Raw genomic sequence first — 251269 nt, forward strand, 5'->3', positions numbered from 1 at the left:
CCCCGCTATTGTCCCTCACAGCCCCAAGTAATGTCTCCCTAAGTAATGTCCCTTACAACTCCCAGTAATATTCGCCAAAGTAAATAATGAGCCCAAGAGCCCCCAGTATATAATGGCCCCCACAGCACCCACTAACTAATTTCCCCTACAGCCCTCACTAAGTAATGTCCCCTAGAGCCCCCTGTAATGTCACCCAAAGCCTCCCTAAATAATATCCACCACAGTAAGTAATCTCCCCCACAACCCTCAGTAAGTAGTGTTGCCCACAGCCCCCATTCAGGAATGTAACCCACAGTACTCACAAAGTAATGTTCCTGTAGTTCCCAATAATGTTCCCCATCGCCCCCAGTAATGTCCCCCACAGTAGGTAATTTCCGCCATAGCCTCTACTAAGTAATGTCTCCCTCATCCCCCAATAATGTCTCCCACACTAAGTAATGTCCCTAAAAGGGCTCACTAAGTAATGTCCTGCACAGCCCTCACTAAGTATTGTCCTGCAAAGTCCTCACTAAGCAATGTCTCCCACATCCCACAGTAATGTCCCCCAATACCCCAGTAAATAATGTTCCCACAGCCAATACCCCAGTAAATAATGTTACCAAAGCCTCAGTAAAATCCCCACAGCCCTCAGTAATGCCCCCACAGTCCTAACAATACAGATAGTGATGAGAGTTGGGAAAGCAGCCCGGATAGTCGGGCAAGTGTCCTCCTGACCCTTTTGGTCTAGTGACGCCTCTGCCTTTTAGTGGGCTCTGGGTCTTTCTTTCAGCCACAGAAAACATGTGGGTCTCATGCATAAATCATACATGCACATAACAAGCACATACAGTATCAAAAAGCACGAACAGTATCTATGATAAATTCATAAAATTACAAAAACATAGTAACCAAAATTAACATGGCAAACACTTCAGGGTTTTAGAGTGTGTATAATGCAATAATTTGGTAACATCCTTCCTGTTGAAATGCACAGCATAAGCAAAGGTTTTAAGAACTGCTTCTTACAATATGTGTGATTTACATAATCATCAGGAAGGCTAATCTACAAAATCCTAAAACTTAGTTTTTGTGGTGAGCAGTGTCAGACTGGGTTTCCTTAGACCCACCAGAGAAAATCAATCTTGAGGTCCACTCTTCATTATCCCCCAGGAAATATAGTCTCGCAGCCTTCAAATTATGTTGTTTTCTGATGCACCTCTGGGATTCAGTATTGTGTTGAGCCAGGGCCCAATGGAGGATACTCTGGTACTCTGGTGGGCCAGTCCGGCACTGGTGGTGAGATACATTCATAGATTTACAGTTTATGTTAATATTTTGTCCATTCAGCTATGAATTTTTAAATCCATGCTACATCTTAAAATGTTTAAATGTAATGTACATGAATGCACCTGTCCCTAAAATACATTGCTTCACTTAGCTAGTATATGGTTTCTAAATTAAATCTATTTAGTCTATTTCTATTATTTAATGTCAGCTGCCATCACGCCGGGACTCTTAGCATCATATTTCTCCATGATGCAAAGACTCCTAGCCCCGCCATTGTGCTTGGTCCATGGAATCTGACTAGCAGACAATCCTGTTTCCCTGGACCCAACATTGTTGTATGCAGTAAGCCTAAGGTTGAGCCTTGCAAAATCATTTTATTATGAAATCTACAAAAAAATAGTCAGACCATTAAATAATAAACTCTCTATACTATGATGAGGGTATAGCTACACTAGTTTTTCTTCTCACTCAGTACAATAGCATATAGCCATAATACAGTTTAACATGACAAAAAAGTGCCTTGATGTTTGAAAAGCCTCAGACCTACAGTAAATATTTGTGAAAGTTATGCACATCTATGGTGGGATAGAACTCTACAACAAAGTAAAGCATGCTATATATGTTGATGTTATTGCAAGGCCCACATGGTCTTCAACAGATGGAACTTAAAAGTTACAAAAAATATCTCTCTCTTCTGTGTCTGAAACATCCCCAAACAGCATCTACCAGTCCGTACCAACCATACCAAACAAGAGTTAAAGTCATGCTTAACACTTTTCAACAATATATTTTAATAACTTCTGTTTTGTTACATAGATCCTGAAAATAATTGTGAATCACAGTTGACTTTGGGAACTACCTTAAAGGTGTTTGCCCATGAAAGAAAATTCTCAAATTTCAATCGCCTAGTGATGTTAACACAATAAAGATCATTTTTAACCATTTATTTTACAATTTTACTCAGTTTTATTGCTCAGTGATGGTTGGTGTAAAATCCAAGAGTGTGGGCAGGGGTGATTTTCTGTGCTGCGCAGTCTGTTTACTCCATGTATCCTGCATACCTAATAAATGATAAATGCAGCCCACCACATTGCATACAACTCAATGCATCAATTTAGACCTCAGCTGTTATTCAATGGTTAAAATCAATTTGTTTCACTACAAGAACATAACCAAAAAGTATCATGGGACAACGTAAATTTCTAACATTCTAGAATTCAAAGAATAGTGCACGTTACACTACAAGTCAAATAGTAGCAATGGCCCTAAGTTAACAACTATCCATGAATACAAGGTTTTTTTTAATGTACTCAGGATAACAAAATAACACATTCTCTAATTCACTGTTATTAAGAAAATGTAAAGCCTTTCACCTATGTAATTCCAACCTGTCTCTATCAGCCCTCGTGTTTAAAATTGTGGTTGTCCCTGGATCCGACTGTAAATCTTCTGACTATGTCAGACAATGCCCTCTAGTTTATCTTGCATTGCAAAAGGGGGATACTCTAAGCACATTGTCAGCACACAGCATTTCATAGCACAGAGGAATCATGAACTATCTGCTTAGAGAGTCCCCTCCAACACGCTGGAATTTTACACTGACCAAGACTGAGTTATAAAAGCTTAAACAGCAAAGAAACTAAATTTGAGGAGGCAAAACCCCTTTAAATCATTCTGCTGGTTTGTATTGCTGCCTGTATGCTATGTCTGCAGCTATATGTGTGTGTCTGCCACTATTCTGGCCATTTAGAAAGCAGCCTGTGGATTGGAATTCAATTTGAGTTAAAAAGCACCCATCTTTGAAGTTTATTAATTTCATAGGAACCTTTCATAATTGCAGGATTTGGGCCTGTAACATCTTCCATAATGTAAATTAAAGGAGCTATCCCTCAAGTTTTTCTGATGTGTATTCCCCCTTTCATGAAATACCGACAGAATAAAATATTATATAGTAGTACATATGCATTAACCTTTCCATGGAAACCTTTATTTGTGAAGACCATAAAAAAGAACATGAGATTCTTACATTTTTTAAGAAAGTGGATTGAGGACAAGGCAAATCTTTTGCAGATACAGAACAGAGACATATTTAAAGCTAAATTAAATCAACCTGCTATAATACTGTCTATATTCCTCTTTCTCTTCAAATAAATGGTATCATATAGCCTTTCTTATAATCTCCACATAACATTTATGTGAGAGCATAAAACACAACACAGCTGTAAGTAAAACAATATGCGTGTTTCCGAAGGAACACAGAAACATCTCGCCAATAAGGGTATATTCTCAACAAATGAAAGATGACCTGAAATTGACTCAGTGGGACAGGAGAGGCCTGATGAGTGAACAGGATAAAATGGAAAAAGGCTGTTGCAACAGAAGCAATTATATGATGGATTTAAGCTTGCAAAGTTCATCTTTTGATATCAAGAAAAACACATTGTTGCAATATTGTACAGATGCCAGAACAAGATTATACTGAGGATTTACAATTCGAGACTGAACTCTGTAGAACATTTTCTCTATAATTTTTGCATAATGATTTTTCCACATTAAAAGAACATATGAAAGGATCATTCACCATATACAGAAAAATGATTTTGAAAATTAATGCTTGGGGGAGATATAGCTTCATCTGTGTTATATTGCTGTGTTATAACATAGTATGATGAATGGATGCCTGGAGAGCTCAATTGCTGGTCTGCTTCACAGGAAGGAGCTTAAACTAAATTCTTTTACAGTGCAGCTGACTTGTGTGTTGACTGCAAATTTACTCTCGGATTTTCTATGCATGGAGGTTATCTATCATAAAAGGCTATAATAAGTCCTCAATAAACTAGAATTTCATATTTATGCTATATAACCAGGCTGCATTTTACAACTTGCAAAACAATCTAGATGGCTGCAAAGTTTTGATGTTTAATATCCTTTTTGACATATGATGTTTGTAATGGCAACCAGACAAGTATATGCCTGAGATCTTGCAGAACTTCACAGCTGGAAATATTTGCAGGAAATCAGTAGAACAGCTTTGCATTTTTATGTAAGAAAGAAACAACATACCAATTTATTCAGCGAAAACTTGACATTTTATTTCAATATTAGACCATGTTAAAGATATTACACTGGACTCAGACGCCATCTTACGTATTGTCGGACATTTTAAAGATTCAGCATTCATTTCATTTAACTTTGTGAAATAATAACTAAGTTTGGGTGTTTCCCTCTCTGAACAAAGACTTAGTGCTCGCTAGCACCACCTAGTGGAAGGTATCTAGGTGAACACCTGGGAAGTTTCAGTATTTGCATGTAGCCAATAGTATTAGACTCCTTTGTGTGCTTACATCCAATAGTGTTACATTTCCTGGGTGAGAACACCCAATTATAGTTGCTGCTTTCCTAATTACACGCCTTATGTAAAGTGCCTTATGGTTTTCTATAAATGTCCGTCCCTCAATAAACTTGTTGGTCTTGTTGCTAACTTCCTGCAAGGACAGGTCTTGTCTTTCCTTCAAGTTAGTCAATTCCAGCGCTGGACACAGACTCATTTAATTTGAAAGTCACCTTACAATGATTAGGGGTTTGAGCCCCAGATATAAATCTATAAGAAGTGGCGTCTCCTGGTTGGGCATACTTTTATGGGCATCTAGCCATCGAGGTGACCTCCGCAAGAGTCAAGGCGGCCAGTGACCAGAACTGACAATGAGCGCTCGTCGGGGTAAGTCAAGTCTATTTTTGTCTACCTTGACTGTAGTTCTGTTTCACTGGCTGAAAGGGACTGGGTAAGGTCATCTCCTTGTGTGATAATATGCACTTTGCCTTATATGTCCATATATAATAGTATGTTCACTTTATGTGATAAAGGATCTCTTGTAAGGTGATTGATTGACAGAGACTGGACGGAACCTGTGTATGTTGTAGAAAAAGGTCTGCAGTGCCCTCTTGTGGATTGTTGATGTAGTTCAGAAAGTTTGTGATGGTGGAGATTTTTGTTCATGTAAGCGCTGATAGAATCTGGAAGTTTGCAGAGACAAATTCTGGCCAAATTTACGTATCTTTCCTTCGGGATTGATGCGGCCCCGTGATGCAGAAAGGACAGAGGCAGGAAGGACACTGACGGGAATTTTACAGTTGAGCGTAATCTCCTTGATTTCTGAAATATTGTGTGAAGGTCTCTAATTTGTTCTTACTGATAGTTAGCGGGGTAGTCTGGAGCTGTATGTACGGAGGATGTCTATAGCCCTTGAACAAAATCAGGTATTCCACAGATTCCACAAAATGGGTAGTGAGCAAAGTAAGACTGTAGCTGGACACTGCAGACCTAAAAAGACAACTGACATAGTGTCACACAGGAAAGGTAAAGAGTGGGTAAAAGGAAGTTATGAGGTATTGAAGTTTTTGGGTATGTTAGATGATCCCCTGAGTGTGCAGAGGTAGGAGACAGCACTTGATGAAAATGGTGGCTGGCTCAAAGACAAAAAGTGGCACACCCAGGCAGAAGGTTGTTTTGATGTAAGTAGAGAGTTGATGAGAAAGGAAAGTGGATGGGGTTGATTACTGGAGACTTAGACCAGTGACTACGGACGGACGGACCAGGGCAGAGGGACAGGAATCCTAGAGAGTGCTCATTTAAAAAAAAAAAAAAAAAATCTTTTGGAATGCAACCAGCACCCTCTTAGACTCCACCCCCGTATCTGGGGTGTTAGAGAAGATGACACGCCCTACCATCTTTTAGTGGTGGCCATCTTAAGACAGTATATTCTTTTCAAGTCCCTGAAAGTTAATTGCCTATAACTCTACACTGTAGGCTGGTTGTAGGATAGCAGCTGAGTCACCCTTGAGGCATCCTGGCGGACGTTTGAAATATAAATAAAATGCCGGCAGGTAAATATTTTTACCAATTTCAAACATTTGCTAAGAGTCTTGAGTGTGCAACGCTGTTTGTTTATTTTGTTTATTTTATTTTTAAACTTATTTGATTCTGACAATTGCAGAAAAATTAGTAGAAAAAGTGTTGCAATGTCTCTGGTACCTGCTTTCTGGAGTTGAAAGAGTTAATCAGGGGGAGATCTCTGTGCAGCTGGGCTTTGTCTGAGCTGGCTTATCTATGTCTGTGAGAAGTGGCCTTGATGCGCACAGAAAGCATCTGTGTTGAGTGGGGGAAACAGAGCTGACAATCTAAAAGACTTAAAGGAATTTGCTTGTGATAAGAATACAAAGAGACACAGTCTAGGAAACTTAGACGGCCCCAACAGGGCGGGACAAGGGGGGTGGTAATGGACAAGGATGTCAGCAAGAACAGTCCCCCTCTTCTGAAAGCCCCCCCCCAAATAGAGTTAGTGCATTTCATTGTAGAACTCTTCCCTGTTGGCAAATGTTCTCCTCTCTGTGCCCCTACATGAGGATTACCAGTACCTATTTGCCTTTACCAGTGTAGTAATCCAGTATACCTGGTGCAGATTCCTACAAGGGGGGTAAAACTCCCCCAGCCAGTACTCCATACTACACGGCCCTACAGGGAGTAGACTGGCAGACTAGCCCCTTACTGGATGTTCTCCTTTCCAGTATGCGGAGGACCTACTGTTTTTGTTTGCCAGGATGCATTTATTGACCTTATGTGTTTTCTGTTCCAGAAGGGTTGTAAAGTTTCCGGAGACAAACTCCAGTACTGCCAGGAGAAGGTGGTCTTCCTAGGCCACTGCTTCTCAGCCACAGACAGATACCTGACAGAGGGAAGAAAGCTGGCAGTCCAGAATGTGCCCCTGCCCTGAGGCCCTAAGCCTCTTCACATGTTTCTAGGACTGGCCAGCTCCTGCAGCCTGGGATAAGGTCTGCCTCCAGCCTAATGTTGCCCCTTGATAATTGAATTGCCTCTTCCCCATTTGCCCTTAGTCAGGAGGCAATTGATGCCTTCTATAGCCTTAAGGTGGCAAATCCTGTGTGCCCCGGCCCTAGGCACATCCCACTGGATCAAACTTATGTTTTATTTTGCACTGAGTATCTAGGCCACGCCACAGGTGTCTAGTCCAGGAACGTGGTGGCCTCCCCAGTGGCCCACTATTAGACCCGGTTAGACTCAGTCGTGAGGGGAGCCCCTCATGTGTTAGTAGCTGCAGCAGCAAGGCCAGTGAGTTGACCCTAGATCACTCAGACCCTAGATCACTCAGTTACAGTGCAAACGCCATATACCTTGCACAGTGTCCTCACCCAAGTACAGCCCAAGCATCTGAGCAAAGGCCAGACAGCTCAGACTCCAGTGTGCACTCCTGATGCCCCAGGATACACTGATAAGGTGCACAGCTCTGAATCCTTCGTTCTGTCACCAGTCTCCCAGGATTCAGAGAGGGGGGAGTGAAGGGTGATTAATGCAGATGTTGAGTTTTTTCTCATAGATAGCTCCAGGTCTGCAGGAGAAGACAGACGGTTCTACACTGGATATACAGTGGTCAGTGGCGCACATGAGGTAGTACAAGCAGAACCACTCCCTCCACACAGGTCAGCGCAGGAGGTGCAGTGACGGCACTCAGGGAAGTGCTACAGCTGGTGGAAGGTAAAAGGGCAAACATCTATACTCAAGGTATAGGTCTGGGGTCTAAACACGACTATGAACCCTTATGGAAGGCTAGAGATTTCCTCACCTCTGCAGGGACCCCCTTTAAGCATGGCAAGCTGGTTATAGTGCTCATGGATGCTCTCTTACTTCCACAAGAGGTGAGGATAGTAAAACTAAAAGCACACACAATTTGGTAACTCCACAAGCCAAGGGCAAGTATGTTGCTGACAGGCTGGCGAAGGCGGCTGCACAGATGGATCCCAGAGACTGTCCTGAAGTCTCAGCGGTGAGTTCTGAGTTGGAAAGTTTGATCCACAGGTGTTCCAGTCCCTGATGGCCCGAGTGTCATCAGAAGTGAAGGGAGTGTGGAGGAAAGCTGGAGCCCAGATGCCGATGGGACCTGGATGCTGGGAGAGAGGGTGTGCCTGCCCAGAGCCCTGCACCCGACAGTAAGTCAGGTAGCCCACGGACACACACATATCCAAAATGGCCATGCTAGTGCTCATAAACCATCAGTGGTTTGCCCGGGCATTACTACCCCTGTTACTAGACTAGTGAAAGCCTGTATAGTCTGTGCCCACCACAACCCGGGTAAGGTGGTAAAGACCCCACGGAAGGTGACACCCAAGCCGCTGTATCCCTTCCAGAGACTGCAGATGGATTATATCCAGCTACCAAAAAGTGGTACGTAGGAATACCTGTGTGCCTGTGTGCATTGATCTCTTTCCAGGGTGGCCAGAAGCTTCTCCCATGACCAAGGCTACTGCCAGAGCTGCAGCCAAGAAGTTGGTGAGTGAGATTTTTCTGCAGGTTTGGACTTCCAGAGACCATAGAGTCCGGTCGCAGAACCCACTTCACTGGACAGGTAAAAACCTGAAACCTTGTCCCTCCTGGGTGTAGAAGAGGCCCTGCACACCCCTTCCCAAATTAGTTGTCGGTTTGAGAGACTAAACGGCACTCTTAAGTTAAAGATCCGGGAGGCCATGGAAGTAACAGGGAAACCATGGTGCGAGTGCCTTCCTGCTGCCCACCATACAGTTAGGACCACACCCACCAGAAAGATGGGATTGTCCCCTTTGAAGTCCTTTTTGGCTGTGCACCCAGACTAGGCCCCTACTTCCCATAGACCCTATAGCTGATGGCAGGAAACCAGGTGGAACATGCCACACAGTTGAGCCAGGCATTGGAAAAGGTCGGCAAAAGTGTTTCTGATTCCTTTTTCAGATCCAGTCAGAGACCTCAGGATGCATAACCTGAAGCCTGGAGACTACATGGTGGTAAAGAGACACCAGAGAGAGAGTCTGGAGCCTCGCTATGACGGTCCTTTCCAAGTCCTGCTGACCAGTGCCACGTCTGTGAAGCTAGAGGGAAGTCAGCACGCTTCCACGCTTACTTATTCTTCCTGCTAGCTGGTCTCTTCTGACTGACTGTATGCTCAGGGACACCCCAACCATGACTATCACTGTATCTATAGGGGTGACCAGGATGCCCCCAGGGTAGGAGACTTTACCTACGGTTGGTGCAACAAGACAATGACCTTCTATAACATTGACAGCACAGGTAACCCTGTATTAGCAGTGTCTGATGTACTGGATTTGTGGGGATAGGAGAGTCAGGTCAGGCCTAGAGGCTGGGAAGGTGAGTGTACTGTGATAACACTTGTGTATTCCTTCCTCGTCATCCCCAGGGATAAGTTGAGTCAGACACATAAAGTAAAGGTGGAGAATCCCAAAGGATTCTGGAGGTCTGAGAGGAGCACCTAGATGACAATGTTTATATAGATACAGTGGGAGCACCAAGGGGGGTCCCAGATGAGTACAAGGCCCACAATCAGATATGGGCAGGTCTAGAGTCCATTATTCCCCAGAGAGCTATGAGCAAAGATGTTTGTTGGGTTAACTGGTTTTATTGTAATCAACAGAGATTTGTGATTGTATCCGAGATGCTTCCCAGAACCGCACGGCTTTGGACATGATCCTTGCTGAGAAGGGAGGAGTCTGTAAGATGGTGGGAGCGGCTTGTCGCATATACATCCGGGATGACATCGCCCCCTATGGATCCATTACCCATGCTCGTGAAGAGATTGAAGGACTGTCCAGGGAACCTCAAGAGAAACTCAGAAGTGGACACTTTGTCCTTCACTTTGTGGTTGGGGGATTGGAAGGGTTTCCTTTAAGTGGGGGTGATATTGGGGATTGTGATTTTGCTCTCGTCACTTATTGTGTGTTGTGTGGTACCTCTCATCAAGTCCACCATGTCCCAGATGTCCGTCCAGGTGGTAAGAACCATGACAGGAGAAGTGCCGGTGTGGAGGATACCGTCTTGTTGAAGAACCAGCCTGTTAATAAACCCATAAACTATGGAAACACAATTATGTAATTTGAGTGTGCAGGCCTGTAACCCCCGAGTGACTGGCCTCCAGGGGATCTGGTGAAGAGTTAACAAGTCCAGCAGGTAAGGGCTTAGCCTACCTGTGGGTACCTGGAGTTTGAGGAGGTCACTTTGGACAACAGTTACAGGCCATGCAAAGCTCAAAAGGGGGGAATTGTTAAAGATATTACACTGGACTCAGACGCCATCTTACGTATTGTCGGACATTTTAAAGATTCAGCATTCATTTCATTTAACTTTGTGAAATAATAACTAAGTTTGGGTGTTTCCCTCTCTGAACAAAGACTTAGTGCTCGCTAGCACCACCTAGTGGAAGGTATCTAGGTGAACACCTGGGAAGTTTCAGTATTTGCATGTAGCCAATAGTATTAGACTCCTTTGTGTGCTTACATCCAATAGTGTTACATTTCCTGGGTGAGAACACCCAATTATAGTTGCTGCTTTCCTAATTACACGCCTTATGTAAAGTGCCTTATGGTTTTCTATAAATGTCCGTCCCTCAATAAACTTGTTGGTCTTGTTGCTAACTTCCTGCAAGGACAGGTCTTGTCTTTCCTTCAAGTTAGTCAATTCCAGCGCTGGACACAGACTCATTTAATTTGAAAGTCACCTTACAATGATTAGGGGTTTGAGCCCCAGATATAAATCTATAAGAGACCATTTTAACTCAAGTGCTGAACTTTCCTTAATGAATACATAGGCTGAAATTACTTTGCTAGTCATGATAAAATAAGGTGCAATGTATATCTTCAACAATTATGATGTGAATTAGAAGCATAATGCCACTTCCTTCTACAACAAAACCTATTAGCTGCATAAATTGTGTTTTATACTAAATATAACTCCATGTATGACTACAATTATGATTACAGGCGGTCCCCTACTTAAGAGCACCCGACTTACAGGCGACCCCTAGTTACAAAAGGACCTCTGGATGTTGGTAATTTACTGTACTTTAGCCTTAGGCTACAATAAACAGCTAAACAGCTTTTAAAGGTGTCTGTAATGAAGCTTTATTCCTAATCCTGGTTCTTATGAGAATCCAACATTTTTAAAATCCAATTGTCCCAGAGACCAAAAAGAATTTGTCTGGAGTTACAATTATTAAATATACAGTTCCAACTTACATACAAATTCAACTTAAGAACAGACCTACAGAACCTATCCTGTACATAACCCGCCTGTACATTTTAGAAAACATTCAGGTCCCACCTCTTTCCCCTCACAAACCTCAAATTTGTCCAGAATTATATATACATATACATTATATTATACATACTACTATAATTGAGATTTTCTATATGTAAGATATTGATTACCTATGCAAAGTATGGGTTAGGAATGTCAGAGCGTTGGGGCCCAAAACTCCTCATCAATCAGCTGTTTCTGGCAAAGGTTTGTTAATGCATTATTTGAAGCCAAAACTAGGACTGGATTGAAAACAAGAAGAGATGCAATATCTGATTTTTACATGCCCTTTATTTCTTGATTCACTCTGGATTCAGGAGAACCTGACACCAGTGACACTTCCTAAAAGATGCCTTTAAACATGTTCCACTGATGCCTCTATTCAGCCACTATTCATTTAAAAAATACTTTTTTATGGCATCTGTTCTAGTCATGGAGGCGGGAAGCTGCAGTATGTAGTCAAGCTTTTCATTGATGCTGACACTGCTAACCCAGCTTAAGAGAATTCCTGAGAGAAGAGTGAAGAGTAAAATTGATTTTTCTTTATATTGCCAGCATCTCTCTCACACCCAATTTCCTGAGGGAGTGGTTAATGATGTAGCAGAGCCAAGTCACACAGATCCACTGTCTCTCTCACCTTTTCATGACCCCATCCTCCTGAATTCTTTTCAGCATCACAGAGTTGAGCAGGAAAATGTAAACAGACTGTATATGTCTGTAGATGAATATTAGCAGATGGTCCTAGCACTAGTGTTTGAGCAGTGAGACCTGTTAGTCGGGAACAGGAAGGCATGGCAGTGCAGGGAACAATGAGTATGCAGGACTCACTTATTGTGATTGGACCTACCTTTCCTGTGTTGCATATACAAGTATACAAATTGATTGTTTTGAACACTGCAACAATGAAAAAAAAACATTTAGGGATAATGGCAATGCTTTTTATATCACAGTTTTAATAAAATCTTTTTTGGATTTTGGTTACCGTTGAAATTTTTGCTATAACCAAAAAATATCCCAAAACACAGTGCATTGCTTCTTGCTGGCAGTATTGTGTGTGTCTATGGGGCTAGCTATGAGCTGAGAAGAAGTATTTAGCCCTTCAGTTTCAGCATTATCTTTGAAAATAATGCTCATAGGATACTATAGCCAGGGAGAGAGCATGGAAGGTTAACACTCACTTGTTACAGCTGTGTGAATAAATAGGTCAGAAGAGCACCCTTTTTCTCACTTTGCAAAATATTTTAAAGAAGCATAATATAAAAATGTTCACAACACTCGCCCTTACACAGTATCACAAATAATCTGAAATGACAGTTATTATTTAACTTAATGTAACCCCCATTCTGTAGCTAAACACAAGCTGTTGTGATCTGAAAAATTAAATTCTTATCTGAAATATTACACAAAGCATGTTTGTAGGTACTATAGACCTTAAGGGAGGGGCATCTAAAGAAATACTGCAGCCTCTAAACTTAATTCATCTCAAAAATTTGACTCTCCGCTGCCAATTTTCACATGCCTTTAGAAATTATTTTCTATAGATAAAAGGGTGGTATTTTAGATGAAAGAGGGAATTCTAGAAAGAATATTCCATACCTTGGCTGAGGGTGCTGGAAGTTTAATGGGACAAAGTATGACAATAGTTTCCCTTTAAAGAAAACCTGTCACCGGGAATGTGATTTTTTTTAGCTGGTGACAGGTTCAAATAGCCTATTTCAGTAGATCATATAAGTTCAATTCACATAACCTGCCTTCCTCCCAGCAGCATGTGGTGAGTCCCATGGGGAGGCAGTTGCATCCTGTGTCAGTCCTCTCTCCTCCAAACAGTCCTCATGTTCCCTCAGCCCTCGCCACTTCCTGTCATGTACATTGGCACTAGAGGGGGATCGCATGGGGTAGTGGAAGAATGCATGAGGAGACACAGGCTGCATCTTTTCCACCCCCCCCCCCCCTCCAGCCCACCAGCCCAGGACTCACCACACGCTGCTAACATGATATACAGGTAATGTGAATCAAAAGATTATAAACTACTAAAATTATTCAGATTGTTGACAAAGGCATTTTTAAAATGAGCATAGCAGAGGCATTGGAACCTGTCTCCAGCTAAAAATCACATTCCTTGGAGGCAGATACCTCAAGATTCTTTTAGATGTCTATACCGCAAACAGCTTTTTTAAAGACATGAGGAGGATCTTCACTATATTAATTAGGTGCTTTTTACTGTCGTGGCAGAGCTTGTAAAATTCCATCCATTGCTTCTGCAGACTTTGTTAATTCATTTTATTTCTGCACAGTATCTGCAGTCTGCTGCAATCAGAACCATTGTAACACCAATGAGATTACATTACAGATTCTAAAACTTCCCAGCAAAAAAGAGTAGAGTTCAAGATAAAGAGATCTAACACTAAAATTTTAGAGTAGTAACTGTAGCCCCCAGTGTTGCCTGGGATAGTGAATAACTGCTCTTAGCTATAAGAAAACAGAATGGGTTAACAAAAAATATTTTAAATCTATCTATCTCTCTGTCTATCTGTATCTATCTATCTATCTATCTATCTATCTATCTATCTATCTATCTATCTATCTAAGTATCTACGAACAGAAAGTCCAAGCAGCACAATCAACCAGTTGTCCATGTGGGTGCAGGGTTCAGGCATCCTAGGACTGGACCTCAAGTCATCCAGCAATAGATATAAGAGAATGAGCAGCACTCCAATTAAAGTGATAAAAAAGTGTGTGTCTTCTTTATTCCATATCAAGTAACAACAGCGATGTTTCAGCCCTGTAAGAGCCTTTTTCAATCCATCTACATAGTGAAAATGGTGGATATATATACATACATATGTGGTCACATGACCCCCTCAGAAACGCCCACCATATTAACATATTTGTGATACAATACATTTAAAATTTGTTCAATTCATTTGTATATGATCAATATATACATTGATATTAGTGAAACTACATATACAGTGTTAAAAAGTGCCTGAATCTAACAATAGAGCTCACTTGACATGTTATTTTAGACATTAACAACTGACCTCATATGAATAAAGTGCTGCAGCGCTTTTGTGCAAAGAAAAAGCCTCCTTATGTGGATCCTAAATGTGCCCCCGTTTCGGCCATAATGTCCGATCTACTGAGCGATAGACGCAACTCTGAAAAACAGTGCGGCTTCCTTGGAATGCACCAATGGAACACACGGCATCGAGGAGTTCATGAGCACGCACGGAAATTTCCGGCTGGCATGTGAAGTGTCATAACAACCTGTTGGCGTCTATGACAATGCGATAATGAGGCCGTCTCCCTGGATCGATAACTGAGAAGTCTCATATGTAAGGTGTGAATAGAATCTACATAAAGTGGCAATGGCTAATGGAATCTATGTTCCTCTATTAGAAATTATGCGGAACCTCAGTCATTTAGCGGGAAGGTTGGCTATGCCGAAAGGTGTGACCAGTAACTGGTGAAGTGGTCAACCCCTCCCAGGGAAACAATCACCTATAAGAGGTGGCACTATGAAAAGGACACCCCTATGTATATGGGGAAATCCTATGTGTCACCCCCTTTCTTATGAGGGTCACAAGTATGAGAATACATCATAGTCCCTGGCTGAATGTTCCATGTGCTGTTTGAACATACCTTATTGGTATAATGCCACTGTAAAAAAAAACAACATAAACCCATGCAAAAAAACAAAAGAAAAACAACTCTTTATATTTGGACAAAACAGGCCCTATTATGGCCCTATTATTGAGAGGCCCATCTGGACAAGGAACTTCCCCTTTAAATGGCGAACCACTTCCCTTACGTACCTAGGCATACAAATCACTAAACAACCCACCAAGCTCTACAACACGAACATGCAAAACCTGGAACAGGCAATCTCCAAATGGCTTACGATGGTGGAATTCCCTAAGCTGTTATACCTCCTACAGTCTCTGCCCCTGACTTTAACACCCAAAGACTTAAATAAAATTGATTACCTCTACCGGAAATTCATCCTTGGGCACGTCGGAATAACGTTTCCCATCCTCCAACAACCCAAGCTTAATGGGGGCCTCAACTTCCCTAATATTAGGGCATACAATCTAGCGGCTACTATGAGGGTGTTTAGGGACTGGATGCACAGCACCTCCATCTGCACAGACATCTTCATAGATCAATACTTTGCAGCAGGGGTGGGTCTGATTAATTTGTCACACACCCCATATGACCGCCTGACCACACAGACGAGATCTTACCCCTTACTAATGTCCACTTGGCACGTGTGGTCAAGGGTGAGAAGACATTTCAACCTTGATCCCTTTTACATCTGTAATTTATTCGCAACCCTAACTTTCAACATGGTTACCCACACCGCGATTTCTATACACGGTTTAGGGCTGGAATTCGCACGGTGGTGCAGCTGCTACATGATACTGACAAACAAATTCTTACAGTTACAGAACTATAGGAGAAATTCCCTGACCTGCAGGTTGCGTTTTTTCCATACATGCAGGCTTCACATTACGCTGAGAGGGTGTTAACAAACTTGAAAGATAACGACTGGAACCCCAGCTGCAGAGCTTGGTTTAATAGGACCAATGGCCAATACAAACAAATCTCTCTAAAATATGCCCTCCTTCACCTGACGCTGGTCTATGATACCTCACCTGCTCCCCTGACTAAGTGGCAACTAGATGACCCTTCTATCACCCCATCACAGCTCCTGAAGGCCATGGTTAATGTCTACAGATCTTTGCCTTCGCCACGCTTCCAGGAGATGTACCTTCAGTTGTGGCATCGCTCCTACATCACTCCAACTACAGGGTTTCATATGGGTATATACGATACAACAGTATGCTGGAGATGTCATGATGAGGGAGCCATCCTTTTTCGTTGTATGTGGACATGCCTGGTTATCCAGCCTTTCTGGCACACAATTATAGCCTTATAATAAAAATTTATTAAAATTTGAGAACTTTCTTTTCATGAGCAATCCCCCTTAAGGTTTCTCTATTTTTTGCCATTACCCTTTCTCCTTAGTGAGCACTGTTTCCTGCAGTGAAACTAAATCTTGAAGAAAACTTGTCAGGACCTGTGATTTATTACACCAAATACCCTTTATAATCTCAGCCCATTAAAAAAACAAACACTATATTTACCCAGAGATGAGTCTGATGAGGGAGATCAGACACATCTGTGGTGCTCTCAGCATTGCTTAAATAAAGCCATCATAGCACACCCTAGATTCATTGGGGCAGATTTATCAAGCAGTCTGAAAGTCAGAATATTTCCAATTGCCCATGGCAACCAATCACAGCTCCCCTTTAAAATATTCATGAGCACTGGTGAAATGAAAGCTGAGCTGTGATTGGTTGCCATGGGCAACTGGAAATATTCTGACTTTCAGACTGCTTGATAAATCTGCCCCATTATGTTGCAGCCGCATCAATAAATGACTGTGCAGGTGGCGAGAGCTGTGGGCCGGGGTAACTATATTTTTTTTTTGTTTTTTTAGAGACGATATGGGACATTAAATCACCAAAAATACCTGTAGTTGGTTATACTATTTATATAATATTTCTCCCCTTGCGTGAGTATATGACTGAAGATCATGTATAGTAGACAGTGAACAGCTTGTTGTGAAAATGTGGTGTCCCCTCAAAGTAAGGGCACATTCACATGGCCGTCTGCGGCGACGTACATGTACGTCCCCATAGACGGCAATAGCGGCGAGGCGCAGATACGGTGCCACACATGTGCGGCACCGATCCGACCCGCACACCGCAAAAAGATAGAGCATGCTCTATCTTTCGGCGTGTGTGCGGCCGTGCGCCGCTATTCTCTATGGAGGGAGGAGGGGCCGCCTCCTCCTCCTCTCGAGCACGGCGGGCATACCGCTGTGTGAATGTACCCTAAGGCCTCATGCACACGAACGATGGTATTTTCTGTTCTGTATATATGGCTGTATTCTGGCCGTAAATACGGGATATATTGCAACAGTATGTCAACGTATTGCACCGTATTTATACCTTATTGGTATAAAATACAGTGGGCTGGCAAATGATGGATGGCTAACTATTGGCCGGCTGAGAGAATGCACTTCCCACTGGTTCTGGATACTGCACATATATACGGCAGCATACGGTGCATATGGTGCGTAGTTCGGTGGGCATACCACGCCCCTGGGGAGAGGACCAGGGGATGAGCACTGCTCATCCCCACCCCTCTCCATAGGAATACACAGCGCACAGCGTTGAAACAGCTCTAGTTCAGAGTTTGCCCACCAGACTAGTGCTCAGTCCCTAAAGGGTTCCTCCTGCAATCCCAGCCCAGGTTGTGCTGTGCTCAGCATTATCTCAAAGTGATACATCCTGGGTTGCCAGGGTAATCTATGCTGAAGGTATCATTGAAAGTTCTGCTATTGTTTTAAAACAAACCAGTGATTATTGTTTAAACATTTCATTGTTTTAAAATATTGATTTCATTGTTTTAGTGCATGATTATTTTGTTTCCAAGATAAAACCTCAATATCCAGGTTCATTTTCCATGTTGGGCTCTATAAAAGGTTTTCCATCGCTAGTTTATTCAATAATAAAATTGCAATAAAATGAGGCCTAGTGCACACTACTGTGTGCCATGGCCACAGGACAACCGCACAAACTGCAGCTTTCTCAGAGCTTAGTTTTTTTTCCAAATAGATGTATGACTGCTGCAAGTATTCCTGCAGAAGTTTAAGGCAGGGGTAGGGAACCTATGGCTCAGGAGCCATATGTGGCTCTTCTGATGGCTGCATCTGGCTCTCAGACAAATCATTGATTAATAGCGATTGGCAGTGTGTACATGTAAGACACACACAGCGATGACCACGGGATGCAGGCAGTGTCAAAATAGACGAGATAACCACATGTGTACAAATATTTGATACTGTGGGGCATGTGCTGTGACTACCTATCTACTTGGGGGCATGTGCTGGGGCTACCCGTCTATTTGGTTGCATGTGATGCGGCTACATATGTACTGGTGGCCATGTACTGGGGCCACCTATCTACTGGGGCCATGTGCTGTGGCTACATATTCACTGGGGGCCAGGTACTGGGGCTGCCTATCTACTGGGAGACTTCTACTGGGGCCACCTATTTACTGGGGGCATGTGCTGTGGCTACCTATTTACTGGGGACCAAGTACTGGGGCTACCTATCTACTGGGGGGCATGTGCATATTGTATGGCTCTCACAGAATTACATTTTAAAATATGTTGTGTTCATGGCTCTCACAGCCAAAAAGGTTCCCGACCCCTGGTTTAAGGGATTGAGGCTTAGCCTGTCAGTGTCCAGACCACACAATCCACACTGCATCATATTGGTCTGCATGGTTGTTGTTTCTCCCAAGAAGGAAACCCTTTTTAGAGATTATTTCATTATAATACCATTTGAGGGAGGGTTAATCAAACAGCTCAAATAAAGGCTCAATATCTAGCCAAATGAACTTTAAACATAAGCCGGGGTAACTAAAATATAACTTTTATTCATTATTTAGTAAAACAGCATTGCTAAAGTACATGGTTTCCAACTTGACACAAAGTTAAAATTAGCACTATAAATAGAAATGGCAACTGTAACAGTAGGGGCATATTTACCCTTTTTATTAACTACCATGGAGCCCTGTGACTTTTGCCTACTGGTAGCACTGTTACAATTGGCTCCAATGTGGACTTATGACTATTGACTAATAGGGGGTTGTGTGACTATTAGCTGCTCTGGTTGTCCTGTGACTATTGGCCACTCAGGATGCCCAGTGACTATTGGCTACACTAAGGGCCCTGTGACAATTTATTACTGTGGGGGCAACATTACTATATTGGCTACTTTGAGGGTAGTGTTACCATATTTTCAACAGTGGATGCACACTGTTACTACATTGGGCATTGTAGGGGCAAGGGTACTATATTGGGTATTGTGGGGATAATATGACTACATTGGCTACTATGGCATTTTCACCATATTGGGCATAAAGGAATCAATTATTGGCTACTGTGGAGGTATTGCTATTATATTGTCCCATAGAGGGTATGCACTATTACTATATTGGCTACTGTTGACGGCCCTCTGACTATATTGGTTTTATAAGGTTATAAAACCATCTCTGAAGCTTTGGGACTCAAGAGAACTAGAGGGAAATCCATTACCCACAAATGGAAAGAAAAATATGGAACTGTTGATATTGAGTCCAACATAAGAAAGAGATTATAAAGGATCATCGTCTTGCCAGAAAATTTCTTGATGATCCCCTCGTTTTAGGAGAAGACTCTATGGACTGACAAAAGTTGAACTTTTAGAAATGTGTAAGGCACAATACCACCAAAGGTAAAACATTGCGGTGGTAGTGTGATGGTTTTTGTGTTTACTTGTGTTTGTCTAATATTTACGTTGGTTTGGTGATCTGAAACTGTTAAGCATGACAAACATCTAAAAGATTAAGATATCAGGAAGAGGCAAATACTTTTTCACACCACTGTTTTTTAAGTCCATTAAATTCAAGTATCTTATTATAACACCTCTTCAGCTGCCTAAGCCTGTTAAATTCATTTCTGACATACAATTGTATACATACAAACTTGAGGAATCCTCTTAGTTTAAGAAAATCATTCTTTTCATCAACTCTTTTCTGGGTATGTTAACTATGAGTCAGCACATAAGGAGAGAAGTCTAATGTTTACATAGACATAAAGAATATTTCATCTGGTAAATCAATTCTGAAAGGTGACAAGTAAATCACTGCACTGTCTATATGGAGTTAATTCATTATAAAATGTATTAGCTTGTCCTTATCTGTTATCTGTGTTAATATGGGAGGTAGAAGTGATTGGGACACGCTGCAAAGTGCAGGAAGAAAGATAGAAATATATGGAAATATGCAACATAAATATCTACAAATGCGACTGGTAACAAATATAACCGCCATACATATTTTACCTAAGTACTGTCAATTTTGCTAATGTAAAATACATTATAGATGAAGTGAGAAAAATCACAAAAGCAGAACTGAAGATAGATCTACAGTTGTTCAGTGTGACCAATTAAACCACCAGGTGCAAGTGAAAGAATTAATGTCTGAAAAAGACATTAAAGAAAATGGTCAAACATAAACATAAAAATTAAAAACAGCAGAATCCAGCTCACCTCTCTAGTTGTCAAACTCCCTTGGAGTCCAACAATGCAATCCACAAGCAAAAGATCACCACAAAAATTCAGGTCGGACATAGTGTGAATACAGACCATAGTGTGGACACAGGTATGGTCTGAAGTTTTGTTTGCCAGGAGTGATTTTTTTATAACATGAAATAAAAAAGAAAACTGTTTTAAAGTATTCCTGTGGATGTGATGGAGTAATCTTTAACCATAAAAATTACTTCCATTGCTTTATGTTTGCCAGTCAAAATGTATTATTTAATAAATATTTAATAAAAACTGCAACAATTTTTTCAATTGTAGATTTTCTTGTTTTGGATAATGAGATTGAACACATACCAAAATACATCCAAATAAACGTGTCTTTAGGTTAGAATGTACATGATACTAGAGATGATCAGAATAGGAGCTGGCATACCACTTTGTGTAAACAGCAAAGCAGTACCTAATATACTAGCCGTCAGCTATATGGTGAAAGCCATAATACTCTGCAATACTAACTATGGTATTATAAGTGGTGATCACATCTTCCCATCTTTCCTGGAACAAAATAAAAAGTGAAATCTGCAAAAGAAAATAAAGGGAATACTGTTTTAGTATCAATGCATATGTAAGGTTCCAAATTCCAAATATCTATCAATAAACTATACAATAAACACTATACTATACAATTACGGTAAACTAATTTGAAAAAAAGATTTTTAACATTCATGTTTTGAGAAAATAGTAAGACAAAATATAATGTGTAACCGTCATCCAAAGAAGAAAGGGATATACAACTAGTTTACAAATATGAAATTGCTAAATTTTATTAAATACATCATAACACATCAGTATCTTGTGTAATGAGAATATTATGGTGATCAGAGGAATGCGGCTGAGCTAGAGATATCATGGTGCATAAAACCATAAAAACATGGTGGAACAAAGCGTTCCTTGAAAAATATCTTCATAACGGTCCAAGATGAAACTTATTTTCACCAATGCGAGTGGTGTACTGCTACTAGCGCTGAGGGAGCCTGATGCACCAAATTCAGGTTTGTACCTTTAGCAACCACAATGTCCAACTGGTTCTGAATGATAATCTTCAAGCCAGCTGATAAGAGTGGCAATATGCTTGTATGGCCAAAAAGCACCAATTACACAACATGTTATAAGAAATCAAAATGAAATCCATTGTCCTCCTTTAGTACAGCTCTTCAAAAGAATCCTTAGTCATGGAGTATGCAGTGGAGTAATCAAAAAAGTGTATCAAATAATTTATGGATCCCTGACCCTTGTATCTGTGCCCTGTATTTGTTACCAAAAGTTCTTAAGAGCCAAGGCAATTTGACCGGCAACATATTTCCCTGAAAACTACGGTTGAATCTTTGCTATCTTATTTAAGAGTCTCTGCGAATTCACTACTTAAACTTGATTATATGCATTCATCAAATGATAATATTGGTTATTAAATAAGTGCATTTATATAGCATATATTTTAGTTTTAGTGCATACAGTATAAAGTTTAAACTATGCCATTCATTTACTGTCATGAAGCACACATGGTGGATTTAACATCAATTAGTGGGGTGGATCTACATAGACCCTTTCAGGCTATGAATACATCACCCCCTAGATGAAGGTGTGACGTATGTCAAGGCTATGGCTGTTACAACAACAATTAATGGGTAAGAACGCATGTATAAGTTAATACATTGTGATTAATTGTGACTGTCCAATTCTATAGTATTGTCAAGCATTTTGTTACTCCCAGGTTACAAAGCTATTTGCAAAATCAAAAGAAAAAAAAATTAATGTGGAAATGTTCTGGCATATGTTTACAAATTCCAGAAGTACCGCAGGCAACATGGGTGAGCTTAAGGCCCTGGTATTAGAGGAACAGTTAGGTGTAGATGGTGTAGCAGAGACATGACTAGATGCATTACATGATTGGGGTATTAACTTTCAAGATTTTACGATCTGTTAGAAAGACAGGGCAAATAGGAGGGGAAGTGGTGTTTGTATGTCAAAAGGGACTTAAAAGAGATTGGGGATGAGACAGTGGTCAATGAAGAGTGTGAGGAGGCTGAAACTTTGTGGGTTGAGATTCAAAGCCAAGAGAGCTTTCAGAAAATTATTTTTGGCGTAATCTATAGACCCCTCCCCCAATATCACTGAGGAAATAGAGGGTCACCTATATAAACAGATGGACTGGGATGCATAGGAAGGGAAAGTAGTGATCAGGGGAGAGTTTAACTTTCCAAATATTAATTGGGGTCAGGGTTCTTTTTCATCTGTGTAGGGGAGACATTTTATCAACTAGTATTATAACATACTAGATAATAAGATTAATAAGATTACTAGATAATATTATGATAGAGTTTTTGAAGATCCCACAAGAGGTGATGCTTTGTTAGACCTTGTGATCCCTAACAATGTGGAAAATGTCAGTGTCTGGAAAACCCATGGGAACAGCGATCATAACATAATTATTTTTCTTCTAAACTGTAAAAAGCAAACACAACATGAAAAATCAAAAACATTATTAAAAAAGGCTAATTTCCCTGAAATTTAAGGCTGAACTAGAGAATATAAACTGGGATACTGTTGCATGATAATTCTAATGTTAAATAGGAGACATTCAAATCTATACTGGGTTATTATACTTCTAAATGTATAGCCAGGCTAGATTACACTCCGTGTGGCTTACAGCTACAGTTAAAAGGGCAATAAATAATAAAAAGAGGGCGTTCAAAAATATAAATCTGATGGGTCACCTGAAGCCTTCAATAATTACAAAACACTTAGCAAAATCTGTAAGAAGAAAATAAAATCAGCCAAAATACAACATTAAAAACAGGTGGACAAAGATAGCAAAACAAATCCCAAGAAATTCTTTAATTATATAAATGTAACAAAGTAGGTCAGTGCAGTTGGGACCCTTATGTACTGAAAATTTTCTTTGGTAACTGGAGACCAAGAGAAGGCGGGGACACTAAAAGACACTAAATAATTTTTAGCTCCATTGATACAATAGAAGAAAGAACATCTAATATACTAGACTGGATCAATGTAGACATGACCCAATCTAAGCTCAATAAAATAAATGTGTACAAGTTGCTGTGCTGCTGTTTAAAATTTTAGAGCTTCTCAAATGACTGATACAAGGAGGCCAAGTGACTGTTGCAAAGTGAATGCTGTGCCAATATTTAAAAAGGATTCTAGAAATTCGCCAGGCAATTATAGGCCTGTAAGCTTAACTTCTATATTGGGTAAAATATTGGAGTGGATACTAAAAGACTACATACAGGAGTATGTGACATCACATAGTATAATAACTGATAGCCAGCATAGGTTTGCTAAGGATAGAAGTTGTAAGACCACCACTCCTTGTTATGTTATTGTAAATTCTAGTCTCAGAGACCATTTTTGGTTTGTATAATGGTTTACATCCTTTATTTGTACATACAATTAAAAATACAGTCTATGTGACCAAATTGGAGTCATTTAAAATTGCTTTACATGCAAATAATAAGGGGGATAAAGGGCACCCCTGTCTGGTGCCCCTTGTTAAAGAGAAGAAAGGAGAAAGATCTCCATTAACCCTAATACATGCCCTAGGTGTATTGTAGAACAATTTTATCCATTCCACAAATCTAGTCCCCAGTCCAAACTTCGCCATTACCTCCCAGAGAAAGGCCCACTCCACCCTGTCAAAGGCATCCAACGACAGGATGGAGCAGGACCCCCCCTGACCCAATTGCATGCCCATAAATAGACTGGTATGAGTTTTAATATTCCACCCCATAATAAACCCGCTCTGATCCTCATGGATGAGTGCGGGGGCCCACTTCTTTAGACGATTAGCCAAAAGTTTGGCCAACACTTTAGCATCCGCATTTAACATGAAATGGGCCGATATGAGTCAGTGTCAAGTGGATCTTTGTTTTTTTTTATGAATTAATACTATGATAGCCTCATACCATGATTCTGGTAGCGTCTCTGCCTCCTGTGCTTTTTCCTAAACTTTAACTAAAACAGGTAGAAGAATATTCCCAAATCTTTTATAGACCTCAAATGGTAAACCGTCTGGTCCCGGGGAAACCTTACCCTTACAGGAGGCTATAGTCTCCTATAGTCCCCTTATTATTTGCACTTTTTATTGAACCCTTAGCATCTAAGGTAAGGGAAATGAAGGAGATAGCAGGAGGTGGATATGGAGGTAGTCAAGATAAGATCATGTTGTTTGCAGACGATATTCTTCTGGTTCTGAAAGATTCAGAAATATCAGTCCCCAGGGCTTTGAAAGTGATCAGGGAGTTTGGTAGAGTATCAGGGTTTGAGATTAACCTGCAGAAATCGAGTATGACCCCGTTGGAGGACTATTGCCCGGGGAGTCCTGAAGCATTAGAACTAAAAATGGCAGGTACATTTTACTACTTAGGTCTACAGAACAGCCCAAAGATAGAAGATTATCCCATTCTGAATTAATCTCCATTATTGGCAAAAATCTAATTAAAAATTAATACTTGGTCAAGTCTTCCTCTAACAAGAGCAGAGAGAGTAGTACTGACGAAAAAGTATAATATTGCCGCAGTTTCTTCATGTTATAAGCAATTGTCCTTGCTGGTTAGAGAAAAAATGGTTTGGATTTATAAGGGCCATAATTAATAAGCTGTTATGGGGAAGGAAGAAGGTCCGTATTAAGCAGGAGGTTCTATGGAGCAATAAGGAAAGGGGGGGCTTAGCTCTACCTTCTTTTTTTCACTACTTTCTCGCAGCACAGATCCAATTTATTGCGGAAAATAAGAAGAGTGGTCTCTTCCTGGCCCTGATGGAGCTGGTGAAGGGAAGTTACGACTCTCTGTTCTCTTTACTGGAGTCAGGTCAGTTAAATAACAAAGAGTTTCGTAGAATCCCGGTTACAAGATTGCTGGTTAATAGCTGGGCAGGTCTTAGGAATATATTAGGAGTCAAAGGAAGTTTTGAATTTACACCATTATTTGGAAATGCTAATTTACCGGAGGTGTTAAAATTAGAAGATACTGGATTTTGGTTAAAGAAAGGTATTAAGTATGTGGCACAAATTGGAAGGGAAGGGATTGGGGCCCCATTTCAATGGTAGGTAAACCAAGGGTTTCTTATGGATAAGGAATTATTTAGATATATGCAAATATCTCACGCATTGAAGAGGGAAAAAAAATTAGATTTTTTTTTAGTTGAAGATAACACTAATTGGAATATAATATGGAACATGGAAATGGCACAAAAAAATTTAGCAAAGTGTGAGACACTGAAGGGGTTAACGGTGGATGGGCGGTATGTTTCCCCTAGGTTTTGCTATTATGCAAGGCCTTAGTGCTGAGGTTGGGTGTCCAGCACCTTGGACACAGGTGATGGGAGCAGCCCAATCAGCCTTTTTTTTTAAACCGCTCAGCAGAGCTCAGTGTGTTGTCTCTCTCTGGAAGTTGGCTGGAGAGCACACAGCCCTGACCTCTGTGCCTGGAGCAGCCAAGTGATTTTGTTAGTGGTGAGTTAGTGAACACCTGTATAGTTAGCACCCTGACGGGTAGGATTTTGTTTGTTTAATGCCTGAATGTTAAGGCTGTTTTATTTTGCTGCTACAATAAACGCAGGCGAGACCTGTTTTGGACTGTACTTTGGTGTCACTGTCTTGAACTGCATCCCAGCACCCCGCTACCACGGTCTCTACTGGGCCAAATCTCCCACATATGGTGCTTCGGATTGCGGGCAGTTCAAAAAGACACACACCTGAAAGGCTCGCTACATCCTGCAACATTGCATGGCCTGGGTGAAAGCAGCAGGCAAATTGCAGGATAAAGCCAAGATGGAGGACTTTATTAAAGCCATGCTCCAGCAGCAGGAGGAGAGATCCCGCCAGCAGCAGGAAGAATCCCAGGCTAATCGACAGCTGCAGCAAGCCATGCTCCAGCAGCAGGAGGAGAGGTCCCGCCAGCAGCAGGAGGAGGCCAGAGCTTATCGGCAGCAGCAGCAGGAAGAGTCCCAGGCTAATCGACAGCTGCAGCAAGCCATGCTCCAGCAGCAGCAGGCAGAGTCCCGAGCCATGTTCCAGCTGATGATGGAAAAGTTTTCTGGCGTTATGGCAGCACCGCAAGCGACGACTACTGAGGGGTCCCATACTGGTTTGCAAGGGTACCCGGTTGTCCAGTGCTCCGCACGGGCTGCAGTGCAGAAGGCTTTACAAAAGATGACGGCGACCGACGACGTGGAGGCTTATCTCACTGTGTTCGAGCGAGTAGCTGAGCGAGAGGAGTTACCAGCTGAGCAGTGGGCAGATGTCCTGGCACCGTTCCTGACCGGCGAATCGCAGAAGGCCTACTACGACCTGAGTGAAACGGAGGCCCGTAAGTACCCCCAGCTAAAGGCGGAGATTCTGGCTCGTCTTGGGGTCACCGTTCAAGTTCGTTCCAGCCGGGTCCACCAGTGGGCATACTCTGAAAAACTACCCCCGCGCTCCCAAATGCATGACCTGATCCATCTTGTCCGGAAGTGGCTACAACCCGATGACTGCACCCCAGCACAGATGGTCGAGAGAGTGGTTCTTGACAAGTTCACCCGTTCTCTGCCCTCTCGGCTCCAGCGGTGGGTTGGACAGGCCGGTCCCACAAATGCTGAGGAACTCGTGTCCCTAGTAGAGAGATATCGGGCTACGGAGGATCTTCTACTTATCCCTCCCACACGAAGCAGTGCCAGTGACAAGGCCATTAAACCATCTGGTAGGACTGCTACTGCAGAAAAAGGGAAACAGGTCAGGTTGGGAGGGGGTACACTGGGGGGCTTGGATACACAGAAACCCAGTGAGGCTCGTGACCGAGGTCATAGCCGTATCCAGTGCTGGCGATGCCATGAAATGGGCCATATTGCTGCCAACTGTCCCCTGTCAGTGGAGCCAATGGACTGCAACCAGACCCGGCGTATGTCACTGTTTGCCCGGCCGGTTCTGGCTGCCGAGTCAGTCACGGATGCAGAACCCCAAGTGTGTATGGTCACAATCGGTGGTCACACGGTGGAAGCCTTGCTAGACTCAGGGAGTCTGGTTACCCTGGTGCGGGGAACTTTGGTTGATCCTGGACTGTACAGTGGGCGTAAAGTGGGAGTGTTGTGTATACATGGGGACACTCGCGAATATCCCACTGCTGTCATCAACCTACATACACCTTGTGGTACTATTACCCATGAAGTGGGGGTGGTGGGGACCCTGTTTCATGAGGCTATTATCGGCAGAGACTTACCGGTGTTTTGGGACCTCTGGAGACGAAGACCCACCTCAGGTGCTGTTGCAGATAATGGACGTCAGGTATGTCCGGCCTTGGCCCCTGAACCCTTTGAGGCCGATGTACCCACACCAGCAGTAGGGGTGACCCCATGTGATGAATTCTCTCCCCTAGAGGTCCTAGCTGGTGAGGTCGAGGGCCACGAGGAGGTGGCCGACATGCCGGACCTTGAGTTTTCCCGTGAGAATTTTGGGGCTGCACAGCTACAGGACCCTACCTTGTTTAAAGCACGGGAGAATGTTAAGGTGATAAATGGGGTACTCCAAATACCAGGGGCTGACAAAATATACCCCCGAATGGTGATTGTTGGGGAGCTGTTATACAGGGTCGACCAGATACGGGGTGAGGAGGTTGAGCAACTTGTAGTACCCCAATCTCACCGTAGGCTGGTGCTAGAGTTGGCACACAAACATGTGCTGGGAGGGCACTTAGGTGCTGAGAAGACCCGGGAGAGGATCCTGCAGAGATTTTTCTGGCCCGGGGTGTGGGAGGAGGTAAACCGGTATTGTAGCTCCTGCCCTGAGTGTCAACTTACTGCCCCGGTGTCCCACTTCAGGAGTCCTTTGGTCCCGCTACCAATCATAGAGGTGCCATTTGAGCGGATTGCAATGGATCTGGTTGGCCCGATAGTCAAATCCTCAAGGGGGCACCAATACATCCTGGTTATCCTGGACTACGCTACGCGGTATCCCGAGGCAATTCCATTAAGGAACACCTCCTCCAAAAATATTGCTAGGGAGCTGTTCCAGGTATTCTCACGCACAGGCCTCCCCAAGGAAATCTTGACTGACCAGGGTACCCCATTCATGTCTAGGGTAATGAAGGAGATGTGTAAGTTACTGCAGGTTAAACAGCTCCGCACCTCTGTGTATCATCCTCAGACAGATGGCCTAGTCGAGAGGTTTAACAAGACCTTGAAGGGGATGCTAAAGAGGGTGGTCAGCAAGGATGGGAAGGACTGGGATTGTTTGTTGCCCTATTTGATGTTTGCCATACGTGAAGTTCCCCAGTCCTCCACGGGTTTCTCACCCTTTGAGCTGTTATATGGCCGTTCCCCACGTGGGCTTTTGGATATAGCCAAGGAGACCTGGGAACAGGAGAGGACCCCCCACCGTAGTGTGATAGAACACGTCTCCCTTATGCAGGACCGCATAGCGGCGGTAATGCCCCTTGTAAAGGAGCACATGACAAGGGCACAAGAGGCCCAGTCTAGGGTCTACAATAGGTCAGCCAGACTCAGGACCTTTAACCCAGGCGACAGAGTGCTAGTTCTGGTGCCCACCGTTGAGAGCAAGTTCTTGGCAAAATGGCAAGGACCATATGAGGTCATGGAGAAAGTGGGGGAGGTTAACTACAAGGTATCTCAGCCGGGGAGGAGGAAACCCGAACAGATATACCACGTGAACCTCCTAAAGCCATGGAGGGAAAGAGAGTCCCTGATAGCCGTGGGAGTAGAAAAAGCGTCTGTCCCCAAGAAGGTGACACCGAAGGTAGGTGTACCCGATGCCAAGGTGCCTGAAGTACAGATCCCGGAGTCCCTCTCCAGGGCCCAGATTCAGGAAGCGAAGGAGTTTGTGCTCCGAAATGTGGATGTGTTCTCTAAGTTACCGGGACGTACTTCAGTCATCAAGCATGACATCGTAACCGAACCCCACATCCGGGTACACCAAAAACCCTACCGGGTCCCGGAAGCGCGCCGGAAAGCCATATCCGAAGAAGTCAGGCAGATGTTAGACCTGGGGGTTATCGAGGAGTCTAAAAGTGACTGGTCGAGTCCTATTGTGTTGATTCCCAAACCTGATGGTTCCCTACGGTTCTGCAATGACTTTAGGAAGTTGAACGAGGTGTCCAAATTTGATTCTTATCCCATGCCCAGGGTTGACGAGTTGATAGAACGACTTGGACATGCTAGGTTCTTCTCCACCCTTGACCTGACGAAAGGGTATTGGCAGGTACCCCTTACTGACAGGGCCAAAGAGAAGACCGCTTTTGTTACCCCTGATGGGCTTTTTCAGTACGTGGTACTCCCCTTTGGGCTACATGGGGCTCCCGCCACATTCCAGAGGTTAATGGATCTCGTGCTTAAACCTCACCGGAGATATGCCTCGGCCTATCTGGATGACATCATAGTCTATAGTAACGATTGGGAGAGTCACCTGGCCAAGGTGCAAGCAGTGGTAGACTCCCTGAGGGCAGCAGGGTTGACAGCGAACCCCCAAAAATGTGCTCTGGGTCTGGAAGAGGCCCGTTACCTGGGGTACCGTATTGGGCGAGGTGTCATCAAACCCCAAGTAAATAAAGTGGAGGCGATCCAGCAGTGGCCACGACCTATGAGCAAGAAGCAAGTGAGGGCTTTCCTAGGCATAGTGGGCTATTATCGCCGATTTATCCCCGATTTTGCTACCATAGCGGCACCCCTGACTGACCTGACCAAGGGTAGCAGGGCGGTGATGGTAAAGTGGAGTGAAGAGGCTGAGGGGGCGTTTCAGCGACTTAAGACGGTTTTGTGCGAGGGACCGGTACTGATCACCCCTGACTTCACCAAGACCTTTATTGTGCAGACTGACGCTTCTGACGTGGGCTTAGGGGCTGTACTGTCCCAAGTAGTGGAGGGTGAGGAACATCCCGTGACATTCCTGAGCCGCAAGCTCACACCCCCTGAGAAGAACTATAGCATAGTTGAGAGGGAGTGCTTGGCGATAAAATGGGCTCTGGAATCCCTGAGATACTACTTGATAGGGCGACAGTTTACACTAGTGACCGATCACTCTCCCCTCACCTGGATGAGTCAGGCCAAAGAGAGGAACGCCAGGGTCACAAGGTGGTTCCTAATGCTGCAGAATTTCAAATTCACGGTAGAACATCGAGCAGGAAAGCTGCATGGGAATGCCGATGCCCTATCCCGTACCCACTGTCTGATGGCCAAAAGTGTTCGCCCCCACAGGGTCAAACAGAGGGGGAGGGTATGTGAGACACTGAAGGGGTTAACGGTGGATGGGCGGTATGTTTCCCCTAGGTTTTGCTATTATGCAAGGCCTTAGTGCTGAGGTTGGGTGTCCAGCACCTTGGACACAGGTGATGGGAGCAGCCCAATCAGCCTTTTTTTTTAAACCGCTCAGCAGAGCTCAGTGTGTTGTCTCTCTCTGGAAGTTGGCTGGAGAGCACACAGCCCTGACCTCTGTGCCTGGAGCAGCCAAGTGATTTTGTTAGTGGTGAGTTAGTGAACACCTGTATAGTTAGCACCCTGACGGGTAGGATTTTGTTTGTTTAATGCCTGAATGTTAAGGCTGTTTTATTTTGCTGCTACAATAAACGCAGGCGAGACCTGTTTTGGACTGTACTTTGGTGTCACTGTCTTGAACTGCATCCCAGCACCCCGCTACCACGGTCTCTACTGGGCCAAATCTCCCACAAAAGATATATCACTTTATAAGAAATATTATTGATCAGAATTCTTTTCACGTTTGTCAGTGATAGGTGTTATCACTGGAGAACAATGGGGGGTAATTTTTAAAAATGTTCAGAGGTGTTCGATGAATTTAAATCATAGGTGTACACAATTGAATATACTATATAGGGTTTATTATACACCAGCACTGATGTGTAAGATGGGGATAAAAAGTGACTCCTGTTGTTTTAGATGTAGGAGGGAAAATGCTGATCTGATGCATGTCTTATGGATGTGCCCAGGTATAGAGGATTACTGGTGTGGGATATTCGATATGATAGAGGACCAACTAGGGATAGTTGTACCAAGAACAGCAATGCTTGGATTATTGGGATATATAGTAGATGAAATAGAAGATAGGAAGAAGAGAGAGTTAATTGTTAAACTCATCTTTATTGCAAGGTTAACTATTGTCAAACACTGGAAAGACAATAAACCCCCTAGGTTTAAGGAATGGCTAAATTCTGTGGCTAGAATCAAAAGTTATGAATGTGTATATGAGAAATGGTATAGAGGAGGAAATAAATTATAAACTATATGAAACCAATGGAACCTATAATAATTACATGGAGTTTAATCAAATAAATAAATATGAATAATAAATAATTAAATAATAATAATCAGATATCTGTTGTAGAAGGCACCAGCACAGGGAAGAAGGGGGGGGGGCCTAAGGGATTTAGGGATAATAAATAAATTATGGAATAATATTTATTATTTGTAAACTGTCTAATGGTGTACAAGGTTGATGGATTGTAAAATAAAATTGTATGTGTTTGCTTAATAAAAAAAAAAAGGAAAAAAAAATTGCTTTACATGCAGTCATAACTTTTAATCTGAATGTAAAATAGCAGTTATGTTCAGCAGAGATAATTCATTAGAACAAATCATTATAATCTATTAAAAGTAATGGAATATATCAAAATCTAATTTATATGGCCTCACCTACAAACTACTCTATGAAATATGGATTTCATTATCATATCAATCTGCTGTGACTTCTGGTCTAGAATAATTGGGTATTGCTGCTATGAATATTGTGGGGTCATTTATTCCCAAAATGCACAAATTATTTGAGAAAAACTATAATAAATAAATTGGTAAAAGTACTCCCCAAGCACTGACTAATAGATTTCAATAATAGATAAAAATATCTGTGTAGCGAAGCATAGGGAAGAAAATTAGATGCGGTTATATTCCCATAAAAGATTTTCATGTGAGTATCAGCAAAAAAAAAAAAGCATGTATTCCTCACCATAATCCACCTTAAAATCTGAATCTCAGTAATTTCCATTGAAAATATGTGCATGTGGAACAGATTTTTCTGCTAATTTTATGTTACTGTAGAAATAAATGATATGTCACAAATAGGTACAGAATATATTTAAAAGTGTAATATAAAACAATCTTTGAGGAAGAAGGGGTGTCACAGGAGGTAAAAAAGTGTTCAGTTTTCACTGCCTTTGAAAAATGTCTGAAACCCTCCAGCAGCAGGTTGTCCATGTGAGGGCCAAAGGGGTAACCCTATCAGGCATAGCAAGAGAACTTAATCATTCCAAGTCTGTGATTTATAGAATATTGTATCTTTACAACATGACAAACTCATTCAAGTCCCTCGAAAAGGCTTGTCTCCCTCAAAAGACAAATGAAAGAGAGGACAGAATAATGCAGAGAATCTCCATAGGTAATCATTTCAACACTGCAGCTGGAATTGCTCGCACTGAACAGGGTAAGGACCTGTCTTGTCATAAAGTGTCTCAACGTTTAAGAGCCTTTGGACTAAAACCCCTCTGCAGTGACCAAACCTCTCATAGCAGAAAGAATCAAAAAGCAAGACTCACCTTTGCTGAGGGGCATATTGCAAAGACAGAGAAGTGGTCCAAAGTTTATTATAGTTATGAAAGCAAGTTTAATTTATTTAAATCTGGTTCATTGTGTATTATTTTCCTATTAACTTGCTTTATGCAAGTTGCAAAAAATTATTTCATATTGTTGCATGCTCTTCATTAATCTGGTCAGCTTTAAAAATGTGGAAACCTTTGAACCTTTTTTTTTCCATGCACTTGGCATAATGCTGTTGCAACAGAATTGTGTCACATAGCAGTAATAAATGCAGTGCAAACTAAGAAAACGGACACCCAGACAACTGGGTAAAGACTAAACACAAAGTGCGTAAAGAAGCCAGTGAAAGGTTTTGGAGAAAGTGTCAGGGTTTGGGGATTGTCTTCATACAGATACATCGCAGAGTGAATGCAAGAGTCCATCAGAACCTTCTTCAACAACAAAGAAATGAAAATAATTATCATAAGAGTTGTATCACTCCATTGGAAAAAGGCAAGAGTACTCCATGGATTTTAAATTCACTCAGTATTACAGCAATGTTTCAACTCATTGTGGGAGATTTATCATTTTTTATTCGTGAACACGCCTTGATAAAGTTACAAATCCTGGTGCTCTGCCAGGAATTGTGACAATTTTCCTCCATATGCCCCATCCACAAATGTACAAAGTTGTGCTGTTATGATGGAATGCAGGATGCAGGAAACCTTTACAGTTACTCTTTAAGAATTGAAGAATATTTGTGTAGAAGAATGGGGCGTTGATGGTGTGCCGTGGACATCTGTGGGGGTTGTGGTGTGGCTGTATATTGGTTACAGCAACAGCCCCCATACGTTTGTCGGCAAGGGGCCAAAGGGTGACTGACTGTTGTATGCATAGTTGCCCGGGTCATCACACCAGAAGTTGGGGTAGTATGTTACTCTACAGGTAAAGGCAGGATTGTAGTTTCTAACACAAGGCCTTCGTACTGCAATCCATCAGTTGTCATATTTGTCAGTCCAGGTTTTCTTTCATGACTTTGTGGCAAATTAAAGCAACTGTGGCTGGAAATGGTAGGACACATAATCAGTGCTGTTGACCCAAATTATTTTGGATAAGTATCAGGCAGAGAAATGTATGTGTATCAAATGTGTGACTTGTGTCTGGATGATGAGCAACAAAACTAGGGGAGACGCAAAATATCCTCCTTGTTCCTTTGAGCATCTTATGCCCAACATCTCCTTAACGTTACATAAGGCTTAACAGCCTAGGTAGCAAGAATTTGGTTTTAGGATCATCCATCTAATCTTAGTCCAATGATACATCTCATTCTGAAAATGGTAGGCACCATATTTTAAGTTAGCAAGTACTTTAAAACAACGCGGCCTACAGTAGAATGTTTTGTAGAATTCAGACACAGATGTTTCGTGAAATTCAGACAGAGTAGCAACAAGCCATAGTTTACCTTTTTCCACTCTGAAAATGTATTTGCATATACCTTTCCCAGAATCCCTAGTGGAGCATGAATGGCCTTTTAGACTTCTGTAAATTTTGCCTGCAATTGACATATCTCCATAAGGAATTTAGTTTCTTCCCTGACTCTAAAAGTTCAGTACTTTTCTCTAGACAATCCACTACTGATCCACTTTCTGATTTAATTTTAGTCACAAGATACATTGATTTAATTGATTTTTAAAATTCTAGATAATTTCCCATTATTATATAGATGATGCCCCAGAAACGTTAAGAGGCAAATGAATGGGAAGATGCCTAAATACTAGCATTTCCTAATGCTGCGCAGGTTTAGGGCTCCAAATCTGGTAATTTGAGTGCTAGATGTTGCTTGGTCTATGAGCTTAGTAACTTTCACATTTTCAGAAAATGTTGAATAAACTCCCATGAGCAATGTTAAGGATTTAGATTATAGGGAGATGCAGTCATGTTAGTTAAACACCCACATTTGATGACAAATGTGCCACAATCTTAAGGAATTGTAAGCCACATGCATACAGTAAATATAAGGTACTGTCTATATAAAGCAAATAAATTAAACATGACTAAGCGCTTACTTTAGGTTTCCTCATTTATCATATCCTGCAAAACATACACCCTTTGTTTTGTGTAGTTGCCACAATGAAATTCTAATGCCGTTGTCAAACTTTTGGCAAAAATTATAAATAGCCTCTAACTCATAGCAATGTGTAAGCGATGTTAGCAGGATTGCTCACTCCATTTCCTTTTTGTTTTAAGAAGCAACACATCTCTTGAATCAGTGATACTCATGATTCATATAAGCTCCTGGAATGATAGATATTGGGTAAGCAATGGATTAAGAACAGAAAGTAATAAAAATTAGCATTTCTTTGTTGCGTCAATTTGATCATTGATGGAGGTAAAGAAAATTACTCATATTTAGAGGACATGTTCTATCATAGGAAAAATGAGAGGCAACTATACTACCAAATTTTGCTGCCAAAAATATGGAAATTATGCAGCAGAATTGTGAAATGTTACATGATATTTATATTGGTCAACTTTTTTGCTGTGCATTTTGGAGTGCTACATTTATGAATTCTGAGAGCACTACCTACTACTCTATGATCCTGGAAAAATAGTTTCTCAATATTGTTTCTCAATATCATCTTATGCAACATTTTTGCTACAAGTAACAATTGCATTCTCAAGCTATTTAACCGCTTCAGGACTCTAGTTTGGCCTCACAGCTAGAGATGAGCGAACACACTCGTCCGAGCTTGATGCTCGTTCGAGCATTAGCGTACTCGAAACTGCTCTTTGCTCGGACGAGTATTTCACCAGCTCGAGAAAATGGCATCTCCCGCCGTTGTGATTTTTGGCGGCCAGAAACAGAGCCATTCACAAGCCAGGAGACTCTGCACTCCACCCAGCATGACGTGGTACCCTTACACGTCGATAGCAGTGGTTGGCTGGCCAGATCAGGTGACCCTGGAATAGACTAGCTCCTGCCCGCACTGCTCGGATCATTCTCTGTCTGGATGCCGATAGGGAGAGAGCTGCTGCTGGTCAGGGAAAGCGTTAGGGTGTTCTATTAGAATAGTGTTAGGCAGGAGTGATTCTACAAGAACCCAACAACCCTTCTTAGGGCTACAATAACGTTATATATATTTTTTTTATTTGCTTGTGGCTGGGCTTGCTGGCACTAGTAGTGCAGCTAGTACCATATTGTGAGGAATTTGCAGGGAGACTTGCGACCGTTGTGTTGAGCTCTTAGTGACACACATATCCACCTCAAACACCGAAGTGGGACAATTTATTAGGGGTTTGATTTGAATTAGGCACAGTCTGCTGATTTATTTTTTTTACGTTTATTTTTTTTTATAACTCAAAGTAATCTGGCAAAGCAGTGTGATTTCAGTGTAGGCTAGAAAATAGCCATAGGAGAACCCCAACGGCTTACTTAGGCCTACAATAGCGTTATATTTTACTTTTTTTTGGTTTGCTTGTTGCTGGGCTTGCTGGCACTAGTAGTGCAGCTAGTACCCTATTGTGAGGAATTTGCAGGGAGACTTGCGACCGTTGTGTTTAGCTCTTAGTGACACACATATCCACCTCAAACACCGAAGTAGGACAATTTATTAGGGGTTTGATTTGAATTAGGCACAGTCTGCTGATTTATTTTTTTTTACGTTTATTTACTTTTATAACTCCAAGTCATCAGGCACAGCACAAAATCCAGTTGTAGGTTAGAAACTAGCCATAGCAATAGGATAGCATCGTTTTGTTTAAAAAAAAAAATTTTACAGTTTACACTTTAATTTTGAAAATGTTTAACCCGAGGGCTAGGGGTAGAGGGCGTGGATGTGGGCCAGAACAGTGCGAAGAGGTGATGTCGTGGATTGCGGACAATGCTTCTAGCCATTTGTCCACCAGTCAGTCTTCCACGCAGTCCACCCATGTCACCGAAATCAGCACTCCTCCAGCTCCTCCACCTCAGCCTCCTTCCCCCCAGTCTGCCCCCTCCCAGGAAAATTTGGCATTTGAACTGGCATACTCTGAGGAACTGTTTTCTGGACCCTTCCCAGAGTCACAAACCACTTGTCCAGTTGCTGCTGAGCTATTTTCCGATGCCCAGGTTTTCCACCGGTCGCAGTCTGTGGGTGATGATGACATTATTGACGTAGTAGAAGAAGTGTGTAAAGAGGTGTCGGACGATGAGGAGACACGGTTGTCAGAAAGTGGTGAAGCGGCTGTCAGGGCAGGAAGTCCGAGGGGGGAGCAGACTGAGGGATCGGAGGATGATGAGGTGACAGACCCAAGCTGGGTTGATAGGCCGGGTGAACACAGTGCTTCTGAGACGAAGGCGAGTCCTATAGCAGAACAGGTTGGAAGAGGCAGTGGTGGGGCCAGACGGAGAGGCAGGGCCAGAGCTGGTGCATCAGCGCCAAATGTTTCACGTAGTCAAGCTCCCGTGGCGAGGGCTAGATTTTCAGAAGTCTGGAGGTTCTTTAAAGAAACACCGGATGACCGACGGACTGTGGTGTGCAACCTGTGCCAAACCAGGATCAGCAAGGGTTTCACCACTACTAGCTTAACTACCACCAGTATGCGCAGGCATATGAATGCTAAACACCCCACTCAATGGCACCAAGCCCGTTCACCTCCGGCCGGGCACACCACTGCTCCTTCCCCTGTGTCATCTGCTAGTCAGCCCCCTGCCCAGGACCCCGGCCCAAACACCTCCCGTGCGAAAACCCCATCTTTGCCTCCACAATCCTCCACAGCATCCACCAGCGTTCAGCTCTCCATATCCCAGACACTGGAGCGCAAAAGGAAGTATAGTGCAACCCACCCACACGCCCAAGCCCTCAACGTCCACATCTCCAAACTGCTTAGCCTGGAGATGCTGCCCTATAGGCTGGTAGAGACCGAGGCCTTTCGAAACCTCATGGTGGCGGCCGCCCCAGCCACCACTACTTTTCCCGATGTGCCGTCCCAGCCCTGCACAAGCACGTGTCAGACAACATCATCCGTGCCCTGACCAACGCCTTTTCTGACAACGGACACGTGGACAAGTGCTGCCGGGCAGGGCCACTATATATCGCTGACGGCACATTGGGTTAACTTGGTGGAGGCTGGGACCGAGTCTGACCCTGGGGCTGGTCATATACTGCCGACGCCGAGGATTGCGGGGCCTACCTTGGTCCAGGTCTCTCAGGCCTACTATGCCACTTCCTCCTTCCACCTCTCCTCCACCTCCTCCTCCGAATTACCATCCGTGGGCATGGCGCCATCAGTCGGTAGCTCTAGGCACAGCAGCAGTGCCATCGCTAAGCGACAGCAGGCGGTGCTCAAACTGCTGAGCCTAGGCAATAAAAAGCACACCGCCCAAGAGCTATTACAGGGCAAGACGGCGCAGACTGATCTGTGGCTGGCACCGCTGAACCTGAAGCCAGGCATGGTTGTGTGTGACAATGGCCGTAACCTGGTGGCGGCTCTACAACTCGGCAGACTGACACATGTGCCATGCCTGGCCCATGTGTTAAATCTCATAGTTCAGCGGTTCCTCAAGACATACCCCAATCTGTCTGATTTGCTCACGGAAGTCCAGCACAGATGCTGCCACTCTCAGGGCAGCGCAACGCCGCCTCCAACTGCCCGCTCACCGACTGTTGTGCGACGTGCCCACGAGGTGGAATTCAACATTAACCATGTTATCCAGAGTTTATCAGCAGCGCAGAGCGATTGTAGACTGCCAGATCTCAACTTCCACCAGAACTGGTAGTCAGGTCAGTCAGCTTCCTCAAGTCTACAATGAGGAGTGGACGTGGATGTCTGATATCTGTCAGGTGCTGAGTAACTTTGAGGAGTCAACACAGATGGTCAGTGGCGATGCCGCCATCATCAGCCTCACCATCCCGCTGCCTTGCCTGTTGAAAAACTCTCTGGTCAGCATGAAGTCGGAAGCTTTGCGCTCATCACAAGAGACGGGGGAAGAAGATTCCCTTGTTGATAGCCAAAGCACCCTCAGGTCTGTTTCTCAGCGCATATCAGAGGAGGATGAGGAGGAAGAGGAGGAGAATGTTGGCGAGACAGAAGAGGGGAGCATTGTTCAGTCCTTCACTGTTCAGCGTGCATTGGCAGAAGAAGAGGGGTTGGAGGAGTTGGAGGAGGAGGAAATGGAGAGTCAGGCCAGTGAGGGGAGTGAATTCTTGCGCGTTGGTACTCTGGCGCATATGGCAGATTTCATGCTAGGCTGCCTATCCCGTGACTCCTGGACCCACGGTACAAGCAAAATCTTTCCACTCTCATCCCTGGAGAGGAAAGGAGTATGAGAATGCATGAATACCAGCAGGCCCTGGTGCACAAGCTGAAACAGTATTTCCCTTCTGACAGCGCTAGCGGCAGAGGGCGTACTTCTGCGGAAAAAGTAGCGAGGGAGAGTAGGCGAGCAGGCAGCTTGTCCAGCACTGGCAGGGGTACGCTTTACAAGGCCTTTGCCAGTTTTATTTCACCCCAGCAAGACACTGTCACCTGTCCCCAGTCTCGGCAGAGTAGGGCTGATCTTTTCAGAAAGATGGTGAGGGAGTACGTAGCTGACCACACCATCGTCCTAAATGATCACACAGCTCCCTACAACTACTGGGTTTCAAAGCTGGACATGTGGCACGAACTGGCGCTGTACGCCTTGGAGGTTCTTGCCTGCCCTGCCGCTAGCGTGTTGTCCGAGCGGGTTTTCAGTGCAGCTGGTGGCATCATCACCGATAAGCGTACACGCCTGTCGACTGACAGCGCTGACAGGCTGACGCTTATCAAGATGAATAAAGCCTGGATTTCTCAGGATTTCCATTCTCCACCAGGTGAAGGAAGCTCAACCTGAATAATTTATGCACTCCTCCTCCTCATTTTCCTCCTTCACTTCCTCTTTGTACACTAAAGCAGAGGAAACTGGCTATTTTTGCCAGGGCCAACTGGCTCTAGCTATAGTACTCAATGTATTTAATTTTTATGGAGGGCCACCTACCCGGTCCTCTGTTTTAAAAATTTTTGGGAGTGCCACATACAGGCACTCAATCTATTTAATTTTTCTGGAGGACCACCTACCTGCTCCTCTGGTTTGAAAACTTTTTTGGACTGCCACATACAGGCACTATCTAAATAAAATTTTCTCCATAGCAGCCTTCGTCTTTTTAGCTGCCTCCACTCGTTTTCTCCATTGCTACCTCCACACGTCATCGCCATAGCTGCCTCCAAAAGTCGTTCATATAGCTGCCTCCATACATCGTCCCCATAGCAAACAAGCTGTGTCAGGCAGAATTTTGGGTTGTTTTCATGGCTTCCACATCAAACTTTGTCGCCACCCTGCTGTGTTATCCACAAAATATACTGGCAAACTTTTATCATTTACCGATATTATTTCAGCGCTTCTAGCGCATCTGTTTACATTCCCCTCACCCGCCATAACCCAAACTTATAAGAACACTACTACACTTGATCTTATACAAAAGGTTCTTAGAAGTGTTGTTTGGGGAGTAGCCGAGAGACAGGGGCTTGGATAGGCGAAAGCTCGCCTGGCAGCGGAGCGCCAGCTCCATCCCAAGATCCAACTAACATAGTTTTAACTGCAGCACCTTTAATCTACTACTACTTCACTGCCTCCATACATCGTCCCCTTATCAAACGAGCTGTGTCAGGCAGAATTTTCAGGTGTTTCACCAGATACATAGTAAAACTCGGCCCATCTGTCGCCGCCATGCTGGAGACCTGAAGTTGCAATCATAGCAGCGCAATATGGATGCCCCATACTGTCGCTCTTAATCATGGAACCATTTCCGAAAAAACAATTAAAAATAGAACCACTATGCTATTCCATTATTCCTAGGTGAAATTTTCAAACGACCCGCCCTGCTTTGAAAATTATAATTTTTTCAAAGTAAACGCTTCTGGCCCCCAGGCCCATTTTGGGTGGGGAGGAGCCAAGAGACAGGGGCTTGGACAGGCGAAAGCTCGTCTGGCAGCGGACCGCCAGCTCCATACCAAGATTAGGCAGCCTCAGAGGCATCCATGCATGCTGCCCCTGCTGTTTCCTGTCCATTTTGCCTCCATGATCCTCCACAGCGTCCACCAATGTTTCCATGCGCAACTTTCAACTCTCTATACCCCAGACGCTGGAGCACGAGAGGATATGCAGCACATCATCCCCTTATCAAATGAGCTGTGTCAGGCAGAATTTTCAAGTGTTTCACCAGATACATAGTGGAACTCGGCCCATCTGTCGCCGCCATGCTGGAGACCTGAAGTTGCAATCATAGCAGCGCAATATGGATGCCCCATACTGTCGCTCTTAATCATGGAAGTCGTCTCCATGGCTGCCTCCACATGTCGTACCCTTATCAAAAGAGCTGTGTCAGGCTCATTTTTCGGGTATTTCACCAGATACGTTATGGAACTTGGTCACTATGTCGCCACCATGCTGTGTTATCGACTAAATTTACCGTAAACCTTTTGTTCACATAGGAAATCATTTCAGCGCTTCTTGCTCACCTCCTTTGGTTCCTCTCTGCCACCCATTGGTTTGAAGCCTAAGTCCATTTAGGGTATGTCGCCATGACACTCTCTAGCCTGCCGCTGCTTCTGCATGCCGTCCCCTATAGTGTCAGGGTCAATTATTGCATGTTTTAGATGCTACCTAGCCTCATTCGGTCACTCTGTCATGGCCATGCTGTTGCCCATAATTTTGGCATAATGGTACGATTAAGCAGCCTCAGAGACATCCATGCATGCTGCCCCTGCTGTTTCCTGTCCATTTCCGTGGTGTTTCCATCCTTTTCTGAGGTTCCCAGCTTCCCTGTGCAGAGCCTTGGTCCCCTTGAAAAATGCTTGAGTCTCCCATTGACTTCAATGGAGCTCGTTATTCGAGACGAGCACTCGAGCATCGGGAAAAGTTTGTCTCGAATAACGAGCACCCGAGCATTTTAGTGCTCGCTCATCTCTACTCACAGCCCCTTTTTCAAATCTGCCCTGTGTAACTATAAGTGGTTATAGCTTTGGGACACTTTAACATATCCAGGGTATTTTGAAATTGTTTTCTCGTGACACAATATACTTCAAATTAGTTAAAAAATTTGGATAATATCTTTTGTGTTTAGTTATGAGAAAAAACAAAAATTTGTCCAAATTTTTTTTAAATTCTTAGTTTTCAAAGTTCTAAATTCTCTACCTTTGAAGCAAATAGTCATAGCACCCAAATTAATTTATAACTTACTTTTCCCAAAGGTCTGCTTTATGTTGGGATGGGTTTTTAAAATTCCACATAGAATGTTATGAGGGTTAGAATTTGGTTGCCATTTTTTGGAAAATCGCCAAACCTTGTATTTAGAGGGACCTACTCAATTTTTCAATTGACTGTAAAAGGCTTTAATAATAGCTAGACTCGTAAATTACCCCATAATGGAAACTACACCACTCAACATATGAGGGGTCTGAAAATTGTAATATTTTTGGACAATACATTCACTTTGGATAGAAAATTAACATTCACAATGGATTAAATGGCCGTTCACCATACTATAAAAATGATCTGTTATTTTTATTTTATGGGTTGCCACAATTACAGAGATATCTCATTTATATGGCTTTTTTATTTTTTTCCAATTTGACTGAATAAAACTAATTTGGAGAAAATCTTGTAAATTTTAGGATCACCATCTTTTCAGATGTCTAATGCTGACAAATCTGAAGAGTTGTTCTTTTTAGCAGTCTTATTTTGGATTGTGTAACAAAAATGTATCTTTTTTCAGAATGTTTTTTGGGTTTTATTTTTACGCCGTTCACCATGCTGGTCCAGTAATGATTCTGTTTTATTATTACAGATTGTTGTGGTCAAACAGCTAACTGTAGGTAATAAATTATGTTGAGTTTAAAATACTGCATTAGGATGCAGTATGACATTATATCAGTTCTACTAGAGCAACCTGGTCCTTGGGCGGATAATAAATACATTTCCAAACTTGCTGGAGAACAAGTTAGAAAATCAAAGAAATCATTATGTAATTTAAGGGAAGACAAGAAATGGATGGAAAATGTATCTGAAATGTGGAATGGGTTTCTAACTTAATATACTATACTGGACAACATATATCTATCTATTTAAAAAAAGAAAAAGGAAACAACAGCACAGTCCAAGAAACTAAAAAATACATTATCCTTGAACCCATAACGTAATAAGACATACATGTACAGTATGGTTGTTTGACCCTGTAGATGCTGGCGTCTATAGGGTTGTACTTGGCTGTCTTTCAGTGTAAAACTGTATAAAACACTGCAAAACAAAGGCATTAGTATTAAAAAAATATTAAGTGACTGTATGTGCAAGTCCCCTAGTGGGGCATTAAAAAGGTCACATTTAGTTTAAAAATCATAAATCTTAAAAAATATAATAATAAACTAATCAAAATAATCATCCTTTTCCTATTATTTAAAGGGAACCTGTCATCAGGAAGGTTATATTTACCTGAAGACATGTTACAATAGCTTATAGTATGTTCATTTAAAAAATGCCTTTGTTTGCAATATGAATAGATCCTTTTAATACATTTTTAACTGATTATTTAACATTACCTAGCTCCCTGACAGCAGTGTGTGTTGAGTTCCAGAGAAGGGAGGTAGTTCAAAGATAACAAATTGGCTCCACCTCAATCCCTCCTCCTGAGTTGAGGAGGGGGAATTGAGAAGAAGACTTGTGCCCCATGGGACTTACCACACATTGCTGGTAGTAAGTCAGGGAAGGTAAAATATTTAATTAAAAGCTATGGATTTAGTCATATTGCTGCCAAAGGCATTTTTTAAATAAACATGCCATGGACTATTGCAACCTTTCTTAAGGTAAGAATGACCTCCATGATGAAAAGTTCCCTTTAATTATCAAAGGGGTTGTCCAAATTTATAAAAAAAAAATACAGAGGTTGCCTGAGGGATTTGTAGAAAGAAGTAAACTTGTACCTACTATCTCCCTGTGTCTCGGTATCTGCTGCAACATCCGCTAGTGCCAAGCCCCTGTTGTCAGAGCCGAGTGTGCCTCCCCCTGTAAACAAACAGGTGCACTGACAGACTGCGGTGCTGAACAGCAGCAGTGCTGCAGACGGTAACTACAAGGTTTATTTTATTTACAGACCCCCCAAGGCCACCTCTAGATTTTTATAATAAACTCTGACAACCCCTTTAAAGATACTAAATATAGTTTAAAAAATGGGTACTCTTATTGTTCATTGCCCGAAAGGTTATTATGTTTTCATACCTGTTCTGTAAAAAGCATTTTAAAAAATTATCGTAAATGACCATTTCCTGTGTAAATTTCCATTTTTAAGCTTTCTGCCTCCCAAATGGTATAAAAAGAGATCAGGAAGTCAGTAATACCCCAAAATGGTACCAAATAAAATTAATATGGGCAAGGCTATAAGAAAAATGGCAAAACCATGAAATTGAGCTGCAGCACAATTTCCAGGACCATACAGCAGTTTAACAAGATGGATTCCACTCAGAAGTAGCCTTGCATGGTCAACCATAGAAGATGATTGCACATGCTCAGGGTAATATCCAGAAATTGATGTATGATTGCTGTTGGCATTACTGCAGGGGTTAAGCCTGAAGGATCAGCCTGTCTGTGGTCAGACCATACACCAAACACTCTCTGCATGGTTTTGGTTGCAAAAGGAAACTTCTTCTAAAGATAATGCACTAGAAAACCTGCAAATGGTTTTCCGAAGAAAAGCTGAGTAAGGACATGGAATAATAAGAGACATGGAATAAGAAAACAAGCTACTCCTTCCTTCTTCGACCAGCAGCATCAGAAGTCTAAATGTCCTTCAATTGTGTAATAAGCTTGTCTTCAATTTATGTATGTGAACAGTATGTATCGTTGTGTGTGTATTAGCATACTGTGTATGTAGAACAGCTAAGTTTAGTTAGGTTTTTGTAGAACTGTGCATGGGTCACCACCAAGGTAGACCACTATTTTGTTGGCTGTCTAAATCTGGGGTGCATCTTATAGAATGGTGCGTCTTAAAGTCTGAAAAATTCCATCCATATTTTATTTATATTTTGACATAGCAGTTTTATTTGTAACAATGCCAATGTTCCCAATTGGCAAACTATTGGCAAACTAGACTGTCCTATATAATAGTAAATATATAAATAATATATTAATAATAAATAATTACATTTTTTGATCCATGGGGTTCCAAAAACTTGTCAGCCTTTGTAATTTTTGACTACATTAAAGTGAAGATATTCACACAAATGGCTTCCTCTTTCTTAGTAAATAGGACTTCTCATTTCACCGGATTGTCTTGAATTTTAAGTTGGCCTCCCACAGTTAACTGCTTTATGATATAGGTTATAAAATATTATAAACCCCTTTAATACTGAATTGCTTTAGGCCTGTACTGTAATTTGCTAAGTATGTAAACATAGTGGTCACTTATTTTGAGAACTGACATAATTAATTTTAGCTCATATAAAATTTCACTGTTTAGTAAAATGAAGTAACATTTGTTACAAACCAGATGTATAGTTGAAGTTAGGTTTAGCAGAAGGTGAAGTTACCTCAAGAAACATATGCCAACGTTGTAAGACTGCAGCAGAATCTCATTAGGGACATCAGTCAGAGACTTTTCTTGAAGTCCATTAAACATAAGGAACTCGTAAAAACTTGGCAAAACTTTAACACGTACATAAGACACATCAGAGGAACAAAGAATAATGGAAGTGGACAAAGTACAACAGAGGGAAAATGTTAGTCATTCAATAAAAAGATTCTCCTGAAAATTAAATAGACGAGTTAAACACAAGGGATTAAGCAAACAAATAGAAAAAAGAATACAGTATTACTATAAAGTTTTCAAGATTTAAATAGTAACCAACGTGATTAGTCTATACATTAGTCTAAGGCTAAATTCACACTTACCCGTGCCCGCCGTACCGTAGCATGGCAGGCACGCGTCAGCACCGGGGAGAGAGGGGATGAGCACTGCTGATATATGGCGCAAGCCGCAGTATTCTGGAGAAAGATAGGACATGTCCTATCTTTCTCAGGCTACGGAACGGTACGGTGCCGCAATTGTGTGCAGATGTTGTAATGTGGTGGTAAAAATAATAACAAAAAAAATTGTTGGTTCCTTAACCCCTTGACGACCTGGCCGTTTTTAGTTTTTTCATTTCCATTTTTCACTCCCCACCTTCAAAAGTCTATAACTTTTTTATTTTTCCACATAAAGAGCTCTGTGATGGCTTATTTTTTGCGTAACAAATTGCACTTCATAGTGACGGTATTTAATATTCCATGCCATGTACTGGGAAGCGGGAAAAAAAATCCAAATGCAGTGAAAATGGTTAATGACGTTTTCTCGTGGGCTTGGATTTTACAGCTTTCACTGTGTGCGCCGCAAATGACATGTCTACTTTATTTTTTGGGTCGATGCAATCGTGGGGATACCAAATTTGTATAGGTTTTATAATGTTTTCATACATTTACAAAAATTAATACGCAGTGAAAAACCATTATATTTTGATAGATCGGGCATTTTCAGATGGGAAACCTAATGTGTTTATGATTTTTACAGTTTATTAATATTTATATCAGTTCTAGGGAAAGGGGGGTGAATTGAACTTTTAGGTTTTTTTATTATAATTTTTTTTTTACTTTTTTTTATTTTTACTTTTACTATTTTTTAGACTCCCTAGGGTACTTTAACCCTAGGTTTTCTGTTCGATCCTATCATATACTGCCATACTACAGTATGGCAGTATATGGAGATTTTCCTCCTCATTCATTACAATGTGCTGATAGCACATTGTAATAAATGGGTTAATACAAGACAGCCTTGGGTCTTCGGAAGACCTGAGGCTGTCATGGCGACGGATTGCCGCTCCCCGATAACGTCAAGATGCATGGGCGCCGCCATCTTTTTAAAGCCGCCGGCAACAAAGACTTACCGGTTATGGTGAGGGCTCGCTCTGCAAGCCCTCTCCATGCACTGGCAACCGGCTTGCACCATACTAGTACGGTTCAAGTAGGGAAGGGGTTAAACATATTTTACTGCTAATAAAATACATATTTACCAGTTTTCACAAAAGTTGTCATGAAGTAAAGTATACTAAGTAAAAATGGGTCTTAAGTTATATTCTGAATACACTTCTCATCTTTTCAGAGCTAAACAAAACAAAAGCACAAATCTTTTTATGTTTTAGACTCAAAAGTAAATAATTGCTATGATACATAAATACTATCTAAAGCTCTATATAATAAAGCAAAGGTAAGAATAAGTATATAACCATACAACAAAGGTCTTGGACATTGATGCATGTATTTTTGTTGTCAATTGATGGAGTGAGGTTTACTTTGGATATCAAGGTGCTTTCCACATTCTGTAATGGAAACCATTTACATTCATGATAAACATAGAATGAAAAATGCCAAATCCATTTCACATATAGGGGTTTCCCAGAATTGGTATCTCTAACAGGGGGTCCAACTCCAACTACCCACCTATAAAGGGCTGTGCACTTTAATTAGTACTGTTTGACCTTTGTTGTCCACCTTTGTTGTGACCTTGCACAGGTATTTAAGAAGTGCCTGCGCCACATTTGTGTCTGCAGTGAAATTGGCATACCGGTGCTCAGTCGGACTGTGCGGCACATTTTTCATGCAAAGTTCAACAGAAATATGTTAAAAGTACACCATAATTTGCAAAAAGTGGTGCACTCTGTCGGGGCATTGCAGAGGGCGCCAGATTTAGGGTCCATTCACACGTGGTATGCACGCCGTGCGGGCATACCACCGTGTGCTGGAGAGGAGGAGGAGGTGACCCCTCCTCCCTCCATAGAGAATAGCGGCGCACGGCCGCACAGACGCCAAAAGATAGAGCATGCTCTATCTTTTTGCGGTGTGCGGGCTGAATCGGTGCCACACATGTGTGGCACCGTATCTGCGCCGCGCCGCTATTGCCATCTATGGGGACGTACATGCGGCGGCAAATTTGCGGCCGCATGTACGTCCCCGCAGACCGCCATGTGAATGAGCCCTTATGCAGAACATGCACCAGAAATCCTGAATCTGTCACACTTTGCACAGTGTTTAGTAAATGTGGGACAGTATATTGGATAGTTGTATAACTTTTCACTATACAAAAAAAATGGGGATTTTTATACAGCAGTCACCTCATTTACATCTCAGGCAGGACTATAATGAAATATAACACATCAATAGATAACCACATATTAAATATATTTGAATCTATCATTTTTTCATTTTTTAATTTAAAGGCAAGAAATATCATATCATATAAATGAAATCTAATATCAAAATGAAGCATGATAAACCAGGGACAAATACTCAACCTTTGAGATTATGCTAATGAATCAGAAAGACTATGGGGGCGTTACCAGAGTCCCGCAGTGATGCAGCTTCACAGGCTTTTACACTCTCTCACATTCCCCAGTAGCTTCCTCAGCTCTTCGCCCCCTCCCTATGCCTGATCAGATGGGATTACACTGCAGCACAAGAAGTATCAGCACACAGTAGGAGGGGGAAGTTCTCCTTGCACACTGTAACATTCTGTATATCTGCAGAACAGAGGCTCTGGTACAACCTGCCAGGAGCCCTTCAGGCTCATTAGCATGATTGTAAAAGTTAATGCAAGAATAGTACCAGAGTCACAGTGCCTGGATCTATGATTAAGTGTAACTTGGTTTATCATGCTTGATTTTGATTTTATATTTCCTGAAAAAAATATTCATTGTGTATATGAAACCTGAAAGTGTGTGACCTGCTGAAATCATTGGAAGTCATGAAAATGTGTGTCCTAAGGCCAAATACTGTAGCCACTAACATGGCTTTCACAATGAACTATTGTTCTAGTATTAGAGATGATCAATAAATTAATGTTTATGGACCTGAATTGACTTTTGAATTTCCAGCGATATTTTGTTCCTGTTATTAATAATACATTTAAAATGCAGCTACCTTTGCCTTGTTTGGGAATAAGGCTTATCATGAACCTGGTACTGGTTAAGATATGCATTACTGATACGGGAGGGGTGACACAGGAGGAATAAGAGCTAATACAATGGTCCAGTGGTCCAGTCCAGGGATAAAATAATGAAATAAATAAATAATTCTGAATGAACCTGTCACCACTATATACATTCATAGAACCCAGGGTGCATCTGTCTGCAGAGTAACCTGTATAATGGCATCAAGTGGTGAGGGATTACACAGACAAGTTAAAACAGAGAAGGCTAGTAAATAGAGGGATAGTTACCTTCAATGTAATAGGACTGCCTGAAGAGAAAGCTCTACAGGGAATGTTTAAAACCTTGGAAGAGCACAGATTGAGTGATATATTGAGATGAAGGAAGAGAGGCAGATGCAGCACTATGCAGAACTGTGTGGATGAGGGTGATTGGTTTGAATGGACTTTACAACAGTGTGGAGGCATGTACAGTAGACAGCCTCTTGATAGATGAGTCTGGCTGCTGTGCTAAGAGTAGATTGTAGTGGTAAATAAGTGGTAGACCTTTTAGCAGGGAGTTGCAGTAATCAAGTAGTGAATTACAGCGGCAATAAGGGTTCAATAGGTTTCCATGGTTAGAAAAGGGTGGATTCTGGAAACATTTTTGAGGTTCATACGGCAAAAGTGTGTAAGTGACTTACTGTTTATTGCAAGCGAAAGTCAAACACCACACCAAAATAGCGTGCCTGCTGCCTAAGAGTTATGGTGATACAACAGATGGCGATGGAGATGCCAGGGTTCGGTCAGTTAACCCCTTAAGGACCAGGCCCTTTTTCGTTTTTGCGTTTTTATTTTTCACTCCCCACCTTCAAAAATCTATAACTTTTTTATTTTTCCATGTACAGAGCTGTGTGATGTCTTATTTTCTGCGTAACAAATTGCACTTCGTAGTGATGGTATTAAATATCCCATGCCATGTACTGGGAAGCGGAAAACAAATTCTAAATGCAGTGAAAATGATGAAAAAACACATTTGCGCCAATTCTTGTAGGCTTGGTTTGTACAGCTTTCACTGTGCGCCCCAAATGACATGTCTACTTCATTCATTGGGTAAATACGATCACGGGGATACCAAATTTGTATAGGTTTTATAATGTTTTCATACATTTACAAAAATTAAAACCTCCTGTACAGAAAAAAATTCTTCATTTTACAGTGTTCTTGCTCTAATAACTGAAAATACTATTTTTCAGACTCCCTAGGGTACTTTAACCCTAGGTTGTCTGATTGATCCTATCATATACTGCCATACTACAGTATGGCAGTATATGGGGATTTTGTATACCATCTATTACAATGTGCAAATCGCACATTGTAATAGATAGCCGAGATCATGATAGCCTCGGATCTTTATGTGATCCGAGGCTGTCATGACAACGGATCGCCGCTCCCCGGTAACGTCATCGGAGCCAACTTTGCCGGCGGCAATGAAAGGGTTAACACCCACGATCGGTGCAAGCGACTTGCATTTGCTTCATCATGCCCGGTGAGTATGAAGAGGGCTCAGCCCGTGAGCCCTCTTCATACTCCCCCATGCGCAGCAAGACGTAAGGGTACGTCTTATTGCGCTATGGGGTTAATAGATGGTGGAAAAATCAGAAGCTCTTAAGACTAAGCTTCAGGAGGGGAGAAGACATAATGGGGCACATTCACAAAGGGCTTTGCGCCTGTTTTCTGACAGACTTTGCACATTCTTTTAGGTGTAAACTGCTTGCACAGGTATTTAAGAAATGTCTGCGCTAGTATTATGTCACACGTGACCCTTTTGTAGCACAGCTGCACTAGCCACCATGCGACACAAATTAGGGTGCGTTACGGCGCTCAGTCGGACCGAGCGTCGTATTTAACATGCAAAGTCTGTCACATGCCCTATGTTAAAGATGCAACACAAAAAATTTGATTTCTGGCGCTACACCCAGCATTATACACAGGCAGAGCACTTTAAGTGCAGTTTCCAATATTCTTAGTAAATGTGCCCGAATGTTAGAGAAAGTTGACAGACAATTACTGGTGTTCTGTAGTAAGGCAGGGGTGATGCTACGTGAAGAAGTATAAAGTTGGGTATCACATTAAGATTGTACTGAAAACTAAATATGCTAGTGATTTGTCCAATGATGACAATATAAAGGGAAAAGAGCCCTGAGGAGACCCGATATTAAGAGAAAGAGGAGACAAGAGAGAATAGCTTGTGGTCCACAACATCAAATGTTGCTGAGAGATCATTCCTATCAACATTAATAATAATAATTATTTATTTATACAGTGCATACAGATTACACAGCGCTGCACAGAGCTTGCACATTACAGGCATTTTGGAAGAATGTAGGAGCCAAAATGCTTTTATGGGACATTCCCTTTAAGCTAAAACACAAATATTTGAGGAGTTGTTTTTCCCAACACTATGAAACATTAATTACCTTCCAATATTTTTTAAAGCAATTCTTACATCAAGTAAAATTATAAATATCCAAAAGGACTGAGCATTATATTTTAATTTGTATAAATTGTAAATTGAATTGTATAAATTCTATACTAGAATTTGTATAAATGTATTTATAGTGTTTACAATGTTTAACCTAAAATGTATTTGATGTACAGTATATAGTGTGTAAAAACCAAAGGATCCCTCGCACTATCTCCCCCACAATACGTGTATTGTAGTGCAGCTCAAAAGGGTTCTTCCCTTTCTTTATAATTCATTTTGGGGCAGAAGGTGGGCTATACATATAATTGTATACTTTCTAAGGTAAATGGTGTTGAAGCACTTGAGAAGTCAAAGTACTTTATTCTGACTGTAGGCAGTCTACCAGGTTATATACAAGATTGATTCTTATTCTTGAATTCATATGTAAGTTATCAAATTTATATGAAATTGATATTTGTAAGTTGCAACAGGTATATTTTGTGTCACCCCAAACATAATTTTCTTTGACCCTGTGACAATTTGATGGTTGTCATGGGAGCAATGATTAACAATAAAGCTTCATTGCAGACACATGTTACAGTTGTAACTGTTACTGTTACAGTTGATCATTGCAATCTGGGGCTAAAGTACAGTAAATTATGAGCATCCAGAGGTCTGTCTGTAGCTAGAGGTTGTCTGTAAGTCAGGTGACCGTAATTCGGGGACTGTCTGTATTACATTTTTATATATAGTATTATATATAAGCTATATTATATAAATGTATAAGCTTCAGGGTACATGAACTTTAATCTATGCCAACATGCATTTTCTGTAGGGGATGGTGAAAAAAATCTGAAAAAATATAAGTCTTTTTGTTCTAAAAAAAAACCAACTAGTAGCCCTATGCCTTCACAGACTTTTCAGGTTTCCTTTCATATATATCTTACTGAAATTTCCAAACAGTGAGCAACTTTTGAACCTGTAAATCAGTAGATGGAATGCCTTGTAAGTTTCAAAAACAATATTCTAAGGGTCTGTTAAGTGACAAGACTTCATTCCTTCATCACCCTGTGATTCTTCTTTTAGTCAGGTCAGTGGTTATTCACTAACAAAAACAATGGTAAGAAAGAACGGGTGCAGCACTAAGTAGAAACTGACGAATTCGACCACAGGAATTTCAGGTAAGAGTTTGATTTTACTTTATTGTAATAGCATGTTCAAGCATGATAACATTGCTTTGGCTTTTTCAGATGACTCATCAATCAGTTTATTAAAGGTGGCAGATACTCAATTCCAATTCTTGTCTTCAGAAATGATCAAGTGGCAGTAAAAATCTAGAAAGATTGTTTCGGAATTCAGGTGTCCTATTGTCAGGATCTGTGGGTGCTCGGTGGTTGGTAATCATGCAGACTCCTAATGTTGGGTTTTTTTTATGCCTATCTGCCATTCCCTAAAAATCCAGCATAATACACAGTACTGAAATAATGCTCAGCAACAGTCACATCTGTCAAAAAAGTTTACCTGTTTGAAGAAACTTTCACCCCATGCTTCCAGAAACCCCTCCCACAAGTTGGATTGGCTTGAAGGGCACTTTTTACGTACCATGCTGTCAAGCTGCTCCCACAACAGCTCAATGGGGTTGAGATCTAGTGACTGTGATATACACTCAATTACAGATAGAATGCCAGCTCCTTGCTCCATCCCTCAATAGTACATGTATTATTTGGAGGTGTGCTTTGGGTCATTGTCCCGTTGTGGGATTGTCTCCAACCAAGCGCTATCCACAATTTATGGCATTGAAAAATGGAATCATAGCCTTCCTTATTCAAAATCCCTTTAACCTTGTACAAATCACCCATTTTACCAGCACCAAAGCAATTGCAGTGCATCACATGACCTCCACCATGACTGACAGAAGGTGTCTCTTCCAGTATCTCTTCAGTTGTTCTGTGCCTCACTAATGTTCTTCTGTGTGATCCAAACACCTCAAACTTAGATTTGTCTGTGTATAACACTTTTTTTCCAATCTTCCTCTGTCCAATGTCTCTGTTCTTTTGCCCATATTATTTTTTTCCTTTTATTAGCCAGGCTCAGATATAGCTTTTTCTTTGTCACTCTATCCTAAAGGCCAGCATCCTAGAGTCACCTCTTCACTGTAGAGGTTGACACTGGCGTTTGGTGGGTACTATTTAATGAAGCTGCCAATTGAAGATCTGTGAGGCATCGGTTTCTCAAAGTAGAGACTTTCATACTTCTCTTTCTACTCTGGTAAGAACCTGTTTGTGCTCTCCTTTGAAGGGAGTAGTACATGCCATTGCAGGAAACTTTTAGTTTCTTGGAAAATTTGTTGCATGGCCGTCATTTGTAAGAACAAGAATAGAATGTTAAGTTTCACATGAAAGATCTTATTTTCTATCCATTCTGAGAGTTTCATAGAACAAACAAATGTAATGCTCCAGATTCTCATCCAGCTCAAACGAATAGGCATCTATCTGGAACAGGAAGTCCTCCCTCAGCATACTTATGGTATGCCTCCTCTGCCTCTGATGTACAGAGAATCATAATTAACTTCCCACTCTTTGTTAAGTTATAGAGAGGAGTTGCAATAGAGGCAACATGTGGCACAAACCTAGAATACTAGCCGGCAATCTAAAGAAATGCCCTGACTTGTTTGTTTGTTTGCTGTTCTGGCCATGTTCTGTATTGCCTCCACCTTGTTGGTGCTAACTGACTTGCTAATATCAACTTTATGGGCAAAAAATCTGCCTGTGTGAAGGGTTCTTAAGCTGCACTTATGAAAAATTATGAAACAAGGATTTTATATTTAAATGTTATGAGAAGTTAGAAGTTAGAAGACGGGTTATCAAAAAAACAACACCAGGGACTGGAAAGGCATGAAAAACATCACTGGAATTAAATGAAAGACCAGTGTCCAAGATTACTGCTACAGTGACCTAGATGAATTAAAAACATTCTTTAACTCGAGCCGAGCCCTCTCCATAGCCGGTAAGTCTTTGCTGCATATTGCAGCAAAGGCTTACCGGTAACACCGCGGGTGCTTTCACTGCGATCGCCGCCGGCCATCCCCGCTCCCCGATGATGTCACGGGGAGCGGTGATCCGTTGCCATGACAGCATCGGGCCTCACGAAGGCCCGAAGCTGTCTCGTTTTAACCCATTCATTACAATGTGCTATCAGCACATTGTAATGAATGAGGAGTAAAATCCCCATATACTGCCATATTGCAGTATGGCAGTATATGGTAGGATCGATCAGACAACCTAGGGTTAAAGTACCCTAGGGAGTCTGAAAAATAGTTAAAGTAAAAGTAAAAAAAAGTTTAAAAAAAAAAATATATTAAAAAAACCTAAAAATTCAAATCACCCCCCTTTCCCTAGAACTGATATTAATAAACAGTAAAAATCATAAACACATTAGGTATCACCGCATCCGAAAATGTCCGATCTATCAAAATATAATAACGGTTTTTCACTGCGTTTAACCCCGTAACGGAAAATAGCGTCCAAAGTCAAAAATGTAATTTTTTTGCCATTTTGGAAAATATAAAAAAAATAATAAAAAGTGATCAAAAGGTAGCACAGTCCTAACAATGATAGCAATGAAAACGCCATCAAAAGTCGCAAAAAATGACACCACCCACAGCTCCGTACACCAAAGTATGAAAAAGTTATTAGCGCCAGAAAATCAAAAAAAAAATTTTGTACAGGAGGTTTTAATTTTTTTAAATGTATGAAAACATTATAAAAACTGTACAAATGTGGTATCCCTGTGATCGTAGCAACCCAAAGAATAAAGTAGACCTGTCATTTGGGGCACACAGTGAAAGCTGTAAAATCCAAGCCCACAAGAAAACGTCGCAAATGTGTTTTTTCACCATTTTCACTGCATTTGGAATTTTTTTCCCGCTTCCCAGTACGCGCCATGGAATATTAAATACCGTCACTACGAAGTGCAATTTGTTACGCAGAAAATAAGCCATAACACAGCTCTTTATGTGGAAAAATAAAAAAGTTATAGATTTTTGAAGGTAGGGTGTGAAAAATGGAAGTGAAAAAACTAAAAAAGGCCAAGTCGTTAAGGGGTTAAAGAGAACCCGTCATGCAAAATAACCCCCCTAAACTAAATATATTTTCATAAACTGCCATTAGAGAGCATTGCCTCTATCCCTTCATTGTCCCTCTACATGCCTGTAAACCTAAGCAATGAGGTCCTAAAGCTGTATGCAAATGACCTGTGAAATGTCCAATGAAGCATTAGCATATTCAAGCTGTCCACTCTATTCATGAGTGGGAGGCACAGCCACACCCCCAGTGCATGACTGACAGCCTGTATAATGATGTGAGGCTGTATAATGATGTGCTTCCTGGTGCTGGTGGCCACGCCCCCTGCAGCCTGTGTGTGCATGTGTGTGTATATAGGAGAGATACAGCAGCTCCAGGCAGCCATGTTACAGCAGAACATGTCAGATTCATGTGTAGCTGATGTCTGTGTCTCTCACCTGTATATTAGGAGGATGCAGCATGTCAGCAGATGCAGCGCACACACTAGCCATGCTTTACTATACATTACACACAGACATGAGCAGGGGGAGGGGAGGGGTAACAGGGGTGACATCACTGCCTCTGACCATGTGACCAGCCTCATTTACATGATAAAGAATAGATGATTTTATAATGATTAATGTATGAAATAACTAGATAAAGGCTGGGATGGGATCCTTGTGAGCTGCTCCAACAGGTAGTAGTGACAGGACTAGTGACACAGACCTGATGACAGGTGTCCTTTAATAGGTTCACTGATAAGCAAAAGACTCCAGTTGATACCCAAAATATGGTACAATTTAACAATTGTGCCGGCAATATGGATTATAAATGAATGGCCACTGAGGTAGCTAAATGCCCAAAGGCATATTTAATCACCGCAACCTGATCAGAAGCTGGGTGAGGTAGAAACATTAATATACACTAGGAGATTTTTCAGCAACTGCAATTTGAGACTGGTGGTTCCCTCAGAAGAGATCTTGCCTCACTCATCACACTATGTGCATAGGGCCTACAAACAACCTCAAGGAGTCAACAACATGCTGAGTAGGCTCAGTGAGACATGCCCCAGGAAGTAATTATGAAATATTTGGAATAATTCCAAATAATTATTTTCAACTTGTTTTGTGTATTGGTTTTAATATATACAGTAGATGTCTCACCTGCAGGTTTTTGATTTTGGGGTTTATATAAATATATTTGTTACATTTACAATAATAATATGTTTTGTATGTTACTGTACATTAAATTGTGTTACAAAGTCGCATATGGGGGACCCCAAATACCAGAGAAAAAAAATATCAGATTTTTATTTTAAAGTTAGGACATGCTCCTTGTGGACCCACATTTATTAAAGTGCTTGCACATGTATTTATAAAGTGTCTGCATCAGTTGTGTGTCACAGTTGCACTGGTCTGACGAAAAATGAAAAAAAGTGCACCTAAGGGGGCGTTCCAATGTACAGTTGGCTTGTGCGCCACAATTCTGTCCAACGTACACCACAATTCTAAAGAATGAAGAAAGTGCACCAGAAAAAAATGGTGCATTTTGCCTGAGCAAGGAAGGTCTTGTGGCCCTGATGCAGGCCTAAAGTAAAAGAAATGAAAGGATGGATGTGGAAACGGGTTAAGCACAATTTTAGTGAATCTCGTTGATGAGGTACAACTGGTTGATGAAAAGTTGTTGTTTTCCTAATAGTAGAGAATATACCGTACCCCTTACTCCCACCATCATGTTCGCTTCAGTTTCTTGTGAAGCAATCAATGTTATCTAGGGGGGTATGTAAACAGACAGACAATACTGTAATAACTGACTACTTGCTTGTAGCACACATCCCAGTGCAGACCCACCTTTATGGTAGTGAATGTCTCTGGAGATTCTTGTTTTATTTACAGGCAGTCCCCGGGTTACGTACAAGATAGGGTCCGGAGGTTTGTTCTTAAGTTGAATTTGTATGTAAGTCGAAACTGTATATTTTATAATTGTAGATCCAGACAAAAAAAAATTTGGGCCCCAGTGACAATTGGAGTTTAAGCATTTTTGGCTGTAATGGGACCAAGGATTAACAACAAAGCTTCATTACAGACACCTTACAGCTGATCATTGCAATCTGGGACTATAGTAAAGCATCCAGAGAGCTTCACCAGAGGTCAGAGGGGTCTGTCTGTAACTCTGGGTTGTCTGTAAGTCGGGTGTCCTTAAGGCCCCTTCCACACTAGCGAGTGTGATGCGATGAACTCGCATCACACTCGCAACGCAAGCTGCCGGGAACGCACGGCCCGAACGCTGCACCGCGGGAGTGAACTGACATGCTGAGTTCACTCCCGCGGTGCAGCGTTCGGGCCGTGCGTTCCCGGCAGCTTGCGTTGCGAGTGTGATGCGAGTTCATCGCATCACACTCGCTAGTGTGGAAGGGGCCTAAGTAGGGGACCGCCTGTAATTGATGAATGAAAAAAACAAAAAAAAATATTCTGATTGCTTTTTTATTTAGAAATTTTGCGCCATTCATGTTGAGCAATAAATAACATTACATATGTATAGTAGCTTTTAATTTGTTTACAATTTTTATAAAGCTGTAGGTGACTTTTTTGGGGACCTTTGAACAATTTAAGATCTTCGTATTGACTGATCATTCTGTTTTGTACCGCCACATCCCAATAGCCAAATTTTCTTTTATTTTTCTGTTTTTTAACCATTTTTGGGAGATGAGCATCTGTATATCGTATTTTAACCATTGTGGTGTACATTTAATGGTTAGCATTGATTAGCATTTGTTAATTTTTTTATCTATTATTTTTATGTTTTACTTATTTGTTCTATCTTTCCTATGTTTATCTGCATTATTTATGTAATTTTGGGGTGGTTTATAGTTTTTATGTTTTATACACCAGTCAGGAACAAGTTAAAGGGAGCATGACAGCAGAAAATGACCTAATAAACTATTTTTCTTCCATTGCCTAGTCTGGTCAAAATGAAAGGTATACATTCAGTCTGGCATTTTGCACTCCAGTCTTAATATTTCCCTAACCCCCTGCCGGATCTACTTAGAGGCTCTGAGATAATCTTATTTTGTGTGACAATTTTGGCTTAAAAGCTGAAAAAAATTGAAAAGAAATATATTTTTTACTATTTATTTTCTTGCTGTAATATAACAGTACCCTAAAATGGATATTTTAATAGTATGTGGCCTGATATGCTCTGAATTTATATTTGTTACATAACATATGTATTAAATCAATTATAAAGAGTAGTATGTTTCCCTTCCAAACATCAAACAAGCCTATCGGAATACTAAAAAAGCATGAAAAGCATAAAAAATAAAATACACCAAGAAAATATACAGGGGCTTTTCACAAATTATGCTCCAGTTATAAGAAAGGTTAATTTATAATACCTTTCATTTACTCATATTACATATAAATGACTTTATCTTCACTTTTGAAGGCTGAATTTCACTTGTCCAACTCTGCTTCAGAGTTAACATTTGTTTCTTTAACCTTTCACCTCTAGATTGTCAGTTGAATTTTCTTCATTCTACAACACTAAAATGTTCCTCAGTACTAAAGGTGAGGGAGGAAAATGTGCCTAATACACAGTCATTTAACAAACGAAAGTACTTCATCTTTAAATTGCCAGGACATAGATTAATATATGAAAAGAAATTATGGGGTCATAATAGCCCAAAGTTCAGACCAATTAAAATGAATGCCCACAAGCTATATGGGCATATATAAGCTATTCTGGTGTGACAGAGACCTACGGAGTCTTAAAGGGAAAGATGACTGCTGAATGTGGTTCTACAAGCTATTAATTCGTGCACAATACTTAGTTTTTCATGGCTTTTCTAAAACATAATAAATAATCTCCTTTCCTGTCTCCTCTTCTCTACCGTGTGCCATACTGCAGCTTATCCTCTCCTCCATGCTCTGCTCCGCATTGGTTTTATGAGCTAGCATCTGGAGCTGCGCCAAGAAAGGTAGAGGGCCCGAAAGCAGTACAGCACGGCTGAGAAGTACTCCTCTTATACTCTTCTGTGCAGCTCTGCTCTATGTCCTTACCAGATGCACTCACCAAAAAGGCTTCCATAAGTTATGAAAGCACTTATTGGACTCATTGACAGCAGGGTTACTGACTGCAACTCATGGCTTGATTGGCAAGAGGCCTCTCTGTGCTAGTTGTGCATCCTTTTCTAGGTTTTAAGTTGACATGAATGTATGTTGCACTGTCTGTACATGCTCAGTAGTGAATCTCCTCTGCACCAGATCATAGGAATAATGCATTGGGTAGGAATGCCCCCATTTATCTCAGCACTGCTAGCATGAGCAGATAAACAGGACTGTGGAGTCTGAGACCATAATGGTGGATCTGGAGACAGCATCAAGGTTAGCGAAATTGGAATTGGAGTTCCTAGAATAAACAAGGCTTTGCAATCATCATGGATGGCAATTCCAAGGGTAGTGGGATTATTGTACTTATTGCCACAAAACATTCTGATCAATTACTCCATAAACCAATACTAGTATATTGCAAAGCAACTAAACACATTCCAGATCATGTTTCTTTCATGGCTCCATGAGGTCCCATCATCCAGTTTATCAACTTTGAAGTGAGATGTGAAATGGTTGTGTAAGGTCATGAAGGTGGAAAGCTCTGTCATGCTTTCCCCATCTCAGAACATCTATGTTGTAGTTAAAATCAGGGTCCTTACTTCAGGAGATCTGATTATTCATGTCCTTGGCCATTTTGAGGGGAAGAGAGCAGTCCTTCAGTGCTGAACTCTCCGCCCCCTTAACTTTATGCAACCAATTTACATCTCTCTTTAAAGGGGTTTTCCCACGAAGACAAGTTAGGCAGAATGATCATGCGCGGCCATCTGCTTCATTAGTCTGAGGAGCGGCGAGGGGTTGGCTGGACCCCTCATTCTCGCGATCTGCAGGGGTCTCAACACTAACACCCATTGATCAGCAAGGTAGGCTCGAGGATAGGGCCTAACTTGTCTTCGCGGAAAAACCCCTTTACAATTTCTGCATGATGACACCATACTGGACCATAGAAGACAAATGACCTAGAAGGTGTTAATATGCTTTTTGGTAGTAGTTTATTAGATTACAAAGGCTCCCTTTAACTCATTCCTGACTGATAATAATACATAAAATAATAAATCCATAAATCATGCAGAAAAAAATAGGAAACTGAAAATATAAATAAAAGCTGAAAATAAAAGATAGAACAAGTCAAATAAACAATTGCTAATCAGTTATATACTGTATATGTACACCATGATGGTTAAAATAACATATAAAGATACTCATCTCACAAAAAAAAGGTTTCATATGGTTTAATAAACAGAAATTTTTTTGGCAGATGATCTGACCTTTTTTTTTTAATGTAAACTTCATAAATTTGCTGACAAGAAGGGGATACTTATTGGAGGAGCAGGACAAAAACTCTTTCTCTAAATCCTTATGTGAGTGGGTACGCTCAAAAAACTCCTTTATTCGCTGCACAGGTGGAGAATCAAGTGAAAACGGCAGGGAACATTTCCTTGTCCAGGGTAGTGGGAAAAAAATGAAGGACACTCCTATGTTCACACAGAGTATAAATCATCCGAATCCACTAGATGGAAGACACAGGCAGCACCATAGTGTAGATTATTGAAGAGTAATTTTAATATCTTTTTAAAATTATCCTCCCATAAATACTTTGTAAAAAGGCCTATATGGTTAAAATATATGTGGAGCACGTCAAACATCCTAGCTTTATAATTAGAGATGAGCGAACACTAAAATGCTCGGGTACTCGTTATTCGAGACGAACTTTTCCCGATGCTCGAGTGCTCGTCTCGAATAACGAACCCCATTGAAGTCAATGGGAGACTCGAGCATTTTTCAAGGGGACCAAGGCTCTGCACAGGGAAGCTTGGCCAAACACCTGGGAACCTCAGAAAAGGATGGAAACACCACGGAAATGGACAGGAAACAGCAGGGGCAGCATGCATGGATGCCTCTGAGGCTGCATAATCGCACCATTATGCCAAAATTATGGGCAACAGCATGGCCATGACAGAGTGACAGAATGAAGCTAGATAGCATCTAAAACATCCAATAATTGACCCTGACACTATAGGGGACGGCATGCAGAGGCAGCGGCAGCAGGCTAGAGAGTGTCATGGCGACATACCCTAAATGGACTCAGGCTTCAAACCAATGGGTGGCAGAGAGGAACCAAAGGAGGTGAGCAAGAAGCGCTGAAATAATATCGGTACATGATAAAAGTTTGCCAGTATATTTTGTGGATTACACAGCAGGGTGGCGACAAAGTTAACATGGAAGCCATGAAAACAACCCAAAATTCTGCCTGACACAGCTCGTTTGATAAGGGGACCATGTATGGAGGCAGTGAACTAGTAGTAGATTAAAGGTGCTGCAGTTAAAACTATGTTAGTTGGATCTTGGCATGGAGCTGGCGCTCCGCTGCCAGGCGAGCTTTCGCCAATCCAAGCCCCTGTCTCTAGGCTACTCCCCAAACAGCACTTCTAAGAACCTTTTGTATAAGATCAAGTGTAGTAGCGTTCTTATAAGTTTAGGATATGCCGGGTGAGGGGAATGTAAACAGATGCGCAAGAAGCGCTGAAATAATATCCGTAAATGGTAAAAGTTTGCCAGTGTATTTTGTGGATAACACAGCAGGGTGGCGACAAAGTTAACAACTTTGATGTGGAATCCATGAAAACAACCCAAATTTCTGCCTGACACACCTCGTTTGATAAAGGGACGATGTATGGAGGCAGCTATATGGACGACTTTTGGAGGTAGCAATGGAGACAACGTGTGGAGGCTGCTATGGAGACAATTTAATTTGGATAGTGCCTGTATGTGGCAGTCCCAAACATTTTTCAAACCAGAGGAGCAGGTAGGTGGCCCTCCAGTAAAATGGGATAGATTGAGTGCCTGTATGTGGCAGTCCCAAAAATGTTTCAAACCAGAGGAGCAGGTAGGTGGCCCTCCAGTAAAATGGAATAGATTGAGTGCCTGTATGTGGCAGTCCCAAAAATTGTTCAAACCAGAGGAGCAGGTAGGTGGCCCTGCAGTAAAATGGAATAGATTGAGTGCCTGTATGTGGCAGTCCCAAAAATTGTTCAAACCAGAGGAGCAGGTAGGTGGCCCTGCAGTAAAATGGAATAGATTGAGTGCCTGTATGTGGCAGTCCCAAAAATTGTTCAAACCAGAGGAGCAGGTAGGTGGCCCTGCAGTAAAATGGAATAGATTGAGTGCCTGTATGTGGCAGTCCCAAAAATGTTTCAAACCAGAGGAGCAGGTAGGTGGCCCTCCAGTAAAATGGAATAGATTGAGTGCCTGTATGTGGCAGTCCCAAAAATTGTTCAAACCAGAGGAGCAGGTAGGTGGCCCTGCAGTAAAATGGAATAGATTGAGTGCCTGTATGTGGCAGTCCCAAAAATGTTTCAAACCAGAGGAGCAGGTAGGTGGCCCTCCAGTAAAATGGAATAGATTGAGTGCCTGTATGTGGCAGTCCCAAAAATTGTTCAAACCAGAGGAGCAGGTAGGTGGCCCTGCAGTAAAATGGAATAGATTGAGTGCCTGTATGTGGCAGTCCCAAAAATTTTTTAAAACAGAGGACCGGGTAGGTGGCCCTCCAGAAAAATGGAATAGATTGAGTGCCTGTATGTGGCACTCACAAAAATTGTTTCAAACAGAGGACCGGGTAGGTGGCCCTCCAGAAAAATTAAATGCATAAAGTACTATAGGTAGAGCCAGTGGGCCCTGTCAAAAAATAGCCAGTTTCCTCTGCTTTACTGTACAAAGAGCAGGAGAAGGAGGAAAATGAGGAGGAGGAGGAGGAGTGGATAAATTATTCAGGTTGAGCTTCCTTCACCTGCTGGAGATTGGAAATTAGGAGAAATCCATGCTTTATTCATCTTGATAAGCGTCAGCCTGTCAGCGCTGTCAGTCGACAGGCGTGTACGCTTATCGGTGATGATGCCACCAGCTGCACTGAAAACCCGCTCGGACAAGACGCTAGCGGCAGGGCAGGCAAGAACCTCCAAGGCGTAGAGCGCCAGTTCGTGCCACATGTCCAGCTTTGAAACCCAGTAGTTGTAGGGAGCTGTGTGATCATTTAGGACGATGGTATGGTCAGCTACGTACTCCCTCACCATCTTTCTGTAAAGATCAGCCCTACTCTGCCGAGACTGGGGACAGGTGACAGTGTCTTGCTGGGGTGACATAAAGCTGGCAAAAGCCTTGTAAAGCGTACCCTTGCCAGTGCTGGACAAGCTGCCTGCTCGCCTACTCTCCCTCGCTACTTGTCCCGCAGAACTACGCACTCTGCCGCTAGCGCTGTCAGAAGGGAAATACTGTTTCAGCTTGTGCACCAGGGCCTGCTGGTATTCATGCATTCTCACACTCCTTTCCTCTCCAGGGATGAGAGTGGGAAGATTTTGCTTGTACCGTGGGTCCAGGAGAGTGAACACCCAGTAATCGGTGCTGGAATAAATTCTTTGAACGCGAGGGTCACGGGATAGGCAGCCTAGCATGAAATCTGCCATATGCGCCAGAGTACCAACGCGTAAGAATTCACTCCCCTCACTGGCCTGACTGTCCATTTCCTCCTCCTCCAACTCCTCCAACTCCTCTTCTTCTGCCCATACACGCTGAACAGTGAAGGACTCAACAATGGTCCCCTCTTGTGTCTCGCCAACATTCTCCTCCTCTTCCTCCTCATCCTCCTCCACCTCCACCTCCTCCGATATGCGCTGAGAAACAGACCTCAGGGTGCTTTGGCTATCAACAAGGGAATATTCTTCCCCCGTCTCTTGTGACGAGCGCAAAGCTTCCGACTTCATGCTGACCAGAGAGTTTTTCAACAGGCCAAGCAGCGGGATGGTGAGGCTGATGATGGCGGCATCGCCACTGACCATCTGTGTTGACTCCTCAAAGTTACTCAGCACCTGACAGATATCAGACATCCACGTCCACTCCTCATTGTAGACTTGAGGAAGCTGACTGACCTGACTACCAGTTCTGGTGGAAGTTGACATCTGGCAGTCTACAATCGCTCTGCGCTGCTGGTAAACTCTGGATAACATGGTCAGTGTTGAATTCCACCTCGTGGGCACGTCGCACAACAGTCGGTGAGCGGGCAGTTGGAGGCGGCGCTGCGCTGCCCTGAGAGTGGCAGCATCTGGGCTGGACTTCCTGAAATGCGCACAGATGCGGCGCACCTTCGTGAGCAAATCAGACAGATTGGGGTATGTCTTGAGGAAACGCTGCACTATCAGATTTAACACATGGGCCAGGCATGGCACATGTGTCAGTCTGCCGAGTTGCAGAGCCGCCACCAGGTTACGGCCGTTGTCACACACAACCATTCCCGGCTTGAGGTTCAGCGGTGCCAGCCACAGATCAGTCTGCGCCGTGATGCCCTGTAATAGCTCTTGGGCGGTGTGCCTTTTGTCGCCTAGGCTCAGCAGTTTGAGCACCGCCTGCTGTCGCTTAGCGACGGCACTGCTGCTGTGCCTAGAGCTACCGACTGATGGCGCCGTGCCCACGGATGGTAGTTCGGAGGAGGAGGTGGAGGAGGGGTGGGAGGAGGAGGAGGCATAGTAGGCCTGAAACACCTGGACCGAGGTAGGCCCCGCAATCCTCGGCGTCGGCAGTATATGAGCAGCCCCAGGGTCAGACTCGGTCCCAGCCTCCACCAAGTTAACCCAATGTGCCGTCAGCGATATATAGTGGCCCTGCCCGGCAGCACTCGTCCACGTGTCCGTGGTCAGGTGGACCTTGTCAGAAACGGCGTTGGTCAGGGCACGGATGATGTTGTCTGACACGTGCTGGTGCAGGGCTGGGACGGCACATCGGGAAAAGTAGTGGCGGCTGGGGACCGAATACCGAGGGGCGGCCGCCGCCATGAGGTTGCGAAAGGCCTCGGTCTCTACTAGCCTATAGGGCAGCATCTCCAGGCTAAGCAATCTGGAGATGTGCACATTAAGGGCTTGGGCGTGCGGGTGGGTTGCACTATATTTGCGTTTCCGCTCCAGCGTCTGGGGTATGGAGAGCTGAACGCTGGTGGATGCTGTGGAGGATCGTGGAGGCGACGATGGGGTTTTTGTGGCAGGGTCCTGGGCAGGGGGCTGACTAGCAGCTGACACAGGGGAAGGAGCAGTGGTGTGCACGGCCGGAGGTGAACGGGCTTGTTGCCACTGAGTGGGGTGCTTAGCATTCATATGCCTGCGCATACTGGTGGTAGTTAAGCTAGTAGTGGTGGAACCCCTGCTGAGCCTGGTTTGGCAAATGTTGCACACCACAGTCCGTCGGTCATCCGGTGTTTCCTTAAAGAACCTCCACACTTCTGAAGATCTAGCCCTCGCCGCAAGAGCCCTCACCACGGGAGCTTCACTAGTTGACAGTGGCGCTGATGCACCAGCTCTTGCCCTGCCTCTCCGTCTGGCCCCACCACTGCCTCTTCCAACCTGTTCAGGTCGAGGACTCTCCTCCGTCTCAGAAGCACTGTGTTCACCCGGCCTCTCAACCCAGCTTGGGTCTGTCACCTCATCATCCTCCGATCCCTCAGTCTGCTCCCCCCTCGGATTTCCTGCCCTGACAACAACTTCCCCACTGTCTGACAACCGTGTCTCCTCATCGTCGGACACCTCTTTACACACTTCCACTACGTCAAGAAGGTCATCATCACCCACAGACTGTGACTGGTGGAAAACCTGGGCATCGGAAAATTGCTCAGCAGCAACCGGACAAGTGGTTTGTGACTGTGGGAAGGGTCCAGAAAACAGTTCCTCAGAGTATGCCGGTTCAAATGCCAAATTTTCCTGGGAGGGGGCAGACTGGGGGGGAGGAGGCTGAGGTGCAGGAGCTGGAGGAGTGGCGATTTCGGTGACATGGGTGGACTGCGTGGAAGACTGACTGGTGGTGGACAAATTGCTCGAAGCATTGTCAGCAATCCACGACATCACCTGTTCGCACTGTTCTGGCCTCAACAGTGCTCTACCACGAGTCCCAGTAACTTCAGACATGAACCTAGGGAGTGTAGCTCTGCGGCGTTCCCCTGCTCCCTCATCAGCAGGTGGTGTCTCACCCGCCCAGGACCACGGCCTCTGACCCCTGCAGTAGTTGGACGCCCACGTCCCCGCCCTCGTCCTTTACCCCTAGCCCTCGGGTTAAACATTTTTAAAATGAGAGTTATAACTTTATTTTTTTTTTTACTTTTTTTTGTTTTTTTTTGTGTTTTTTTTTTTTTTTTGTGTTTTTTGTTTTTTTTTGAGTTTTTAAAACCAAACAATGCTATCCTATTGCTATGGCTATTTTCTAGCCAAGTATCAAAGGAAGCACAGTACTATGCCAGATGAGATGACACTGAGTTATTGCCTAATAGAAATCCAACCCCTACTGAATTTTGCCACTTCGGCCTTTGCTATGGATATGTGCGCCACTAAGCGCAGAACACAGCGGTCGCAAGTCCCACTACAAATTGCTCAGAATTGGCAAGTACATGCACTGCAGAAACTACAGCCACCAGCAGATCAACCAGAAATCAAATATATAGAACGCTACTGTAGGCTTCAAGATCAAGAAGCTGTTTGTATTCTCCTATGGCTATTTTCTAGCCAAGTATCAAAGGAAGCACAGTACTATGCCGGATGAGATGACACTGAGTTATTGCCTAATAGAAATCCAACCCCTACTGAATTTTGCCACTTCGGCCTTTGCTATGGATATGTGCGCCACTAAGCGCAGAACACAGCGGTCGCAAGTCCCACTACAAATTGCTCAGAATTGGCAAGTACATGCACTGCAGAAACTACAGCCACCAGCAGATCAACCAGAAATCAAATATATAGAACGCTACTGTAGGCTTCAAGAAGCTGTTTGTATTCTCCTATGGCTATTTTCTAGCCAAGTATCAAAGGAAGCACAGTACTATGCCAGATGAGATGACACTGAGTTATTGCCTAATAGAAATCCAACCCCTACTGAATTTTGCCACTTCGGCCTTTGCTATGGATATGTGCGCCACTAAGCGCAGAACACAGCGGTCGCAAGTCTCACTACAAATTGCTCAGAATTGGCAAGTACATGCACTGCAGAAACTACAGCCACCAGCAGATCAACCAGAAATCAAATATATAGAACGCTACTGTAGGCTTCAAGAAGCTGTTTGTATTCTCCTATGGCTATTTTCTAGCCAAGTATCAAAGGAAGCACAGTACTATGCCAGATGAGATGACACTGAGTTATTGCCTAATAGAAATCCAACCCCTACTTAATTTTGCCACTTTAGCCTTTGCTATGGATATGTGCGCCACTAAGCGCAGAACACAGCGGTCGCAAGTCTCACTACAAATTGCTCAGAATTGGCAAGTACATGCACTGCAGAAACTACAGCCACCAGCAGATCAACCAGAAATCAAATATATAGAACGCTACTGTAGGCTTCAAGAAGCTGTTTGTATTCTCCTATGGCTATTTTCTAGCCAAGTATCAAAGGAAGCACAGTACTATGCCAGATGAGATGACACTGAGTTATTGCCTAATAGAAATCCAACCCCTACTGAATTTTGCCACTTCAGCCTTTGCTATGGATATGTGCGCCACTAAGCGCAGAACACAGCGGTCGCAAGTCCCACTACAAATTGCTCAGAATTGGCAAGTACATGCACTGCAGAAACTACAGCCACCAGCAGATCAACCAGAAATCAAATATATAGAACGCTACTGTAGGCTTCAAGAAGCTGTTTGTATTCTCCTATGGCTATTTTCTAGCCAAGTATCAAAGGAAGCACAGTACTATGCCAGATGAGATGACACTGAGTTATTGCCTAATAGAAATCCAACCCCTACTGAATTTTGCCACTTCGGCCTTTGCTATGGATATGTGCGCCACTAAGCGCAGAACACAGCGGTCGCAAGTCTCACTACAAATTGCTCAGAATTGGCAAGTACATGCACTGCAGAAACTACAGCCACCAGCAGATCAACCAGAAATCAAATATATAGAACGCTACTGTAGGCTTCAAGAAGCTGTTTGTATTCTCCTATGGCTATTTTCTAGCCAAGTATCAAAGGAAGCACAGTACTATGCCAGATGAGATGACACTGAGTTATTGCCTAATAGAAATCCAACCCCTACTTAATTTTGCCACTTCAGCCTTTGCTATGGATATGTGCGCCACTAAGCGCAGAACACAGCGGTCGCAAGTCTCACTACAAATTGCTCAGAATTGGCAAGTACATGCACTGCAGAAACTACAGCCACCAGCAGATCAACCAGAAATCAAATATATAGAACGCTACTGTAGGCTTCAAGAAGCTGTTTGTATTCTCCTATGGCTATTTTCTAGCCAAGTATCAAAGGAAGCACAGTACTATGCCAGATGAGATGACACTGAGTTATTGCCTAATAGAAATCCAACCCCTACTGAATTTTGCCACTTCAGCCTTTGCTATGGATATGTGCGCCACTAAGCGCAGAACACAGCGGTCGCAAGTCTCACTACAAATTGCTCAGAATTGGCAAGTACATGCACTGCAGAAACTACAGCCACCAGCAGATCAACCAGAAATCAAATATATAGAACGCTACTGTAGGCTTCAAGAAGCTGTTTGTATTCTCCTATGGCTATTTTCTAGCCAAGTATCAAAGGAAGCACAGTACTATGCCAGATGAGATGACACTGAGTTATTGCCTAATAGAAATCCAACCCCTACTGAATTTTCCCACTTCGGTCTTTGCTATGGATATGTGTGCCACTAAGAGCTAAACACAACGGTAGCAAGTCCCCCTGCTAATTCCTCACAAAATGGTAAAAGATGCAAATTAAAATAAAAAAAGTAGAACGTTATTGTAGCCCTAAGAAGGGCTGTTGGGTTCTTTGAGAATCACTCCTGCCTAACAGTAAGCTAATAGAACACCCTAACGCTTTCCCTGAGCAGCAGCAGCTCTCTCCCTAGCGGCATCCAGAGACAGAATGATCCGAGCAGCGCGGCCAGCGGCTAGTCTATCCCAGGGTCACCTGATCTGGCCAGCCAACCACTGCTATCGACGTGTAAGGGTACCACGTCATGCTGGGTGGAGTGCAGAGTCTCCTGGCTTGTGATTGGCTCTGTTTCTGGCCGCCAAAAAGCAAAACGGCGGGAGCTGCCATTTTCTCGAGCGGGCGAAGTATTCGTCCGAGTAACGAGCAGTTTCGAGTACCCTAATGCTCGACCGAGCATCAAGCTCGGACGAGCATGTTCGCTCATCTCTATTTATAATGTATGCAAATGAGCCTGAGGCACTCTACTGAGCACCTCATGGCTCTGCTGATAAGTAATTTATGCACGTAACCCCCCCAACTCCCCCAGAGAACCCATTTTTTTTATAACTTTTTTCTTACAGCTTTAACTTCTTTATTCCCCAATCAAAAAGCCAGGCCTGTTTTAAACAGAATAACATTGTTTTAACTAGTACTATTTTCACTTTTTATTCCATGGCAATTATGGCAAAGTGCAACCCAGTAGCCATCTCACATTGCTCCGCAATAGCCAATACAAATTGCAGCCCACTATCGAACTCACAGTGCAGCCCCATATCTAACAGTTAGATACTGGGCTTCCCTGTAAGGTAGATTGTAACTCAAAGTACTGCCCAGTAACCATCTGTCTTACCATCTTCCGACCTATGGTTTGCCATGCCAGCTCCTACAGGCATAGCTCTGACGTTATTGCATACAGTAAGTTAGCTTTGCATTGTAACCAGCAAAGTGAAGTGCACTGTGTACTGCTCTGATGAGGCACTAGTCACTGGGACTGTGACTAAGAGCAGCGACAAGGAGGCAGGCTGGTCAACATATGGCTGCCGGCTAGATTTGGAATGACCTTGCTCTAAGCAATTTGTGTGGTTTTTTTTCTTAATTAGTTGGTTTTCTTACCCACTATTTTAATAAATATAGGGGAAATTATGATTTCTTTTAGTGTTTTTTTTTATAATTAATGATATTTATTATTATTCTGACAAAAGTTTGAAATGTTGTATTGTATTTGTTATCAAAAATAATAATTTAACCTTATTTTTTATCAGACACTGAGCTCTAGGTTTCAACACTCAGCGTCTGATATAACGGACGCAGCAGAGCTTATGCTGGCTCAGCTCAAGATGGTAGCTGAGTCGGCATTGTGTAAAACGGGGTGTCAGCTGTAACTAATAGTTAAGAGTGAGCTCCAATTGCGGGTGTGTAATCCGTTAAATGCTGTGATCAGTGCAACCTGGCATTTGACTTTCCTGCTGGGGGTCTTTTGCCCACGCTGTCTTCAGGGAGCGCAGATCACTGTAATGGCAGCCCTGAGGTCCCATAAGGACCCAGTGCTGTCTGCAGACAGTGCCTGTAAGATCCCTGCATGTGCATAAGCTGACTGAGTAAATACCCTGCAATACATTAGTATTGCAGGGTATTATAATGAACAAGCTATCAGATAATTGCTTGTTCATGTCCCATGGTGGAGCTAATAAAAAAAAAGTTAAATAGATTAATAAATAAATTAATAGATACATTAATAAATGAATTAAAATGCCCCAAATCCCCATTAACATATAAAATGACATATAATGTGAAAATGGTCAAAATGATAACACAATCACCACACATATATGCGTCTGTAATGACCCATAGAATGAAAAAAAAAATTATTATTAAACTCACATGATGAACACCGTAAAAAAAAAAAATGTTAAAAACATGCCAAAATTTATGATTTTTACCTAATTCGTAAAAAAAATTGCAATAAAAAGTGATCAAAAAACATGTCTTTTCCAGAATGATACTGGTGCAAAGAACTACATGTCCAGCAAAAAAACAAGCCATCCATCAGCTCCGAAGACAAAAAATAAAAATGTTATGTCACTTAGAAGACAGCGATGCATAAAAAAGATTTTTCCCCATATTAGGTTTTATTTTGAGAAATTTAGTAAAATATAAGAAAAAAATATCAAAGTATGGTATCCATGTTATTGTACTGACCCGTGGAATAAAGATTATTTTTCTGGTATAAACATCTTAAGTAACAAATCAATTGCATAATTGATGCTTTTCTCCTCCTCTGCATCCAAAAAAGTTAATGGGGACATTTACTTACCAGTCCCTGGCGCGTTCCCCTATCCGGAATGTCTGACTGGAATGCATTGGGCCACGATTTACTTAGATTGTGCGCTCAATTTCCTGCTTGTGTCGCTTCCCCGATCAGGTCCGCCGGATTTCATCATCTTCTTCCCGAGTGCATGTCTTGCAACACAATTTTAAAGTTAAATCCCGCCCTCAGTCCGAATCTGTCGGATCCTCCAACAGCCCGTCCCCCGATTTCTGTTGCATGAAAGCCAGCACGATTGCGCCAAAATCCAATCGCATGTGGCAAAATCCCCTTCTAAATACCTGTCCCAGCCATGCAAAACCCAAAAAAGCAGGAATATCTGACAAAAGTGCGGTCCACGGACCCTTGTTTCCAACAATAAGGGATACCAACCCCAAAATTGTATTACTGAAAACTATGAAAAAATATGCAGCCTGGCTTGGCTTGATGGGTTTCCATAGTTGGCAGATCGATGCCACCACAGAATTAGGTTGAGGGAGGCCATCCGGGCAACGGGGGAAACCCTCTTCTCCCTAACTGCTTAGCTCCAACAATCACCGTTGATCTCAGTAGTTGATTAGTTAAACTGCCCTGAACTTAGCTTTCTCAGTTCAGGGCAGATTAAGAAGGGATCCGGCTGTGTATAACAACGGACCTCCCAGTTCAGATTGCGCTAATATCTTCACAGTACCAGTGCTATCTACAGGACAAATATGCCCATACTAATGCGGAAGTTCACACTAATCAGGGCAAGCATACTCATATATTAAAGGGCACCTGTCAACAGGAATGGCATTTTTAGCTGATAACAGGTTTCAATAGCCTATGCTATGCTGATTTTAAAAATGCCTTTGTCAGCATCCTGAAGTAGTTTCAGTAGTTTATAATAATTTATTGTGCATTACCTGGCTCCATCATAGCATTGTCCTGGAGGAAGGGGCAGCTGCCTGTGGTCTGTCAAAATTCCTCCATACTGATCCAATTCCCTCACCCCTCCGCACTTCCTGTCATGTGCATTGAGCAGGCAGAATAGGGAGGGGGATAGTGTAGGCTGCAGCTGCTCCACCCAACCCTCCCCCCAGGACTCACCACAAGCTCTTGTCACGGAGCCAGGTAATGTGAAATAAACTATTATACACTACTGAAATCATTCAGAATGCTGACAAAGGCATTTTTAAATCTGCATTGCATAACTTATTAGAACATGTCACAAGCTAAAAATAACATTCCTGGTGACAGGTTCATTTTAAGCAGTTTGTTGTAGATGTTGGGAACTGTTGGGACTTGTTGGATTATAACATACTTATTCGATAACAGCACTTTATTACCTTTCCCACTTTCCCTAAACACAAAATCATGTACATTCAGTTAAACGTGAATGATAATAATGGAGTCTGGAAAAATGTGCCAAACTTTATACGGTGTGAATGACAAACTTATATTGGTTAAATGTTGAGTGGTTATTAAATTATTTATTAATTCCAACTTTTTGTTAATGAGACTTAAATGGGCTTTGCTCATGAAGAAGTGGTTTTGCTTAGATGAATCATTATGGAAAATGCAAACTGTTAACCAAGTTCAGTGATGGCAGACCTTTTAGAGACTGAGTGCCGAAATTCCAACTAAGAACCATTTATTTATGTATCACAAAATGCCAAACTGGCAATTTAAGCAGTTGGTTATTGCTTCCTGCTCTGTTACAGTTTTCAATCATATTGGTGTCCTAAAGTTGAAAGTGGAGAAATTCAGTTTATTACTGTGTCTTCCCCCCAGGGTTCCCTGAACAGGAAGAATTGTGGGGACTGGAGCAGGAGCTCCAATGAAAATTAACTCTGTCCACATCTTCTCACTTCTCCTGTAGTCAAAGACTGGTAAGAATGTGTTGCTGTAAAATAGACATCCTGACTGTCTCAGACTTCAGGAAAAACTAGTATTCTCGAAAGCTCACCATCAAATATACTCAGTTAGCCTCAAAAAGGTATCGCCTGATTTCTTCACTCTTCTTCAGACTTCAGGACCTTTTGTCTTAAGTCCTCTCTGGCAAAATGTGTACTGGAGTGTGACTGCAAGGTTACCCACAGAGAGGGCTCGAAGTGCCACCTCTGGCACCTATGCCACAGGTTCACCACCACTGATCTAGAATATATTTTATAGATAACTGTTAAAAAACAAACAAATATTTTGTGTAAATATAAATACAAGATTTAGTCTAATTGTAAAATACAAAAGTTAAATATAACATGGGATCATACAGGTTTTTGTTTTTAAAGTGGCCAACACCCACCCGTGCTGTTTTATTGGATTGCTTGAGAAGGTTGTTAGTCATTTCCTTATGTGACCCATGGGTATGGTATGTTTGTTTTGTGTAAGATACTTCGTATAAGAAAACCATAAAATATAAAGAACAACACAATTGTAAACTTACACAGACATTTATAAAATAAATAAATAAAATTATAAAATGCATTCTGGGAAAAGTAAAGCTTTTACTAGTCCAGCTAAAACATTAAACAGCAAAACCAATTTTTTAGGTGTACGATGGCAATGCCTATAAACATGGCCTCCATGTCCTGATTTATAGGCTCCATTGGATGGAATAATGTAAAGGACATACATTTAGTTTTAAGGCTGTCCTAGGCACTTACAATGCCTACGCCCCTATTGGTGCCATCAAGTTAATGCCTCTAACAATACACTTTAAAAAGAGGTTAGCTAAATGCTTGATAGTATTTTTACAAGAAGTCTTAATATATTTATTTGGTTGCAGAATAAAGCGTACTGCATAGATATGGTAACAGAATTAAGCTTACTATATAGATGCCGTAGCTGTACTGTCAGCCGCAAGACTTGTTACTTCCTGTGATTTTTTTTATGAGCAAAATATCCCACAGAAAGCCCCCACCCCTTCCCCTCAATGGGCCCTAGGCACAGTGTCAAATAGAATGACAATGAAAAAAAGTAAGAAATGGAAGGTTTAGCTTTTTCTGTTACACTCATATTTAACTCACATGCTGTCCATTTCCTTCTGATCCTCCTTGAGATGGTTCTACTCCTTCATTGAAGTCAACCTATGTTTAATTAAACTAATTGGACTTGACTAGGAAAGGCACACACCTTCCTATATAAGAACTCACAGCTCACAGTGCATTTAAGAGCACATGAGATTCATGAGGTTTACGGAAATGTCCAAAAGCTCAGAGACAGAATTGTGGCAAGGAACAGTTCTGACCAAGGTTACAAAAGAAGCTTGACTTCAGTGTTAAACTCTTTGCCTTCATGACTTTATACAACCAAATCACATCTCACTTCAAAGTTAACTTTCTAGACAATGCCACCGCACCAGGCCATGGAATAGACATGATCTAGAAGGTGTTCAGCTGCTTGATGGCATACTGGTAGTAATTCCTACTGACAGATTACCTTTAAGAATTACAGGGGTTGGCCACTTTACCTCCTGTTTTTCATAATGTGTGTAAGGTGGGAGCTGGATATTAGTTAATTTACCAATTTATATCTATTCATAGTTCTGCTGGGTATGTGAAGTGAAGCCTCCTGTATTCTACCTCATCAGCCTGACATTCCTGTCCATAAAATGGCTGCAGATGGAGGGTCATGTGATCTCTAACTGTTCATGAACAATAGCCCTGCCAGGATCTTATGATAGTATTTGTGAATATAAGATCAAGGTCCTGGAAAAGCAATTGTTCATCATTGAACCCTATTGAAGTCAGATAGAACCCAAATTTTAACACCCATTAAGGGTTAGAGGGTCAAAAAATGGTGGGAAAAACAGGGCAATGGATTTGGGAAAGTACCTGAAATAATAAATAAATGGATCACTCATAAACAACAGCTAGGGGATGGTGCAGCAGTTGATTATGCTGCCTTCAGGCACAAGCCAGAATACATCATCCTCTCCTGCAGAGAAAAACTCTCCTGCTGCGAGAAGCATTGAACCAAGTGCTGAAGGAGCCATAGAAGCGACAGAGCTTCATTATAATATTGTTATATCTGTTTTATAATAAAAACCAATCAGCACAGGGATTAACCAAGATATGATCCTGCATCAGTGTAGCTACAGCATTCTCAAGCTATGTTTGCTTCATAATGCATCAAATCAAATGGTAGGTTTCCTTTAAAGATGCTATGGGTGTTCAGACACAGTTATTCTCTCTAAGTTAAAAAGAAGCAATGGGAAAACCTCAAGCCCTTCCTCTCTCTTGAAAATTCTGGTAATGCGGATTGTCAAAATTTCAAGTTTAAGTTCTGGGAATAAAGAAAGTCAAAATTTCAAGTTGAAGTTCCAGAAATACTGAATTAAAAAATTTCACATTTCAACTGCAAGGCATACAGGGCACATGTCCAATTTACCCACCCATAGATTGAATGGGAGGACCCAGCCTTCAGTATCAGGGGTGGATGCCGAATGACACATTTGTTGGGTATGCGCTTTCTCTATTACTTAAAGGGAACCTACCTATAAAGGTAGATCGGGTGATAGGTGGATGTAAGGGACGTGAGGATAGCTCTTTTTAGAGCTAATCCTCACGTCCCCGCTAACTTTTGGCAAACTTTTGGCAAACTTTATTGAACTAATATGTAGATTTAGTTATGCCGCTACTGGGGCGTGGAGTAGCCGGGCACGGGGCTACTCCACGCCCCAGTAGCCACATTACTCCTCCTACCCTGTTGTGTGCGGCGCGCAGCTACGTGGACATCGTCCGTCATGATGGCGTTCTGCGCATGCGCAGAATGCTGGCGCGCATCTGAGCAGCCCCAGGTCCGAAGCCGGAGCTACTGCGCATGCGCATACGAGGAGCTGGGCGCCGCACACAACAGGGTAGGAGGAGTAATGTGGCTACTGGGGTGCAGTAGCCGCATAACTAAATTTACATATTAGTTCATATAGGTTTGCCAAAAGTTAGCGGGGACGTGAGGATTAGCTCTAAAAAGAGCTATCCTCACGTCCCTTACATCCACCTACCACCCGATCTACCTTTATAGGTAAAATCGTGGTGGTAGATTCCCTTTAACACTGTACTGTAGGATTAATCTTGATTTGCATTGAATAATATAGAAAGTGAATTCCTTGCTTTAGCTTGGTTCACTATTTTACTTTGAAAATAAATTGTGTGATATGTAAGCCTCAGTGATATTGTATAAACTTTCTATAAAATATTTACAGTTATTGTATCATTTGGAGTGTCCATATTGTGTGGTTAATCATCTTGATTTTATTTTAAAGAATTGTCATTTTAATATATTTTTTCAATAAAAAGATGTATTTTACTCGATTGGGTGCATAGATTGATCTTCATCAGTTGTGGTTCTGTATTAGTTTGGCATTAATTCGGAGTAAATACCCTGTAATATTTCTGATAGGACACCAAGTGTATGCGCCACTTCACCACTTCTAATGAGGGCTCACAAAGAAAGCTGTAAATGTGTTAATGTTAGTTTTTATTGTTGTTTTAAAGTACATTTCCTTTTTTAATATTTTGCGTCATAAAAATAATGTACAGAATTTAATATTTTCCCACTTTAAAACATCTGTATCATTTGAAAATCTTTAAACGGGCATTCCGGGAATATGAACGTCTGATACAAAAACCCATGATGATATAAATAAAAGAATGTAACAAAACTTAATGTCATTAGTCACAAAATGGAGCTTAAATAGTTTGATTTTATGATTCACAACATTTTATGGCCTTTCTAAAGTTATCACCAAGATGGCTGACACTGGAAACTACAAGTTCCATGATCCTTTAGTTCTCAGTAACTCCTCCTCCCTCTTATGCTCTGCTCCCAGTGATGATCTAACAGGTTTTCTTGCTCTGTTACCATGGTAATTATGTGTAACTGCCATCACCACAACACTGGCCATACTGGATGCACTGCAACCAACCGACTACAGCCAAACGTAGTGTGTGATCACATGACCTGCCCAGGCAGGTGCAGGACATGTGATGTGGACATGTGACCAGCGGCCATCTTCTGTCCTGTGTCTGCTCTGCAACGGACCGCGCAGAGAAAATTAATGGACTGATTAAAGGGCCAGTAGCATTTTAATTCTTTATTACAGTCTATGATATCAGCATTTTTCTGCTAACGGGATCAAAATTTTAAACAACAACTAATTACATATAAGCTTATATTTTAAGGACCCATTTGTATATGAATTATGCTGATTCCTGGAATACCCCTTTAATTAAATGTTAAGCAGAAAAACAATTTTGGCACATCACATCATTAAATAACAGTGAAGCTAAGTCATCATATGGAAAAAAACGTACAATGGTATTTTTACTTACATGTAGTATCTAATGGGTTAATTTAACATGTACAGAGGCCTCATTTAGTCTTATTGTTGTTATGACAGATGGAGCTGGAGGATTAACCTGGATAGCTAGTGAGCCATGCACTAGGAGCTAGATTTTTTTTCAAATACGAGGTCAGTAAGATAAGTTGACTGTGATAGAAAAAAAATCTAAAATTACCATAACGACAAAATACATACGAACAGTGCCAGCTTTTGCAAGATTCTTCTAGTAATTGCATAATGCTACAACATCATGCCAAGCTGATGAATGGGGACAAACTGAGGAATATGTTGTTTAATAAATAGAGTCATGCAAATTCTAGAGATCAGTATCCAGAGATTATAACACACCATGGCTCCCAGCAGATGTACTCAGGAACATGTCCTCAACCTCAGCTTTTACAAAAGGATTACAAATGTATTAATATTTGTTACATGCCCCAGTGGCACATAAATAGAATGCTTCAGAAATATTCTCAAAAATGTTGTTGATTTGTTAGTATATAAGAATTATACAATCATTTGAATACAATGTTGCATAAATATTCATTTTGTTTTTACTCATTCAATATCTTTACAAAAATGTAACAACATTAGAATGTTAGTAAGAGCATGAACATCCACCACAAGGATGAAGGATTGTATGCAAATGAGCCTGAGGGGCTCCAGGCTCCATAGGCTTGAATTAATGCCTGCTGCATGAAATTACCGCATGCGAGGTGGCGAGGTTGTGCATAGTTAGCTCTCCCAGCATGGGAGAGGGAGGTGGCAGGGCCGTGCATAATTAGCAGCCCAGAGCGCTGGACATCTTGTCCCAGCATGCCGTGTTACAGTTGTATCATTGGCGTACGCCATGTGATAGTACACTGCAACCAGATAACAGAAACAAAACATTACTTGCGGATGATTCTGGTAACTCTGGATCTGTAGGTGCCATTAAAATATTCTTATCTTATGACCGTTTAGTTAATAAGGTTTAAGCCCCTTCAATGAGCTCTATTCTGAGTGCCCCTGATCTATTCCACAGGGTCTAGGGTGTCGCGGGCCCACACTTTTCACTCCATGCCCAAGTAACTTATCAGTGAATAGACATTGTCAACATGCAGATTGTTCTTCCGCAAGTATTGCCCAGAGTCACCCGAGTCACACCATGTGTCCCAAATTCATCCAAACTTATCTGGACAATTCCTGTGTTTGTAGACTGCCTCATAAGGAAGCATTTGATTGATTTGTGCTTTCCACATTCGTATTGTGGGCGTGTTGGGGTCATACCAACGGAGTGCTATACACTTTCTTGATATGAATAATGTTTCCTGCAGGAAAATGCGGTGATAATGAGTCTAGTCTTCTTCTGATAAGACCCCCAGGAGGCACACCTCAGGTACACATGGGACCGTCAGGGTAATAAGTCTAGTGAGAAAATCTGTAATATGTTTCCAGAATCTTGCTATTCGGGTACCTTCCCATATAATATACATAAAGTCGGCTTCCAAGGAGCCACATCTAAGACAGGCAGTGGAATGTACCCGACCCATTTTCTGCATGCAGACCGGAGTGACGTATGCCTGAAGGAAAATATATAATTGTGTCATATAGTAATTTATGGATGGGATACACCTTGGTGTGAGAAGATAATAATTCGGAGTCAGTCTCCTCCGAGGGTGATTGCATTGTTTCCATCTGTGCAAAGTGCACGGTGGGCAATGCTCCGCCTTTTGCAAAATCAGATGGGTGTATAGAGCCAACACCAAAATCGTGGACCCAGAGTTCTGTATATTCCTATGAGTGAGTATTTAGATATCTGTGGTGGACCATATGTGAATTGTGATTCCAAGGTGTGCTAGAGTTGAAGGCACCTGTAAAACCTTCTCTGGTGCAGATCAAATTTTGTTTTCAAGTCTGAGAAAGAAACCAGCACCCCATCAGTGTGTAAGTCTGCTAAAGTTTGTATTCCTGCTTGTCTCCACCCCTCTGTGTCTTCCAGAGATGTTAAATATGTTAGCGCAGAGTTCCCCCATAAAGCCATTTCGGCTATGGTGTCATTAAAGTGTGTAAGTTGACTTGCCCTTTTCCAGACTTTTATGGCTAGTCTGTGGATGGGTAGTAGTGTAGATCGTAATCTGGGAGTGCCCTCCAATATAGATCAGAAGGAAGTGAGCCCTAAATAATGACTTGTTCTGGGCAACGAGCCTGGGATTACCCAATGATATAGATACTGTATTGCAGTTGACCTGCTAAATAATTAAGGTAAAAGTCAGGGAGCACCGTACCAGTCAACTGTTTAGGCCTTTGCAGTGTTTTAGACTAAGTTTTGATCTGGAGTTCCCCATATGAATTTGGCAGTGTTGGAGTGTAGTTCCAGGAAAACCTCTTGGGAACAGAAACTGCAGCGTGCTGTAGGATATACAAACATTTTGGTAATATGATCATTTTCACTAAGTTTATGTGGCCAGCTACTGAGTGGGGCAGCGACTTCCTTAGCTACAGGATGATGAGATCCATGAGATGGGTATAAAACACAATGACACTCTCAGTTCTTGCCTGTAGCTTGTAAAATAATTATTGCAATGCAGGGGGAGGGGCAGGAGGCAGAGAGTACTGCGACCGTACAGACAAGACAAGCTATTCATGAGAAGAATCCGATCATAGTTAGGAGATTTACAGTAAGATCTTGGGGCAACTAAAATTGTAAACACCAGGAACATTAGAGATAGGTTGGAATTACTATAGGAAATGCTATATTTTTGTTAATAACAGTGAATTAGAGAATGTGTTATTTTGTTATCCTGAGTATAGTAATGGTTACATAATAAAATCCCACTGCGTTTTAACCGGTTAAGAACCGAGCCCTTTCCTGTTTTTTCATGTCCATTTTTCACTCCCCACCGTCAAAAATCTATAACTTTTTTATTTTTACACGTAAAGAGCTGTGTGACGGCTTGTTTTCTGCGTAACAAATTGCACTTCATCGTGATGATATTAAATATTCCATGCCATGTACTCGGAAGCGGGAAAAAAATTCCAAATGCAGTGAAAATGGTGAAAAAACGCATTTGCGCCATTTTCTTGTGGGCTTGGATATTACGTCTTTCACTGAGCGCCCCAAATGACATGTCTACTTTATTCTTTGGGTTGGTATGATTAAGGAGATACCAAATTTGTATAGGTTTTATAATGTTTTCACACATTTACAAAAATTAAAACCTCCTGTACAAAAATTATTTTTTTGATTTTGCCAACTTCTGGCGCTAATAACTTTTTTATACTTTGGTTTACGGAGCTGTGGGTGGTGTCATTTTTTTGCAAACTTTGATAATATTTTCAAAGATATCATTTTTAGGACTGTACGACCTTTTGATCACTTTTTATAGATTTTTTTACATTTTTCAAAATGGCAAAAAAGTGCCATTTTCGACTTGGGCCATGGGCGCTATTTTCCAATTACGGAGTTAAACGCATTGAAAAACCGTTATAATATTTTGATAGATTGGGCATTTTTGGACGCATCAATAGCTAATGTGTTTATGATTTTTACTGTTTATTTATATTTATGTCAGTTCTAGGGAAAGGGGGGTGATTTGAAATTTTAGGTTTTTTTATTATAATTTGTTTTTTTTTAAACTTTTTTTTATGTTTATTTTTAAGATTTTTCAGACTCCCTAGGGTACTTTAACCCTAGGTTGTCTGATCGATCCTATCATATACTGCCATACTACAGTATGGAAGTATATGGGGATTTTCCTCCTCATTCATTACAATGTGCTATGACGTCACAGGGAGCGGCGGTCCCAGGCAAGATGGCGGCGCCCATGCGCCGCTATCTTTTCGAAGCTGCCGGCAACTTTGCCGGCAGCAATCGCTGTGATAGCACCCGCGATCGGTGCAATATGCAGCAAAGACTTACCAGCTATGGAGAGGGCTCAACCCGTGAGCCCTCTCCATGCAGCGCGACCCGACCGCCACCATGAATACACGGCGGGCGGTCGCGAACTGGTTGAAGATGTTATGATGGTTTTATACTCAAATTATGTGTTTTCCATTCTCCAACCATAATCCTCTTTTTTAGTCTCATCCGCATACAAAACAATTTTCCAATAGCTATTCAGATAGTCCAGGTGATCTTAAGAAAATTAGCAGCAATGTTTGCTTTGAGATGTAGCTCTCTCCTTGTAATCCTGCAATACACAAACTTTTTATTCAGTGGGGGATATGTATCTTTAGTTTGATTTTTTTTTTCTTTTTGCACATTTTCTTTAACTTTTTGCTCCTTTTTGGGTCCATTTGTGCATTATTCATTTTGGCCCTAAGTACTTCCATACCTGCACCTAAAAATTTGCAAACAAAAAATATAACAAAATTTGCAAACTCACACCACCAAAGAAAAACCACATGTTGTTACGTATCTCAGACTGAGATACACAAGAACACACAAGGGTTTCCCGAAAGCAGACAACTTAGAAAAGAAGCAGCAGAAATACAATGATACATGTGCCTGAGTGTCTTTTTCATGGTGCAAAATCAAAAGTGTCTGAAATTAAGAAAGTTAGACAGAGAGCAGCAGAATGATCAAAAGTGTGTAGAGCTGAATAATAAATCTGGTGTAGATTAAGATTGTCTAGTTTCACTTTGAACATTATAAGATGGTATAGTTTATACCATAAAAATAAACGGAAATGTGAACATTTGGTGATGTAAAAGTACTGCAGCAGAGGATGAAATGAAACTCCCAGGAGTGTTTTATTCACCACAAAGCAACGCTTCTTTTGCTGCAGTACTTTTACTAGTTATTGGATAACATTTGGACCATCACCAAGGTCAACAAGCTGTGGGCATCCACTATAGTTAAAGGCATTCACAGTACCTTGGGTTAGCATGTTCTGCGCACCCCTCCAAAGAAGACCTCCCCAGACCATTACTTACCCACTGCCAAATAAGCCATGCTGGAGGAAGTTGTAGGCAGCAAAACGTTCTCGATGGCATCTCCAGACTCACTTGCTGTGAACTTGCTTTCATCTTTGTAGAGCACAGGACACCAATGTTGAGTCAGCCAATCTTGGTCTTTCCTTTGTAAATGCCACCATTTGGCTGTAAGCACAACACCGACTTGTGGACTTAGGGCCCTAATGTCACCCTCATGGAGTCCGTTTTGACAGTTTGACCAGACATATGGCTATTAGCGGTCTGCTGGAGGTCATTTTGCATGGCACTGGCACCACTATTCTTCTTCCTTGCACTAAGGAGGAGGTAGCTATCCTGCTTCTGGGTAGTTGCCCTCCTACCACCACCTCCATGTCCCTGGGTTTCTGCTCCATGCTCCAGGCACCATGCTCTCTTTTTTGCCACGGCTTGCATCCTACAATCCTGGATGAGCTGCACTACCTGGACAATTTCTGTGGGTTCTAGACACTGCCTCATGTTAATTTTAAGGAGTGAGATAAATGACAAATGTGACCAAAACAACAGACAAAAAGGACAAGAACAGTGACGTGGCCTGTGGTCAACACCCACAGAGTGACTGTATAGGGATTGTCTTGTTCATTTCTACCTGTTGTGTGTTGCATCTGCAGAACAACAGGAGATATTGACTCATAATTAGTGTTGAACAAACAAAAACATAATACATAAAAATAATTACCTAAAAAGAATATTATCAATTTGTACAAATAACTAAATGGTTTACTCAAAAACAATCAAATACCTACCAACAGGGGCCCGAAAGGAATTTCCAAGTTGGACTGAGGTATCAGTTCTTCCTTAATCTCCCACCATTTGAAGAAAATATGTATCAATCCCCGACAATCCTTTTATGTTTCTTAAAAGAATAAAGTTGTGAAGTATTGGATTGTAAAACACTACAGAATATGCTGGCTCTATATAAATAAAGGTTATATTAATATTACTGTTATTATTAAGAATAAATAAAGACTTTCATAGAATTAGGATTTTTTGAGAAATTAACATTTATAGGGGTTGTCCACTTTCAGCAATTATTTGATATGGTTTGTGTAAAGAAAAGTTATAACATTTTCCAATACACTTTCTGTATCAGTTTTCTAGATCTCTGCTTGCTGTCATTCTATAGGAAGCTTCTTTGTTTACTTCCAGTGGATAGAAATCTGTCCATGTGATGTGACACACATGCATGTGCACAAACTGTTAGGCCGGTTCCACATTTGCGAGTGTGTGGCGATGAACTCGCATTACATTCGCAACACATTCTGCCCGGATCTCCTGGTCCGAACGTTGCAAACAAAAACTGAACTGACATGCTGAGTTCAGTTTCTGTTTGCAGCATTCAGACCGGGAGTTCATCGCATCACACTCGTAAGTGTGGAACCGGCCTTATTATCATAGAATAATAGGAGCTGTGTGATAAAAACACCTCTTGCACCTGCACCTCTATCACATCAAATGGACAGAGGGATTGATACAGAAAGTATATTGGAAAATTGGAAACATTTTTCTTACACAAATCATATTAAATATTTGCTGAAAGTGGACAACCCCTTTAAGCACTTACATGGTGTAATGGTTCTAATATTGTGTTAATATTTATCTCTGAAATAAATTTTCAGCATTCAGCTGATGCAACAGTTGCATAAAGGATATACTTATGTGAACGCACAACAATCAGGAGAATCCTATGAGTCTTATTTTTTTACACCAGGGATTTTGTATAAAAAAAAATCATTACTAATGCAATCATTTGTAAAATATGACAGCTTTTTCATCATTTATACATTTCAACTACAGTTCATTTGCTATTTATTTTTTAAATCAAGGGCCTTTTCACAGCATTCATAAATAGTGGCTTAAACATAGTGCAAGGCTGCGCAAAGCCAGATTTGACATCAAATAATCATATGTGTTTATGTACTGTTGCGATCATTTTACTTTACTTGCAACTATTTTGTTAAAAAAATCCCAGAGAGATTTATTATAGGGCCAATGCCACTTTAATAAATCTGAAAAGCAGTGGAGCTCCAAACGCAGTCAAAGAACGATTGCAAGGAGCCTGCCAAATAATAAATCTACACTTATAAACCCATTTTGAGTTAAAAAAAAAAAAAAATCAATAAAACGTTTTTGATGTTTTCTTAAAACTATAATTAACTAACAGCTACATGTTTTTGTGAGATGCACTGGTTACAGAAAAATGCGTTTAAAGTTTTCCATTTTTCCCATGGAAGGGTTCAATGTCAAAAGTGTAGTTCTGCCATAGATTGCAAAACCAAAAACCCTGGAAATACTTACCCCCGCTCCTCTTGATGTTGATCCCGATGCTGTCCTCCTCTAGTCTTACCACACCGGGATCACATTCTAAAAAGAAACTTACAATTAGCAGCACGGACTGCGGGGACAACACGTCCAGCACACCAGGCTTCTAATTATGCACACCCCCGCACCTCCTTCTCCCATGCTGGAAGAGGGAGAAGAAACGTAATGGGTCATTTACTAAAGGCCCGATTCGCGTTTTCCCGACATGTTACCCAAATATTTCCGATTTGCACCGATTTTCCCTGAATTGCCCTGGGATTTTGGCGCACGTGATTGGATTGCGTCGCATCGGCGTCGGCATGCATGTGACGAAAATCAGGGGGCGTGGCCGAACGAAAACCCGACGGATTCGGAAAAACCGCCGCATTAAAAAACAAAAGTGTCGCTGGACTCGCGCTTACCTTCACCCACGATGGCTCGGTGAACTCCAGTGCACTCCGGCGGGCCTCGGTGGACTTCAGGGCAGCAGTGACACCTGGTGGACGTCGGAGGAACTACCTTAGTGAATCCCAGCCGGACCCGAATCCACCGCAGAGAACGCGCCACTGGATCGTGAAGGACCGGGTAAGAAAATCTGCCCCAATGTGTAATTTGTACTAAATAATAAAAGGCAGAAAGCAATACCTGCACAAAAATGACACAGCTACTTTTGTCTAGTTCCAGCTTCTCATAAAAAAATTATGAAATATTACAAGATGCCATTAGGAAGTACAATTTGTACCACAGATGAGAAGCTGTAATATGTCTTTTAGAAGGCAAGAAATATTATAAAGAAATACAAACCCTAAGAGGAAAAGCTGTCTGATCCTTTGTTATTTCACTCTTACTGTTAAATAAATGCATAAACCAAACCAACATTGAACGTTTAATGTGGAGGGGGTCATATGTAATCAAGAAATAAGGTGTATCATCACCATAATGACAACAAATGACATAGAACTTCAGTCCTCAACCCATAATACAAAGTATCAGTCCTTTTACTAGTCTGCCTTCTGCTTGTCATATGTTTTTAGATTGCAGTTCTTACAAGCAGGATGCACAAAGGAGGAGTGTGAAACTTTTAGCCCAGATTTATTAAACTGGCTCTGCCAGTTTTATGTCTTTGGAGCTCGCACATATACAGCAACTTGGCAGAATTAGGCACCTTAAAAAAAATAGTGCACACTTCCAGATATTCAATTATCTGGCGAACCCTGCACATTCGTAAGGCAACTGATGAATCTGGGCATATATCTTCTGATATATACTGGATATTTAGCACAAAGTTGTTAGGATTGGGTAAAACAAAAGACAGGGGATAGTGTGCCCTGAGCTTGCCCCAACCTCTGTCCCTTCCTATAGCTCCCCCACGCTAAACCGTGGGGCGACTACTTGAAGACTCGGAATACACTGGATAAGTGAGGGAAGGGAAACATAAACAGACTGACAAACATGAAACACAAAAGAATAGTAAACTAGCCGGATTCACAACGAGAGGGTACGTCAATAGCAAAATCAGAAGGCAAAGAGTCAATGTCAAAAAACGAGCCGGGGTCACAACGATACAGATACAGATACAGAGCAAGTCAAACCTAATGCTGAGAGCGAGTGGAGAAGGGATTTCAAACACTGGCACAGGTGACTAGTGAAGCTGCAATTTATGCAGCCAGAACTCCACCTCCAGAACCTGATAGGAGCTGGACAGCTTCTGGGAATTAACCCCTAATGGTGCAGAACAACCAGGCATCATGCAGAGGTACACAAGTCCCAGCAGTTCCGAAAACAACTCCTAGACAGCGCGAGATCTTAGCAGCCGCTGCCCGGGACGAGAGGTGGAGTTTGCGCGGATGCGCGCCGGGGGTCGGAGAATACTGCTGGCACCAGCAGAAGAACCAGAAGTCCCAGCATTCTCCCTAGCGACCCTGACAAAAGTGCTCCCTTATATGGTACAGTTATATATGCATTAGCAGGCCCAGCATCAGCACCTGGCTAACCCTGGCAAGTGCTGTGGCCCCAGGATGCTTTAAGACACTGGTACAAATGATCACCAGCCGGCTAGATTACTTCTCTGCCCCATCGGGAGTGCAGCATAGAAGCAGCATCCAAAACTCACCTTTCCTTGTTCCGCCGAAGCGGGGCTCCACACTGTATGCGATGTCTCTGAAGCCGGCGCACATGATGATGTCATCAGATCACATGTACGTCAGCCACATGCCGAAGAAAGAAGGTGGCTGCAGCCACCGGGGGGATGTGGGGGGATGTGCTGCTCCGGGGGAATGAGGAAAGGTGAGTTTTTTTCTTTCCCGGGGGGGGGGAGGGGCAGTCTGTCCACATGGGGAGGGGGGCAGTGTCTCCACAGGGGGAGGTGGGGCAGTGTGTCCACAGGGGGAGGGGGCAGTGTGTCCACAGGGTGAGGGGGGCAGTGTGTCCACAGGGTTAGGGGAGCAGTGTGTCTACAGGGGTAGGGGGGGCAGTGTGGCAACGAAATATACAGAGGAACAAGGCCGATTTGCACAATAACATTTGTATAACATTTAAAGAGAACCTCTCTGTCAAATTAACTCCCCAAAATAAATATATTTTCATAAACTGCCATTAGAAAGTATTGCCCCTATCCCTTTGTTTTCCCTCTACATACCTGTAAACTTAAGCAATCAGGTACTAAAGCTGTATGCAAATGAACTGAGAGAGGTCCAACAATCATTATCATAGTCAGCTGCCCAGCTTATTCATGAGTGGGAGGCACAGCCACACCCCCAGTACTTGACTGACAGCCTGAATAATTATGTGACAAGTGGCATAACTAGAGTCCTCTGGGCCCCAGGGAAAAATTCCCAACAGGGCCCCCCTTGCTATGCATAAAAACATTGAACCCTTCTCCAACATTTCAGTTTTTCATAGTGCCACACTGGAGGGGGTTTTTTGCAACCTGTCAGCAGCGAATGAGGACCTGCTCTATGACTTGTGAGGCAATAGAAAGTAATGAGGCCGCGTGCTAGCCACTCAAACAATGGCTGAAACTCCAAAAGTCCCAAAAAGTGTTTGTGTGCATGAGGCCTTAGGTTGTCTCCTCATTTAAGTTAAAGGGGTCATCCGAGTTTCCGAGTTTTAGAGATAATTTAGAAAAAATGTAAAAAAAATAAATTTGTACTTGCCTTCTCCAGCGCTGCTGACAGGTTTGTTTACAGGGGTGCACAGGGAGCTTCCGGCCGGAAGCTCCCATCCATCAGCCATAAGTAATATCCCCCCAAATAGCCATTCCCTATTTTGCACCTATGCAATTTATCTTACATTCACCCCCAGATTAGCGCACCCCCCCCCCCAATAGAAACATGGCCCCATATATTTAGGCAAAATTAAAAAAAATAATATTCTTACCTTATTCCGCTCCTCTTTTCCCTCTCTCTTATCTGGAGATCCGACCCAGGCGACGGCTGATGGACTGCGTCAGCCTAATTGACGGGTGGGGATGGTGGGTGAGTTGGATGGTTTGTGGGTGGGGAAGGTGGGTGGAGCAGGAGCGGGATCGATTACAGCGATACCCCATTTATTTAGCTTTTTATGGTTTACTCATTTTGCAGAATATAGAACTCATTTTGTGTGGAATTCACTTGTTTTTGCATCACCATGTAGTCATTGGCATAACATTTATATTTTTTTTGTCTACAGAGCTGTTTTAAAGCTTATTTTTTGTGGGACAAGCTATACTTTTCCTTGAGTAAATGTTACTTTTTGATCACTTTTTATGCTGTTCTTATGAGATCAGATGTGAAAAGAGTTTTTTGCATTTTTTTTACGGCGTTCACCATACGGGTTCAGTGCCAATTTTAATGTTTTGTACGGGTTGTTATGGACATAGTGATACCCATTGCTTTTTGTTGATATTTAATTTTTTATGTTGTATTTGATTTTTACATGGGATGGGGCTTCAGGGGACCTTCTATTCAGGGGATATTCTTTTTAAAAAAAAATTTAATTGCACTTTAAAAAAAACATATTTTTTTTACTGTTTTTTTTTTGTCCCAGGTTGGGACATAAACAAGTGATCACTTGAACATCACTAGTTAATTGTAATATACTGCAATACTATGTATTGCAGCATACTGCATAGTCAGCCTTTGAATTCTGCATTGGCTGACATTAGCACTGTTAGATTGTGCATTCCGCACGATCCTAACAGGCTGCTACTGTACAGGCCGCCTTGGAGATGCCTCGTCATCGTACCGATCATTGTTGCAATGCACTATAAACGCCGCGGTCACTATGACTGTTACTGCGGGATCCGGCTATCGCGCATTGCCGGGATCCCGCGGTGATTGCGCTCATCTTCTGACCCCAGGCGATCACCATGACTTAACTCTACGTCAAAGTGCGGGAACTACCTACATCTTATGGGGTACAGTTATGTCAGGGTGCAGGAAGGGGTTAAGGTCAGGACTTTTACTTTGCGATTCCAAAACTCTGAACTTCTCATCAACCATTATTTAGTTGTTTTACTCGTGGCTTACAGTTTATTGTCTTGTTTCATTCATCACCCACTGTCCCAACTGCTTAGGTAATAGACTTTTGAACTTATATTTCCCAGTGAAATAAGTTACCTTGCAGGTCCTTTTCTGGTTTCCTGGCAGCAAAGGGTCCGCGCACACTGGCGGTGCACAGATTATAATGTCAGCGCTGGCTGACTTCTCAATGTGTGCGTCGGCAGGGGGTTGGCTGGCTATATACTGGGTGGACATGGGCTGGCTGGCTATATACTGGGGCATGGGCTAGCTAACTATATACTGGTGGGAAGGGGGTTGGCATGGCAGGCTATATAACGGGGTGCAGGGGGCTGGCTAAATACTGGGGGCATGGGCTGGTAGGCTATATACTGGGGACGGGCAGGGGGTTGGCAGGCTATATTCTGGGGGGCATGGGCTGGCTAGCCATATACTGGGGCCATGGGCTGGCTAACTATATACTGGTGGGCAGGGGGCTGGCATTGCAGGCTATATACTGGGGTGCAGGGGGCTGGCTATATACTGCGGGAATGGGCTGGGAAGCTATATACCGGGGACAGGAAGGGGGCTGGCTAGCTATATACTGGGGAGCAGGGGGCTGGTAGGCTATATACTGGGACCCAGGGGGCTGGCTATATACTGGGGGCATGGGCACAATGAGTTTTGTGTGTTATTGGTTTAGTTAGTCTGTATGTCTATATGCAAAAATCCTAGTAATTAAAATGACATATATATTCATCTAGGAAGTGAAATGCATTTTAACCCTAGAATGTATGACGTAAGATCAAATGGAGAAACTCACATAAAATAATTTTTATAAGTTTATTTCAAAATTGCAAAATAAGATATGACTAATGCACAACAATTTAATTATAATTTTTTTAAGAAAACACCCAAAAACATTTTTTTACCAAATTTCAAACAAAGACATGGAAACACTCAAAGGTATGTAACTCTAGAGTAAACTAGCTGCAGCTACATTTCTTTTCTAACTTTTCAATCACTTGGTCAGTCAGATGATTGGAAGAAGACTGTGCCATTGCTGACTAGATGTTAGCACACTAAAAGAAGAAAACTGAGCACAATCGGGGTTGTCCACTCTTTTCTTGTGTTTGACACACTGTAAGGGTAGAGTGCCCCTCTTACTCCACTCACCCTCAGCAGCTCTTACCTTTTATCACCTTTTAGGTGATGTACTGTACAATTCTCTGGATTTTTGTGGCTCACAGGCTCTACCCTTTGTATGCTGCTTATAGAAATAAAGAGACTGAAAATGAGTCAGACTTCCTCCAATATCATATCATCACAGGTCCTTCAGCAATTAGCTCACAGTCTATACCAGTGATGGCGAACCTATGGCACTGGTGCCAGAGGTGGCACTCAGAGCCCTTTCTGTGGGCACTCAGGCCATCAACCTAGGACAGAGTTCACCAAACAGGACCAAATCCATTAAATCTTCCTCCAGTCCTAGCAACTTATGAGATGCTGCCCTCAGCACTATTTTACAGCGACACTTCATTGACTGTTTGGAACTGCTTCAAAAGTGAGAAGGTGTTAAAAGAAGTGCAATATCTATGGAGGTCATCCTCCTGGACCCACCATTCTTCCTAAAAAGAGAGACCCTGGAGAGAAGCTACAATGATAGTCTGAATTTGCCCACCTTCTTTCAACTGTATTGGTGGCCTCAGGCGGCCGATACAATTAAAGAAGTGGAAGAACAGATAGCAATAAGTTACTGCTTAAAATGGCACATTGGCACATCAGGGTAAATAAGTGGATTTTGGTTGTAGTTTGGGCACTCGGTCTCTAAAAGGTTCGCCATCACTGGTCTATACTATCCTCAGAAGGACCTGCAATGATGTCATGGCCTCTCAAAATCTTATGACATCATATGATATCCTCACCTGGCCTCTCCACTAGCAGCCCTGATTACAAATGAAGTAACTTTAAACACAAATACTGCTGAGTCCATGATAAAAATAGATGGGAGCTTAAAAGGCCCCCATCCATACAGGTGTGATTTTCACAAAAAAAAAAAGTAGCTTTACACCAAAATGCTTATCAACTGGATAACATATTTGAGGAATACCAGGAGTTTCAAAATTATAACTAAAGTAATATTGTAGATAATAGAAAAAAAGTAAGCACGGGGTTAAGCATGTATATCCAAAGCTTTGCCTTTATCTGTAGTTTAAATGGAAAAATGTTAATACATAGAAGCACAAAAGAAGGAATGTATGTAGAAACATTTGGCTGCATGTAAAAAGGACCCAGACATTACATTAATGTGGTGTTTTGGACATTCATTAAGGAATAGAAATGTAAAATATGCCATCCAGCAACTATTTGAACCAACAGGAAATCACTGGCTTACTTCAAAGAGAAATACAGTATGCAAATTAAAGACAGATGTAAAGAGCGGTTTCCTTTAATGGCTGGCATATTGGATAAAGTATAATCACATGTACATTTCATTGTGTTACAGATTTCACTTTTCCTGACATTTACTCTTGCAGTCTACATTGAGATTATACCTTTTCCACTTTTAATACTTTTCAGATCCCTAAGAGTCCAGTTCTAAAAAAAAACCAAATGTCATATTGGTAGTTGTGTCATGGTCTGAACACTCTAAGGCCCCTTCTACACCGGCGAGTGTGATGTGATGAACTCCCATCACACCCACAACACATGCTGCCCGAATCGCACGGCCCGAACTCTGCAAACCAGAACTGAACTCAGCATGTCAGTTCACTCCCGGTTTGCAGCGTTCTGACTGGGAGATCCCGGCAGCATGCGTTGCGAGTGTAATGCGAGTTCATTGCATCACAATGAAAGGAAAGCGTCTGGAAACGCTAATGGGCTAGGAGATCCTAGGAGAAGATCCGGCAGGGAGAGAAGGGAGGATTATAAGGGCGAGCCAGATTAGCAGGAGCCAATCAGGAGGACGCTGGCCCTTTAAGGCTTGAGAAGTCCGCACGCACGCCCTCTAGTGGTGAGAGTGCGACTGCAGGCAAGGAGACGGGCGGCCTACACGCTGGGAGCCAGAGCACAGACAGGAGCCAGGAGAGGTAAGTGAGGGCAGGGAGACGGGGACTGGCAGGCAGCGGAGCACGGGTGTACCATTTCGCGGATCGCGGGAGCACCCGTGACAGTCCCCCCCCCCCTTTAGGGCCCCTCTTCTCTTCTTCTTCAGCCTCTTCTTTTGCCTCCTCCAATTCATCTCGGTGACGGAACACCTAAGGAGAAAAGCAGAAACAGGACAAACTTGCATAGACGACTCTGCAAGCAGTACAACCGGAGGCTGAAGTGGCTCTTGGGAAGCCGGAGCAGCACTGGGAAGCTGCGGAGGCAGGAGCAGTTCTTGGAAAGCTGGAGCAGCACTGGGAAGCTGCGGAGGCAGGAGCGGCTCTTGGAAAGCTGGAACAGCTTTAGGAAGCTGCAGAGGCTGGAGCGACTCTTGGAAAGCTGGAACAGCTTTAGGAAGCTGCGGAGGCTGGAGCGGCTCTTGGAAGCCGGAGGCCTCTGGGAAGGCCGGTGGAGACACTGGAGCGACCTCTGGGAAGGCCGATGGAGACACTGGAGCGGCCTCTGGGAAGGCCGGTGGAGACACTGGAGCGGCCTCTGGGAAGGCCGGTGGAGACACTGGAGCGGCCTCTGGGAAGGCCGGTGGAGACACTGGAGCGGCCTCTGGGAAGGCCGGTGGAGACACTGGAGCGACCTCTGGGAAGGCCGGTGGAGACACTGGAGCGACCTCTGGGAAGGTCGGTGGAGACACTGGAGCGACCTCTGGGAAGGCCGGTGGAGACACTGGAGCGACCTCTGGGAAGGCCGGTGGAGACACTGGAGCGACCTCTGGGAAGGCCGGTGCAGACACTGGAGCGACCTCTGGGAAGGCCGGTGGAGACACTGGAGCGACCTCTGGGAAGGCCGGTGGAGACACTGGAGCTACCTCTGGGAAGGCCGGTGGAGACACTGGAGCGACCTCTGGGAAGGCCGGTGGAGACACTGGAGCGACCTCTGGGAAGGCCGGTGGAGACACTGGAGCGACCTCTGGGAAGGCCGGTGGAGACACTGGAGCGACCTCTGGGAAGAACTTGGCAGCGGTGGAAGCATGGCAGCGGTGGAAGCATGGCGGCCGACTGGAGTGGTTCTTGGAAAACCGGATTTGAGCTTGGAAGCTGAGGAAGCACGGCGGCAGGCTTTTGGAACACCGGAGCCAAGCGAGGCCGACATGGAAATCGGACTTGTGGTTGCTGGCATTCAAACAGCTGCAGAGGCATGGAGGCAGGCTAGAGTGGCTCTTGGAAAGCCGGAGCAGCACTGGGAAGCAGCGGAAGTAGAGTCTGCGGTAGCCGGGAGTCTAGCAGCTGTCGGAGCAGGGTGGTAACCCCGCTCAGATCCTTTCTCCAAGAAAAAATCAGTTGAGACTGCTGGGTGAGGATCTCTGTCAGCAATTGGTCTGAGTCATTAGAACAGTCCATGTCCTTGACAGGATCCATGGCCTTGGCGGGGTCCATGGCCGGATCTTGCTGTAACGGCTCACACAGACAACAGAACTAAAAGTCTCTATGGGAAGAGTCCGGAGGGAGGAGTCTATGGACCAGTGGACCCTCTGGACCACCGCAGGAGATGGTATGAGGCCTGCGGTGGCAGCCAAGGTACAGGGAAGTGCAGGAAACAGTCCAAGCCTGGGATGACAGCAGCAACACAGAGGAACACTGGTAACGCTGGCACGGACTGCAGACACAGCTGGACTGGAACCCTGGAAGGCACAGCAGGAAGCGTATGGGAACGCTGGAGACGGGAAACACGGAGGCGTCTGGAAACGCTGGAAGACAGGACACACCAGGAGCGTATGGGAACGCTGGAGACACACAGAAACACAGGAAAGCGTCTGGAAATGCTAATGGGCTTTCTCTTCCACAGTAACAGCTTAGGGAAGCCTGGCATGGAAACCATAGGAGATCCTAGGAGAAGATCCGGCAGGGAGAGAAGGGAGGTGCCGGATTATAAGGGCAAGCCGGATTAGCAGGAGCCAATCAGGAGGACGCTGGCCCTTTAAGGCTTGAGAAGTCCGCGCGCGCGTCCTCTAGTGGTGAGAGCGTGCGACTGCAGGCAAGGAGGCGTGCGGCCTACACGCCGGGAGCCAGAGCACAGACAGGAGCCAGGAGAGGCAAGTGAGGGCAGGGAGACGGGGACTGGCAGGCAGCGGAGCACGGGTGTACCCGCGATCCGCGACATGGATCGCGGGAGCACCCGTGACAATCACAGCATGCCTGCATGTATATCTACTCCTCCCCAACCTCCATGGAGGCTGCTGTGATTTCATGTGATCACATACATACTGTACATGGGGTAGACTGTTCAAATGTAAGAGGACCTCAGATCAAATCAAGCTAGTCACATGACATGAAGTGGCCAATGATGTAAAAGAGCTTTTTTTAAATGTTCCACATACTGTAGGAGCTTTTTTTTTGTAGCTGTGAGACCTATCAATCAGGAACTAGGAGGCAGGGCAATGAAATAAAAACTGAATATGCAGGGCTTCATTGGACTTGCCTAGGGATCTTTCACATTGGCATTGTTTTTCACATCCGTGGGTCAGTGATTTCCATGGATGCCTCACAAAGCCATGGTTTTCAATGGGTGTTTTCACATGATCATGTCCTATTTTTTTTCACGGATGCAAATCCCAGAAGGCAAAAAAAGTCTATGGGTCCGCAAAAAAAAGTAAGAAAAACCAAGACACAGACAAAACAAAAAAAAAGGCAACAGATGCACAAATGAAGCTGAGCACAGGCCAATGTGAAAGAGTCCTTAGTGTAATTGGACTCAGATCAGGTGACTTGTATATCAATCTAGACAAAAATGTGCTTTTACAATTATGTTAATGAGGATTAGGGGATCCTGTGCATGTCACACAAGGCGTTCAGTGCTTTCCTGTTAATCTAAAATCTTCAACACGTCCCATCCCTCCCCTTCCTCTTCCCAAGAGCTGGTGACGTCACCTAGCTCTCAGCAACTGTAGCGAATGCGCAGTCGTCAGCAGTAATGCACAGCTGGCTGCTTTCAGTGCAGCTGCGCAAAGAAACCCAGAAGCGGCACTGTGCTTTGACTATGCGCATGTGTTAAAGTTGGGGAATGGGAAGTGTGGGATGTGCTATCTAGAGACATGGTGGAGGAGTGCATGATTAGATGTCTGCAAAATATAAGATCATGTATCAGTAGCTTTACATCAGTCTGCAGGTTTGGTTTAAAATTATGTCTACCAAGTGGTAGATTTCCTTTAACCCCTTCCCGCTCAGTAGGGTTAAAGAGGACCTGTCACCCATAAATTCAGCATTAGGAGCCTCTTACTGAACTCACACCATAGGCCGGTGGTGACTTCTGCGCGTGACCCGCCCACAATCCCGACCACCTCATGAATACGTTGGACCGCTTTGAGAGCAGTCCGGCGTTTCTATTGTACTCTGCAGCAGTGTTAGATAGCGTTATCTGAAGTTCCGGTAATGCTATCATTCTAACACTGCGGCGTTTGTTTAAGCACTAGGACTTACTAAGCAGCTCCTAGTGCCAAATTTATGGGTGACAGGTCCTCGACAATTTTCTGCGCCAGGCAATAGGTATCTAGGATATCCAAACATGTACATCACAGGAAAGAATTTACAGGAAAGAATATCTTTTAAGTTTTTATTTTTCCACCTGATATTTTTAGTGCTATAGAAGAGATTTCAAACATGTCCTTAGAGTATAGGAATAACTTGCTGTATTTATCAGGTTTCAGTGACTTGGAACCTAAAGCAAGTAAATATGTACACTGCATTTCAACTTATTATACAAATTATATTTATTTAGGATTTTTCTAAATGGTCGATGCAAATGACAGTCAGTATAATAAAAGTCATTACTTGTTAAAGTATAACTCAAATTTTATTGAAAAAGACTCCCAATGATAACAGTAAATTCTTAAAAAAAAAAAAAAAAACTTTAAATGAACAGTTCCAAATTATTATGCACAGGAGAGATTCCAACCATTTTATAGGTTGTTAAGAACCCAAAATGGTCATTTGCTGAATTAACAGGCCAAGTTACATGTAACATAAGACAGTTCTTTGATATCACCTTCACAATTCTACCATCCATTGAACTTGATCGTTTTTGGAGAGTTTCCACTTGAATTTCTTTGCATGATGTCCCATGCCCTTCCATGTGGTGCGGCAACCACCTGGCCCGGACTCACCTCTCCACGCTTCTGTTTCCGGAACGACTAGGCCGCGCTGGCATTTCCAGCTCCGCTATATAATCCGGCGGGGATTCTACCAGGGCTTCCTAGCTTCCTAAAGCTGCTCTTAAAGAAGAGAAAGCCTACCTGTGTGCCAGCGTTCCTATGCTTCCTGTGTTCCTGTGTGTTCCCCTGTATCCTGCGTTCCAGTTCCTGTGTTCCCGTGTTCTAGCTCCTGTGTCTTCAGCCTGCCTCCGTGTTCCTGCTGTGCCTACCTGGGTTCCAGTCCAGCAGTGTCTTCAGTCTGTGGCACGTTACCAGTGTTCCTCCATGTTCCTGTGTTACCAGTATTCCTCCATGTTTCTGCTGTTATCCCAGGCTTGGACTGTTTCCTGCATTTGTTACCTTGGCTGCCACTGCGGGCATCATACCAATACCCGCGGTGGTCCAGAAGGTCCACAGACTCATTCCTAAGAGACTTTCTCCACAGACTCTTCCCAAAGAGATTCATGTGGGCTACAGTCAGGAGAGGTAGCCCACTATCTGTGTGACAGCATGTGAGTGTGTAGATGCCAAGCGACAGCTAACGGCTCTACTAGCAGCACATCGTGATCTACAACTTGCATTTGTACTGGTCACATCTAGTCCATTGACAGCGTGCATAGCACTGCATTACCAAATAGCTGCTTTCATGAACATCTTATACACGTGTATAAGATGTAAGCCATATAATAATCCTGTCGTTAGCCACATAGGACATCACATATTTTGATAAGACTAATTAGGCACATCTACTGAAAATCTTTGACTGTGTGTACAATATTAGAGTTCGTTATCCTGTTATAAGTACAGCCACATATACGTTACATCTCCTGTGGCGACCAAACAGATACTGGTGGAAAAAATCAGGGCTTTACCTGCAACATTGTAGCCAATTTTGTTTTCAATATCACTACAACTGTTCCAGTATTTATAAATAATATCATTTTGTTGCACATTGGGGGTCATTTACTAAGGGCAAGATTTGAGTTTTTTCCGGCGGGTTACCCGAATTTTTCTGATTTGCGACGATTTTCCCTGAATTGCCCTGGGATTTTGGCGCACGTGATCGGATTGTGGCGCATCGGCGCAGGCATGCACGTGACGGAAATCGGGGGGCGTGGCCGTACGAAAACCCGACGGATTCGGAAAAAACGCCGCATTTAAAAAAAAAAATTAGCTTGACACGCGCTTACCTGCATCCACGATAGGACGGTGAACTTCAGTGCACTCTGATGAACTTCAGCGCAGCAGCGACTGGTGGACGTCGGAGGAACTACCTTAGTGAATCCCGGCAGAACCCGAATTCTCTGCAGAGAATGTGCCGCTGGATCGCGAATGGACCAGGTAAGTAAATCTGCCCCATTGTCAATTCAGTAAAACCTCCCACGATCTACCATCATTTTTTGGACTGTATCGGCACTTGGGCCCTTTTTGTGCTGATCTACCTTGTTGCCCAGCCTGTGATCTGTGATTTTTTTATGCCATTTTATGAATATGTCCAATGATGTTTCTGATTTATTGTACAGATTGTTACAAACACTGTGATTCCAAATATGGGGGGTTGGGGGATTTTGTGTACTTAATTAGAAATGTAATGCTTGTGTTTTGAGGACCTTCACTTTATTTATTTTTATTGAAAAAAAAATTTTGTGTTATTTATTTTTTTAACAGGTTGGCCTCAACAAGCGATCCTCTAACCGCATGTTCAAGCTTATACCTACCTGAGCATGCTCAGTAACCTAGAGTCAGGTCCTGCCCAGAGGCAGATGCGACATGGTAAGAAGATCGTGCAGTCCCAAGGCACTCGTTAGACATCGGTGGATTGGACCCCCCTGATAGACAGGGAGAGTGGCCACATAACCTTTACACGCTGCAGTCAAGAGGGTTTAACACCTGCAATTGAAGGAATCTTCGATTGCCCGTCACAGCTGCAATATGCACCATAACACACACCGTAATAGTATGGCACCTGTCAGCAAGTACTTTCAGACTGCGCTATATTATTACAGGGCTCGCCAGGTACGGGGTAAAGCATTTTCTACTGTGAGGGCAGAGGGGTGGTACCTGTACCATGTGAGGTGATGAAATTGTCTACCTTCTGCTTAAGATCAGTGACACATAAAGGATCTATGTTCCCTATGGAGGCAACAGAATCCAGATGAGGGTTCTTTGGCTCAGAAAGAAATAAATCAACACAGCTGTATGAATTATGGGGTAGGAAAAAGTAGGAGTAATCTTTATTGTTGGGGTGGTGGACGTGACAAACACCTATCAATTGGAGGGTATGAAAATCCCATTTCAGCAATAACAAAGTTTTGGGGCCAAACTTTGCCTGAAATAGAAGTCTCCCCCAATTACCGAAGTTCCCTCCATGAAGTTTGACAGTTGGGAAGGTACCAGTAAGCAAATGTACAGACTTGACCGTAAATCTTTACCTTAATAAAGACATAATGATCCTAAATATCTACCTGTTTGTCCAGGACATCATGTAGCAGGGATTTGTGTATGGCAATTGACATACATCTAGAGCGTAAGGGTTAGGGCTGGGGAACATGTCATTCCTTGAAGTGGGTCACAGGAACATGTCATTCCTTGAAGTGGGTTTTCTGAACAAATAAAACATGAATATGTTGTTTATGCATGCCGTATAAAGCTTTACTGGTGGTGTTAAGACCCCTAGCATTTAAGGATCCTAGTTTTATCAAAGCCATGGGGAGTGGGAACACAGAGCCCCCCCAAAGTTAAAATAAATTGCTTTGCCAAAGTTGTCAGTCATCTGAAACCCATTGACCCTCCTTCTCCAAATATTAGAGTAGGCATAGGCATTTCAGTAGTTGGTGTTCTCCAGGTTTTGCATATTTCATTTGTCCATCAGACAGATACTAAAATACATTTTTCAACAGGAACCTGTTAGAAATTCCCCTCAAAGCCCAAAGAGTACCTTATTTGCTACTTTCTTTGATTTGGGGTTTTAATACTTTTAAGGATTTCTCCAAAAACCACGCTCCTCTTACGATACAGTCAACCTCCCTCTGCCTCCTCCTAGCCATTTAGGCTTGTAACCCTGTGCATACCCAGTGACAATATTACATTTAAATTAACTGAGCTCTCTACTACCAACACGAGACAATGGAGATTGCATACCTGTGTGCTTGGTAGTTATGCACATGTATGCAATAAGAGTTGTTGGAACAACATGTTACATGTGAATGTAACAGTCTATCAATTGCTGAATGTTTCACGGTCTCATGTATATTGATAATCGATACTATATAGTCTAATGCCCTACAAATTGTCCTATGGTTATCCGGGCTGTCTCAAATTGCAGAATTCTTTTCCTATGGACCCAAAGCTTATAGAATGAAAGAGAATAAAATGTAAAAAGGCTATAATGGGTCAACCCTGTAGACACACACTTTTTGTTTTATGTACAATTAATATGGCAAAATCACTTAGAAACTAAGGCAGCTGTTCTAATGTGCAAAAGACTATAGAACAACAATTGCACGAAATTAAGTTCATGTGCAGATTTTACATGTATTGACTATAAAATTATGAAATGTACTCCAGCAGCTAAAAAAACTGGCACTTTTAGAATTCTCTAACATAAATAGAAGGTAGGATCCCCTTTACTAATCATTAAATACAACATCTGCTGAAATTCTGCATAATGTAACTTCATGTGTATAAAATCAATTCGAAATGCTCTGTAATACAACCGTACATCACTACACAGACGTAGGGGCACATGAAAGACAAAGACGGTGTCTCCTGGAATCAAGTTCAGGGCTTTATTTTACTGAGCATGTGATGAAAAAGCCTTCAAACTTTAATAAATCACAAACTCTAAATTACAGGAAAACTGAGAAGATCTCATTACTTCCTCTCTCCCAGACAGACAAGGAAATTAGTATACTAGCACCAAGTACTGAATAATTTTTTTGCACTGTAATACACAGATATAAAATAATTTTGTATTGTGTTCTTAAATAATATACTTTATTGTCATGTAGTTTATTGTAAAATGGAAAAAAAATCTAAATTTAAAAACATAGCTGTCACATAGCTGACACAGCTGTCACAGCGACGCAAATCCCGAAAATTTTCAAAATCCGACGAAACTGCGTTCCATGGACCCTTATTAAATAATAAATACCTATGAATCAGAGCACCAAAATACTTCTGCAAAAACCTATCAACCTATGAAAATGTACTACCTATATGTAGGAAAATGCACTTGTAAACCAAACACTCAAAACAATCTTTGAGGGTACAAAAACAACAATATTTTTTATTCAATTCTTAAACTAAAAAATCACAGACTACACAGGGACAGTTTAAAATCATTTAAAAAAAAACATACATACACAAAATCTTAAACAGGTGGACATGTGGCCGAGGGAATCCAAATAAGTATAGCACACAAATGGTCAATCTGTGTGTGAAGTGTGAAAAGCCTAATATTGTATAATCACAGCTAGCAAAACAACGTATTGTGACATAATAGTACAAATGTGTAAACATCATTTGTAAACATCATTTGTAAACATCATTTGTAAACATCACTTGTAAACATCACTTGTAAACATCTACACAGGATACCAGCTAGCAAAGCATATATTACAACTTAGTATTATCCAAGAGTAAACAAAACTATATAGGCATACACACCCGGCTGCATCATGGAACCACGTCAACGGCAGCCTCCAGATAAGGATGTTAATTAGTATATCCCGGTCCACATGGCCACCAAAACCCCTTATTAAATAAGCCCTATTGTTTTTTTTTTTACACAGTTAAAAATAATACCTCTACTGTGTCAGGTTTTAGTACTGTAATTTGAAGTGGACTCAATGAATACCACAATCATGTATATACTCTGTAGGGGACAGAATGACATCTTACTGTCTACCTGAAACTGGGAGTGTGCCACAGATGCCACTTGGAGTGACAGAGAGCAGAAACAATCAGCTGTTGGTGTGAGGTCCAAGCAACACATTTTTACTAATTGGTGGCTTTGTTAATTGCTTTTTAGTCTTTTTGCTATGGTTAGCTTTATACTCTCTATACGTTTGCATTGTATCTTACCTTTTGCTTGTACCATTAACTATTCTTAGTCTTACAGTTTTGTAACCTGCACCATCTTGGTTTTGACTTGGTTTGCTTGACCTTGCTATTTGTCTGTCTCTCATTTATTTGTTTTGTGCATGAACTCAGAGCAGGGACCGTCGCCCATTTGTCATCTGAAATTTAATGGGCAGAGCCAGGGATGTGGGTGAGAGGGCTTCCACTTCTTCAATGGCTTTTCTGACTACGATGTGATTTTTATTAGCATCATGACCCCCATTTTATGTTTTGACATCATCAAACACCTTATATACAGCACTGGACAGCACTAGGCTGTGCCCAGGGTGCTCAATACCAGGGGCTTGCAATTGCCGCCATGCATGGATTAACTGTATGGATCACTAAGGCAACAACTCTGGACCAATAAGTGCAGAGACTCAGAGGACCGCGCAGGCAGAAATTGTGGCGAGTATGAATATATAATTTATACAGCTGTCATGCTCCTGCGGCTACTGTTGCTGCTCCGCTTAGCCTGCCTGCTCCTGAACCTAGGCTACGTTTATCTATGCCTGATATATATGATGGGGACCCCAAGCTGTGCAGGGGCTTTATTACCCAGTGCTCCCTGCACATTGAAATAATGCCATCTCAATTTGTAACGGAGCGATCCAAGGTGGCATTTATCATCAGTCTCCTCTCTGGGAAGGCCCTGGCCTGGGCTACCCCTCTATGGGACAGAGACGACCCGGTCACGACTACTAACACGGCATTCCTGGCGTAATTCCGGTCCAGTAGACTGTGCTATGGAATCTGTGCCAGTGGAACTCTTCTGTGGGAGAATATGCTGTCCAGTTCCGTTCTCTGGCTTCGAAACTCTCCTGGAATGATGCAGCCCTGTCCGCAACCATCAGGAAAGGTCTCTCTCCTCAAGCTAAGGACGCATTGGTCGCTCGTGACCTGCCGTCTTCCCTGAGTGGTCTCATCAACTTGGCCACTCGGATTGACGTGCAGTTTATGGAGCGTACCGAGGAGTTACGTCACAAGCAACCCCAAGGGCGTCCATGATGTCTACTTTGCCTCACAGGATAATAAAGTGTATGTATTGCGACCAATATGTGACTGGGTATAGGTACACAATTGTTTACACAAGTAAAGATTGTCCAATCAGGACTATTATACCCATTGGTTACTTAAAATGTAAATTTTAATTATTCAACAGTAAAAAGGATGGAAGGGATATACTTCATCCATAAACGTGAAATTAAAAATCAGCAGTAATAGACTGTAGCCATAACATGTAGATAGGGTTAAAGGGGTATTCTCGCCTGGGCATTCACATTCAGTTTGATAAATCTGCCATGTATAAACATTTCTTCAATTAGATGTTATTAAAAAATATGTTCCTGTGTGAAGATAATTTCTCATAAATGTAGTCATTTTGTCCCTTAGAAACGAGATAGCTTCCTCGGATACGGCCACGTCTGCTGGAGGGATTGCACAAAGAAACAAAAGGTTTTGTATATGAAATGTCCGGGATTTACTACATGACCCACAGCCATCCTGTGGTAATGATTGCTGAATCCTGGTGGTCAGGCAGGACTCAATAGCCGCATGTCTGGCCACCGCTGCCAGAGTGTGACGTGGTCGTATCCGAGGAAGCTATCTCGTTTCTAAAGGACAGAATGACTACATTTATGAGAAATTATCTTCACACAGGAACATTTTTTTTAATAACATCCAATTGAAGAAATGTTTATAAATGGAAGATTAGTGAAACTGAATGTGATTGCCTAGACGAGAATACCCTTTAAGTCTGAGCCACTAGTCCAGGGAAGTGGTCCTTATTGCTTTATGCTGTAGGTAGGTGCTATATTCCCTTCACATATGGTGCTACACATAGCACACCCCTCTTTTTTATATAGCTGCCCCTAGTGCCTCAAGGGAGACAAGATTCCCTATTTTCCTGACCGCTAATTCAGCGTGCTAAGGGGAGGAGAGGGGAAGGGAGGATTCCTATAGATCTACCTCACACGCTATCCCTCATATAGTCTTTACATTGTATCTCCGGTCAATTGGCATTCTAGACCCTATATCAATTCCCTATTTGAGCGGCTACTAGATTCTGCTGAGCTAAAATCAACACATGTTTCGCCACTCAAGGTGGCGTCCTCAGGGGTATAGAATAGCCCCGATACCCCTGAGGACGCCACCTTGAGTGGCGAAACATGTCGGGGGGGCTAACCTTGTGTTGATTTTAGCTCAGCAGAATATAGTAGCCTCCCATTAAAGAAAGTTAATTTAAAGATCCTTTTTAATCCCTGGTCACTAAGATTCAGCAGTGTGGTGGGCATTAGCTAAGTGTACACCTCATGATTACTGTGCTTAGATTATCGGGATGCAGGGTGTAGCTACACTGTCATTCAGATTTTACTAATATCTGACACATAGAAAAAGAGAGATTAGACAGATCAGAGTCACAATGAGACACTCAGCTCTACTGCCTCACCTACAATACACAGTCAGCACAGCTATTCTTCCCCCTCCCCTGGGATCCAGAACGTATTTTGTCGGTAGAGTTGGGGTCTTCACTGCTGCTGCTGGACAGGAAGTGCCTTTGTCTGTAGTGCTCTCCGCCTCCTGCCCCTCCCTCTGTAGTACAAGAGAAGCTATTCATGAGAGAGGAATCTGCAGAACCTTGTCAAGAGCTTATGGTACTATTCAGGTACAACCAAAATATAAACACCAGAGTAGATTTAAGACTCTTGTCTTCATGGGAATATCCCCTTAAGGGTACTTTGAGCATATAACTAGACGACAGACAGATTGTTGGCCTTATTCTCCAGCAGTATTTTATGGGCATCACCTTAGTAATACCTTAGCCTTTAATGTCAGATCCATTGGTCAGATGGGTTGGTTGCAACTCAGCCCGATTGAAGTGAATAAAGATGAACTCTAATACCAACCGCTATAACTGCTAACAGCAGTAAACTCAGCTAAAACAGCAGATCAATGGAGTTGTCTGCTGAAAGAAGAGGCTATTAATATCAGAGTGACACACTAGGGCAGTGATGGCGAACCTTTTAGAGACCGAGTGCCCAAACTGCAACCCAAAACCTAATTACTTATCGCAAAGTGCCAGTACGGCAATTTAACCTGAAAACTGACGGTTTAGTTTAGAATCAATAAAATTATACATTCCCAATCAGAGGTAGGTTCCCTCCCATTGCGTTTTATTTGCATTTCAAAACTCCTATATTTGTTTCATACGTGTGACATTGAGGAAGAGGCAGCAGCCCTATTAATGCAGACTGCTAGCGCTGCATATACAAACGCAGCACTACAGTATGGGGGCAGGCTTTGGCCTGATCCAGATGCATTTCTATGGAAACGCATGCAATCAGTAACCAGAACATGGTGTCGTCCATTAAAACAATGCATTACACTGGGTTCTGGTTACCGATCACTTGCATTTCCATAGAAACACATGCGCAATCGGACCAAAGCCTGGTGGTATTTGTGACCACACACTTACTAAGGACTGAATCACAGTGCTGTGTAAAATTTTACAGTGTTACTTAAACAGGACTGTCTGACATTTATGGTAGGAAGAGGCAGCAGTTTTATGTTCTTACATAGGACTGGTGCTTTTTCCTACACATAAGGAGGTAGTCCTGTGTAATCAAGTATGATAAGGTAAAGTTTTACACAGGACTGTCTGAGCTTGGTTTACAGCAGTCATTTATACACAATGACTGAGATCAGGGCAGATTGTAGGGTCAAGTGACACAGATGGCCAAACAGGACACAGGAGATTGAGCAGATCTGAAAGCTCACCCGCTCACCTTCTCACAGCCAGAACTCTGTCCTGCAGTTCAAATCATCTGTAGATCGTTCTTACAGCACGTGGAAAGGAACCATAAAGCAGACGCTGGGTGAGTATCCAGCGTCAGTGATTCCTCCCACACAACCTCTGACCTGTGACGGGCTCCGTGCTGCTGCCTGCATAAATTCTTGTAAAGTGCGTTAATCTGTGAGAAGACAGCAGCGCTCCGGAGCCTGCAGTAAATTTGGTAGAGAGCAGGTAGCTTAGGGACAGAAAGAACAGCTGCCTTAGCGACCAGTGTTCAGTCGGCACTGACACATTGCCTGTCCGCACCTGGCAGTGGTTGGGGGGATGGGGCGCGTGCCAGCAGTGAGGGCTCTGCGTGCCCTCTCTGGCACGCGTGCCATAGGTTCGCCACCGCTGCACTAGGGAATTAAAACAGGAATTGTAGATAGTTTTCCATTTATTAATGTGTGTAAAGAAACTCAGGACTATAAATGACAAGATGGTCTCTTTATTTCTGATAAATTTACAAATGTATTTTCATTTAGCTTTGTATTATGGTAAGTACAAGAAATGAGCAAATGGAATGCAGCATAGTCTTCATTTTGGTCACAATGATGTAAAAAGAGTAATTAGAAAAGAACTGAAAATCAAAGACTTCTGTGTTAGGATCACAAGATAAGCAAGACAGGGCGAAGCAGACTAATTCTTTGTGGACTTAAATCTTAACTTGCCTGCATATACAGATCAAACATTATCACCAGAGGCTATGGATGAAATGATTTCCACTTTCAAAGAAAACCACTTTAAAAGAAATTTACCAGACCCATATAGCAACACTACATTTTGTCTCGGTTTTCAATTGTGTTTTGCTCATGAGTAATGGTTTTGTCATCACAAGTGAACACCACACCACAGAGAGCTTCCTGGAAGGATCTTGATCCTACAGAAGGCCATACAGGAAAACAGTATTTTATCCCACTAAATCTGTACAATGCTATATTATAAAAGACCTAGAGAATTTGTAAACTACAGTTAATATCATCCTCAAGACTCATGCACACAACCCTGTTTTCACCCGAGCATAGCACACAGTTGGGCGCAGAAGGGAGGGGGGGTATTGTGATCTGGCTGCAAATTGTGGATTACAGGGCTGTCTGGGCATTCAAGGAAATAATGATGGAAACTGATATCTGAATGGGCCATAAAGCCTTAGTGTGTTTCAGGATTCTTAGTGTATTTCAGATATATATACAGGCGGTCCCCTACTTAAGAACACTCGACTTACATACAACCCATAGTTACAAACGGACCTCTGGATATTGGTAATTTCTTGTACTTTAGTCCTAGGCTACAATAAACAGCTATAATAGTTATCAAATATGTCTGTAATGAAGCTTTAGTGTTAATATTGATTCTTATGACAACCCAACATTTTTAAAATCCAATTGTCACAAAGACCAAAAAAGTTCTGGCTGGGATTACAATGATAAAATATACAGTTCCGACTTACATACAAACTCAACTTAAGAACAAACCTACAGACCCTATCTTGTATGTAACCCGGGGACTGCCTGTATATTTGTTCTTGAATCTAGACTCCTATATTTGTTTCACCTTTCTGATAACTCATAAATGGCAGGTCGATAAAGGCTGGAGCTACAGGTTTAAAACTATACAAGTGACAGTAGTAGTTTAAAAATAAGAACATATATTACACACAGGGGGCATGTATCTTTATTTTGCCCTTTTTTCTTATTTTTTGCACATTTGAAGATTATTTATTTTTTTTACCTTTTTAGGATCCATTTGCATTTTTTTTATCCTATGCCAGGGTGTTAAGAAGTTCACTGCTGTATTTGTCCGTTTCAGTGCTCCTAATGTATCTTCGCAAGACAAATGTTTTCTTCGATTATTTTTGCGAAGTATAACTGACCCATACCGTATTTTTTGGACTATATGGCGCACTAAAAATCCTTTGATTTTCTCAGAAATCAAAGGTGCGCCTTATAGTCCAGTGCGACCTTATATATGAACCGTACTTACAAACAACAGCTGCCTTGAACTGTGCACAGGTCTGCCACCTGCTGGTCATTCACCCTTATAATCAGGTGCGCCTTATATATGAAACTAGAAGTTTTAGCAGGCATTTATTGATGGTGCGCCTTATAGTCTGAAAAATACTGTACTTACTTCTATATATGCACCTTAAAAGTTGAAAAATATAAAAATGTGCAAACCCACACCACCAAAAAAAAAACCCAAACATGTTAGGTTCCTTAGACAGAGATACATAAGAACACATAAGTGTACCAACAGCAGACAACTTTGAAAAGAGGCAGCAGAAATACAATGATATATGTGCCCATGGAGCAGTTTTCATGAATTATTGCATTTTTCAAAGCATGTGAAACCATTAGATACAGTTTGTGAAATTATTAGTAACATCTGTAATTTCCTTTAGGCCCCATTCACAAGATGTATGTGGGCCATGATACGGACACACAATTTTTGGCAGACTCATGGCTTACATAGACATCTATGGCATCTGGTCGGAGCAAGGTAGACACAAAATAAAGGACATTTCTTATATTTTGCGGAATTTGCAGGACACCTGATTAGGTTTTAATGGAGAGGGGAAGGGTGATTAGCATTTCCTTCCCTCCCTTCTCCACCTAACTACACCGGGATCTGCTCCAGGCGAAAACACAGCTGTGTGAACAAGCTATTACCTTGTATAATCGACATAAGTAGAGTTGTAACTTGAGGGGGTACAGAGGGCATAGACTACACCTTTAAATGCTTCATCATATATTTGGGGTTCTATACAGATTTTAAATTACGGTTTTGAAAACTGTATGGGCTCAGCCCGTGAGCTGCCTTCATATACCAGCTTCGTACTGGTGACAACTTGAAGAAGTTGTGTCATGAAACCTTTAAGGAACTGGCCCTTTTTCAGTTTGTTTTTCACTCAACTTTTTAGATGTATGAAGTAAATTTATATTCATTAATATTCAATGCAATTTACTAGCTAGAAAAAAAAATCCAGTTGCACCATTTACTTAAGGGGTTTTGTTCTTATGGCCAACACGGTCTGTGTCCTACTAACACATCCCTTCAAATATATTTTATTCAAAAATACATTGAGGGAGATTTATAAATCTACTTGCCCAAGAATTCTGGTGTTTTCAGTTCTAAAAAACTAAAATGCCTTGTGTCACATTTATCGAGGGCTTTAGCCATTTTTTTTTTACTTTTCTGATTAGTACAGTGATGGCTAACCTTTTACACACGTCTCTGAAGTTTTTGCTGATACATAGCACGTTAATAGCATCTGAAGGTGGGGCAACTCTTGCCATTTTACCTCCATTAGTGGAGGCAGTTAGATAGGAAGTGAAGCCAGAGTTCACATTTCCCCTAATATTAGTTCATACTTGCACCAACTTAGTTCAACAGACCTTGCACCTTGGACCTTCAGCATCGTCTACCTGTCTTTAACATTATCTTATTGGAATTTCATCGGAATTCGAACAACTCAAGATGCATGACCTGTCTCCTGTTCGTTTGCTGTTACCTCTTACCACCTTCGACAGAATTGGTCTGATGCCGGTCTCCGTGGCCCCCGATTTAATTTGAAAGAATTACTGTTCTCTTGAAATTTTGAAATGGACTTCAAGTGGATCAATTATTGCACACTTGTGCTACCATTACATGAAAGAAATGTTTTGACTTGACTGTACCAACCACCTCATCTACCATTGGTTATCTGGTGACAGAAGTGTGACGGCTATGGCATTATTGCAGTGGGGGTCCCCACAGGCGGTACCTGAATGAGTGTCCGCTCTGCATTTATAGGCAACCGTGATAAACATGTAACATTAACATATATACCAATATACGCCATATCTTCTATTTGCGCTATTTAGCTATAGATATCCTTTAAGTATGCTTCGCTTATATAGAACTCTACATGCGTGTGATGTAGTGAGTACTCCACATGCATGTTTTGGTCAGTGCAAATCTTGTATATATGTGCCGCCTAGTGAGTACTCTACCTGTATGTGCTTATCAGTGGGAATCCTTTTGATATGTGCTCGATAGGATATATTCTACCTGTATGCGCCGGTTAGTGAGAACTCGATTTGTGGGTACCGCTTAGTGTAAAACCTGTACCTGTGCGCCAAATAGTGAGTATTCTGTATCCATGCGACATATGGGGAGACCTTTTTTCTTCTTGTTTTGTAAACTTTATGTTTACGCGCCGCACTGTGAATATCCTGTATTTACATAATATATAATGAGAACCTCAGCACCTATGCGTCATATATAGAGCATTGCACCCGACTGTACCAGATAGTAACAGTTGTCCATGTCACTTTTTTCATAAAGGAATGTAGTACTTATTTTGAGTTCTGCATCTTACGGTGATAGATACGATAATTGTGTATTTCACTTCTTTTTAAATATTCTTTTTCTCTCCGCTCCCCCTTTTTTTTTTTTTTTTATCATATTTATAACAATACATATTATGTATTTTTGTTTACAATGCACTACTGAAGAACCTAATCTAATTTCGTCTGCAATATGGGGATGGGTTTTTGATTACTCTGTTCTATGTTTATGCTAATAATTATTACTGGTTTATCGATCACCACTTTTTGGCGCTGTTTGAGTCGTGTGCGCATAAACCTAATAATTACACCTGACACTTCCGATGCAGTAACCGGATGCGGACCGAGCATTTTACAAGGAAACTCCCACTGCTGCCATAAACGCCGCCACACCGGCTCAGTCGATTGCTCTTCCCTGATGAAGTCACCTTAGGTGACGGACCGCGTGGGACATCACGACCCCCTGGCTGTCTCTGGTGTTGTGGTCCGGTAAACTGTTATGATTTTGCTTGTATATGGGCTATATGCAGCGCTTTATACTTGATGACTAGTGTTATGTAGGAAAGTTTACTGTACCATTGTGTTAGTATGCACTTTATGTAGCTGATTCCTTTTGGAGCTCTTATTGTATTTACCTATTGACACCAGATACAATTTATTGCAGTCCTTGGGATGATTCTACCACTTTCATCCCATTGAGTCCTTTTGTGTCTGTGTACTTGTTACACGTTTTAAGTGTTTTTAAACTGGTCAGTGTTTGTCAAAATATTTAGTATGTGTAAATAAAGTTTGATACTTTGCTTATAGTTTGGTTGTCTTGACACACTTTTTTCTTGTACATATTTGTTGGCATTTTGTGTCTATAAAGCAACCTGTATACATTTGCTGTGCAGGGCCCACACCTCTTTGTCGTATATGCACCAAGAAAGCTGGAAACACCAGCTGTGTGTCCCAACCATTTTCCTGTCAGGCAGACGACTGGACCAAAGTCCATTCCAGTCACTAGAAGACGGGTAGAATCATATTATGGCATGTGGGCTCCTTACACCCCGGCCATTATCTTAAAATGTGTGACATAGAATACTATACAGTGTTACATTAAACACAGCTAAAAAAAAGCGATCTCTCAAGCTTCTTAATATGAGATCCGGAAGGGTAAAACTACACCCAAACAGCGGCCGCATTTTGGAAACAATGCCCTCAAAGAAATTAATTTAGAGGAATGCTGAGCATTTTTTATCCAACAGCAGATTTTAAAAAACAAATGCTTAACTTCTGGTGCAAAGTGAAAATTACAACTAAGAAATTTTAGTGCCCAATATCCTATGCCCTGGTCATGCCACTGTGAGAAGTCAATTCTCTAGTTATTATGCTTTATTTTCCATTTTTTAGAAACACTGTACATGTGACCCCAAAGTAAAAACTGAGCTCTGGAGTGAGAGAACACCATGTGCATCTTTGGCTTAATTTGGTTATCTACACTGCAGTGATAGAGGCTCTGAGATGTAATAAAAATATAAGCCTTAAGCATGGCCCTACTTTTACAAAACTACACACGTCATGTAATCTCAAAGGGAAAGGCGTTTATATCTCAGAAGTGCTTCCCGAAATTTAACACACAGTGTACAAAATCCAAACTAGTAAAAAGAAGAAAAGGACCACTCACCCATTCCCCCCTGAACTCCTCCAGCGTACCCTCAAGTGTAATGGTGCATGCAGCCAAGTCCTCAGCAAATCGACCAACCATGCACAAACAATAGAAGGCTTCCGGCACTCCAAATTATCTACAGTAAAAATGATCCTTTATTGACTTTCACATGTTACATAATAGATGGATAATGTGGAGTGCTGGAAGCCTACTTTTTTTTTTTTTGCAAAATCCAAACTTGCAATTTTATATGAAATATGCCATTTTACTGCCCAATATGTTAAGCAAAGCCGGATTACAGGGTGGGCACATATGACCCCTACCATTAGCGATTCAGACAGAAATCACTATGCACTGCCTGACACTGGCAGTCAGCAACTCACTGTCTGAATCTGTGAACAATATGCAGCGCCACATATAACGCCATGCTATTTGCTTATCCCTACACGTGATCGAGCATGCAGCTGCATTGCATGCAGCCTGACCTGTCCTCACCCTTATCTGACTGCCACCTAAGTCAATCAGTGTTAGTTGTGTTTACTCACTGATCACGCCGCCTTCTGCGAACTAACACATGGGAATCTGCATTCGGGAAGGTAGTGCCATCAGTGTGAGTATTAACCCCCTGTGCCGTGCCATCAGTGTGAGTATTAACCCCCTGTGCCGTGCCATCAGTGTGTATGGAACCCCCTGTGCCGTGCCATCAGTGTGTGCATTGAACCCCCTGTGCCATCAGTGTGTGCATTGAACCCCCTGTGCCGTGCCATCAGTGTGTGCATTGAACCCCCTGTGCCGTGACGTCAGTGTGTGCATTGAACCCCCTGTGCCGTGACGTGTGTGTGTATATGTAGTGAATCCCCTGTGCTGTGACATCAGTGTGTGTGTGTGTGATGAACCCCCTGTGCTGTGACAGTGTATGAGTGGGTTCAGTAGTTGATAATTTGTCATCAAACAATTCTGGGGATGGAGCAACATTTATTTAAAAAAAAAAATGTGGGAAGAGCCCCCAGGAGGCACAGGCACCCTTAAAGGGGTTGTCTGAGCCATTTAACCCCTACGGGACTCAGCATCTTTTGGCCTAAAGGACTCGGCCCCATTTTTCAAATCTGACCTGTGTCACTATAAGTGGTTATAGCTTTGGAACGCTATGAGATATCCGGGGGATTTTGAGATTGTTTTCTCGTGACACATTGTACTTCAAATTAGTTTAAAAATTTGGATGAAATCTTTTGCGTTTGGTTATGAAAAAAAAACAAAATTTGACAAAAATTTGGAAAAATTTTTTATTTTCAACGTTCTAAATTCTCTACTTTTGATGCAGATAGTCATAGCACCCAAATAAATTCATAACTTACATTTCCCAAATGTCTGCATTATGTTGGATGGTTTTTTAAGATTCCACATATTTTACTAGAATGTTATGAGGCTCAGAATTTGGGTGCCATTTTTCAAATTTTTTGTAAAATCACCAAAACCTGTATTTAGATGGACCTGCTCAACTTCTAATTGACACTGAGAGGCCTAAATAATAGTGAGACTCATAAATTACCTCATTATGGAAACTACACCCCTCAACGTATGAAAAACCACTTTTAAGAAGTTTGTTAACCCTTTACGTGTTTTATAGGGGTTAAAACAAAATGGAGGTGCAGTCTGCAAATTGTAATATTTTTTCACAATACACTCATTTTGGGTGGAAAATTAAACATTTACAATGGATTAAATGAAAAAAGGCTCCACAAAGTTTGATACCCAATTCCTCCCGAGTACACGGATACTCTATATGTGGTGGTAACCTGCTGTTTGGGCGCACGGCCGGGCATAGAAGGGAAGGAGGCGCCATCCAGATCAGATTTGCTATGTCACATTGTACAGGCTATAATTTTTTTCTTTTTTTTATTGTGGACCTATAGGGGCTTCTTTCTTTTGCCACATGAGATGCACTTTTCTGATACGTAATTTTGGGGCATCTATAGCTAATTGGTGAGATTTAATTAACTCTTTGTTGGTGGAGGAAATAAAAATCATCAATTTTTAGGAAAATTTTTATGTGTTTTTTTTTTTGGCCGTTAACCATACCATAAAAATAGTATATTATTTTTATTCAATCGGTTGCCACGATTACGAAAATACCTCATTTATATATATTTTTTCCCCATTTTTACTGAATAAAAAGTAATTTGGCGAAATGGTTGTTAATTTTAGCATCACCGTCTTTCATATGCATAACTTTTTTATTTTTCACCTCACAAATCTGTTTAAGGGCTTATTTTTTGCGAGAATGATAGCTCTTTTTAGTGGTCTTATTTTAGATTGCGTAACTTTTTAAAATCACTTTTTTTAGAGCATTTTTAAAGGGCATTAATTAAAAATCATCTTTTATTCAGAGAGTTTTTTGAGGTTGTTTTTTTACGGGGTTCACTTTGCGGATCTAATAACGATTCTGTTTTATTATGCAGATTGTTACGGACGCAGGGATACCAAATATGTGGGGGGTTTGTGTATTTTATTCAATTGTACTGAATAAAAACTAATTTGGAGAAAATCTTGTTCATTTTAGCATCACCATCTTTTTATATGCATAACTTTTTTATTTTTTGGCTGACAAATCTGCTTAGGAGCTTATTTTTTGAGAGAACAGTTGTTCTTTTTAGTGGGCTTATTTTAGAGTGCATAAAATTTTTAAATCACTTTTTAGAGCATTTTTTATAGGGTATTAATTAAAAATTATCTTTTTTCGGAACGTTTTTTGCGTTTTTTCCCTCCGGCGTTTACCGTGCGGGTCCAGTAACGGTTCTGTTTTATTATGCAGATTGTTACGGACACGGCAATACCAAATATGCAGGGGGGGGGTGTTGTGTTTTTTATACTTTATTAAGTGTTTTTATGGGAAAGTGACATTTTAGGGGCTTATATTTTTATGTATTTATTTTTTATTTATTATAATGTGTAGTGTTAAGTGTTTTTGCATATTTTTACTTATACATACTTGAACTTGAACCAGTGATGCTCTGATCGTTGGTTTAAGTCCAATACACTGCTCTACAATACTATTTTATTGTAGAGCAGTGTAATCTGTCTTTGCATGTTTGCTCATGCTCAGACAGTTTACCGTCAGACCCAGAATCGGTCTGACTGCCATGGAGACCGGGCAGCTCCGGGGCACATGCCAGTCCTCGCAGCTGCCCAGAAGAGGATCGGATACCCCGGTAAGCGGCACGGCGGATCCAATCCATAGGGGGAAGAGCCTTACACGCCCAGCGTCCTGCACTGCCATCTCTCCGGTCTGTGCCCATTTGTGTACAGGGGCACAGCAGCTACACCGAGTTGAGCTTCCGTCCCCATATTTCAGCCCATGATACAGCGTTGTTTTTTTTTTTTTTTTTTTTTATGCAGCCCCCTCCCGGCAACATATAGTTTTTTTTAACGTCTCGAACAACTCCTGGTCTAATGTTAAACACACATACTCACAATCGGTTGTTATCATGGACACTGTAATAAAGAGGACTGTAACTTAGTACAGGACCCCTTACATGATTCACACTACCGTTGCCTGCCATAATGTAGCGCGGGGAGAGGAGGAGGGGGAGACCGCTGCTCACCCCCGCCTCTCTCCATAGGGATACATTGTGCACGGCACAGTATGCTGTGAAAAAAATAGGACATGTCCTATTTTTTCACGGGGTACAGAGCGGTACGGTGCCGCACTGTGCTGTACCGTACCGCTCCTATAGGGCGCCGCACGTCCATTGCCGCCTATGGGGGACGTATATTGGCCGTATATACGTCCCCCTTGCGTTAGTGTGAATGCAGCCTAAAGAGTCCCTGCTTCACTGCAAAACAGCAGCATAAACTATTGCTTACAGTTTGGTGCTGCAGTTCTAAAAGAGAGAAAAAAAAAAAAAAAAAAAAAACACACATAACAAAAGAATTTATACACTTCCTGAATTCAAATAAAGTATTCATAAAAGTTCCATATTATTCCACACAAAAAAGCCACAATGACCAAAAAGCCAGACTGACCAATATATATATATAACATTCTATTCTACACTATAAAACAAAACACCTACACACATTTGCCATCGTGATAATTGTAGTAAAACGTTGTTCACACCATGCACAGAATGGCGCAACACTGAGAACTAGTCCCGAATTTCTGTGCTGCTTGAAGCGCTGGTACAGAACGTACTATAATCTGTATGGTTTTAAAAATAGCGCAATATGTGAAGGGTCTATTCACACATGATTGTGAGGCCGATAATTCCCTCAAAATCCGAAACAAAGGATCCCCTAGAGCAGAGCTGGACGTGGGCGCCCATGTATTTCCAGGGCCGCGCAGTGATGAGCTCCCGGCTCAGGAGGGGACGCTCGGGTTACTGCGTGACCTCACAGCACCTCAGCTCGCCTGTCCTGACATGGCACCTCATGAGCTGCGCATTAGACACGCACATGCCGGACACATGATCCGACAACTTATGAGCCCTGCCACCGTAACTAGCCTCCAGCACTCCCATCATATAACAACTACAACCCACCAGGGCTCCCGAACACCTAGAGAGCCATGAGACCGAGCGCGCCCCTCACGCTCCATGTACTCGCCCGCGGCCAATCACAAGCCTGCCCTAACAGGAGCGCGTGTGGGAGGCTGCTGATTGGACGGCTGCACAGCCAGCTCTGCAGGCGGAGAGTCCAGATGGCGCCTATAGGTGCAGCAGTGTGAGAGGAAGAGTTCGTGAAGACATAAGCTGTTACTAGGCAGAATGTCCCCATGTGTAAACATTGCCGTCTGTGTATCCGGATGGTACAATATGGCCACAATTACCCTCAAAACGCTCACCATTACCCCACCGAGAAGCAGTAGCTTGGTGACACAGAGTCCATCCCGGCGCTAACAAACCTCTACAGCTAATCTTCAGCTGCCTGCAAGGTCACGCGTCATTATAGCCATGAGCGCTACGGGAAGTTCTCCGCCGCTGCTTGTAGTCGGGCTGGAGCACATCCCCAACTACAAGTTCCGTCAGCACGTGCTGGAGCAAAGCCTCCACAGCACACAACTGCTGCCTGGGAAAGGGAGAGGGCTACAGGAGGGGCTCCTCTTACCAAACCACATTATATATAGTGTCACGGCAGCTTAGTGGGAATGCCCTTATATGTGTCTTATTTCCATACATTTTTTTATCATTTCTCTGTGGGCCTATTGCACCTAACAACGTCACCACATAATGCATGTGTCCTTGGAGAAAGTGGGCAGATTCATGTAGCAATAAAAAGCTCTTTGTTTCTGGTAGCATGCAACCAAATATTGTGTTTCGGCAAAATCGGTAAACAATGTGCTCCTTCCAGTCCCAAGCGTTTTGGTGTAACTGAATAAGCTTTTCCATGCTGCACTTGAATTGTGTTTCTAAACACATGTAAACATGGCTTAAGGTTCCCTGCACAAGATTGTTGTTTTTGTCCTTGTTCTGTTAATTTATCGGATGTCAGGGTCGTTTCCGGTGGACCCACTGAACCACCCCGAGTGATGACGTAAGCCAACACCTGGGAGCGAAGTGTCATCCGGTATTCACCAGAGCCCGCGGCAAAGGGGGACGGGGGCTGCGTCGGGATACCACCAGGTCGCTCCACAGTTGCGACTTTGCTCACGGCAGTGGCCAAGACGAGGTACAGGATCCACAGGCAGAATCATGGTCTGTCAGTCGTGGTCAGGACAGTTGGTACAGGATCGGAGTCAGGGGACGTAGCAGAAGGTCAAGACAGGCGGCAGAGAATCGAAGTCTGGAACTAAAAAAAGAGGTCACAACGGATAATCACAGAAGTCACAATAAGAAGCTTTCTCTAATGCTCAGAGGCATAAAGATCCGGCACGGGTTACAGGAAGAGACTGGCTACTTCTCAGGTCAGCAGGCGACCAGTGCCAATTAACGGCGCACTGGCACCTTTAAATTTCACAGAGCCGATGCTGTGTGAGGAGGTGGAGACACTCGCGCGCTGGACCACAGGAGGTGTCATTGGAGCACGGGCAGGTAAGTCAGCCTGCCACAGCCGTGATGGGGACACGGGGTTCACGGGTGCGCCTGCGATCATGGACACGGGTGGAAAATGGACAGCGCAGGGACTCATTCATTTCTTTTGGCTTATGGTCTCATACAAAAGGTTGCTATTTTTATGGCTACCGTTTGTGAGCTCTTTACCTGAGCCACAAAACTTAGACAAGCTCCTATTTCTGCTCAAGTTTGTGGCCTGATAATACACAGGCCATAAACAACATGAATGCTTGTATATTTCTGCAAGTCCCATCCACATAAATAGGAAAGTCATACCTATACCTAAAGAGAACTTATCAACTCGTACAGAGTTAAAGGGATTGTTCAAGACAATCCCTGCCCCCCCCCCCCCATCATGAATATGGAGGTCACCACTGGACCTGTATTGAAGGGGCTTAACTTGCTGATCAGTCGGTGTCTCAGTGCTGAGACCTCCGCAGATAACGAAAACGAGGCTCAGCAATTTTCGCCTGCTCCATTAATCTGACAGAGCGACGAGGGGTCCCCACTGCACCGTGGATAGGGCGTAACTTTCCTTCGTGGGAAAAATGAAGCAACAGATCATACAATTACATGGTTGTTTATGTTGGTAGCATGAGGGTTAAATATGTAGTTCCATAATTTTCATGATACTCCTGGCTGAGAGAACAGGCCCCTCAGACAACCCCCTAAAATTGTCACGGTGCTGTCACATGAGACTGTTTTAGCGCATGTGTCACATTCAGTAAGTGTTGTTTTCAGGAACACAGTACACAGAACCCGGACAAAGGCAGCACAATGCTCCAATGTATGTGAGTGACAGCATGGATAGACATCCAGCAGTGTGCACAGGAGAAAGAGTCGCCTTGTGTAGAAAAAATTCTGAAGTCAGAAGTCTGTTCTCAAGCGTAAAGTGTGTGACAATCAGAATAAAGCTTTTTGTCCAAAAGGTTACATCTCTCCTTTTCTTTTTTGACATGGAAAATACAGAAATTATGACTAGTGACTGCAGTTGACAGTTGATGACAGTTGTCATCAAAGAAAAGATTTTCAAAAAGGCATCTAGTTTCTCTGGTCCAGTAGACCAGTTCGATGCTAATTCAGATAAATGTCTCTCCCTTTAATTCAAGGATAGCTTACTTCGCCATTCATACTACGCCATTCATACAAAGTGGAGTCCCAGACAGGGCACATTGCTAAATGGACATGCGTTGTCTTTATGACCCACAGTCTTTATTTGTAGAATTAATAAACGGATGTGGACTGTGGGTCTAATTTACTGTACATACTCGCATATAAGCTGAATATAAAAAGCACAATTTTTGTGCTTAAAAAAAGTGCTATTAGGTTTATAAGCAAGTAAAAAAACAAACTTATTACTTACACCCCGGCATCCTCTTCTCGTCTCCTCTTCTGGTCTATGGGGGTTCCTGGCCGTGCAGACAGAGGCACGTCTATGCACTCCGCCTGCGCACACATTAAGACGCAACAATGATGATTTGGATCATTCCATTTGCATTCATTTTTCACAGACCCTCATAAGCTAAAGTCATTGAGCAGGGCATGTATGGCAGTTTTCTGGTGTGCAAGCCCTAAAATAAATACAATTGCAAGGAACTGCCAGGATTCGCAACTATTACCTCCTTAATTAATAATAATTTCTGTATTTATACAGTGCACACTGATTACACAGCACTGCACAGGGATTGCCAAATCAGTCCCTGTCCCCCAATGGGGTTCACAATCTAATCAACCTACCAGTTTGTTTTGGAGTGTGGGAGGACCCGGTGGATACGGAGGAAACCCACGCAAACACGGAGAAAACTTACAAAGTCTTTCCAGATGTTTCTTCTTTACATCACCTCAACGCAAAATAGGTGTGCCAGGGGGCAGAGTAGGCTAGGGCAATTCTGTGTAGAATTGTATGTGACCCGTAATGTGAACATGGATTATCAATAAAGCTTCATTACAGACACCTTACATCTGATTATTGTAGCCTGGGACTAAAGTAAAGCATCCAGAAAGCTTCACCAGAGGTCACAGTGGGCCGACACGTTCGTCTGTAACTAGGGGTCGTCTGTAAGTTGAGTGTCCTTAAAGGGAACCTACCACCACGAATCTACCTATAAAGGTAGATCGGGTGGTAGGTGGATGTATGGGACGTGAGGATAGCCCTTTTTAGAGCTAATCCTCACGTCCCCGCTAGCCTAGCATAAACTTTATTGCCCTAATATGTTAATTTAATTAAGCGGCTACTGGGGCGTGGAGTAACCGGACACGAGGCTACACGGCGCGGCTACTCCACGCCCCAGTAGCTGCTTTCCCCCGCCTACCCTGTGATCTTCGGCGCGCAGCTCCTGGCAGCTGCGCGCCCTCGTCCGAGAAGCCGGAGTTCTGCGCATGCGCAGTAACTCCGGCCAAGATGCGCGATCTCGGGAACGAGGCCGGAGTTACTGCGCATGCGCAGAACTCCGGCTTCTCGGACGAGGGCGCGCAGCTGCCAGGAGCTGCGCGCCGAAGATCACAGGGTAGGCGGGGGAAAGCAGCTACTGGGGCGTGGAGTAGCCGCGCCGTGTAGCCTCGTGTCCGGCTACTCCACGCCCCGGTAGCCGCTTAATTAAATTAACATATTCGGTCAATAAAGTTTATGCTAGGCTAGCGGGGACGTGAGGATTAGCTCTAAAAAGGGCTATCCTCACGTCCCATACATCCACCTACCACCCGATCTACCTTTATAGGTAGATTCGTGGTGGTAGGTGCCCTTTAAGTTTAGGACCGCCTGTATTGGATTAGAGCAGCTGTGTAACTATTTTGTGCTACTGGCCATAGTGACCAAATAGTTTTACCTGGAACAATACAAAATGTAATCTTCATTCTTGTACTTAGTCATGGCTGTAGAATAAATACATGGTGGACACTAGTGGCCATTACACCACGTGGACTAGAGTAAAATGGAGACGTGTTGCTATTACTTTGTGAATGTATTATGTAACATTATTGCTGGGATGCAGCGGTTACCTCAGGCGGCAGTACATTGCTGATGAATAAGTAGCGGAGCTCCCTATAGTTCTGGCTGGAGATGTCCCAGCGCTCAGCTCCTCCCCGTCCCGGGGACCATGTGACGCGCTGACGTCACAGTGACATCAGGACTCTTTATCTGCAAGCGAGCTAGACACCGCCCTGCCGGCCTTCCTATTGGCTTGGGGAGGCCGAGAAAAAAAAAAAAAAAGCCAGCAAGAGAGGAGCGCACACACACACAGTGCAGACCTCACTGCTGCTAGAGTTCACTCTGTGCAGCGTAAACGTGACTTCCAGCATTAGCTTTTTAATTTAATAGCTCTTATTTATGCCCCCCTCCCCCCGCTCTGTGGCCCCCTGCAGCCCCATCTCCCCAGGTGACATTACTGTGCAACATGTAGCTGCTGAGCCGGCGCCACCAGCATGTTCCACGGGCTCTGGAGACTGTGAATACTAACCACAAAGAAGCCCAGGGCGTCGTGTGGCAGCGATCTCCTCTTCTTCAGCACTATGGTCATTGTAGTAACGTGAGCCACAAAGGATTGCTCTCAAGGTGAATCTGGTGACCGACAGGCGGATAATCGGCCGCCGGGGAAGCGCACCAGCAGGATCTTACCGTTCTTTCGCGATTTCCCCTTTAATTCATGAGGCAGTCGTTGTCTTGTGCTGACTCTGTCTGGATCTCAGAATGAGCAAGGAAAGGCCCAAGAGGAATATCATTCAGAAGAGATATGTAAGTAGCCTGCGTGTTATTGTTGTGCGTGGCACCGCTCCAGCAGGACCTTTAAATGGCCGTGAATGTGGCAGCACTGACCTCAGATGACATGGAGAGAGCCGGCTGCGGGGTGTCATGGCTGCCCGGGCTCGGGTGATAAGTTTGGGGCAGGTTCGGCACGCAGGCTCGGGCTTTCCTTTGTGTTGTTGCAGTCATCCGGTGACCGCGGGGCCGGCCTGTGCTGTGTGCAGGGCTACTGGCCGGCCCTTCGTGGCCCCCGTGCTCCCTACACTAGTCCCCGGTGCCCTTCCTTATGCTAGAAGCGCCCTGACGGGTGTAATGTGTGCGGCTGTTACCCCCTAGGCCGCGGAGGCACGGATCCGCAATGCAGAGGGCACGGGTTTTATGGAGGGTGAGGATAGATCGGGCAGCCTTTGTTCCAGGCTGAGCTGGGATCGGGGTGAGAGCTGTGTCTTTTTCACTAGAATACATAGAAACTTGCAGAGCCCGCTGGCTGCCTGTGCCCCTCCTCTCTGTATTGGAGGAACTCGTGCCACCCTACAAGGAATCGTGTCGCAGAGATTCTGCCTGGCAACATCTCAACTCCCCCAAATGGTCAGGGGGCGGTGTTTGTTTGGAGGTGTGATGAGAGGGGGGCGAGGAGGTACATGTACTGCATGTGCGGAGCACACCCGGGACCATAAATCAGCCCATGAACATGGCTGCTGTCTGCTCGCCGGCCTCTTCCTCCTGCAGGCTGGACAGCAACAGGTTGATGAGGAAGGTGTGTGACGTCACAATGCCCGGCCGAGCCTTCAGGAGGTGGAAGGGACGTCATGACTTTCATCTGGTGACGTCATAGGCCGTGTGATGGGCATCAACCTCACATGTACAGGATCACAAATGTGGATATCAATTATAAAAAAAGACTGCAGTTCCTCAGAGCAGCCATGATGCTGTGTACAGAGATCTCCCTGACAAATGTATCCTGCTGCCAGGCCCAGAAATGCTGACTAGACATGGCTGTTATACCAGACGTGTCATCCATGTAAAACAGATGTGCATGTTATCATAGAAGATTGCTCACCTGCTCCCCATAACAGCGATCCACAAAACATATAGAGCATGCTATGTACTGCGCCTTACCGTGGACTCCATGATGGATTCTTCCAGGATGAGCCAGTCTGAAATGTTACCTTACACTTCATTCTTGCCAGAATTATGATAAACACTCGGGCTCTGCTTTATTCCCTGGAGATTCCTAAAAATAACCCTTCAAGGATAAGCCTTGTATTCCCAGGCATTATTTGAGGGATGTCCAGGAGTTTCTAAGCTTTGTACTGGTGAGGTGCCAGGATAGTGGACTGAATTCACTCCAGAAATGTGGTTTATTAACCATTTTCTAATAACGTGTGGTTACACTAGCCACATGTTCTCCGTACCAAATATGTGCTGTGCACTCCTAAGGCTGAGGAATTGAAAACAGACTTCACACTGCCTCAGATGTATATGTACTGCAACAGTCCGCCATCCACTAGCTCAGGATGGGCCACTCCGCTAAATAGCTGGAAATCGGGAATCGCATTGGAATAGATTGCATTTAATATAGCACCTCCGTGCAGGACAGGAGGCCTGGGATGGTTCTTAATAGAACTTATGATTTTGTGTCAGCCGGAATTTTCACAGCTTTGTATATCTTTTCATATAATTTTCTATGATTTAAAGGCTGTCTTTAGCTATTCATAATGTAAAATGTATAAAATCCTTAATTTAGTGTATTTTCTATGAAGAACTCTTTGGTCTCATGATGACCAGTTGTGAAAAGGCCTTTAATGGACAAACACTATTCAGGGCTTTTTGGGACATGGTGATTTAATAGCCCATATTTTTTATATGGTGAGGTACCCCAAAAATTCTACTATGTTAAATCCTAAAATGGTCATTTTTATTTTCCTTTTGTTCTATATAAATATGTAGTGTCTTACTCAATAAAGGAAGTGATCTACTTCATTCTTATTCCTGGGGTTTCCATCCAAAGACTTGACCCAATGTGCTCTTTTGTGTACACACCCCCAGAAAAAACACAAGGTCCCCCAACCCCTTCACGAGACAGAGCATATTCACATATATACTTCTAGGGACATATTTTCAATAAGTGGAGGGATTTATACTGTCGTTTGATTTTGGGCCCATAAACGGCCACCAACCTGTTATACTGGATAGTGTCAGGAATACAACAATGCCCTTCTAAATACTGAGAGGTTTAGTGTTGTGCTGAAAGATGTATTCCCATAGTCCAGGTAGGTCATCTCAGTTCTGGGTGTCAGCTGCTGCTGAGGCTCTTGTCAGTAGGGGTCAGACCTGCATGACTCTTTACAACCCCTGTGACTCCTAGTTAATTTATGTGCCATGGTTCTTTTTTCTGAGTAATGCTGAGCCTTTCAGAATACTGAAGGACATCATTGTGATCTGCAACCATCTTAACCGGTTGATGACAACGTGTGTCTCCTTGAAGAGAATAGATGTAAAACTAGATTATCATAATGACATTCCTTGAGCATTTGGTGAACTCGTGGCTGACTGTCCATGAGGAGGTGTGTGGTATATAAAACTCTTACAAACGTTATTTGGGTGTGTGTTTCTAGTAAAAGGAGGGCTCATTTTTTTCACACAGTGTGGGTTTTTTTGTTATGTCAATGGTCAATTGTTTTAGGAGCAAATATATGATGATCCACAGTATTTGTATGATAAAAACCCCATAGCTTGCCTGTATTGTGTGAAGAAGCCTAAACAAGAAGGTCCTGCTTCAGAGAAAGCAGTCCTCTCATTTAAGTGGAAATGCTGAGATTATTCCAATCAAGTCCCAGTTTTGTAGTGGGTCCAAGACCAGAGGAGGCGATGGGTGGCTCTTTAGGATTTAGATATACAGTAGTAAAATGGGACACAAGCAGCAGTGCATTCACTATACACTGATTCTGCTACTGTTAACCTTCTTGTGTAATACCTGTCTCCTGCTTTCTGCTGAGTAAAATCTAACAAGCCCCTCTTCTTGTCTGGTTCTGTACTAAGCCGCTTCTCTATTCATTTGTGTCTTGTCACCTTGTTGCGCCGTTCTTCTCACAAAGGAATGTCTTTTTTGTGACGACTTGTATTGTCTCTACTCTGGTATTTTACATTGTTTTGCCTTTGAGCAGGATAGTGGTTTTCTTCAAGTGTGTTCATTTTGAGCAGAAAGAAAGCAGCATAGCAACCATCGTCTACTAATTCTTCCAGCTGTTCCATTATTCATTTTGCTGTTCCCATCCCCCTCCACTTGCTCTTCTAGGCCTCTTGCACCTGTTTCTTACTCTGCCAGACAGCGTGCACTCATTTTGCCTGTAACATCTGGATCCCCAATTCTTGTTTGGGTTACCTCCTTTAATCACATTTTTTTTTTCCACCGACAGGTTTTGCATCTACAAAACTACAGTTAAATAAATGATATTATTTTCATTTTTAAAGAAAATCTATCACCAAAATCAAGCATAAAAAAACTAGGACACTTACTCATAGAATCAGGCACTGTGACTGTGGTAATCTTCTTATATTTGTTATCCATGGCCTCCTTCCTTCTAAAATCAACTTTTAAAATTATGCTTATGAGCCAGGGCGGCTCCTGGGGGTGTCACGAAAGCCCTTCCATCTGCAGATTCACATGCTGTTACTGTGTGACAAGGAACACTTTCCCCATCCCAATGTGTGCCTGAACTTCCTGCCATAAGATTACATCAGGCAGATGGTGTGGGAAGTGCTGAGGGGGAGACAGTGTATCAGCCTGTAAAGCTATAGCACTGAGGTGGGCTGGTTACACCCCTCCAATGCTTCTCAGCCTCATAAGCATAATCTTAAAAGGTGATTTTTAGAAAGGAGGTAGTCTTGGATAACACATAAAAAGATTAGCACATTCATAGTGCCTGGATTTTTGAGTAGGTGTCCCTGGTTTATCATGTTGATCTTGATGGTATTATTCCTTTAAATAATTCTATTAAAGGAATTGTCTCACACATGCAACACCTTTTTAAATAGAAGCCTAAGCAGTTATTCCCCGTTTGCAGCTTCTGTAAGCCTTTGTGACTGTTATCTGGAATAAGTCTGCATCTTTCTTTTTTTTTTTTTTTCTAATTCTTGCATTGAATAGTTTCCATTTTGTGGCTTAGAGTACAGCTGGCAGAGGCAAATTTAGTTACCCTAGTTCCTCAAGTTACCATCAGAAGGAATAAAAACATAGCCTACATATTAGTGAATATTGCTGTAGTTGTGCTAAAACAACTTTAGGCCCTTTAGGCTTACTGCTCTATGCACATAATACTTAAAGCTCTCTCTTCCCATTCTGATCCCTCCTGGTGCTGACTCAAAAGGCACAAAAGAAGAGCCCTCTAAGTCATTTCAAGTGAGTTCAGGGGGGTGGCAGGGCAGGAAGTGATATCTGAGAAACTATACATTGTACGGCATTGCCTGCTGTTCAGCCTTGGCATTTATTGTGGTATAAAGCTTCTTCAAAGTACCTTGTTCATAACCTATAAATGATGGGAGATACGTGAATCGAAGTTCACAATGTGGTATTATGTTCTAATTTGATGAAAAACTTGTAATGAATCTGAATTTCCTGGCAATTCAAACTTCCAAGAACTGGAGGTGGAAGAAGCTGTGATTAACCTCCTGGAGCACATTTTGGTGCTTCGTGTCAGTCAGAGGAAGATCGGGAGTCTCTCATAAAGCAGCCGATTTCCTGGAGCCTTGGCGCTGCTTAGGGAAGTGGTTGCTCATGGGGGTGAACAAGAGCTGCAGTTCCCAAGGAGCGTCCATGAGTCTGGGTGCACATCATGCACATTATCAAGGGTGGCTTCTTCTTGACTCTAGACCTTAGAAGACATTTTTCCTTGATAAGGCTTTCACAACCTCCTGCCGCAAAATTGTGCTTGCCCTTTATTGGGGTCCTTGAGGTCACGAAGCTCTCTATGTGATCTTCTAGAGCCCTTTCCAGCATGACCTGGCGCCTCATCTCCGTTGTGGAAGAACTTTATTTTTTATTTGTAGCCTTGTTTTGGTCAGCCTAAATATTTTAGAGCATTACATAAATTGGAGGACAGTTATCAGTTTTCTGATCTAAAAGCCTTGAAAACGCCAGGCATTGGGATTATCACTTATATGCCAGCTCAGCAAAGGAGAGTGAAGGGTGATGCAGTCAGTGGTGGAGTATGTGTTTCATTCCTGCGCACTGCCTAGACCAGTCGGAAGATTCTGCCTCCCACCTAATATAACAGAGGCTTAGCCTCTTGATGTATCCAGGTGGGTGGGGTTTTCATCATGCGCACAATAAATAACCCCCTTTGTGTGTATTTTGAAGCCTGCATAGGTAAGAAAGTTTTACTTGTTACCTCTCTTTCACGTGTAAGGCCTGCCTAAACATCAGTGCATTAGGTTCATGTAGAATATGCAAGTAGTTCTTTGAAGATGAGCAATCACAGGTTTCATCGTAAATCTGATTTTGGCTGTGTTCACACATGTAAGGTTTAATTCACATTATTCTTGCGGTGTCAAGCAAAGTTGCAAGCAAATATAGGTCCATGTTTAACCATTTTCTCATTCTTTTGACTGATACACATTTGTATTTTATTTCACTAGTATGAGAGTGCTGTCTGCTGAACTATTCCATTTTGAGGAACAGCAAAAAAAAAATCCTCTTTATTTTAAATGTCTTATTTTGAAAATATTTGCTTGTGTCAATAAACATCTTCAGTTCAGTGCTGGAGAACCCTACCTCAAAGAGCCTAGATCTACATTGTGATGGGACCGGTATATGGTGCGCAGGTTGCATGTTGTAATGCCTGGAGCGTTCAGTCTAGACGCGAACATGAAAGTATGTATATGAAAGTAAAAAACGTCAAACAAGATGATGGTCATCGATACTGTCTTCTAAGATTCTACTGTCTTACCGAGAGACGGAGGAATCTCTAAAATTAATTTTCACACTGTACAAGAACTGGATTCCTCTTTCTAGAGCCAACAATAAGCTCATCAGTCCCCAAAGCATAAATACATTGACCTCCATGTTAAAAGAGCACTGAGATTGATGTTTAGTGGCATATTTCATGATTGAACCAGCTATGAAACCACTACCTCACTAAATGGAAAACAGCTTGGAGATTTGTGTTCACTGCAGGTGCTGAGGAAGCAGGGGGGAGAGTGAGACGGTGTAACAGCATGTGAAGATAACGAACGGGCTTGGGTAGCCCCTTAGGCTCATTAGCATAATAGGGTCCTGGATCTGAAAAAAGCCCCTTGGGAACTCCCCTTATGGAGTTTATTTACCATACATTTCTTACTCATAACAACAATAAAAGCGTCTTCTCAAAATGAATGTGGTTTTAGTGCAACCACATAATTTTTACCTCAAATTTTAGAAATTGTTTAAAAAAAAAAAAAAACAACTAAAAAGTGGTGCATGTACATTCTTCCCATATGCATAGGGGCTGATTAACAATCGCATGCATTTCCCTGGAAACGCACATGCAGTGAAACGAAATGCTGGCGGCACTTGTGACCCCGGCCTAAGAGTGTGGTGCCATCTTTATTGCAATGCCTGTTTCTTTTCTTCTGTCATTTGCCACAGTGACTGCTTATAACCTCTGTTAAGATTTATTTTGGCACAAAAAGTTTTTATGGTTTTATTTGGCCGAGTAGTGCTATCCTACGTGAATGAAAACCCTCATAAGCGGAACTACCCTATAGGTAGCTGTTTGTAAAGTTTTTAATATACATAGTCATTTGAATATGTGGATGTGTCTTTATGGCACATATGAGCTCTTTTTTTGTCATGTTCTAACACTGTGTGTGTGTGTGTGTGTGTGTGTGTGTGTGTGTGTCTGTTTTTTTTAAATTTAGTTTGACCTTGGTTTTGGAATAAAAAAAAAAAAATGACCTATATTCTCCATCCTGCTTTACTATTTCTGGCTACAGTATTGTCAGATGCTTAGTGTTCTTGGCATTCTTTTGTTCTTTATGTTTCACTTTTTACGTCTGCATCTGCTATAACGTCTGCATCTGAACAGTGGTGGTAAACCCATTAAATCTAATTTTGTTTAACATTATGGTGAAATCATTCCGTCATCTAAATACATAGCTAAATAATGCTAAAATTTACCACTATGTATGCGTGTGTTTTGTTAAGAGAGTCTTTGCCTTCTGAAATCCTTGTTGAAGAGGTTTCATAAGCTTCTGCAATGCTCATTAGTGTCAACTTTTAGGCCTCTTGCACACTAGCGTTGCGTTTCACGTGCGGGTGCAATGCGTGAAAAACTGACGTTTTGGCTGCGTTTTTGTTCCATTTTTCCTTGGAGTAATTTGCGTTTTTTTTGCGTTTTCGGCGCATTTTTGACGCGCGATTCAATGGGAGACTCGAGCATATTTCAAAGGGACCATGGTTTGGGATTAAAATGTGTTATTTAATTGAAAAATAATGTCTTCTGATAATTTGCAAACATCGGCGATCTATTCTTCACTGTTCCGCGCGTATATTATCTCCCGACAATTTAGCAGATGTGAAGAACAGTGAAGAATAGAATAAAAACATTGTACACAGTGAACACAGTGAACACAGGATCATTTAAGATAAAAACACAGTGCAGAACACAGTGCAGAATAGATTACAGATGTTCGGCACATCTGCTTACTTGTCGGGAGATACGCGCGGAACGGCGCGAACAAAATAGCATGTGAAGAACAATATATATGTGTGTGAAGAACAAATTGCAGATGTTTAAATACATCTGCAATGTGTTCTTCACACATATATATTGTTCTTCACATGCTATTTTGTTCGCACCGTTCCGCGCGTATCTCCCGACAAGTAAGCAGATGTGCCGAACATCTGTAATCTATTCTGCACTGTGTTCTGCACTGTGTTTTTATCTTAAATGATCCTGTGGTCACTGTGTTCACTGTGTACAATGATTTTATTCTATTCTTCACTGTTCTTCATTGTGTTTTTTTAATTAAATGCTCGATCGCGAGCAGGGGAAATAATGTTATACTGGTCACCTAGCAACCCTTACGTTTAAAACGCATTGCACTCGCAATGATTGCGAGTGCAATGCGTTCTTGATGCATCTCCATAGACTTGAATGGGGCGTGAAAAACGCGCGTGACCCGCAAAAATAGAGCATGCTGCGATTTTGACGCGCGTGCAAACGAACGCAAGCACGCGCGTTAAAAACCACGCTAATGGAGAAAGACCCATTGAATACAATGGGACAGAGTGCAATGCGAGTTCTGAGCGTCAAATGCACGCGCAGAACTCGCGCGTGAAAAACGCCAGTGGAGAAGGGGCCTAAAGGTTTCCTAAAGAAATGGCCACTAATGTAATGCGGACTATTTGAAGGGGGGGTGTGAGAGTCCTGTAGTTGACAAAGATAGTATTACTATATTGTGAAAAACCGTTCTCTGCAAAGGTCCAGCTGGGCTGCAAGTTTAATTCATTGCTCCATGGTGGGATCACCACAGCTGCTGGAAGGCCTTTAGAAATGCAAAAAAGCTGTCAGTGTGTGTTCATCAGCGACGCATGTCATGGGGCCAGGTTTAAGAACCTATGGTAGGGAGCTGCACACAAACTGGAAATATAATTGAAGCCATCATTTGTGTTTTTATGGCTTCTTTGTCCATTTTAGACTTGTTACCTCTTAGTATACAAAGAAAATGGATCTTTATTGCACCATTAGTACATTTTATTTTTTGCTGTTGCATTAAAGAAATGTGAAAATCTTGTCTCCTCTTATATTCTGATGTTTTCTGAACTATTCTTTTAAATACTACAAATACCTTGAGTCCCCATGTTTTAATACTCTTGCCCACAAGCATTTTTCTTGTGCAAGTCCAACCGTCATTGCATTGGATTGACATTAAACTCTGAGTGGTCCCTTTTGAAGAGTAAACATTGAGTACGCCACATGGTTGGGTTTTCATCATTGGTCTGGGTTTTTCGCAGCTGCCAGGGCGCAGTCACACCTAGTGCTAACATTGCGTTTACAATCACAACATTCATACCTGGGGGATTGGCTGGGCCCGATCTCTTATAAAAAAAAAAAAAAAAAAGTTATAGTAAATTTCAATGCCGTGTGCTCTGTGACTAGCCACTTGTCTGGGAGTGGCTAGAGGAACCGTTCCCCACCCTTGGGGAAACCGCACCTCCGTGTGCCCTTCTCAGATATAAGAAACCACCCATCACCTGCTTAGCAATGCCCCCTGCTTCTAAATAGCTCCTTGCCTAGCAAGAGCACAAGGCATTGAAAGTTAGTATATAACTTTTTTTTTCTGTTACACCCATTTTGTTTTTCTTATGCAAATACTCTTTGGCAGTGTATGCACTATGCTCTTTGGGAACTGGGGGTGCTAAAAATGGATCTCCTGGCGACAGATTCCCTTTTAAAAGTTTTTTTTTTTTTTAAATTTTGTGTCTTCCCCCTTTGCCTTACATAACAGTGTTGCCACTCTTGCATTCCAGCTATTTGTTGGCATGTCACGCTGAAGAGTGGAGCCATTCAGTGCAAGGCTATCTAGTGCCTCAGCCGCCTGGTCATGTGTTTTGCAGGACTTACAGGCCTTCACAACATTGTACTTCAGTTGTTTTTGCCTTATATAAGATGCTGTCGGTAAAGTATTTGTGTGTCAGATGTGTACCTGACTACTTGTTGATGCCAAGTCTAGAAAATATTTGAAATGCATTTTGCTTTTATATTTAATGGTTACGTTGGAAGATGTACCTTAAATGTGTAAAGATATATATTTTTTTTTTTTGCTAGACACAGTAAGTAGAAAACATATGAGAATTTCTCTATTTGCCTGTTTTGAGCTTTGTTCATTCTGTTTCCGTCAGTCATAGCAGAAGATACAGCAGAGGGTCTGATTAGATGAGGTAATGCTGTGGAAGGCAGTTTCCTCTGTGAAGGTTAATGGGCTTTTTCTTTCCTGTTTTGTAGGGGGGAGTCTGAGCAACTTCCGTTCTTCATCACCTTTTCACTGCCTGGTAACAGGATCGGGTCTATTGATCTGGTGTCTTGTGCCCAATTTGACCAAACTGAGCAGTATTATGTTGTGCAGGACTAATTCATTACTTTAATTACCTGGAGATTGTTTCAGATACATGATTCATAATTGAAAGCTGTGTTCGGCTTTCACATCTGTTGGCTCTGCAATTTATCATCCAGCTGAACGAAGACTTCTGATGATTGTGTACTGTAGGAAACTGTGTAGCTACAAAATTCAAGTTAAGACTGATACATTTATTACATCTGATCAGACATGGATGGATATGATTACACTGTTGCCATCTTGGTTTCCATATTGTGTAACTGACACCATTCATTGTTCAGAGCATTTATTGCCACGCCAGTCATGTTGCAAAAAGTAGACAAGATTTTGTGGATTTTCTAGTTATTACTAGTATCATACAGGAGATGTGACTAGCGTGAAGGCCTTGCCAAGTACTGCTTGGTGGGTGGCTGGAGAAGTACATTTCAGGAAACTAAAGGGGCTTGTTTCCCAACATTTAGCACAGTGTGCAGCTCATTCCATGTGAAAACACTAAAGTCATATGTACTTGAACACCAACAGCAGAGAGGTACATTGAGCCTTCTGATTTCTTTTACCCTGACCAAAATGGTTGCATCTAAAAAAGGTTGTGGCAGTCGCCTATTGTACTAGCTGTATTATATTTGCTGCAGCTTACAATATGTATCTCAAGACAGTAGGATGTTCAGGCTTGCATTTATTATTCTTTAGTTAGAATGTGACTCTAGGTGGTCATCATCCCATACTCTGTATTGATAGTTGTTTAATCTACACAGAAGTTGTGATGTATCCATCAATGTGTCAGCTGGTATACTATACAGTTCAATTAGTACCTTGCTATGTGAAATGTTAGTTCAGCAAGGAAATCCTCCAGCACAGGTCATAAATAATTTGGTTGTCCACGTCCCCTATGTAGGGCTTTATGCATGTGTTCTTTAATAAATATTAATATTTTATGTATGTTTTATATATATTTTATGTTTACAAATCATGGGGGACATGTACAAATAAAATACAGGCGGTCCCCTACTTAAGAACACCTGACTTACATACGACCCCTAGTTACAAACGGACCTCTGGATGTTGGCAATTTACTGTACTTTAGTCCTAGGCTACAATAATCAGCTGTAACAGTTATCAAAGGTGTCTGTAATCAAGATTTATTGTTAATCTTGATTCTTAAGACAATCCAACACTTTTAAAATCCAATTGTCGCAGAGACCAAAAAAATTCTGGCTGGGATTACAATGATAAAGAATACAGTTCCGACTTACATATAAATTCAACTTAAGAACAAACCTACAGACCCTATCTTGTATGTAACCCGGGGACTGCCTGTACTACCATACTGAGTACAGTCAGTCATATGGTACAATAGGAGTGAGGGCCCTCCATGTATGAGCTTACAGTCTATGATGAATTCTTTCCTGCAAGAGTGCAAATTGTTGGTTGTGAAATCAAATGCATTTGCTACATTTTATATGTTGTCTTCAAAATTCACAGCAGCGCCACAAAAAAAAAGTGTCCCCAGTTTTATATTAGCATGAACTCCTTTCTACACGGAGACCATTTAGAGATTTACAGTAAGAATATAGCTGTCTCTTTATATATGTACCTTCACTATGTTTGCCTGTGGTCATATAAACGTATACATGGTTCTGGAGGTGGGGAAGATACTGTGCTCTTCCCTGGTGACTATCCTCAAGATGGCAGCTGCCACATGCATGTCCAGTTGTTGTCCCCTGGGCTGTCAGGTGGACATTGCTGATTTAACATATGCTGACTTTGGAAAATGAAGCCTCTGTTCCTACATTGACCATGTTTTTTTTTAAGGAAGAGTAATATACATGCGGTAGTGTTCTAACCATTCGTAAAACTGAAAAAATGACACTAGTCAACGGAAAAAATAGATATAAAAGGACAATGGCAGACGGTAACGATTCTCTTATCTGCTTCTGAATTTGAAAGCTATGATGCCTTTTGAAAAGAGCCAAACACAAGGTTGTCATGAACCATAGTGCACCTGTGTATTTTTTTTTATTTTTTAAATATTCCTTGTTAGTTTTATTCATCATCCTGCTGTTTTGTGGCTCTGATAACTGTTTCAAGTTAAACAAGATAGTCTTGTACTTCTCCACCCATATCAGTGTTATGCTGGAAGAATCTGATTTATATATATTTTACGTACGTTCACACAACCATTGTGCTAGAATTTTTTTTTTTTTCTTTTTGTGTATGGGCCAAGTGCCCTCGCTGCAAAATCTGGTACAGGTCCTATTGCCTGAGTTGCTTGTGCAACACCGGTCATCGGTGTGTGAGCAGCCCTTGCATGCCAATGACACAGACTGTAAATGTGGCTCGAGAGCAGGTCACATGTGCACTGCAAATTTGGTGTATACCTGGTGCATGTTAGGCCACATCCACTTTTGCAAACACCATGTGCCTTACTAGAAAAATAGTAACTACTAGTTACTAGTTTCAGCTACCACAGCTATTATCCTGTATTTTGGGCACATTTTACTCTAATTGGAGTCATTTGTGCCATAAATTTGGTAAATTCTTTCCCAGTTACAAGGATTTAAACACTTTTTGCTAAATAGTGATTTTCAAAATGTTAGTACTTTTTTTTTTTTTTCCTCCTCCCTCACTAGTTGGGTGCAAAACATTTTGAAGAATATGTACAAATACATATATTTTCAAATGTGGTAAATTTATAATCACAGTTTTTTTTTTTTTTTTTCTTATTTGACAGAGAAAAGGCCACGGCTGCCCCCAGTCGACTTGTTTTCATAGGTGCCACCGACAAAGGAATTATTATAGAGAGTGATGGGCAATAAAACTTAATGAAGTTATAAGGGGTTAAAATTTATTTAACTTCACTAGGGGATTAATATTTGAGAAAGTTTTTCTTTCAGGGGCAAACCCATTTAAGTAAACTATTTAGCATACATTTTTTTTCTGTCTAAATTTGGTAGAACAACAACAATAATACTGCCTCAGGAGTAATAAGACTTATGGATGTCTGCAGATGATGCACATACAGATAAGCCCTGTTGAGGGGCTGCAGATTATGTCTCAGTATTTAACGTGTGACTCAGTGGTGAGGAAATGTCTCTGTATGAATGACATTGTGGAATCGCATTAATAATAAGTGGAAGTAGATTTATGGGAAAAATATATGGTACATGTAGGGGCTCCAGGCCAATGTTTCTAGTTTATAGATGTGTGCCTCTTCCATCAAGGAAAACTAATTAGTGTGTGCCTAGCAGAGTTCCCTCAACCTCCAATTCCATGACTATATCCTCCTTCGTGAATTATTTGGTTAGCTGCTGATAAATTTACCTTGTGAGCTTTTTGGGCTAGGGATAATGTCAGAGAAATGCTGTGAATTTGTTCCAAAATTTTTAAGATTGCAAATTGTGTGATGCTGCATCTCGTGAGAATGTGGTTGCATGACAAAAACCCAGTGGACCTTTGTACGATCGAATTAACTTTTTTTTAATTTTTTTATTATTATTCAAAATTCTGTTGCCTGACTACAGGGGTCTCATGTGGGAAAGTGTATATGGAGAAGAACTTTCCTCTCATAAGACACAGCTGTAGCCCGGGGCGTCAGCGAGAGATCAGCTTCAATGTGGGTGTTACAGAAATAATCAAAACAAATATCACCACACCTCTCTTCTGCTGTGGGAACGGTGAAAGAAAGTCAGTAGTGTGTGTGCCAGCTTCGTAAGGCCGCGATGAAACATGTTTCTACTGATAATGGTTTCTGTTTTGAGACTCTTGGGGACTGTTGCTGATTTCATCTCGCTATTCAGTATTTCCAAAGGCCAAGGAGCATTATACAGGAAGTATTCATGGAAAGCTATTTAAAGTGAACCTGTCACATGGCCCCACAATTGTAAACCACAAAAATTGGTCAGTTTTCAAAGTTGCAGGCCACATCTTCATAAGTTTCCAATGCTGCGTGCAGCCCCAAAAATGACCTTATAACACTGTTCGGTATTCAGTCAGGGGTTGGTGGGGGGGGGGGGGGGGAGGTTATCGTCAAGGCACTCTCCGTCATGGCCCCCTTGTCCGCTAACTACCCCTCCTTATCTTCATGTACCTACCGCAAGCCCTGCCTCCATGTCGACTTCCCCAACCGGCCTGTGTCTTTTCTGAATTCTCGCACATGCTCAGTGCCCTGTGTGCACTCGGATGGATAATCGGTCTGAGCAACATGCCAGCATTTTGTGGTTTATAAGCACGGGGGCTGGTGACAGGTTCCCTTTTAAAGAATGATTTGCATAAGACTGAACATGTGCTTCGCACCTCTGAATAAGGCTCCCTGCTTCTCTGCCCGCAAACCACGGATCTCTAGTCTGATTTTGCGGTCAGTGGAGATGTATTAATGTGTGGGTCTTTAGACCTGTGCAGAGTAGAACTAAATAGACTAGTCCTAATTTGCACCCAGGGCTGTGGAGTCAGTTGTAATAAAATGGAACAACTCTGATTCCACAAACATATATATTAAATTTTTAAAAGCTGTAGCAATTTCCTTTAAATGTCTGTTCTATTCCTGATCTAAGGATTTAGGCTGGGGATGAGCAACCTTTGTTAGCCCAAGCGTCATGCTATCAGACTGCTCAATTTTAAAGGGCCTTATCAGTAACGTGTGCACAAATGCACAAACAATAACATTACAGCACAAAATGGCAACCCATCAATTATAAATACCACAGTACAGCAATAAATACCACACCAGCAACCAAATACTGCATTCAGAGCAGATAATACTACTGGAGACCCACAGAGCATAAAACTACCAATAATGGATACCCTCATAGCAGACAAATACTGATGCCGAAGATCCCAAGAGCAGACAATAAAACTAGAGACCCCATAGAAGACAATGCTGGAGACCCCTATAGCAGACAAAATAAACCCTCTCCTTGCTCTTCTCCCTGTACTACACGACAGTTTCTCGTCTCCTCGATGTTTTACTCTTTGTCCTCTGCTGGTTGTATGCAGCGGCATCAAGACCCAGAGAAGAACTGCATAGGAAACGATACAGTACTGCTGATGGCCGCAAATCATGGCATGACAGGCTACACGATTTTGCAACACTGATCCCTCTTTTAGTTAAGAATGTGTACTGCATTTAATGTACATGCTCAGGAGTGAAGCTCCTTTACTATAGATTAGGGGAATAAGGAATGCCCGCATTTATCTCAGTACTACTAGAGTGACCAGGAAAACAGGACTGTGGCGTTGGAATCAGTACCATTTTAGTGGAGCTGGAGGTGAAGTTCAGAAAACTGAGTCTGAGTTGGCGTTAGCCCTGTTTCTGCTTCATATTGGTCTAGTTTGCTGCAGCACAATCCTGAATATTCTGGTGTGGTCATGCCCCTTTTCAACCAGGAAATCGCACCCCCCCCCCCCCCTCGTTTTTTTTTTCTTTTTTTTTTTTGGAGGGATCAGTGAAAAAGACCTACAAATGGTCTAAAACCTTCAGTAGATGTTATGCTCAGCATTTCAGGTGCTGATTACTCCAGTTTTCTGCACCTAACCCACTGTGTGCTTGAGAGTTAATGTTTCTGCAGGCCCGCTTGCTTGATTGTATACAGTATATCTAGTATTCTAAATTCTCCTAGTCATGGCACTTCTGATTTGTATGATTGTACTCGTATGGGCTTAGCGTTCAGTGCTAAATTGCTTTGCCATACATAAATATCTTGACCCTTTACTCGGGACACAGCAACAAGGACAAACGTGTTTCCACGCCATTCCCTCATTAGCAGTAACCTGACTGGGGATAAAGGGAGGAAGCCAGCAGAGGGGGTGAATGTAAACATAAATGTGCTTTGCTCACTGCTGCTATGTCATGCCAAAGTAGAAACGGCTTTATGTCTGCTGTGCAGCAGGCTTACTTACCTTTCTGTCCCTTAATATAAATGGGATTGATGATCTTTGGCCCTAGTAATGTTGTGCCAATAATGTGATGCCTCTGTGTTTGTATATCCACTAGGGTCCCTGCTGGTGGGCCAAATTAGCAATGGGTTTTACACAGAAATAGGTGTGTATAGAAAATCTTCTGCAGAGTACAGTAGTGAAATCATTGAAAAGTATCCAAGTATATATATTCACCTAGACTCCACTCCCCTCTGTACAAAGCTTTATTACAGTTAATATAGACTACTTGTAGTATACAGTTTTTTGTTGTTGTAGATAGAACTGATGAACAGGTGGGGCTGCAGCAGCAGAGATGTGACTTATCCTGTGTCTGTCAGAGAGGACGGCCTGCGAGACAGAAGTACAGTGGATGAGGCCTTGAGGATGGGCTGGAGCAGTGAGAGGAAGCTGTGTATATATGTAGAGGATAGCATGGAGGCAAAGGTACATATAGGGACATGTCTAATGGAACAGATTTATTGAAAAGCTAGAATTACATTTCAAATGCATTGTAAATATGGCATTGAGCTAAACCTACATAACTGACTGCTGTAAGGCATATCACTAAATGGTGTTACTAGAACATGAGCAAGATTGTGGCCCTATGGCCAAAAATGAGAAGAAAAAAATCTCTAATCTAAAAAAACAAGGGGGGGGGGGTATATTTTATCTGTTTTTATTTGCTGATTTTTTTTTTTTTTATTTTTTTTTTTTTACTTAAATCATCACTGCCAATTGCTATTTTTCTGTATCTTTGTATAAACCTCTGCCCCAGGCCTGGCACCAAGCTAAAGTAGTCATACTTTATGTTGATTCATCCATCCAACCCTTTATTTTACCAAGTTACTTTACTTTTGTTTGCTTTAATTGTAACAGCCCATGTGAGTAACTCATCTGGGCAGGTTGTCGTGTGGGAGTTTTTGGAATGTCATTTTTAATTGTTGGCAATGGTTAGTGAGTGAAAGAATCTGCCTCGTCCTAACTCTATTGTCTTTCATATGAAACAGCTCTGCATCCTTAAAGGGTTTGTACCAACTATTTAAGTTATCCCCTACCCACAGGATAGGAGATAACCAGCTGATCTGTGAAGGTCCGACAGGATAATTGAGAGGCAGGACAAGGTGCGATTTTTGGTTAATATTTTTTGGACCTGCTCACCTCTAATGATCAATAAGAAGTCTAGGTTTGGTGTTTGGTGGTTCCTCCCAACTGAGACTTGCTTCCGGGTCGAGAGGACCTCGCCCAAACGCTGCACCTACCCTTCAGGTCTGCTCATCTCTATTGATGATATCTAGCATTCATTTGGGGAATTTATCAAGACTTGGTGCAACTTGGGCCAGATTTGATTTCCCCTTCCTTGCTGGTGTACAAGGCACTGGTTATAGTAAAATGCGATACATTCCATGCCAGGTCCTATGCCCTGCCCGGCATGCCCACTTGCCACGAGGATGGTGTGTGGGGGGGGGGGGGAGGGGGGTGGAGTCTGAAAACTGGTATACAAGGCATGAGAAAGGCGTCCCATCGTCTTAAGTTGTCAAAATGAATTTTTACAAGATGATGGATAATAATTAGAATGGGGTTGTCCCTATAATTGCAAAGTGCAGAATTGGCTAGAAGGTCACAGGGGTGATTTGTGAGGTGTGGAGAATATTTAAAAATACTGTTAATAAAATGCTTACCTGACTACATATCGGATTGGTTGCAATATTATTGAATATTATTTAATACTGCGCCGGGCTTCGGGACCGCCTGTAGGTGAGTATGTAAGTTTTTTTTAAATTTTTTTTTATGTGCTTGGCAAACTGCACGCTGGCTATGTGCTACTGGGGGCTGGCTGGCTGGTTATGTGCTACTGGGGGCTGGATGGCTGGCTGGCTATGTACTACTGGGGGCTTCCTGGCTGTATACTGGGAGACTGTGACCAATGCATTTCCCACCCTCGGCTTATACTCGAGTATATACAGTAAGCTTTCAATTTTGTTGTCAATGTGGTACATGTTAAAATGTTATGGTTTACAGTCATAGCCAAAAGTTTTGAGAATGCCACAAATATTATATTTTCACATGATCTGTTGCCCTATGGTTTTTATGTGGGTTTGTCAGATGTTTTTTATCACATACAGAAATACAAGTGCAATCAGATTATGAGTAACAAAAGCTTTTATTGACAGTTAGAATGAGTTAATGCAACAAGTCAATAATTTGCAGTATTGATCCTTCTTCTTCAGGACCTCTGCAATTCTCCCTGGCAGCTCTCAATCAACTTCTGGACCAAATCCTGACTGATAGCAGTCCATTCTTGCACAATCAATGCTTGCATCTTGTAACAATTTGTTGTTTTTTGTTTGTCCGCCCATCTCTTGTTGATTGATCACAAGTTCTCAATGGGATTAAGATCTGGGGAGTTTCCAGGCCATGGAAATTGCCATTATAAAACCTGATGCAGTAGACTTAGTAAAAATTAACATTTGTATCATTCTCAAAACTTTTGGCCATGACTGTAGTTATTTTAACTCAAAAGCTGTAAATTGTATTAAATCTGCTCTATTAGATGGTGGTGCATAATAATCATGATTATTTACTTGGAGACATTTTGGTGAAAAGTAATATTTTGTATGTTGCGTTGTTTTTTTACAGGCAGATGTGATGTGTGCTTGCCATGTGTTTCTTGCTATCCTCTGGCTTTGTGTGCGGTTTATGCTTATGACACGTACATCCTGTAGATGCGTTCCATAGTGCTGCAACAAGTAGTGGCTGGAGCCTAATCCCACTGTGGTTTTGGCAACAAGATGAGAATTTAATTAGAGTTTGGTATATATTTTGTTCCCTAGTTACGCCTTCTTTTTAGCTATTTATCTTCCTTTGGCTTATTTTACTTTTCCAATGATCTCTTATTTCTGAGGCTTTGGACTACATACTGTATCTGGCATTTAGGTGATAATACAAGAATTGCATATTCTGCTTGAGAGCTACTGACCCGTTATTATGGAATATTAAACGCATATTATTTTATAAGCACAGTTTGCAGTCTTCGCCTTCAGGGATGATGATATCCAAGATGTAAGATTTCTTTAGACAAATATACTTAAAGGGATTGTCTTGAAGCAAAATGCTGAACCTTGGTGATGAAGCCTGGCTTTTTGGACTGAACCATACAGCCATTCCTACAAGCATATGATGTGAACTTACCCCAATAGGAAAGATGAATGAGGAACATCATACCTGTTTGGTGTCTTAGATTTACCTATGTTTAACTGTATGAGGTTCATTGAACCATAGGAACAGGTCTTTTTAGACAATGAATGAATATTGGTTAGTGGAATGTCTGAAGTATATTATTTCCTCTGGCAAGCAGGAAGAGAAAGCTCCATCTGAAATGTGATTTAGAGGAGAGTAAAATTTAACCAATCGGCTGCCTGTAAACAAAGTCTTCTATTTTTAGCTGTGACAAACTTTTCCGGTTTATCAACTTCATATTTTACTCTAGCAAAGTGATACATTTGGCATACTTTTTTGGGTAAAGAAGAGCTATACAAACATGGTAGGTGGACTTTGTCACTTTATTTACCTCCAAAACCACCAGAATTTTGGTGCAAGTGAGATAATAAATCCCCCAAAAACAGGAGGTAGGAGGAAATAAAGTTTTGAAATCCGTTGAACATTTAGAATGTGATTTCAAAAATGTTTTATTTTCTGATTAATGGGAGGGAAATGCTTTTAAGGGTAAACACAAATTTTCAGCTAATGATCTAATGCATCTGATTGGCTGCTGAGGATATTAGAAGCCTATAGGCCATGACTGTTTTCATCAGTTCTGATTTATCTAGCTCTGACCGCAACTGTCACTTGATGTTTCAAGAAGTGCAATAATATCATTCCAATATAATGTCCCACTGCAGGACTTTGCCATTATAATCTTAATATATTGAATAAGGCGTTAAAGGAAACCTACCATTTAGAATGGTAGGGGTAGGCTGTAAGTACCGAGCACCAGCTCAGGGTGAGCTGGTGCCGGTACTTACTTTCGTTAGTGTTATAAACCCCGGTATCGCGGTTTTAACACTTTTTAAACTTTAGAGCTGAGGCTTCGGCCTCCATAGGAAATAGCGGAGATGTTGCGCGCACGGTCGCGCGCAGCGCCAAAGCCCCTTCTGCTCTAAAGTTTAAAAAGTGTTAAAACCGCGATACCGCGGTTTATAACACTAACGAAAGTAAGTACCGGCACCAGCTCACCCTGAGCTGGTGCTCGGTACTTACAGCCTACCCCTACCATTCTAAATGGTAGGTTTCCTTTAATGGAAATAACATGCCTTCATATATAAACTCCTACGTTTATGGGGGCTGAAACATAGGGTACACAGGAACTAGGGCTAATTATCAAGCCTTTAGTTTAGGCTCGCCCACATCAGTCTAGTCATAATGAAATGGAATAAGTGACGCTTGTTTGGTCATGTGTTCCGAAAAATAGTGATTTGATCACTTTCTGCAGTACACAGAGCAGTTCATTTCTCAGCCTGTTATGTAAATGAAGGCAATTGCGTGTTAATGAACCATCAGCATTGATTGGAATTTCCAGCTAACCCGCGCACCCTCATCCTTTACTTTTTTTTTTGTTGTTTGTATATTTGGGTGAATATCATGTGGTTAAGAGGTTCATTAAAAATTTGCAGAATTGACCATGGCAACCCTGTTATTCAGAAAATGGTTGTATTCTTGAAAACTGAATAGGTCATCAATATATCTCTGAGACACTAAAGTACTGTAGAATTCACAAAACCAAATTATCAACACAGAACAGAAAAGTAACAGTAATTCCAAAATATTCCTTATTAATCGAACCCACTTCATAAATCATATGCCACATTCAGGAAACACAAGAGTGTAAACCGGTTCCTATAGATCAAGTCTCAAAAGAGAAATTCTTAAAAAATTAAATTTTTTTATTAAGAATTTCTCTTTTGAAACTTGATCTATAGGAACCGGTTTACACTCTTGTGTTTTCTGAATGTAGTACTGTAGAATTGTAGCTCATCCTTCACTTAAGTGAGGGCGAGCTGTAATTCCAGCATCAGGAAGTAAGAGTTCTCTTTATGGACAGTTTACCAATTAAGACCACCTTTATAGGCATGTGGAGACTTAAACCCATTGATGCTCCACTAGGGATTCTGCGAAACATAAGAAAAATGATGCCTAAATTTATTCCCTTGTAAGGCGTCCCTTTATACTAAGAATGACTTACAAAAAGCTTGGTTTTAAAAGGGTTGCCTTTCAATGTAGTAAAATGCTAAAATGCACGGTTTTCCTTTTCCCAACCTGGAAAACATATTTGCATATTTTGCAGAATCCCCTAGTGGAGCCTCAATGGTTATAAGTTTCCACAGGCTACTGGATAAGGACATTGGACGAAATAGATTGTCCTAATTAGTGGGCCGTTGAAGCATTTATTCTCCGTATTGCAGTGGCACTGTCATTGAGCCAGCGCGATGCGCAACAGGAGTCTGGCTGTTGCATACAGCTTGGTCCCAGATGTGCGTGCCGGCAGGGAGATCTCTCCTTGCCAGGTAGTTTAACCCCTTACCTGCTGCGATCAAGAACGATTCCGGCAGCTAAGAAGAGCAACAGAGGCAACGCACCTCTGGCTCCCTGCAACGCAATGGGTGTTGAGGGGGAGGGGGGGGGGTTACAATGGCAGCCAGAGGTCTGACAAAAACCTTGGTGTTTGCCATGTCTGGTGGCCTATTAGGCCCCGTCCAAGACGTGCACATGCCGCGTTTAACGCATTGCAACAGCATTGCCTAATTAAACAGCTCTTTAACACTTGAATTTACAAAAAGCAACAGTTTATACATTAACACGTGTTAACATTGTTTTAATGCATACATTTATTAACACAAGCGTTAACATTTGTGTTTGGTAAATGTAAGTGTTAACAGCTGTTTATTTATCTAAATCTCTCTTCTCTCTTCTAAACGAGTCTAATAGGCAACCTGCCAGTGAATCAGTATTGCAATGTATTATACTAGGGATTCCTTTATCCCTCATACAGGTCCCCTACTGGGACAGTAAAACTAATTTTTAAATAAAGGTTTTTTAATAATAAGTAAAAATGCTAAAAACTCCACAAAAAACACCAATTCGCTTTATATGATTCTATGAAATACAAATTAGTACCCTGTACTAACCTTGGTCAAGCAGTTATGACTTTATTATACCCGTATTTTGAAGGGTATAAAAAAAATGCTATTTTAGTGTTCTTTTGGAATTTGAATGGGAAAAACTTGACGTTCTGACTCCTGAAGGCCATTTTAGGCCTTGTCCTTAAGGTGTTAAAGTGACTCTGATGTTGCTATAAGCTTCCAGGGATTTCCTCACTAGTAGTAAAGCAGAACAGTTACCTCCTCCTGACTGGCCTTGTGTTTCTTCTGGTTATTACCTGCCGCTGAACAATACTCTCTGGGTGCAGTCTAATAGTACAGGATGTAGTAAACTAGTGACTCTTTTGATGTGTCATAAGTTGCCACTGCTATGACCATTGACCTATAGAAGCAAACTTACAGAGACTCTCATTTACCCCCATTTCTAGTTTCCTTGCCTGCGGCTCCTGTTAGGAAGGGTGAAAGGAAACTGTTCAGACAGACTTCCTTTTGAGGTCTGATAATCATTAGTGGATTAGAGAAATTGTCTGTCCCTGATCCCCTGCTGCAAGTTTAGATATGGCATAGACTTCCATTAGGTTTTGTACAGCGACTTTTAACATCCCTTTTTCAGCTTTATGATCTTCTGGGTGCTATTAGTAGGTAGCCTTGGCCCCTGTGGACTCTTCTATGGCCACTGTCCCTTCTGGTTAACCTAAATGACAGTCATATTTTCCGGTAGTTGTTATCTATATATTCTTATTGAACCGTTCACAAACAGGAAAGTGAAAAGTGACCTATTAATTGTGAAGAGCAATGCACATCCTTTGCTTCATTGTGCCATCTGCAGTCAGCCCTTCTGCATCCTGTACTTTATGAAATGCAGATGGAAGTAAGGCTTACATCATCTCTTACTATGCATGTGGGTGATAATTCCCTACTTCTAACAGTCCTGACTGTGTTCACAATTTCCTTTTGGAAATTGATAGAAATACACTCCATGTCTTTGCAAAACTGGATTTATACACAGCCCTATGTTGTGAAGGTTTTACATGTTCAATGAAACATTGCCACATATTTGTGGAATAAAGGACACCTGTAGACACATAAGGTAGGGCATATAAGGTCCTTTCTATAATTCCCTCTTCTATGTGATGTGTGCCTATTTTGCCTATTAAAAAAATCTTCTGAAGCCATGTGACAATGAACAGAAAACTTTCATCTTTTGCCAGACAGGAGTTGGGCCTGTATTTCTAGGAAGCACGGCTGGGCCAGATGCATGGAGTAGGCAGAGTAAACTAACTGCAGGAGGCGCTGTTGCCTGACTGCATCCTACAAATCTCTGGTTCTGTAGCTCCAAGAATCACAAGCCTGATGGAGTTTGCAAGGCCGGCAGTCCATGAACATGTTCAGCCTATGTAAACAGACCTTTTATGTTGGTCCAATGGCACGGTCTGTGGGATTAGACCAACGTATGGGTTTCCCCGGGCTTAATATATTGGTGTGCAGCCAGCCTTAATTTCATACCAGAACCATGGTTTTGCTATATAACCTTGACTTGGATCTAGCAAAAGATGACCGTTTTTTGCTCATTTTCACATGGATATTTTTCTTTCAAATATGTGAAATCGTGCCAATTTACCTAGAAAGAGGACGTATCACATCACCTGAGGCGGTTGCTAGATTAGTAGAGCAAAAGTAGGAGAATGGCCTCTTTATAACAATACTATGTACTATAACAAGACCTGTGTGACATCACATGACGATGGATAGCGTTTTAGCCACTGGAAGAGAACTGTGAGCAACTGAATCTTGACATTCCCTTTAAGAAAGTTAGTTAGCAATCCAAAAGGCGATTAAATTGCCCAAGCAAATTCTATTACGGTTTCATTTTCTGAAGTGAGTCGTGTGTCTACAGTGACCTGACAATCGTATAATAAGTGTATAATAATACTTGAAAAATTGTTTCCTAGAAAATTGTATGCATGAGGTCGCAGAAAACTAATCAGGGTTGTTGGTTGCTGAATTCTACCTCTAGCAGCAGTTGTTGAACTATCCATTGGCCCAGTGACAAAGCCTTTAACAACATTGTTTGCAGCAGTATACTAAGCAAGATATGCAGGTTAAGGAGAGCCGGATTTATGATGAGTGCTGGGTTACTGCCCAGTGTCATGTGGATTGGGCACTGGGATTCTCAATGAGGAAATCCCACATCAAAGGCTACTGTGTATAGTCGAGCCGCTCCTAGCTGTCATTAGAGCTAACAATGGTTTGAGATATTTTTAGAGTTCTCCCTTTAAACATGTATAATTTTAAAGCGTCAAACAATTGTAAGCTGCTCTTAGTCTTCTGTTATGTCTTCTATGTCTCTGTATAGTAAGGTGGGGGCTGAACTTTTTTTAGTATTGTGTCTGACCACTTAATTTACTTATTTTATATTTAGTAGCTCATAGTCTGAGGTCGGCTTTAAAGAGCACCTGTCACCATGGAGCCCCCCACAAACCACACACAGTCCCTTCTAGGTGTCTTTATACATGTTCCATGGAGACCAGCTTGTTCAGTAATGGAGAGACCTGTCAATCAGGAACAGTGTGCCAGGCCAGTGCAATGAACACTGCATATACCGGACTCCATTACTTTCATTGGACTTGCATCAGGTGAGTTGCATTTAAAGGGAACCTACCACCACGATTCTATCAATAAAGGTAGAACGGGTGGTAGTTGGATGTATGGGACGTGAGGATAGCCCCTTTTTAGAGCGAATCCTCACGCCCCCACTATCTTTTTAAAATCTTTAATACCCTAATATGTATATTTTCTAAAGTGGCTACTGGGGCATGGAGTAGCCGGACATGAGGCTACACATCGCGGCTACTCCACTCCCCAGTAGCCTCTTTTCTCCTCCTACCCTGACATCTTCGGCGCACAGCCCTGGTCTGAAAAGCCGGCGTTCTGCGCATGCACAGAGCGGCCGGCCCGCGGCTGCGCGGCCACTGCTCCGAAGCCAGAGCTACTGCGCATGTGCAGAACTCAGTAGTAGCCTCATGTCTGGCTACTCTACGCCCTAGTAGACACTTTAGAAAATTTACATATTAGGGTATTAAAGATTTTAAAAAGATAGCGGGGACATGAGGATTAGCTCTAAAAAGGGCTATCATCACATCCCATACAGGTAGAATCGTGGTGGTAGGTTCCCTTTTAAAAGACATCTACCCTAAGGATGAAAGATTGTAAACCTAGTACGGTTTACGGCCCCTAAAAATAATAATTTACGATTTTTTTTTTCCTACATACATTTAAGAGTTAATAAAAATCTCATCAATGAGCTAATGACCCACTAAAATGAAATATTTGTAAAGTGCATCTATTGTCGAAAAAAAAATAAGCCCTTATTTGTCCAAATTTCCAAAAAAATAAAGATTGTATAGCCAATAAAAAGGGACAATACATAATCAGCTCTGAATGGCGCAGCTTCCCTTCAATGCCTTGGCGTGTGCCCATACAACAGTTTACCAACACGTATGAGGTATTGTTACACTCGGGAGAAATTGGGTATCAAACTTTGTGGAGTGTTTTGGTATTTTATCCACTGAGAATTTGTACATATCCTTTAGCAAAAAAAAATTGAAATTTCAAAATTGCTTCCAATGTTATTTAATCCCCTGTAAAACAGGGTTAATAAACTTCATGAAAGTTGTTTTACATACAATAAGGGGAGTAGTTTCTATAATGGGGTAATTTATGGAGTTTTTCTTTTATTTAGGTCTCTCAAAGTCTCCCGCAAAAGCGTGATTTTGTGTTTTTTATGAAAATTTGAGAAATTGCACCTAAAGTTCAGACCCATAACGTCCTACAAAAATGAGAGAATGCATAAAAAACCAAGGAGAGTTAAAGTAGACATTCGGTTAATGTTGGTTATCAAGTTTTTTTGCTGACTACGTATAGAAAAAGTAGAACATTTTCAATTTCAAAAAGTGAGACTTTTTCCAAATTTTCACCAAATATCTGTTTTTTTTCATTAATAAACGCAACACATACCAACAAAATTTTTAACTAACATGAAGTACAATGTGTCACGAGAAAACAATTTAAAAATCTTCAATATCTGATTTTACCAATTCCTCCTTTCCACTTTCAGACCATAATCTCCTTTCTTTTACTTTCAATAATCCTTCTCATTCTCAGAAGCCTTCTACCCATCACTCATACCGGAACCCACGTGCAATAGATACTCACCAACTCACAGAAAACTTACAGTCTGCACTGTCCCCCATCTCCTCTTTCACCTGTCCAAACCTGGCTACTAACCACTATAATCACACTGTCAGAAGCGCCCTAGATGAGATGGCACCACTCACTATCCGAAATTTTCAACACACACGCAGGCAACCTTGGCACACTGAACAAACTCGTTTCCTTCGGCAGTGCTCCAGGATTGCTGAACGTCTGTGGAGAAAATCGCGCATGTCTGCAGACTTTCTACACTTCAAATTTATGCTAAAAACTTATAACTCTGCCCTTCACCTCGCTAAACAGGTCTATTTTACTAATCTCGTATCCTCTCTCTCTAACAACCCCAAAAGGCTCTTTGATACCCTTCACTCCTTACTAACACCAAAGGTGCAGCCACCTGTCACAGACCTTGGGGCTGAAGATCTGGCCGCCTATTTTAAGGATAAAATTGATTGTATCCGCCAGGAAATAATTGCTCAATCCACTCACCCCTCCAATCCCCTTCCCTCCCATACCTTATCTTGTTCACTCTCTTCCTTTGAGCCAGTCACAGAGGAAGAAGTGTCTAGGCTCCTTTCCTCTGCTCGCCCCACTACCTGCATCAGTGACCCCATCCCCTCACATCTGGTACAGTCTCTCTCCCCAGCAGTCACTTCTCACCTCACTAAAATTTTCAATCTCTCTCTCTCTTCTGGGGTCGTCCCCTCTTCTTTCAAGCATGCTATTGTTACCCCTTTACTAAAGAAACCTTCCCTGGACCCATCCAATGCTACGAACTACCGACCAGTTTCTAACCTCCCTTTCATCTCCAAACTCCTGGAACGCTTGGTCTATTCTCGACTAACCCGCTATCTCTCAGCTAACTCCCTCCTTGACCCCCTGCAATCTGGTTTCCGCTCTATGTATTCCACTGAAACTGCTCTTTCTAAAGTCTCCAATGATCTCCTCACTGCAAAATCCAAAGGTGACTATTCTCTCCTTATTCTCCTGGATCTATCGGCAGCGTTCGATACTGTGGACCACCAGCTCCTCCTTAGGATGCTTCACTCCATTGGCCTAAAGGACACTGCACTCTCTTGGTTTTCTTCCTATCTCTCTGACCGCACTTTCAGTGTCTCTTTTTCTGGATCTTTCTCTTCTCATCTTCCTCTCAGTGTCGGGGTTCCTCAGGGCTCAGTCCTAGGTCCTCTCCTCTTCTCTCTCTATACTGCCCCCATTGGACAAATCATCAGCAGATTTGGTTTCCAGTATCATCTTTATGCTGATGACACCCAGCTATATACTTCTGCACGTGACATCACCCCTGCCTTAATCCAGAACACTAGTGATTGTCTCTCTGCTGTCTCTAACATCATGTCCTCTCTCTTCTTGAAACTTAATCTTTCTAAGACTGAACTTCTTGTCTTTCCACCATCTAATAACCAAACCACCCCTGACCTCTCCATCTCGGTCTGTGGGATCACTATAGCACCGAGGCAGCATGCCCGCTGTCTTGGGGTTGTGCTGGACTCTGACCTTTCCTTTTCACCTTATATTCAATCTCTTGCTCGCTCTTGCCGTATGCATCTCAGAAACATCTCCAGAATCCGGCCGTTTCTGACATTTGAAACTTCTAAAATGCTAATTGTTGCACTTATTCACTCTCGACTAGACTACTGTAACTCCCTACTAATTGGTCTTCCACTCTCTAAACTCTCTCCTCTTCAATCTATTCTTAATGCAGCAGCCAGGCTCGTCTTTCAGGCCAAACGCTACACAGATGCCTCCAGTTTGTGCCAATCACTGCACTGGCTACCTGTCTCCTTCTGTATTCACTTTAAAATAATAACCCTCATCCACAAAGCTCTGAATAATGCTGCACCTCCCTATCTCTCTTCTCTCATCTCAGTCTATCGCCCTTCCCGTGCTCTTCGATCTGCCAGTGACAATAGATTAATCTCTACCTTAATTCGAACCTCCCATGCACGTATCCAGGACTTCTCCCGAGTTGCACCAATTCTCTGGAATGCACTTCCCCAGACTCTGAGACTAATACCCACCCTCCAAAGCTTCAAACGTGCTCTTAAAACCCATCTCTTTAGGCAAGCCTATAACACTCATTAACTGCATGAAATGTCAACTCTCCCTTTACTAATCCATCCTATGTCCTATCTCCCATCTGTTATCTGGCAAACAACTGATATATACCAAGCTCCAGGCTTCTCTGCAGTCTTTTTCACCTAGGACCCTGTAAATAAGATGGCGACTGATGACTGGTTCAAGCAGCAACATCGTTGTTTAGTAAATTATTTATTAAATTATTTTATATTGTTCCCTTATAAAGAATGGCTGGACCATTTTACAACCTCTTGTGTCACCCCCTCATCCTCATAGTCTGTAAGCTCTTGTGAGCAGGGCCCTCACTCCTATTGTTCCATATGACTGTTTGTTCTTTGTAATGTAATATAGTTGTATATGTCCCCTATGATTTGTAAAGCGCTACGGAATTTGATGGCGCTATATAAATAAAGATTATTATTATTATTATTATAAAATCACTTTGATATGTTAAAGCGTTCCAAAGTTATAACCACTTATAGTGACACAGGGCAGATTTGAAAAAATGGACTGTGTCAGGAAGGTGAAAAGTGGCTTTGGGGTTAAGGGGTTGAAGAAGAGCAGATCCGGCTAGAGGGGACACAATTCGGTGTGTCTGTGTGCTTGGTTTACAATTCTTTATCCATGTCGTAGATGTCCTTTAAGTTTACAAACTGAACTTGCAGCCATGGAACGAAACCATTTAGGGATTAGGGGATCGATTTTTAATTTCGATAGACTCTGTATTATGTCTGTAAACAATGCAAAACATGTGGTGCTCGTGCACAATCGCAAATATGTCTAAACGCCTATGCGATGGGGAGAGTCTCCTTCCCAATGCGCTTTTCGTTTTTAAACACCGTTGAAACTGTCTGCAAGCGTGGTGTGATGGGGTACGAAATTGCCACAATTGTTTGGTAAAAAAGTTTCATCTAATAATAAAGGTCTAGTTTACCACTTATGGATCTTTGTGTGCCAGTGTTATCTAGTATTTACCCTTGTGGCAACTAGGATGTTGGTGTGTGTACAATGAACTATTTTCCACATTTAACACAAGGTTTGTTCGTTATTTGGACAGAGAAAGTAAATCATGGCAGTAGTTTCACTGTGGGTGGCATTTAAAAAAAATTGTGAAAATTCTTCGTGGGTTTATTGTGCCAAGAATATTTGATGTTTTTGATGTGCAGTAGTTAATGTGCTATTGATTCCTCCCTCCTACCACGAAAGTCATTATACCCTGCTCTATCTAAAGGGCTTTTAACCATTTTACAAGGCATTATTGGGATCTTTTCCCTTACCTCTCCACTGACATTAGTGTTGTCTCAAAGGAGAGAATAGTTATGTTGCTGTATAGAGGATTGGAAAAATAGGAATCCATTGCCCATTGACAGTCTACTTCCAGCTTATTAAATATTCATGTCTCAGCTGGTGATGTAGGAAGAAGGCTTTGCCAATCCTGGCGTGTCGGCCAGCAGAGCAGAATAATCAGTTTGAGCCATGAAATACATTTCCTATTTGTTAATGTTTTTCCTTCATCCAGCATTGCCATAGCTAAGGAACTGTAGGCATTGTGCTTCCTGCTAAAACGGTCTCAACAGTTTCATTTTATGCTGTGCATTTATTGTATAACAATGGAGGTTCAGGCATCTCGGTACAGATCTGGGGCACAGAAGCCATTATGGGCATTGCGATATTTCACTGGCAGCTGGTTGTTAGGAGCTGCAGTCACACCTACAAGCAACTGCAGCGCTTGCGTGTTCAGTAATACTAGTAATAAGTCTGCCAGTTTTACATCTTCTTAGCCTTGATATACACAGTGTCCTGTAGAATTGCTGGCCATGCAGGTTTGCACATATCTGCTCCATAACTGGTCAGATGCTTCAAATTGGTGTATAGAAAGTGGACGTCTGAGAAGCTATTAGCTTCAGATTACCCTGACCCCTTATCTGCAGTAGGAAGTCCATGTAATGTGGTGTTATGTGGTCAGGTAGGTTTGTGGATCCAGTGGAGGCCTGAGAATTCATGCACTTAGTAACAGTAGCTCTCATTCAACTTCTACACATCTTTGTACAGAAGCCACTAATACCGGATTATGTCATTTGTGTCTTTTTGTCCAGCTGCTTTGGAATACGAATGTTCGAACCCCATCAAGATTTTATTTTCTTTTAATAGCTTTCATCTTGTGTGGCCCAGGGTTGATTTTATGGTCTCTTTCCCTGTTCCTACCACCTTGTCCATATCCTGCAGCCTTTCAGTGAGGCCTGCATCATCCACTTGTGTGGTCAGGCCTTTACTAGGCAGCTCCTGAAATAGACCTTGTGTGCTGCTATATTTTTATTATCCATATAAACATGCTGGGATCATTTTTAGCTGCCATTTTATAAAGGATGTAGTCATATTAGTCACTATTAAGTCATTTGTAACTGCTTGTTTGGAGTGCTTGCGGTGTATGTTTTGTGCCATTCTTTTGTATTAACATCAAGTGTGAACCAGATGTGTATGGGGTCTGCGTGTCTCATATTACTTTCCTTCAAATGTAGAATCTCTTATCTTAAAGGAAATCTACCATCCAAATAAATCATGATAAACCAGGGGCACATGGTCATAGATCCAGGCACCGTGACTGGTGCTTATCATCTTATATTTGTTATCCATGGCCTCCCTCCTTTTAAAATCAACTTTTAAAATGATGCAAGACTGACACGTTTTGAGGGTTAAACCAAAACCGAGCAGTGCTGGGGTTTGTCAGTTTATTACGGTCTCCCCCTCCCCTCTGACTGATGTAATCTTGCTGATGTAATCAGTGGGAGGGTTGGAGTGCTCCTTGCACACTGTAACAGCCTGAGAATCTGCAGCACAAGGGGCTCTGGTAACTCCCCTCAGAGCCATTATTATTAAAGTTTGTTTTAGAAGCAAGAAGTCCATGGAAAATAAATATAAGAGGATTACCACAGTAACAGCACCTGGACCTAGAAATAGTTGTCCTTGGTTTATCATGTTTGATGGTAGATTTCCTTTAAAGGAAAGCAACCATTTGATTTAATGCATTATGAAGTAAACATACCTTGTGGATGCTGTAGCTACAGTGATGCAGGATCATATCTGTGCTGGGTGGTTTTGCTGATAAAACAATTATAACATTATGATAATGAAGCTGTTTTTCTACTGTGGCTGCTCAAGTGCTTCTCCTAGCACATTTAGTTATTCACTACAGGAGAGGATGATGTAATCCCTGGGTTGTGCCTGAATGCAGAATAATCAATTGCTGCACCATCCCCCAGCTGCTGTGTATGAGTGATCCAGCTCAGGTTGATTAGTCATGTCTTGTCTAACTCATGACTAAGCTACATGTGTAAGCTCTTTGTGTAATGTGTTTATGTAGGCAGCCAGCCGAACCCAGCTTTCCCAAGGTCCTGAATTTTATAATTGTTTTTTTCAACAAAACCTCTCAATTTGGGGATTAACCAAGATATGATCCTGCATCAGTAAAGATACAGCATTCTCAAGGTATGTTTGCTTCATAATGTAGGTTTCCTTTAAAGCAGCACAGCAACAGTTATTTTTTAGCTACAGTGCAGAAGAGACTGTTTATAAGAAACATAGAAACACACGTTTTAGTTTGTGACATTGCTATGTTGTTTACCACCTTGGATCATTTTTCATGTGATAAGGTTACACTTCCCATGATGCTTCTGGCTTTGCAGTGGGTGGAGTTTAATCAGCCATGTGATGGAGCTTCAATGTATTTCCTAGGCGCCACCTTTCTAGACCACCCCAACCTTTACCTTACTTTTTTCCACTCACAATGTATGATGTGCCATTCCTGTGACCCTTTTGTGCCCCCTTCCTTTAGCCTACACTTCTGTTTTTATAGCCATCAAATTTATATACACTCACATATACACTCACCGGCCACTTTATTAGGTACACCTGTCCAACTGCTCGTTAACACTTAATTTCTAATCAGCCAATCACATGGCGGCAACTCAGTGCATTTAGGCATGTAGACATGGTCAAGACAATCTCCTGCAGTTCAAACTGAGCATCAGTATGGGGAAGAAAGGTGATTTGAGTGCCTTTGAACGTGGCATGGTTGTTGGTGCCAGAAGGGCTGGTCTGAGTATTTCAGAAACTGCTGATCTACTGGGATTTTCACGCACAACCATCTCTAGGGTTTACAGAGAATGGTCCGAAAAAGAAACCATCCAGTGAGCGGCAGTTCTGTGGGCGGAAATGCCTTGTTGATGCCAGAGGTCAGAGGAGAATGGGCAGACTGGTTCGAGCTGATAGAAAGGCAACAGTGACTCAAATCGCCACCCGTTGCAACCAAGGTAGGCAGAAGAGCATCTTTGAATGCACAGTACGTCGAACTTTGAGGCAGATGGGCTACAGCAGCAGAAGACCACACCGAGTGCCACTCCTTTCAGCTAAGAACAGGAAACTGAGGCTACAATTTGCACAAGCTCATCGAAATTGGACAGTAGAAGATTGGAAAAACTTTGCCTGGTCTGATGAGTCTCTTTCTGCTGCGACATTCGGATGGTAGGGTCAGAATTTGGCGTCAACAACATGAAAGCATGGATCCATCCTGCCTTGTATCAACGGTTCAGGCTGGTGGTGGTGGTGTCATGGTGTGGGGAATATTTTCTTGACACTCTTTGGGCCCCTTGGTACCAATTGAGCATCGTTGCAACGCCACAGCCTACCTGAGTATTGTTGCTGACCATGTCCATCCCTTTATGACCACAATGTACCCAACATCTGATGGCTACTTTCAGCAGGATAATGCGCCATGTCATAAAGCTGGAATCATCTGACTGGTTTCTTGAACATGACAATGAGTTCACTCTACTCAAATGGCCTCCACAGTTACCAGATCTCAATCCAATAGAGCATCTTTGGGATGTGGTGGAACAGGAGATTCGCATCATGGATGTTCAGCCGACAAATCTGCGGCAACTGTGTGATGCCATCATGTCAATATGGACCAAAATCTCTGAGGAATGCTTCCAGCACCTTGTTGAATCTATGCCATGAAGAATTGAGGCAGTTCTGAAGGCAAAAGGGGGTCCAACCCGTTACTAGCATGGTGTACCTAATAAAGTGGACCGGTGAGTGTATGTAACCATCGGGCAGTATAAAGCGCCTTTTTCTGTTGCCCATCCTTATAATTCCCTTTTTCCTCTTTTATCTGTAGTGCTTTTGCCTCCCCATCCTCCCTAACTTGCTCCATTCTTGTTGTATCTCATAGCCTATGCATTAATAAAACTCCAGTCTATCTGGTTTTATCAGTGCACAATGATATATTCAGCAGCACTGGATGGATATACAAAACAAGGAGGGTGGTGCTTGCTGGGTGAGATGTAAGAGTTACTGGGGGAAGATCTAATGATGTAATGCGGTAGTTTACAGGACAGCAAGCTCCCATATTGAAAGGGTCACATGTGCAGCTGTTCACTCAACAAAACATGAACATTATTGTAGCCGGAGAAAGCAGGTAGAGAGGTGCCGAGCACGCCACAAACGTCAGACCGTTTCGCGCTGAAAGCACTTTCTCAGGTCTTTCAGCAGCTCCCTACCAAATTCTGGACTTGCTCACCTCGGTGTGCACCACCGAGTGAAGCTACTGTCGTTGCTTGTGATTCTTACGCCTGTCTAGGTGTATTGCCTGTGCATGAGGGACGCAGTGGCCTGCGCTTTTCCTTGTCTACTCTGGTTACTAATCATAATTGGAGTACACTGTCAGGGTGCAGTCGTGCATGGCGCTTGCATTGCATTTTGAAATGCATTGCCAGCACCCAGCAGCAGGGCTTGGCCCGATCAAATATGCGATCAGGCCGGACCGCGTTCACGTTTGCATAATAGCAGGTAAAGTAAGGTGCATATATTTTTCAGCTGATTTGAGGATCTTTCAGCAATCCTCCCTATGACTGTAATGGCTCCTGCATCAAATCTAGGCATATTGTTTTAACATAAATCTTTCTCCAGCCTCCTGATCTTTACTGACATGATGAGAGGCTGGGTGGGCTACTGACAGAGCAACCTCTTGACAGGCACTCCACTATTAAATCACCACAAAAAGGAAACCTTCGTTTACTAAAAGCCTCAAGCAGCCAAATATTTGCTTTCAGTGCAATTACTCTTGTTTAAGGAAACTGGCTATATTTAAAGATGCTTTGAAAATGTAGATTTTGTGTGACTTATGAGGATCAGTTCTTTAAATACACTCATCAGTGGAAACACTGTAGAGAGATGCAGTATATACGTCGCTGTTGAAAGGGAATCCTAAGTGGAGTCAGAAGGTGCTGGATTAGAATGGTAAACAAGTAAATTGCTATGAAATTCAGCTGTTATTTGGTTTGTTGCAATTGCTTTTGTATATTTTAAGAACACGTTTTATTTTATTTTCTTAAGCATTTACTTATATAGGAATCATAGAAAAATAAAAAGAACAACTCTTGAATACAATAATCATTAGAAAAAAAAATTGTCCGTAACAATATCTGTTCAATAATGCAATATAAAAAATAAAGGTTTTCTGACACTCATAACATAGACTTTCTGTTGGAAATGAGTTGTAAAGTATATACTGCTTATTAATTGTATATAGCTTATTTAAAAATATATATAGAAAACTGATGGCTTTAACCAATAAATGTGTGTTTACTATTTGGAGGATATGCATATAAGAATATTATGAAGTCATTCTAAAGCAAAATAGTGTCTGATTTTAAAACCAAAAGAATATATAGTAAAAAAAAAAAGCCTGGGGTATCTTGCATACACTGAGAGAGCCTAGAGCCATAGGTCTCAATAAAAGAGAATATAAAAATATATCAATCATTATAAAAAGTTTACAAAATAGTATGGAAAAAAAAATAGGCCCAGTAGCCTCCTTGTTGCTCCTACCCGAGGTCTTCGGCACGCAGCTGTGCGCCCTCGTCTGACGAACCTGCCGTGTCCGCAGAACAGCAGGCCCGTTCCTGCGCGGTCACTGCTCCGAAGCTGCACAGACGCAGGCCTGCGCAGGATCGTCGGACGAGGTTGAGGAGCTGCGCGCCGAAGATTTTGGGTAGGAGGAACAAAGAGGCTACTGGGGCGTGGAGTAGCCACGCTGTGTAACCTCCGCTCCGGCTACTCCACGCCCCAGTAGTCTCTTTACAAAATGTCCGTATTACGAGAATAAAAGTTACCATAAAAGTGCGGGGACGTGAGATTAGCCCTTAAAAGGGCTATCTTCACGCCCTATTGATCCACCTACCACTCGATCTATCTTTTATAGGTAGATTCGTGGTGGTAGGTTCCCTTTAAGGCGTTAATCGAAACAATGTAAAAATGTATCTGACATTTGACATTCTTGGAAACTAAGTCTAATTTAAAGTAAATATTGTCCTTTCAATCGACACTTAACCACACTCCCTTTAGTGTATAAATCAATGGCCTAACATAACTTAATTTGTTGAGATATATGTAATTTATGGTAGCGTTATGGCAGCATTTATTATAGCGAAAACAGCTAGTCTGGATTGGAAGTGCTGTGGAAGGTGTAATGTGTCCTAGGTGCACCTACCAAAATGTTTTTGATGTCAGGAGGAAGGTTAAATCAAAAAAGGTTTGCTTTGTGTCCAGCAGCCCAAAGCATTGGTATTTGGCAATCTATTTATACTGTGACCTTCAGCTCTGGTAACTTGCACTAGAAGAACTGCCTAAGAATGTATGAAATTATATGTGAGGTCTCTACATTCTGTTATTAAATCACGGTGCAGGTGGTCCATATTGTGAAAATTGTACAGCCTATGACTATTTCATGAATAATTTTGTTCCTCAGTTATTTTTGCTGGAAATTCATGATTGAAATGACCATTGAGTGTTACCAGTTGGGGGCGTGTGTCTACATGTTTTGGTTCTGTCCAAATGATGATTGTCATGGCTCGAGTGACACGCCCTCTGACATAGGGCCTGATAATGCCCAGCTATCAGTATGATCAGACAATTGGCACTATACTGACTGATCATACTGATAGACAATATTAAGTATATATACTTATCTCTTTTTTTTTTTTTATGTGGCAGATATTAGTAAAATCTACAGAAGCTAAATGAAAGTGTAGATAAACCCTGTACCCTGATGATCTAAGCACTTTGTCTGCACAGAGCATCCAGTACCACAGTGGAATCAGCTAGTGCTGCCCACACTCTGGAATAAAAATTCCAAGTAAGATTTCAAAGGAAGGGGTTAAACGTCATCTCTATTGTGTAAACATCACTAGGGGATTAGCTGTTTTTCATGGCCAAACCCATTTAAGGAAAAACATGTTACCAATAGCCAACATGATAACATTATTCAATCCATTGCTGCAAAATGGTTTGGCAATTATTTATCTGAGCAAAACAAAAACATGAAGCAGTGTGGAATGCAAATGAATGAATACTGTGTTGTCTAAATAAGGAGGCTGATTACGAGTGGGGTAAATAAATAATTGTGAATGGAAATGAAATCTGTCATGGTGTACTTGAAAATATGTTGCTGTTGCCGCACCGGGTGGAAAGCCCTCATGTGCCCCTTTATTTCTAGCACACATTCTCTTTGGCAGTGCATGTGTCAGATCCTCCAGATGATGCAGACCAGTGCACATTGATCTTGGCACACTGTGTGCGCTTGTTGGCCAAAGCAGGTTGTCAGGGATTTTGCTAACAAATCAATTAGCAAGTAGTAAATAGTTCTGAGGGCAACAAACGTAGTCACTCTGTCTGCCATTGACAAGAGACTGAATGTAGTCCGTACGTTGAGTGTGGAAGTTGGAGGCCAAGTGCTAGGAAATTCGAGTCGGTAACATGAGATCCTTTAGGTTAGTCACATAGGCTTATAACCATATAAACAGCTGCTATATCAAACCCAGTTATTTTGGGGTTAAGACCTAGCGTTATAAGGCACATTGTCACTCATTAACTGCTAATCTTTTAACAGCCTTCACCCTTGAGGAGGATCCTATAAGTGTTGACATGTGGTTAAAGGACATTTTCTAGACCACTGAAGGGCTTTAGCCCTCCTAATACACCCCCATTCCTCAATTAAATTGGTCACAACAGCAACCACTAGTGATTGGGAACAAATATTCTCAAGAAATGATTTTATGTACAGCATGCATGTATAGGGAGCGGCAAATCATTCATGGCCTTATAGCTTACATTTGTTGGCCTCGCATAACCCTGTCTACACAGAGCCATGGACCTCCTTTATTGCTGCATAAAAGATGTACTCGCCCCAGAATAGGCCAGTCGTTAGCCAAATATATATATAACATTTACAAATATATATATAACATTTACATACTCTTGGGGGTTTTATATTTCCTATCATTTCAATGATTTTTTTTTATTCTGCAAGTAGTTTCTTCTCCAATTTTGTGTACATGATTGGTGGTACAAACAACTTGCTATTTTACAATAATGTGGTCAGGAGATGACTTCTACTGGTTATCATTACAGCCTTGCAGTGCTGTGAAACTGGGTACAAATCCCAGGGTCAATATCTGCAAAGGGTTTGTGTGGGTGTCCTCTAATTTCCTCCACACTCCAAAACATACTGGTAGGTTGATTAGATTGTGAGCCCCATTGAGATGGGGACTGTTTTGGCAAGCTCTGTGTACCGTTTTGTAATTTATGATATATAGAGAGAGAGAGAGAGATATATAGATAGATAGAGATATATATAGATAGATAGAGAGATATATTATTCATACTTTTTTACCTATTATTCTAATTAGTTTTTAGATGAGTCGTAAAAGTGTTCTGTACATTACAGGAAGCGTCTACCTATTATGAAACGGACTCGGCAATCTGAGTAAAAACTGCTAGGCTGACTTTTTATATTGGCCTTTCATATAGTGCCATTATCTGTGACAAATAATGAGTCGCCAGTCCTGTTTTTTTTTGTTTGTTTGTTTGGTTTTTTTTTTGCTGGGATGATATGATTTTGGTTACTACTTGAGGCCACTTGGAAGAATTATAGGACCTGCTAAATTATAATAATGCAAACAAAAAAAGTGTTTGGAACATATTTTAACATTGTGGTCATTATGTGCAGCGTTTCAATGACCTTTCTGTAAGACAGTAAAAGGTCATTCAGCATTTTCACTGCTTCGTTTGTAGTCTGTTTACAAATTTTGTTTAATGGTTGGAGTTTACATTAACACTATTCACACGTGGGTCATGTGCCCCGATGGCAGAAGCTACGGTTAGTTATGTAAAAATCCTCATTCTTGTGGTGCTAGTTTCCTGCTGCCATGTCTCCTGCACAGAGCAGCACACACTGCACGTACTCAATGGCTGAGCATGCAGTTCTTCTGTATGGGTGGGGAGAAACATGGAGTCTCCTTGTTCCCTCGCTAGCAGTGTAGTTACTCTGTATTATTGCCATATAAAGGAATGGGCTAGGTCTGAAAGGTCAGCGATACATGATGTGTACTAGTATGTGCCTCCTTTCATGTGATTAGGGCAGATTACTTTCACTCCGGTCATGTTTCTAGACATGCTGTCTCCAGAGCTCCACGTTGCTGCTGCAGAGATCACTGGGCTTTCAGCTTTAATTGTCTTCTGGTTGGGAATAAAAGAGAGGAAGTGATTCTCTTACCAGCAAATCTATGAAAATGCGCCATGCAAATAGGAATCGTCTAAGGCTGCATTCACATTTTGCATTTACATTGCATTTTGAAACCCAATACAACAGCCAAGGAGAGGAGATTTGCCTTTATTACATCGCTGTTACAAAATGCATTATTAATTAAATGTGTTCAGATTGTTTTAACAAATCACAATTTTTAATGTGATCACATTTAACATCAAATTAATATCACGTTTTGTAAATGTTGACGGCAAATTTCAGCTGTTTTATTGTGTTTCATTGTGTGTGAACATGGCATGATGAGTACAGCTAATTTGTGAAATCGACGCCCAGGACTATATATTTGGGGAATGACAGACATTCTAACCTACAGAGAAGTTGTTCTTATGACTTTAATAAGGCTTATGTCTCACGGTTGATGTGCCGTGTCCTTTTGCTAGGGTTAGTGTTACCTGATGTGACTTCATGGAGGTGCCATATATACGACTGTTTACCTTGACGAGTGATTTGTAACTTATCAAACCAAACAGAAAGACAGGCTCTACCTATAGTCATACAATTGTGTAAAATCCCTGCATCCCATAGAGACTTAAGCCAACAAAGAGAAAAAGGGATGCATACATGGGATTAACAAAATATATCAATCGTTTATTGAGAAAATCATTAGAATACAGGACAATATTAAAACACTTAAAAAATACGGAGGGCCACAAATGGACCCTTCACCCCATACTGCAACATGTAAACAATGCTCAATGAAATGTAATGGTGAAAAACGCCAAAAAAAAATAATCCAAGTGGCAAAATGTACAAAATCAAAAAGCGGTCTGCCTGCAGCCTTGGAGTTTTTCACCATTACATTTCATTGAGCATTGTTTGTGAAGTGAAGAGAGGAGGATCAGCTAGACAGTCTGAAACACAGGAGGAAGACTATTTACTTCTGTGTGCTATGTCTCCTCCATTCTCTGTATTCTTCATGCCCCACTGTCCTAGGAAGAGGGGAGAATGATGGCATCTGCTGAACCTGGCTCACAATCCACCTTAGCTGGTAGTGTAAGATAAGGCTGTATTAGATTATAGGTCTATCTGTGTAACAGTGCATATGTGTATTTGTAAGTATATGTAATAATTTGTGTGCTAGAACTGATAGTGAGGAGAACTCTGCCTTATGGGAAGGGTGAAGAAGCTGTGCTGGCCTCATTGACCTCAGGTGATGTCCACTTTAGGAGAAGCTGTATACGATTTTAGAAGTAAGTGCACATTCACATGACCATAATGCGGGCAGTGATCTGGATGAGATCACGGCACCCATTTAGGTCTATAGCACTCGATTATGGTGCAGTGGGAGCGCATGTGTCACACCGCATAGTGACCAAGTCGGGTGGCCACACCACAAACTATAGGACAGTGATGGTAAACCTTTTAGAGTCCAAGTGCCCAAGCTGCAACCCAAAACCCTGCTTATTTATCGCGAGGTGCCCACCAAAAATTAAAGCAGTAACTTAATGCTCCCTGTTCAACAACTTTCAATTATTTTGGCCTCCTGAGGACAGCAACACAGTAGAAAGATGGAAAATTTTCATCATTTTAGCTTCTTTCCAGTTTCCCTATGTACACAGAGAATTGTAGGGCCAGCAGGAGGTCCTCCAAAAATAATTCGTCCCTCTCTACTCATTCTCCCTATACAGTCCCAATTAGCAAAGTCAGTATCAAAATATGACTGAAAGCAGCATCTATTAAGTTGCTTGGAACTGCAGGAAGATTCCTTGAGTCTTGTCTGGTGTGCTGGGGCGATGCCCCGGGTGCCCCCAGAAAGGGCTCTGAGTGTCGCCTCTGGCACCCGTGCCATAGGTTCGCCACCACTGCTATAGGACATATTCTATATTTGGGTGGATTTGCAGTACGTCTTTGCTAGCCTTTCAGTGGAGGGGTGTGGAGCGCTCACTCCCTATCCCTTCTCCCTCCGACCAAGTGCTTGTCTGAGATCCATTCTAGGCAAGCCCAGAGCCCTGTGGGTGTAGCCTTAGGGTGAAGACACACATGGCGTTTTTGGGCCGTTTTTACTAAGTGCGTTTTCAGATCGTTAAACGCATCCGTTTTTTAAAAACGCATGCGTTATTGTCCGGTTTTCATTGCGCAATTTCGGGAAAACTGACAAAAATGCATGCTTTTTTAATGCATGCGTTTTTAACGATCTGAAAACGCACTTAGTAAAAACAGCCCAAAAACGCCATGTGTGTCTTCACCCTTAGGTTGACAGATGTGAGGCTTGATCTAAGGCTAGGAAAAAGCCAGCAGCATGATATAGTCTTGTTAGAATTGTTGTCAAAAGTGCTAAGACTTCAGTGTTATGCTTTAACAAGACATAAGGGGAATGTTTGTGTCGTCTGTGTTGTTATTTAATTATTTTTTTCTGTATCAATACCCACTTTTTGTACTGCCAGATGACTTATTTTACTGTTGCATCCACAACATAATGGCTTATTTTTATTTTTTCATTGCACATTGCTGCAGGTTTTTAGTATTTTGTTGGGGTATTTGGGCAGTGTCTTGGCCCTCGACCTGTACAGTGCTTTCCAGATTGCCCCTGCTGGTGAGCCAATATTTAATGTTCCCATACAGTCGGTCATTAAATCATGAGTCCCCTGTTTTGTTGATGCCGCTTGTGTCCCCTCTTATTCTTTTGGTGTAGCGAGATGCCTGCTCTAATTAGGGCAACGATTAAGTTCATGGCTTGTTGAGCAGATTAGCGTTCTTTCATAGTTTCCTTTTTTTCTCTTGTATTTCCCTTTCTCTACATTGTTTGTGTGTCTGCACCTGTATACACGTTGGTGTGAAAAGCCTCCCTACCCACTGCGAGGCCTGTGCTGGACTTGTGGATTGCACACAAAGACTCTGCCCCGCAGTTGAATCCACTTTCCCTTCCAATCCTAGGACTGGTAATTGCCACAGATGCTTCTGCCCCTCCCTTACCACGCTCACTTTTGTTTCATTCTTTGCCCTCTCTAACAGCTCCACATGTTGATTACGTGACTAAAATTTCATTTTTGCCATTTGGCTGTAATTGGCTTTGGATTGTTTCATGCTTGTTTGCAAGTGCTATGAATTTTTTTTCATTTAGTAGTACAGTATGTCATAGTTCAGCTGGAAGTATATGGATAGATGCAAACCTGATGGCTCTCCTGTATCTCCCTTTATTTGTGCATCTTACTTTCGTAGTATTTGATCATATATTTTATCAGGAATATGGGGAAAGGATGCGACATGTTCATCAATTGACCTAACACTTCTGCAGAATGAAACATTAGGTTTGTATGTGTGTATATGTATTATAATTTTTTTTTCTTCCTAGGTGTTTATAAATATTATAAATATATAATTATAATAATAATAATAATAATAAAATAATTTAAGCTGCTCATAAGTAGTTTTCACAATTGAATATTTAGGAGTATATCCCAAAGCATACCTTCAACCTTTGCATTTGGCAGACTGTTGTTTTTGATTGAGGGTTGGTGCTGCCTGGCATGGCCCCATAGCAGATTTCTGCATTAGGCCCCCTTCCCTTTAAAAAGGTGTCTATGGGCAGCTGAGTTGTTAAGTAGGCGGGTAGTTGGTTGTGGGGTCAGCGGGCGGCTGGATGTGGGAAGTGGGTGTGCCGGCATGCTACAGGCTGTAGACCAGGTTCATAGGCGGGCTTTGTTGCTCTGCATTGGCACCCTTGTCAGGAGGAAGGGAGAGAGAGACCGTGCTCGGGAGAGCTACATTGATAATTTTGACTCCATTGTCTATCCCGGGCCCCTAAGCAACGTAGGCCCCTAGCGTACACTGCTTCCTGACGCACAATTTATGAGGTATAATCCATGTTTAGAATTACTTGCAAAGTGACCTAAAGTCTTTATGGTCATGAGTTAAAGGTCCTATAGTGGTTCAAAACACAATAAATGAAGTAGGTAGTGTTTGTGTGAGTTTAAAACAGAATTATTTATTAGATATGAATACAAATATTATATTCAGTTGTTATATATTGTGTACACTCTAAGATTGTAAACTATTACAGTGCACTGATATATCACATACTGTAGTATGAGGTGGCCATTCCATCTTCATTCCTACTCGGCCGCATCTGAGATAATGCTCCCGCACAGCCGGCCGGCGATGGGTGACGTCACTGCTCTCGGCACCTGAAGGAGGACGGATACAATGAAGGAGGCGTGAATATTTAAACATCTGAAGCCATCGCCCTTCTGAAGATGACTTAGGGGTAGCAACGGAGGGCTATCTACTTAATCGTTTTTTTTAGAGAAACTAAAGATCGCCATGCCTAACTAAAATATGTGCCCGCATCAGTATTAAATAGCCTACTGGGTGGTCTGCTCGCATGATTTCATCATGCCAGCAGTGATAGGTTTCTTTTAAGCTACACACTTCCAAGTGGTAAATCCATCTACATTCTGCTTTTAGAATGTTCTGCTCCCATTTCCCTGCCTCTGATTGGATCCACATAAATCTGATGGCCCTTGGATTTCCATCATGGATCAGATTACTATGTCTGCATATTGGTGTATCCTTCTTATTGACAATATTACCATAATGATCTCTCATCCTCTTTTTGCAACCTAATCAAGGTCTATCTTATAGACTTTACCAGTCACGGGAGGCCACCAATTCCTTTGTGGGTCTTTATGATTTCGCTCTAGGTCAGTGGTGGTTAACCTATGGCACTGGTGCCAGAGGTGGCACTCAGAGCCCTTTCTGTGGGCTCTCAGGCCATCACCAGAGATGACTCCTGGCATCTTCCTGCAGTCACAGACAGCCCAGGACTTGTTGTGCACATAGCTATTTTAAAGTGACAGTGCTACCTTGGACTACTGGAGCAGTGGGAAGGTGTGGACAGATCTGGATCATCATTGTAGCTCCTGCTCCGGCCCTGACAATTCTTCCTGTTTATTAGACCCTGGAGGGAAGCTACAATGATCATCCAAATTTCTTCTATTTTCTGCTTTATTGGTGTCCTAACAGTGCTGGTATCAATTAATGCTGTGACAGAGAATGGAGTATAAATCACAAATTAAATTTCTGTGTTGGCACTTTGCGATAAATAAGTGGGTCTTGGTTGTGGTTTCGGCACTCGGTCTCTAAAAGGTTTGCCATAACTGCTCTAGGTGGTTTCTTAGATTTCTACACTTCCTAAAGGTGATCAGTGACCTAGGACCCAATATTCAGATATTCATAAAAGGTGAGGTCAAAGGTGAACGCAGTGCAAATGCCATGTAAACGCAAGCACCACCTAAATGCAAGTGCAACATTGTGTGTACATTTCATTTACCTCACAATGTATGGTAAATGGTAGGAACGAACAGACCGTCTAGGGCTAAAGTGCCCCAGAGTGTCTAAAAATAGTAAAAAAAAATAAATAAAAAAGAATTAAAAAATAATCCTAAAAATTCTAATCACCCCCCCCCCCCTTCCCTAGAACTGATATAAAACGTAATAATGAAAATCAAAAAGTCACTTGGCATTCATTTAATGCAGGCTGCACATGAACATGCTTGGTCCGTGGAAACATGTCGTGTCAGTGGTTGGATTCCAAAAGCACAGCACAGTGCAGTGGACAAGAGTTCTCCATCATTGAGAAATATGATACCAGTTGTCGCTGTCTACCGGCCAAACAGCAGCGTGGAAATCGTATCCACTGCTATGGTTCTACAGAATTGGGTTTTAACCTCTTTCTTAACTTGTGATAGCTTATCCATCAGGACCTAATTTATGATTAACCTTGTTAGGCCTGGATGTGTTCTAGCCACCCAGCCTGCCATGTTGATGCATCGGCACCCTCAAATCATGGGCTGTTGGGAGCCAATGCCCAGTGGTCGCAGGGTAAATATGTTAGGCTCCTTCTCCAATCGCTTGGGCTCAGCATCAGCAACCACTTTGTGCTTTATAGGCTATAACATGCTTATTTTCAAAAATCATAGAGGATGTGCTGCTGACAAATTGTAACCTGTATGGAAATGAGCGATTGCTTTCATCTATGCTGTTTGCATGACAGCGCTAGTTATAGGCTGTGTATCCACCTGTATATTACTGTACTATGAGCTTCCTATGTTTATTCTGTATGATGGATGTACATTATTGTAGGAGCTGGGGCAGCATGGAGTCAATCACATTCCATGGCTCCAAGTGTCAGTCTGGAAACCTTCTCTTGTAGCTTTATTATAGCAGGTTCTGACCTTGTAAGTTGAAGCCTTTCAGTAATTCGCCCTCTAGTTGTTTCTGGAGAGCAATGAAGGTATTCATGCAATTTTCTAAGTAGAAACATGTGTTTTTCAGGCCTTTCCTCCTTTTGTTAAAATGCTGATGTGTTAAACAGGAGATGCAAATGGCACATACACAGGGAGGGTAGAAAGCAGTGGTGGTGTTAAGTAATGCACCAGGCATAAAGCTTTTATGATCCAACCTAATCTCCTCTGTTCTGCATGTGACGGCCTTCTATGCTGTTCTAGATACATGGGAAATGGAGCAGCAAATGTTATTTAGAGGAAATCTGGCTTAATCTGGCACAAGCTCATGATGATGTGCATTCAGCAAGCTGAACAATATCGAGCCTTTTCTAGAAAATTCTTCCATCAGCCCCCCTATTGCTTCCATCAGCAGGCTTGGACCTTTAAATCGGCAGCAGGGGAGAGGCGCTGTTTACAATGGAGATGCTGACTTGTAAATTCAGACTCTCCCACATGATTATACTGTGACTCACACGGAAAAGAATCTACCATGTCAAATCTGACTGCCAGCTACTGTAATGTAACAAGCCTTTATTCTGCTGAGCAATAGCAAGTCTGAAGCTCTTACATCACTGAAAATGAGCGTATACCCAGTGATGAATATGTGCTGCAATACATCTATTAATGTTATTGCAATTTAATTTATTCCGTGAAGCAAATGTTCCTAGTCCATTTACATGCTGTGGTGATCCATTGCAGCATGCTTGGTGCATTATTCCATTGTCATAGATTGTCCTGTTTCCTTGCCATCCTGTTCCACTTCCTGTTCTTTGTCATCAGCTTCAATAATTAGTAGGATAGCAGGACGCTGGCACTGTAACATATACACTAAAGGTTGTTAGGATATTATTCTAATAAACTGCGAGTTCCTATGCTAAAGGTACAGTCGCTGCATTCTTTATTTTATCTGAGAAATGCCTTTAAAGCAGCACATCAATTTAACAGAAGGGATTTCCAAATACATATAAAAAGGCCTAATAAAGTCTCCTTACTTAGAGGTCACAGAGGGACAGACATATCCACAGTCCTTGGATGTAGCAGTACATCTTTTAGGAGAGGAACCATGAGAGTCTGCAGCTTTCCTACAAGATCTACACTGATTGGTTAAAGTTGTTGACTACCAAAGTCAAATCTGCAAGGAAGCTTCAGATTTTTTGTGGAACCCCCCACAATACTGCTCTAGCCTATATTAACCCTTTACCCTCACTTCCAATACACATGGTGTATGGACTACTTCGAGCAAAATGAACGTTCTATGTGGAGATTTGCACAATTATAATTTTTCTACCAGCCAATAGCAAAACGTCTTTGGGGTGCTTATCACGTGTTTTGTCCGATATCATTGAACATGTATGGTCACTGAATAACACTGAATTGCGTACGGCTACAAATGACCTGATATACAGCTATCTAATGTGTGTGGGCATTTGTACATTGTCCATGTTGATTTAAGCGATCTTGGTAAAACTCCATACAGTGAGGTACTGTCCAACCGTATTTTACTTCCATTTCTAGCACAGTGTAGCACATGACTGGGGTATATTGTAGACAGAAAGCATGCCAGCGCCAAGAAACATAAGGTTTGCAGCTTTGTAAAACCACTCTTCCTGCTGCGGTTGGTGTGGAATTAAGGCCCAAAAAAGTTCTTACACCTATTTTTAAAGTGTGCAAACAGCAGTGATGGATTTTTCTAGAAATAAAGCAACGAGTAGCTTCTGTATGCATACACACACAAACTGCACTTCCTTTTATGTACTGTATGTGCTGACACAGTCTCTGTATACTGAAATCCAATGGCTAGTATGTCGCTAATACTTTTTTTGAATCTAAACGCTGAAAAAGGTCAAACTTAAAGCCCCAAAAGATCACTTAACCTAATTCTGCATTTGTTTCCATGGGCTCATTTTGGAGAGGTTTGAGCTGTAGAAGTGAGATCTGTCAGTTTTTATGGCAGACAGGAATTCCAGCACAGCAGGTAATGACTTTACATTGTGCCTGTAATAAATAATGGATCAGTAGAGATTCATTAACTAAAAGGGAAATAATCAACAGAGCTGCAGGTTAATATCACCAGTGTTTGTTTAGAAGCAGCATTCACTCGAAAGGCACATCACATATTTACAGAGGACCTTACACCACCTCCATCAGCTCCAACTCTTTGTAGTCTTTTTAATTGGCATTGAGCTGCAAATTTTGACATTTTAAAAAATACTTTTTATCTCTAGACTGGGTAATCAAATGTATTACTTTATGATCTCTGTCTGTTCCCACTGACAGTCACGAGCCTATATTAGGTGCTGGGATTATGCTACTTAGCCCACCTACAGTCCAATGGGTGGTACTTAGCTGGGGCAGAGAAGCTGGCACTGCCCATATGACAATAGAGAGATGGAAATGCTTATTGCTCTGATGTGGGGAGTAGTGAATACATTCCAAGTATTCCGTAATTGGTGAAACAATGCTAATTAAAGTATGTTTTATGTATGTGTTCGGCACATAGACCAGGACAGTTGCCTTTTGGTCTCCATCTGACCAGTATACATTAAACCTGAAGGGAAACCTAGGATAGATAGACCTAGCAAGCTACATTTTTCCATCCTGCTCCCTTCTATTGAGTGATGTATACACTCACTTGAGGCCATAATAGCCTATGGCGGATAGTTTCAACAGCATTGCACCCGCCCTGGCCTTCACTGAGTGATGTAACTGTCCATGAAAGGAGAGTTTCCTCACTGGGGGAACACCCTGAACATCGGCAGCAGCCAAACAATATCTTCTACCCATGTTCCTCCTCCCATTCAGACCGAAGGGGGGGGTACATAAGCACTGTAAAAGCTTAGTGTGATACCTCCTAGACCTGTGTTCTAAACACAACCCCACAATCTACCCCGCATATCCTTACAAGGAAAGGTTTTTTTCTTAAAAGTTTTCTTTAAAAAAAAAAAAAATTAGCTTTTATTTTAAAAGAAAAAATTTATCCTGACTAAAATTGTCACTGTACATGTGGCTGCCTAGACTACTGGCTAATATGTCTGACAAGTTAAAACTCTACAAAGACGACTTGGCATCCTACCAGTGTATTTTTAAGAAGACTCAGCTGGTGGTCGGAATACTCAAGACTTGAGCTGTGCCAAAATCGTTTTCTTGCAGCCACTCTTAAGCGGCTTCTAAATCTGCACAAAAAAACTGAATTCTCACCTCTGATAATAAATAAATGTAAATCCTGAAATAAGAAGCTAGCAGTATCCATAGCGTTCAATAAGGATTCAATCAACCATCATATGGCAGAAATGTGCATGTGCTGCTCAAATGAGTCCATTATTTTGTTGCTTCCTTGATGTGAAGTTTACAGCATGCTAAGGTGGCCGCATTATGGAAATCGGCCAGTATTGTGCCAGTTGCAGAAAAGAGTAGATCGACTGAGAAAAACTATTTCCGCCCCATTTCATTACAGTTTTTAATTATGAAATGTCTTGAGGTTAGTTTTACAGTACCTAATGGCGTTCAACAACACATAGACCCTATGCAGTTTGTATAAACAAGGGTATTGGTGTTGAAGATGCTTTGATACACATGCCGCACAGGGTCTATAATCATCTGGAAAATTGAATTACCTTTTGTCAATCGAAGTAGTGCCTTTAAAATGATCGAACCCTGCACCCTGGGATTGAAGCTTTACTCTACGAACATGGTAGATTTGATGATGAAATGGATCTTGACTATCTGACTGTGTCAGAGTGAGGTCCTTTGTAATGTTGGAGTTCCACAAGGCATTGTCCTGGCCCCATTTTTTGTGTGGCATCTGTACGCAAATACATGACTGGACACTGAATCATGTTTTATGCATGGTTTATTTTATTTGGGAAAACTGGAAGGAAATGTAGGGAACTCCTATTACGGTAGGAGAGAATATTAAACCAGAGAGGGGTATTTAATATCTAGTTAATGTAGATCATAAACTGTACTGGCACTACCATATTGAAAAGCAAATTTTAAAAAAGGGATGAATCGTCCTATAATTCTTTTAAAGATTTCTGTGGTCTTTTAAAATTTGTAGCTGGTTGTTAGTGTTTTTCCTGGATAGACGTAGAGAGTATTATTATTATTATTATTATTTTTTTTTTTGCTGTTGCATGTTTGGGTACTGGAATTAACGTTTTAGCTAGATCTCGGATCGACAAGTTTTATACAAAGCGCTAGTTCTATTGTGGCTCTCGGGGTTAGAGTCTTGGGATAGTGTAGTAGACAGAAGAGTAGTTACTTGTTTTCAGAAAATTGTTGCCAATTACAATCGCCCTATGTATAGTACTGTAGAGTGTTATCAAAGTCAATTTAGTAATGGATACATGCAAATACTATGCAAAACTGAGAAGATTGTCCCGTCCAAGTACATTTTCCAGTGATGTCTTAGTAATGGTTTTATGCTTTATGCATCGTATTTGATATTTTTATGGACAGAATTATTGGTTTTACTTTGTAGTAGTGTATGTTTGTATTATCGCTAAAGCTGTCGTCGGACTCCAAAATTTCCCTTTTGGGACAAATATAATAGTATTAATGATTTATTATGTAATGCAGATCTTTTGCTTTGGCATTTGCAATATACAACAGTTTTGACTCTCATGTATATGACTTTCATAGTATGTATTTGTCTGTATAGGTTGATTCTATATTTAGAGCACTCGAACATTTATTCTGTCTCTGGAGGTTACTACTAAAACCATACATACCTTGAGAATCATTTCCAGCTGCTCCTCTGTGTGCTGAGTATGCAATGATTTATCCCTTTTCCCCTCTGAGAAGACCCTAAAGTCAAAGGCCACTTGATGAGTGAAGAAGTTACACAGAGCTTGGAGTTCAACCAGAATCATGAGCTCAGGGTAGATCCCGAGGTTAAGTGATAACTAAGACTGTGTTGTTCAGTAATGCGATCACTAGGACTCTCCTAGTAGCTGTTTATGTGACTATGCAAAGGTTAATTGGGTAAAAAAAATAAACTAAAAACTACCCACAGACCATAAGTTAATTCGGAGAAAGGTATTTATTCGAAAATGTTCTATTCCTCTTAAAGGGATCTCTGCTTTTCATGCATTCTGACCTGTGGTGAGATTTACATGAATGTTTTCCTGTGTATTATAGGATGACAGTGATGGTATCCCATGGTCAGAAGAACGAGTGGTGCGCAAGGTGCTATATCTGTCTCTTAAAGAGTTCAAGACTGCACAGAAGAGACAAAGTGATGACTGCATTAATGGGAACTTCAAAACCCCAAAAGGTGAGTCTGCCTTGATATCTCTATACAATCTCTATGTCACCGTTTAACCTTGTTAAAGCCCACTTATTATCACCTAGATGTAGCTATCACCTGGATGTAGTGTCTGCCTCATCTGGGACCTTCTGAATACTGTATCTTCCATGGTGTGTAGATGTATGTTTTTGGACAATTCCTGTCCCTTTTGACCGCCAAAGACGGTGTTCCTCATAACCAGCTGCAGTCATTGGTCTAAAAGCCAGAACCCAGCAGCAGGATTCTTACATAGGGAATCTTTCATTTACTGACATCAATGCATTTAATAATAATATGGGTTGGTGTCGCACGTTAGCGCTTTGATTCCATTGTGTTATGTAATCAAAGCGCATTGGGGCGGCCAATTGCATATGCGTTTGCATGCAAGCACACGCAATCAGCAATCGGCGCCGTGTCTTGTATTGTGAAAATGCAAGACACGAGCCGCTTATTGCTGATCGCATTCATTTGCATACAAACCCATATTTGATCATCCATGGGCCATCCCAGTGCGCTTTGATTCCGTTAAAAGCTGAATCAAAGCGCTAACGTGTGACACCACCATTAGGCCTCTTGATGGATCCGTCGAGGTGCGATTATTTCAGGGCTTCTGTGCCATTTTTCTGACATAGAAACCCTGATAAATGTCCTCATAAAGTTTGTGATTTTTCAGTGTTTTTTTTCCTCATTTATGTATTTATGTGATAATAGTTTAAGACACTTTAACTCAAGTGATTTTGAATGCAGTTAGACATTCCAAAACCAAGGTGCTATTTCAGCTCAAATGGAGCTTTTGAAGGCCTATTTTTGAGAACCATTTTCCCTAGATAACCTCATTTTGTAAACTGCTTCCCTCAAAATATTCCAAACGGATGTTTAACTCTTGAAATATATCACAAGAACTAAAACAAAATAGAGGTGTAATTTAAAGTGTATCTAAACCTTTTAAAGCAATTTCCTTTATTTCAGAAATGAATAGAGCAGGTAAGAAGTAAACTTCAGTGCAGAGGTTGCCAAGGCATACAAATTTTTTATATACAGGTTTAACCCCTTTTGGACTTGTTTAATTCCAAAAAGTTTGGTGTGGTGAAAATGCCAAAAATTTTTTTTCGCATGCTCCGGTTTTACGGTTTTCACTGTGAACTCAAAATGGTGCCTCTCCTTTATGCAATGGGTCTGTACGATCACAGGCAAAAGTTATATGTGATGGGAGATAAAAGAAATTTCAAATCTTTTGCAAGATTTTGCCAAATTCTGAGGCCAATAACTTTTTCATACTTGTACGGAGCTGTCTAGGGTAATTTTTTTGAGGATGTGCTGATATTTTAATTTATGGCAATTTGGGACCTATATAACCATTTAATGATTTTATATTTTGTTTTCAATAGTTTATATTTTTCCAATCGAATAACACAGTGAGCAAGTATAATAGCAGGGAAGCCTATGCAAAGGCCCACCTCATACATAGCGTTTCAGATTAGTATATATCAATGCCATAAAGACAAAATCTGAAGAGTTCTATAAAAAGCCTATACATTCTCTCACTCTTATACTCTGAATGGGGGAGGACAGACACATGAGGGAGGGCGAAAGGACAGGAACGGAAAACCAAACCATGGGAGCATAATTTTAAAAGCATAGGTAACCATAGGTCTTGCCACACTTCAGTAAACAGAGTCTCCTTATCATGTAACATACAATGTAATCTGCCATTGATCACAATCCAGTTCCTCTAAGATTTTACAAGCTGTAAGGGGATAGTGGCCTTTTCCCACAAAGTTGCTATTGCAACCTTCGCTTCCAAGAAGAGATAAGATATGAACTTGTGTTTGTGTAACCGCAGGAATGGTTGCTTTCTGCATCGCATAAGAGAGGAATAACGTCAAGTTGACCCAATTGATTGGTTACAACATGATAAAGATTCTCCAAAATCCACGCATTTTGGGATATTCCCACCGTATATGGGAGTATGTTCCAATTCCTCCACAGCTTCGAAAGCAAGCTCTAAAGGCGAGACCGTCCGGAACATCAACGCCAAACATGCTGTGTTGATTGAACACATTCAAACACTAAAAGATGCAGCCATGTAAGATGGTTTGCCCTCAGGGGTAATTTTGCACCGATAACAGAATTTTGAGCGCTATACGATACCCAGAAAAGTAACACACAACTCGATACCAATATGTTGCTTTCAAGAATAAAAAATTACTTTTTGAATGTTTAGGGTTTGGTCACATGGGGCGTTTATTAAGAAATTCAATGCAACCATCTAGCGTCAGGGCTCAGCCTAATCGCATATGCATGTAACACATGCGATCAGTAACAGTCAGCCAGTGTTTTGCCAGGAGAGGTCTAGTGTTTTATGATAGTATAAATAATATATTTTAGGACTCATTTAGACTGGCATATTTGATGTCTGTATGCCATTCACAAAAAAGATAGCAAATGGAGCCATTATATCCTAATGGGTCTGTTCACATGTCTGTTTTTTTCATGGATGTGTAAGACCGTGAGAAAAAAATTGCAGCATGCGGACCATGTACATCCATAGAAGTCAATGCATCTGCAAAAAAATGGGCCGGCATGACATCCGTGTGCAGACTTTTTTTTTTTTTTTTCCTGAAATGTTGCCAGGCAACCAACTGAGCCGGCCAAGAAGTACTGTATTTTTCGGACTATAAGGCGCACCATCAATAAATGCCGGCTAAAGCATCTAGGTTCAGATATAAGGCGCACTGGATTATAAGACACACCTGATAATAAGGATGAATGACCAGCAGGTGGCAGACTTGTGCACAGTTCAAGGCAGCTGTTGTCTGTAAGTATGGTTCATATATAAGGCGCACTAGACTATAAGGCGCACCTTTGATTTCTGAGAAACTCAAAGGATTTTTTGTGTGCCTTATAGTCTGAAAAATGTGGTAGATTCGGAAACCTTTTTTTTTTTTGCGTATCTGAAAAAAATTAAAGGCATATGGTTTTAGAAAAAAAAATGGGTACTATAAGGACTGAGCACAGACATTTTTTGCAGGTGCGCAGCAGACACGCCTGTGCCCTTATTTTTTGCCTGAGGGTGATGGCACATGTGGCGTTTTGTCACAGAACCAAAGCAATGCACAAAAAATGGCCGATATACATATCGATCAAAATGTATCCAAAAGTAATACATTTTATTGATATTGAAGGACAAACAAAAATACAAAACAAACATCTAAAAACATTTAAAACAATAATTTACAAAAGATGACAAGAGTGGAGAGCCCGGTATGGATCATCCACAGATAACCTCTATCCAGATACAGTATACAGTCTAAATACCTCTCTCCAAATTGGTTGTATGCAAGAAATACATATGCACTTACAAGTCCAAGATAAAAAGTATGTATAACGCCCCAGCCAACAAACTGCAGGAACAAGTGTAAAGTAATAAATTATTTTAGCCTCACCAGGGAACTGTAAAACATAATCCAATGGTAACCGGTTGCTCTATAGCAGTGGTTCTCAACCTTTCTAATGCTGTGACCCCGCAATACAGTTCCACATGTTGCGGGGACCCCAAATGATGCGATTTGCAGTAAAAATGCAATAAAATTGCGTCTCCGATGGCTTTAGGCGACCCCCGGTTTTGGTTGTTCGACCCCCGCTGGGGTCGCAACCCACAGGTTGAGAACCACTGCTCTATAGAAAGTGCAAGTGCTTGAATATCAAACAAGCCATCCTTTCTGTGGGCACTCAGACCATCACCAGAGATGACTCCAGGTATCTTCCTGCAGTCCCAGACAGCCCAGGACTTGCTGTGCCCAGAGGTATTTTAAAGTGACAGTTCTACCTGGGACTATTTTCTGCTTTATTGGTGTCCTCAGGGGCTGGTATCAATGAAAACTGTGACGGAGAAGGGAGTATAAATCACAAATTAAATTTCTGTGTTGCCACTTTGCCATAAATAAGCGGGTCTTTGTTGTAGTTTGGGCACTCGGCCTGTAAAAGGTTTGCCATCACTGATGTAGGGTATGGTAAATGATGCCTAGTGAAAGAAGATAAAGTGCTAATGTGCAGCCACGTGCAACCAAAACTGGGTTCCTACAATGTATCAAAAGTCAAAAGAGAACTCCTGCAGAGCTGGCAAATGGGTGGAGATGAGGCAGGATACGAGGTGAACGGCTCCCCGCGTGAATCGTAGTCTAGAGGACGACTTCCTCAGGGGTAAGTGTACATGTGGCGTTTTTGAACGCATTTTTGGCCCGTTTTTAAACCGTCCGTAAAAAAAACACATCCGTTTTTGACAGGTTTGACCAATTATCTTAATTCAAACTGGTCAAAAATGCATGTGTTGGAGGGACTGCTTAAAAACGGGCCAAAACATGTTCAAAACGCCAGATGTGCCATCACTCTTATACGTTTTTATTAATTTAATTTATACATATGCTTTAAAAAAAAAAATAATAATAATAATGTGAAATATAGAAAGATATATCTCCTTGAGAAGATTCATCTCCCGGGCTAGAGGCTTTGTCTTGGTAGAGGGTTGAGGTTGTGAGTTCAAATTCCGGGCTGGGAAAAAAATTATTTAATTGAATAATATAGAGACATGGTGTCTGGGGAAGCCCTGGGAGTTATAGAGACACCATATATGAACGAATGGTGATATTTCCATGATGACGTGGTCCGCTAACCCAACACCTCTATTCAAAGGATTTCTTGGCAGATGTTTTCTCTGGGGAATCCCTGCAGACAGCTACTAACAGTTTGTAAAACAGTAGAAGTCAGATGCATAGAAGTATCGATGCATCGTGCAACCCTGCTCAGGGGTAACAAGTATTGAACAAATCTGGGACAAATCATCCAAAGATGCCTTACTAAGAGAATTCAAGAAATGTGTGATGTGAGAGAATCTGAAAAATTCTTTGTTGTGCTTTTAGTCTATCCTTAAGCTTCCGAATAAAGATTCTATCCCAGACAAAGTCTACAGAGTCTGCATTTCTATAGAGGCTCTTATCCAACCACCATTGAAAGGCAGATGCTCTGATCCTGGTGCAAAGTAGAGGTTGGAAAACAGCCGTTCTGTGGGAGTATGAGAATTGGATTTTTAATGTTTTATATATTTTTATATGCGTTCTATAGAAGGAGGGGGGGTCTTTCTATATTTAGAGAATATTTCCTTGATAAATCGGCTCTCCAGGATGATCTCTAAAGACTATTAGAAATTTTATCAGGGTCTTTAATTTCTCAGCTGTTAGTGGATACAGGACCGAAAGCGGATTTACATAAACTTCTAAAATAAGGAAGAAAGGACACAGGAACAGATTTGTTTAATGAAGTATTTTGCAAAGTTTATCATCTGCACTATTGATTTATGCAATTTTGTTTCACAAGAGTAAAATTTTTGTTAATTTACCCTAAGGCTGGTGCCACACGTAGCGCTTTGTCTGCGCTTGCAAACGCAGGGTGGGGCGGGTCTCGGCCCGATCGCTTCGGCGTTTCTATGGAATCGCCTGCGATCGGAACGAGGCCCGCCCCGGTGGGCGCGACTTTGTTCGCGTTTGCAAGCGCAGATTAAGCGCTACGTGTGGCAACAACCTAAGGCTGCGTTCACACATTCTGTTTTTCAGATGCAGTTTTCAGAACCAAAAGCAGGTGTGGATCCTCATGGATCCTTCAGTGCTGAGACCCCACAGATCGCGAGAACGAGGGGTCCGAGCGCCTTTCGTCTGAGGAGCGTCGAGGGGTCAATCTCCATCAGCTCTAGAGATTAATGGAGCAGAATGGTCATGCCCGGCTGTATGCTCCATTAGTCTGAGAAGTGGCGAGGGGTCAGTTGAACCCAACGTTCTCGCGATCTGCGGGGGTCTCAGTGCTGAGACCCCCACTGATCAGCAAGTTAGCCCCTATCCCTTGGGCACATCGCTATTTATTTTGCATGTGTGCTAGTCTCTTTCTAACTCATTTGGTTCTCTTGGGCTGCCCTTGCTACAAATGATAGGGCAGGTCCTATTTTTGCCCATCCTTGCGGTAACACATTATGTTTGCAGAAGCTGACAGTAATAAATCACCACAATACATATTGTGTTCAGACCTTCGCAGCTTTACAGGTTATCCCATTTCATTAATCATTTTATCATGTCAAATAAAAAAATAAAACCAATGTGTTTTGATATGGCTTCATTTGCAATGAACCAACCTATAAATATAAGCCATTATTTAATTCACAGTCAACATGGTGTAAAATAAGCCCTTCCCTAAAAAACATAATCTACACAATAAGGGGGATGTACTACTTATTGTTAACAATACAAAGTTTTAAATAAAATGCGAAAATTAAACCTCATGCAGACGATCATATATGGTTCACCAAATCTATATCATAGCTGCCATTAGCTACTGATAAGCACAGTCATAGTGCAGCAAGTTTGCTCTATTACAACACACAGTGACCGAGCCATGATGTTGTGTCACCAATGATTGAGCAGGATCTATAGACCTGCCGGGTTCCTATGGAGATGGGAGTGGTGAGGAGTGCTCACCCCTCCCATCTGCAACAGCTGCTAATTTCCCCCCTGGTTTGTGGCCCATATGAAGCATATGGTTATGTGAACTTATCCTTAGTGGTATGTTTTTTTTTTTTTGTTTTTTTTTTTTTAATTTCCTCCTGAAAGTGTTAGTAACATTCAATCAAATTACAGGCACTGCAATTCAACTTGCATTTAGTGAACTCCTGTTGGTTAAGCTTAGAGGTCCGCTGTAATTCTCCCAGCTCAAGTTAGACCTACTGCTGACCTGAATTCCCCCCAAAGACAGCTTGCAGGGAGATGAGTACTCTGGGCCTAGTTGTTTGTCCTCCGACTTTGGCTCAATATAAATAAGCAAGCCTCCAAGTCATAAATCATTGCAGTGCTTCTGCCAACACCTATTACCATTTAAGCACACTGGAATGTATGCATTATTTCAGGGACTCTGCAAGTATTTACATACAAAGATTTATGGGGCTCTTGTCAGCAAAATAGCATTACAAAGTAGAGCCACAAATGATCCCCTTGGTTACTATAACAAAGTGCAGACTCTCTTGTCTGGTTCCCAACATAATAAAAGGAATTGTGTCTGTCTTAAAGCAGCAGAATAAAATCATGTGTTCGCTATTGATGTTTATCTAGTGCTCCCCCACAATATTACTATACTAATATCTCTTTTTTATGCCCACAGTGTGAGACGTATAAGCTCTTCTAATCAATCCTCTTGTGAAGGCATGAGCACTTATTTAAGATACAGGCACTCCCAGGGTTACATACAAGATTGAATTTGTATGTATGTCGGGACAGGTATATTTTATAATTGGAACATCAAACTATTTTTTTTTTGTTCTGTGACAATTGAATTATACATTTTGTGCTGTCATGGGAATAAGGATTATCGATAAAGCTTCATTACAGACACCTTACAGCTGATCATTGCAGCCTGGGACTAATTCACTGTTATTAAGCCACACCAGTAAATTTATTCCAGAAGCAAAAGATTCCTAACTGTGTAGACTGAACTGAAGAGACCCAACCAGGTTGAAACTGTGCTGTTTAGGGAACTGGTTTGGCTGAGTGAGAGGTTATTGACTTGGGTCAGGGTGTAAGAGTACTCCTTATGGAGAGTTTTCCAAGGTCGCTTATAGGCATGTGGATACTGAAAGCCATTTAGGCTCCACTAGGGAATTCTGGGAAATATGCAAATAAAATTTTTTCAAAGGTTGGAAATGGAAAACAATGCCTCCCTTTGCTACCTTGAAAGGCAGCCTCCTTAACACCATGCATAACGCCTACAGTCATGGCCAAAAGTTTTGAGAATGACACAAATATTATATTTTCACATGATCTGTTGCCCTCTGGTTTGTCAGATGTTTTTATCACATACAGAAATACAAGTGCAATCATATTATGAGTAACAAAAGATTTTATTGACACTTAGAATGAGTTACTGTACCAAGTCAATATTTGCAGTGTTGACAATTCTTTTTCAGGAACTCTGCAATTCTCCCTTTCAGCTCTCAATCAACTTCTGGACCAAATCCTGACTGATAGCAGTCCATTCTTGCACAATCAATGCTTGCATTTTGTCACAATTATGTTGGTTTCTGTTTGTCCACCCGTCTCTTGATGATTGACCACAAGTTCTCAATGGGATTAAGATCTGGGGGGTTTCCAAGCCATGGACCCAAAATCTCTGTTTTGTTCCCCGAGCCATTTAGTTATCACCTTTGCTTTATGGCAAGGTGCTCCATCATGCTGGAAAAGGCATTGTTGATCACCAAACTGCTCTTGGACGGTTGTTGTTCTTGGAGAACATTCTGGTACTGTTCTTTATTCATGTATGTGTTTTTAGGCAAGACTGTGAGAGAGCCGATTCCCTTGGCTGAGAAGCAACCCCACACATGAATGGTTGCAGGATGCTTTACAGTTGGCATGAGACAAGACTGGTGGTATCGCTCACCTTGTCTTCTCCGAACAAGCAGGGGGATTCATCAGAGAATAAGACTTTACCCCAGTTCTCAGCAGTCCACTCCCTGTACCTTTTGCAGAACATCAGTCTGTCCCTGATGTTTTTCTGGAGAGAAGTGGCTTCTCTGCTGCCCTCCTTGACACCAGGCCTTGCTCCAAGAGTCTCCGCCTCACAGTGTGTGCAGATGCACTCACACCTGCCTGCTGCCATTCCTGAGCAAGCTCTGCAGTGCTGGTAACCCAATCCCAAAGCTGAAACACTTTTAAGAGATGGGCCTGGCGCTTGCTGGTCCATCATGATGCGATTGTTGACTGAGGTGCAATCTTTCTAGCTGCGATATTCTTCCCTGTGAGGCCAGTTTTGTGCAGTGCAATGATGACTAAGTGTTTCTTTAGAGATAACCATGGATAACAGAAGAGAAACAATGATGCCAAGCACCAGCCACCTTTTTATTAGTGTCCAGTGGTGTGATTCTTACTTAATCATGATAGATTGATCCCCAGCCCTGTCCTCAACAACACCCACACTTGTGTTAATGGAGCAATCACTAAAACGATATTAGCTGCTCCTTTTAAGGCAGGCCTGCAATGAAGTTGAAATGTGTTTTGGGGGAAAACGTTCATTTTCTAGGCAAATATTTAGTTTGCAATTAATTGCTGTTAAGCTGATCACTCTTTATAACATATATACAGATTGCCATCATAAAACCTGATGCAGTAGACTTTGTAAAAATTAACATTTGTATCATTCTCAAAACTTATGGCCATGATTGTACAAGGGCATGGCAAGGTAGCAAAAGAAGGCATTGTTTTCTTTTCCCACCTTGCAAAATCTATTTGCATATTTCTTAGAATCTCCTAGTGGAGTATATATGGCTTTAAGTCTCCACACTTCTATAAGGTGGCCTTAACTGGTAAATCCTTCATATGAAGAACTCTTACTTCCTGACCCTAGTCAATAGCTTCCCTACATGGTACTGGAGAGACCCAACCAGGTCGAAACAGCACTGTCTACAGTTGGGATTCTGTTCTTATGCTGGTTTGGCTTAATCCCACATAATGCATATAGCACACCTGAGAATTGTGTGTTATATGCATCTCATGAATCTCATCATCTATTATCTCTGATCTGTCTCATCCTTTTATTTTTGTCAGGTACTAGTGAATTTTCAGAAGCTAAGTGAAAGTGTATATAAACCTGGTTTCTGATAATCTAACCACATTGTCGGCACACAGCATCTCACAGCATTACAAGGATCATAAAGTGTCAGCTAACACAGTCCCTGTCCACACTCTGTAATTTTACACTGACCAGCCTACGGAGTGATAGGTGCTAAAACAACAATAAAACTGATAAAAAATTGTAAAGTAAGGGGTTAAAATGATCTTTATTGTGTAAACATCACTAGGGGATTGACATTTGAGAAATTTCTTTTTATGGGCAAACCTCTTTACATCTGGGACCGCCTGTACGAGACTGGGAGGTTGTGGAAGCTGGGACTAACCTTTTTGGAGCCCTTTCTGTGTATGGCCTGGCGTCTGGTCCTGGTTATGGCAGAGCTCCTACCAAGACAAAGAGCCTCTATATAAAAAAGTAGCTACCCTCCAGTTGATCGGATAGTGCTTCAACCATCTCCCGGTACAAACTGATAAGATTCAAACCCAAATTGAGTTAAAAAAAAAAAAAAATAGGTCCTCGCTAATGATAATATTCATGCTTTGCACTAGCACATAGGACAAGTCAGAGATTGTTCTCCTCTAATACAGATGGTAGAGAATGTTCTTCATGTGCCCTGGGGTCTCCATTCAGGAAAAACACTGGAATGTGACTCTGGGTCAAGGGCCCTAGTGACCTTTAAGTTCACAGAAGCTAGTTTATACTCCTAGGAAGAGGTTGAGTAAGGTCATGGTTGTTAACTCTCTCATGCAAGAAGTTATTTTTGCCACTAGAACAGTGTTTTTCAAAATTACCAAAGTAAATGAACATAATACACATGATCATAGTAAGCAGAGAACAGCAATGACTGTAGCACAGAGAAAGATAATAACTACATCAGTAGGGAGTGCACAGGCCTTCGCTGTGAATGACTTCAGCTCATCTGTGACCACAGGACGTCACTATGCTCACACACTGCTCTGGTGGGATATGGACCACTCTTACAGTCTCTTCCACAGTTACGTGACTGTTCTGGGTTTTTTGGCCATAACATTGTCACCAAGGATTTCCAACAGTTTTTCTATTGGGATTCGATCAGGACTCTGGGCTTCTCCTGATTTATTTGTTCAAAGCAGGAAATAACTTTTTACATTATTATTATTTTTTTTTTTTTACACACACAAGGTCTGTTGTGGGCTCGGCTGCGGCAGAAAAGGCCCGCAGTGTTGCATCAGATGCATCAAGATGCCGAAGCCTCATGATGTATCTGCCCCAGTAATTGGGCGGGGCCTTTATCATATGCTGTGAGCGTGCACTATGATATGGCCCCCATTTTACTTTTATATTTATTTGCACAACTTCTGGAAAAATATGAAATAAGTTTTTCGGGATGGGCTGAGGAAAACCACGCCTCTTGCCTTGTAAGGCAGCTCTCATGACATGAAGTATGAGTTTCAGGAAGCCTAAGATAATGAACCTTTGCACAAGTGAATAATAATTGTATCTAAGGACTACCTGGAAATTTCTTCAAGCCAAATACTTTTAAAGATTTGGACATGAAATACAGTGCAAGGTTGTTGCTTTCTAAAAGGTGGACCTAGAGCCGAGCAAGAGGAACTTATTTGCATGTATATTCCCAAAATTCCTAGAGGGCATGGCATATACATTGGGTTGTAAAAGTAGTTGTATAATAATGCTTGTAATTTTTTTTTCCCTTTATTTTTAATCTACACAGGAGAAAAATATTTAAATTTATTTTATTCATCTAAACAGCGAAGTATATATACAAATAGGTTTTCCAAGAGGGTATAAGGAGAACTTTGCTTTCTAATAGCCAAACTAATATGCTGTTGTCTAAAAGAAGTAGACTATAAACTGTGTAAAGTGCTGTTTCAATGTTTTGCATTTAATTTGCACAGTGTAGGGAATCGGTTTGGCTAGTTTGTAGGCTGTCTAGATTGGTCAGAGAAGAAACTTACAATAATAATCTTCATATAGCATCAGCCTTTTCTGTAGCGATTTACAATTTAAATGGTTTATGAATTTTGCGTTTTCAGGTCTTAGAGCTGGTTAGAATTTATGGAAATATAGATTAAGTTAAAAACAAAGCAATCCATGTTAGAGGCGGCTAACTTTTGACTGGGAAATAGGTTCACCTTCTAGCTGGACAACAACCCTAAACAAAGCTGCAATAGAGTGGTGTATAAAATAATATATTCATGTAATAAAATGTCCCAGCCAAACTTGCCTTAACAGTCCAAAAGCTATCATTGCCCCTACAGGGGGTCCTACTAAATTTTCAGTTCATGCCACAAACTTAAAGAAGACTTGTCACCGGAAAGTTACTACCCTGACTAACAACGCCTGCTGATAAAGGGTTACAAGTCCTCCCCATATCACATAAAATTAGATGCCAGTGAGGCACTGTAGCTTTTATTGCAGTCGTTTTTTTCTAATATACAAATTAGCTTTTCAGACTAGATATTAGTCAAAGCCAGATATTCTGGCTTTGACTCTTTTTTTTTTTCTCTTTTGGGCTGCCAGTAAACCACTCCCCCATATTTTGACTGACATCTCTGCTTTGTGTTACATTCATGTCATGTGACCACAGGGACTCCATCTCAGGTCCTTTAGCCTCCTCAGCAAACTCTACCCGTACTGTATTGTTTGTGTGTATCTGATAACATGAGATCAGCATCCATGGAGGATGGAGAGGAGTAGAAGTTCATGGAGGCTGCTGTGATTTCATGTAATCAGATGCATACATTGGGTACACTTTGCAAATGTAAAGGGTACAGGACCTTTGATGACATCACCCTGGTCACATGACATAAACTGTTGAATAGTGTGGAGGCATAACGCATGGGGAGTAGTAGATGGGAAGGACCAACTGAGCAAGGCACACCCCTCTGATTTCAGATAATATAAAGTGAAATTGATTTATACAGATGTGAAGGAAACCATGTTAGCTACAAGAAGGGTGTCAGTTAATAGGGCTCTATAGGAACCTGTCACAAGCTGTCTATGTGAAAATGTGCAGACAGTTTCCCTTTAGGTTTTTATGTTCCAAATAAGTTTATTAACATTTTTAAAAATTACAGAGACAACAAAACTTGTATAAGTGGGTCTTGCAGGGCAATAACAGTACAGGTGGTCCCTGATTTAAAGGGGTATTCCAGGAATAAGCATAATTCATATACAAATGGGACCATAAAATATAAGCTAATATGTAATTGGTTGTTGCCATTTTGCCATCTTCTGGCTCCAATAACGTTTTCATACTACGGTGTACGGTACTGTGTGTGGAAAAATAGTTATTGTAATTTGATAGAGCAGACATTTTGTTCATGATTTTTACTGTTTTGTTTATATTTAGATCAGTTCTAGGGAAAGGGGGGTGATTTGAATTTTTAGGGTTTTTTTTTTCCCCTTTTTACTACTATTTAACCCTAGGTTGTCTGTTCCTACCATATACTGCCATACTACAGTATGGCGGCATATGGGGATTTAACACATCAACTACAGTATTACAATGTGCAAATTGTAAAAATACATGTTGTAAAGCGTGACAGTGTGGTCCACCCAAAAGCAGAACACAAGCTTTGAAGTAATGACTAGTCATGATTATATTGAAAAAAGTAGATTTTTAAATAGTTCTAGATGGGTATTGTTCTAAATGTATCTTTCTGCTTAGTGTCTCGAGTAAATTTGCAAGTTTTTGAAGTTGCAGCTGGCTGCAGCAGTCTGCTATACCTTGGTTCACATTATAACATGGAGTAAAATATCTAGTGTTGACAACTATGCAAGATTTGAAGGATAAAAAACACTTTTCCCCATTCTCTAAAAGATGGCCAATTGTTTGCTTAGTATGAGACAGTTTGTACAACTGTTGTAGCTAATAAAGGCTAGAATGTGTGAATAAAATCATTAACCAGACAATGATTTATTCAGAGGTTAGTCATCCCTCACCCAACTTTAAGGGGTTCTCCAAGACTTTTCAAAAAATGTGGCTGGGTGGCGGCTGCTTAAAAAAAATAAACCGATACTTAACCTCCGTGGTCCCACCGTGGTTTGTTTACAGGGGCACAGAAGCTGCGCTGAGTTCCGCTCCTGGCCGGCTACGCCCACCGGTTTCCATATCTCAGAGCCTGATAAATATCGTAATAATAGATGTATGTATATTTAACATATTCTATTTTTAATAGGATAAAGTTGTAAGGAATAGTGTAGCTGTGAATTTTAATGTGTAATCCGCATGGCTAACCCTAGTGGCACGATTAGCTTGTAGATTTAGAAACCTCCTTGATGATGCAAACCCTCATGTGGAGAATTTAAAAGCAATTCAATTTATATATTTGCATGAATGTGAATGGTTTCATTTTATTGGGTACAGAACTTACTACTTTGTGCTGGCATTACAGTGCAGGGGGGACACAAGCCAGTCAGGAGATGGATCTAAACTGAACATTGTCATCATTTGAAACAAGGAATTTCATGTTGCTATTATGTCTGTCCATCTTTTAGGTCTTCTTCTTAATGGACACTCTAAAGGATCAGGGCAGTCCTCGGAAAATGAGAAGGATGACACATCTCAAGGGTCTTCACAGACTAATAGTGTGACATCTTCAGATTCAGAAGATGGGCCTGTCAGAAAAAGGTACCTTTGTTTTCTTTTCAGTTAAAGCCTAATTTCTATAATTAAAAACCTGTATTTTGACTGTATTTGGTACAGTGTGTTGCCACTCTGTAGAAATAAAAATGTCTTAAAAAGCTCATGTTTGTTCTGATTTCATAATGTAATTTTGGGATGAAAATTTTTCATGTATGTAATACTTCCTGTGCCGACTTCAATGTGGGATATGAGGAAGCTCCACTATTGTATAGGCAACACAGGCTTTAACTTACGGAGACGTTGCCAATTAAGGCCGGCTTGTAGGCACGTGGAAACTTGTAGCCCTTGATGCTCCACTAGGGATTCTGGGAAAATATGCAAATAAGCTTTTCAGGATGGGATAAGATTGGGTAGCTCTTTTTAGATGCAACCACATTGAAACAGTGCGGTCTACAGTTGGGAATCTGTTCCTTCTGGAATAGATATACTAGTTTGGTTTTAAGCCTGCATCATGTTATTAGGCTTCCTGAAAGTCCAGCTTGATGTCAAGGAAGCTTCCTTACAACATAGCTGAAAGACGTGTGGTTTTCCATATCCCATCCTGGCAAACTTCTTTGTATATTTTACCAGGGGTACTTCAGGACATTTTGTTTTATGGTAAATTACAAATGACCCAACCCTGGCCAAAGGTTAGCTTCGCAATTCTTGCTGTGAGATTGAGCTCTATATCGTAATGAAAGAAGGTTGAGAAACTAATAAGAATGAACATGCTGGTTATACGGAAGGGAACCCTTTTGACCGTCTCAGAGTTTCATCTTGATGATTAATGGAGTATTGCAAGGATCTAAAATTTCTTTATAATCCATAGACATGTGTTACATCAAGGGTACAGGAAGTCACTTGGGGTAAATGCACAGTAGCACAAGGTATTATATTACCTCAAGATCAGAGAAAAAGGGTTCCTGTAAGTGGACCCCTTAAATGGGATCTGCAGGGAAAACAGAAATCAGCAGTTTTTCTACAAAGATTGATCAGTTCTTTTGCTCATACTATCCAGATATATATATATATTGCATTGACCTGGGAATTATAAATATAATACATTTTTTTTTTACGTGACAATTGGTCAATTGTGTAGCTCGCTTTAGCTTGAAGAATTCAGCATTTAAGTGCAGAGAAATGTGTGAAAAGTATTGTTGACTGACTTTTCATCGCTGTCTCCATTTAAATGGTGTAATTGATGCCATGGTGGAAATCTGCATGCAGACGTTGGCTCAGAAATTGCTTTTTCAGTTGGATCAGACCTAAATGGCTAGTGAAAAGCTAATATTCATTCCTTGCCTGAAGTCTGTCTGGGGACCCCTAGCTGCTTGGGAAAGGTGCCATGCTTGCGCCTTCATAGCCTTTGCCAAAGCTAATAGGGGGTTAAGGTTGTAGAAAAAAAATACACGTCTACACTCCAAAAGGAGAAGGTGGAATATTCTGAAGATTCCTTCTGGAAATAAAATAACCTTTTTTCATTATAATAATAAGTATCAGCTGCACGTCTAAATGATGTAGCAGCAGTGTCTGACTGGAAAAATCTTTCCTACTACGAATGGATTTTTTTTGTCATAAAGTGGCCCAGCAGATGAATGTCCAATCATTTATCTGACTGTACATTTTGTCTGATGTGCATTAAAGAGTTCGAAAAGATGGAATCAAAATTCCGTTGATAGCGGTCATTTGGATGTATTAATGTATCTACTTTCTATTTTGCAATCTCAGTCTTTCCCTCATTTCCAGCATAGGAGCATAGAACCTCCTCTTTTGTACAATTATACAGAACAGAAGTGTTTTCTTCATGGCTTTAGCGTGGTCATCGCTATGGTAAAAGATTTGGGGCACGTGCCCGAGTGAGAGGTGCAGTAATCGGGTGTATCGGATTTTACAGAAACAGTTTGCTGTCTACTTCGCTGTACCTGAGTCATAGGTTTCCTGCCAGCTGCTCTCCTCCGTACAGAAAGGTAGGATGCAGGAATGACCTTACGCTATCAGCCAATCACATGATTTGATTTCATGTGACCTAGTAAGGTCAAAAAGAGTTGAGCTATAGCACACAGGGACCTGTCGGTCAGAATGACTCTGTAGGTCTTCCTGAGGACTAAATAAAAGATATGAGATCTTTATTTCCCCAATTTCATCTTAAGTTCTGACTACCACCCAACCCAACGTGGAAGCAGGAGGTTTCTCTCCCTGTTTTCTCATCAAGGACAGTCGGGTCAGAGGAGGCTAATGGTAACCATACTGCCATGCTGGAGAGTTTATGGACTGTGCTGTGTCCTCCTGGGATGGAGAAGAAATGGTCATTACAGGTTAAATGTATGAGTGTTGATTATATAAGTGTGGATTATGTGAAAGTGTGAGTGTGTAAGTGTAAAGAGGTGTCAAATTCATTTTCTGCAGGGGCCACATCAGCCTTGTGTGTGCCTTACGGAACAGAATGTCCTTTTATTACTGTATATACTCAAGCTGCTCAGTGTGCCCCCCAAACAGTAGCCAACAGTAAGAGTGGCCCCCACAGCTGCCACAGTACCCTCCTCCTTCAGTAACCACAGTGTGTAGCCAGAAAAAATGTGGACGTGTGATGTCCGTATTGAATCCACATCCATAATCTCCAACCCCTCCCCCCCCCAAAAAAAACCCTGAGTATGTGCGTTTGTGAGTGTGTATATCATAGTGCATTAAGTTATTGGAGCGTTTTGAGGGTTGCTACTGCAGCATACTGTAGACCTGACTGGATTCAGCCACCACTATTTGAAGGAGGGGGAATATGTGTGTACAGTTCTCCTAAGGTGCCTATCGTAAGTGGCTGCATTCCCATCACACTGAAGTGTGGCCCACTGGTGCAGCCTACACTGCATTGTATAGTACATACCGCCACTAGAGTAGCATTATTTGTGCAAATACACTATAATGAATACCTTGTAAGCTACAGTAGCTGTACACCATACAGAAACAGAAATGCCTACTTTTACCGCTACAGTGCATGTAGACAGGACCTTATATATACCTTGGAGGGGGAGGGGGATTTATCATGGCTTATCTTCCAGAACTGGCAGAGCTTACACCCGTATTTAGTAAGTGGCCAGAGTCTTTTTAGTAGATATGGGTGTTGCAGCGCCGGGAGGGACAATTTTAAGACTGGTATTTAAAATGCCAGTCTTTATTAATTCCTCCCCAATATGTTTTGTGACCCTAAGTAACATTGGATTATTTCTGTTTGCTACATCTGATAATACTATCCTCTTTGGTTTGCATAAGCTACAGGGTCTAGGCCCTGGATTCTTTACAACCTCAGCAATGCCCCTGGCTATTAGTGATGTTTGATATTAGTTGTCATGGACAGTAACCATGTACTATAACAGAATTAAAATGGGTACATTTGAACTGAAATTGAAGAAATAATTAGATACGGAATAATAACAGATACCACCAGAGGCTTCACTTAACCTTCCATCTCGGTTGCCATATAAAATCTGTATTTGTACCATCCCCTCCCTACCATAGGTCATTTATAATACTTGCAGAGCATTATAAATTATTCAGGGACAATTATAAAATAATTATTAGAGGCATTATAAAATGAACACAATACTACTCGGGTTGAGGGAGAGGATATATGATAATTTTTAGAGCCCTTTGAGAGCGGAGAGCCCTTTAGAATATAGATCCATCATAGAAACAAAAGGGGGCATTTATCAATGCTTGTATGCAAGTTTTTTGGCATACAAGGCTTGAAATAATCCCTATACGCCACCTCTGCACCAAGTGGACTTGAAGGGGGCATAGCAATGGCACACATGTTATAGTCTGTGACCATTCAAGCCTGAACTTTTGCTAGCAGTAGTGCAATGTCGGGCATATAATTGTACGTTAGTGCCGCCACACGCAAATAGTTAATGTGTAATTTGGAGGTGTGCATTGCCCGGTTGTATGATGTAATTTGTACCAATCAAGCGCTGTCCACAGGGTACGGCTTGATGTTGCAAAATGTAGTTATACCCCTCCTTATTCAAAATCACTTTGACCGTGTACAAATCTACCACTTTACCAGCACCAAAGCAACCCCAGACCATCACATGACCTCCACCATGCTGGACAGATGGAGTCGGGCATCTTCCAGCATAATTTCAGTTTTTCTGCATCTCGCAAATGTTCTTCTGTGTGATCCAAACACCTCAAACTTAGATTTGTATGTCCATAACACTTTTTTCTCCAATCTTTCTCTGTCTAATATCTGTGTTTTTTTGCCCATTTTAAGGTTTTCCTTTTGTTAGCCAGGCTCAGATATAGCTTTTTCTTTGCTACTCTGCCCTGAAGACCAGCATCCTTAAGTCGCCTCTTCACTGTAGAGGTTGACAATTGCGTTTGGCGGGAACTATTAAATGAAGCTGCCAGTTGAGGACCTGTGAGGTGTTGGTTTCTCAAACTAGAGATTCTAATGTACTTGTCTTATTGCTTAGTTGTGCAGTGTGGCCTCCCACTTCTTTCTTCTCTGGTCAGAGCCTGTTTGCTCTCCTCTGAAGGGTGTAGTGCACACTGTTGTAGGAAATCTTCAGTTAGAATGGAATGGCCTTAATTTTTAAGAACATAAATACACTGTTGAGTTTCACATGAAAGTTCTTTTTTTCTGGCCATTGTGAGAGTTTTCGTAGAACAAACGAATGGGATGCTCCAGATTCTCAACCAGCTTAAAGGAAGGTCAGTTTTATAGCTTCTCTAATCATTCAAGCTGTTTTCAGCTGTGCTTGAAGGGTTTTCTAACCATCCATTAGCCACCTTACAAAGTTGGCAAACACAATGGTGGATACTTACTATGACGTTTCCACCAGTTTTGTGGCGCTCTCACTGCACGTTCTTCTTTCTGACATGTATAGTAGTTAGCAGCGCCCAAAAAATTACTTTTTCTGCATGTTCTGAAAAGGGTTGTGGCTTTGGATAGGTGGAAACGCTAACACAATTAATATGTGTCGTAACCATTTTTGGCGCTGTAAACTGGCGGAAAGTGGTCCAAAAGAAATTTGGTCTTGTAGGGCACAGAACTGTGCTACTGCTCTTAGCTTACACTAATGTACCCGGAAAAACACTCACCACATTAGGATGTCTACTGCCTGTCCTCCTGGCGTCCAATTCAGACTGGACAAGCTTTCGGAGGTGGTCAGCCACTGATGCATTGCCGCAGCAGCCATTGTTCCACTCTAGGGCAGCGTGCTCAGCCTGTTCTCTGACTGCTAGACACATTTCTGGAGCTCAGGAAAGATTTTGGTCCCAGGGACAGAAAATTATCTTGGCACTAGAAATGTATCTGCACAGCGCAATAATATTAAATATCTATCTCTTTTCTCAAGGGAAGTTGGTAACAAAGGCAGCAACAGTTTATTTAAATGTCCCCCAATATACCATTAAACCACTGGATTGGCGGTTGTTGGAAATGGACCTGTTATATTGCATTAAAAAGCAGACATTTGCAGCTAGTATAGTCATTTACCACAATAACCAAGTATAGAGTGTATTTTCGATTCATTTAATGTTAGAAATTTCCTTAGTTTTATTGAAACTGTGCTTTTCTTTAAAAAATAAGTAACCCCAAACTTTTGAGCAGTAGTGTATATACCAATATAGAATATAGTTTACAGAGCATTTGTGTAGAATTGGTATGTATTAAATTATGTCAGAATTGTGAGTTTATGATGTTCCAGATCAGTATGGCGTCATACTGTATTGATGGCATGTCTAATGGTGTGGCGGCTCATTTTATCGCTTCTACTTGCAATCCAGCTATTATGAGAGTGGTTATTGGACCCCCCCCTCCCCTTTCCAGACTACAGAGCTTGAGATAAATTGCTACCTCGGCACCTACTATAGTTGCACCCCTGGACACCATTGTTATCTATACAAGCAAATCTACAAAACAAGTGACCGTATATACTCGTGTATAAGCAGAGTTTTTCAGCACCTGTCTTTTTTCTTCTGTAACATCCTGCAGGGCGCCGCCATGTTTCTCTCCCGGGCGGCGCATAGTATGATGTCAGCAGCGGAGCGTCATACTATGCGCCTGCCGGCTGGGAGAGGACAGTGACTGCGCGCTGCGGGATGTTACAGGAGAAAGATAGGCGCGAAAGCCAGAAGACGAGCCACGCTGACATCGGGGGAGCTGCGCTGCGTATCGGTGCCACCGGAGGGTGAGTATGCTGTATACTTCTGGGGGCAGACTGTATACTACTGGGGGCAGGCTGGCTATATACTGGAGGGGGGGGGCTGTGACCAAAGCATTTACCACCCTTGGCTTATACTTGAGTCAATAGGTTTTCCCAGTTTTTGGTGGTAAAATTAGGGGTCTCTGCTTATACTCGTGCATATACCGTAATTGTGTGTATCTTCATTATGTGTCAATGAGATGATGAACTCCATCTATATTGTCATCTTTCACTGCCTAAAACCAAATGGAACATAAGTTTTTGTAGATTTCCCCTTTGTGATCCCTAGTTTGTATGTACCAAATATAGTTTATTTTTGTCATGTGATCTCATTGGCTTTTCTCACCTTTTCCTGAAGGCTGTGTGTTCGCCGTAGGCCAGGTACCCAGAAAATGAGGTCTGTTTCTTGTAAATGTCAAGACACATGAACACGTTGTCATCAGGACAACCTTGCGGGCCTGCTCAGTGTTAGGTCACAACTCAAGTCGAAAGAGTTTTGCTGGCGATCTGTCAGATGATAAAAAAAATTCCTGAAAGTCTCCAGGCTTCTGCAGCTGGGCTTCAAATATTGTTTTAAAGTGACAGGCAGGCCTGAAAATAGAACCATTTTCTAAGAAAACCACACTTGTGTCCTTAAATCTTGTGACAAGTTTAGACCTATTTTCAGAAATCACTGTAATAAGAGATTTTCTATTAAGGGCGTGTACATACTCTTGCGCATCATATCACAGAGTACACTGTGATAAGCGGATTGCAAGATTTTGGACCCCATCCCCCCTCCCCACTGATGAAACATTGGGATATGAGATAAGTAAAAGGAAGTACTTTTGTTACATAAAGGTTGAACATTTATATCAAAGATTAGTCCCATCGGCAAAGGGCCACGGTTGTCCATGGTTGCCCTAGATTGTCGGAGTTCTCTAAGGCCGGGTTCCCGTGTTTAAAAAATTTATGCGTCTGGAGCATAAGAGTTTTTTTTTTTTTTTCTTGGTTGAGTTGTTCTTATATTTTATGTGGTAAATTTTGTCTCAAATGCATGTGTTGAGTGTCCTGAATATTAATCTGATATATTTTTTTGTACTTTTTTTGCAGGCCAAGGCTGCAAGCACAAAGAAAATTTGCCCAATCCCAGCCAAACAGTCCGAGCACAACCCCCATCAAAATTGTGGAGCCATTGCTACCCCCTCCAGTAACTCAAATGTCTGACCTCTCCAAACGCAAGCCCAAGACTGAGGATTTTCTCACGTTTTTGTGTCTTCGAGGTAAGATATTTTCAGAATGACTTTCCGTATTCAACAGAACTACTGGGAAAGTAGTTTTTATTGTGCTATGGCATTTTGCACCTAGCGGAGCCTGAATACCAGTTTACAAGGGCCATACAGCTTTGGTTGCCTTTCCTTCTCTTCATCGAAGACTTTGACTGACCAGCTGCCTTTCAGATATATCCCATTCTAGCACTGAAACGCTAATCCCTATTGGAAGTGTTAATATCTCATTTGGGATCAGGTCACCAATTCCGCAGTGGCTTCTATATAAATCGTATATATATCTGTGCTAAGCCCAATGATTTAGCTATCCTAGGTAACTGAACACAAGTGAGCTGCTTCTTGCAGAGGACAAAAATTTCTTTAAATGAACGTGTGAAATTTTACCAAGAAGGACATTGACTCCATATTTGGGGATTCTTCTATACACAATAAATATGGACAACAAGTGTAGGAAATATTTGATATGAAATTTAGTGGATCTGTAGTTGTATACAGCTCTGTACACTATTGGTGGGACAACGTTATTTTCCATGAGGTTCAATAGGCAATAGAGGAGTTCTGTTTGATGTTTTGGATGAGTCTGGATTTCCTTCTCGCCTTTGATTTGAAGGGAGTGACTGATGGGCCAGATGTTGGGTAACAATTGACTCTTGCTGCAGAAAGTGTAAATGCTCTAGCTAAATGGGAAATTGGCAATTTTCTGACTTGGGTCTTTTAAGGTGACCATTTTTAATGCCTCTTAAGTTTCCTTCTCATCCCCTCCTATTAATAGTGCATTCCACATGATATTATAATGTTTCCTGTTTTGTTCCTGTGTGGAGGAATTATGTGCAGAAGTTTATTCATCTTGGGGCTTATGACTGGCAGCTTGCGTCCTGTAATTACCATATAAAGAAAGTGATATGCAATGCATTTTCAGTACATATTCCTATAAAGCATAGTCAAATAGTATAACGCACAGGAAAGCTTATTAATTTTTTTTTCTTGGTGGAAATTAGTGGCTGGCGTACATTGTTGTATTTTTAATGTCATAGAATATATCAGGGAATAGTCCAGACTTGTGTTACCCCTTCCATGGATCCATAAAAAAAGATGTGAACAGTGCCTTTAAATTAATTTAATTTATTTTCTTTATTTTTATTCATTTTTTTAAACCATGTTGTACATAAAGTTTTATTGTTGCATTGTTTATTATAGCCATGTCTGAACATACCCTAATAATGCTGAATACGTGACAACCCGTAATTGGGATTATATATTTGGCTCAGACCTTTTGGGACATGTCTATTTGCCCAGCCTCTTAGGCAGTCACTAACATACAGCAAACTGATACCATGTAAGGTGCTAGTTATTTGCAAACGTTATATTATGTATATTCATGAACACCAATCAGCTGGAATATATTCAAGCTTTTTTGTCCCTCCAGGTTTTAATGTCCCATGCTTAGAAATTGTTACACCTCAGAACATGTCCAGATAAAAACGTATGGTTTTTACTAATGTAAACAATGAAGATCTGCTGCCAGCAAACACTGGAAAAAGAATGAAACGCTCTTTTGGCAGCCGGCAGGCATTTTTTTTAGTGCTTGCAGTTAATCCAGCACTCTGCTCCAAGACTCAAATTATTTCATCACAGCTTTAAATGTCCTGAAATTAGTCTGGGGTGCTTAGAGCCGAGATCGAGAAAACAGTTTCTAGCAACATCCTAGCTGCTCTGGGCACACAATGTTACAGTAACTGCATGGCCCGGTATCGTGGGAGGGCAAACCTTGTACACACTGTGATAAGCCTGCCTTGACGTACATTTCTGACTTTTTTCAGGGGCATTTGATGGAAACATTAGATTTCATTAAAATGTTAAAAAACATTGGGAGCATTGCACCAATATTGACATTATAAATGCTTCTTTTGGGAACCAGATGTCACACATCTTACCTTTTGGCAATGCGCAGAAATAAGGTCTCTGTAAAGTCTCTTTGAGATAAATATGAAAGGGGAGGGGGAGTTTTGACTGCTGGCACATGGCTCCATATCCTGACATATAATTTTATGCCGACCCTAACCCTGTGCAAGCCCTGTAACCCAGATTAATGTTTGCAAATACGCATAGAAAAAAAGACCTATCATGTGGTCTGGCGAAACAAAAATTGAACTTCAGCCATAATGACAATCGTTCCATTTGGAGGAAAAAGGGAGAAGCTTTCAAGCCCGAGAACACCATCCCAACTGTGAAACACCAGTTGGGGGGGATGATATGTGGTGTAGCATTCTGTTGTGGGGTTGTTTCATTGCCGGAGGGACTGCTGCCCTTCACAAATTAGATGCATCATGAGGAAAGAACATTCTGTGGCAATATTGAGGTATGGTAATTTCTCAAGACATCAGCCAGGAAGTCAACGGGAACCAGTGATCAGAAATTGATGTAATAAACAACAGCCATTATGTTGCTAAGCCGCTGTACACCTTCCACATCATGTTTCTTTCGTGACCCAGTGTGATTCAGAAAATCAACTTTAAAGTGAGATGTAAATTGGTTGTATAAAGTCAAGGAGGCAGAGATTTTAAAGGGAACCTGTCTCCAGGATACCCATTTTTAGCACTCCCCCAGTCCCCACAGAGCATAGTACATACGCTGCCAAAGTGTTTTTGTATTAAAAATTGGTTTTACAGAAAAAAAGATATGTTATATTGTACCTTTCATTAGCATGTGCTGTGTGACTAGGCAGTTGCCAAATGGGAGGGGCTGGAAAGGAGCACCCCCCCCCCCCTTGAGGAACAGCTACTCCATGCGTCCTTTTCAAATATATGAAAACACCCATCACTTGGCTTAGCGACGCCCCCTGCTCCTCTACAACCAATCCCAAGTGTGGGGAGTTATTCATATATTTGAAAAGATCACATGTTTCCCAAGGGTGTGGGGGGGAACTTCTCCTTTCCAGACCCTCCCATTTGGCAACTGCGTAGTCATACAGCAGATACTAATGAAAGGTACAATATAACATATCTTTTTTTCTGTAAAACCAATTTTTTATACAAAAACACTTTGGCAGTGTATGTACTATGCTCTGTGGGGACTGGGGGAGTGCTAAAAATGGGTCTCCTGGTGACAGGTTCCCTTTAACACTGAAATCAAGCCCTCTCTTCCTCAGAAAGTCCCCTTCACTGTAATCGATGTTCCTGCACCTGAAGACATCACTAACCAGACCTCCTGAAGTCTGATACACAATGTCAATCAGAGGAAGAGGTGTTCAGAGTTCCCCACCTTGACTTCAGTGTTAGGCCCCTTCCACACTTGTGTTGCAGATCACGTCAGAGTTTGATCAGGGTGCGATCAGTGTTTGGTCAGTGAAAAACTGACATTTTGCATCAGAGTTCAGTCAGTTTTCAGTCAGTTTGTTCAGTGTCTCAGTTTTTCACGCACATTTTCGATGCATTTTCACTGCAATTTCAATGCGTTTTTCACGCGCAGGTAATGCGCGTGTAAGGACTCAGGACTGAGCTCTATCTTTTCTATGGCAATTGATGAGTGAAAAACGCATTGCACTTGCATTGCACTTGCAAGTGTCTCGGTGTGCGATGCGTTTTTGATGCGTCTCCATAGACTTGTATGGTGCGTTTTTCACGCACACACACATGTTTTTTTAATGCGCGTTTAAATCTCGACATGCTCTACTTTTGCAAGTCACGCGTTAAAAAAAATGCAAGTCTGAAAAGACCCATTGATTACAATGGGTCAGAGTGTAATGCAAGTTCTGCGCGTCAAAAGCATGCGCAGAAAACGAGCGTGAAAAAACGCAAGTGTGAAAGGGGCCTTAAACTCTCTGCCTCCTTAACTTTATACAACCAATTGACATCTCACTTCAAAGTTGATTTTCTTCATGATGCCACCACAACGGTACCTGACAATATACTTCTAGTGGTTTATTAGGCCAGTTTCGTATGAGTGGCTTAAGGATAAAAAACTCAATTTTTTGGAGCGGCCTTCACAAAGCCCAGATCTCCATCTTATTGAAAATGTATGGTGCAAGCAAATGACTCCAGAATGGGCCAAATTCCTACCAACTATTGTAAGAAGCTTGTGGAAGGATATACAAAATGTTTGACTCATACAGTTTAAGGACAATGGTACCAAGTACTAATGAAATGTGAGTACGTTAAAAGTGCCTTAAAAATCTTTCATTTTTCTGGCATTTGGCAAATATGAATAATTTTGGTAATTCTAATTGACCTAAAATAGGAACGGTGTATTCTGATTTTGTGTTCAAAAGTAAGAAAAAAGATAATCTGTCTTTTTTGTAGTATACAGTATGTAAACTTCTGTTTTCAACTGTGTACATGCACTGCTCAAAAGAAATAAATGGAAAACTCAAATAACACATCCTAGATCTGAATGAATCAAATATTCTCATTGAATACTTTGTTCTGCACAAAGTTGAATGTGCCGACAACAAAATCACAAAAAAATTCATCAATGGAAATTAAAATTTATTAACCAATGGAGGACTGGATTTGTAGTCACCCACAAGATTAAAGTGGAAAAACACACTACAGGCTGATCCAACTTTCATGTCCGATGTCTTTTGTCCGTTAAACAAGACAAAATGAGGGTCAGTATTATTTGTGGTCTCCCATGTGCCTGTATGACCTCCCTACAACGCCTCTGCATGCTCCTGATGAAGTTGCGGAAGGTCTCCTGAGGGATCTCCTCTCAGACCTGGAACATGGCATCAGCCAACTCCTGGACAATCTGTGGTGTTCGTGGATGGAGTAAGACCTGATGTCCCAGATATGCACAGATGTGAATTCAGATCTGGGGAACGAGCAGGCTAGTCTATAGCTTGAGTGCCTTCATCTTGCAGGAACTGCTGACACACTACAGTCACATGAAGTCTAGCATTGTCCTGCATTAGGAGGTACCCAGGTCCAACCGCACCAGCATATGGTCTCACAAGGGGTCTGATGATCTCATCTCTGTACCTAATGGCAGTCAGGCTACCTCTGGCGAGCATAAGGATGGCTTTGCGGCCCTCCAAAGAACTGCCAACCCATCACTGACCCACTGCCAAACCAGTCATGCTGAAGGATCTTGGAAGCAGCAGATCGATTTCCACAGCTTCTCTAGACTCTGTTACGTCTATGTGCCCAGTCACGTCTTTCTAAGCACTCTACACTCATGTGCTCAGTGTTAAACTGCTTTCATCTGTGAAGAGCACAGGGCACCAGTAGCGAATTTGCCAAACTTGGCGTTCTCTGGCAAATGCCAGGCGTCCTGCACGGTGTTGAGATGTGAGCACAACCCCCATCTGTGGATGTCGGGCCCTCATACCATCCTCATGGAGTAGGTTTCTAACAGTTTGTGCAGACACATGCACATTTATGGCCTGTTGGAGATCATTTTACAGGGCTCTAGCAGTGCTGCTACTGATTCCTCCTTGCACCAAGGGTGAAGGTGGCAGAGGTATCCTACTGCTGTGGTGTTGCCCTCTTACGGCCCTCTCCATGTCTCCTGGTCTACAGCCCTGTATCCTGGTTGTGCCTTCAGCCTCTGGACACTGTGCTGACAGACACTACAAACCTTCTTGCCAGAGCTCTGGCATCCATCCTGGATGAGCTGCACTACCTTGTGTGCTTGTGTGGGGTGCTGAGGGAAGTCATACAGGCACGTTGAGGCCACACACCATACTGAGCCTCGCTTTGACTTGTTTTATGGACATTGCGTCAAAGATGGATCAGCCTGTAGTGTGTTTTTCCACTTTATATTTGTGGGTGACTCCAAATCCAGGCCTCAATTGGTTAATGAATTTGATTTCCATTGATAATCTTGTTGTAATTTTGTTGTCTATATGTATGCTGTGTCTTAAAGAAAATCTACCATCAAAATCGAGCATGAAAAACCTGGGACACTTGCTCATAAATCCAGGCACTATGACTTCTTATATTTGTTGTCCATGGTTTCCTTCCATCCAAAATAAACTTTAAAATTATGCTAATGAGCCAGAACAGCTCTGGAGGTTTTACCAGAACCCCTCCATGCTGTAGTGTACACTGTGCAAGGAACTGCCTCCCCCTTTACTTCCCCCACCGACAAAATTTCCTCTCTTGCGGTGAGATTAAATAAGCGAGGAGGAGTGCTTAAGGAGCAGAGGGTGAAGAGAAGACACTGTTACAGCCTGTGTGTCAGCATCACGGAGGGACCTCTGTAATGCACTCCATAGTCCTTCCTGCTCATTAGCATAATTTTAAGTTGATTTTTAGAAGAAGGAGGTCATGGATAACAAATTTAAGTAGATTACCACAGTAACGGTGCCTGGATCTATGAGTATGTGCCTCTGATTTATCATACTTAATTTATTGATGGTTGATTTCCTTTAAGACTAAATAAGGCCATAGCTTTTATTATATACAACTAACCTTAAAGTAGTTTGAAAAGTGGATTATGTGGGTGGTGCATATTAATTTAGGTCCTAAAAAACCAAGTAAAGAATCTACATTATATTTAAGCATGGGAATGTAAACAAATACACAGAATCATTACCTTTTGTTTCTTCTACAGGTTCTCCTGCATTACCAAGTAACATGGTGTACTTCGGCACCTCTCAAGATGGAGAAGATGTTGAAGATGATGACTTAGAACTTGAGGACACTAAAGTGACCACCACTAACACTTCATCCTCATGCCACTCTACTCCTCGAAAAGGCAAAACACACAAGCATGTTACCAATGGACATGGTTAGTATCTTTATTAAATTTTATATTGATGTTTTTGTTTATGGGATAATGTAAAATAGTGTCATATAAGTGAATGGTGCCAAGATGAAACTTTACGTAGGTGCAGGTTATTGCAGCAACATTTTCTGGGCCTGCATCTGTTGTTGGGCCATCTCCTTATTGATTTTAATCACAAGACAGGACATCCAGACATGGGGCCTTAATATGTTGGATACTGTGAAATATCTGGTGGATTGTGGATCTCTCAGTTTCCAAGCTTGTCCTAATAAAGGCAATGTGCATATGATGTGCATGTGGCAGGCACTCACCCTAGCTAATCTATTAGCTAAGATAATTCACTTACACGGGATTTTCACGGACAAGCCTAACTTGCTGTTGGGAACTCAGTGATGAGACCCCCCACAGATCACTAGAACGAGGGGTCCGATGGGGGTATCTAGGACCCTGAGATTAATGGAGCAGATGGCCACGCATGACCATTCTACTCAATTCATCTCTTTGGAGCTGATGGAGATGGCCGGGCAGTCCTCATTAGACTCCATAACAGATTCTATCAAAAATCAGATATGACCCTGTTATAGTCAATGGAATTGTTTGGGCTCAAATTGTGCACATAATTTTACACTCCTAGAGGTCCAGTATTTCTCTCTGGTCTTCTTTGCTCAGATTTGTTTACCTGGCTTCAATTGGGACAGGCACATACATACGTCTGCTGCAGCCAAATAAACCAATTCTGATTTGAGGCCTGATGGACAGCACTGTAGTTGGAGACCTGGTGGTGGTAAAATTTTAATTTATTTTGGAACACCTCTTTAGGCTGGTGACATGCTCAATTCTGGATTTATTAGATGAAGATTTCCTTTCAGTTTTTTTGAGCCAAAGTGGATGGTGGATATATAAGAAAAGAGCAGTAAATGTCCTTCCTGTATACTTTCTATTCCTTGTAAGGCCACTTCTGCCATCAGGTTAAAAAAAATTGTATCAAAATCGCCACTAAAATAAGAGTAAAAGCTCTGCCTCTAGCATCATACGGCAACTATTTAGGTAAATGTCCCTGCAATCTAGACATTATGATTTAGTGTCATGAATGCTTTCAGCTTCTTTGACTAGCTACAGTAAATTTGCATATAGCAACTTGAATGTTGTGACTTCAGCTGTTAAACTACAAAACATTATCAACTTTATGAAGTTTACATAATGTATCTGTATGTCGCAGTGTTGCTAAGGTTTTTTGGAGGGCTTTGGGTACCTGGCATTAACAATTGATTGGTGCTGGCCCTAATTCCGACATTTAAGTTGGTAGATGCTGTGGTTTTTAAACAAGATAGGGATCAAATGATTTGTACCATAGATGAGCCCCTTTTGTTGGAAGTGGAAAAATGGAAACACAGAAATGGAAATGCCCAGTATTTAAGTAAATAAAGGTCAGAGTTCTGTTGCTAAAAGTCAAATAAGAGTAGACGAGTAATAGGTAAATTGTCTCTGGTGTCTATAGTGTATCACCTCTAGTGACACAACACCAAAACAAAAATACCTTCTACCTAAAATGAACTGGAGGGCATGCAGGACACAATCTATAATCTGAACACTGTGACAGTGGATAACAGTATCAACACATAAATTATTACCTTGACTGTCAATGTCTGTTTCTTCCACTTCTAAGCTTCTGGGTGGCATCAAAATGGAAACTATTCTTTATGCCTATTCAGCACCAAGCCTATGGGTCTCACTATGCCATATCTTCTGTTACACCACCTATTGTCTGGTTGTCACTCTTGTTGTAAATAGATCATTTATTGCTTCACTGTCCATCTACAAGGACGATATTGCTGAGAAAGATTGACTACATGAACAGCCCGAGACCATTTCACAGTGCTGTGATTCATAACACACAAGGATATAACCTTGTAATAAAGAACAACTGGTAACGAAGATGTCCTCTCCTGAAGATCAGATGAGAGTTCCTGGTAGATGTGCTGTTACTTCTGTGTGGTAATCTGACACAGAGGTTTATTCGTGTGGTTCCCTCAAAGCCGTCTGTATGTTTGTGAAACTGTGACCATGTCTAGAGCTCCTTCCTGTTGACCTGTCATGCTGTCCAAGCTGTAGACAAAGGAGGACTTCCTCTAGTTTCTTCTCACCAATTGTAGCGTATGGCTCTAAATCAGTGGTTCTCAACCTTTCTAATGCTGTGACCCCGCAATACAGTTCCTCATGTTGCGGTGACCGTAATTGGTGGTTTAGTACTCCAGTGCATGAGGCACATAGCTCTGCTACATGACAATTACACACACATTGGGGCATATTTACAAAGGCCAGTGTAGTGTGCAGGGGCCCCTGCTTGCGCTTCCTGCTCTGCCCCAATAGAGGGCACCACTACTTTTCTGGTGCACCTTTAACTTTGCATGTTAAATCTAGCACATGGTCCAACTGAGCACCGGAACGTCCCCTAATTTGTGGTGTAGACACTTCTTATATACCTGTGCAAACAGCTTGCACTAGAAAAAACATCCAAAGGATGCACAAGGCTTAGTAAATGTGCCCCATTGCATGCATGAAGTGCACAGAACTGCTACATAACTATAATACAAAGATTACATGCATGAGGCACACACAGCACTGCTACATAACTATAATACAAAGATTACATGCATGAGGCGCACACACACCGCACTGCTACATAACTATAATACAAACATTACATGCATGAGGCACACACACAGCACTGCTACAGAACTATAATACAAACATTACATGCATGAGGCACACACACAGCAGTGCTACAGAACTATAATACAAACATTACATGCATGAGGCACACACACGGCACTGCTACAGAACTATAATACAAACATTACATGCATGAGGCACACACACACAGCACTGCTACATTACTATAATGCAAACATTACATGCATGAGGCACACACTCAGCACTGCTACAGAACTATAATACAAACATTACATGCATGAGGCACACACACACACAGCACTGCTACAGAACTATAATACAAACATTACATGCATGAGGCACACACACACACAGCACTGCTACAGAACTATAATACAAACATTACATGCATGAGGCACACACACACACAGCACTGCTACAGAACTATAATACAAACATTACATGCATGAGGCACACACACAGCACTGCTACAGAACTATAATACAAACATTACATGCATGAGGCACACACACACACAGCACTGCTACAGAACTATAATACAAACATTACATGCATGAGGCACACACACACACAGCACTGCTACAGAACTATAATACAAACATTACATGCATGAGGCACACACACACACAGCACTGCTACAGAACTATAATACAAACATTACATGCATGAGGCACACACACACAGCACTGCTACAGAACTATAATACAAACATTACATGCATGAGGCACACACACACACAGCACTGCTACATTACTATAATACAAACATTACATGCATGAGGCACACACACAGCACTGCTACATTACTATAATACAAACATTACATGCATGAGGCACACACACACAGCACTGCTACATTACTATAATACAAACATTACATGCATGAGGCACACACACTCAGCACTGCTACAGAACTATAATACAAACATTACATGCATGAGGCACACACACAGCACTGCTACAGAACTATAATACAAACATTACATGCATGAGGCACACACAGCACTGCTACAGAACTATAATACAAACATTACATGCATGAGGCACACACACACACAGCACTGCTACATTACTATAATACAAACATTACATGCATGAGGCACACACACAACACTGCTACAGAACTATAATACAAACATTACATGCATAAGGCACACACACACAGCACTGCTACATTACTATAATACAAACATTACATGCATGAGGCACACACACACAGCACTGCTACATTACTATAATACAAACATTACATGCATGAGGCACACACACACACAGCACTGCTACAGAACTATAAAACAAACATTACATGCATGAGGCACACACACACAGCACTGCTACAGAACTATAATATAAACATTACATGCATGAGGCACACACACACACAGCACTGCTACAGAACTATAATACAAACATTACATGCATGAGGCACACACACACACAGCACTGCTACAGAACTATAATACAAACATTACATGCATGAGGCACACACACACTCAGCACTGCTACAGAACTATAATACAAACATTACATGCATGAGGCACACACACACACAGCACTGCTACAGAACTATAATACAAACATTACATGCATGAGGCACACACACACACAGCACTGCTACAGAACTATAATACAAACATTACATGCATGAGGCACACACACACAGCACTGCTACAGAACTATAATACAAACATTACATGCATGAGGCACACACACACACAGCACTGCTACAGAACTATAATACAAACATTACATGCATGAGGCACACACACACACAGCACTGCTACAGAACTATAATACAAACATTACATGCATGAGGCACACACACACACACAGCACTGCTACAGAACTATAATACAAACATTACATGCATGAGGCACACACACACACAGCACTGCTACAGAACTATAATACAAACATTACATGCATGAGGCACACACACACTCAGCACTGCTACAGAACTATAATACAAACATTACATGCATGAGGCACACACACACTCAGCACTGCTACAGAACTATAATACAAACATTACATGCATGAGGCACACACACACTCAGCACTGCTACAGAACTATAATACAAACATTACATGCATGAGGCACACACACACTCAGCACTGCTACATTACTATAATACAAACATTACATGCATGAGGCACACACACACTCAGCACTGCTACAGAACTATAATACAAACATTACATGCATGAGGCACACACACACAGCACTGCTACAGAACTATAATACAAACATTACATGCATGAGGCACACACACACACAGCACTGTTACAGAACTATAATACAAACATTACATGCATGAGGCACACACACACAGCACTGCTACAGAACTATAATACAAACATTACATGCATGAGGCACACACACACACAGCACTGCTACAGAACTATAATACAAACATTACATGCATGAGGCACACACACAGCACTGCTACAGAACTATAATACAAACATTACATGCATGAGGCACACACACAGCACTCCTACTTGACTATTATACAGACAAATTTGTTGTACAGGTATAAGAGATGCATATATTTGTTGTACAGGTATAAGAGATGCATATATTTTGTTGCACAGGTATAAGAGATGCATATATTTTGTTGCACAGGTATAAGAGATGCATATATTTTGTTGCACAGGTATAAGAGATGCATATATTTTGTTGCACAGGTATAAGAGATGCATATATTTTGTTGCACAGGTATAAGAGATGCATATATTTTGTTGCACAGGTATAAGAGATGCATATATTTTGTTGCACAGGTATAAGAGATGCATATATTTTGTTGCACAGGTATAAGAGATGCAAACACCACACATTGCCATAGCAGAGGCATTAGGTGGGCCACACTCAGCTTTTCAGCACAGGCAGCCTGCACTTCCCCACCCACAATCCAGAGCCCGGCTCCTCCCACACTGTGTGATGTCATCCCAGGTCCTTCGTGTACAGGAAGCAGCTACCAGTAGGATGTAGTGTGTAATGTGTTCTCTGGTTCCAGATGAATAGCGCTGCTGCAGACGGTAGTGCGACACAGCGGCTAAAGCCATCGGAAATATGTATTTTCCATTGGATTTTGGTGACCCTTGTGTTTCGGTCGTTCGACCCCCGGGGTCGTGGTGCACGGGTTGAGGACCACTTGCCTAAATGTATTGCAGAAGTAATTTTCTAAAATTGATTTAAATATGTTTCCCATGCATGTACGTCCTTGGTTCTGGATGTGTGCAAAACCATTGTAATAAGACATCTATATCAAACATTCTAAGGTGCACAATGCTATTGAAGCGGGCATACAACCAATAGTCCTGTACGACAATATGGGATGGGGTTTGCTTTGTGTTTGGTCTAAAAACTGATTACGGAATATGACATGATGGTTTTGTGGCAGTAACCCAGATGTATTTGGGCATCTGTATGAGCATCATTTGCTAGCGTAATATCCATATTTTTTCTATCGGGATCTTCTTTGGCACAGTCTGTACGTTGGAAATCTCATTAGTGTCTTGAAATGATTGTGCGCTTGCTGCATGCTGTTCAGCTGATCTCCTGCCTGTCGAAACTATGCTGAAGGCTTCATTCCTTGTTTTGCTGTGACCTCACTTGAGCTCTCCCCATGTCACATTCCCACTTAACTTGATAGTCGGCCTGGGAATAGAACTGTTCTATGTAGAGTATTATATGTATGTACAGTCATTTGGGTGGAGTCATGTGGAAACTATTTTCTTTGTTTTTCAAACTTTTAAACTGGATTTTACATTCAATTTGTGTGCATTTATTTTCTAGTCAATTTCCTCACTACATGACATGGTCCCTGTAGGTCTAACACTAAACTCTGGACAGCCTTTCCAATGCAGCAGTAATCAACTAGTTGTGTTAGGAGACACCATTATGGAGGGTAACTTTCATTAGATCATCATTAATGGGTATTCTCATCTGGGCATTGATCTTTAATTTAATTCACCTGCCATTTACATACATTTCTTTAATTGGGTGGTGTTAAAAAAAAAAAAAAAAAAGTACCAGTGTGATAAGTTTCCCATAATTGCAGCCATGTTGTGCCTTAGAAACTGAGGACAGCTATCCTTACACCATGGTTTTTAACCATGTCGTGTCGAAAGTCAATAAAAATTTTTATAGTCTTTTGCCTGTACACACATTTCTTGTTGTAGGTTAAAATTTGTGTGTTGGCTAAACCAATTATTATTATTTTTTTTTGGCTGTGCAGACCTTTCCTTTCAATTTTAAAATGCCCCCCTCCTCTATACCTGTATCAGTGGCCAAAGCTAAGCCATCTATTACAAAATGTGTATGAATATTGTAGTCTTTGTTTCAGAATCTGAGTCCTTTTGCTTCACCTTACATTTCTGCTTCCCACTTGTACATACAGGTGGTCCCCTACTTAAGAACACTCGACTTACATACGACCCCTAGTTACAAACGTTCCTCTGGATATTGGTAATTTATTGTACTTTAGTCCTAGGCTACAATAATCAGCTGTAACAGTTATCACAGGTGTCTGTAATGAAGCTTTAGTGTTAATATTGATTCTTATGACAACCCAACATTTTTAAAATCCAATTGTCACAGAGACCAGAAAAGTTCTGGCTGGGATTACAATGATAAAATATACAGTTCCGACTTACATACAAATTCAACTTAAGAACAAACCTACAGACCCTATCTTGTATGTAACCCGGGGACTGCCTGTACAACAGACATGTGGCATGCTCTAGGTAACCCAACCTCCGATTACCTGGTTCTATCATTCTTGCTACCTGGGTAAGCTGTTATTCTATATATAGGAATACTTGACCTTTAGAATGAAAACCTTTTATTCCTTAATTACTACTGCAATTAAAATTGAGAAATAGGTAAGGAATTCTTCATCTGTCCCAGTACAATATTTACCTCCCCTCTTCCGCCCTGAAGTCCTATCTGTGACTTCAAGACACCTGGCTTTAGCAAAACACAAAGGAAGGAGGAGATTTATCCTGACAGTGCACATCATGCACTAGTAATGATGTACATACCCACCGTACTCTCCGGCCTGATGTGCATCTGAATTATTTCTGACTGTTTTGGCTAGGCTTAGAATTGTGCAATAATCCATACCAGGATCTTAGAGCAGGCTATAGTAAATAGCCCCTCCCCTCAGCTGTATATCTAGATGTAATATCTAACCAGAAGCCTGGTACTACCCAGAGGAGAGGAGCTGTGCTTAGAGAAGAGAACTCACACACCAGTGCATCAAGTCCAGCTGCAATCCTGGAATATAAATATATTTTTCACAGTCCCACTGCTTATAACATAAACACAAATCTTTAGGGCTGCTTCCTAAAATGGTATTGTCAAAATTGTGTGTAATCTTTCTTTAAAGGACATCTCTCACCAAGATGAAGAATTGTAAACCCTGTACACTGACACCCATAGCTTCTTATGCTCTGTTTTTTTTTTGTTTGTTTGTTTTTTTTAAAGGGAACCTACCACCACGAATCTACCAATAAAGGTAGATCGGGTGGTAGGTGGATCAATAGGACGTGAGGATTAGCCCTTTTTTGAGGGCTAATCCTCACGTCCCCGCACTGTTTTGTGAACTTATATTATAGCTTTATGCTAATTTTGTTATGCGGCTACTGGGCCTGCGCAGACGGCAGGTTCGTCGGACGAGGGCACACAGCTGCAAGGAGCTGCTCTCTGATGATTGTGGGTAGGAGGGGTAAAGTGGCTACTGGGGCGTGGAGTAGCCGCGCCGTGCAGCCACATCTGCGGCTACTCCACGCCCCAGTAGCCGCATAACAAAATTAGCATAAAGCTATAATATAAGTTCACAAAACAGTGCGGGGATGTGAGAATTAACCCTTAAAAGGGCTATCCTCACATCCTATTGATCCACCTACCACCCGATCTACCTTTTATAGCCTGTTAGGCTAATTTGCATAATTTCTATAGCCTTTTTTCCTTAAAAACAAGGGTATAAGAAGTGAAAAAAAGGACGGATCCTACCAGAGGAGACATGCATCAGTATGTCAGTGTGCTGGGTTTACAATTCTTCATCCAGGTGGTAGATGTCCTTTAAATTTAATATTGTATCTTAGGTCTTGCCAATGTATTTTACTTTACAGACCTTATCCTGAAAAGGGCTTACAGTATCCATTTGAACCTGGACACTTTTAGACACTGTGCTTCCCTAGGTCAGAAGGAAACTGCTTATCTGCTTATCCTGCAAATTCCTTTGGCCACATCTGCATCTGACCTTCAGTGTCCATTCGATTTATTTCATAACTTTATGAAAATAAATGTGTTGTTAGAATATAAAATGTAATGCTGTTACTAATGTTAATGTTCTAATTATTTCCGATGGTGCATACTTGTGCCAAGCAATGATGAAAACGAGTGTATAAAGCATAACATATGCAGGTTCAATTCTTATTTAGTGTTCCATAATCTAATAAGTGTAATTTGATATTTCTCCCAGGAAGTATTTATCACCTTTTTTTAAAATAATTTTTCTCTTTGATTTTAAAATTGTAAAACAGAGAAATTTTATGAACAATATGGAAATTGTTTAACGATGGTCTAGATCGCCCTAAACAGCGGGCCACTGCCGCACAAGGACGATCTATTTATCATCATCATCAGGATCCTAATGGCACACCGATGAGTGATGATGAATATAGTTTTTTTTATATTTTTCTGAGAAAAAAAACTAAAATAGAGAAAATCTACACAACTTTTTAATATTTTTTTGGTTGACAGGGCTGGTTTTGGGCTTATTTTTTATGTGTCAAGTTGTTCTTTTCAGTGGTATGATTTTAGCACACATAACTTTTTAGAACATTTTTGTGGAGGGATTTTATGAAGAATTGTCATTTTTGACGAGGTTTTAGTTTTTTTTTTTACGGCGTTCACCAAGTGGGTCCAATAATGTTTTATTTCCTGTACAGACTGTTGCGGCGATACCAAATGTGTGGGTGGGGCTGGCTTGTGATTTTTTGGTTTTTGTACTTTATTAGATAATTGAGGGAATGTTGGTGTTTAGGGTACTTTTTATTTTAGTTATGTTTATTTAAAAAAAAAAAACTTTGGTGGAAGGGAGGGCTGCTTAAAAAAAAAATAAACATTTACTTACCTCCATGCTCCCTCCCGGCGTCCCGTGTGTCTCTTAGGTCTGTGCCACCGTAAACAAACAGGGGCACGGAAGCTGCGATGCATTTTTAGCTTCCGGCCGCAGTTTCCATGCTTCTATATGTTTAGAGGGGCACGGACCAGAGAGATGGCAATGTGAGACGCCAGGAGGGACCACGGAGGTAAGTAAATGTTTATTTTATTTTAAGCAGCCCCCACCTGGCCACCAAATTTTTACCTTTTTTATTTTAGCATAGATTCTCTGTGTATTTATTTGTTGCTTTATTAGACTGAATGTCACAATATTTTCTGTGAGTTTGGTATGGAACTCTGCAGAAAAAAAACCCTTTGTATTCCTCCATATGAAATCCTAAGCATGAGGAGGTCTATAGTAGCCTATAACAACAATCCAATAGAAATGAACATGGCTTCCACTTGTCTCTCTCCTGTAGAGCCAAATAGTTTTCCATGTTTTAACCTCTATCATTTTTCGAAATGTTACTTTGTAGTTTTCAACGGGTCTTGCAAATCATCGAAGGACAAAGAAACTTCTCATAGACACAAAAGCAAAGAGGCCACACCAGGGAAAGAAAAGAACAGCTATCACAAAGCCGAGGGCCGGAGAGATTCTGCCGCTGCTAATCACCAACCTGCTTCGAACACGGGCTCGCATGCCAAAGGGCTCGCTGCTAACAACCACCACAGTCATCTTAGATCGGCTCAGGATTTAAGGAAACAGGTAAACATGGTTTACAAAATAATAGAAATAATGTTTATATAGCTGCATTTTTCCTGTTGCCTTGTAATTTGGTTGTGCCAGAAATTGTGCACTGCAGGGAAACTTACTAAAGATCCTTGATGGCAAAGCAGCGGGATAAATGGAGTTCTGGTGAAAGATCCTCAAATGTTAATATGATGAAGTAAACAAAATTCTGAGAATCTGAAATACACTTGTGCTCACCATCTATTGCGGTAGATATTCACTGTGCTGAAAATGGCCACTGTATAACTATAAATCTTGGCTACAGTAAAAAAAAAAAAAAAATGTACGGGCACAATACCTGTGAATGTGGTATGGAGGACCTCCCTGTAAATTACACTCCCAAAAATTTTTAAAAACAGTTTTTATTCGAGTCCCATTCGGCTCCTACACATAAATTATCAGGGTCTTCACAAAACTAGCAGTCGCTCCAGCGAAGTCGCCACACTATGCATCACCCAGGGGAAGAAAAAAATCTTTGCAGGGAACTTGTGGTTCTTTGTCACAAACACTGAGGAAGTGTATGTAGTGAGCCCATGTAACAATGTATCCATATTGTGTGTCCGCTTGCAAGATAACAGCCAGGGTTACAAGAACAGCAACTTTTTGATAAATGGGTTAATGCACATCACAGAATTGTCCACATTTTAGCCCTGCTATGAAAATGTTTATCCACATTTATCAAAGTAGTAGTAGTGTGTGTTTTTTAAATAATTTTCTCCAATGAACTTAAAGGGAACCTGTCACCAGGAGACCCATTTTTAGCACTCCCCCAGTCTCCACAGAGCATTGTACATACACTGCCAAAGTGTCTTTGTATAAAAAAATTGGTTTTACAGAAAAAAAGATATGTTATATTGTACCTTTCATTAGCATCTGCTGTGTGACTAGGCAGTTGCCAAAAGGGAGGGTCTGGTAAGGAGCAGTTCCCCCCCCCACCCTTGGGGAACAGCTTCTCCATGTGACCTTTTCAAATATATGAAAACACCATCACTGGGCTTAGCGACGCCCCCTGCTCCTCTACAGCCAATCCCGAGTGATGGGAGTTATTCATATATTTGAAAAGGTCACATGTTTCCCAAGGATGGGGGGGAACTGCTCCTAGTCACACAGCAGATGCTAATGAAAGGTACAATATAACATATCTTTTTTTTCTGTAAAACCAATTTTTTATACAAAAACACTTTGGCAGTGTATGTACTATGCTCTGTGGGGAATGGGGGAGTGCTAAAAATAGGTCTCCTGGTGAAAGGTTCCCTTTAACCTTTTTGACAGGTGTTATTTGGGACAAATAATATAAACAGAGTTTGCTAAAGAGAGTAGCACATTTGACTGTACTGAAAAGTCAACATGTTTTTTTTTTTAGCATTCTAGTGTATTTTTCTACATCTACTTGATGCACGAATAGGTTTATCACACTTTATTTTTTTTCACCTCACATGTTTTAAGTTTCATAGTAATAAGTGTCAGTCGCCATGTTTCCTTGTTAATAGTGAGGCAGTCTGGCATGGTTTATAGTGGAGACAGCTCGTATAATTATAAGCTATGAGACTGTGGGATATGTATCCTCCTTGCTGCCGGGTCTGGAAGGAGATAGGGCGCCTTTATTATTTTGTATCTCCCCCTCGGATGCCTATGACCGAGGATGAACTTCAGAGATCATATTTCTCTAGACAAATACTTTACTCACATTACTTAATTCCTGTTCAGAAATTCTCTGTGTAGTGGCAATGAACGCATAAATAATTTACTACTTTCTTTAGATGCCTGCTAGTATGTTATTACATAGGTTGAACTATATAGCTACACTGCTAGATAATACTGTTCTGCTGTCTGCCTTTGTTATATACAGACCTGCCCTTTGACAAGGGATAGATCTGACCATGTATTTAGTCTTCAGACTACAATCAAGATTTCAGCCTTTGGGTCCATTGGTGCATAGTTGAAAGTATGTCAGTATAATGTGGGTGAGCACTGAAAATGCTCCCAGATTTATAACGTTCTAAATTCATGATCTATAACGCTTTGCACAACCTTTAGGTTCACTAATGGATTCATATGGGGAAGGTGCAGCCATTAGCACATAGTAGTTTGAAAATGTTTGATGGTTTTGGTTATAGCCTACACAATTTTTTTTTTTACTTGTTTGAAATCATTGTCTACCCATTTTTCAGGTTTCTAAGGTGAATGGAATAACCCGGTTATCATCAGGTTCTAATGCAGTCGGTGCCAAAAAGACTAGAGAAGCAAGACCTTCACCGTCCAAAACTGTGAAGTATACTGCAACGGTGACCAAGGGAACTGTCACATACACCAAAGCCAAGAAAGAACTGGACAAGGCAACCAAACTGAATCATAACAAAACCAGTTCATCTATTCACCACACAATCTCAGGGACCACAGAAAGCAGCAATGCAAAAACTCGTAAACAGGTGCTATCTCTTTCTACATCCAAGCCCAACTGTGCCACTGGTATTAGCTGTGTTAAGGTGAATGGCAAGTTGAATAAAAAAACTTGCGCTAGGGAAGAGGGACGGCAGCTAAGGGAGGGACTGCGCAACTCAAAAAGACGCTTGGAAGAAGCAAACCACCCCAACAAAACACAGCCTTTGGTAAAAAGAATGAAAGTATCTGCCAGCTTGCCAGAAGTTAGAAGCAAGAGACTAGCGGCGGAGAAACCGGTGCTTAATGGACATATAAAAAAAGATGTGCCAGAGAAAATGCTGGAGAGAAACAGGCCAAAGCGGGCCTCTGCAGCCAAGAGCACACTAACTACGCAAACCCGCAGTAAGACAGAAGATGCTGGCTGTGAAAATCACTCTACCTCGCAGACTGATTCCTCGCACAAATCTGTGGACTCCCCAAAACCTGAAAAAAATGCTGGTAGGACCAGATGCGTAGCCATGTGTGAGATTCCTATCCTCCGACCCTCTGCCAAGGAGTTTCATGACCCATTGATCTATATTGAGTCCATCCGAGCCAGAGTGGAGAAATATGGGATGTGCACAGTGATCCCACCACCGGATTGGAGACCAGAGTGCAAGCTGAATGAGGAAATGCGCTTCGTGACACAGAACCAGCACATCCACAAGCTTGGTCGACGCTGGGGCCCAAATGTGCACCGGCTGGCCTGCATCAAGAAGCACCTCAAATCTCAGGGCATCACCATGGATGAGCTTCCTCTTATAGGTGAGGGTATGACAAAGATTAAGTTGCATGTGACATTATTTCTCAGATCTGTTTTACAATATTTTTTTCTATAGCAAGTACAGGGCTTGAATGAATTTCTGACCACTTTATTTTTTCAGTTCCCATTAATACTTTTGTTTTCTAAAGCTGTTTTTCTTAAAGAAGTTTTAGGGAATTTCCTTTGTGTTAGTTTCTGCTGTAGTTCCTCTGTAGTCTATACATTCTATTTAGGCAACCTAAGCTTCTGAAATGGCGCACACCATGTGTTGATTTCTTTTAAAATGATTATCTACATGATCTTTAATTAACTTCTTCAATGAAGCAGCAAGACCAAGAAATTTCATGTGATAAATTCTGAGTCCTGAAGGAATGTCAAGCGCATCTAGAAGTTGCCTTTGCTCCTTTTCATTACTCCTTGCTCCAGTTTATGCTTCATCAGTGATTTTTTTTTTTAAATGATTGTGTGTATGTGTCTGTCTAATGCTTTTTACATGTCTTTTTAAGTGTCTTGTATTCTCCATTGTCTCTTTTTCTTGTGCTATTGTCTGCATGGTTTACCTTGTTCCTACTCTTAGCGGTCTCATCTCAATTTTTGTCTTGTTCTGTGTACTCATATTGTCAGTAAAATTTGTCATAACCCACAGTCGTTCTTAATTATTTGCCTAAAGCCATAATTCACGCCATTCCATCTTGGCTATTTTGAGAGATTTATTTGCTTCAGTAAATGCTTTGACTCAAGTAATGGACTCCAACAAATACAACAAATGACTGCTTCCGATTATCCTTTGACATTCCTTGGACTTTGGATTATAAGTGCTAAAAAAATTACAAAGGAACTACAAATACAAGACTCATATTACATTTTTTTTTTATTAACTTGGCTAGTTGAACCACAAAACAAGTATGGTTGTATCGGGACCAACAGCGTGTCTAGCTGTCCCTGCAGCCTCCTATGTGTTTTATGTACTAGGTATGTTTTTGAAACTTGCTCCAGCAGAGTCTATGGTTGATTTGGCAATGTACTAAAATGATTGTTCTCCTATGTAGCTATGCAACTTTAATTTTTTGCTGTGTCCTACAATAACCCAAATTGTTACTTCTAAATGGCTGGTGCATATTTCTTCAGTGGGGCACATATCAGAAAATGGGCCGCCCATTTATGGCGTTGGTTTTGCCAAGCATAAGAGTTCCATTCCCTCCCCACAGCCTTTGTACGGCCTTTGAATCAATTTCTTTCTCCTTTCTTGCTGACCAATGTAGGTACTCTGTGAATGTCCTGGACAGGTTCTTGCCAATGTATAACAGATGGCAATGAATCAACCATGGTTGGGGCTCCCCTTCTACAAGGGTGCCATAGCTTGCTTGCCTCCATGGTATGTATCTTCCCTTGTGTCCAGTGCCCGCAGTTGGATACTATGTTTCTTGTCCATTTTGCTCTCTATTGAGTATTGGAGCTACTATTTGGCCTATCTTTCATGTTAGTACACAGCCGCCTCAATCTTTTCTCTTGTTAATGCTTTTATTAAAATGTTTGTGTATTGTAACCTTTTTTCTAATGTAAAAAGCCTGAGGCATGATTCAATCTAAATTGATGTTGGTGCCTTAATAAGGAATTGACCAGCTGTTCAGTTTTGCGGCTGAGGTTTTCTCACCGTGCAAGCTTATACCACACCATTTTTTATCTTCTAATATGATGCAGCATTCTTGTTGTGGTAACTGTTGGGTTTTACCTCAGTTACTTGTTCATTCTGGAAGTACATATAAATATTGTATTTAGCAAGATTTCATCTATTAAGTATCATTGCATATAGATTTAAAAGTTTTATCTATATTGAAGTGCTTATTGAGGCGCTAAGATTGAATCATTTTCTCACTATATGCACGTATGTGTCAGCACATACAGTGTGTCTATGATCTTTCCTGCTAACCAGCGGGCGCTCTGCACATACACCTCTAAGCAATGCAAGAAAACGTAAAGAGGATGCCTCGTAACTTTCAATATTCCCATGAATTAATGCCGCTCTCCACTATAAAAGAAAAGCAAAAAATTACTGTTGGATTCTGTAATCTGCCAACGTGGCATTAACAATTTCATACCAAATTGAAGTTTTGACTCCCAAATGTACCATATCTGCTGACCTGTTTTCTGCTTTCTGTATGCTGACACTACCATGCCATCTAAGACATATTGAGGGTTGTCACAAGTTCTAGCTGGGTACCAGATATGTAGAAAGTGAAAGCGCACCAGACGTGCAGCAGAAGAGAGAGGGTTGGGTTGGTGGGAATAGACGTGCATTGTTCCAAGCGAACTGAAGCAGTGTTTTTTGATGGAATATAACATTCCAGTACTAGCTGTTTAGCAGGCCAAGTTCCTTAATGTTAATTGACTGGGCCCATGGAATTGTATTCCTGTGGCTTTCCCCATCACTTGTGACAACCCTAAGCGCCCTTGTGGGGTTCCCTATGAAACCACAAATGTTTACACATATTAAAAACTGATCTCTCTCTGTTTCTTTGTGGCGATATGCCTACCAGACATTCAAGAATCTTTCAGAGAAGACCGGGCCGCAGAAGCCCCAGTGAACCCGTGCTGTTAAGATTCATCTCTAGTAATAGATTGTAAATGAAATCTTTAATACATCTCCACCATGCTGACACAGGCAGACTGGTCGTTATGTATTACGAGCTTCACCATGCTGAATTTTAAGTGAAGCATCTCTCGGTATACTAAATCTGTCCAGAACAGTGTGCTTTTACTGCCTAAAGGTGTGGGAAACATACCAGCAAGCACCTTAAAGGATAGGCCCGTGAACAAGGTACCTCTCCCTTCTAATGTTATTCAAGACATGTGTGGAGTTGGGTAAGTTGGAATATGTGAGCCAAAACCCCTGAAAATGGAACGTAAGCCTATGTTTTTTTTTTCTTAACTGTTGCTTTCTTGTGTGCATCAAAAATGTGAACTCTACTGGTTTCCCTACATGCTTCTGGGTTATTTCACAACTGAGCCATAGTTGTGTTTCATTTTGTTAGCCATTCCTGTGCTTAATGATTTATTAGGAAGTTGCTCCTGGTATAATTGCTCCTGAATAATTTATGTTTTATTGCTAAGGATGTCAGTGCTAAGGATAGAATTAAAGGGAACCTGTCACCAGCCGAAGCCCTGTTAAACTTAAAAATGTACCTTATATGGCCGGTTGCATGTTCTCTGATTATGTCCATGTAGAATTTTCGGGCGCCAACATTGACTACTGAAAAATGAAGTTAGATGTGCATCCTTTTTCCAGTCAGGGGTGTGTGGTGCTTGGCTCAGCAGTCAACAGGCCACCCCTCCACACTGTTGAGAACCTGCCTCCATCATTTTCCTGCCCCTAGTGCAAGACCACAGGAGTCAGGTATGAGCAAGAGGCAGGACCTGGCGCACGGCTGGGGAAGAGGATGGAGGTGCTCTCTTGGCAGTATGGAGGGGTGGCGAGTTGACTGCTACGCTGAGCATCAAACCCCACTGAATGAAAAAAGGATGCACTTCATTTTTAGGGCGTCAGACAGCTTTTGCCATATATAAAGAAATCACAAGAGAAAGTGCAACCAGCAATATAAGGTATATTTTGTAGTTTAACTGGGCTTAGGCCGGTGACAAGTTCTATTTAACGTGCCAGATTCTTGGCGTTTCAGGTCCTTCTTTGTTTCCTTATAGCTTTTAGAGTCGGCGCTAGATATCTTTCCATTCATGACACAACAACAGTGTCTATTGTTTTTCTTCATTTAATGGTTTAGTTTAGAGAGAAATAATAATTCATTAGAGGGCCAATATATTATATGGATTCAGCTGTTGCCAAATGTTAAGCAGACTTAGTGTTTAAAGCGTTTGGCCTGGAGCAACTATTGTTGGCTTATCCTTGGGATAGGCATAGTCAATCAGTTGAGAGTAGACACTGAACACTGATCAGGCATGGCATGGCACATTGCTGGAAGAATGGGCCGTAAATGGGTCTTCCTGGTCAACATTTTTTAACCTACTGTTGTTCGATGGATAATTGGCAGCGTTTGTGGAAGTGGTCATGGTTGTCTACTATTCTGAGGTCTTGGACATCAAGCTAAAATCTAAAGATGTGTTGCATACCAGACGAAGCTATACTTAAGCATAGGCAACAATTTAGGGTCTGTATGTTTTATATACCTTTAAAATACTTGGAGCTGTGATATGATATATGATAAAGACCTCATTATTAGTGTGTGACTGTGTTTTCTTGTTTCTCACAACCTCTGTATAGGAGGCTGCGAGTTAGATCTAGCTCGGTTTTTCCAACTCATTAACGAAATGGGAGGCATGCAACAAGTGACGGACCTCAAAAAGTGGAACAAGTTGGCCGACATGCTTCGCATCCCTAAAACTGCGCAGGATCGATTAGCAAAGTTACAGGAGGCATACTGTCAATACCTTCTCTCTTATGACTCACTTTCACCTGAGGAGCACAAGAAACTGGAGAAAGAAGTTCTGCAGGAGAAAGAGGGCCTAGAGAAGAAGAAAGGTCCACTGGAGGGGCGAGCTGAAAATGCTTACAGATTACATTTGCTCCCAAGGTATGAGCCCAAAAATGGATTAATTAATGGAGTGGTGCAACGTAATGGCCTGCGTGGGAAGCTGAAAGAAATGGATGTCCCTTTAAAAAATGGTAGACGAAGGCTCTTTGCTCAGGAAAAAGAGTGCACAGAAGAGGAACCCGAAGATAAAAGTTTATTTGGTGACCTTCACAAGTGCATTTACAAAGTAAGTAACACGTGAATGTCTTAAACCACATTTTAACTATGAGCTTCGGAGCATAGTAAAAATTGTTATTCCAAATGAAATTACTCTAACCCCCATCCACACAATATGTTAAAGGATGTGGATTGGTGGTTGTCCGATTATTGCCTGTGCGTCATTTATTTTCTATGGTTCTTCTGAACGGATGTAATTAATAAAGTGCCAGGGCCCTTGCTTTTTAGTGTTGCCCTCATTCGGAAAAACTCTCTGTTAACGCTGTAGCAAATTTTCTTTTAGACTAAGGTTATCAGTTTAGAGAAACGGTGCTTGTCTGAATGTGATGAATTGATGCTTCTGCAGTCCCAAGCTGGACTTTTACTCAATATAAATGATGCCACCAAGTAATATTTTCCCACCGAGACGAAATGACTGCAGAGGTGATGGGTTGGCGAAGGTCATCACAAGTAACCATTAAACAAGTGGACTTTCAGAGCAAGTTTGGTGAATCGGCACCAAATCTCTTTGTCCAGTATCCATTAGAATTACAACATAGATATATGCAGACAGTTTGCTTAAATGTTGAGTCCCTTTGTTTCATTTTGTTCTTTTGCCAAGTTTATGTTCATTTGAGGTGTGGTGACTTTATATCCTGTTTTTCTTTACTTCTTACGATGTAGTACAGCCGTAGTAAAATTCCATGTACAGCTGGCTTATCTGCTTCCAGTTCACACACTGTAAAAATAGAAATGGAGTAAGATTGATAACACTTCCTATTTCGTTAGCTTGTTGCTGTCAATACATTTGTTTTTTACACAATAGGATGACTGGTAAAGTTATGTATTATGTGCATATGAACAATTTAATGATATACATCGTGGTGATATGATATGAACCTGTCAACACAACCCTCATTTTTCACCATGCACATGTTCCAAAAGCCCATTACATGACAATTGTATAGTTGCGTCCCACCCCTGGTTCCTAGCTGCTGTCTATCCGTGACCTCAGGGGGACAGAGCGTGTCGGATGGATTAAAACCTCTAAGAGCAGACATCTGTTTGGTTTTGAATTCCTGCCCCTGGGACTCAGCGTGAGAGCTTAGAAGGGAGCCAGATATAATACACTATATGATTATAGTGAACCCATACAACTCACAAACCTGAAAAAAGCAACAATTCAATTGACATGTTCTGATCTTTTGGAACTTGTGTGTGGTGATAGGTTCCCTTTTAATGTAAGTCCATTGGTTTGTTGATTGATCTTTTTGCATTCCACCATCTACACTAGTAGTGGTGCACCAGAGTTGCCGTACAGATAATTTAGGAACTGAAAGCGTATCTTATTTGATTCTGTGTTTTCTGTAAAGCTGATTTTGACTATCATCCAGAGATTATTGGTTCAGGTGCCGTTAAAGGGGTTGACCACTTTAAGCACATTACAGCAAATAATTTTGTGTAATGAAAAGTTATTACATTTTCCAATATATACCTTCTGTATCAATTTTGCATTGTTTTCTCCTTGCTGTTTTCTTGTTGTAATGTAATGGGAAGTTTCATTATTTACTTCCTGTAGATAAACAGCGTTCTGTGGTCATGTGATGGCACACAGGTGAATGGCTTGTTAGCATCACACAGCTTAGATTACATAGCTTGTTATAAGGAGCCGTGCACCTGTGTGACATCACATGACCAAGGACTGTTGTTTACCTACAGAAATTAACCCCTTAATGACCGCCGTATCGGCTTTTTACAGCGGTCATTAAGGGTACTTCTTCTGACGTGTACGCCTTTCTACAGCGGCGCGTCAGAAGATGATTTCGGGACACTGGGTCTCGCTGGTGCCAGTGTCGGGCTGTGATATCACAGCCCAGACCCGGCACTAACACCCGGGATCGGAAAAACTCCTGGGTGTTTAACCCCTTACAAGTGTGTCCCCTGTGGATCGGACCCCCCTCGGTGTGCTTACTGTGAAGAATTGATACAGAAAGTCTACTGGAAAATTCTATAGCTTTTCATTACACAAACAATATCTATTATTTGCAAGAATGTGCTTAAAGTGGACAACCCCTTAAAATAAGAAAACGGTTTTCCAACCACTATATCCACTACATCTGAATGCAATGTAAATTAGCCTGTCTTTCATCACCTTTATCTAAGCGTACTGTGTTTTACATGTTCCCCTTTAGCTGCGCTCCAGTTGTTTAGCGCGGCATGTGGAAGGTTACACCATTCAGTACATTTTATATATAATATAGCAGAATAATTAAATGTGAATGTCCACATGGGAATACTGATTTGTCCCTGGTTTATCATGCCTGATATTGATTCCTTCACTTCCTTCACTTACTGTGACTGTGGTAATCTTATTATATTTGTTATCCACGGCCTTCTAAAATCCACTTTTATGCTAATTAGCTTGAAGGACTCTTGGGGCATTACCAGAGCCCCTCTCTGTTGCAGATTCAAATGCAGATTTCTCCTAATCACCATGTGTTTCATCAGTACTTCTTCGCCATCCCTCTGCCTTATGTGATATCACTCCCCCCAGCAGCCCTTCAGGATCATTAGCATAATTATAAAAGTTGACTGAGTCACTGTGCCCCCAGATGCCCCCAAAGTGACACTGCTATATCAAAACACTAGATTAGACATTATCTATAATGTCACACGCACACAAATTTGTACTGTTTAGGGGCCACAAAAGGCACTAACCTACTGATGACCATAGAAAATACTCCAGTAGGGAGTCGGGCAGACAGGGCATGCAATGGCTGCTGAAAGAATGGTTTCAACGTTTGTGTGCATGAGGCTTAAGGGTGAGATATTCACATAGCCAATCTAATTTTACAGAAACGCATGTTCAGGAGCAGTCCTGCAGTGACTAGTGGTCTTCAGACATAGTATGGTATCGGAGGTTATTCTGTAGCAACTAGCCTGATGTCCTGTTACAGGCAGAAGAGTGCCTGGTACCTGAACATCTCTTGTCAAACATATAACATGAAAGGGCTGCAACAATTCAAGCCTTTCCACAACTGAGCAACGTTTTAACCTCTTAGGGGTTTATATCAGTCTTTTCTCAGGCATGTGAGGAGGAAGGAGACTTGATCTCATGGGACACACATAATGTTTTACATGTCAGAATGTATTTCACACGTTTTATTGCAAATGAAAATGGATTTCAGTATATTCAGCATTCAAACATGACCGGTCATATAATCTATAATGTATTTATTCTGTTGTATTAATTCTTTTTCACAGGGAAGGTCCATGTCGCTCACAACCTTCTTCCGGACAGCAAGGAACGTCATGAATATGTGCTTCAATAAAGAGCCAACAGTAGCAGAGGTTGAGGTGAGCAAGTGACTGTACTCCTCTGTACTTTCTAGATAGGCAATGGGCAGAAGTCATAATAAATCTAAGGAATACATGGGAAGTCACTATCATAGTAGATAAGGTTAACACTAGACTCCATCAATTCTAATATATAATCCTATCCGAAGGGAGGCAAAAATAAACTCTACAAGCCTGATGTCTTTTAGTCTATATTTGGGATATATAATATTTTTGTATCTGATATTACAAGCTCTTGCGGTGGAGTGTTGCCCAGTTCTCTGTACAGGGTATTTGCACATGTAATCTAGCAAGTATCAGAAACCAGAGAAATTTTCTGATGCATGGGGGGGGGGGGGGGGGGCGGGATTTCCAAAGCATTAACTGGCCAGTCACCTTTTTTTTTTTTTTTTTGGTGAAGTTCAAAAAATCTTTTCCCCCAAAGTTCAGTACGGCTGAATTATCCTTGGGATTTGCCGTGTGGAACAGCAGCATAGAAAATAAGCATTGAAATGTTTATGGTAATTGTACAACTGCCTCTCCTCGTAGGGGACGCCCCTGGTCCTGGCCACGGGCCTAGGTATAAAAACTACCCATTAAGATATTGGCCATCCTGTTTTTGTAAATTGAATATCCCCTAGTTTTGTAATCTGCCATTTTATTCTTATTTGGTGGCTGCATTCAGATGAAACTATGGGGGATGTATGTATGGCCGCAAGCTTGCGGTCATACATATGCCCCCCAATAGACTGCAATGGCCGCACAGAGCGATATGGTACGGCTCCGTACCGTTCCGTACACGTTTTTATCGTTCTCCGTGTGTACAGCCCATATGCTGTGTATTTCTATGGTGAGGGGAGGGGTCCATTGCGGCCACAGACGTGCGGGCATACGTTCGTCTAAATGCACCCTTAGATTTATAATTTAAAGGAAATGTTGTTGATATTGGCTATGTCCCCGGTGATGACCCATGTGCAATTCTAGAATAAAATGTCAGGGGCACTTGGTAAGCAATCTCTCCCCTGCCCCCTCTCCTACATAATGTTAAAGATTTGTAGCAGTATCTGTTTTGCAGGAAAGCTTTAAAATGTTTGAGGTTTTTCCAGAGGTCAGTGGACTGATGATAGTATTACAGTACATATGGAATATTCATGTTGTATCTGACCTGTAGAATACCACTTTGTATCATGAGGAATGGTGAGCAGCTGCTAGCAATAATCTTTGGTGTATGTGATATTTATGTCCTTGTTGAGCTGTCTAAAGCTTCAAAAACTGAATAAATCTAGTCCTTTGAAATGAGATTGTGAAATGTGGAGGAGCCCCAACAGCACCAGCATTCTGCTAGGTCATGTTAGGACAGTGCACAGAACAAGCTACATATTATTATGCTCCTGCCATTGTGCCCTGATGCACTGGCGACAGATTGAAGGTTTTTATGTATATGGGGTGGAAATAACGAGAGAGGATTTAAAAATTTAATGCAACAGGCAGATTTGCAGTCTGCAGCTTGTTGCGGACAAGGAGACATTACATTACATTGCATTGCAGCTGCTTGCAAACTGGGTTTTAGGGAAATTGCTAAAGAATTAAAAATAACATTGTGCCTTATTTTGTGAAAATGTGAACCCTTAACCATCCATACTTGCCTATACTTGCGTTGCATGTGTTCATATGGTGTGTATTATTTGCGTTCTGGTGTCAGTGACCTCAGTTTGATCGGTTTTTCTCATTAATTCTACAAAAGTAACTTTGAGACGGGATAATGATTCCATCTCTTTACACGGGTGTGCTAAAATAATGTATTTTCAAGTTGGAGAGTCCAGTGGGTGGTCTTAAAAGCGTCTATTAGTTTTCATAAAGAGATGACCATTGATCACTGTATAGGACTGTCCACCGGACTACTAAGCCAGTTTTTATTTTTTTTTTTTTTAACATAAAACCATCACTTTGCTACTCCTGCAGGTAGAATTTTCATGCAATTTATTAGACTCCAAATGCTTTGGTGTCACTGATTACTAGAACAATTCTATGGGCATGCCAGTTATCCCTGAAAAGATAGTATGAAGATATTGAACTTCTTGTAAATGTTACAAGTTATCATCTGAACATTGCAATTATGGGGTTCCACGGGTAAAGTAGATTTTATATTGGCGTGTTATTTTTTTATTTTCTTTAAGGAGGTTTTCTACTGCCCCTTTTATAAGCTTGATGTCACTCTAAAGGTTAAAGGAAACCTGTTAGCAGTTTTGACCATCAGACAGTGTTGGGTATGTGAATGCAAATCAATTTTGAATGGTAATGAGTGTATTTGAACACAGTTATTGCCACGTGTCCTTGCTGGGTCATTGACTATGTACAACTCATAGTGAATGTCAGCTTTAGCTTTGACTCTTCCCCCTTACTTAACCATCATTATTAGTTGCTTATTCTAACTTTATCATCAGTTAAGCAAAGCTCTTATATGGCAGCTGATATGTCATGTCATTTTTTTGGACGGTGAGGGTCAGGCCCAGGATTTACTATAAATAGAATTTGAATGCTCTCTGAGGATGAGATGGAGCACTAAGGCAACACATGTCACATGACTTTAGGATATGTGATGAACCCCCAATTCCTCTTAAAATAACCCAAGTCAGAGGAAGCAGTGTGTCTGGAATAAATACACAAAACACTTTCTTATATGGTGTCAAAATGGCCACAGCTTTATTTAAATTGCAGGAGTAAAATACTTAGAGGGGGGGGAGGGGTCAGGTGAAGTGCTAGGGGACTAAATTGTGAGATCCACAGTGGACTGACATACAGCACCTGGCCTGACAGCAATAAAGGGGCGGCACGCTCTGGCTTGCCATCCTAGCAGAGCCAGCACACTCTCCACCGTGCCCGCCCCAGGATGACATCGTTCAGGCTGCCCACTTACAAAGCTCAGCCTGTTCACCACCCTGAGGTTTAACATCCTCTATTAGTTAAAAAAAAAGGGTCCACCTGAAACTACCACCCGACTCCTTCAACACCAACTCCACGCCGTGACCGATAACAAAACTGCTATACTTTATTAGATAAAATTTCCTTTTCTTAAAATATGTTAAAATATATCACATTTCATATATTTTGTTTAATCAAAGCCATGAATGTATATCTTATAAAATAATGTCCAGGCAACCATAAAATCTGGCCAACCTCAAAGAGTTATCCCACAGCGCTCAGGAGAAGAAAACCCCCCTGTGGAGGAAACCTCTAGGGAACCCATGGCTTGAAGGATTGTCATTCCTCTGGGCTTAGGATAACGCCAACTTGCTCTCATCATAATGCAGTAAAAGCAATATTACAAGGTACACAATGTCAGGATCCAACAAATAATGTACAATAAAGTATACATAATTGTATGTAAAATAATAATACAATTGTAGAGTAGTAATTGAGGGACATGTTTCTTCACGGTCCTCTGGTAAGAGGAAGAAAGATAGGAAGTGACATGTACTGCTGCGTGCTGCCCCTCTCACATTACCACACTTGACATAAAATACGTGGCACAGTTTTTTCTCTCTGTACATAAAAGCCAACAAAATATTAAACCAAGACTGCTCTTCTCATTACAGCAAGAGTACTGGCGTCTTGTTGAGCAGAGAACTTGTCACGTTGCTGTGCACTGTGGAAAGGTGGACACAAAGACTCATGGTAGTGGATTTCCTGTGGCTAAAGCGGAGCCCTTTTCAAGGTGAGAAGATCTCCGTGTGTCCACTCTTTGTCAAAGTGAACTGTGCAGACAGTTATATGTCGACTTTTTATGTTTTATAGGCATGGATGGAATCTTACCGTCCTTCCCAATAATTCAGGATCAATCCTGCGACACCTTGGTGCTGTGCCTGGTAAGTGTTTAACCCCTCAGTGACCGAGGAACATTGGTCCTTGAATGTCCAGGTCAATGTTTGCAGTTCTATTATGCGCTACTTTAAATGACGATATATATCGGGAAGCACTTTACATAAGTTAACAATTTATACTTTGACTAATCTGTACCTCACATGTCTGTTATGTATAGAGCAGGCTTAAGGACTGAGCCCACTCCATACACAGTGGGCGTCGGCTTCATTATGCTAGCACCAGTTTCGTGAGGTTAACCCCTTAAGTGATGCCATAAACCGCAATGGCAACACTTACCAAACATACCTTAGGATTGCTTCTGCATCAGTGTAGCTGCAGCATTCTCATTTAATCCCGGAGTTGAGAGGTTTTCCATAAAAAAAAACAATTATAACATTTATGATCTTGGGAAAGCTGGATTGCCTTCAGCATGCATGTTATACAGAGCTTCCTGAACTGTCCAGACAGGACTAAACAACCTGAGCTGGATCACTCATACACAGCAGCTGGTATTGATTACTTCTGCCTCTCAGGCACAACACAGTGATTACATCATTCTCTGGAGCAGTGCATAATAGGGGTAAGAGGATAAGCGCCGGGGAAGCCACAGGAGCGACAGAGCCTCATGATCACAATTTTCTAATTTTTTTTTTTTTTTTTCAGCAAAACCACTCAGCTCAGGGATTAAACAAGATAGGATCAGTGTAGCTACAGTATTCTCAAGTTATGTTTGGTTCATAATCCATGAATTCAAATGGTCGATTTCCTTCAAGTGACCACACCGCCATCGTGGATCCAGCTGCCACTGCAATTAACTTCCTCAGTGGGTGTCAGCTTGGTGCTGTGACGACCAGGCTCTTTTACAGATACAGTTCAGTAGTGCAGTTTATTGTATAAGGGATCAGATCCCCTAGTGTTAAAGTACCCTAGGGGCTCTGGAAATACTATAAAATAAAGAAGTTGGAAAAAAACACAAAAACTCAAATCACCACCCTTTCCTAATAACACAAATAAACAAACATAAACATGTTAGGTATCCCAAAATGGCCGCTCTATTAAAAAAAAAGATTATTCCAGAGGTGAACTCTGTAACGGAAAATAGTGTCCAAATGTCAGAATCACTACTTTTTCACCATTTCATGACGCACATAAATTTCAATAAAAAGTGATCGTAAGGTCGTACAGTTCCAAAAATGGTACAAATGAAAAATGGTCAGCTTGTGGCGCAAAATATGAGGCCTTGCAAGGGTCCATATACTGAAGTATTAAAAAGACATGATTTTCAACCCTACAAAAGGTTTAAATTTTTTAAAATTAATACAGTTCCTTAAATGGAAAAATAAATACTTTTTTTGAAGGTGGGGAGCAGAAAACTTAAAAATCCCAGGCAAAGGGTAGACAAATTGGTGAAAAATACATTCACGCCATTTTCTTGTGGGCTTGGTTTTTATGGCTTTCATTGTGCGTCCCAAATGACATGTCTACTTTATTTTTTTGTTGGTACGTTCACAGGGAAACTAAATTTTGTACAAAAAAAATAATAATAATTTGGGCGCGGTTTTCAGTTACTGGGGTTAAATGGCGGTAATAACGGTTGTTATCGATTTATAGATCAGACATTTTGGGACGAGCAGACCTGTACTCTAGTTCCGTGGACATGTTGCTTGATGGGCTGTGTGGCTAGATCACAGCCCCCAATATAGTTGGGAGCATGAGGTCTTAATTTTCCATTTGAATAGCTATATGCTGTATCCTCATACCTACTTTTTTAAAATACTATGTAAGGCTTCATGCACATAAACATATGCTGTTTGCACCCTTGAACCCTTGTTGGCTACTGACAAACAGCAGCAAACAACTTCCCCAGCTGTAAAGACGGGCAGGAATAAGGCCAGCTCTATCTTCTGCGTCTGGGCAACCTGCTCATGCCCGCTGACTGGAATACTGGTTTGCTGCTAGCATACGGCGCAAAAATTGTTTGTGTGCATAAGCCCTAATGAAATGCACCTTTTAGGCCTTGATTCGGTTAACCAGAATAATTTATTTTCATTATAACAGGAGTAACAATTCCTTGGCTTAATATTGGCATGGTTTTTTCTACCTCATGCTGGTCTCGGGACCAAAATCACCTTCCCTACATTGACTACTTACACACTGGTGCTGATTGCATTTGGTAAGTGTGAGAGATTTGTGTGCTATTTGTTTAGATTTTCACGTCTTTCTGTTGTACAATGTAGCAGTTCCTCAAGCCATGTTTCCTATATGTATGTACACACATAGTAAACCACCACAGGGAGCCTGCCTACCATTGTACCGTTCTAAACAATGTATTATTTACTCTGAAAACGGTTATGTTCCTTGGAGACAGTCCTGTGTGTCCAATGAGATCAGGTTTTATGTACTTATAGCATGAGAACAAGTACTTTATACTGAGAGCATCTGGTTATGTACACAACAATCGCGATTGGAGGCAAGTATGTTGAAAAGTATGTTGTGATAATACAAATACATGTTACAGATTCCAGTTAAATACGGTTACGTACATACTTTACATATACATATGAATACAATAATGATAACGTACAACAAGGAACAGATTACAGATGAGTTGCATTTTACATTGGTTACCTACAGTTGCATCCCTGACACCAGCACCCACCACCCCTCATTTTTTCAGTGTAGTTATGGTGAAACTAACTTTAGCCGGTTGTGCTCTTCCTCTTAAATTTTTCCAGGAAATAAGGACAAAGCCTTCTGCTTCCTGATCGATCAGATTAATCCCAGACCCCCACTGATTGTACATTGATGTATACAGAGGAGAGGTCATTGGTGTCACAGACCAGATATTTAATTAAAATAACCTATAACTAGAAAAATAAAAGTAGAAGCAATTGAAACTAACTAGTAACTGATGTGTAAATCTATTGTGTATGTTGTGTACCTATAACCAGATGCAGTGAGCATTAAGCACTTGTTTTCATGCTGTTATCGGTTGTGTGTGTCCAGCAGAATTTCACTGCCTAGTTAGTCCTGACAGCGGGATACTTCTTAGAATATGCCTCATTGACAGGTGAGATTCTTAGCTGTCAATGTAAGTATTGATTTCTAAAAGGAGTCGCAGGAACAGAACAAAGCATTGAAAAAATGCTCCAGAATTTCAGCTGGTGGGGATAAGCGACATGATGCTGCATTACATGTTTCTTATGAACAGTTCATAGTAAGCAAAATAAAGAAGTCTATCTAGCGGGGAAAAAGCTATGACTGCCCAGGTGTCCATACTGGCTAAGAGACCATCTGGGAAGGATATGCAGACAGAGATAAAATGTAATGAATAATACATAGAATTTTGTTGGATGCTATATACAAATTGCTCAGTGGGTGCTATGTATACGGAAAAGAGCTTTTTCGACCACTATGGTAGATCTGTAAATACACTCACCGGCCACTTTATTAGGTCCACCATGCTAGTAACGGGTTGGACCCCCTTTTGCCTTCAGAACTGCCTCAATTCTTTGTGGCATAGATTCAACAAGGTGCTGGAAGCATTCCTCAGAGATTTTGGTCCATATTGACATGATGGCATCACACAGTTGCCGCAGATTTGTCGGCTGCACATCCATGATGCGAATCTCCCGTTCCACCACATCCCAAAGATGCTCTATTGGATTGAGATCTGGTGACTGTGGAGGCCATTTGAGTACAGTGAACTCATTGTCATGTTCAAGAAACCAGTCTGAGATGATTCCAGCTTTATGACATGACGCATTATCCTGCTGAAAGTAGCCATCAGATGTTGGGTACATTGTGGTCATAAAGGGATGGGCATGGTCAGCAACAATACTCAGGTAGGCTGTGGCGTTGCAACGATGCTCAATGGTACCAAGGGGCCCAAAGAGCGCCAAGAAAATATTCCCCACACCATGACACCACCACCACCAGCCTGAACCGTTGATACAAGGCAGGATGGATCCATGCTTTCATGTTGTTGATGCCAGATTCAGACCCTACCATCCGAATGTCGCAGCAGAAATCGAGACTCCTCAGACCAGGCAACGTTTTTCCAATCTTCTACTGTCCAGTTTCGATGAGCTTGTGCAAATTGTAGCCTCGGTTGCCTGTTCTTAGCTGAAAGGAGTGGCACCTGGTGTGGTCTTCTGCTGCTGTAGCCCATCTGCCTCAAAGTTCGACGTACTGTGTGTTCAGAGATGCTCTTCTGCCTACCTTGGTTGCAACGGGTGGCGATTTGAGTCACTGTTGCCTTTCTATCAGCTCGAACCAGTCTGCCCGTTCTCCTCTGACCTCAACAAGGCATTTCCGCCCACAGAACTGCCGCTCACTGGATGTTTTTTCTTTTTCGGACCATTCTCAGTAAAGCCTAGAGATGGTTGTGCATGAAAATGCCAGTAGATCAGCAGTTTCTGAAATACTCAGACCAGCCCTTCTGGCACCAACAACCATGCCACATTCAAAGGCACTCAAATCACCTTTCTTCCCCATACTGATGCTCGGTTTGAACTGCAGGAGATTGTCTTGACCATGTCTACATGCCTAAAGCACTGAGTTGCCGTCATGTGATTGGCTGTTTAGAAATTAAGTGTTAACGAGCAGTTGGACAGGTGTACCTAATAAAGTGGCCGGTGAGTGTATGTAATCATGAGTTTGGTGCTGCTGATCTGTGAGGAAAGGACTCCATGCATCCTATACCACGAGGATGCATTGTGTTCAATCCACAGCATTGTAGTCCATCTGTGAAATCCTGCCAGCGCACGCCCACGGGACTGAAATCAGTTATGCACAGTATCTCTGGTGACTTTGGTAACCAGCAATCAAAATAATAATAATAATGTTATGTTCCCCAAGGGTCTCTTATGACTTTATGGTGGGCAAGCAAAACAAAAAGGATTGTCAACTTTAAATAACCAGCTGAGAGAAAATTTTGGTACTGTTTTAGAGCAGGCAAGTGGAGACGACTCCTATAACATTATCCACTGTGTCACATACAGGTATTGCATTCCTGCTGAGGAAGAGAGCAAACTTGACAAAGTGGTACATACTCTGCTTCAAGCCAACGGTACTCCTGGTCTTCAAATGCTTGAAAGTAATGTCATGGTAAGTCCGTGCTGAGCCCTGGTGGTAACCTGCGCTATGTGGGAGAGATGAAAAGCGTTCCATTGTTGGGATGTGATGTCCTCGGCAATTGCCTTTCAGCTATGCTGCCATCTTGTAATCGCGTTACTCGCGTCTTAGGTCTGTTGTGAGGTTTGTAAATGTACGTGATGTGACTTTTCCCCACGCTGATTAGGAAACCTGCTTCTCATTAGTAGTTTGATAATGGTGGCATAGTGGCCTGGCACAGAGTACTGACTTGTCACCAAGAGCAAAATGCTGACTGGCATACAACATTTGGTTGCAGCTGGGCCCCTGATCAGTTTAGGGAAGATTTTATTTGCTACAAAAAAAAAAGTTGATGAAAGATAATATGCTTATGATTTTTTTTTAAGGTGTAGTAACATTTTATTCCCATATGGCAGACACATTACGAGAGAGAATAAAATGTTACCGCCCCCTTGGCAAATATAAGCAAATTCACATATAAACCTCTGGGTTTCCAAAGCGGTTGAACCTGTAGACTGAGTAAACAATAAGATCACCAGATATATTTGGCACAGCATCAATGAATTGAGCGATGTCATTCAGCATTTTGGATTTGGTTGCAGGTCCTCTTTAAAGGGATGCCTACAGCTATGTGTTTAAAGGTTTCCCAAATACAGTTTTGAAGCCCTTTACAATATACCATGTAGATATTTTGGACACGATATCAATCTAAGGCTGTGTGGGTGTTATTACTCACTTACTAGCTATGTGGTCAGCCTTTTCTCTTCTTTTCTGAATATTTATTTTCTAACTTTGCATCTGAAAACATTTTATAACTCTAAAATAATTTCTTATGTGACTAGTGTTTAAAATAGTCCGGCTAACAATTCTTTCCTGCTGTAGATCTCCCCAGAGGTGCTGTGCAAGGAGGGGATCAAGGTGCACCGTACTGTTCAGCAATGTGGGCAGTTTGTTGTCTGCTTCCCAGGATCCTTTGTGTCAAAAGTGTGCTGTGGTTACAGTGTTTCTGAAACTGTGCACTTTGCTACCACCCAGTGGACAAGCATGGGCTTCAAAACTGCCAAGGTACACAGGAATACTTACAAATTTGAATTCTTTCTGTACTGTGCACTTTTAGTGATTCCCTATTCCTGATATATTTTTCCACCTGAGTTTATACTTGTGAGATTCATATGCAATACAGAATATGGCATTTGTTATCTGATTTCATTCTTACATGGCTCATAACTATACTGAAGCACATCTATTTCTTGCAACTCCTTTTGCTGCGGCAAAACATGTTTTGATCAGTGCTTTAATTTTTATACAAACATTTTTCTTTCTCAGGAAATGAAGCGTCGACATATAGCAAAGCCCTTCTCCATGGAGAAATTATTGTATCAGATTGCAACTGCCGAAGCTAAAAAGGAAAACAGCCCAACTCTGAGTGTCATTTCTTCACTGCTCGGAGAGCTCAGGTAAAATAACGGATGTATTCCTGACGTGATGGGTCTACAAGCCCATGCGGTTTTAGATTTGTATACTTGGTGAAAAGAGAACTCCACCACAGCTTTACTTGAAGCTTTAGGTGGAGTTCACTAAGTTGTATCTAGTGAATTGCAAAGTCCAGCTTTCCTGTGATCCAGTTGGCTCCATTTGTGCATTGCTGGGTGTCTCTCTTCCTGTTTGATGGAGGTGGAGGAGGCTCCTGTTTTTTCACTGAAGTAAATAACTTCAGTAACTGGTGGTGTAAGGGTCTGGGTTGCACTGTCACTATCACAGGTAAGTAAAATTTTGCAGCTTCGGATAACTTTGTGAACTCCACTTGACAATGAATGGTAAGCTTTTTGAGTGGAGTTTTGCTTTATACACTGCCAATGGAAACGAAGACGTTTTTGTATAATATCACTTATTTTTTTTATTGCTATGAAGAGGACAAAACTGGGTTCAAACCCTTTTATATAATGTACTGTATTTGTATTTTTTATTTTTACTGAGGGCCCCATATTTCTAGGTGTTTTGATGCTCTTTTTACCAAATGAATCAAGATTCTCAAGACCAACTTTAATAGGAGAACTGTAATCAGACGTCTCTTCTCGGTCCTGGCCAAGACTACTTTTTTATTTTTACAAGTCAAGCAGATGGCTCAATGCTAGCATGAGAAAGGCAGCAACAAACAAATCTTTTATGTTACAGAACTTTGCTTTGCCAATGACTTGGTGTCTTGCTTGTTTAATGCTCTTGTTTTTGTCTACTATGTAGCCTCTGTCTTTCCAAGACGTGCTGGTTGATGATCATTACCCGTAACTATATATGTAACTATTGTGTTTCCTATGGAAATGTCCTTTGGTGAGCAGTCCCAGTTTTAGGGACTTGTTTAACCTCAGGAGCATCTCCATCTGAAAGTAAACTGCATCATCTGAACTATGAGTTGTTTCAGCTTGTGCAGTGACTGATACCTGGGCTTTTGACCTGCAGAGTGGGTCACCTATTTCGCCCCCATATCCCCGACTTTGGAGGAGAAGGGGGGTGTTAGGAACGTAGCCACAAACAGGATACATTTTTTTTAACAATGCATTTTTTTGCAATTCACCAAAGGACTTCCTTTGCAGGTGGAAAATTTAGTTGTTATCACTTTGCCCTTATTACAGAGCTGCGGAAGAGCTCTATGTAATCAGAGCTCAGTGATGTGCTGGCAGGTTTCTAACTTGCTCTTTTGTTGGACAGGGATACAGAGTTGAGGCAGAGAAGGGAACTCTTTGAGGCTGGCCTCCATTCATCTGCACGCTATGGGAGCCATGACACCAGCAACTCGACGATGGATAGGAAGAAAAAACCTCGCAAGTGGCTGCAGTTTGAAACGTCTGAGAGAAGATGCCAGATTTGCCAGCATTTGTGTTACCTTTCCATGGTGAGCAAGAGCAGATTTGGTATTGGTGCTGTCAGGGCTTTCATTTGAGTGTATGTTTCATTTTTCACCCTTCCCAAATGTAAATTGTGTTTCTATACTGAAAGCATGCAATAATTATATTCACAGCTGCACATTACTTCTAAGATGGGAATAAACTGACCTGTTTCTAAATATCAGGACTTTCTATATCCGTTTGGTAGTACAGAGATCCTACTCATGAACTATACTGTCTATATATAAGCCATGGACCTACAGGCCAGCTAAATCCTTTCAACTTCATTTTGTCTAAAAGATTAGTTTTTCTTCTCTTGCCTTTAACTTCAATAGCTTTGGAGGTGGCAGACTTACACACCCTGTCATAATATGGGAACTTTTACATAGATTTTGTAACTGTTACCAGGCATTGTTACCTTCTCATTTTGGACCAACTTGTATTTTAGGTTTAGTGGCCCTTTGAACATTGGTTTCCTTTCTGGATGTCCATCTACGGCCTGCCCTACCTTGCTGTTGGTACAAAGGGACTCAAATTACTGGGTTTGTTACTGCCACACAGGCCACTTCTTCCTATCGTTTCATTCATTAGAGCAATGTGCACTGGCAGGCATCCTCCAGTATGTAATATAATTACTGCGTACAATCACTATTTAACCTCCACCTCAATGAGGTTATGTAACAGAGTTTCAGTTCTGGCTCCATTTTCTTGATGGTAACAGAATGTTTTTCATGTCTAAAATGATGTTCTGTTTTGTAATTCTAAGGTGGTGCAAGAAAATGAGAATGTCGTGTTCTGCCTGGAGTGTGCGCTGCGTCATGTAGAGAAGCAGAAGTCGTGCCGAGGGTTAAAGCTGATGTACCGCTACGATGAGGTCAGTTACTAAACACGATTGTTAGTGATTATTTCCTGTGTGTGTGTGTATATGTATATATGTGTATATATATTCTGTATTATAAATTAAGAAATGATATACTGTATTATAAAATATTAGCTGTTCTTTTTTCTTAATGGGATTGCATTTCATGTATTGTTGAACACTTGTTGGTGGATCTGTACTCACAGGTACTGACTCAATGACCTTTATCTGTTCATTGGAATTAAAAATGTGATTCAAATACAGGCAGTCCCTGTGTTACGTACAAGATAGGTTCTTGGTCTGTTTGATAATTGGTTTTTAAAACTTTTGGGTTGTCAGAAGAACCAGGGTTAACAATAAATCTTAATTGTAAACACCACTGATAACTGTTACAGGTGATCATTGTAGCCTGGGACTTAAGTACAGTACAATGCCAACATCCAGAGGTCCGTTTGTAACTAGGGGTCGTAATTCGGGTGTTCTTTATAGGCGTTTTCCCACAAAGGAAAGTTATGCCCTATCCACAGGATAGGGCAGGGTTGGACTGGGCTACCTGGGGCCCACCTACTACTACATAGAAATATTGTGGGATAAGGGAATTTGTAAGCACTAGCGGGGGCAGTGAAATGAAGGAGATAAGCTAATCCCTTTTTCCCTTCCAGTGGTGACGTTATCTCAGGGCATTAATGTTTGGGATAGTATAAGAGTTACCCCTGGTTTCCCGGGCTTTCTGCTGGTAGCTGGGCTGTGGTTAGGGATGTAAGTGTTCGCACTGTACCCCAACCCTCCAATAAGAAAATGCTGAAAACCTTTATAAGAACTGGTGACAATAACCCTACACTGGCGGCCACACACCACATTGACAAGTCACCCCTGTCTCTCTGTCCCTATAGATATAAAAGTACATACTCTGAGAGCTGTCTCACACTAGAAGGTTATTCAGTGACTACAATACTGATCTGACACAGGAAGAAGTAGCATCTAGTACCTCACAGGTGAAATGCCTTCTCTTTCACGTCCAGAATCATCATAAAATCTGGTTCCAGAATTTTCTGGCAGATGTGTTCAGCACTGGGAAGCAGACGCCCCGCACTGCGCCCCTAAATATACCACAGTTACTTACACTATAATGTCGCCTGGATAAAACAATGTCCCACACTGTACTTGTAAAGACTCTACATAAGAAACCCATCTGTGCCCCCAGCATATCAAAAATTACATTGTTACCCCCAAATATATTACTATACTACAGTCCGTGAATAAATAATACTGTACCACTAAATTGTATGTGTGGTCCATAATATATGGTTCCCCTGTGAATTATGAATTTAATGAATTAATTTATCTATTTAATGTCCCTTCTAATTATTTTTATACATTTCTCCTACTAAAAATGTGTTGTATAACAATTATGCATTATCAGTTATTTTATGCAAAATGTACTAGGTTTTTATACCATGTCCCAATTATTATTATACATATAATCCCCTACAAATTATTGAGCATGTAGCATCCCTTTAATAAATAGGAGGCAAGTAGTATAACTGTATAATTGATTTACACACAGTATCTGTACATTATTTAATTCTATTATTACCGTATATACTTGAGTATAAGCCGCAAATCCTAATTTTACCACCAAAAACTGGAAAAACCTATTGACTCAAGTATAAGCCGAGGGTGGGAAATGCATTGGTCACAGCCTCCCAGTATACAGCCAGCCCCCTGTGCCCCAGCCTCCTCGTTTACAGTGCGACGTGCACCGGAAATCACCTGGCTGCATCGCACTGACAGCTTTTGCTGCAGTGATAGTACTCCATGCCGCCGTTCCGGCCGCATCGAGTACTATTGCAGCCAACGGCAGGGGCTTGGCAGGATTCATCACCCCCCCCCCCCCCCCCAACGGGCCTGACCGACCCTGGGATAGGGCCCAACTTGCTGATCAGCTTGCCTGATAAGACCCCCGCAGATCGCGAAAATGTCATTGCTCCATCAGATTAATGGAAGAGACAGCCGCACATAACCTTTATGCTCCATTAATCTCTATGGAGCTGACGGAGATCAGTGAGCACGGAGCGCACACTCTGACGGAGTGACGAGGGGTCCAGGGGATTTACGGGATTTACAGGGGTCTCAACACTTGAATAGGGCCTGACTTTCCTTTGTGGCGAAACCCCTTTAAAGGGAACCTGTCACCAGGAGACCCATTTTTAGCACTCCCCCAGTCCACACAGAGCATAGTACATACACTGCCAAAGTGCTTTTGTATTAAAAATTGGTTTTACAGAAAAAAAGATATGTTGTATTGTACCTTTCATTAGCATGTTCTGTGTGACTAGGCAGTTGCCAAATGGGAGGGTCTGGAAAGGAGCATTTCCCCCCACCCTTGGGGAACAGCTACTCCATGTGACCTTTTCAAATATATGAAAACACCCATCACTTGGTTTAGCGACACCCCCTGCTCCTCTCTAGCCAATCCTGAGTGTGGGGAGTTATTCATATATTTGAAAAGGTCACATGTTCCCAAGGGTGGGGGGGGGACTGCTCCTTTCCAGCCCCTCCCATAGGGAAACTGCCTAGTCACACAGCAGATGCAAATGAAAGGTACAATATAACATATCTTTTTTTCTGTGAAACCAATTTTTAATGCAAAAACACTTTGGCAGTGTATGTACTATGCTCTGTGGGGACTGAGGGAGGGCTAAAAATGGGTCTCCTGGTGACAGGTTCCCTTAAGACGGAGACCACATGAATTTGACCTTGTGGAACTGGCAAAGCAGATACTGTTGTGCACGTGTGGACTGATTGTACCACATTGAATGATCCATAATTAAAGACGACCCCTAGTTACAAACAGACCTCTGGTAATTGGTAATTTACAGTACTTTAGCTTCAGGCTACAATAAACATCTATAATAGTTTTCAAAGATGTCTGCAATTAAGATTTATTGTTAATCCTGGTTTTATGAGAACCCAACATTTTTAAAATCCAATTATCACCGAGACCAAAAAAATTTGGCTGGGGGTACAATTAGAAAATATAAAGTTCCAACTTACATACAAATTCAACTTAAGAACAAACCTGCAGAAACCTATCTTGTATGTAAACCGTGGACGGTATAAATAGTGTGTGTTTGTGTGTGTGCATATGTGAATGTAATGCCGCTCTAAGCTATATATTAAATTAGTGTATGTGTTGACTGGTATGATTTTTATTATTACAATAAAATATTGGATCAGGCATAGAGTGCCTATTTCTTAACCACTTTTATTTTGCTTTCCAGGAACAAATAATAAGTCTTGTCAATCAGATCTGTGGGAAGGTGTCTGGTAAAAACAGCAGCATTGAGAACTGTATGATTAAATCTACACCAAAAAGGGGACCAAGGAAGAGAGCCACACTCGATGTGCCATGCTCCAGACTTTCATCCATCAGTTTGTCCAAAAGTGCTTCAATTTCATCCTGAAGATGCCAACACTCTCTCAGTTCTCTGATCATATAAATATATATATATATAAATATATATTTTTATTTTGTAATTCTACCATAGTTTGGAGTACTTGCTGTAGAATGCAGGCTGTCTTTGCACTAGCTCTATGAAGATTTTTTGTTTCTTCTGGTTTTTAGAGAAGTAACTTTTTTGTTTTAGCATTAAACTGTTGATTTTATTTTATTTGTTTTATATGTAGATGCTGCAGTCTGGTTTTTACCCCTGCAGTCTAGTCACTGTTTTATGGTAGTCTGAGGGGCAGTCTGTGTTTTTTATTTTTCTTTTTTCTGCCGCCCCATAGACTGAATTCTATACAGAAAGCCTTCCTTGACAACTGTGTGAAAAAGGCTTTTTTTAAACATTTTGATAAGTTTAAAGTGTTTTTTTTTTCCTTTGCATTTTCTTTATCCAGTCAAGGGAGCAGTTTTTTCTAGAGGAAAAAAGAATATCAAAACTTGAACAAAATCTGCTTTTTCTTGGCTACGTCTCATTCTGTCACGTGCAAGATGAGTTTTATAATTTTTTAAAAAGTTTGGGGCTAAATATAGTAACTTAAAAGGTAGAAAAAAACCAACAAAACTCAAAAAAAGGAGGAAAGTTTGGCAGCTGATGGACTTTTTTTTTTTTTTTTTTTTCCAAACAAACCAGAGGCAGAATGCTGAGACTTGGAAATGGTTCTCTGTTACCAGCACATTTCTATGCATCAGTTAAAGGAGAAGAAGAGGCAAACAAACTCAAGCAATGCCTTCCTGGCAGAAGTCACGTGGGGGGTGGGGGACTATGAACTGTGCCTGATTTCATAAGGAATCCATTCTGTTATTTTTGGTGCTGTTGGCTACTTTATCAAAAAATGAAAAAGAAATGTTAAAAAAAAACTTCAATAGCATCCTTTGGAAAAGAAAAGGAAAAATGAATTTAAAGTATATAAATATATATATATAAATGGTCGAAGCCGGAAGTGCTTCTATGTCATAGACGTGCAATCTTTTTAACATTCCATTTCATTCCACTGCAATTATATCTCAACACATCACACAATCAGCATTAATATGTATGTACATTGTTTTATGTTCCAGCCCCTCTGTCACGTGGTGCTGTGATAGACTGAACTGCTTCACCCATCACCTTCTAGAGCCACTAGGGTCTGAACTGTTTTTTTTCCTTTTTAATTTTATTATTATTATTATAATAATTATTATTTGTTCTGTCATGAATGTGAAAAAGAAATTTTCCTCATTGTCTTATTTTTTTTCTCTGTTTTTAGCTCTGTGTTCGCAAAAGAAAAACAAATTACAAATCACAACCTTATTTGTACATATGCTTGTAAATTGATTAAAATACTTGAGCCTTCTTTTGGGGATTGGGGTGGACAGGGGACGGTGAGAAGAAAAAATAAAGATGAAGAAAAAGCCTTACATTTTAGTTTCTTCATCAGATGGTCTGGATGCTTACAGGGTTATTCTTGTAACATATATAAGTGCTGCTTACATCACTGAACAACTAAAAAGAAATAATGGCGTAACTTTTGCCCCCTTTTTCTGTTTTTTTTTGTATGTGTGGGACTAAAGTATAAGAAAAAAAAAAAGGGAAACTGTTTTCACAAAATAGTTCTTTGTTTCATGATGGAAAGAAATCTGACAAGACCGTAGCTAGCCATATTGCACTGAACTCGCCAGTGGTGACTATTGGGAGAGTGTCCTTTTCATACAATTTGTTGGTTGTTGTTGCAGAAGACTGAACTGTTTTTGAATATTTAACAATAACATACGGTAAACTGAGTCAAGTGTTTTCCAATGTGGTTGTCCAGTTTTATGGCCTTGCTGTGTGCTTTTTCCCCTCTTGACAGTTAACTTCTATGACTACGGCTTACAGGTTGACATTTAATTTATTAGCACTGCTCTGCTCTCTTTCCGCGTGATGGAAAGACTCCATGTTGTTTATTGCCAGTTTTGTTTACTTTTCAGGTTTGTACAACAAGGTTTATTAATAAATAAGACATTTTTTGATACGTGTTTTGATTATTTTTAAGACTTGACAGTATTGTCTGACTTCAGATGGTGCTTGAGCTTCTCTGCAGAATCTCGCATATAAAACTTGATCATTTATGGGGACACAAGACCTTAGTGTTCATCCATATTGGTGCTTCCGTATTATGGAGCTATATTGCACTTCATGTCCTGCAAAATAGTACCATAATCTCTAATAATCTGTACAGCAGGCAAACTGCAAGAAATTCCACAGCTTCTCCATATAAAATTGGACCCATAGAAGTTAATGGGTGCTGAATAACACAGACCTGTAATGTGGTGCTGTGCTCAAGCAAGTGGACTGGGTTTCCTTGTAGCACAATGTAGAATACAGTATCAAACTGTAGCGATGCTCTCTGTATATTTGGTCAAAATCTTCTGCTGCGTTGAATTAATAATTGACATGTCTGCTCCATAATCCAAAAGTGTTAAACAGTGTGAAAATGAACAAAAGGATTTACTGAAACCCGGTTTTGTATCACTAAATGAGCAACTGCGTTTAGCAGCCATTGCAACCAAGCTAGTGGTGTTCAATCAGATTACTAAAAATTCTGCTTTATTATGGTGCATGAAATATTTTGCCCAATTTTTTTTCTGTTTTCTATACTGTGTATTAAGTTTGTGGCACTGCAATGTATATTTTTTGTTACATGCTCCCATATAGCACAAGCTCAATGGTGAAGAAGAGTCCCAGTGCAAAAATAACATCTGTAGAAATGTATGTGAACCCTGTGGTTTTCAGCCATTTTGGCTCTGCCTTTGGAGTTTTTTAAAACTTGATGATTAAACTGGTTTGGTGTCTAAGAGTGTTTGTTTTTTTCCATAGATATATTGGTACCACAGTTTCCTTTACTAAATGGTTTATAGAATGAGCCAGATAGCAACTCCCTGTTTTTCTTCTAAGAATCAACTGGAGCTCCTACAAAACAAGTTAGGCCCTATCCACAGGATCACGAGAATGGGGAAGTCTCATTGGACCTCCCCCCGTTCTTGTGATTGGTGGGGTCCTGTGGAAAGGGCCTAACTTGTGGAAAAACCCCTTTTAATGTATTACACAAACAGGCGAGGTCGCTTCAATGTATAGGCTAGTGGGAAATTTATGTTGTCATGGTCAGTGTAGGCTGGCATTGCAAAAATTATTTAAAGATGGTCATAGGTCATAAAGGGAACCTAAATCTACCCAGAATCGCTCATTACAAGGTAATTGTTTTCCTTTGAAAAACTTTGTGGAATTTGAGAAATCACATTTCTGAGATGAACCGTCTGTTTGGCTCAGCTTCTCCCGGTCATTTTGGCTTAAATGACAAGACCGTCGCTCTCAAAGTACTCATATTTGACTGGGCCAGAGAACAATGTAAGGAGGAGCCCTGGTCTGAATCACTTCCTCTGGACACCCATCTTCATCAAATATTTGAGACATTGGCACCAGGAAGCACCGAAGATGGCAACCTAACAAGTAAATGAAAGGATGTTCTACTGGTAACTCATGGCTCTTACTGTTGTGGATGCCAAGCTCTTGCACATACTTGAAATCTCAAATAATGCCCCATAGCACTCTACAGAAATTATTCTGGTGGTTTGAGATTCAAAATATTGACTAATACCTCAAAGCTTTGTCCTATCTGCTGCTGACATCACATGGGTTCTGGTGTCCAGAAAACTTCAGGGGTCTTGTGGAATCATGCCGGGACAGGTGAGAGCGGTTGCAGTGACTATGGGGAACTAGATTTAACCCCTTAATGCTCTGCGCCGTAGCTCTACGGCGCAGAGGTATAGGGAATGTATGAAGAGGGCTCACAGGCTGAGTCCTCTTCATACAAGGGTGGGAGTTGTTGCATATTGCAGCAAACCCCCACCGCTATTAAACCTTTCATTGCCGGCAGCATTTAAAAGACGGCGGTGCGTGGGCGCCGCCATCTTTATTATAATCGTCGCGCCCCCAAACGCCATCGGGGGGCGGCGATCGGTTGCCATGGTAGCCTCGGGTCTATCTGGTTTCTGCAGATTCGTTACAATGAGCGAGCTGCTAAAATGTCATATATTGCAATAAAGAAGTATTGCAATATATGGTAGGAACGATCTGACCATCTAGGGTTAATGTACCCTAAATGGTCTAAGAAATAGTGAAAAAAAAAAGTTTAAAAATAAAAAAAAAATTAATAAAATATTAAAAATTCAAATCACCCCCCTTTCCCTAGAACTGATATAAAAAATAATAAACAGTAAAAATCACAGACACATTAGGTATTGCCAAAATGCCCGATCTACCAAAATATAAAAACGGTTACGGCCTGCGGTGACCTCTGAGGCGGAAAATGGCGCCCAAATGTCTGAAATGCGACTTTTACACCTTTTTACATCACATAAAAAATGGAATAAAATGATCAAAATGTCGCAAAGACCTCAAAATGATAGCAATGAAAATGTCGCCTCATTTCGCAAAAAAATGACACCTCACACAGCTCCGTGCGCCAAAGTATGAAAAAGTTATTAGCGTCAGAAGATGGCAATTTTTTTTTCTTTTTTGTACACATTCGTTTAATTTTTGAAAATGTATTAAAACACAATAAAACCTGTATGAATTTGGTATCACCGCAATCACGCCGAACCAAAGAATAAAGCTGAGCTGTTATTTTTAGTGCACAGTCAAAGTCGAAAAAACTGAGCCCACAAAAACGCACCTGCGTTTTTTTTTTTTCAATTTTTCCACATTTGGAATGTTTTTTCAGCTTCGCAGTACACGGCATGTTTTAAATAACATCACTGGAAAGTAAAATTTGTTACGCACAAAATAAGCCCTCACACAGGTCTGTACACGTAAAAATGAAAAAGTTATGGATTTTTGAAGGTGGAGAGCGAGAAACGAGCGAAAAAACCCTGCATCCTTAAGGGGTTAATATTCTGGCTTGTTGCTGTCTTTCAAGGGAACTTACTGATACCCTTCTTTTAGCTAAAAATTGTTTCCCTCACATCCACATAAATTAACTTTATCTTGTATTCCGTGGCATCAGAGGTTTGTTGCGCTCGACTGAACCCCTCCTACACCTCCCCATTTCCCATGCTTCTTCTCAGCATTTATGTGACCAGGGTGACATCATAACAGGTCCTTTAGTTTCCTTACATTAACATTCTGTACACCATGCATAATAAATTTACATTTCTTGTTTTTTTTTTATGCACACAGGGTTCTTTAACCCGTTACCAACATGTGACGTAATAGTACGTCACATGCCGGGTGCGGGTGCATGGAGAGGGCTCATGGGCTGAGCTCTCTCTGTAGCCAGTAAGTCTTTGCTGCATATTGCAGCAAAGGTTTACCGGTAGCACCCGCGATCGATGCCAGTACGGATTGTGGCGTTTTCCCGCTGATCGCTGGCGAAACTGCCGGCGGCTTTAAAAAGATGGCGACACCCATGGATCGTCCCTCCCCGTGACGTCATTGGGGAGTGGCGATCCGAGGCATTATATGATAGGATCGTACAGACAACGTAGAGTTAAAGTACCCTAAAGTTAACCCTGTAACGGAAAATCGCGCCCGAAGTCGAAAATGGCACAAATGATGTCAATGCAAATGTCATTTGCTATCCATTTCCACATAAATATGGAGGGAGCATCTCTATCTATCCATGATTTGTAAAGTGCAGAATATGATGGCACCATATAAAGATTTGTATTAATATACAGTCCCACACTACAGTAATAGGAATATGTACATTACCATCAAATTAATAAAATGAATTAAATACAAGCAGTCCCCGGGTTACGTACAAGATAGGGTCTGGAGGTTTGTTCTTAAGTTGAATTTGTATGTAAGTCGGTACTGTATATTTTATAATTGTAGTTCCAGACAAAAAAATTTTGGCCCTAGTGACAATTGGAGTTTAAACATTTTTTGCTGTAATGGGACCAAGGATTATCAATAAAGCTTCATTACAGACACCTTACAGCTGATCATTGCAATCTAAGACTTTAGTAAAGCATTCAGAAAGCTTCACAAGAGGTCAGAGTGGTCTGTCTGTAACTATGGGTTGTCTGTAAGTCGGGTGTCCTTAAGTAGGGGACCGCCTGTATACATTTATAATTTAATAGTTTGGAGTGGGACCAAAACTGCATATTTTATAAGTAATTGGAGGGCGGCTATAAATAATGTAAATTTGGTTGGGGTGCTAGATTTATAAGTTTATAAAAGTTATTATACAAGTATAATTTATTTAGAGTGCACTGCAAAAAAAAAACATATGCCTTGTCTATGCTGCTCACTCCTCAGCTCTCAGCCCCCACTTTTGTGCTCCTGTACAGTTCATCCCTCCCCCACTGATGTCAGCTCACCAGGCTGTGAGCTCTGTTCAGATGCTTAGAGAAGGCAGAAAGACATATTTGCAATGCAGCTGTTATAGGCTTCTGCAACCTGTCTTTAGTGAAAATTAGGTCCCTGGTGACAGGTTCCTTTTAATAGAAATAGCTTCCTGCCTAAACTACACTGCTCAAAAAATAAAGGTTACACTCAAATAGCACATCCTAGATCTGAATGAATAAAATATTCTCATTGAATACTTTTTTCTGTACAAAGTTGAATGTGCTGACAACAAAATCACAAAAAAAAGAAATCATCAATAGTAATCAAATTTATTAAACAATGGAGGACTGGATTTATAATCACTCACAAAATTAAAGTGGAAAAACACACTACAGCCTGATTCTACTTTGATCTAATGTCTGTAAAACAAGTCAAAATGAGCCTCCGTATTGTGTGTGGCCTCCACATGCCCATATGACCTCCTTACAACGCCTCTACATGCTTCTGATGAGGTTGCAGATGGTCTCCTAAGGGATCTTCTTCCAGACCTGGACTAAAGCATCCGGCAACTCCTGGACAGTCTGTGGTGCAACGTGACATTGGTGGATGGAGAGAGACATGATGCCCCAGATAGCTCATTGGATTCAGGCCTGGAGAGCAAACAGGACGGTCCATAGCTTCTGTGCCTTCATCTTGCAGGAACTGCTGACACACTACAGTCACATGAAGTCTAGCATTGTCCTGCATTAGGAGGAACCCAGGTCCAACCGCACCAGCATAAGGTTTCACAAGGGGTCTGAGGATCTCATCTCGGTATCTAATGCAGGGCTGATTCTAGTCTTTTTGCTGCCTGAGGCAAAAATGGAAATGAAGCCCCCCCCCCCCCCCCCATGCACACTACCCCCAGTATACATGTATATGTAAGTAGATGGGTAGCCCCAGCACATGTCCCCAGTGTATAGCTCCCCGCCCCGATATACTGCTAGGCAGCCCCAGCACCCCCATCCCCAGTATACAGGTAGGCCCACCAAATGCCCCCTCCAGTATGTAGTAGCCCCATCCCACACCCACCCCAGGTATATAGCCTACAACTGATCTCAGCTTGTCTTTACCACAATGGTGTGTGTGTAGGAGCATGCTGCAGCATTTTTTACCAACAAATTCACACTTCTGCTTCACAGGCCAGAGGCCTTGTGTTCATATGTGACATGTCCTATGTGCAGCTCACCTCCATTCACCGCAGATGTACAAGGTACGGTGGTGTGATGATAGGAAGTGAAGAGTGTTCATATGTGTGTTGTGGACTCTTTCATTTTGGTTCCATGTAGGTCTCAATTGGTAAAAAAAAAAACAGAAAACTTTGTATAGTGGCTCAGGTTTAAATACTCAAATATATATTCAAATGTTAACTAAAATATTTGTGTCATCATATATGCATGCTGTTAGGCCAGAAAGAGGCAAAGGGTAGTAGTTTGGCTGACCTGTATTTGTCTCCAGGTAGTTGTGGAAATTACAAACTTACCACAGGAACAATTCTCTAAAGTGCTTGTCCCAATAACATCAACTGAGCCAAGTAGAACTACCAAGGACAGCTTGTGGACAAGTACTGATCAGCTATATAGAAGTTAGAATATAATGTAGCAGACACCTGCCTGGTATGGATAGGGCTAATGAAAGCAGACATTCTTTGAGTCATTACAATTATGGGAATACCACATTTACATAGTTTTAGATCTTATGGACATAACAAATTTCCCATATTACTACGATCTTTTTTAATACTATAGTGTACAGAGCTGTTTAAGGGCACATTTTTGAGAGAGGGACTGATTTATTTATTTTATAACATTTTGGGAACTGTACAACCTTTTTTTTTTACTTTTTATGTAAATCTTTGATGCTTTTTCAGTATTTTGCCACCCATACAATTTAGTCTTTCGGGCATTTTTACACCTCCTCAGGACAGTTGTAGGGGAGACGCTAGTGGACATGCCACATCTCCATACTAACGCGGAGGCCACTCCATTCAGCCGATATATCCAGCAGGTCATCAACGCTATCTATGTCCAATGAAGGTTTTACAAGACCGAAACGTCATAAATTGTATTTGATTGCATTAATTGATCAATAAGCTTATTGCATATACAATAATGCATAAACAGAGAATATGTGGTTTTTAAAACATCCAAGAAAGGAGAGAAGATTCTGCGGAGCATGTGTAGAGGAGTCAATCACTGCCTGTACAAATAGGGGAGAATCTGCTGAAAGGATGGCATTAACGTGTATGTAAATGATGGCCTTGGAATAACGGACCAGAAGAATTCAGTACCTGTTGTCGAGTGGTTACTCACCTCCTAAGGTACCAATGCTCTCTTCGTCCAGGTCCAAAAGGAGCTGAGGGCACAAAACCTAAACAAGTTCTTCTCAATAAATTAGAGTATCAGCAAGAAGTTCTTTTTTTATTTTAGTAATTCAATTCAAAAAGTGAAACTCATATACAGTCATTACAAACAGAGTGAACTTTTTCCAGGGTTTATATTAATGTTCAGCCAGAGATAATCCAAAAGTCATTGATGGAGATGTAACAATGTGGTGTAGGCTCTGCCAGAGCAAAGACTGACAATATGTCCTAAACAATGCATCACAATGTGGTGAAAGTCTGAAAATATTTGGCGCATGGGCTATTTTCTGCCCGACCATGACCCCTTCACAGGCCATGCTCTCTTAGTCGGACAAGTCGATAAAGTGTAAAGAGGACTAAAAGCCTTAATAAAAATTTGGCGGAAAGCATTTTCTAGCACAAATTACACCAGAAGTCTGAAAAATTCTCAGAAGATTAGAATAATAAACCCAACACACCTGAAAAGGCTTCCTAAGTGTTTTAACAAGTCCCTGGTCTGGTTCAGTCGGCGCTACAATCATGGGGAACACTGCTGACTTGACAGATGTCTAGAAGGCAATTCACACTCCACAAGGAGTGCTGTACAGAGTGCTGTATCAAAGCATATTAATAAAAAAAATTGAGTGGAAGGAAAAATTGTGGTAGAAAAAGGTTCACAAGCAACAAGGATAACTGTAGCCTTAATTTTATTGATAAAAAAGGCCATTGGGGGAGATTCACAGGGAGTGGACTGCTGCTGTCATTGCTACAAGAGCCACCACACATAGACATATCCAGGACATAGGCTGCAAGTGTCACATCCAATGAGTCAAGCCACTTCTGAGCAACAGACAACGGCAAAAGCGTCTTACCTGGGCAAAGGAGAAAAAGAACTGGATTGCAGCTCAATGGTCCAATGTGTTGTTTTTAGTTTTTCAGTTCATTTGGAAATCAAGGAGTGGAAAGAAACAATCCAAGCTGCTTGAGGCCTAATGGAAGTTCCACAATCAGTGATGGTTTGGGGAGCCATGTCATCTGCCGGTGTAGGCCCACTGTGTTTTATCAAGACCAAAGTCAGCGCTGCCGTCATTCAGGAAATTGTAGAGCACTTTATGTTTCCCTCTGCCAACAAGCTTTTTGGAGATGAAATTTTTCAGCAAGGTACCAATACCAGGTTTATTAACCACTATGAATGTACTTGATTGGCCATCAAACTCACCTTCCCTTAACCCTGTAGAAAACCTATGGGGTATTGTCAAGCAAAAACCTTTTACTTATATTTTAATTTAAATTTTTCAATAATAATTTATGAGAAGCACGTGTATATAGGTGGTATAATTCCTTCATGTTTATGGACCTGATGTAGGCATTTCCTCTTTTTATAGAGCCTACATGCTTATATATCCCTTTTATTGATACCCAATCATCACCCTCATGCCTGCTCCCACTCATATAGCCTTTTCCAAGAGGGCCTGATGTGGACCTTTCATTAATCTGAGGGGGGGTGGCAGGGCCGGCTCCAGGTTTCAGTGGGCCCCTGGGAGATAGAGCCTCAGTGGGCCCCTTAACAGTGAACTCATGTGGCGGCATGACCCTGGCAACTGAGCTCAGACACAGTAAAAGACAATCATATTTCAATTACATTGGCAACAAGGATGCCGTCGCTGATGTAATTCAATTTTCTGATCAGGAGCGTAATGGGCTACAGCATATACACACATGCATCCAGTATGTACAGTATATATATGCACTAATCCCATATATACAGCATACACACACACATCCAATATATACACACAGCACATACGCAGATATACACATGCATCCAGTATATACAACACATACGCAGACATACGGCATATATAGACATGCATCCAGTATACACAACAAATACACACGCATCCAGCATGCACTGAGTTGCCGCCATGTGATTGGCTGATTAGAAATTAAGTGTTAACGAGCAGTTGGACAGGTGTACCTAATAAAGTGGCCGGTGAGTGTACATCATATATACACACATCCAATATATACAGCACATACGCAGATATACAGCATATATACACACACATCCAGTATATACAGCACATACGCAGATATACAGCATATATACACACACACACATCCAGTATATACAGCACATTCGCACAGATATACAGCATATATACACACACATCCAGTATACACAACAAATACACACAGATATAGAGCATAAATACACACACATCCAGTATATACAGCACATTCGCACAGATATACAGCATATATACACACACATCCAGTATACACAACAAATACACACAGATATAGAGCATAAATACACACACATCCAGTATATACAGCACATACGCACAGATATACAGCATATATACACACACATCCAGTATACACAACAAATACACACAGATATAGAGCATAAATACACACACATCCAGTATATACAGCACATACGCACAGATATACAGCATATATACACACACATCCAGTATACACAACAAATACACACAGATATACAGCATAAATACACAAAAAACACATATACAGCACATTTACACACAAACACATATACATGCATTTATATATGTAGCAATTATACTTACCCCAGCTGGATGTCGCTCGCTCGGAACGTGGTGGCAGGATCAGGAAGACGGTGGACAGCCCTGTGGGGTGCTAGGACGGGTCAGGCCGGACATGAGGCACACAAGTCGGACGGGAGGTGAGGTGTGCGGGCCGGGCCTGACGCGAAGCGCGCAGGACAGGCGGGACGCAAGGTGCGCAGGCAGGGCCTGATGCGAGGCCCAGGAAGCGCAGCGTCACAGGAGAGGTGGATTGGGCAGTGGGTTGGGCAGGGCGTGCCACGTGTGGGTAGGGTAGGGCAGGGGGCCCGTCTCACTACCTCTCCGCCCACCGGCCCGGTCCGCCGGACCGACCTGCGGGCAAGTAATAGATTGTGGTGGGCCCCTTTGGAGCTCCGGGGCCCCGGCACTTGCCCGGGTCAGCCGGGTGCTGACACCGGGCCTGGGGGGTGGGGAGTCTCTGCTGTGGACATTCTGTAAAGGGAGGCATCTGCTGTGTACATTTCATCAAAGGGAACCGGTCATCAGAAAGTGGCCTTATAAACTACTGCCGATGTGTTGTCTAGCAGCTTTAAACCTTACACATCACGTTTCTTTTATGGCCCAGCCAAAAAAAATCAACTGTGAAGTGAAATATAAATTGGTAGAATAAAGTCAAGGAGGCAGAGAGTTTAACAGTGAAGTTAAGCACTCCCTGCCTCTAAACACTTCCTCCAGTGGCTTACAACATGCACTAGACTTCAGGAGATCTGGTTGGCAAGGTCTCTGGAAGCAGGACAATAAATTACAGTAAAGGGGTCTTTCTGAGGCAGGGAAAACTTGAATTCAGTGTTAAAGTCTCCACTTCCTTGATTTCACACAATGAATTAACACTTACTTTACAGTTAATTTTCTGGAGGATGGCACCACACTGAGCCATTAAAGATGTATGACCTGGAAGGTGTTCAGCTGCTTGACAA

The 251269-nt window shown here is 41.6% G+C and overlaps 1 protein-coding gene and 3 long non-coding RNA genes across 6 annotated transcripts; 3 read left to right on the forward strand and 1 right to left on the reverse strand.

Moving 5' to 3' along the window:
* The first annotated feature begins 4384 nt into the window (after positions 1-4384).
* LOC140133052 (uncharacterized) lies at positions 4385-10737 on the forward strand. Its single transcript, XR_011855780.1, has 2 exons — positions 4385-8268; positions 9044-10737. It is a non-coding gene; the product is annotated as an uncharacterized lncRNA (long non-coding RNA).
* Positions 10738-52226: 41489 nt separating this feature from the next.
* LOC140134083 (uncharacterized) lies at positions 52227-78236 on the forward strand. Of its 2 annotated transcripts, XR_011856076.1 has the most exons (4): positions 52227-52286; positions 52675-52769; positions 73556-73653; positions 78165-78236. It is a non-coding gene; the product is annotated as an uncharacterized lncRNA (long non-coding RNA). The 2 variants fall into 2 exon arrangements; XR_011856075.1 differs by lacking the exons at positions 73556-73653; positions 78165-78236 and adding an exon at positions 52839-52947.
* A 43074-nt stretch (positions 78237-121310) lies between these two features.
* On the forward strand, positions 121311-241864 carry JARID2 (jumonji and AT-rich interaction domain containing 2). Of its 2 annotated transcripts, XM_072152632.1 has the most exons (18): positions 121312-121833; positions 172344-172479; positions 186649-186781; positions 194068-194237; positions 200796-200972; positions 211313-211542; positions 213738-214752; positions 219024-219520; positions 222754-222846; positions 226422-226540; positions 226621-226691; positions 228745-228859; positions 231690-231795; positions 232684-232866; positions 233128-233258; positions 234508-234691; positions 235450-235557; positions 238827-241864. In XM_072152632.1, exons 1-18 carry the CDS (start codon positions 121789-121791, stop codon positions 239007-239009), a joined length of 3696 nt encoding a protein of 1231 aa, XP_072008733.1. In that variant the 5' UTR covers positions 121312-121788; the 3' UTR covers positions 239010-241864. The 2 variants fall into 2 exon arrangements, with proteins under 2 accessions (XP_072008735.1, XP_072008733.1); XM_072152634.1 differs by lacking the exon at positions 232684-232866 and having other exon boundaries at positions 121311-121833.
* Positions 219063-221129, reverse strand: LOC140133054 (uncharacterized). The gene is made up of 2 exons (XR_011855781.1): positions 220985-221129; positions 219063-220228 (listed from the first exon to the last, which is right to left on the reverse strand). It is a non-coding gene; the product is annotated as an uncharacterized lncRNA (long non-coding RNA).
* Positions 241865-251269: the final 9405 nt, after the last annotated feature.

Source organism: Engystomops pustulosus, chromosome 5, assembly GCF_040894005.1.
Source record: "Engystomops pustulosus chromosome 5, aEngPut4.maternal, whole genome shotgun sequence".
NCBI classification, from domain to species: Eukaryota; Metazoa; Chordata; class Amphibia; order Anura; family Leptodactylidae; genus Engystomops; species Engystomops pustulosus.

Bases quoted from the DNA above. Each gene is read 5' to 3' on its own strand.
- JARID2 (XM_072152632.1), top strand. From the start codon at position 121,789: ATGAGCAAGGAAAGGCCCAAGAGGAATATCATTCAGAAGAGATAT. The intron at 194,238-200,795 runs GTAAGATATTTT...TTTCTTCTACAG, and splicing joins CACGTTTTTGTGTCTTCGAG to GTTCTCCTGCATTACCAAGT. The intron at 231,796-232,683 runs GTAAGTCCGTGC...TTCCTGCTGTAG, and splicing joins TGCTTGAAAGTAATGTCATG to ATCTCCCCAGAGGTGCTGTG.